Genomic DNA, 227,500 nt, shown 5'->3' on the forward strand with positions numbered 1-227,500 from the left:
AGAGACAGAGACAGTATATTAGATGTGGCTGCCCTATATGGGAAATGGGGTTATCTTATCCGTCAAATGTCCACCCCCATATTTCCCAGACACCACCTTTCCCCCACCCACCACACACCTACTGATACATACACACACAAACACACAAACCCCACACAAGCACACACTCAAACACCCCACACAAACTCCACACACACGTACACACACACACGTCACACAAACAACCTCACAGCCTCACGGCCAGGATATGAATATTGAACAGTAGCCTCTGTCTTCATGGCGAGCCTGCCAGTCATTGTCAAATAGGACTTAATCTTTTCAATTTCTGGGTGCAAATATTCACACTGGCTGCTGTTTGTCCCTCAGAATAATGAGCCTCTCTCCCATAATCCTCGGCTGCTAATTCAAGTGGCTGCCGGACCGGTTAGCCAGGGGAGCAGGGGACGCTGGAGCACATATGCAACCAAGATTATTCACTCTCCGGTTTGGGATTCGGCAACCCACCACCCACCCACATGCACACACACACCCATACACACACACACGCCCTGCCCCCCGACCGACTACTTTCCTCCCCAATTCTCTCTCTCTCTGGAAGTGTGAGGCTTGTCTGATACTCTGAGGTTGGTGTTGCTGAGGTGAATTAGAAAATGTTGTGATGAGATTTTGGCTTGTAGTGTGATTTTGTGAACACTGGTTAGAGGTGTTTCAGCTCTGCTGGCGAAGACTACCGCAGGACGATCCTGAACTAGATTCATGTTACAGACCTGATGAAAACATGTATATCGTGAGAAAGAGACAATCGACCTCTATCCCTACTTATTTCTCTATCTCCTCTCTGTTGCTTTCTTTCTCTCTCCCACACACCTGCCCGCCCGCCCGCCCGCCCGCCCACACCCACACACACACACACACACACACACACACACACACACACACACACACACACACACACACACACGTCCTCTCTCACATAAAGCAAATCTCTTTCAAACCACACACACACATACACACATTTTTCTCTCTCTCCCTCCTCTCTTTCTCTTAGCCCCCTCCTCGCTCTCTCTCTCTCCCTCTCTCTCTCCCTCTCTGTCCCTCCCTCTCTCTCTCTGGGAGATGGATGGTGGTGCCACTGTCCTTCATTCTGCCTGCCTATATAAATGCCTGTCATGGTCCCAACCTGCAGCTATAGATAGCCAGCTGAAGCCTGACCCCTCTCTACAGGGTCACTGTGAGGTCAAAGGTCACCCGGACACACTCAGAACACACACCGTCATAAAGGAGGGAGGCTTACTTTCCTCATCGTTTCCTATTTCTCTCATCTGTTTTTCAGCAACATGGTTGTCTCCTCCCATCTTCTTTCTTTTTCTCCGCTTCCCTCTCTCGACGCTCTACTGTCTTCTCCTCATTTACTCACCCCTCTCCTCTCCTCTCTTCTCCTCTCGTCTGCTCACCTCCCCGCACTAACCACGACAGAGCTCTTTAACTAAAAGCCCCTTCCATCCCTCGGTCATTCCATTAGCACCACCAGATGGGGGAGGTGGCTGCTGTCTGTGACCCCAGCCTGATTAATGGAGTAGGTGAGGGCAGAGGTGTGGCGCACACCCCCGCTCATTAGCTCATTAGTATGGGCCGGTGGCGGGAGGTGATATCCCTCATTAGGGGTCAATAACAGGGGCGGAAACGCCGAGCCTTGCAGGGTGACATCCACTCACACTCTTCCTCACACCTCCATCTCAGCCACTTTCTTTTTATTTCCTTCTTATTTCATCCCTCTGCGTCTCCCAGGTATTACTGGGGTGGAATGGCGAGGATTGTATTTCTTTTCAAATCTTCATTTGGCCCGCCAGGTACGTTATGGAGAACAAGTGATCTATCGCAATAACAACATGGCTGCTGATTGTTAGTGAACGATGACGTATGGAGCGTGTGATAGGCAAGATTGTTTAGCCCTGTTCTCTTCGCCTGTGACAGTAAAGCAAAGCTATCACGACTCGCGTGGCTCAAGTACAACGGACTCAACTGAACTCCTGGGCTGTGTGTGCTCCGTGATACATGTCAATGTGTGATTGTGTGTGCGTGCGTATCGACATGTATATACTGTATGTGTGTGTGTGTGTCCTAATGTTTGAGTATCTGCGTGTGTGTGATGAGATTCCCCCAGGCATGTGTGCGGGGCGGCAGGGTAGCCTAGTGGTTAGAGCGTTGGGCTAGTAACCGAAAGGTTGCGAGTTTGAATCCCCCCAGCTGACAAGGTACAAATCTGTCGTTCTGCCCCTGAACAAGGCAGTTAACTCACTGTTCCTAGGCCGTCATTGTAAATAAGAATTTGTTCTTAACTGACTTGCCTAGTTAAATAAATATAATAAAATGATGAGATTCCCCCAGGCGTGTGTGTGTGTGTGTGTGTGATGAGATTCCCCCAGGCGTGTGTGTGATGAGATTCCCCCAGGTGTGTGTGTGTTTACCCTGATGCTCCCTCCTGGCGAGACATCGTTCATTTGTCCCAGTGCTTTCATATTATGGATACATACATTTATTTTGACTTGTGCAAATATCTGCAGAGAGTGTGAGTGTGTGTTTATATGTGTGTAGTTATCAGTGGATAATAAATGTTTATATCCTTAGGGCTAAATGCTGCGTATTCAAAGTAATCAATCAAATAAACTGATTACTGATTGGGTGGTAGTCACCTGGTTCTCACTTTACTCTGAGGATGTCATGTCATTTCAATAAAGATTTGTTTAATGTTGCAGTCAATATTTTGTTACTTTACCAGTGTCTTGACCTTTTGCATGAACAATGTCCACACAAGTTTAGCATTCTAATTTCTGCCATTTTCCTGTACTCTTTTTTTTTTCTTTTTTTTACAGCTGAACAAAAATATAAATACAAAGTTTAAAGTGTTGGTGTCGTGTTTCATGAGCTGAAATAAACGATCCCAGACACTTTCCATTTCACAGATGAATCTCGGTTTCAACTGTACCGGGCAGATGGCGAGCGGTTTACTGATGTCAACGTTGTGAACAGAGTGCCCCATGGTGGCGTGGGGGTTATGGTATGGGTAGGCATAAGTTACTTTGCACAGTCATTGAAGAGAAAGGAGTAGGACAACATCAACAGTCTGATCAACAGGCCCCAATCAACAGCCTGATCAACTCTATCCAAAGGAGATGTCTCAAGCTACATGAGGCAAATGGTGGTCACACCAGATACTGACTGTTTTTTTTAAGGTACCTGTGATTAACAGATGCATATCTGTATTCCCCGTCATGTAAAATCCATAGATGTATTTATTTAAATTGACTGATTTCCTTATATGAACTGTAACTTTTTTTGTGTGTTGCGTTTATATATTTTTTCAGTGTATATTTCAGGGATTAAAAAAGGAACAGAAAGGAACGATATAAACTGGTACTTTGTTTTGGTTTGAACTGGTTCCCAACTTTCTTTTTCTGGCCAGAACAGTGGAACGGAACATAAAAACAAATTGTTCTGTTCAGATCGAAAGAAATGGAAAATAATTTCGCTTCTAATCCAAGCTGTCATTGCCATACCTCCAAAATCAAGTCGCTGTCACACCTTCCTTGGAGGCCTGGATAATTTTGTGTTGCTAGCTCCCTGCGTCAAGATTTTGATTGGATGTTACATTTCAAGAACCCTCCCCCCCACATGCCCGTTGGTGCTATGTGTTATGTTCGACACATTTTTCAGAGAGTTATTCTGTATGGTAGTTTTGCAACATTGCAAAAAATGGAAGAAGACCTGCAGGAAAAACTGAATTCTGTTTTGTCAGAAGTCTATACAAAACGAAAATCGACATACCGTGCCTTCAGAGAGTATTCACACCCTCTGACTTTTTTCACATTTTGTTGTGTTTCAAAGTGGGATTGAAATTTATTTAATTATCTTTTTTTTACTGTATACAAAAAATACTCTGTCAAAGTGCAAGAAAAATTCAAATAAAACGTTTGGCAGTGATTACAGCTGTGAGTCTTTCTGGGTAAGTCTATAAGAGCTTTGCACACTTGGATAATATTTGCCCATTATTCTTAAAACAATTATTCAACCTCTAGTTGGTTGTTGATGTAACGCCCTGGCCATAGAGAGGGGTTTTTGTTCTTTATTTTGGTAAGGCCAGGGTGTTACATTGGGTGGGCATTCTATGTTCCTTTTTCTATGTTTTTGTATTTCTTTGTTTTGTGCTGTGTGTGGCTCCCAATCAGGCACAGCTGAAGCTCGTTGTTGCTGATTGGGAGTCACACATAAGGAGCATGTTTTTCCTTTGGGTTTTGTGGGTAATTGTTTCTGTTAGTGTTTTGCACCTGACAGGACTGTTTGGCTGTCGGTTTTCTTGTTTTGTTTGTATAGTGTTTTTTCTTTATTAAATATTCAATGATGAACACTAACTCCGTTGCACCTTGGTCTTCTTCCGACGACAGCCCTTACAGTTGATCATAGCTAGACAGCCATTTTCAAGTCTTGTCATAGGTTTTCAAGCTGATTTAAGTCAAAACTGTAACTAGGCCACTCAGGAACATTCAATATCATCTTGGTAAGCAACTCCAGTGTATATTTGGCCTTGTGTATTAGGTTATTTTCCTGCTGAAAGCTGAATTTGTCTCCTAGTGTCTGTTGGAAAGCAGACTGAACCAAGGTTTCCTCTAGGATTTTGCTTGTGCTTAGCTCAATTCCATTTATTTTTATTCTAAAAAACTCCCTAGTCCTTGCCGATGACAAGCATACCCATAACATGATGCAGACACCACGCTTGAAAATATAAAGAGTGGTACTCAATGATGTGCTGTGTTGGATTTGCCCCAAACATAACGCTTCGTATTCTTTGCCACATTTTCTGCAGTATTACTTTATTGTCTTATTGCAAACAGGATGCATGTTTGGAATATTGTTTAACTGTACAGGCTTTCTTCTTTTCACTCTGTAATATAAGTTAGTACTATGGACTTACTACACGTTGATGATTCATCCTCAGTTATCTCCTATCACAGCCATTAAACTCTGTAACTGTTTTAAAATTACCATTGGCCTCATTGTGAAATCCCTGAGCGGTTTCCGTCCTCTCCAACAACTGAGTTAGGAAGGACGCCTGAATTTTGTTACTTTACAGCCTTATTCTAAAATTGATTAAAAAGTATTTTTCCTCATCAATCTACTTTACACACAATACCCCATAATTACTATATTTATTTCAAAAAATGGAAATATTACATTTACATAAGTATTCAGACCCTTTACTCAGTACTTTGTTGAGGCACCTTTGGCAGCGATTACAGCCTCTTCTTGGGTATGATGCTACAAGCTTGGCACACCTGTATTTGGGAGTTTCTTCCATTCTTCTCTGCAGAAAAAACTCTGGAGCTCTGTCAGAGTGACCATCGGGTTCTTGGTCACCTCCCTGACCAAGGCCCTTCTCCCCCGATTGCTCAGTTTGGCCGGACGGCCAGCTCTAGGAAGAGTCTTGGTGGTTCCAAACTTATTTTATTTAATAATTATGGTGGCCACTGTGTTCTTGGGGACCTTCAGTGCTGCAGACATTTTTTGGTACCCTTCCCCAGATCTGTGCCTCGACACAATCCTGTCTCGGACCTCTACGGACAACTCCTTCGACCTCATGGCTTGGTTTTTGCTCTGACATGCATTGCCAACTGTGGGATCTTATATAGACAGGTGTGCTTTTCCAAATCATGTCCAATCAATTGAATTTACCAAAGGTGGACTCCAATGAAGTTGTAGAAACAAGGATGATCAATGGAAACAGGATGCACCTGAGCTCAATTTTGATTTTTATAGCAAAGGGTCTAAATACTTACGTAAATAAGGTATTTTTGTTTTCAAACACTTAAAAAAAAATTTTTTGTGGTATTGTTAGTAGATTGATGAGAAAAAAATACTTTTAGAATAAGGGTGTAACTTAACAAAATGTGGAAAAAGTCACGGTGTCTGATTACTTTCCAAATGCACTGTATGCAAATAACCTCATACTTGGTGGATCTTTGATGTTATGAAGCTGTTTTGTTTCCGCTGGTCCTGGGGCCATTATTATGGCCAACAGCATCATGAACTCTAACAAGTACCAAGACATTTTAGTCAAAAACCTTGTTGCCTTTGCCAGGAGGCTGAAACTTGGCCATAAGTGGATCTTCCAGCAAGACAATGACCACAAGCAGACATCAAAATCCACAAAGAAATTGTTAATTGACCACAAAATCAACATTTTGCAAAAGCCATCTCAGTCTCTAGACTTGAACCCTGTTAAAAAAACTGCAGTTTGAATTGAAGAGGACAGTCCATAAGCGCAGACCGAGGGATATTAAGGATCTGGAAAGATTCTGTATGGATGAATGGTATTAGATCCCTCCCAATGTGTTCTCCAATCTCATGAAACATTAAAGAAAAAGGCTAAGCACCATTATCCTCGCAAGGGGAGGGTGCACAAAGTATTAAACAGGGGTGCCAAGATTTTGTACACTTATCTTTCTTAGATTTGTTTCATTATACTTGCTAAACAAAAACAGTTTTCTCTGAGCAATTGTACTACTATAAAATAGAATGTTCAATAGCTCAGTTCTTTTATATGGTCTTTTTTTGCTCATCTTTATCAAGGGTGCCTGTCATTTGGGAGGTGACTGTGCAGTGTGCAGGCCTTTCTGTTCTTTTCGAGAAGGCTGGAACTCCTCAGCAGAAAGGTGTCACCACTACAAGCCCAAAAGACGTATGGTGAAACGAAGTACCCGTTTTTCTGACTTTCATTCAATCTGTTTCAGCAGGTCTTAAACACTGAGTGGACAAAACATTAAGAACGCCTGCTCTTTCTACGACATAGACCGACCAGGTGAATCCAGGTGAAAGCTATGATCCCTTATTGATGTCACTGGATAAATCCACTTCAGTCAATGTAGATGAAGGGGAGGAGACGGGTTAAAGAAGGATTTGTAAGCTTTGAGATAGTTGAGACATGGATTGCGTATGTGTGCCATTCAGAGGGTGAATGGGCAAGACAAAAGATTTAAGTGCCTTTGAACGGGGTATCGTAGTAGGTGCCGACACTGCTGGGTTTTTCATGCTCGACAGTTTCCCATGTGTATCAAGAATGGTCACCCACCCAAAGGACATCCAGCCCAACTTCACAAAACTGCATTGGAGTCAACATAGGCCAGCATCCCTGTGAAACACATTCAACACCTTGTAGAGTCCATGCCCCGACGAATTGAGGCTGTTCTGATGGCAAAAGGGGGTGCAACTCAATATTAGGAAGGTGTTCCTAATGTTTTGTACACTCAGTGTATGTGTTCTCTTATTTATGTAGATGTGTTTTTCTCCATGTCATTTCAATTTCAATTCAATAAATCTGTGTCCCCGAAGGCCAATTGAATTTAAAATAATAAAATAAAACACTTAAATGCTGGACATTGTGAAGCAATAGACACACAATACACTGAAGGGAGCACACTAAATAGAGACTGGGGGAGTGTAACATAATATAGAATTTCTCTTTGTATCTTTCAAATTGGTAGGCTTTTTATGTGCCTCAATGGAAAGAGTGGGTGTATTTTCTGCTTGTGAATAAAATGTGAAGAAGTTGCCACGTTTTGTGTGTAGGCTTATGAAGATGGCAAGTCTGCAGGCTATGTCAAGGCAAGCATGTTTATGTTTTATACAATATGCGTATACGTGTTGACATTGCTGTCTATATCTACGGTGGTAGCAAGATTATTTTTATGTTGGTGTGTGTATAAGGTTTGAAAGTCTCTCTCCCTCCATCCATCCATCCCTCCATCCAGTAGTGGGTTCAGGAAGCCAAAAAAAGGCTCGGTAAAGGAAAGCAAGTGAGGGAACGGAGAGAGAGGCGAGGGAAAGAGAGCGAGAGGGAAGGGAATGGAAAGCAAGGGAAGGCAAGGGAAGGTGGAGAGGCAGCCCCTCAGGCGTGTCCACGTGGTGATGGCTCCCCTGACAGCCTCCCCAGTAATGGCCTCCCTCTCTCTGAGTGCTGTGAAATTGCAGGCCTGGTCTGTGCAGCTGAGGACTCGCAGGAGACAAACGGCCTTTTAATTCAGAGCGTGGAGGGGTGGAGGGAGAGGTGGAGAGGTGACGAAGAGAGAGGCCCTAGGGAAGGGCTACCAATCACACATCCATCACACTAACCTCTCCCCCGAGAGCCACCCTGATGGAGAGGGTACCTGGGGGGCTGGAGGGGTGTATGGGAAGGGGGGTTCGGGGACATGCATATACCTGCCAGAGAGGGAACCTGCCTGGGGTGGGGTGCTGGAGGGATGCTGAGAGGGTGTATGCTGGTGTGTGATGGTGGTGTGTGTGGGGTGTGTTGTGTGTATTCTGCTGGGTGTGATGTGTGTGGTTGGAGGGGAGGTGTTTTCCCCCTCAGGTGTCTCGGCTGTCGCGCCGTGAGCGAAGGGCGAGAGAGAGAGAGAGGGAGGGATAGAGGGAGGGAAATGAAAGAGTAAAGGTGCTCTGCTCAGTACTGCCCCCTGGGAGACAGAGAGACGTCTGAATCAGGCCTTCCGTCACCTCCCTGTGTTATTCTCTCGCTCACTCCATTTCCATCCCCCGCTTTCTCTCTCCCCCTCAATCTCCATCTTTCCCTTCTCTCTGCTTTCTCTCTCTACCTCCATCAATAGCCGCAGGAAATAGTTCGGGGGGGGGTTAGTATGGCAAAGTGGGGTGTGTAGAAATAAGCCCGACAGTTGAAGCTCATTTACTGTACTTCTACACCATTTTAAAACTCCAAAATGCTATTTGGAGAACAGCAAAAACAAACAATAACGTCCCCCGGACATTATCACCTCAATATTACGTTTATATTAGGTTTGGAGTGTACAATGTAGAATGGCTGTGCAATGAACTCCTCAACCTCATCATACATGGGCTACATTGACTCATTTAGCCTACCTGTGGAACAGTGCATACAGTGCTGCATATAATAGATGCATAATGCACGCTATCAAGGCCGACTTCAAATACCAACATCAATGTGAAAGTAACAGGAGCATAAAACAGCTAACTGCCAAATGCAAACTATGCCAGATAAATCCTACACATGCATTTAAATAAAATGCATACATCAAAGGAATGACTTAGGCCTACAATCGGCTAGGACCCATAAAGACAAACAAACTCCACCAGGGAATGAAGAAAAATGTACACTTTAGGGCCGCGCCTGTGATTCAGCACCACCGAATGGACAGCGCATCCTTACAGGTAGGCATAGTGGAGCTCAGTGGGGTGTGGCTGAATGGACAGCGCATCCTTACAGGTAGGCTTAGTGGAGCTCAGTGGGGTGTGGCTGAATGGACAGGGCATCCTTACAGGTAGGCATAGTGGAGCTCAGTGGGGTGTGGCTGAATGGACAGCGCATCCTTACAGGTAGGCATAGTGGAGCTCAGTGGGGTGTGGCTGAATGGACAGCGCATCCTTACAGGTAGGCATAGTGGAGCTCAGTGGGGTGTGGCTGAATGGACAGTGTATCTGTCTAGTAGCCACCTAGAATTAGGCTATTCAGTTTGTGGCCAGTTAGACATTGTCTGGGCACAGTTGAGATAGCCTATAATGCTTATATGAAAATCATAATTCGCATGCAGCTCTTCGCATGCAGATCAATTGTAAATTGTCACTCATATGAAAAAGGTTGCCGACTCCCTGCTATAGGCTATATGAAGTCACCCTTGTGGCTCAATATAGTGTCATTGTCTCGTGCTCTTCCTTCATTCAGAGATGTTCCCTATATTGTGTGAGCCCGGCTCTTTTTTGTATTTGACAGTGCATTATTCGCCAGGGATGGGAAACATTCTGCGAATATTCAAGCATTGCATCAACAACGAAAGAGGCGGCTCGTAAAATGTTGACAAATGTTGTATCAACAAGACCGCTTAGAGAATATTCATATTGCAGCATAGTAGCCAACACTATAGCTAAATAACTTAGGAATATTTAAAGAAGCAAGATTGCCAGCAAGATTGATCCATTAGGATATCTCATTTTAATTCAGGAAGATGGACACGCAAGTCTGATAGAGTGAGAGGTGGAAATGCAATATACCAGAGTCAGGTAGGCTACAGGTAGGGATGCAGGCTGAGGATGATGACAATGAAGGCCTACAGCAAGAAGTTAAAAAAGTTAGCCCAACTAGTTCTGGGACACTGTAAAGTCCATGGAGAATAAGAGCACCTCCTCCCAGCTGCCCACTGCTCTGAGGCTAGGAAACATTGTTACCACCGATAAATCCACTATAATTGAGAATTTCAATAAGCATTTCTCTACAGCTGGCCATGCTTTCCACCTGTAAATGTGGCTACCCCGGTCAACTGCCCGGCACCCTCCACAGCAACCCGCCAAAGCCCCCACCATTTCTCCTTCACCCAAATCCAGATAGCTGATGTTCTGAAAGAGCTGCAAAATCTGGACCCATACAAATCAGCAATCTGACCCTCAATCTGGACCCTCTCTTTCTAAAATTGTCTGCCGAAATTGTTGCAACCCCTATTACTAGCCTGTTCAACCTCTCTTTCGTATCGTCTGAGATTCCCAAAGATTGGAAAGCTGCCGCGGTCATCCCCCTCTTCAAAGGGGGAGACACTCTAGACCCAAACTGCTACAGACCTATATCTATCCTACCCTGTCTTTCTAAGGTCTTCGAAAGCCAAGTTAACAAACAGATTACCGACCATTTCGAATCCCACCATACCTTCTCCGCTATGCAATCTGGTTTCAGAGCTGGTCATGGGTGCACCTCAGCCACGCTCAAGGTCCTAAACGACATCATAACCGCCATCGATAAGAGACATTACCTTGCAGCCGTATTCATCGACCTAGCCAAGGCTTTCGACTCTGTCAATCACCACATTCTTATTGGCAGACTTGGCAATCTTGGTTTCTCAAATGATTGCCTCGCCTGGTTTACCAACTACTTCTCTGATAGAGTTCAGTGTGTCAAATCGGAGGGCCTGTTGTCCGGACCTCTGGCAGTCTCTATGGGTGTGCCACAGGGTTAAATTCTCGGGCCGACTCTCTTCTCTGTATACATCAATGATGTTGCTCTTACTGCTGGTGATTCTCTGATCCACCTCTACGCAGACGACACCATTCTGTATACTTCTGGCCCCTCTTTGGACACTGTGTTAACTAACCTCCGGACGAACTTCAATGCCATCCTTCCGTGGCCTCCAACTGCTCTTAAACGCAGGTAAAACGAAATGCATGCTATTCAATGGATCATTGCCCGCACCTGCTACCCTGTCCAGTATCACTACTCTGGACGGCTCTGACTTACGTGGACAACTACAAATACCTGGGTGTCTGGTTAGACTGTAAACTCTCCTTCACAGACTCACATTAAGCATCTCCAATCCAAATGTAAATCTAGAATCGGCTTCCTATATCGCAACAAAGCAGCATTCTACAATCATGCTGCCAAACACACCCTCGTAAAACTGACCATCCTACCGATCCTCGACTTCGGTGATGTCATCTATAAAATAGCCTCCAACACTCTACTCAACAAACTGGATGCAGTCTATCACAGTGCCATCCGTTTTGTCACCAAAGCCCCATACACTATCCACCATTGCGACCTGTACGCTCTCGTTGGTTGGCCCCCGCTTCATACTCGTCGCCAAACCCACTGGCTACAGGTTATCTACAAGTCTCTGCTAGGTAAAGCCCCGTCTTATCTCAGCTCATTGATCACCATAGCAGCACCCACTCGTAGCATGCGATCCAGCAGGGATATCTCACTGGTCACCCCCAAAGCCAATTCCTCCTTTGGCCGCCTTTCCTTCCAGTTCTGCCAATGACTGGAACGAACTGCAAAAATCCCTGAAGCTGGAGACTCATATCTCCGTCACTAGCTTTAAGCACCAGCTGTCAGAGCAGCTCACAGATCACTGCACCTGTACATAGCCCATCTGTAAACAGCCCATCTATCTACCTACTTCATCGCCATACTGTATTTATTTATTTATCTTGCTCCTGTGCACCACCGCGCAATCGTCTTCTGCACATCTACCATTCCAGTGTTTAATTGCTATATTGTAATTACTTCGACACCATGGCCTATTTACTGTATTAACTTACCTCATTTGCACTCACTGTATATAGACTTTTTGTTTTCTTTTGTTCTACTGTATTATTGACTGTATGTTTTGTTTATTCCATGTGTAACTCTGTGTTGTTGTATGTGTCGAATTGCTACGCTTTATCTTGGCCAGGTCGCAGTTGCAAATGAGAACTTGTCCTCAACTAGCCTACCTGGTTAAATAAAGGTGAAATAAAATAAATACAAAAATAAATAGGTAATCATTCATTATTTCCATGATCTCAATTATCCTTATGTCCCTGCATGACAATGCACATTTGTTAAAGCCTCCAAGTGTTATTGTCTTTGAAGCCAAAAAACAAGACGTATTTTGGGGAAATTTTTGATTGTTTACCAGCATCTGTAACCTGAGTCTGATAATTATCTGTACTAAACAGTTCTAATAATCTAATCTAATAATACTTGTGGATTATACAAATAGTAGCTTGACATGTTTTCCAGTTTCTTGAAATACTTTGGAAATGCAAATTATTTTTATGTAAAAACTGAAATGGTCTATTCATTCCTTGTCCATTTTAGTAGACACTCTTGCCCAGAGCAACTTACATATCAAATCAAACTTTATTTGCCACATGCGCCGAATACAACAAGTGTAGACTTTACCGTGAGATGCTTACTTACAAGCCCTTAACCAACAGTGCAGTTCAAGAAGAAGAAAGTATTTACCAAGTAGGCTAAAATAAAAAGTAAAAATAAAAAGTAACACAAATAACAATAACGAGCCTATATACAGGGGGCACCGGTACCGAGTCAGTGTGCGGGGGTACAGGCTAGTTGAGGTAATCTGTACATGTGAGTGGGGGTGAAGTGACTATCCATAGGTAACAAACAAACAGCGAGTAGCAGCAGTGTACAAGAGGGGGGAGGGGGGGTCAATGTAAATTGTCTGGTGGCGATTTTTATGAATTGTTCAGCAGTCCAATGGCTTGGGGGTAAAAGCTGTCATCGATGCACTTATTGATGAAGCCAATGACTGAGGTGGTGTATTACTCAATGCCACTGGATGAATCCCGGAACATATTCCAGTCTGTACTAGCAAAATAGTCCTGTAGTGTAGCATCCGCGTCATCTGACCATTTCCGTATTGAGCGAGTCACTGGTACTTCCTGCTTTAGTTTTTGCTTGTAAGCAGAAATCAGGAGGATAGGATAGTGGTCAGATTTGCCAAATGGAGGGCGGGGGAGAGCTTTGTATGTGTCTCTGTGTATGGAGTAAAGGGGTCTAGGATTTTTTTCCCCTGGTTGCACATGTGACATGCTCGTAAAAATTTGGTAAAACTGAATTAAGTTTGCCTGCATTAAAGTCCCCGGCCATTAGGAGCTCCTCTTCTGGGTGACCATTTTCTTCTTTGCTTATGGCCTTATAGAGTTGGTTGAGAGCGGTCTTAGTGCCAGCTTCGCATTGTGGATGAGAACTCTCTTGGTGGATAGTGTGGTAGACAACCTATCATAAGGTACTCTACCTCAGGCAAGCAATACCTCAAGACTTCTTTAATATTAGACATCACGCACCAGCTGTTATTGACAAAAAGACACACACCCCCACCCCTCTTCTTACCGGAGGTAGCGTCTCTGTTCTGCTGGTGCATGGAAAATCCCGCCAGCTCTATATTGTCCATTTCTTCGTTCAGCCACGTCTTGTTAAGATGTTACAGTTTTTAATGTCCTGTTGGTAGGATAATCTTAACAATAGGTCATCAATTTTATTTTCTAATGATTGCACATTAGCAAGGAGAATGGAAGGCATTGGGAGTTTACTCGCTCGCCTCCGGCTTCTCAGAAGAATCCCCGATCTGCGTCACCTTTTCCGGCATCCTTTCTTCACGCAAAAGGCGTGGATCTGGGCCTGTTCCAGTGAAAACAGGATATCCTTCTCGTCGGACTCGTAACTTCTTTGGGATTGGTGTCCCTTCCACGGGACGGTTGAGCCAACGTAGGCTAATGTGATTAGCATGAGGTTGTAAGTAACAAGAACATTTCCCAGGACATAGACATATCTGATATTGGCAGAAAGCTTCAATTCTTGTTAATCTAACTGCACTGTCCAATTTACAGTAGCTATTACAGTGAAATAATACCATGGTATTGTTTAAGGAGATTGCAGTTTTCAACATGAAAAGTTGTTAATAAACAACTTAGGCACATTTGGGCAGTTTTGATTCAACATTTTGAACCAAAATGCAATGGTTCATTGGATCAGTCTAAACCTTTGCACATACATTGCTGCCATCTAGTGGCCAAAATCGAAATTGCAGCTGGGCTGGAATAATGCATTATGGCCATTCTCTTGCCTTTCAAAGATGATGGTACGAAAAAAATACAAAAGAATGGTTGGTTTTTTCTTTGTATTATCTTTAACCAGATCTATTGTGTTATATTCTCCTACATTCCTTTCACATTTCCATAAACTTCAAAGTGTTTCCTTTCAAATGTTACCAAGAATATGCCTATCCTTGCTTCAGGGCCTGAGTTACAGGCAGTTAGATTTGGGTATCGCTTTTCTAATGTCCAGAAGTTATTTTCGGTCATAAGAGACGGTAGCAGCAACATTATATACACAATAAAAAAAATACAAAATTGCACAATTGGTTGGGAGAATGTAAAATGTCAGCCACGTTCTTCGACACCATCTTAAGTCAGTAGTGAGTGCATACATTTTAATACGTTTTTATAGTGCTCCCCAATGGGAATTGAACCCACAACACTAGCATTGCAAGCACCATGCTCTACTAACTGAGCCACATCATCACAAACCACTTGATATCTCTGTTTTCCTTCATAGTGATGGAAAGTCTACAGGTACAAACCTAGATGACCAGCCTATGTACAATAAAATAATGTACATTTACATTAAGTGGTTTGTTCTTTCTGGATTCCATTAGAATGACAATCACAGAGAAAGGGACAGGGCAACAACTCTTACAATTCCAACTATTGAATCCTGCAAGATACTGTTCTTAATTATACAATTACCTTTTTTGCCAAAGTGGAGATGCTGAAAACATACTTTGCCCGCTGTACAGACTTCTATATTGGTCCCCTAATACTAGTAAAAGGCCCAGTGCAGCACCCCCTGAAATATATCCTTTTTTTATTCCGATTTTTCAGGGGATGCTGCAGCACCCTCAGCACCCCTTGTTCCCATGGCTATGCCTGCATCTCCATCCCTCCCTCTTGTCACTTCCTCTCCTTGCTTCCTTCATTTTGAATCATAGTTTTCTTTATCTGCAACAGTTACAATACACAAGTCAGCAGCAAGGTGTAAATATTCATAAAAAGTGTACTGTATGTATCAAGTTACATTCACATCTGCATGGCCCTGTGAACAAAAAGTGTTTTCCATTTGATGTTTTGATTAGTGAATGACAATTAAACCACAGCAGTTGCAACAGTAATATTCACACAGACATTCAACTATTCTACCTCAGTTGTAGGTATCTCAAAAAGTCTTTGGCACAATATCCTCTCTTCTCTTGACTCAAATAAAATCAAACTTTATTTGAGTTCATATTAACGAAGGAAATAGAGGAACTCACAGTACAGATAGATAGCAATAAATACTGTACCATAGGGGCACAGAATAAGTTAAAGAAAAAGCAAACATAATTGGAGGGACTTATTCAAGAAAGATCAAGTGTAATATATATTTTTTAAATAAATAAAATGAACTGGATGGAATATGGGGAAAAATGCACCAAATTATTTTTTAATCTTCAACATAGAAATACTACCAAAAATTATTTACTGAAACTTGTTACAAATGACAGAGTCATCCATAATTCACAAAACTATATTTTGAAAGAGGAAGCAAAGTACTTTAAGCATGTGTTTTCGTTTCAGTCACCTCCATCTCCACTAACCGAAGTTAATTGTAAGGATTATTTTTATATTAATAATGTAAAATTAACAGCTGTACAGAAATACTTACAGAAGAGGAACGTATTGATGAAATTAAAGCCTTAAAGTCTGGGAAAACTCCAGGGCTGGATGACATATCAGTTGAGGTATACCAAACCTTTTTTGATGTACTCAGAGGACCGTTATTAGAATGTTTTAACCACACCTATAAAAAATTGGATTATCAGATACTCAACAAGAAGGTCTGATTTCATTATTACTGAAACAGGACCCAAGTGGTAAATATAAAGATTGAGTCCATTTAAAAAATTGGAAGCCCCTTACACTTCAATGTTGTGGTGCAAGAATTCTAGCAAAATGCATAGTGCATAGAATTTTTAAAATATATAGTTGGATACTATTCATCAGACAGTTTTTTTTACATGGACGATACATTGGAGATAATATAAGACAAGTTCTGGAAACAATAGAATACTATGAAAAATCTGGCAAACCAGGCCTGATATTCATAGCTGACTTTGAAAAGGTTTTTATATATAAATGCCTGGAATATTTCAATTTTGGAGAATCTCTTATACAATGGGTTAAAGTTATGTATAGTAACCCTAGGTGTAAAATAGTAAATAATGGCTACTTCTCAGATAGTATTAAACTGTCAAGAGGAGTAAAACAAGGTTGTCCACTATCGGCATATCTATTTATTATGGCCATCAAAATGTTAGCTATTAAAATCAGATCTAACAATAATATCAAGGGGTTAGAAATCCAGGGCTTAAAAATAAAGGTGTCATTGTACACTGACAATTCATGTTTTCTTTTAAATCCACAATTTCAATCCCTCCAAAGCCTCATAAAGGATCTAGATAATTTTTCTAACCTCTCTGATTTACAACCAAATTATGATAAGTGTACTATATTATGTATTGGATCACAAAACAAATTACTTTTACATTACCGTGTAGTAAACCAATAAAATTGTCTGATGGTGAAGTGAACATACTCGGTATTCATATCCTGAAAGAAAGTAAGTATCTCACTACAATACATTTTAATAGAAAGATAGCAAAAATAGATAAGATCTTACATTTAAATTTTAGTCATTTAGCAGAAGCTCTTATCCAGAGCGAGTGCATACATTTCAAGCATTTTTTTGTTGTACTGGCCCCTCGTGGGAATCGAACCCACAACCCTGGCGTTGCACACACCATGCTGGCGTTGCACACACCATGCTCTACCAACTGAGCCACAGGAAAGACCTTGCTATCATGGAAAGGAAAATACATGTCTATTTGTGGAAAAATCACCATGATTAACTCTTTAGTCATAGCCCAGTTTACTTATTTGCTTATGGCCTTGCCTACACCTAGCGATTTGTTTTATAAATTACATGAGCAAAAAATATTCCATTTTATTTGTAACGGCAAGCCAGACAAAATTCAACAGGCCTATTTATATAATAAATATGAATTCGGACGACAGAAATGATTAAATATTAAAGCATTAGACATCTCACTAAAGGCTTCTCTAGCAGATTAGTAAGAATATCTCACCCCATGTTCAGGAATGACCTTTTTCCCTTTATTCAGACTGCAAAACTCTCACTTTCGGTTATTTGAAAATTAAATAATCTCCTAAATATCGTTCTTTTTCAAACAAGCCATAGAAAGTTGGTTGCAATTTCAGTTTAATCCACCAGAAAAGACAACCAATATTACAACAAATATGGTTAAACTCAAATATACTAATTAAAGACATACAGTATCAGTCAAAATTTTGGACACACCTACTGTACTCATTCAAGGGTTTTTCTTTATTTTATCACATGGAATGTATTTCAATTAACAGGTGTGCCTTGTTAAAAGTTAATTTGTGGAATTTCTTTCCTTCTTAATGCGTTTGAGCCAATCAGTTGTGTTGTGACAGGGTAAGGGTGGTATACAGAACATAGCCCTATTTGGTAAAAGACCATGTCCATATTATGGCAAGAAAAAGCTCAAATAAGCAAAGAGAAACGACAGTCTATCATTACTTTAAGATATGAAGGTCAGTCAATCCGGAAAATTGTGCAGTCGCAAAAATCATCAAGGGCTATGAAGAAACTGGCTCTCATGAGGACCCCCACAGGAAAGGAGGACCCAGAGTTACCACTGCTGCAGCCTCAGAAATTGCAGCCCAAAAATGCTTCACAGAGTTCAAGTAACAGACACATTTCAACATCAACTGTTCAGAGGAGACTGTGTGAATCAGGACTTCATGGTCGAATTGCTGCAAAGAAGAAGAGACTTGCATGGGCCAAGAAATACAAGCAATGGACATAAGACCGGTGGAAATGTGTCCTTTGGTCTGGAGTACAAATTTGTGAGACACGGTGTGGGTGAACGGATGATCTCCGAATGTCTATTTTTCACCGTAAAGCATGGAGGAGGAGGTGTTATGGTGTGGGGGTGCTTTGCTGGTGACACTGTCCGTGATTTATTTAGAATTCAAGGCACATTTAACCAGCATGTCTACCACAGCATTCTGCAGCGATACACCATCCCATGGTTTGGGCTTAGTGGGACTATCATTTGTTTTTCAACAGGACAATGACCCAACACACCTCCAGGCTGTGTAAGGGCTATTTTACCAAGAAGGAGAGTGATGGAGTGCTGCATCAGATGACCTGGACTCCACAATCCTCCGATCTCAACTGAATTGAGATGGTTTGGGATGCGTTAGACCGCAGAGTGAAGGAAAAGCAGCCAACAAGTGCTCAGCATATGTGGGAACTCCTTCAAGACTGTTGAAAAAGCATTCCAGGTGAAGCTGGTTGAGAGGATGCCAAGAGTGTGCAGAGCTGTTGTCAAGGCAAAAGGGTGGCTACTTTGAAGAATCTCAAATATAAAATGCATTTTTTTGAATGATGATTCCATATGTGTTATTTCATAGTTTTAATGTCTTCAATATTATTCTACAATGTAGAAAATAGTCAAAATAACAAAAAATCCTTGAATGAGTAGGTGTTCTAAAACTTTTGACCGGTAGTGTATGTATAAGCTGGAAGTAGAAGACTAAGTTTGCTTCTACATCTGCATTGCTTGCTGTTTGGTGTTTTAGGATGGGTTTCTGTACAGCACTTTGTGACATCGGCTGATGTAATAAGGGATTTATAAATACATTTGATTGATTGGTTGTTTTCCATTAGTTTACTCCAATTAGGGGAGGTAGGGTTAGGGTTTTGTTATATATATATATTTACAAAACATTATATGGGGGATTGGAAATGATGCAGACAATTACCTTGATGGAAGCCACAATCTATCTGCATTATTAAAGCTGATCTACCCGATAAAAATGTAAAAAATTACTTGATTTGACACCTGCACAGGATACAGCAGGTACTGAGCTACAGAAATAGGGCTGAAGGATGAAGGCTAGAGAGGTCAGAGTGGGTCTGAAAGAGATGCAATTTTCCCTCCAACTCCTTACAACACAACAGAAAAGAGGAGAGTGGACACAGACACAGAGTAAAGCTTGGTTTGTGTGTTGTGTATGACTAAGTCCTACATTGGACAAAGGGGACGGCTGCTCAAACTGCCATGGATGGGAGGCTGCAGCTGGAGGAATAAAGTCCTAGAAAAGTGTGTGTGTGTGTGTGTGTGTGTGTGTGTGTGTGTGTGTGTGTGTGTGTGTGTGTGTGTGTGTGTGTGTGTGTGTGTGTGTGTGTGTGTGTGTGTGTGTGTGTGTGTGTGTGCGTGTGTGTGTGTGTATTCCTACATTATCAGGACCACAATCACAATGTCCTGACAAGTCTCCAGAATGTCCTGACAAGGTAGGAAAACAAGAGAAAAATGTAAAGTCAGGACCTTTTTCATGTCCGGAATTTGTTCAAATGCTATTTTAGACTTAAGGGTTAGGTTAGGGTTAGAGTAAGGGGTTAAGGTTCAGGTTAAGCGTTAGGGAAAATAGGATTTTGAATGGGACTACTTTTTTACTCCCCATAAAGTCTTGAAAATTCACAAAAACAAAGTTGTGTGTGTGTGTGTGTGTGTGTGTGTGTGTGTGTTTGTGTGTGTGTGTGTGTGTGTGTGTGTATTTGCACGCTTGTGTACAGTATGTGCAGTATTATGTACTGTGTAACACCACCTGTCATGTAAATACATTGGTATTAGGGACAAAATGTAAAATGTTTCTAGAGTTTTGTTCCCATTGTGTAGTCCAGTGAGTAGCTGACAGTTAAATCGTTCCTCTCTCACATAGAATACTTTTGTTTTTAAAGATAGTTTATTTTACACATAATTTATCTTGTAAAGACAACCTATCGCGTTTGATTTGGCCATAAGCGCCTCTTCAAAAAAATATTGCTGCATGACGCCTCGCCAGATTCAGAGTATGACGCCTCAACAGCTTTGTGAGAATGTGTTGGTGTTGCACAGATATACAGCCCATTAATCATCATACCACACCTGGAAAATCATAGCAGAAGAGCATAATGACAGAGCAACCCCCGTAAATTGTTTATTTCTGTCAAGTCATTACCACACCTAATCACTTGTTGATATTCCGAAAATTGTCATAAAAGAATCTTGTGCAAGCCAATACGTTTTTGATTGATGATGAAAACAAAGTGTGACTGTACAGGCCTATTCAGAATCAACGCGTAGCCTACTGTTTTTAGAACAGCACTATGCTGAACAAGAAATCGGAAGGCATGCATGTTCAGGGCCGCATTAATTTAGCTTGTAGGCTTTGAACCACAACCCCCATTTATAAGACCACAGGGTTTCAAATAGTGGCGTTATGGCTTAATAAACAGACTTGTTCCTGTATAATGCCTGCAATGTGTGTTGTTTCTCTGTTGCATGGGTGCTTTCTAATGTACATATAGATGTAGGATTTTAATTTGAGCCAGTTTGCTACAGCAGGAAAATAATCCAGGAAATGTGAATGATTATGGGTATTATAATCAATTGACATTTTTTGTAGGGGTTTACATTTTTCGTTTGGGCAAATCAAGTCTGACATTTTAAAGTGGAATTTACAAACTTTAGAAGGCTTTTTAAACCTTGAATACACTACAATTTTGCAAAATTCCCAGCGACAAAAGAGTGATCAAATGAAGATCCTATATCTGTATATTCAATTAGGCTGGCAAGAGCAAAGAAGAAATAAAAACCCGGCCCCTGCAGCGAGTTGTCTAGTTTCAGCACATTGATCACTTCCGCTCTCTTCAGGAGTTCCTAATAGCAGGTGAGTCCCGCACTCTGTGTGGCTCTGCTAGGCACGGCGCTGGACTGTTTGGCTTGCAGCGGAGAGAGCTGGGGACAGGCAGAACAGTAAAGGTGATGGGATAAACGTGAGAACACCGCTACCCAATGAAACGTTTCCCTGTACAATGAAATATGGGACTCAAACAAGAGGCGAGAAGCTGTGGCCAGAGCTCTCTTTACCCAACATGTTCTCTTCCCACGTACAGGGTGATAACGCTTTGTCCCCAAAATAGATTATATTCTCTAAAAGCAACGTTTGTATCATTATTTGGAAAGGCCTATAAGACTCTCTACGCACACCCTTATCATAGTCTACGTGAACGCTACCTGGTTGTATTAATAATAGGGTATTATCATAGGCCTAAAGGAAAATATGAGGCAGGCAAGTACTATAGGCTACAAACCCATGTTGACTACTTATCAACAGTTGGCAGGTTGAATTTGAGCAATTTAACAGTTTCAGATATGTAAATTAGCAGGCACACCAAGTGCGTGTGTCGTCTATTTCGCGCCTTATTTACTTGTTGTTGACGGGGAGTAGCCTATATGTCTATGTTCATTGGTGCGAACAACATACGAACTGAAATGTTTAGGAGTTCTTAAACGGAGAGTCAAGAAAATAAGATTTGGTGAGAAAAATAAATAGCAAGCCCCGATAGCTTTGGGATTAAGACCAAGAACGAGTCCAAGCTTTGCTGCCACTTTCGCCTGCCAAGAGCGGCGGGGGTCCCCTTGGTGGCCCGGGCTCTCCCCCTTTCTCTCCCAACAAGCTGAACGGCCTCCCCTGGCTACATAAATTGCTGCTTTATTATCATGTAGAGTCACCATTTAATACCAACCATTTCACATTCTACAATCTACGGTTGGATATGGATGGATAATTCTACTGCTCCAAAATTGATGCATGCATGCACGCGATACAACCTCACTCTGGTTATCACATGGTTTTTTGGGGGGGCTTTATGTAAGGTTAGCTAATTGCTATAGGCCTTGTTATAACCGTGCAGTAGCCCTATGCTTTTGGTTGAAAACATTGATTAGGATGATGGTGGTGGTGGTGGTAATGGTGAAAGATGGTAAGGAGGAGGATATAATAATAACAATAATAATAATAATACATAATAATACATCATTCGTAAGACAGAATAATAAATAATAATAATAATATTGATAGGCCTATAACACTCATACAAACTCATACAAATATGACAGTCATGTATTTTACGTAAAACTTTAAATATTGTCAGTTTCTTGCCATAAAGCAGGCCATTTTCACATTTATTATAAACAATACGTTTCTTAGTTCTTTATGTAGGCCTACAGCAACAATGTGCAATTGAAATGATATTATTATGAATGCATAAAGTTGCCAATCCATGTTGTTGATGAGGTTGTTGTTGTTCTGATTAAAACGTTATCTTAAATGAGAATGCGTAATGGGTCCAAATTAACACCTGCTTAACCAACTCATTATAGGCCAAACGCAGTTTTAAACCAGCCTCGCATTTCCACTAACAACCATTAGCATCTGCATGATGTTTGCAATGCCGCAAATAACTAAATGATGATCTGGGTAAATATTGAAATTCCCTTCGATTGGTGGCTACTCTGTTAAAGCGGCGGGCGACTCGGCTTTCCCTATTGATGAGGCCCCGCTATCTTAATCCAGTGCATTTCCCTGTAAATAGCTTTCTGCATGAGAAAGGGCCTGCCTAGGTCCCCCTACCCTCCCGTCCCCTCCACTCCACACACACACAGAGGGAGAGACAGATGATAATGCGCGGAGGGTTTTGTAGCATTAGCTCTTGTTCAGCTACTCCCATCGCATCCCATTCAGGGTCATTTAAGGCGGGTATCATGTCATGTAAAGACGGCCCCCTCACTTTGTAGGCCGCTTTAGAAAGGTGTTGGCTAATAGGCATCAACTCCATTAGGTCATCTTGTCAAAGACCGAAGACGAAGAAGAGGTGAAAAGAAGAAAGAAAATGGAAGATGATCCTCAGGTTTTTGTTTTGTGCCTTGGTGTCTATAGAAGCTTCATTTAGCTTTCAATTTGTGGGGATTCAATTAAACCAATCAAAACTTGAATTTCCCCTAAATAACATGCCTTAATTGGCCCAATTGTAACAGAGAAAGATCTTGTTAATTGGTGATATTAGACAAAAGGCATGTTTGGTTTTTTATATGGCCCAGGTAGTTTAGCCTATGTAATTCGTCGGCTGGTGCTCCATTTCTTGAAGCGTCGGGTGGGGATAGTCCCTAAAATCCATTCACCCCAAGAGCTTGATAGTTGAGCTACAGTTGACAAATAGAAAATGGCAGATTGTAGACCTATTTACACCGTTTAGGTCCATTCTATAACAGGGCAGGAACAAAACAAGTGACCAGTGAGTGATATGTTTGCCAAAATATCATGTCCCTCTCCGCAAAGTTAACGTTTATTAGCCTATTTCTGCAAGCATGGTTTATGTTTTGGGTCAACCTGAAGGTAGGCTACCGACCATTATTTAAAGGGGTAACCATGACAACTTGAGTCCTGATTGGCCACCCAGGCACGGGAATTAAGGAGAGCGTCACCCAATCTGAATACGGATGCGCCTGGCGCCCGCAGAGCCGGGCACAGTGATGCGAAAAGTGTCGACGTGAGGTGAGCGGAGGCGAAGAAGTGGAACCTAAAAACAAAAAATGACAACAACAACAAAATAATAATAATAGGCTACAGCCCATGTAACATATTCTCTACAGCGGGGACGAACAGGCTTTCCACGTGTCAATTTTTACGCAGCCCGTCAACGAAGAAGAGGACTATAGGTGCTTTTTAAATTCATATTTTTTTCTTTTGGATTCTGGATTGTGACAAGTGCTAGGACAGAACAGGACAGGGGCGTCCAGAACCAGGAGTACAGTAGAGGAACTTCGGGGAGTGTTCGCCTATAGCCTGCCTTTAAACGGTAGTGGAGAGGGGCTTCTCCCCACCCATCCACCCACCTGACAGAACATTCGCGCCTGCTTTGTCCACAACCCCGGAGCCAAGACGTTGCTGCGCGGAGAGCCGCGTGGCCCCAGACCCAGCACCGGAGTCCGCGTGGGAAGGTCGGCCCTCGTTATCCTCCAGACGGGTGGGATGATGGTCCACTGCGCGGGGTGCGACAGGCCCATCCTGGACCGGTTCCTGCTCAACGTGTTGGACCGAGCCTGGCACGCCAAGTGCGTCCAATGCTGCGAGTGCCACTGTAACCTGACCGAGAAGTGCTTCTCGCGTGATGGGAAGCTTTATTGTAAAATTGACTTTTTCAGGTAAGGATTCAGATTGGGGATTCATGCGAAAAAGCAGGTATGCCAAAAACTCAGTGAACTCACCAGGGAGAATTATAACCCTGCTGCTTCTGAAGATTTGTTTGTCTGTTTTTTGTTAGTAAGTGTCTTAAAATGCTGAAATTGATTGAATGTCACACAATGATCAAAATAGCGCTCGCTATAGCGTCACTCACATAATTAATTAACCGTAATGATATTATTCTGTAGGCCTACCCATTGTTTTGTGGAAATGGATATGGTTCACCAAGGCCTACTTCACATGATGGCCTATAATTCACCTATAGGCGAGATAGCCTATCAGTTATTTGAATTGTTCTAGAATGTCACTTCAAATTATTACATTTCAAGCCTTGCCGAAATAATATTGTAACCACATTGGTTTCGTAACAAAAATCCGATCATTCTTAGGGCTATATAAATGTATATAATTTCAGAGTTCTAAGTTAATTCTAGAGCTCTGAATATCACAAATATATTTAGCATTTTGACAGAACTATTTAATGGCCTGAGATGTCCACGTTATTACTCATTGTCCGCTTGAGTTTTATTTACATGAAGAGGGTGGTTTTTTAGAGACACAAAGTGTGTTTTCTGACAATATGAATCACAACCTTAATTCCTAATATTTATTATGACAAATAACATCACGTTTATTTATAAATCAATTTTATTGGTGGGGTTGAATATTATGTCGGCTTGAATATTCCCTTCTCTTAATTCTCTTCTCTCCATGCACATGGAGGCAGTTGAAATCTATTTATAATATACATTTTCCTCTCACCTGTACTCTCTGTTTCCATTGTTTGGCCCAATAGATTTTAAAACTTAACCATTAGGTCTACACCAGCCGCTCAGTTCTTCAAAGTGGTAATTCAGTGATAAGTGTAGGCCCTTGTTTGTGTACGCGCACTCTCATAGCATCATACCAATTAGTTATGTGTCAGCTTTTTTCCCCCTCCTGTACAAATTGTTTAATGACATGTGAGGCCCAGTATTTAAGCCTTTGTGAAGGCAATGTTGGCCTCAAACGGCCTTGACCATCATATTAGCCGGCTCCCATCCGTGGATTTAAATGGCCGAACAATTAGCCAGGCGAAACAGTAATCACCCTAATGTGGCCATTTGTTGTGTAAGTAGTGCTGTGTCCTCGCCGAGCCGTGCATGTGAAAGGGTACAGTGGAGCGATACTATTGCAAATGGCTGGAGAGAGAGAGAGAGAGACAGAGAAAGCGAGAGAGGGATTCTGATCAAAAAATAAAGGGGTCTTGCCTCGACCGCTCGCCCCCGTCCTCCCCCCCCCCACACACACCCTCAAACACACACTACCTCCAATAATCGTATTATAATTGAAATATTTTCAATTCCTGTATTTGTTTCGTCCTGAGGCGACGCCATGTTGATGAGAGAGATTACCAAATCACCATGAGAGGCGCGTGATGAGGTTTCTGGCTCGTGATGAGGTGGATTAGGCCTATTTATTTCACATCGGAGAGGGAAACACTAAAGTACAATGCATGGTGGGAGAAACACATAATAAGGGTTCCCATTCCCCATCACTATATGCAGCACACATTTATTCCTTCCAGTGAAACACTTCATTTTCAACTGATTTACCTTGTCGACTTATCCCCGGAAACGATGAGACGTTGAGTTAGGCTGTTATATACTCGCCTGTCTATCCAAATAATACAAGAATATCCACCATGCTTTTTTTTGCACGTGAAGAGGGTGAATGTGGATTAACAGGAGATTTCACGCTAAAATGTTCCTAGTCCGTTTAATCCTCGGATATCTCTGTAGTCACAATGTGATAACTGTCACTAATACGTTCTGCGTGGGTTTATTGTTAAAAATAAGAATGATGGTATTTCTCAGTCTAGCGCAGGTGCTCCATTTTAGGCTATATTATGTATCAAGAGTAGTCTGTTAGATTGGAACGAAAATGATTTCGAAATAGCCTACCCCTTCTTCAATCATGGCAAATATGTAATACAATGAAACAAATGTGTGAAATAAAAACAATAAATTATAACTACTATAGAATATCTTTAGTCATTGTTGTAAGTGTTTTGTCACTGCTATTTCGTAATTTTCTTGGAACAAACACTTTCAAATCAGGCTACGCGCCAAACCTTCTGCATTGCCCGCAGTTGCAAAATTCGCTATAGGTCTACATGTCTAATAGGCCTATACATTTTTAATAAAAAAAAAAAGTTAGAACAGTTAAATATCCATCTCAAATTCATCTTTTTTTCTATGTGCTTCTGTGTCTTGGGGATTTCACATCAACCCCCCTCTCCTCTCTCCTCTCTCTCCCTTTCTTTTCAGGAGGTTTGGGACGAAGTGCGCGGGCTGCCTCCAAGGCATCTCTCCCAGCGATCTTGTGCGCAAGGCGCGCAGCAAGGTGTTCCATCTCAACTGCTTCACGTGCATGGTGTGCAACAAGCAGCTGTCCACGGGCGAGGAGCTCTATGTCATCGACGAAAATAAGTTTGTGTGCAAAGAAGACTACCTAAGCTCAGGGGCTATCAAGGAAGTCAATTTGAATTCAGGTAGCCTAATTATAGCTAAGGGTTTCAAAAGTGCGTCCACAGTAGACATTCTACAGTAGACATTCTAGACGGTCTACTAATGTTAGGCTAGTGCATGGATACGAAAATATCAATGGTCTGTTCGTCTTGGAAAAAATTTATACACGGTTGTCTGAAAAAAAATGGACCTTTCTTTTCTTAGTAGCCTAAGCCTATTTTCCCCCCCTCAAAAAATATAAGTGGTATATTATAGTCTGCATTTGTATTTGAAATCAACGAGCGTCGTTTAATGCGGGTTGTTTTTTGGAAGACTGTTTTGGCCACCTACGTTAACTGATTAATTTGTCTGTTTTTATTTATTGATCGTTTCAACGTGGGATCCCATCCCATACACTGGGGAATGGTGGAGAATTAAGACTATTTGTGCATGATGAGAAACGTCTTAAAATACTGCTGGGTTGTATTTGTTGGATTCCTAAAATAGGATAGGCCAATACCACATATTCACATATGATTTTTGCGAACTAAAATTCATAAATTCGAAAACCTATTGTGTTACTATGCCTTTTAAATTGTTTTATCCAGAGCCATAACCTAGGCCTATATCAAGTCCTACAATAGACCCCCGTCAGGTAATTCAAAACGATGGACATGGTGCCTGTCTGCGTGTTAGCTCTGGCTCTGCATTCGTTAGGAGTATCGTCTGCGTCCGATTCGAAGTAGCCTAGTCTTATAGATGTATATGCATTTGGGCTTTCTATTCTATATTCTAGCTTACTTTCCCATTTTAGCCGCAGTGTCGTAGGCCTGCATGGTCCAACATGTGTAGCCTATGGAGAATTCGGCTGCAAGTCACTTCCTCGCCTAATAAATAAAATATCTCTAAAATGTCATTATTCAACATGGCCATGATATTGGGCCTACACTTTGGGGTGTTTCGAAGTAAAATGTTTTCTAGTCAACAACTTTCAGAAAAGCTTGTGTTTATGGGCTTCTCAGGCTCCCGTCACTGCCATTCGGTTTCGTCTTTAGATCAACAAGGTGAGGAATAACATTTGTATCCTGGAAAGACGTGACATTGAATTTGACCCCTCGTTGGGTGTCTGTAGCTGCAAATATGAACATACTGACATTCTCGCCGCCGCAATGGGCCGTGTACAGGGCGTGTGTAGCCTAGCGTTTGATGATGTTCCCCAACAAAGCATCTCCGCTTCGCTGAATGCATCTGACCATAGCTCAGTCTTATCAACGCTATAAATTCCTGTCAGATGAATGGCTCAAACAGCCCTCCCCTCGGACAATGACATGCTGTTATCGTGCGACGCAGCGGGTCCTTGGGGATCAGCCTAGCCCCCTTTTTTTTGTTTCACATTACATGCATAATTTCTCTTTCATTAGCTCGATCGCTTAGGTCACACGCGGGCAGTGTCGAGTTGGTTACACCTGTTTTATTTGTGAAGATTTAAACTGGTAAATCCATGTATTTAGTCTGTTTCATATTGGTTACATTGGCAAGGTGTAGGCTATTTTATATATATAAGGAACTGAAAAGGGCTTCCATATTTGTGTTTTGTGAGGCGTTCTTGTTCCACATGTTCTAGTTTATTTGTGATTAGACAGGCTACAGCAATAGTCTAGTAGTAGGCCCCACGACACCTCAGATTGAAACCTTTCCATTCTCTCTCGTCCCCCAGTGTCATCATGCACAGACAGAAGTTTATCGCCGGACCTCCAGGACCCGATACAGGACGACACAAAAGAGACGGACAATTCCATGTCCTCAGATAAGGACATGAACAATAACGAGAATGAGGAGCAGAATTCGGGCACGAAGCGGCGAGGTCCGCGGACCACCATCAAAGCCAAGCAGCTGGAGACGCTGAAGGCTGCCTTCGTGGCCACGCCGAAACCCACACGACACATTCGGGAACAGTTGGCCCAGGAGACGGGACTCAACATGCGGGTTATACAGGTAGGAGAGCAGGCTAACTTGAGCATATTCATTGCTGGTTGATGCCGAGCCTGGTTTTTATTTCGACAAGTTAGAATTCCTATTATAAATAGAACAGAACTGATCAAATAGAATAGAATATATTATAAACTCTGGGTTAATAACGTTGAGTTTTCAGGTCAAATTGAGAAATAACGTTCTGTGGTTTTTCTCTTTGCTTGTTTGATGTGCACTGCTGAGTTTTGGTAGGCTACATGGTGAAGACAGCATGGGCCTGCCTGCTGTCTTCACCATTCGTGATGAATTAGTTAGAATAGATCGAGATTTAATTAAAGACGTACTTGACAAATTGAGAGTGAAAAGAATGTCACAACACAATGTAGGTTATTAACAGTCCGGACCCCAAAAGTTATTTGAATGAAGTAGACCTATCTTTGGAAGGAAAACGTATTTGGTCAAAATAAATATGAGAAAAATAACAAGACACGTTTAAGTGAAATGCCGATTGATAAATCCATAAAATCAGCTCGAGAGTTAATGGACCTCCCTCCCCGGGAAATGGAAATGGGTCTAGAAACTACATGAATTATTTTTTGTTTGTGATATTTTTTGTAATATTTAGCTGCACTATCAACTGATCAATTCATATCATTAAGGTTACTATTTCTTAAGATTGAGTTGTGGTTTTCTTTATCTCTTCTCAATTTAAGATTTTGAATAATCAGACATTAAATTGGCAATTTGACCAGTCTATTTATCGTCTATTGTAGCCTATTTGGACTCCTGTTTGATAGGTTTGGTTTTTTAATTAAAGCAAAAGATAAATTATGATTTGAATGAATTTGAATGAAAGATGGAAGACATTCGTTTCTTAATATGACATATTGTATTTGCTGTTGATTTCTCATTTATTATTGAAGCAAATATAGTACCCAAATTGCCTGCACAGTATGCGTATGTTTAAATATGTAGCATATCTGTAGCCATAGGCCTTCACATTTTAGAAATATAATGCACTGTTAATGCTTTTAACAGCCAATAATTGAACAATAGTGTCATTACAAAAAAAGCCCACAGCACTGCACACAAATACTGTAAACAGTTGTATGTTAACAGGTGCACATGCCAACCAAGACAATTAAGAGGTCAGTCAATGAAGTATGAGGATTTTTCACTTCCTGAATTGACAAATTAAAACTGAATTGACCTCGAACCCTGTTAGGGAGATCTGATGGGCCTGTGACAACATGTGAGATCATATTCATTGCTAATGAGAGAGTAATAACACTACTGCTTACCTTCTTGAAGTGGAATATATCCTCACTGCTGCCAACCACAGTCGGATCTCTAGCCTTTATGTCATAACCACACACATGCACACACACAAACACACGCTCCCGGTGTCTGGGTTTAGACTGTGTTAGGGTGATTAGCACCGTCACTGCCAGCTGAGATGTGGCTTTTTGTGTGCTTACAGTAATTACCACTGATTTCACTGATTTACATGCTGTATACCGTACACCCCCCTCGCTCCTCTGTCCTCACTCATTTACTGCCAGACAATCTCTCCTCTCCTCTCAGACCAGGCCTTGTAGCATCTTCTCAGTTTCATGTCTCCACAACACTGAATCGATCCTATTTATCTCTGATTAGCAACAACATAATGCACTGTGGTATACAGTGCATTCGGAAAGTATTCGGACCCCTTGACTTTTCCACATTTTGATACGTTTACAACCTTATTCTAAATTGTATTAAATTGTTTTCTCCCCCCTTATCAATCTACACACAATACCCCATAATGACAAAGCAAAAACAGGTTTGGATTTTTTTGCAGATGTATAAAAAAATAAAAAAACTGAAATATCACATTTACATAAGTATTCAGACCCTTTACTAAGTACTTTGTTGAAGCACCTTTGGCAGCGATTACAGCCTCGAATCTTCTTGGGTACGACGCTACAAGCTTGGCACACCTATATTTGGGGAGTTTCTCTCATTCCTCTCTGCAGATCCTCTCAAGCTCTGTCAGGTTGGATAGCGAGCGTCGCTGCACAGCTATTTTCAGGGCTCTGGCTGGGTCACTCAAGCACATTCAGAGACTTGTCCCGAAACCACTCCTGCGTTGTCTTGGCTGTGTGCTTATGGTCACTGTCCTGTTGGAAGGTGAACCTTCGCCCCAGTCTGAGTTCCTGAGAGCTCTGGAGCAGGTTTTTATCAAGGATATCTCTGTACTTTGCTCCGTTCATCTTTGCCTCGATCCTGACTAGTCTCCCAGTCCCTGCCTCTGAAAAAAATCCCCACGGCATGATGCTGCCACCACTATGCTTCACCGTAGGGATGGTACCAGGTTTCCTCCTCCAGGCCAAAGAGTTCAATCTTGGTTTCCTCAGAACAGAGAATCTTGTTTCTCATGGTCTGAGAGTCTTTAGGTGCCTACTGGCAAACTCCAAGCGGGCTGTCACGTGCCTTTTACTGAGTCACTCTACCATAAAGGCCTGATTGGTGGAGTGCTGCAAAAATGGTTGTCCTGGAAGGTTCTCCCATCTCCACAGAGGAACTCTAGAGCTCTGTCAAGGGCCTTGGTCACCTCCCTGACCAAGGCCCTTCTCCCCCGATTGCTCAGTTTGGCCGGGTGGCCAGCTCTAGGAAGAGTCTTGGTGGTTCCAAACTTTTTCCATTTAAGAATGATGGAGGCCACTGTGTTCTTGGGGACCTTCAATGCTGCAGAAATTATTTGGTACCCTTCCCCAGATCTGTGCCTCGACACAATCCTGTCTCGGGGCTCTACGGACAATTCCTTCGAGCTTATGGCTTGGTATTTGCTCTGACATGCATTGCCAACTGTGGGACCTTATATATTTTTGCTTTGTCATTATGGGGTATTGTGTGTAGATATGAGGAAATGTTTGTATTTAATCCATTTTAGAAAAAGGCTGTAACGTAACAAAATGTGGAAAAAGTCAAGGGGTCTGAATACTTTCCGAAGGCACTGTATATAGAACCAAGATGGTGGACAGTTACATCACCCCCCCACACAATGTTTTTTTTTTTTTTTAATTTTCTAAATACTTTCAATATGATTAATTTCCATGTCGGCTCTATGCCTGGAAATGCCCTTGTTAGGAGCAAAGTATACCGTATTTCAAACTTTCCAAAAAAGTATTTGAAATTCTGGCAATTCTGGATATTGTTGTTCATTTAAATGTAGTGATAGCAGACACTTCTGTCTATAAAAATACACATTTCATATTTTGTTAATATTAATAAGATAAATATTCTTTAAGCCTCAAGGCAAAATATGTAAAAAAGCATGAGATTAGCTATAAAACTGCGGGGGGGGTCCCTGTGAAACTTCTCTACGCCACTGACAACCGCAAGTCAACATTTGCTGCAACCAGCTACTGTCAACAGCAAGGTGGAACTCTCAGAATCAAATTATTACATCAGTTCTCAATGCGGATGAAGACAAGCTTGACACACTGCCTGTCACCAAGCTATCCATGCACGAGTATGTCCTTTCTGATGTAATGGACATCCAGTTGAGCTTCAGTTAGTTTTCAGACTTGATTCACTCGTTTTTATTTAGTTTGAATTTTATCAAATCATTTCTATTTCCTTTCAGTTTTAGTTTTCGTGTTAGAGACAGAAAGTAGCCTATGTGTGGGAGGTTAGGAGCCATTTATGTCTTGAGGCCTATAGTTTGTGTTATTTTGGGATGTTACTTCTTGCCACTGGGGGGCAGTAATACATAAGGTGAGGGGTCAGGTCATAGGTTTGGTTATGTTGAAGTTATAAATCAATCTTAATGTGACTTGGATTAAAAAATATCATTATTGGTTGTCTCACTCAGATTCAGACATTTCTGCCGCACCGTTCAAAGCTATGGCCATCTCTGGTTGTTGTTGGTCAAGGGTATTCCCTTGCCTGTTCTGTAACAACTTGATAGTCTTATGTTCGCCACATTGACAGTTACGACGAGTAGGATCTTCTCCTCTGGTATGTCCCATGCTTCCAATGCCCAGTCAATTACCTCTCTGGTGTGTGGATGCTAAATCCGATGGAGGTTGAGCAACGCATGCTGTGCCTTCGTAGAGGAGGGGTGATAGATGCGGAATGATATGTACAGAAGCAAAGCAGTCAATCCTTTCTTTAAACACCCGTCTACACACAGGGTTATTTTCTATGCCTCTTTCAGAATCTCCTTCACTTTCTGGGTTGCTGTATCCATTTGCAAAGCAATCAACACATTTACTCTAGCAGCGCCAGGAGTTCTAAATTTGGGATCAAGTGTTTGGTTGAACTTTCTGAAGGCTGGCTCATCGTACAGTCTCATGGACATGCCAGACTGGATCAATAAACTAACCAGTGCCTCTTTTTTTCTTTTACTCGTTTGAATTAGGTTGCCATGTTACAGCTCTTTTCATTCCAACTGTTAAAGTTGATTGTCCTAACGTTGCACTTTGCGTGCAGCTACTAAGAGCTGGTGGCTGTCTCACGTTGTCTTTATCCTGAAATGGTTTGTGTGATTCTTTGTGGGCGCTGTTCAGTTTAACTTTGAGGTTGGGTTTTCCTTTTTACACTGTACAACAATATAAATGCAACATGCAACAATTTCAATGATTTTACTGAGCTACAGTTCATATAAGGAAATCAGTCAATTTAAATAAGTTCATTGGGGCCTAATCTATGGATTTCACATGACTAGGAATACAATTATGCATCTGTTGGTCACCGATAGCTTAAAAAAAGTAGGGGTGTGGATCAGAAAACCAGTCAGTATCTGGTGTGGCCAAATTGATTGTGTCCTGTGAAATGTTGTCCCACTCCTCTTCAATGGCTGTGCAAAGTTGCTGGACATTGGAGGGAACTGGAACACACTGTCGTACACGTCAATCCAGAGCATCCCAAACATGCTCCATGGGTGACATGTCTGGTGAGTATGCAGGCCATGGAAGAACTGGGACATTTTCAGCTTCCAGGAATTGTGTATAGATCCTTGCGACATGGGACCGGCAATTATCATGCTGAAACATGAGGTGATGGCGGTTGATGAATGGATCTCGTCATGGTATCGCTGTAACTGTACATTTTAGAGTGGCCTCTTATTGTCCCCAGCACAAGGTGCACCTGTGTAATGATCATACTGTTTAATCAGATTCTTGATATGCCACACCTGTCAGGTGGATGGATTTTCTTGGCAAAGGAGAAATGCTTGCTAACAGGATGTAAACAAATTTGTGCACATCATTTGAGAGAAATAAGCTTTTTGTGTATATGGAACATTTCTGTGATCTTTTATTTATTTCAGCTCAATAAACATGGGAACAGCTACATGTTGCATTTATATTTTTGTTCAGTGTATCTCTGTTCCACACACGCTGCTGACACTACAATGCACTTACTTTTGTCCTTTCCAGCAATGTACTCAAGACAATCCCATACAGGGCTTTACCTTTTGCTGTCGCCAATGTTCACCCTCACGCTCCACGTTCGCCCTCTCATTTCTTCCCTGTTAGCTATTGATAGCTAGTGATAGTGATGCACAACCTAGTCCTATTTGAAACCGGCATCTCCTGGCAGCATTAACCCACCAGTTTCAGAAGCATGAAAACCCCATTAGAAAAAAAGCCTGAAAAACCCATTACATTTTTGCCCGAGGTTTAGAATTAAAAAAAACTCTAACTAAATGTAATTTGATGGTTTTTATTTGAGTTAGTTTTGCAATCAAAGATAATAGTTTCAGTGTAGTTGAAGTTTTTTTAAATGTTTGTTTTAGTTTCAGTTTTAGTTTACTATAATAACCTTGAGGAGTACCTCATCACCTCATATCTTCCACCAACTACCGATCCTCTGACATTCTGCAAGAAACACAGTCCCACACATCCAACACCGCACATAGTTGCTGCTGAGTACCTAAATACATGTCCCAGCATCCTCCGCAGCTGTGGAGCAGCTTTTCAGCATTGCAGGGCATATCTTCAGACCAGATCACTGCTCAATGTCTGACGAGCATTTTGAAACCCGGATGTTTTATTATGAAATGTAACATGGCGTCTTGTCATCTTTCATGAGACACCGATGTAAAGCTCAGGCTGCGTATTTGGATTAAAAAGTGAAACTATATGTTTGGTAATTCAAATTAAACGAATAAGTACATTCAAAACTTTTTTCAAATACGCCCAAATAATAATACTTTTTGTTGTTGTTGAAAATACTGTCTTTCAAATACTTCCAAGGATATGTATTTGTAGTACTGGTAATTACATGCTAATGCTTTCCAAATGGTATTTTCAAATACATTCCAATATTCAACTACTTTTTTTTCTTCAAATAAAGGTTATCTAAATACTTGTTGTGAAATGTATTGAAATACCTGAAACAGTATTTGATCCCAGGTCTGGTATGCGTGTGTGTGTAGTAATCCCTAAGCAACGCTCTCTCAAGGGGAGCGAAAGCATTTCCATAAAAATGTACCCTACAGTTAGACTATTGTTCTCAATAGGCAGGTGTCGTCTTTGCTAGGAAAAGCATGGAGAGGAATGCCTAAGTGGTTTTAGGTGTTTTTCTCTGTGTTTTTTTTGTTAATCTCCGACACAGTGGGAATTGTGCCTCTGGTGTAGCCTAGCTGGTGTTAACATGTATTATTATGCAGCGCCGATGCAGAGACAACGAGCAATGTGTTATGTTTTTAGAATGCAAAGTAAGTCCTCCATATGTTGAAATATTTCCTCTTCTCCTTTGTTCCTGTACAAAGACAGTTTATTTGACTCCAAGGAGGAGTGACGACTGTGTTTAATGTCCCCGCTGTCTCAGCTCTGTTGTCGTATTGAGGCCTGTTGAGGCACATGGGAAATAGCGACCTATAGAAATGAATGTGTCGCTCTGTGTTTGTTCCTTTGTGTTGCCGACTGATTCATTGATTTTATTGGATCATTTCAAAACATACTGACATCCATATCACTGGTTACAAAACAGCTCCAGTGTGATTTCTGTTTCTTGGACATCATATGGTGTCTCTCTAACGCCTGAGTCCTGGTTGAAAGTGAACCTCCGCTCTGCCTCTCACATACAGCCATAGTCCTCAAAGCGGAGAGGCTGAATATGTTATTTTAATGTGCCTGGGTTGGACGTTGAGGTAGAGACAGTGTCCATCCATGTTTGTTAGTTTACCCCCACTGCCTCCACCCCACATGATCCATATTCCTTACATCTAAGCGGAGCCCTTTAATTATTTTGAGTTATTTCTACAGGCGAGGTGCCTGAGAAGAGCTCTTTTCTATACCAGTCTCAAGACAGCAAAATAATAATAAAAAAAAAAAATGTGGCAGAGCATCGGGGACCAATTTTGAGAAAGCAAATTCATCAGGGACTGACCCGTCATAATATCAGAACCCAACTCCTACTTTACAGTGCGATACAAAAAGCTGACACGCAGTTTTACTATGACTTCTGCGGTGCATGGCCGAACTAATCAAGTTCGGGGCACTGGAAAACATTTTAAAGGCCTCCCTCTTGTCATCAAAGTGAACATTTTGCAGTTTTAAAGCCACATTTTGCCTGTAGGCAGAGAGAACATTCTGTAGTTTTAAATCTTCAATTACAGTGCATTATGTTCAAAATAAACATTTTGAGGAGTACAAGAAGAATTGAGTTGAATTTCTTTTTATCATTGATGTTGTACGGTCCCTGTGAAATGCATTTGGCACATCCAAGGGCTAAGAACACACATTGTGAATGATTAACATTACATTGTATTGCACTCTCTAAACTTTTCCCACAGATCCCTTATCCAAAATTGATTTAATCTGTTGTAGCTAGCAATACTCATTACACTACAGAATTCAAACTCCTATATGAGCATAACAAGCCTAGTTAAATAGCACTCCAAGTCTGTGGAATGGACAAAGTAAAAATGGACAAAAACAATTAAGGTCTGAAATGAAGGTGGATTTAATTTGACGGTGATTTGATTTAGATGATGATTAGGAGTGGGCCTTGTCATTTTAACTACCTTGTAGTTTTCCATTTGCTTTTTGTGTTGTAACACTTAATGTGAAATGGATAATGAATACATCTGGTGATCGTTACTGTCCATTGTAGACAAGTAATGGACTAGAAATGAAGTTAGATTAGATATGACTTTGATTGCGACACTCTGTGTGCTTGACAAGCTTGTGTAAAAATGCAGTATAAATAACTGGGTTTTTTTCATCCATGAAAAGGATCTTAAACCTATTAAAATAGTTTCACTTACTTTGCTCTGATAACAATCTTAGATGTTTCTCTGGGTCCTAGGTCCTTATAGATGTGATGTGACCTGATAACTCACTATCTCTTTTCTCTATAGGTATGGTTCCAGAACCGTCGATCTAAGGAGAGGAGGATGAAGCAGCTGAGTGCTTTGGGGGCCCGGCGGCACGCCTTCTTCAGAGGGCCCCGGAGGATGAGGCCCCTGGGAGGACGACTGGAGGACCCAGACATACTGGGGCCTGGGGCCTATGGATACTACACAGGTAAGATACACTCACTGTTTGATTATATAGTGGTAAAATACAGTCGTTGTCAATTGCTTTACATCAGATAGCATGATGACTCGGTTGAGGACTGTGCAATGTGTAGTAACGTCGTCACCTGTCGCTAAAGTCAGGTATGCCATTGCTCGCCTCTGTGCTGCCCAGCTCTGTCTAAACTGCATGGAGACAAGGGTGTTGACTGCTAGTCAAGTGGCCTACTGGAACAACATGGAAGATTCTGAAATATAGAAAAGTCAAATGTTGAAATCAAGACATAGAGCAACCACAGAATTCTAAAAACAAGAGCATTTGTCAGTTGATTATCCCAGCAGTACAAAGCTGAAGAGAGATGTTGCTGAGGAATCAGTCATATACTGGACCATAGCAGCCTCCATCCACAGTAATAAAAGGGAGCCTTGAAGGATAGAATGGGGAGGGAGGGAAGGAGGGGAGGAGGAGGAGGACAAAACCTTAATCTCTTGCTTCTAGCTCCCTCCGTTCTCAGCATGCCTCTTTTCACACCCTTTTGTGCCTTGGTGGAGCAGGGGAGCCTGCTCTACTGTATTAGCAGCAGTACTCCTTCCATCCTTCTGTTCCTCTACTACTGCTGCTGCTTAGAGAGGCTGTGTGTTTGTGTGTGTGCGTGCACGTGTGTGTGTGTCTATGCGTGTGCATGCGTACACACGTGTGTGTCTCTCTCTGCCCCTCCCCGTTCCTTCCCCCGGCCGCCCCAGGAGCAGGTTGATTCTCAAGGTCTGTCGTAGCTAGCAGGGTTCTGTTTGCGCGACTCAATAATTAGCTTGTTTATTGTTTTTTTTGTGTTTTTTGAAAAAAATGTGGATTTCATTGCATTGAAAGTGGATTTATCCTTCCCCTCATTAGCACAATTTGTAACATAAGGTTGGCGTGCTGCTGATTTAGTTATGTAGAGGGGAAACGTTTCTTTGTCAAGTTAGGCACAAAGCATGATGAAATGTCGATTGTCTGTCTGACTACATTTAACTGATCTTGAAACAACGTGTGTGTTTTCCAGGTTTTTGATTTAGGGTGGATTAGTAAGAATGGTTGTTTAACATCAAACTGTACACTAAACAAGACATTATTCAATTTGTGTTTGTCTAGTTCTTTTTTGCTCTTTCCCTCTGTAGCACTGAAATCAGAACCCACTCACACTAAAAGCTAAAGAGTATGGCGTATAACTGAAATGTAGAGGAGAAAGTGTGATTTTCATTTCCTTTTTAAAAGTTTAGGCGCTTTGAATAAGAAAATAAGAAAAATCCTAAAATTAACTCACAAAGGGATGAGTGTCAGGACTCACAATTGTATAAATGTAGGACAAAAAAAAGGAGTTCCCAGGTGAATTTTAGAAGTTTAGTTGCGTTTTGCTCTTTCACTTTTCAGCTATAACAGGGAACTAAACCATTCTCCTCCCCTCCTTGAAATGTTACTTAAGCTACTCAATACTGCAATTCTTTTCAAATTCTTGAATCTTTATGCAGGTCCGTTTTTTAAAAGTGTGTGAAATTCCATTTCAGTGATTTTGATTGTAGCTATATAGATTGTTTTGTCTGTGTGCTGCACAATGAATTAGATGATTTGTTTTCTATTTGAATAATCGTATCCCCCCCCCCCACAGAGTACCAGGGCGACTACTACGGAGGAGGGGGAAACTATGACTTCTTCCCCCACGGCCCTCCCTCCTCTCAGGCTCAGTCTCCAGCAGAATCCCCCTATATCCATGGAGGTGCCATGGAGGGCTCTGTGTCAGCCCACCACCCCTCTGACGACCAGAGGTTCACGGACATGATCTCCCACGCAGACACCCCCAGCCCCGAGCCCGGCCTGCCCAGCTCCCTGCAGCCCGTCCCTGGGGAGGTGTATGGAGGGGGGCCCAGCCCACCCTTCTCCCTGGCTAGTAACTCTAGCTACAGCGCCCCCATGTCCCACCCCGGACAGGAGATGGGAGAGACCACCGTCTGGTAGACTAGAGAGGGGGCATCTGGATCTGGGATCAGGGTTTGGGGGGTGGGTGGGTGGGGGGGGGGTGAACTTCCCAGTCAATTCAGGAGATGAATTTGAAGACGTTATGAATGAGTTATTATGAATTGAAAAGTGCCGTTTATGTATTTGTTCATTGGAATTTTGAATTGGCTTGCCGAATTGATGGAATTGCCCCCCCCCCCCCGACTCTGATCCTTCACATACATGAAGGACTGAGGATCCAGGATGGGGCGGCTTTGCTGGAAAAATATGAACTTTGTGGTACTATTCGCCGCCCCATTCAGCCCTGGATTGTGGTAGAAATACACCCCCACCCACCATGAACTGGGATCGAAAAGAAGAAAAAAAACATGCTTAGGCGGTTCATCTCGCCCCCGTATCTTCCCCTCTCACTCCGAGAAGCAGTGGAGGTATCCATTGCTGAAGACTAAGGACACTTGATATTGAAGAGCGAGATCCAGAAAGAATACAAGCCAAAAGGGACGTTTGATGTATTTTATTTTTTGGGTTTCAGAACTGTCTTGGTTTTTCATTCTACTGTTTCTTAAAAAGGCACAATGTTGTAGGCCTAACTGGTCAGTTCCTCTTCTGCGTAATGTTTGACTCGTTCTCCTATTGTAATATTGCTTCCAATACAATGCTCAAATACAGACAAATACAGTTTTCAGTGTTTTAACTGTTGCTATGTACGACCTCCTTTGCTTTTAGCTTCACCGCCACTAAAATAGAGCAAAGCCGATATCTGCTTAACTGCAGAGATGAGAACATTCAGCTCAGTGGGAAGTCAGGAGATTCATTTGTGGCAGCCGTGAAACGTTCTGTTATTGGATAAAGAAATGCTCATTGACAACATTTATGGTGACCCTCCGATAGACTCTGAGCCACTGTACTGCAGATCTAAACGGCGCATAGCGATATACATTACTCCTTCTGGAATTCTACCCAGTACACACGGCACATTTTCACCCACACATTCTTCATCATTTTGACCGTCAGTTCTAGTGATGTTTCTCGATAGATGGTCTTGCTGTTCTCGTACATGGTTATTCAGAACACACACATACACAAGCCACTCATACACACACACAAACCTCTCTAAATCAAGGCCCCCTTTATATCCCTCACTCCCATCCAGGCACCCCTTGTCAGTCCCTCTCTCCTCATCTACTTTTCCTGGCCTTCCCTTTGTTACTGTCCCTTTAACAACAACAACAAAAAAAACATGTTTTAATGGAAATTATTTTCAAAAGAACATTGATGCCATAATGGAGAATGTCCTTCAGCAGCTGAGGTCTCCTTCTTCAATAGGCAGAAAACAAAAGGAGGGGCCAGACAACATCTGTGACTTGCTACCGTGTCTGTCTGCTTGGCAGCCTGGCAACCATCGCCACCTAGTGGCCCGATAGGAACACAGCGTCTCTACTAGCCGTCTGTGTGTGTGTGTGTGTGTGTGTGTGTGTGTGTGTGTGTGTGTGTGAGTGAGAGAGAGAGAGAGAGAGAGATCCTTAGCACTTGGTATCAGGCTCACATGCAGCCAAGATGAAAGACAACAACTTTGCCAAAAAATGGAGCAAATACCACACGCGCACACACACACACACACACACACACACACACACACACACAGTAGAGATATCAACAAATTCAGTTCTTTTCTAACTGTTTCTATACAGTAGGTGAGCCTAGTTGGCATGCAAGGCTAAGTATGAGGAGGATAGATCATAATACAATGCCGTTATATTTCTGGAATACCTTTCCCAACCTGTGTTTTAAAGATGAAATGCTAAAGGTTTGTATGCAGGGCCATGACGTTTACCACTTCAGCATCTACCTGAATACTGTGTTTCTGTCTAGGTCTCTCACTGAAGAACATGCCCTTGTAGGAGTAGGAGTTTTACCGCTGTAAAGGCTACACGGTCATACCACGCTATTCCAACATGGCCTTTGGTACAAACAGAGAAACACAGTCAAGGTCAGTTCATTCCATTCAGGCATGATAGTCAGATGTATTGGCCTGTTATTATTTCCTGAATTCAGCTCTGTACCCGCCCAGCTATCTCTTAGCTTTGCAGAGGTACAGGCTGCACCGTTACGGACTTCCAACAACGTAACACATACCATCTGTTCCCTACGAGTTATCACTCCTATCCTGTTATTGAAGTCATATTTTAGTCGCCCTCTCCCTTTGGACTTTGTATGGGACGAAAAACAAGGAGGGAGTGTCTTGTTTCTGTGAGAGAGAGTGAGAGTGACAGTGTTGGGTTGTGGGGGGGTTTGTTCCAATGTAAATACTACTGATAATAAAACACATCTTCTCTTGCACTATGTTCTCTCTTGCTTTATCAAACCTCTGTTTGATACAAGGAATGGAGTCACCCAAGTATTACTCACTGACCCGAGGGGATTTGATTCTGTTTGGCCCATGGATTCTACCATTCCCATTAAAAGAATAGTAGCCCCAGCTTTGCCTTATTACTAACACCTATCCAATCCTTTCGGATCCACACAATTGCATAGGGGGTAGGGGGTAGTCTGTGGACGGGGCCTGAGTCTTACCAGATTTATCCTCAACCGAATTCTCTTCCACCTGCTCAGGGTACAATTGGTTCCTAAAGGTACAGGTCTAGTAGGATCGGCGTACCCTCACCAAATCGTCACCTGATCTATTAGGGGGAAAAAAATCACAAACCTTGCCTAAGTCAGCATCTAGAGGGTACTCCATCCCACTCTTAATGGGCTCCATCCTTATCCTCCTCCCCCTCCTTCCTCTCTTCCACATCTTTATCCCCTCCTCCGGCTTCATCCCTCTCTCCATGGGCCCAGGTGGACAGGGTGGCCCAGGTCTGCAGTAATTTTCCCCCTGACTGGTTTTAATGTAAGGGGTAATGTGAGAGGAGACAGGCTCCGCACACACACATATACAACTCCCCCCTGTGGGAGTCTGGAGCAAGCCGCGATCCCCCCCCACACACACACACACACACACACACACACACACACACACACACACACACACACACACACACACACACACACACACACACACACACACAGCAGTGAACGTGGTCCTCACCCTCCGCTGGTACATTACCAGCATCCCTCCGTTCTCTTTATTTATTCCTCCTTCACTCCTCTGTTTTCTCCCCTGAGCCTCTCCTCTCCTCTGCCTAGAACACAGGCCTGTATCACTCCATCTCTCAGAAAGTGAGGGAGAGAGAGAGCTGAGGGGGGTGGGGTCGTGTGAGAGAACTAGAGAGGAGAGAGGGGGATGGAGAGAAAAGAGATGGATAGAGGGTGCATAGGAGCCAATAGGAAGCAGCTGATTATATAGGAGCACAAACACAAACAGTGCTGTATATAAACACACACACACACACACACACACACACACACACACACACACACACACACACACACACACACACTAGAGGCTGACCTGCTGCACAGAAACAGACACCTCAAATAACCTTCACCTTTTTTTCACCCAAACATCAATTGTTTACCATGAACACACACACACACCAAAGCCCATTAACACAGTACTTCATTTGTAATGGATTTCCTTGCTCTGCTGTTTTGGGAGAGAGCAGAGGAGGTGGCCTGGTGGAACTGCTATAAATCACCTGCTTGTTCCCTTCCTCCACCCAACTTTCCCTCCCACCTCCCCCTCTTCAGCCCCCATCAGCAAGGCTACACTGGGGTTCCCTGTCCCTAACCCCTCTCTCCCATCAGCATACACACACGCCGGTGTATGTACCCTTCTCTCATCTCTGCCGCCTGGAATGGGGAAATCTAATTACCCTATGAAGAGAGACACATCATTAATTACACACACAACTTATATACACACACACACACACACACAAAATAAAAATGTGTCTCACTGAAACACAAATATGTGTAAACAAACAAACCAACACTACTTCCTCATATACAGACAACAAAATGTAGATTCAAAGTAACGGTCAGTGTGAAGTCTGATGGTGCATCTAGCACCATTGTTCTGAGACCTGTCCAACACTTTCCGGAGACTGATCATGAAGTCACAATGACACAGAATGTTCAGATAGAAATATATTGTGTGGAATGATTGTCATGTAAAATAGGCAACCGCGTTGGCTACTGCATCTGCAATGCTCTGAACGTTTTATCTCATTGAATACTCCGTAGCTCTACATAATATGCTTAGGGGGGGGGGGTAGGGGCTAGCTAGCGGTCCATTTGGGATGGGGTGTAAGCAGGGACGGACATTAAGCTAGACCGCAGCTGGTACTTTTCAGAATGGGCTAGTAGAAAACGTGTTTAGCTAAAGTTTGGCTTTGACAATATCGCATGGCACAGAATACCAGCCGGGCTAGTAGATATTGCGGTCTACGAGCCCGGCTGGCCACTGCCCAAAATCTTTACATTCCATCTGGGTGTAAGTGGGCTGGATGATTGGGCAGTGGCACGCCCCATGATTGTAGTGTGCCTTCAGTTCCCCCTGGAGGCCACAGAAAAAAACAACAACTTAGAGACATCTCAGAAAATGCTTGAATCTCTCCCCGAGAGAGAGAGAAGATAACACACTGGCTTCCATTGTCACACCACGCCAGCCGTGAAGGACAATAAGGTCATAAGGTCACCACATTTCTTAGTCTTAACTCAATAACAGACTGCGGTCTGCGGCATTGAACAGACACATGAAATAGACAACGTCGAACTGGCAAAGTCCTTTTTACAGTCAAATAGTCGACGAACAGTTTGCATACTGCCCCATTGAAAGGCTGGTTATGGCACAGAACTCCATCACCACAGACACCCTAGACCCATTACAATTCCCATACCGCCCCAACAGATCCATCTTAATTGCACTCCATACTGCCCTGACCCACTTAGATAAGAGGAATACCAGCTCAGTCGTTCAACACCATTGTCCCCTCTAAGCTCATCACCGAGCTAGGGACCCTGGGACTGGATCCTGGACTTCCTGACGGGCCGATCCCAGGTGGTGAGGATAGGTAACATCAACTCCGCCACGCTGACCTTGAACACGGGGGCCTCACAGGGTTGTGTGCTTAGTCCCCTCCTGTACTCCCTGTTCACCCACGACTGCGTGGCCAACCACGACTCCAACACCATCATCAAGTTTGCTGACGACACGACGGTGGTTGGCCTGATCACCGGCGACGATGAGCCAACCTACAGGGAGGAGGTCAGTGACTTGGCAGTATGGTGCCAGGACAACAACCTCTCCCTCAATGTCAGTAAGACCATGGAGCTGATCGTGGACTACAGGAAATGGTGGGGAGGGGGGCGAGCACGCCCCCATTGACATCGACGAGGCAGAAGTGGAGCAGGTAGATAGCTTCAAGTTCCTCTGTGTCCAAATCACCAAGGACTTAAAATGGTCCACACGCGCGACAGCGCCTCTTGGCCCTCCGGAGGTTGAAATGATTTGGCATGAGCCCTCAAATCATCAAAAACTTTTACAGCTGCACCATTGAGAGCATCTTGACTGGCTGTATCACTGCTTGGTATGGCAACTGCACTGCCCTCGATCCCATGGCGCTACAGAGGTTGGTGAGGACAGTCCAGCACATCACTGGGGCCGAGCTCCTTGCAAAAGACTCCAGCCAACCCAAGCCATTGACTGCGACCTCTGCGACCTCTGCGACCTCTGCGACCTCTGCGACCTCTGCAACCTCTGCAACCTCTGCAACCTCTGCAACCTCTGCAACCTCTGCTTTCCGCACTGTAACCGGAGCTACAAGTCTGACACCAACAAGCTCCTGAACAGCATCTATCCCCAAGCCATAAGAGCGCTAAATAGCTACACAAACTATCTGCATTATCACACACACAACCACACACACACTCATACTGACTATACACACATACCATATACGCTGCTGCTACTCTGTTTATCATATATCCTGATGCCTAGTCACCTGACCCCTATACAGATCTACCTCCATCCCTCCAGTAAGCCTACACATTGTATATATGGTATTGGACCTGACCCTGTATATAGCTTACTTACTTACTCACTCGTGTTCTTCTCATTTCTACTTCTCATTTGTTTTTGTTAGACTTGACTTAAAAAAAATAGAATTATAATGATAGTACTAGTGATGTTGATTGCTGTATTGTTGGGAAAGGCATTTCACTGTAGGGTGCTCTTCTCTGTCTCTTCACAGCTGAAGCATCACCGTAGACAGGACAGGAATGAACTCACTCAAAGCCCACCACTCCAATGTGCTTTACTCACGATCTAGGAACACACATACTGTAATGAAACAGTATTTTGTTCACACCGTATTGTGTTGATTTCAATATGGTGGACAGAGAAAATAAACCGCAACAGCTTGTAGAGCTCTCAAGTGTTACTGTGACAATATTTTGGAACAAGAGACTGCAGCCTAGGCTCCTTCACTCACTTTTTCCTCATTGGCATCAGGCAGAATAAACAGCAGACTACATTGAGTGTACAAAACATTAGGAACACCTTCCTAATATTGAGTTGCACACCCCCCCATTTTGTCCTCAGAATAGCCTCATTTCGTCCGGGCATGGACTCTACAAGGTGTCTGAAAGCGTTCCACAGGGATGCTGGCCCATGTTGACTCCAATGCTTCCCACAACTGTGCTTCCCACAGTTGCTGTTGAATGTGAAAAACCCTGCAGCGTTGCAGTTCATCCCACACTCAAACCAGTGCGCCTGGCACCGACTACCCCTCCCCGTTCAAAGGCACTTCGCTCAACGGCACATTCACCCTCTGAATGGCACACACACACAATCCATGTCTTAATTGTTACTTAAAAATCACTCTTTAACTCTCCCCCCCCTTCATCTACACTGATTGAAGTGGATTTAAGTCACATCAATAAGGGATCATATCTTTCACCTGGATTCTCCTGGTCAGTCTATGTCACGGAAAGAGCAGGTGTTCCTAATGTTTTGTACTCATAGTGTATATTGTGTTGGATTTCAACATGATGGACAAGAGGGGCAACCGAATTGGCTGTACTCTAGTAACTCTCTCCAAGCCAAAAGAATAGGAAACATACAAAGGACACAGTATTGTGTTGGATTTCAGCATGGTGGACATAAACAACCAACACACACACACACACACACACACACAGCTTATATGGACGTCCCAAAAGAGAGTGCAAACATTTCTGGTTTCACAAGTGCTGTGATGGTGAGCACTTCAGACCACTCCTTGTTGCTGTGTTTATGGTATAAAATAACTATTTCAATACATATCAATATTATACATTAGTATTAGCAGATGACAGCCCTGGTTTATACCCTGTCTAAAGTACGAGCGCATGGTACTGTTTTAGGATCAGTTTCTGGTGACCCAAAACCTAAACTCAACCCTTATACTCTAACATATCCCAACTGACTCTGGACCAGTTCTAACAAGCAATTCTCCCGGCCTTTTGGCAGGTCGAAAATCAGCACTGGTGACCAAGAGGTAAGCATTAGTGGTCACACGGATTATGAATCAGGGTGCATCTCAATACTGTGATTTAAACAAGGTACCTCCTCTCCTCATTTGCACTGATGTGGAAGCATAGTAGAGGTGAAAGCCACATGGTGAACTAGGTACATAATTTCACTCTTATATTCATTCACCTTTATTCAACTGAGGAGGAGAGGAGATGAATTAGCCATCAATGCAGATGAAGGAAAGAAGAAGAGTTGAGGAAGCATCTTAAGACTTCAGGTGGCCCCTCAGTCCTTAGTCCTGTGGGGTCTAGTTAGTGGTAGTTGGGGTGATCTGTGAGGAGGAACTGCTGCTTTCTGCCCCCTGGTGGCGCTGGGCTGGAATGGCACCCTCTGGCTGAAACCCTCTCTGCTCTTCTCTCTGCCTGCTTTTCTACGCACTGCACATACAGAGAAGGGTGAGATGGATGGCAGGCAGTGTGTGTGTGTGTGTGTGTGTGTGTGTGTGTGTGTGTGTGTGTGTGTGTGTGTGTGTGTGTGTGTGTGTGTGTGTGTGTGTGTGTGTGTGTGTGTGTGTGTGGCTGTCATGCAAGCCAAAAAGGCAGTGTTTGGGGCAGGATAAGAACATGCAGATGAGCATGTTCCGATGAGGTGACCAATGAGACACTTATGAGAGCATGACTGACAGCAATGAAGATGGAGCACAGTATTCAGTTCCCCTACAGGGTAAATCCCTTCCCCTCAACTAGGGCTGGGTGATATGACCTAAAACTCACATCTCAATAGTTTCAAAGTTATGGGTGATTCACAATATACATCTCGATTTTTTTGCCGTTTTCTCTAACTAAGCTTTGTTGCGCAGTTAAACAGGTCAATACACTGCATTTCAAAAAGTCAGGAATAATCTAATGAATTCAGGGCTTATAAAATTATACCTAAGCTAAATACAAGCCTTCCACAACCATAAGACCCACTAATAATTGACAAAAATATAAAACGCAATATGTGACAATTTCAATTTCGATTTTACTGAGTTACAGTTCATATAAAGAAATCAGTCAATTGAAATAAATTAATTAGGTCCTAATCTATGGATTTCACTTGACTGGGCAGGGGCGGAGCCATGGGTGGGCCTGGGAGGGCATAGGCCCACCCACTGGGGAGCCAGGCCCAGGCCCAGCCAATCGGAATTAGTTTTTTCCCCACAAAAGGGCTTTATTACAGACATAAATACTCCTCAGCATCTTGTCTTGTTGAATGAACTAGTAGAAGTCTGGAGAACTTTAGGTTGGGATTTTGCGTTGCAATGAGGACGCTGGCATTTGACTGGCTTTGAGTTGAAATTACATTCCCCTCAGTTGTCTGTCTCTCTCTTTTCCTACCCTATCAGACAACGTTTTAGTAGCCTATACAGCATTAGTTTTGTATCTTATGCATGCAGGCTTGTTGCAAGTTGGAACATTCTTCTGAAACACAACCTCTGTTTGGAGCTCCACCCATGCTAAATATTTCATATGGTGTCAATATAATCCATACTCGGCCCTTTTTTATCATCTTCCTGAGAGGAACTTCCCCAGAGTGTTTTTTTTGAAGATCGTGAGAAGCCTGGGCTCCGAGGCTATAGAAACATTAAACCCTCTTCCCTGTCTGTCCCTACCCAAGAGACATGTACTGTTATGATAGAGGAAACAATGACCTATATACTCTGGCTGAACTACCAGTGAGAAAGCAGTATTGTTGAGAAAAGGGAAACCACAAACTCTCTCCTCTAGCTCCCTCAGCCCCTGATATTGGCCATTGACTGACCTCTGGGTTCTGTTGGAGGCTGAGGAGGCTGTGGTGGTGGTGGTGTTGGGGTAGGAGGCTGTGGAGGAGTCTCCCATGGAGGTGTCAGCTATCCTCTGGCTAGCACACATGGCCTTCAGGGTCTGGAACACAGCCAGTGGAGCCACGTTCATCTACAACAGGCCCACAATGATCCTACAGGAGAGGACAGGGATTAAACTAAGAGTACAGTGTAAACTCTCAGACAGAAAGACAGGGGATTGTGTTATCAGAGAAGAAGGAGAGGAGAGATGAGGAAAGGAAGCTCCAACCTCTCTGTGTATGTCTGTGTGTGTCTCGGAGGGGGTTGGATAAAGCAAAACAACAAATCACTGTCTTCATGGAGAACGACCTTCTAATTGCCAGTTCAGCTTCTACTAAAAATGGGACCAACTGCAATATGACGTCACAAACATATACTTCATAACAAAAAGAAGGCCAGCATGCACTTTAAGAAGATAGAATTATACCCTGAACAAAACATCAACACATGAGATGTAGTACAAACTCTGAGGCTTTCCGGAAGCGGTATTGCTTGCGATTCCCATCAACTGATATAGCATCCACTTCCTGTGAGCAGGCAGGACAATGGAGGAGATCGCTTCCACAAAACGTGTCTATTTCAAACTGCCCGTACATCCACTCGAAGGAATGCCTTCTGGAATAACATGCTAAACAGACAAAGGTATAAGTAGGGGGCAATTTTTATATTAGGGACAAATATTAACCACTAATTCATTAAAATTATCATTTGATTAGTATATACACACTTACCCTGCCAAAGTGCTTTGTTCTTCCATCAAGCATTCCCACAAAGGCTTGACGGGAGCATCCTGGGGCCAACACCTTCATGTCTTCAAAGGACTTGAAGAGGTCCACTGTGAAGATGGTCTGGTGAGTCACGGTGGCTGGCTAGTAGCCACTCTTTACAAGTTCCTCCAGCCCCACTGTCCAATGTCTCAGACACCCGGGAGCAGTTCAGAGCAGGTAGGGACAGGTTGTAGCACCCTGAGTCAGGAGAAATTATTAGAAAGTAATTAATTACATTCTTTAAAAACATGTGAATAGAAGTAAAGTCCTTAAAAACCACATATTTACCATTTATTCCAATCAGGATAGCACCACGCATCCTCCCTGTTGCAATACTGACACTGGCCCATCGCAGTACCTTCAGCAGAGAGCATGCTGTCCATCATCACCATTGCCACTTTTGTGCACACAAGGCCTGCCTCTCTGCCCAAGTCACTTTTGTAGGTCCTGCATCAGGTAGTCTTGTGTAGGTAAAAAAAAATTGAAATTAAATGACAGAATTCATGAAAAAAATGTCATACAGCCAAGCTATTTTTAAGTTTGTCATGGAAATTGTTTCGCATTCTGTACCTGTATCTTGTGGGGATAGGTGCAGGAGCATGGCTACTGCAGGATGTGGTGTGGATCTGTTTTTCTAAAGTATTTCTACTTACTTCGGATCTGGAATCCCTCAACTGAAGCTAGCCAGCTAACTACCTACCAGCTATCAGTTAGCAAACCACTGCTGGCGGTCATCAGCTAACCTTTAGCTCGGAAAGCTCTCGCCAGTTCATACAACGTGACTCAAACCAGAGCATAACGGACCTATTTTTTTTTCTCCATATCCCCGGATTCCTACTGCAAACTCTGAACCTTTTCATTTGGATCTTCGCAACTAGCTAACCGCAATTCTGGCTGACTACTCCTGGCTAGCGTTTCCATCCCGGAGCAAGCACCAATTAGCCTGAAGCTAGCCCTGGTAGGGCTCCTGTGCTACCACCCCTTCTACTGTCGGTACGGGGCACAGAACCCCGCCAATCCTCTACTGTCTGGAATACCGACCTAATCTGCCCGAGGATTCCAACAGGCCCCTCAGGTGTGACGTACGCTGAAGGCCCATTCTGCTAACCGTGGCCTGCTAGCTACCTAGAGCTACTTGGAACCCTACTAATCCACGACTGGTCTATCGACGTCACCGCACGAAGAGGCAAAAACATCCATCGCGACGTCCCCCAAAGGCCCTTCTGCTAACTTGCTTGCCCCGGTCTGCTAACTGCTAGCTTGCTTGCCCCGGTCTGCTAACTGCTAGCTTGCTTGCCCCGGTCTGCTAACTGCTAGCTTGCTTGCCCCGGTCTGCTAACTGCTAGCTTGCTTGCCCCGGTCTGCTAACTGCTAGCTTGCTTGCCCCAGTCTGCTAACTGCTTGCTTGCTAACCCGGTCTGCTAAATGCTAGCTTGTTTAGGCCCGTTCTTCTAACTGCTAGCTTGTTTAGCCCCGGTCTACTAACTGCTAGCTTGTTTAGCCCCGGTCTACTAACTGCTAGCTTGTTTAGTCCCGGCCTACTAACTGCTAGCTTGTTAGCACCGGCCTGCTAACTGTCTGAATCGCCGTGTCCCCAGCCAGCCCAACCACTCACTGGACCCATATGTTCACTTGGCTACGCCTACCTCTCTCTAATATCAAAATGCCTCGTCCATTACTGTCCTGGTTAGTGATTACTGTCTTATTTCACTGTAGAGCCTCTAGCCCTGCTCAATATGACTTAACCATCCATGTTGTTCCACCTCCTACATATGCGATGACATCACCTGGTTTAAATGTCTCGAGAGACTATATCTCTCTTATCATTACTCATTGCCTAGGTTTACCTCCAATGTACTCACATACTACCTTACCTTTGTCTGTACACTATGCCTTGAATCTATGCTATTGTGCCCAGAAACCTGCTCCTTTTACTCTCTGTTCCGAACGTGCTAGACGGCCAGTTTGTATAGCCTTTAGCCGTACCCTTATTCTACTTCTCCTCTGGTGATGTAGAGGTTAATCCAGGTCCTGCCATGCCTAGCTCCACTCCTACTCCCCAGGTGCTCTCATTTGTTGACTTCTGTAACCGTAAAAGCCTTGGTTTCATGCATGCCAACATTAGAAGCCTACTCCCTAAGTTTGTTTTATTCACTGCTTTAGCACACTCTGCCAACCCGGATGTCTTAGACGTGTCTGAATCCTGACTTAGGAAAACCATCAAAAACCCTGAAATCTCCATCCCTAACTATAACATTTTCCGCCAAGACAGAACTGCCAAAGGGGGCGGTGTTGCAATCTACTGCAAAGATAACCTGCAGAGTTCTGTATTACTATCCAAGTCTGTACCCAAACAATTCCAGCTTCTAATTCTAAAAATTCACCTTTCCAGAAACAAGTCTCTCACTGTTGCCGCTTGCTATAGACCACCCTCTGCCCCCAGCTGTGCCCTCGACACCATATGTGAATTGATTGCCCCCCATCTATCTTCTGAGCTAGTGCAACTAGGTGACCTAAACTGGGACATGCTTAACACCCCGGCCATCCTACAATCTAAACTTGATGCCCTCAATCTCACACAAATTATCAATGAACCTACCAGGTACAACCTCAAATCCGTAAACACGGGCACCCTCATAGATATCATCCTAACTAACTCGCCCTCCAAATACACCTCTGCTGTTTTCAATCAAGATCTCAGCGATCACTGCCTCATTGCCTGCATGCGTAATGGGTCTGTGACCAAACGACCACCACTCATCACTGTCAAGCGCTCCCTAAAACACTTCTGCGAGCAGGCCTTTCTAATCGACCTGGCCGGGGTATCCTGGAATGACATTGACCTCATCCCGTCAGTAGATGATGCCTGGTTATTCTTTAAAATTGCCTTCCTCACCATCTTAAATAAGTATGCCCCATTTAAAAAATGTAGAACTAGGAATAGATATAGTCCTTGGTTCACTCCAGACCTGTCTGCCCTTGACCAGCACAAAAACATCCTGTGGCATTCTGCATTAGCATTGAATAGCCCCCGTGATATGCAACTTTTTAGGGAAGTTAGGAACAAATATACACAGGCATTTAGGAAAGCTAAGGCTAGCTTTTTCAAACAGAAATTTGATCCTGTAGTACAAACTCAAAAAGGTTCTGGGACACTGTAAAGTCCATGGAGAATAAGAGCACCTACTCCCAGCTGCCCACTGCTCTGAGGCTAGGAAACACTGTTACCACCAATAAATCCACTATAATTGAGAATTTCAATAAGCATTTCTCAGCTTTCCACCTGGCTACCCCTAACCTGGTCAACTGCCCGGCACCCTCCACAGCAACCCGCCAAAGCCCCCACCATTTCTCCTTCACCCAAATCCAGATATCTGATGTTCTGAAAGAGCTGCAAAATCTGGACCCCTACAAATCAGCCGGGCTAGACAATCTGGACCCTCTCTTTCTAAAATTATCTGCCGAAATTGTTGCAACCTCTATCACTAGCCTGTTCAACCTCTCTTTTGTATCGTCTGAGATTCCCAAAGATTGGAAAGCTGCCACGGTCATCCCCCTCTTCAAAGGGGGTGACACTCTAGACCCAAACTGCTAAAGACCTATATCTATCCTACCCTGTCTTTCTAAGGTCTTCGAAAGCCAAGTTAACAAACAGATTACTGACCATTTCGAATCCCACCGTACCTTCTCTGCTATGCAATCCGGTTTCAGAGCTGGTCATGGATGCACCTCAGACACGCTCAAGGTCCTAAACGACATCATAACCGCCATCGATAAGAGACATTACTGTGCAGTCGTATTCATCGACCTGGCCAAGGCTTTCGACTCTGTCAATCACCACATTCTTATTGGCAGACTCGACAGCCTTGGTTTCTCAAATGATTGCCTCGCCTGGTTTACCAACTACTTCTCTGATAGAGTTCAGTGTGTCAAATCGGAGGGCCTGTTGTCCGGACCTCTGGCAGTCTCTATCGGGGGTGCCACAGGGTTCAATTCTCGGGCCGACTCTCTTCTCTGTGTACATCAATGATGTCGTGCTTGCTGCTGGTGATTCTCTGATCCACCTCTACGCAGACGACACCATTCTGTATACTTCTGGCCCTTCTTTGGACACTGTGTTAACTAACCTCCAGACGAGCTTCAATGCCATACAGCTCTCCTTCCGTGGCCTCCAACTGCTCTTAAATGCAAGTAAAACTAAATGCATGCTATTCAATCGATCACTGCCCGCACCTACCCGCCCGTCCAGCATCACTACTCTGGACGGCTCTGACTTAGAATATGTGGACAACTACAAATACCTAGGTGTCTGGTTAGACTGTAAACTCTCCTTCCAGACTCACATTAAGCATCTCCAATCCAAAATTAAATCTAGAATCGGCTTCCTATATCGCAACAAAGCATCCTTCACTCATGCTGCCAAACACACCCTCGTAAAACTGACCATCCTACCGATCCTCGACTTCGGCGATGTCATCTATAAAATAGCATCCAACACTCTACTCAACAAATTGGATGCAGTCTATCACAGTGCCATCCGTTTTGTCACCAAAGACCCATACACTACCCACCACTGCGACCTGTACGCTGTCGTTGGTTGGCCCTCGCTTCATACTCGTCGCCAAACCCACTGGCCACAGGTTATCTACAAGTCTCTGCTAGGTAAAGCCCTGCCTTATCTCAGCTCACTGGTCACCATAGCAGCACTCACTCGTAGCACGCGCTCCAGCAGGTATATCTCACTGGTCACCCCCAAAGCCAATTCCTCCTTTGGTCGCCTTTCCTTCCAGTTCTCTGCTGCCAATTACTGGAAAGAACTGCAAAAATCACTGAAGCTGGAGACTCATATCTCCCTCACTAGCTTTAAGCACCAGCTGTCAGAGCAGCTCATAGATCACTGCACCTGTACTGTACATAGCCCATCTGTAAACAGCCCATCTATCTACCTCATCCCCATACTGTATTTATTTATTTATCTTGCTCCTTTGCACCCCAGTATCTCTACTTGCACATTCATCTCCTGCACATCTACCATTCCAGTGTTTAATTGCTATATTGTAATTAGTTCGCCACCATGGCCTATTTATTGCCTTAACTCCCTTATCTTACCTCATTTGTACTCACTGTATATAGACTTTTTGTTTTCTTTTGTTCTACTGTATTATTGACTGTATGTTTTGTTTATTCCATGTGTAACTCTGTGTTGTTATATGTTTCGAATTGCTGTGCTTTATCTTGGCCAGGTCGCAGTTGCAAATGAGAACTTGTTCTCAACTGAGCTACCTGGTTAAATAAAGGTGAAATAAAAAAATAAATAAAAAAGGAGGATGGGTACAGGTAATGGAAACTATTAAATCAAAATGTGTTTTCTATATAAAATGTAACCTAAAGGCATTAGTATAACTGTGTTTTTTGGGAGTAGAAACGAGAATCCACTATGACAGATATACATTGCATTCGGAAACAATTCAGACCCATTCCCCTCAACAACCTACACACAATATCCCATAATGACAAAGCGAAAACAGGTTTTTCAACATTTTTGCAAATGTATTAATAATAAAAAACAGAAATATCTTATTTACATAAGTATTGCTATGAGACTTGAAATTGAGATCAGGTGCATCCTGTTCCCATTGATTATCCTTGAGATGTTTCTACAACTTGATTGGAGTCCACCTGTGGTAAATTAAATTCATTGGCTCTATAAGTCTCTATAAGGCCCCACGGTTGACAGTGCATGTCAGACCAAAAACCAAGCCATGAGGTCGAAGGAATTGTCCGTGGAGCTCCGACACAGGATTGTGTCGAGGCACAGATCTGGGTAAGGGTACAAAAACATTTCTGCAGCATTGAAGGTCCCCAAGAACACAGTGGCCTCGTTCTTAAACTGAAGAAGTTTGGAACCACCAAGACTCTTCCTAGAGCTGGCCGCCCGGCCAAACTGAGTAATCGGGGGAGAAGGTCCTTGGTCAGGGAGGTGACCAAGAACCCGATGGTCATTCTAACAGAGCTCCAGAGTGGAAATGGGAGAACCTTCCAGATGGACAACCATCTCTCCAGCACTCCCCCAATCAGGCCTTTATGGTAGAGTGGCCAGAAGGAAGCCACTCCTCAGCCCGCTTGGAGTTTGCCAAAAGACACCTAAATGACTCTCAGACCATGAGAAACAAGATTCTCTGGTCTGATGAAACCAAGATTGAACTATTTGGCCTGAATGCCAAACGTTACAGCTGGAAGAAACCTGGCACCATCTCTACAGTGAAGCATGGTGGAGGCAGCATCATGTTTTCAGTGGCAGGGACTGGGAGACTAGTCAGGATCGAGGGAAACATGAAAGATCCTTGATGAAAACCTGTTCCAGAGCTCTCAGGACTTCAGACTGGGGTGAAGGTTCACCTTTCAACAGGACAATGGCCATAAGCAAACAGCCAAGACAACGCAGGAGTGACTTTGGGACAATGTCCTTGAGTGCCAGAGCCCGGACTTGAACCTGATGTAATATTTCTGGAGAGACCTGACAATAGTTGTGCAGCGACGCTACCCATCCAACCTGACAGAGCTTGAGAGGATCTGCAGAGAAGAACAGGAGAAACTCCCCAAATACAGGTGTGCCAAGATTGTAGCATCATACCCAAGAGGACTCGAGGCTGTAATTGCTGCCAATAGTGCTTCAACAAAGTACTGAGTAAAGGGTCTGAACTTATGTAAATGTGATATGTTTTTAATTTTCATAAATTGGCTAAAGTTTCTACAAACCTGTTTTAACTTTGTCATTATGGGGTATTGTGTATAGATTGATGAGGGGGAAAAACTATTGAATAGATTTTAGAATAAGGCTGTAATGTAACGTGGAAAAAGTCAAGGGGTTTGAATACATTCCGAATGCACTGTATGTCATAAAATTATGATATACTGTAGGTCATTATATTAGATATGTCATTAAATGACATGTACATAACTATGTGGTTTTAATGTGCATTAGCAGTGGTTCTTCTTAATTTGGGAGTAATATAACACTTTGAATCTATTGTCAATACATGCAACCTAAGAGTTCATGCCTGCAAGACAGAGGCTTAGGTTACAGTCAATCGGTCTGAGGATTTGAACGTTTTATAGCACCAATTTGTATTTAATCCCACATTAAAATGAAAACCAGTGAGCCAGCTAAAACTGCATTTAGTACTAGTTAGAAGTCTACAAGGTAGTCATGCTGCCTGACAGTTGAACGATGCTAGCCTTGATGAGGCCCTTACTCTCTTGGGGTTGTTGTGTGTGGTGCGATTTCCTTAGGGTCAAACGACCTGGCTTGAAGCCTACCTCAGGTTAATACCCCCTCCTACCATTTGCTACTCTGATGCGCAGAAGTAGGATACTGTATGAGGGTCAAAAGCATGTCCTGTTAAGGTGTGAGGGATTTGTGATAGAGAAGCACAGGTTGTGTTTTCTGAACCGAGGGAGTAGTGTAACGATCCTAGCATTGATAAGTCTGTTAAGAAATACCCCAAGGGAGATCTCCCTCTGGACATCTCCCTTGGGGTACATTGTGGACGGCTGATTTTCATTACTGTGGGGACTGCGTTATATTGTGCAAAAGCAAAAAGCAAAGCCTCCACAGTTAACACTCAAACGTTTTTGATATTGATCTGCTTTAATTCACTAATCACAGGTGAGTAATGCTGGCATTACTATTTATGAAGTGTATTTGAATATTCACATGTACACAATTGGTATACAGACAGCAAAAAGAGAATTACAGTTTAACATGTGCAGACACCAGCGTAGCTAGTTTATTTATGGCCTGTATGTGTCCCGTAGAAATATGATTCATATTTCTATGGGTCACATACAGGCAAAAAATGAACTACCTACACCATCGAAGATCTAATTAAAATGCTAAATAGTTTCCTCTGTTATATGTTATTTTTATATGCAGAGTAATTGTTTATTTTAAGTTGGGTGAGGTATCAACAACCACTGAGGTATACAAAGAACAAACACAACATGGTCAATTACCGTACCCTGCAAATCATTATCTGAAGAAACTCAAAAAAATACAATAGCATTAACTGTAGTTTTTGTGTTGAGCAAACAGAAACAGTTTTACATTTATTTTGGCATTGTCTACATGGAAAGAAATTGTGGCAAGATATTTATAGTTTTATAATTGTTAATATTCTTGATGACTTCTGTTTATTATGTGAGAATGTGCTGCTCGGTTTCCTTAACTATAATAAGGACAAAGAAAACATTTTACCTCTTAAATCTAATTGTGTAATTGGAAAAATGTACAAAAATGTACATTCACTAATAAAAAAAACACTCTCCATGTTTTCCATAAGGAGTTTGAGCACTACATTTAGACTACATTCTTCCAATAAGAAACCTGTTAAAACAAGGCCTTTGTGTAGCATATGTTATGATTGTCTGTGTCAATTCCGGTACTACGGAATCATGGGAGATTAAGTTTCACCGTCCGTCAATCATGAAATGAATAGCTCAATAATTCACCCCCAAAATATTTTCATGTGCTTCCACGACTGATATTGTGTTTTTACATAATTAATAACAGCGAGCAGCTAGCTAAAAAGGCCCAATGTTCACTGGCTCATGGCGGGAACCATAAAGCATACATCCTCCACATACAACACCCGTTCTGCCAGTCACATTCTGTTAAAGGTCCCCAAGGGCGCACATCCCTGTGCCGCTCTTCTTTTCAGTTCGCTGCCGCTAACGACTGGAACTAGCTGCAAAAAACCCCACTCAAACTGGACAGCTTTATCTCCATCTCCTCATTCAGACTCAATCATGGACACCCTTACTGACAGTTGTGGCTGCTTAACATGATGTATTGTTGTCTCTACCTTCTTGCCTTTGTGCTGTTGTCTGTGCCCAATACTGTTTGTACCATGTTTTGTGATGCTGCCATGTTGTGCTGCTACCATGTTGTCATGTGGTGTTGCTACCATGCTGTGTTGTCATGTATTGCTGCCATGCTACGTTGTTGTCTTAGGTCTTTATGTAGTGTTGTGGTGTCTCCCTTGTCATGATGTGTGTTTTGTCATGGTGTGTGTTTTGTCCTATCTATCTATCTATCTATCTATCTATCTATCTATCTATCTATCTATATATATATATATATATATACACACACAGTGGCGACTTCAGCATGTAAATCTTGGTGGGGCAAAAGAAAAAAAGGTGGGGTGCATGCCAGCAAATCCACAACACAACACTAAACAATACATTAATTGCACTATACCACTGCTACACCTGGTTATCAGCAGAGCCTTGTCTGGCAGCAAAACAGTTCATTCAGCCTCATTTACTGCCTTTTTAAAAAACATAGCTGATATGGCTGACTTGCTTAAACAAATGTGGTTTCTACTGACAATTGAGATGTACAAACTATGGCATAAGGGGACGACAAGCGGATAAGAGGCAATCCGTAATTTCGATTAAGACATTAATGAGCGAGCTAGGATGGACGTAGTCAATATCATTATTTGTTCAGCACTTTTGAAATGTACAGCGATAATAATTCAAATCATGGGCCGTTCTTACAGTGTACACCAAGTCAGAACCGTAGGATAAATAAAGGGGGCATATAAGCAGACAATGAAAGCTCTTACAATATTCAATGATTACATTTCTCAAAAACAGGTTAGAGCCTACATGTGCACCACCAAGTCAGAACAGTATGCGGAATTAAGAGGTGAATATAGACCAAATTATTAGGGTGAGGCACATGGGCTACTAACAGCTTACTACACAACATACAGTTAGTATTACTTTCTTAGCTACAGTATACATATCTCCCTTGCATATCACATAATTTATATAGCAGCATACAAGACATGTTTGGACTCACCTTGTTGTGCTGTGCTCACTTGAACAGGAAGGTGGCACGGCGGTCCATCATGGGAAAATGTTGTCATCAAACGTTGTCATCAAAGTCTGGCATTCTCTGGATTTATGGTGCTTTCACGACAACTGGGAACTCGAAAAAAAATACGGTTGAATCATGATGACGTCAGTGATCTTCAGGTCGTAGCTCTAGAAAGAGGCCAGAGTTCCCGATTTACAATTCCAAGTTAGATAAAAGTTCAAAACATGTTTTCCCAGTCGTTGCTCGTTTTTCCCAGAGTTCTCAGATGTCTTGAACTCACTAAAGTCAGATTTTGCCGTTACGAGTTAATAGTTGTTTTGAGCATGGCACAAATCATGCTTCATTGACCGCATGGCCAATGTTGAATGTTTATCATTTTAAACTAGGAAAAGAGACCCTTAATCTTGGACTTGGGACCACACAGCCACTCCACTGAATAGCAGGCTAATGATTGACTTGCAATGCTTGCAGTTAGCCACTGATTCCTTCCAAACCACTCATTGTTGAATTTGCGATTTCCAACTTGTTGTGTAATGTTTATGTCTAATAGCCGATGTGCACCGATACGTTTTATCTATAATTTCTCTTTATTATTTCTCTTCATATGACAAGGATTAAAACATATTTGCCAGTATATTGTCGACTTGATTCATGATGATGACTGCTAGCTAAGATTTTGAAAGTATGATGTTGACATGATCAGTCCAATCAAAGCTACTGTAGACATAACGTGATTTGATGTCATTTTATCTGTGGCCAATGACCTTGAGCCTTCTTTGATGGGCACTTCTAATGTAACTCTATGGCAGCACCCAAGGGGCTAGAATTTTAGAGCTCTACCCTTAGACTTGGCAGTGACGTAGTGTCCCCATGAGTGACAGAACACTGAGCCAATCACTGCACAATGCTCCGTATTTTCTGCTGGCTTGCCCCACCACCACAGAAAGAGCTAGGTTGAAACACCTGCATTTTGGAGCTGCCTTACTCAAGAAAACAAAAAGGTTTGGCTTTATAAACTCAATGATATATGTATTATTATTTTTTTACATTGTTTGCAAACTGATATGTGACATCTATTAATGGCAAAATAACATGCAAAACAGGCAAGCCCCCCCTCACAATTTTTTTTTTTTTATCCCCATCCCGCAGGAGGCCTTTTGGTAGGCGGTCATTGTAAATAAGAATTTGTTCTTAATTGACTTGCCTAGTTAAATAAAACATTAAAAAAAAATACAAGATACTGATGTCCAGAGCAAATAAATATCATGTCCTGTCTACAAGATAAACCAATATACATAACTGACTGAAATAAAATAAGAGTTTAGAGTTATGCGGGCTGAAATGCAGAAAATTCTCGATTATATCTCATTTCCTAAAAATGACTTACCTCGCGTTCTCACCATAAAATAGCTAGCTACATCCACATCTAAGCAAGTTTGTACTAATAACGCAAACTCAGGGCGCATCAAGTTTAAAGATATTAAGAAGTGGCGTGGCATCAGAGGTCTTTCTGGTGTTATGGTTGTGAGAGCAATGCATCATGAGTTTGTGCTATTAGTACATAAAAACATTGTGCTAATTTGTACATATAGTACATAGTTAATGAGATACTTACCGTTGTGCTTATTTGTACATATAGTACATAGTTAATGAGAGACTGGGTTGCGACAGTACAGGCAAAGACAGTAACAGCATGAAATTGTTGTACAGGCTTAGAAACTGTGAATTTAGTGTTGCAGAAAGAACGCAAGAGGGCGCTAAGTTCACAAACCGTGGAACTGACGGAAACAGCTGACGGACAATTCCATATCCATATTAGGGGTGATTGATAATCGCCAGTTTCATTATTGATTTTTAAAATGTAAATAACCAAACCTATTCGTTTTTTCTTATCGATACAAAACACCAAAGTTACATTTCATAATTGCAACTTCTCAAATTCAGTTGGCGGTCTACAGATATTCCACACAGACATTTTCGGATTCACACTGACACCGTGGGAATGGTTTAGTCCTCGGATGGCGGTTGCTATGGGTGTGACCAAACCGGACAGCAGCAACGATGGACGTCTGTGTTCGGCACGGCAGAGGGGCCACAGGCAACACGGTGAAGGTTGGTTGAATATTTACACGTCTGAAGAAGCATGTGAACAATGTTTGTGGGCGATAATACCGGTCGAATCCGGCGGTTTATTCAAACGGCCACCAAGGGCGCTCAATTCTGCCTTCTTGGCTTCGTATGCTTCTGCGGCGGGGGCGTCACTGCAGTGTCAAACGATCGGCCTGCAGTTTTTGTGTCTGCGTGGACATGAAATCCACAAAATTAGATGGTGATTCTGTCTGCAATAAAGTGCCCCGACCACAGTTTTTTTGTAAACCATGCAATTGCATCCGTTAACTTCACCTGTCACTTGGATGCATATATTAGCATAGCTGTATGTTAACATTAACTGTAGCTGGCTTGATACTGCATAATGTATTCAGTCTTGAACCAAAATCAAATCAAACTTTATTTGCCACATGCGCCGAATACAACAAATGTAGACTTTACCGTGAATTGCTTACTTACAAGCCCTTAACCAACAGTGCAGTTCAAGAAGAAGAAAGTAAAATGTGTTTTATATTGGATATTCGGTTCACGCTCCTCAATAACTATTAAACCAAGCCTGCCATGACTATGAAGATGGTATTTTCTGAATCAGGGGTGGATGGAGAAAAATCCAAACCTTTTTGTGGCTTTCATAAGATTTCAATCTTCAATAGCTATTTCCATTGATGTACAATGAACACAAATAAATGCAACATGCAACAATTTCTATGATTTCACTGAGTTACTTCATATAAGGAAATCAGTCAATTGAAATAAAATCATAGCACCTAATCTATTGATTTCACATGACAGGGACTACAGATATGCATCTGTAAAAAAAAAAATGTTTGAAAGTAAGTGTGGATCAAAAAACCAGTCAGTATCTGGTGTGACCACCATTTGTCTCATCTTCTTCGCATAGATGGTTCCAATGGTGGAACAAGCGGAGTCAATCACCACCTTCCGGAGACACCTGAAACCCCACCTCTTTAAGGAATACATGGGATAGGATAAAGTAATCCTTCTACCCCCCCCCCCCCCAAAAAAGATTTAGATGCACTATTGTAAAGTGGTTTTTCCACTGGATATCTTAAGGTGAATGCACCAATTTGTAAGTCGCTCTGGATAAGAGCGTCTGCTAAATGACTTAAATGTAAATGTAAGATATTGTAAATAAGAATTAGTTATTAACTGACTTGCCTAGTTAAATAAATAAAAATGTGTTGATCAGGCTGATTGTGGCCTGTGGAACATTGCACAGCTATTGAGGAGTGGGACAAAGTTGCTGGATATTGGCGCGAACTGGAACGCGCTGTCATACGTCGACCCAGAGCATCCCTAACATGCTCAATGGGTGACATGTCTGAGTATGCAGGCCATGGAAAAACTGGGACATTTTCAGCTTCCAGGAATTGTTTACACATCCTTGCGATGTGAAACATGAGGATGTGGCGGTGGATGAATTGCACGACAATAGGCCTCAGGATCTCGTCACGCTATCTGTCCATTCAAATTGCCATTGATAAATGCATTAGTGTTCGTTGTCCGTAGCTTATGCCTTCTCATACCATAACCCCCCCCAACATTGACATCAGCAAACTGTTCGCCCACACGACGCCATACACGCTATCTGCCCAGTACAGGTGAAACCAGGATTCATCTGTGAAGAGCACACTTCTCCAGCGTGCCAGTGGCCATCGAAGGTGAGCATATGCCCACTGAAGTCAGTTACAACACCGTACTGCAGTCAGGTCAATAGCCTGGTGAGGATGACGAGCACGCAGATGAGCTTCCGAGACGGTTTCTGACAGTTTGTGCAGAAATTCTTCGGTTGTGCAAACCCACAGTTTCATCTGTCTGGGTGGCTGGTCTCAGACCATCCCGTAGGTGAAGAAGCTGAATGTGGAGGTCCTGGGCTGGCGTGGTTACACGTGATCTGCGGTTGTTAGGACGGTTGGGCATACTGCCAAATTCTCAAAAATGACATTGGAGGTGGCTTATGGAAGAGAAATGAACATTAAATTATCTGGCAACAGCTCTGGTGAACATTCCTGCAGTCATCATGCCAATTACACACTCCCTAAAAACCTGAGACATCTGTTGCATTGTTCAACACAACACCAAAGATGGCCTTTTATTGTCTTCAGCACAAGGTGTTACCTGTCTAATGATCAAGCTCTTTAATCAGCTTCTTGAAATGCTCACTAACATTTGTGCACAAAGTGTCAGAGAAATAAGCTTTTTGTGCATATGACATTTCTGGGATGTTTTATTTCAGCACATTAAACATGGGACCAACCCTGTACATGTTGCGTTTATATTTTTGTTCAGTGTATATAAACCCTGGATTGCTGATGCTATGTCTTGGCCATTGAAAGGCTTTGAAGTCAATGGTCTGCCATATTGGCACTCCCTAGTAGGAGCATGAATGTGTATAAATGCATTTCTAGAGCTTCCAAAATATTTTTTACAATGGTGGGGAAGTACCAAGATGGAGTCACGGGGGCAGTGCCCCTTATCAGTCATCCAGTGTATATACAGTACCAGTCAAAAGTTTGGACATATCTACTCATTCAAGGGTTTTTCTTTATTTTTACTATTTTCTACATTGTGGAATAATAGTGAAGACATCAAAACTATGAAGTAACACATGGATTAATGTACTAACCAAAGAAATGTTAAACAAATCAAAATATATTTAATATTTTAGATTCTTCAAAATAGCCACCCTTTGCCTTAATGACAGCTTTGCACACTCTTGGCATTCTCTCAACCAGCTTCATGTGGAAGGCTTTTCAAACTGTCTTAGAGTTCCCACATATGCTGAGCACTTATTGGCTGCTTTTCCTTAACCTGTTGGGGCTAGGGGGCAGTATTTGCACGGCCGGATAAAAAACGTACCCGATTTAATCTGGTTACTACTCCTGTCCAGTAACTAGAATATGCATATAATTATTGGCTTTGGATAGAAAACACCCTAAAGTTTCTAAAACTTGAATGGTGTCTGTGAGTATAACAGAACTCATTTGGCAGGCCAAAACCTGAGAAGATTCCTTACAGGAAGTGGCCTGTCTGACCATTTCTTGCCCTCCTTGATCATCTCTAACAAAAACAGGGGATCTCTGGCATGACGTGACACTTCCTACGGCTCCCATAGGCTCTCAGAACCCGGGAAAAAGCTGAATGACGTAATTCAAGGCCCAGGCTGAAACACACTAGCGCGTTTGGCAAGTGCTCTATCAGAGGGCCATCAGACTGAGGCTCGTGCATGAGGGGATAGCATGCTTTTACTTTCACTCTCTTTGTAATAAAAAACGATTTCCCGGTCGGAATATTATCGCTTTTTTACGAGAAAAACGGCATAAAAATTGATTTTAAACAGCGGTTGACATGCTTCGAAGTACGGTAATGGAATATTTAGAATTTTTTTTGTCACGAACTGCGTCGTGCTCGTAACCCTTATTTACCCTTTCGGATAGTGTCTTGAACGCACGAACAAAACGCCACTGTTTGGATATAACAATGGATTATTTGGGACCAAACCAACATTTGTTATTGAAGTAGAAGTCCTGGGAGTGCATTCTGACAAAGACAGCAAAGGTAATAACATTTTTCTTATAGTAAATCTGACTTTGGTGAGTGCTAAACTTGCAGGGTGTCTAAATAGCTAGCCCTGTGATGCCGGGCTATCTACTTAGAATATTGCAAAATGTGCTTTCACCGAAAAGCTATTTTAAAATCGGACATATCGAGTGCATAGATGAGTTCTGTATCTATAATTCTTAAAATAATTGTTATGTTTTTTGTGAACGTTTATCGTGAGTAATTTAGTAAATTCACCGGAAGTGTTCGGTGGGGATGCTAGTCACATGCTAGTCACCTGCTAATGTAAAAAGCTGGTTTTTGATATAAAGATGAACTTGATTGAACAGACATGCATGTATTGTATAACATAATGTCCTAAGATTGTCATCTGATGAAGATCATCAAAGGTTAGTGCTGCATTTAGCTGTGGTTTGGGTTTATGTGACATTATATGCTAGCTTGAAAAATGGGTGTCTGATTATTTATGGCTGGGTACTCTGCTGACATAATCTAATGTTTTGCTTTCGTTGTAAAGCCTTTTTGAAATCGGACAGTGTGGTTAGATTAACGAGAGTCTTGTCTTTAAAATGGTGTAAAATAGTCATATGTTTGAGAAATTGAAGTAATAGCATTTCTAAGGTATTTGAATAACGCGCCACGGGATTCAACTGGCTGTTGAGTAGTCCCACCTAGCCCAGAGAGGTTAACTCTGCGGTCCAACTCATCCAAAACTATCTCAATTTGGATTGAGGTTGGGTGATTGTGGAGGCCGACCTCCCTGCATCATCTAATGCAGCACTCCACCATCCTCCTTGGTCAAATAGCCCTTACACAACCTGGAGGTGTGTGTTGGGTCATTGTCCTGTTGAAAAATAAGTCTCACTAAGCGCAAACCAGATGGGATGGCGTGTTTCTACAGAATGCTGTGGTAGCCATGCTGGTTAAGTGTGCCTTGAATTCTAAATATATCACTGACAGTGTCACCAGCAAAGCACCATCACACCTCCATGCTTCATCCGTTCACCTGCTCTGCGTCTCACACAGATACAGTGGTTGAAACCAAAAATCTCAGATTTGGACTCATCAGACCAAAAGAAAGATTTACACCGGTCTAATGTCCATTGCTCGTGTTTCTTGGCCCAAGCAAGTCTCTTATTATTATTGGTGTTGTTTAGCAGTGGTTTCTTTAAAAATAAAAAAATACTTTTAACAAAGCACACCTGTTAATTGAAATGCATTCCAGGTGACTACCTCATGAAGCTGGTTGAGAGAATGCCAAGAGTGTGCAAAGCTGTCATCAAGGCAAAGGGTGGCTGCTTTTGAAGAATCTCAAACAGAAAATATATTTTGATTTGTTCAACGCTTTTTTGGTTACTACATGATTCCATATGTGTAATTTAATAATTTTGATGTCTTCACTATTATAAAGAAAACCCCTTGAATGAGTAGCTGTCCAAACTTTTGACTGGTACTGTATAAATCATTGGCTCTCACACACATTGTGCCATGACTATGAAAATGACATTCTGAATCGGTGGAGGATGGACAAAAATCCACTGGTTAAAAAACATAGGTTTTATTATTTTATTGCTTTCAATCTTCAATAGCTCTTACACAAAGCATGCCATGACAATTATAGAGGCAGGAGGTGGACATTAATGTTGTAACTTTTAATGGGTTACAGAGTTAATGTTTACAGTTAAGTCATTGAGCTGTATCTAAAGATATTTTCTTCACAGTTATTTACATATGTGATTGTATTAGAGATTGAGGGAACTACATACAGTTGAAGTCGGAAGTTTACATACACCTTAGCCAAATACATTTAAACTCAGTTTTTCACAATTCCTGACATTTAATCCTAGTGTAAATTTCCTGTTTTAGGTCAGTTAGGATCACCACTTTATTTTAAGAATGTGAAATGGCCATTTGTGATGGCCACTCCAATCCCTTGACTTTGTTGTCCTTAAGCCATTTTGCCACAACTTTGGTAGTATGCTTGGGGTCATTGTCCATTTGGAAGACCCATTTGCGACCAAGCTTTAACTTCCTGACTGATGTCTTGAGATGTTGCTTCAATATATCCACATAATTTTCCTGCCTCATGATGCCATCTATTTTGTGAGGTGCACCAGTCCCTCCTGCAGCAAAGCACCCCCACAACATGATACTGCCAAACCCATGCTTCACGGTTGGGATGGTGTTCTTCGGGCTTGCAAGCCTCCCCCTTTTTTCTCCAAACATAACGATGGTTATTATGGCCAAACAGTTCTATTTTTGTTTCATCAGACCAGAGGACATTTCTCCAAAAAGTACAATCTTTGTCCCCATGGGCAGTTGCAAACCGTAGTCTGGCTTTTTTTAATAGTGGTTTTGGAGCACTGGCGTCTTCCTTGCTGAACGGCCTTTCAGGTTATTGTCGATTATAGGATTTGTTTTACTGTGGTTATAGATACTTTTGTCCTGTTTCCGCCAGCATCGTCACAAGGCCCTTTGCTGTTGTTCTGGGATTGATTTGCACTTTTCGCACCAAAGTACGTTCATCTCTAGGAGACAGCGCTCAGGAAGGGAGACGCATTCTATGACGGCTGTGAGGTCCCATGGTGTTTATACTTGCGTACTATTGTTTGTACAGATGAACGTAGTACCTTCAGGCATTTGGAAATTTATCCCAAGGATGAACCAGACTTGTGGAGGTCTACAATTCTTTTTCTGAGGTCTTGGCTGTTTTCTTTTGATTTTCCCATGATATCAAGCAAAGAGCCACTGAGTTTGAAGGTAGGTCTTGAAATACATCCACAGGTACACCTCCAATTGACTCAAATGATGTCAATTAGCTTAACAGAAGCTTATAAATCCATGACATAATTTTCTGGAATTTTCCAAGCTGTTTAAGGGCACAATCAACTTGGTGTATGTAAACTTCTGACCCACTGGAATTGTGATACAGTGAATTATAAGTGAAATAATCTGTATGTAAACAATTGTTGGAAAAATGACGTGTCATGCACACAGTAGATGTCCTAAACGACTTGCCAAAACTATAGTTTTAACAAGAAATTTGTGGAGTGGTTGAAAAACGAGTTCTAATGACTCCAACCTAAGTGTATGTAAACTTCTGACTTCAACTGTACATAGTTCTGTTGTATTGGATTACGCTATTGACTGCGAGTTCTAGAATGCCTTTACAACAGGTAGTAGGAAGAGGGGAGAACACACCAGTTATGTACAAGTGATTCTCCTGACTTTCGTTAGCAACTTTCTATTATTGTTTTTGTAGAATCTAAAGTTGTTAAATGTAATGTGAACAAGTAGTATTACTAAAAGAAGCTTTCATTTCAAACCCCGACGTCCCGAGTCATTACTTTGAAGATAATTATAGAATAACTAAGGCATATTCCTAATCTCAGTCCATGGAGAAATAAATACATTTTGAGATGATATGCAATGAAGAGTGATCCATCCAAGTTTACTCAACCTGTGTGTGGGTGTCTGACTAAACCTGTCTTTGTGTTGTTGTGGTTCCCAGGTGTTGGAGTGTGGGGTGTGTGAGGATGTCTTCTCTCTCCAAGGGGACAAGGTCCCCCGGCTGCTGCTCTGCGGTCACACGGTCTGCCATGACTGTCTGACCCGGCTGCCCCTACATGGTAGAGCCGTCCGCTGCCCCTTTGACAGACAGGTCACTGAACTGGGTGAGCTCTGTAGGGTTTAGTTTCTATACAGGCCTATTATTTTCCTGTGTATGTGTTAGAGCAGTGGTTCCCAAACGTTTTATAGTCCCGTACCCCTTCAAACATTCAACCTCCAGCTGCGTACCCCCTCTAGCACCAGGGTCACTGCAGGGTCACCGCACTCTCAAATATAGTTTTTTGCCATTGTAAGCCTGCCACACACACACACACTATATGATACATTTATTAAACATAAGAATGAGTGAGAGTTTTTGTCACAACCCGACTCGTGGGAAGTGACAAAGAGCTCTTATAAGACCAGGGCACAAATAATAATATAATAATAATCAATCATTTTGCTCTTTATTTAGCCATCTTACATATAAAACCTTATTTGTTCATCGAAAATTGTGAATAACTCACCACAGGTTAATGAGAAGGGTGTGTTTGAAAGGATGCACATAACTCTGTAATGTTGGGTTGTATTGGAGAGTGTCTTTAAACATTTTCCACACACAGTCTGTGCCTGTATTTCGTTTTCATGCTAGTGAGGGCAGAGAATCCACTCTCACATAGGTACGTGGTTGCAAAGGGCATCAGTGTCTTAACAGTGCGATTTGCCAAGGCAGTCAGTAAAGAATTTTAAGCTTGTTTCTTAAAAAAAAAAAAAAAAAATCTGTCAATACTTTGCCCATTGATAACCAGCACACTTCTGTATGTTGTAAAAGCATTACATGGTCACTGCCCATATCATTGCATAGTGCATAAAATACACAAGAGTTCAGGGGCCTTGCTTTAACAAAGTTAACCATTTTCACTGTCATGTCCAAAATGTCTTTCAAGCTGTCTGGCATTCCCTTGGCAGCAAGAGCCTCTCGGTGGATGCTGCAGTGTACCCAAGTGGCGTCGGGAGAAACTGCTTGCACGCGCGTACGTGCGTTACCACTTCACTATGTCTCCCTGTCATGGCTTTTGCGCCATCAGTACAGATACCAACATGAGCAGCAGCTACATGCGGTCCGTTAGTGGAATTCCCGTGAGAGAGTAACGTTTAATGTGATTGGATGTTAATTATTTGACTAGGCTACATGTATTTGACATTGTTTTTATTTCACTGAACACTAGATGGTTTAATTTTATTTTTGGCAGTGAAACGAGGCTACTCAGGCGAGAAAAAAACCTCACCCGAATGTATAGCCCTGTTGGAAAATATAAATGTACTGTTTGAAAATGTGAAGGGGGAAAAAAAAAGATATATATATATATATATACACACACACACACACACACACACAGTTGAAGTCGGAAGTTTACGTACACTTAGGTTGGAGTCATTAAAACCCGTTTTTCAACCACTCCACAAATGTCTTGTTAAAACTATAGTTTTGTCAAGTCGGTTAGGACATCTACTTTGTGCATGACACAAGTAATTTTTCTAACAATTGTTTACAGACAGATTTATTTCACTTCTAATTCACTGTATCACAATCCCAGTGGGTCAGATGTTTACATACACTAACTAAATTCCAGAAAATGATGTCATGGCTTTAGAAGCTTCTGATAGGCTAATTGACATCATTTGAGTCAATTGGAGGTGTACCTGTGGATGTATTTCAAGGCCTACCTTCAAACTCAGTGCCTCTTTGCTTGACATCATGGGAAAATCAAAAGAAATCTGCCAAGACCTCAGAAAAACAATTGTAGACCTCCAGAAGACTGGTTCATCCTTGGGAGCAATTTCCAAACGCCTGAAGGTACCACGTTCATCTGTACAAAAAATAGTACGCAAGTATAAACACCATGGGACCACGCAGTCGTCATACTGCGTTCTGTCTCCTAGAGATGAACGTACTTTGGTGTGAAAAGTGCAAATCAATCCCAGAACAACAGCAAAGGACCTTGTGAAGATGCTGGAGGAAACGGGTACAAAAGTATCTATATCCACGCTAAAACGAGCCCTATATCGACAACCTGAAAGGCCACTCAGCAAGAAAGAAGCCACTGGTCCAAAACCGCCATAAAAAGCCAGACTATGGTTTGCAACTGCACATGGGGACAAAGATCGTACTTTTTGGAGAAATGTCCTCTGGTCTGATGAAACAAAAATAGAACTGTTTGGCCGTAATGACCATCGTTATGTTTGGAGGAAAAAGGGGGAGGCTTGCAAGCCGGAGAACACCATCCCAACCGTGAAGCATGGGGGTGGCAGCATCATGTTGTGGGGGTGCTTTGCTGCAGGAGGGACTGGTGCACTTCACAAAATAGATGGCATCATGAGGCAGGAAAATGATGTGGATATATTGAAGCAACATCTCAAGACATCAGTCAGGCAGTTAAAGCTTGTTCGCAAATGGGTCTTCCAAATGGACATTGACCTTCCAAAGTTGTGGCAAAATGGCTAAGGACAACAAAGTCAAGGTATTGGAGTGGCCATCACAAAGCCCTGACCTCAATCCTATAGAAAAATTTGTGGGCAGAACTGAAAAAGTGTGTGCGAGCAAGGAGGCCTACAAACCTGACTCAGTGACACCAGCTCTGTCAGGAGGAATGGGCCAACATTCACCAAACTTATTGTGTGAAACTTGTGGAAGGCTACCGGAAACGTTTGACCCAAGTTAAACAATTTAAAGGCGATGCTACCAAATACTAATTGAGTGTATGTAAACTTCTGACCCACTGGGAATGTGATGAAAGAAGTAAAAGCTGAAATAAATCATTCTCTCTACTATTATTCTGACATTTCACATTCTTAAAATAAAGTGGTGATCCTAACTGACCTAAGACAGGGAATCTTTACTAGGATTAAATGTCAGGAATTGTGAAAAACTGAGTTTAAATGTATTTGGCTAAGGTGTATGTAAACTTCCGACTTCAACTGTATATATTTTTTTAATGTGAATCACATTTTTAACCCCCGACGGTGTTGCGCGTACCCCATTTTGGGAATACCTGTGTTAGAGGATGTGAGCGAAGTGGAGGGTGTGTAATTTGGCTGTAATGGATCGATTCGGCCTTCTCTCCTGCTCCAATTTCACTCCGGTACTGCTCAGCCATGAGCTCTGGGCGTGCTCTGCCCAGCATTTTTCATTTCACCACTGTTCTTGTAATAAGGCCTATTCTGTTGTATTTATTTAGCCTCCCCACCACTAATGCGCAGAGATGCTATGAGTCAACAAAGAAATAGGTCACACAGCCTGTGTAATTGATAGCAAGACAACTAATGAGCCCATGCAGCACGTTTTGATTCCTATATAGGCTATTGTTAAACAAAAAGGGGAGTCTAAGTTTGAGCTACATTTTTTTTTTAAAATTTAAATTTTATGTGAGTGCTGATCAATATTTTTTTTTTGCGGAGCAGGGGAATGGACGTTGAACCACGGAGCAGTGCGCAAAGACCGCTCCATGAGCGACGAGTGGGATTTCCAATGGCTCACATACTCTGGTCTATGTAAAGATGATGTGACATCCATCTCTCTCTCTCTCTCTCTCTCAGGGGACTCTGGTGTGTGGGGTCTGAAGAAGAACTTTGCCCTGCTGGAACTTCTGGAGAGGCTGCAGAATGGAGCGTCCAACCAGTTGGGCATGGCAGAGGAGTCCCTGAAAGGCATGGGAGAGGTAGGCAGCAGTTACCCCCACCCTGGGTTCCCATCTTTCATCTGCAATTATCTGAAAACACAGAGGATAGGTGAAAGCAATAGGGGACTTTGCTTTGATCTGCCTCGTTTTTTTACATTTCATCATCCAGCCAAACTTACATTTCATGTTGTCATTAAGTAAGTAACACTATTCTATGTTCTTCCCTTTCCCTCCAGAGTATAATCCGCTGTGACGAGGACGAGAGCCACACGGCATCTATGTACTGCACAGTGTGTGCCACCCACTTGTGTGCCAACTGCTCCCAGCTCACCCACTCCACCCGCACCCTGGCCAAGCACCGGCGGGTACCCCTGGCAGACAAGCCCCACGAGAAGACGCTGTGCCCTCAGCATCAGGTCCACGCTATCGAGTTTGTCTGTCAGGAGGAGATCTGCCAACCTGGGCCGCTCATGTGCTGCGTGTGCAAAGAGTACGGCAAGCACCAGGGACACAAGGTACTGGAAGGAGGAAGAGTCAGCTTGGAGAATATCAGTATTGACTACTTACGTCCATCTCTCAAGCAACATTCCTAGCAACGAGACCCACTAGAGACGACAATATGTTTTTATTAGAACCAGACCGATATGGAATTTTTTGATCCGATACAATTCCGATTTTAGAGTGGCAATATTCACAGATAACCAATAAAACCTTTTCTGTATTGATTGTGCTAAAAACAGCCCTACAAAGAACATTCATGTAAGCACCACATACAGTTTAAGAGGACCAGAAAGACTATATTTTTATATAGAATAACTGTGTTACTCTAGCGAATGGGAGGATAAACTGCAATGATTCCAGCAAACAAAATGCCTAGACTCTGAAGACTGAGCTGCCTCATGCTAGCCAGATGGAACACCGCATTGGACACATTTTCAATGTATTGGTATTTTGTTGTCACTTGAAAGGAAAAACATCAATCACAAAATGTGGTGCTGGCACTCGCCCTACGTGTTGCCTCAGGAAACAGTCCTTGCTATCCTGGATCCTTGGGACGTCGCCATCCCGTTGATGTTGACATTTTAAAATGGTTCAGGGTTATGTGATGAGTTAAGGTTAGTGTTTAGCCTAGGGATGTCCCAAGGTTCCCAGATAGCACTAACCCTCAGTGAATGACATCAAGTACTCTCACACAGCTAGTTAGATGGGGGTGGCAAGTTGTTTCATCGGATTCAAGTCCGGGCTCTGGCTGGGCCACTCAAGGACATTCAGAGACTTGTTCCGAAGCCACTCCTGCGTTGCCTTTGCTGTGTGCTTATGGTCGTTGTCCTGTTGGAAGGTGAACCTTCCCTCCAGTTTGTGGTCCTGAGCGCTCTGGAGCAGGTTTTCATCAAGGATCTCTCTGTACTTTGCTCCGTTCATCTTTCCCTCAATCCTGACTAGTGTCCCTGCCGCTGAACAACATCCCAACAGCATGATGTTGCCACCACCATGCTTCACCGTAGGGATGGTGTCAGGTTTCCTCCAGACATGATGCTTGGCATTTAGGCCAAAGAGTTCAATTTTGGTTTCATCAGACCAGAGAATCATCTTGTTTCTCATGGTCTGAGAGTCCTTTAGGTGCCTTTTGGCAAACTCCAAACAGGCTGTCGTGTGCCTTTTACTGAGGAGTGGCTTCCGTCTGGCCACTCTACCATAAAGGCCTGATTTGGTGGACTGCTGCAGAGATGTTTGTCCTTCTGGAAGGTTCTTCCATCTCCACAGAGGAACTGAGGAGCTCTGTCAGAGTGACCATCGGGGTCTTGGTCACCTCCCTGACCAAGACCCTTCTCCCCCGATTGTTTGGCCGGATGGCCAGCTCTAGGAAGAGTCTTGGTGGTTCCAAACTTCTTCCATTTAAGAATGATGAAGGCCATTGTGTTCTTGGGGACCTTCAATGCTGCAGAAATGTTTTGGTACCCTTACTCCCAGATCTGTGCCTAGACACAATCATGTCTCGGAGCTCTATGGACAATTCCTTCAACCTCATTGCTTGGTTTTTGCTCTGACATGCACTGTCACCTGTGGAACCTTATGTAGATAGGTGTGCCTTTCCAAATCATGTCCAATCAATTGAATTTACCACAAGTTGTAGAAACAGCTCAAGGATGAGAGGAAGACTCAACTCTGTAGCAGAGTAGTGTTTCTTCTGGTGCGTAGTCATGGGTGAACAGGGAGTAAAGGAGGGGGCTGAGCACGTACCCCTGTGGGGCTCCCGTGTTGAGGATCAGTGTGGCGGAGGTGTTGTTGCTTACCTTCATCACACGGGGTCGGCCCGTCAGGAAGTCTAGGACCCAGTTGCACAGGAAGGGGTTCAGACCCAGGGCCCTGGGCTTAGTGAAGAGCTTGTCGGGTACTATGGTGTTGAAGGTTGAGGCTGTTCAACTGCTATGATTTGATTAATTTCTCCTTGCTGATTGCTTCCTTCCTGTAGAATGTGGTTCTGGAGGCAGAAGCCAATCAGATCCGTGCATCCATCCTGGACATGGCCCACTGTATCCGGACGTTCACAGAGGAGGTGTCGGAGTATTCCAGGAAGCTGGTTGGGATCGTACAGCAGATTGAGGGAGGAGAACAGACAGTGGAGGACGACATCAGCATGGCACACACTGAACATGTAAGAACAGCTGGCAGTGGATGACTTTTTGCATACTATACAACAGAAGAACTTTAGTTGTCAAAGAGGATAGCTAGGCAATTGAGCTATAATCAATGTATCCAAGATGGCGTAGCAGTTCAGACGTCCTGTCGTGTCTCGTGTATATATATATTTACATATTTTTTTCTTCACTTATCTTTTTACATTTTTTTTATTCAAATACTCAACCTCAAAGCACTCTGCTGCAACCCGCCTCACCAATTTTAAAAAAACAAACAAAAAAAAAAGTATTATTTACCTCATCTGAATTCCACAACAGAAGCTAGCCAGAGGTTAGCCATTTTCACTGGCTAACGTTGAAGTTCAGCTAGCCACGGTTAGCCGTCCTCAGCTGTCCATTAGCTCGAAAAGCTATCGCCAGTTTTTGTACAGCGCGACTCAGACCAGAGCATATCGGACCTATTCTCTCTCCTTTCCCCGATTTCTACCGCAGGCTCTGGACATTTACACCTGGATCTTGCAGCTAACTAGCTGCTACCTGAGTGACTATTGGCAACGTCGGTCACGGAATTAACACACATTATTGCGGAGCTGGCCAGCTAGCCAGCTGAGGAGTTCCGTCAGCCACTCGTGGGCTGTTCCTGAGCTAGCCAGCTGAAGTGTCTCCTGGGCTACAACTCACCTATCCTGACCCGTTTTACTGCCGATGCGGAGCCCCATCGGGTCTTCACGACTGGACCACCGACGTTATCTGCCCGAGGGAGTTATCCAACTGGCCCCTCCGTCGCGACGTAACCTGATCGCCCATCTGCGGCCGGCTAATCGTTAGCTGTCTTTTCGGCTGCGATCTGAATAGGTCTATCGGACACTTTTCTTGGGCCACTATAACTAACTATTTTGCCAACTTGGACAGGTCCCCCCTTCCACACGGAACCCCACTAACCCACAGACGGAAACGCACGAGGTGGCTAAAAACAGACCTCCCTCCCATCTTCCACCAGCTTGCTACCTATGGCCCGGCTAGCTGTCTGAATCTCACTGGACCCTCTGATCACTCGGCTAAGCATGCCTCTCCTTAATGTCAATATGCCTTGTCCATTGCTGTTCTGGTTAGTGTTTATTGGCTTATTTCACTGTGAGCCTCTAGCCCTGCTCATTATACCTTATCCAACCTCTCAGTTCCTCCACCCACACATGCTATGACATCTTCTGGTTTCAATGATGTTTCTAGAGACAATATCTCTTTCATAATCACTAAATGCCTAGGTTAACTCCTCTGTACTCACATCCCACCATACCTTTGTCTGTACATTATACCTTGAAGCTATTTTATCGCCCCCAGAAACCTGCTCCTTTTTCTCTCTATTCTGGACGTCACAGACGACCAATTCTTATAGCTTTTAGCCGTACCCTCATACTTATTCTTCTCTGCTCCTCTGGGGATGTAGAGGTGAATCCAGGCCCTGCAGTGCCTGGCTCCACTCCTACTCCCCAGGCGCTCTCTTTTGATGACTTCTGTAACCGTAATAGCCTTGGTTTCATGCATGTTAACATTAGAAGCCTCCTCCCTAAGTTTGTTTTATTCACTGCTTTAGCACACTCTGCCAACCCGGATGTCCTAGCTGTGTCTGAATCTTGGCTTAGGAAGTCCACCAAAAACTGTGAAATCATCATCCCTAACTACAACGTTTTCAGACAAGATAGAACGACCAAAGGGGGCGGTGTTGCAATCTACTGCAGAGAGAGCCTGCAGAGTTCTGTCCTGCTATCCAGGTCTGTACCCAAACAATTTGAACTTCTACTTCTAAAAATCCACCTCTCCAAAAACAAGTCTCTCACCGTTGCCGCCTGCTATAGACCCCCCTCGGCCCCTAGCTGTGCTCTGGACACCATATGTGAACTGATTGCCCCCCATCTATCTTCAGAGCTCGTGCTACTAGGCGACCTAAACTGGGACATGCTTAACACCCCAGCCATTCTACAATCCAAGCTTGATGCCCTCAATCTCACACAAATTATTAATGAACCCACCAGGTACAACCCCAAAGCCGCAAACTCTGGCACCCTCATAGATATAATCCTAACCAATGTGCCCTCTAATTACACCTCTGCTGTTTTCAACCAAGATCTCAGTGATCACTGCCTCATTGCCTGCACCCGTAATGGGTCAGCGGTCAAACGACCTCCACTCATCACTGTCAAACGCTCCCTGAAACATTTCAACGAGCAAGCCTTTCTAATCGACCTGGCCCTGGTATCCTGGAAGGATATTGACCTCATCCCGTCAGTAGAGGATGCCTGGTTATATTTTAAAAATGCCTTCCTCTCCATCTTAAATAAGCATGCCCCTTTCAAGAAATTTAGAACCAGGAACAGATATAGCCCTTGGTTCTCCCCAGACCTGACTGCCCTTAACCAACACAAAAATATCCTGTGGCGTTCTGCATTAGCATCGAACTGCCCCCGCGATATGCAACTTTTTAGGGAAGTTAGAAACCAATACACACAGGCAGTTAGAAACGCCAAGGCTAGCTTTTTCAAACAAAAATTTGCTTCGTGCAACTCCAACTCTAAAAAGTTCTGGGACATTGTAAAGTCCATGGAGAATAAGAACACCTCCTCCCAACTGCCCACTGCACTGAGGATAGGAAACTCTGTCACCACCGATAAGCCCACTATAATTGAGAATTTCAACAAGCATTTTTCTACGGCTGGCCATGCTTTCCACCTAACTACCCCTACTGCATTCAACAGCACTGCACCCCCCACAGCTACTCGCCCAAACCTCCCCCATTTCTCCTTCTCCCAAATCCATTCAGCTGATGTTCTGAAAGAGCTGCAAAATCTGGACCCCTACAAATCAGCTGGGCTTGACAATCTGGACCCTTTCTTTCTAAAATTATCTGCCGAAATTATTGCAACCCCTATTACTAGCCTGTTCAACCTCTTTTGTGTCGTCTGAGATTCCCATAGATTGGAAAGCAGCTGCTGTCATCCCCCTCTTCAAAGGAGGTGACACTCTTGACCCAAATTGCTACAGACCTATATCCATCCTACCCTGCCTTTCTAAGGTCTTCGAAAGCCAAGTCAACAAACAGATTACCGACTATTTCGAATCCCACCGCACCCTCTCCGCTATGCAATCTGGTTTCAGAGCTGGTCATGGGTGCACCTCAGCCACGCTCAAGGTCCTAAACGACATCGTAACCGCCATCGATAAGAAACAATACTGTGCTGCCGTATTCATTGACCTGGCCAAAGCTTTTGACTCTGTTAATCACCACATCCTCATCGGCAGACTTAGTAGCCTTGGTTTCTCAAACGATTGCGTCGCCTGGTTCACCAACTACTTCTCTGACAGAGTTCAGTGTGTCAAATCGGAGGGCCTACTGTCTGGACCTCTGGCAGTCTCTATGGGGCTACCACAGGGTTCAATTCTTGGGCCAACTCTTTTCTCTGTATACATAAATGATGTCGCTCTTGCTGCTGGTGAATCTCTGATCCACCTCTACGCAGACGACACCATTCTGTATACTTCTGGCCCTTCTTTGGACACTGTGTTAACAACCCTCCAGACGAGCTTCAATGCCATTCCACTCTCCTTCCGTGGTCTCCAACTGCTCCTTAACACAAGTAAAACTAAATGCATGCTCTTCAACCGATCGCTGCCTGCACCTGCCCGCCCATCCAGCATAACTTCTCTGGACGGTTCTAACTTAGAATTTGTGGACAACTACAAATACCTAGGTGTCTGGTTAGACTGTAAACTCTCCTTCCAGACTCACATCAATCATCTCCAATCCAAAGTGAAATCTAGAATTGGCTTCCTATTTCGCAACAAAGCATCCTTCACTCATGCTGCCAAACATACCCTCGTAAAACTGACCATCCTACCAATCCTCGACTTCGGCGATGTCATTTACAAAATAGCCTCCAATACCCTACTCAACAAGCTGGATGCAGTCTATCACAGTGCCATCCGTTTTGTCACCAAAGCCCCATATACAACCCACCACTGCGATCTGTATGCTCTCGTTGGCTGGCCTTCACTTCATAATCGTCGCCAAACACATTGGCTCCAGGTCATCTACAAGACCCTGCTAGGTAAAGTCCCCCCTTATCTCCGCTCACTGGTCACCATAGCAGCACCCACCTGTAGCACGCGCTCCAGCAGGTATATCTCTCTGGTCACCCCTAAAGCCAACTCCTCCTTTGGTCGTCTCTCCTTCCAGTTCTCTGCTGCCAACGACTGGAACGAACTACAAAAATCTCTGAAATTGGAAACACTTATCTCCCTCACTAGCTTTAAGCACCAGCTGTCAGAGCAGCTCACAGATCACTGCACCTGTACATAGCCCATCTATAATTTAGCCCAAACTACTACCTCTTCCCCTACTGTATTTATTTATTTTATTTATTTTGCTCCTTTGCACCATATTATTTATATTTGAACTTTGAACTTTCTTCAAACTACAAATCTACCATTCCAGTGTTTTTCTTGCTATACTTTATTTACTTTGCCACCATGGCATTTTTTTGCTTTTACCTCCCTTATCTCACATCATTTGCTCACATTGTATATAGTCTTATTTTTTTTTCTACTGTATTATTGACTGTATGTTGTTTACTCCATGTGTAACTCTGTTGTTGTATGTTGTCGAACTGCTTTGCTTTATCTTGGCCAGGTCGCAATTGTAAATGAGAACTTGTTCTCAACTTGCCTACCTGGTTAAATAAAGGTGAAATAAAAAATAAAAATAAAAAAATAAAGCTGTTACTGTGTTTACCAATTTACAATGGCTACATTTAAAAGTCCTCGGAAACGTTGTTTCCTTCCAAAAAGTCATGAAATGGCTTATGGTTTATCCTAGTGTATATTTCCTCTTGCTGTGTGTTCCTGATGGACTCAGTCGTCTGTGGGTGTTCCCCAGGTCCCAGGCACGGCAGAGAGCGCACGGTCATGCGTACGGGCCTACTTCGCCGACCTCCACGAGACGCTGTGCAGACAGGAGGAGATGGCGCTCAGCGTAGTAGACGCCCACGTCAGAGAGAGACTCATCTGGCTCCGGCAGCAGCAGGAGGACATGGCCATCCTGCTTTCCCAGGTCTCCACTGCCTGCCTGCACTGTGAGAAAACACTGCAGCAGGTAGGAGCCAAAATGGGGCCACCAATGGGAATAGCATCTAGAGCACACCGTAGGAACGCAATCTCTGCTTGCACCGGAAGGTGCCGTCGTTTTCAATAAGCAGCTTTGCACCGCTATGTTCTTCCTGGGGTCTGCTGTATGCGTGTTCAATTGGACAGTCCCTCCTGGATTCTACGATAGCAAATGTTTTATTTTCAAAATCAACAATGCCCTGCCCTGCATATTATCCGAGGGCTTCCAAATTTGACTAATCACTGCACTATTTCAGCATAAAACAGTCAATTCATCGCAATATTATTGGACAAAACTGACTCATCCCCGCAGCACAAAAAGAGGGCTCGCATACTCAACCATTTACCGCATAATATGGTTCAATCAAGCCACGTGTCAACCCACTTTCCCTCATCAGCGCATTTGTGAAAAATTTGACAAAATCATTGCATATTGCCATATAAAATGTCCGAATTATCGCAGAAAGATCGAGCATTTTTGCCCACAAGTATCACAAAACATCCCAGTAGTCATGACTGATCTCTTTCCCGTCTCTCTCGGTAGGATGACTGCAGGGTGGTTCTGGCCAAGCAGGAGATCAACAGACTGTTGGAGACTCTGCAGAAACAGCAGCAGCAGTTCACTGAGCTGGCCGACCACATCCAGCTAGACGCTGGTATCCCCGTCACATTCACTAAGGTACAGCACTCAGCTCTACTCTGTAGGAATTCAAGACTTGGCACACTCTCCATTGAAAGATAATTAGTTACCTCATTTAGACGACATGGCTTTCTCTGTTCCAGGACAACCGGGTCCACATCGGTCCAAAGATGGAGATCAGGGTGGTGACCCTGGGACTGGATAGTGCAGGGAAAACCACCATCCTCTTCAAGCTGAAACAGGATGAGTTTATGCAGCCCATCCCTACCATAGGTAAACCCACAACAGTCTTTGTCATGCAGGCACGTGTCAAATTATACATTTTGACATTACATTTACCTGAATTGTATTGACACTAGCCATTCCTTCTAGGTTTTAATGTGGAGACAGTGGAGTATAAGAATCTCAAGTTCACCATCTGGGACGTTGGTGGGAAACATAAGCTACGACCTCTCTGGAAGCACTATTACCTGAACACACAAGGTACACTACAATACCAAAAGTATGTGGACACCTGCTCGTTGAGCATTAATATGGAGTTGCCCCCCCCCCCCTTGCTGCTATAACAGCCTCCACTCTTCTGGGAAGGCTTTCAACTAGATGTTGGAACATTGCTGCAGGGACTTGCTTCCATTCAGCCACGAGCATTAGTGAGGTCGGCCACTGATGTTGGGTGATTAGGCCTGGCTCGCAGTCGGCGTTCCAATTCATCCCAAAGGTGTTCGATGGGGTTTAGGTGCAGGCCAGTCAAGTTCTTCCACACCGATCTCGACAATGCCCCCTTGCTTTGTGAATGGGGGCATTGTCATGCTGAAACAGGAAAGGGCCTTCCCCAAACTGTTGCACAAAAGTTGGAAGCGCAGAATCATCTAGAATGACATTGTATGCTGTAGCATTAAGATTTCCCTTCACTGGAACTAAGGGGCCTGAACCATGAAAAACAGCCCCAGACCATTTTTCCTCCTCCAAACTGTACAGTTGGCACTATGCATTGGGGTAGGTGGCGTTCTCCTGGCATCCGCTAAAACCAGATTCGTCCGTCGGACTGCCAGATGGTGAAGCGTGATTGATCACTCTAGAGAACGCATTTCCACTGCTCCGGAGTTCAATGGCGGCAAGCTTTACACCACTCCAGCCGACGCTTGGCATTGCGGATGGGGATCTTAGGCTTGTGTGCGGCTGCTCGGCCATGGAAACCCATTTCATGAAGCTACCAACGAACAGTTCTTGGCTGACGTTGACTGACTTGTTGGAAAGGTGGCATCCTATGACGGTGCCATGTTGAAAGTCACTGAGCTTATCAGTACGGGCCATTCTACTGCCATTGTTTGTCTATTGAGATTGCATGGCTGTGTGCTTGATTTTATACACCTGTCAGCAACTCGAGTGGCTGAAATAGCCGAATCCACTCATTTGAAAGGGTGTCCACATACTTTTGTATAAATAGTGTATCTGTCTATCCTCTTTCTTTCATATAACCTGCTTCCCTTACTGTATCAATAAATATGACAAATTTGAATTTGAAAATACAGTATGTTATACAAAAAAACTTCAGTAAATTCGTTTTTTACTCATCCAGGAAACCTGGAAACGGGTTATGAATGAATAGGGCCCTGACTTTCTCAGTTTCTCTCTCCAGCGGTGGTGTTTGTGATTGACAGCTGTCACAGAGACAGGCTGATGGAGGCCCACAGTGAGCTGGCGAAACTGCTGACCGAGAAAGAGCTGAGAGACGCCCTGCTGCTCATCTTTGCCAACAAACAGGTACACATGCAGCCCCCTGGTCCAAGAAACAAGTATACACACACACACACACACACACACACACACACACACACACACACACACACACACACACACAAAGATGATTTAAGTCATTGATTCCTCTATCCTCACCTGCAGGATGTCCCCGGGGCTGTGTCAGTGGAGGAGATGACGGAGCTTCTGAGCCTTCACAAGCTGTGCTGTGGGAGGAGCTGGCACATCCAAGGCTGTGACGCCCGCAGCGGCACAGGGCTCCACGAGGGCCTGGACTGGCTGTCCCGGCAGCTGGTGGCTGCAGGCGTACTGGACGTGGCCTAAACCTCCCCTGATGACTGACTTCTGTTACCCAGTCTCACCCCTTATCCTCTTACCCTAGAACTACCCCATAACCCATTGATACCCTAGAGACCAGTTTCACCAAATACCTACCTACATTTCTTACCTGATGCTTGACTTAAAGGAGAAACAATTTGTTTGAGATTAAGATATATATCTCAATCTCTATATCTCAAACTTCTTTAAAATGGACCCAGTCCTACCACATATCATAAAGACCAGCCTTACCACAGTATCATCCCATAACCTGCACCCAGTTCCACTACATCCTACCCCAACTCCCATTCCCTTCACCCTCATACTCAGGCCCTAGTCCTATTTTATACCCATCTATACCCTACATCCCGGACCCCATAGCCTACATCTCTGTTCTACCTACCACACCCACTGTTCCCACCCCTAACCTGTGGATAAGCTTATAATCTAACCCATAGCCAGTGAAGCCATCATTAGTCTGAATGCTTTGTGTGCTGCTCTGTCTTGGCTAAAAGGTATGCTAATAAACCAGGCCAGGTTATAGGGGTTCCGTCAAACTTACTTAACTAGACTACACATTCCCATATCGCCTCAATGAAGATCGTATGAGGTGGTTAATTTCATGGCGAAACTCCATGTTGCAGATGTTTTTCCTTGGCTAACCAGTGTGCAGTTTGGTATATTAGTCAAAGGTGAAATAATTGAGTAGATAAGTCACTTAAGCCCTGACAAAGAGAAAAGTATCTGTCTTATACTGTATTAGCAAATGTCTAACCAATAACCAGTGCATCCCTGTTTAGTCTTGCGCAAAATATGAATATAAGTTGGAACAGCACGTTGACCACTGTCCACCATTTAACGTCTCCCTAAGGAGCTGCTGTATTCTCACTACAGCTAAAGCAGGTATTCACACCCTATAAGACATTTACACACAGGTCAATTAGTTAGGTCACAGGACTAAGTGTGTACATCCCGCGACTTTTCTACTCTAGGGCTTTACACACAAACGTTTTATTGAAACGAATGGTCCAATATCCTGAATTTTGCTTTATGGCACTGCCTTCATGTCATGTCTTAATAGGAATTGATGGTAACCTATTATGGTCTAGAATTTATTTATTTGGGGGGGTGGTGTCATCTTCAGTACCAATGCACTTGACTGATGATTTGATGTAATGCAGCATCAGGTCTGAAAATGACACAAGCGGTTAAGGTTTGGGTTCAGCTATTATTTACTTTGGTTGAGAAGTGTCTGTTACATTAAATAATGCAGTTTACTGAAATCTGTTTTGATCAATTTTGAGTTGATTGAAACAGACTTTGCTGAGATATTGTATCTCTGGTGAAACATCCGAGCGATATTTTTGCCTCCTGTTTTGTGGAGTGTTTTGTTGTTGTGAAGAATGCATTGGTGCATGTGGGTTGTGTTCAGGACGGTGCAACGTTGCACTTGTTGCAGATAAATGTTTAGAGCTGACGTGATTCCTTCATTAATTGACAGGAAGATTTTCACACAATAGTTACCTGAATGTTCCATAATGTTGTGCCCTACTGAATGTGACCCTGACTTCATTTGAAACCAAATGAAAAATAATATCGGCTGTCGACTATAGGACTCCAGGTTGAGTTCTGTAATAATATTTGTTAGATTAGTTTTAGCACAGTCTGCATTTTTAGTAACATACTACATTACCCACCTGTAGTAACACCCTTTCAACGCCTCTTGTTGTATCGCGGAACCATCCTTTGGTTAGAATGAACTTTCCTTATTGCTATAGTGTTTACTACTTCTTGTATGTTAAAAAAAACACGTGAAGAAGCCTTTCCCTCTACTCTTAACGAATCTCTTGATTTGCAAAATCTTCCATTTCTGATGTGACTTAAAAAAAAAAAAAACGTTTTAGAAGCACAGTGCACAGCCGCACATTTGTTACTCGTACTTGATGTTTTTTGTAAATGATTCATAATGCGACGCTATTAAATAAAAACAAACTGATGAATGTCTGGATATGGTCTGACCCATCCAGAGAAGTTGTAGATAGAATACAGAATCATGTTAGATATTTATATCTGAACGTTCTGGAATGGTCCCAAATACGACCCTGGTTTATTCATTTCACACGTCCAAGAAAACATGACACATGGAATGAGAGGCAGCAAGATGCATTCTTGAATAATCCAAGACTTTACTTTGTAAAAAAAGAAATGTAATAATAGCAGACAGACTTGATGTTAATGTCTTCGTAAGGTTTGTCTGTTTTAGGGTTGACTGATGTTGGAGATCCTCTGAACTACCTCCATTCCCTTGGCACTCCTGCCAAACACTGTGCGCTTGTTGTCCAACCAGGGCGAGAAAGACAAGTAGGGAGAGCCATTAACTTAGGTCTAGATTTATTTGGACATCTTTGTACATAATGCAGAAATATACATTGGTAAAATGCGTGATTAAAACAGATAAAATACATTCCTTCAGGAAGTAAAATATCAGACTTCAGTAGCAAATTCATACCAACTCACAGACGCACACAGAGCGAGCCCTTAGTTACCATGGGAATGACAGTGACCCGTTGGTTCCGGGGCCTCCGTTGGCCTTACTGAGGGTGTATGGCCGGTCGTGTCTCAGTGTGGCATGGAACTCATCCTCAAACTCCCCTTCCCAGATACTCTCTCCTCCTCCCATGCCTTGTCCCTGTAGGATCCCGTGTCTGGATCATGAAGCCCTGGGTGGAGAGGAAAGAACAGTCCATCACATCCTGTGATTAAGTTCCTACTATAAGTCAAAACAATGAGCAATGATTAAATGTCCTACCTTGATGACACGGTGGAATATGTGGCCATTGAAATAACCGTTCCTGCTGTGAACACAAATGTTCTCCACCGTTTTGGGACACCTGAGATACATAAAATAGTCCATAAACAAGTGAAATTGTCCAATCAAATGCAAAACTGTAGGTTGAGAGGAAATGAACAGACAGAACCTTTTGCATTGCAAATGGCAAGGAAGCACTGGGGGAGGTACTTTAAAACAACAGAGGATGACATACACGACAGGGAAGAGTTTGATGTGGATGTCTCCCATGGTGGTGTGGATGATGGCGCTGTCTGACGCCCCTCAGCCTGGGTAGCAGCCATCCCCTCCCCAGACGGCTTCTCGTTGAACACATCTCTGTCTGACTCGGCACTCTTAGTGTCCTCTGGCTCGCTCTTGGAGAACTACCAAGAGAAATTAAGTTGTAGTAACAGAAATTCTGAGGAAATTATAGAATGCGGGTCAAAATATGTCAAAGAATAGGTGTGACTACAAGAGAGCCATTGTAATATACCATTTCTCTTTTACAGGGGCTACAATTGCCCTTCCAGGACAAAAAAAAGTTGACAGAATTTTCACCATGTAGAGGTGGTACTTCTTGAAGGCAGTGCAGAAGATTGTGGGGTCTGGCATTGTGCTCTGCAGGGCCGGGTTGTCTGATGCCTTCATCTCGATGGTGGGAGCTGTGTTGCACGCTTTGGCAACCCCCTGGAACAGGCTGAGCTTCACCACACGGCTGTTCTCTAGCTTCCCCAGGAGACGCACACACCTGAACACACACAGGTGACAAATACATTTTGTTTCAGTCCAGCCTTAAAAACAACTGATTCAACTAATCAATTTATCATCAAGAGCTTGATAAGTTGACTTAGTGTTTTTAGTGCAGGGCTGGTACAAAAACCTGCTCACTCTGTAGCTCTCCAAGGTTGACAACCACTGTGTCTAGATGCATTTTGACTATTCAAACGCTACCTGTTGGTCTCCACATTGATGACCTTGATGCCCAGCATGGTTCCGTAGAGGACGAAGTGACCCGTCTCGTCAAAGATGATGTTGGTGAGCCTAACACCGTCCACCTTCTCCAGTTCCCTCTACCGCCATTCTCCGACCATACTCCATGTCTGGTAGCATCTAAAAGGACCAGGTCAGAGAAATTACCACAGTTCAGATAAATGCACTGGGAAATGTGGTAAACAGTGAATTGGCTACCAATTTGTCAGTATCTTGTGACTTAAAAAGACAAATCTCTTGATTTCTAAGATATAGCACAGTTTATTAATAGCAATGTGAAATAAAGTAAAGACCCGATATGTGAGAGTTCGGAACTTACCGATAACGACTCACCAAACACCCTCATCAGTTTCCCTGTCAGGAAGCGGAAGATCCTGACTTTCCTGTTGGTGGCGATAGTAGCTATCTTCTTACCGTCGTGGGAGAAGGCCAGGCTGGTTGGGTAGGTTTTGTTTTTGGCAAACTCATACAAGTCTGTGTTAGTCTTATACACCCAGTCCACGTGCCAGGGGGATTTGAACTCGCTGGGGAGGCCGGTCCAATACTCCAGCATTCCAGCCTTGTCTGCAGAAACGATGACCCTGTATCTGGGGTTGAGGCGGATCTGGGACAGCGGAGATGAGTGTATCTTGTCGACGGTATCGAGCTTCTCGTTGCTTCCCCGTCCGTCGTAGACAAAGATCTTCCCGGTGGATTTCTCTGAGCAGGCCACGCAGCAGATAGCATCACCTGGGTTATAGATCCACTCACACTGACCCGGGTGGAAACTACACAAGACACGGAGAGCAGAGGCATGTCAGATCAACACCTTTGTAGAGAGAAGGGATGGCTTTTGGTTTTAAGGCAACAAGCTAAATTGCTAGACCTTTCACCTCTAAACTCACCCCAGCTTAAGCATGTTGGTCATGTCAAAGTTGACTACACCAAAGACTTTCATGGCCTGGTCGTCCCCAACAGAACAGAATAGAGCTCTATCAGCACTGACAGAAATACACTTCATCACTCCTGTAACACGAAGAAGAAAGAAGGAGTGAATTCAAGCCCTGAATGATATTTCAGTCAGTCTAAAGGCCAGTGTGCGTTTGCATTAAGATGCATCATACAGATGTATCATTCGTACACAGATGACTGCGGAAGTGTTTGACAAACTTTTTTCAGAACTTCACATGGCTGTGATGATGAAATCCATCCTGGAAATTAAAACACTTGAGACTGAGCACCATTGTTGTGTGTGCATGTGGGTTTCTAACATGTATCATGGTCCTTGCTATCCGTCCAACACTGACAGTCGCCCCATTGAAGTTTAAAACCGTTAAAGAGTGACTGCCCCTAAAAATCAACTAAACCCTTTGAAAATAGACTATTTGGCATCGAAATGAGTCAGAAACATTTATTCCAGAGTCAAAATTGACTACAAAGTGTAAATAGGATAATTTTGGTAAAAAAGTCAGTCTCATCTAAAATGGCGTTTGAAACCTCAGTGCGCGCCCAACAAGTAAATGAAGGTTGGGTTTAGATTACTCCAAGTGTCAATACAGGATTAAGATAGAATCCTACTACACAGGCTCTGACGCTCGTCGGATGTGGCAGGGCTTGAAAACTATTACGGACTACAAAGGGAAACCCAGCTGCGAGCTGCCCAGTGACGCAAGCCTACCAGATGAGCTAAATGCCTTTTATGCTCGCTTCGAGGCAAGCAACACTGAAACATGCATGAGAGCACTAGCTGTTCTGGACGACTGTGTGATAACACTCTCAGTAGCCGATGTGAGCAAGACCTTTAAACAACATTCACAAGGCCAGATGGATTACCAGGACGTGTACTCAAAGCATGCGCGGACCACCTGGCAAGTGTCTCCACTGACTTTTTCAACTTCTCCCTGACCGAGTCTGTAATATCTACATGTTTCAAGCAGACCACAATAGTCCCTGTGCCCAAGGAAGAGGAGGTAACCTGCCTAAATGATTACCGCCCCGTAGCACTCACGTCGGTAGCCATGAATTGCTTTGAAAGGCTCCCGGATACCATAGACCCACTCCAATTCGCATACCGTCCCAACAGATCCACAGATGACGCAATATCAATTGCACTCCACACTGCCCCTTCCCACCTGGACAAAAGGAACAGCTATGTGAGAATGCGGTTCATTGACTACAGCTCAGCGTTCAACACCATAGTGCCCACAAAGCTCCTCACTAAGCTAAGGACCATGGGACTAAACACCTACCTCTACAACTGGATCCTGGACTTCCTGACGGGCCGCTCCCTGGTGGTAAGGGTAGGCAACAACATGTATGCCATGCTGATCCTCAACACTGGGGGCCCTCAGGGGGTGTGTGCTTAGTCCCCTCCTGTACTCCCTGTTCACCCACGACTGCATGGCCAAACACGACTCCAACTCCATCATTAAGTTTGCTGACGACACAACAGTGGTAGGCCTGATCACAACAACGATGAGACAGCCTATAGGGAGGAGGTCAGAGACCTGGCAGTGTGGTGCCAGGACAACAACCTCTCCCTCAATGTCAGCAAGACAATGGAGCTGATCGTGGTCTACAGGAAAAGGTGAGCCGAACAGGCCCCCATTAACATCGACGGGGCTGTAGTGGAGCGGGTCGAGAGTTTCAAGTTCCTTGGTGTCCACATCACCAACAAACTATCATGATCCAAACACACCAAGAGTGTCGTGAAGAGGGCAGTGCAACACCTTTTCCCCCTCAGGAGACTGAAAAGATTTGGCATGTGTCCCCAGACCCTCAAATAGTTCTACAGCTGCACCATCGAGAGCATCCTGACCGGTTGCATCACCGCCTGGTATGGAACATGCTTGGCATCTGACCGTAAGGCACTACAGAGGGTAGTGCGTACGGCCCAGTACGTCACTGGGGCCAAGCTTCCTGCCATCCAGGACCTATATACTAGGCGGTGTCAGAGGAAAGACCAAAAAATTGTCAAAGACTCCAGTCACCCAAGTCATAGACTGTTTTCTCTGCTACCGCACGGCAAGCGGTACTGGAGCGCCAAGTCTAGAACCAAAAGGCTCCTTATTGACCATGCAATGCATGCTTCTAGAAGGATGCACAGCCAACAACTATGGTTTGCATGCCCTGCCTAAGGACCCCATCACGCGGAATAGGTCGTTGGAGTTCATTGGTACCCAGTGATGGTGAGTATACCGGTAGCGAGATCATTATCGTTCCTAGCATAGTTGACGTTAGCTAGTGAGCTACCAACCAACTAACTAGCGAGCTACCTACCAACTAGCGAGCTACCAACTAGCGAGCTACCAACTAGCGAGCTACCAACTAGCGAGCGAGCAACGGCGTCACAGGCCTGAATCTAATCCAATCTGGAGCCAGTCAGTTCACATCTGTAAAGCATATAATAAGCTTCCAAATGAGATTATACGTTATTTCTCAAACTATGTTTATAATTGAAAGATGACAATCGTTGACCCTGTTTTTCTGTTTAACAAAGTACACCGTTGGGTGCCAGACTGATCCCCTTGGTCATGAATGAATGGATGCCGGGACCTACCAGAAGGAGCAAAGGTGGGTATCATAACATGTCCAGCAATGTGATTGCAATGGTTTAGCCACCTCCAAAAATCATTTAATTCACTATTTACTTGCTATTTTCACAACTTGTCAGGCAAGACCTCAGAATAAAAGTGTCATGCGACACAAGTACCCTTGTGACACGTCCTCTGTTGTTGCCAGTCTCCCTCGACTCCTGTGAAATGGACATGCCATCATGAGGCCTCTGATAATGACCCGAGTTATTGCCTTGATGACGCAGACGGCTTCATCAACAACAGGTAATGCGCGTTATGTGAAAATCACCCTGTCAAAGGCCCTTCCGGTCAACACCATCTCATAAGATTGCCTGCTGCAGTTGTTCGAGAGATGTTCGGTCTGCAGCCTAACATTCAGCAAAGGGGTGAACTGTGAGCATTCCTATGAATGGAACAGTCATCCACATGTTGGCAAGTATCCAGCCAGCAACCTTCATCCGTCAGCAGCAACAGCTTTCACAGGCTCATCATTTTAACAAATACAGAAAGTAACCCACGTTATTACTTTGACACATTTGATAACCCAATTGTGAAACATCATTTATGTAAACTGACCTTATTTGTTCATTAATTTCCACTTAGATGCGAATAACGTCATGGGTATAACCTATCCTGGTGGAACCAGCCTGATCGCTGTGTTCACCATTCTATTTCACTTCACATTGGATGATATCTGAAGTGAAATAGAAAGGCGATCAGGTTGGTTCCACCAGGCTATTCATAACCACCATTGATAATGTAATCAGTGCTCTGTGTGTGACCGACTAGTATATTTGATGAGGGGCCAGGAGCTGATCTACACTGCTATACCCATCAATGGGGCTCTGGCAAAGACCTTACCTCCAGCCTCACCTCTTGCTTGCTCACCAACGGTTGTCGATGGGGACAACAGAATTATATAGGTTTAGTCTGACTTATTCAAACTTCAACAAAGTACCCGTTTGTGTCAGATATTACCTATTCTAACTGCCATTGGTATTAGAACTGTGACTGTGTTCACAGAAACATGTATGGAGCCAGCACATGGAGACTTGCAAGATGAAGTCCAGACTGACAGACGGCTTGATACTGATGTCTCTAAATGGAGAGACCTACCATTCGGCATTAAACGTTTATTGTATTGTATTTTTTTATTATTGAATTGAATGGTATCAGTCAATATGGGAGGGAGAAACCCTGTGTATTCTGCACCAGGATCAGGGAACTCCTGTTGTATACGGGACACCATACAGGAAGGTATGACCACTCTGACATGTTTGCCAAGGTAGCCCCATTACCACCAGACAAAATGCCGATAGGCACAGTGTCTGTATCGGCTGGGAATGAAAGATGCACATTGTTATATTAGCATGACACTGCTTCTATGGTATTATGTAAAGGGTTGTTTATTCTACATGGACCCATTACTACTGTACATTTGAAAGTTAACAAAACATGCATTGTTGTCATATTACTCTGTAGGCTACTGAGCTATTCAAATCTTCCTACGGCATCTCACTGTTCATCTGCCTGTAGTTATTGAACTCAACCTGCAGGAGGTTTGTTTGTTGTGATTGAGTGTGTGTGGGGGGGGGGAACGGCTGCGGGCAAGACTGACAGATGGGTGTGTCTTGGTGGTGGCAAGGAAACAACCACACAAACCACACCCCCAAGCCAACTCACGTTTGGCTTCTGTCATGGCCGCTAGCATTTCTTGAGGAGCAACCCAAAAAACTAGGCCAAATTATCGGGTGCAGTTCCTCTTTAAGGGTAGGATTTAACTCTGAGAAACCCTTCTCCGTCCGTATGTAGGGTTTTCAGTGCTTACATTCGCCCACTGATGGCTCCATGCGAACCACAATTCCCACGCTGTGTTTTAACGTTTAGAAACGGCAATAATCATCGCTTTGAAACTGGTTTTCGAAAAATACGCTGATATATACTGAACAAAAATATGAACGCAACGTGTAAAGTGTTGGTCCCATGTTTCATGAGCTGAAATAAAAGATCCCAGAAATTGTCCATACACACAAAAAGCTTATTTCTCTCAAATTTTGTGCACAAATTTGTTTACATCCCTGTTCGTCAGCATTTCTCCTGTGCCAAGATTATCCATCTACCTGACCGGTGTGGCATATCAAGAAGCTGATTAAGCCAGCATGATCATTACACAGGTGTACCTTGTGCTAGGATCAAAAGGCCACTAAAATGTGCAGTTTTGTCACGCAACCCAATGCCACAGATGTCTCAAGTTGAGGGAGTGTGCAATTGGCATGCTGACTGCAGGAATGTCCACCAAAGCTGTTTCCAGAGAATTTAATGTTAATTTTTCTACCTTATTAAGCCGACTCCAATGTCGTTTTAGAGAATTTGGCAGTACGTCCAACCGGCAGCACAACCGCAGACCACATCTGGCTTATTTACCTGCCAGGGTCATTTATGAATTTATGTCAATTGACTGAATTCCTTATATTAACTGTACCTCAGTAAAATTGTTGCATGTTGCGTTTACATTTTTGTTCAGTATAAATGCCCCTTATCTTTCATATCAGTGACAAGGAATCTTTCAAATAAAAAAAAACATGCAGTTTTGCACAGATCACAAGCTGTGTGTGCCTCCAGTTGGCTTACACACACAGGTGTTCAGAGCTCGCTAGATAGCTCATGAGCGCTGGTGGCAGTGTAGGCTCGGCCCTAATTTATGTGCTCTCTGTCACCTGGAGCTACATGGCAAATAGTCCAGGAACACAAGGAAAGCACAAAGGACAATGCCCAAGGACTAGTCAGCCATTCCCCCTCTGAGGGGCCAAACTGTATCTCTGTTACCGTATCCAGAGGACTGACTATTGAATGTGTGATAGAATAATATTATAGTATCCCATGTCTGGTATCTACCTGAAACTTGTTCACAGAGGATAACGCTAATGCTATCTATATGTGTGTGCAATCACTGTGGTAACTTGTATCTGTACAGGGGGAACTCTGAATGACTAGACAAAGGGGTTTCATGGTCCTCTCAGGAATTCTGCTGTGACAACCTGTGGAGATTGGGCCTGGTGGTCAGGTTACTGTCAACTTGTTATCGTTTGATTGGTCAACGGTTGTTGGTTTGGGGTTGAGAAGCTTACACCTTCAGTAATTAAATGCCTTTGTTCTCTCTTGTCCTGTATCCAGTCCATGGAGGAAGGTTGTATGATCAATTATCATTTCCTAGGCATCTCTTTGTTCATGCTTTGTCTTGTAAGCTAACTTTAGGATTTATATACCTTGTAATGCTTGTAACTTAGGCTGTATGCCATGTATGTACAATGTTAAATAAATATCTGCCTTTGATATAGACAATTCTCAGACCAATTCTTGCAAGTCAACATCAATTAATTGCCTAATGCTTGTTTGTATATTTTAATTATCTTTATGGAGTCATACACATTTAAATAAGCTAATTGCTTAGTCTTAGTTGCATGCGAGGTGTGTATATATATATATTATATATATATATATATAGATACACACACTACCGTTCAAAAGTTTGGGGTCACTTAGAAATGTCCTTGTTTTTGAAAGAAAAGCTAATTTGATGTCCATTAAAATAACATCAAATTGATCAGAAATAGTGTAGACATTGTTAATGTTGGAAATTACTATTGCAGCTGGAAAGGCGTATAGAGGCCCATTATCAGCAACCATCACTCCATTGTTCCAATGGCACGTTGTGTTAGCTAATCCAAGTTTATCATTTTAAAAGGCTAAAAAGTTTATCAGAAAACCCTTTTGCAATTGTTAGCACAGCTGAAAACTGTTATTCTGATTAAAGAAGCAATAAAACTGGCCTTCTTTAGACTAGTTGAGTACCTGAAGCAATTACAGGCACAAAATGGCCAGAAACAAAGACCTTTCTTCTGAAACTTGTCAGTCTATTCTTGTTCTGAGAAATGATGGATATTCCATGCGAAAAATTGCCAAGTAACTGAAGATCTCGTACAAAGCTGTGTACTACTCCCTTCACAGAACAGCACAAACTGGCTCTAACCAGAATAGAAAGAGGAGTGTGAGGCCCCGGTGCACAACTGAGCAAGAGGACAAGCACATTAGTGTCTAGTTTGAGAAACAGACACCTCACAAGTCCTTAACTGGCAGCTTCATTAAATAGTACCCGCAAAACACCAGGGGTATTGTGTGTAGGATGGAGAGAGATGCACGTGCTATTTGCCATTTCTTGAATATCATAAGATTGAAAACAAGTAAATTCCTCAATGTCTATGCATTTCTCAAACAGCAAAATATATTTTACCATCATATATTCAAAATAAATCACTTTCACTTCAAAGAGCTCAGACACAGAAATGTAATAGGATTGTTTTATTACAGTTTTCTACTAAATGAATGACATCAAATCTGGAAGCATTACCACCTTAATACCTTCCTAAAAATGGAAAATACAGAAATGACTTGCTTACTACATCTGCCTATCCCATTCTGGTAACTTGAAAGATCAACACTTGGAAAATAAAAAGTTCAGATGGTTCACTAATAAATTGTCAAATCTAGACACTTATCAATCTATATAATACCTTTAAAAACAAATTCCATCCAAACTTTTCAGTATTCACCAAAGTCAAACAAGTGACAGTAAATCTGGGTCCATTGTTGCATTTGTAGCAGAGGCTATATTGACCAGCCTTACAGATGGTCCTTGATTCTGTGACACACAAGGGCCAGATATACTCAGTGTCTGCACCTATTACTTTCCACAGGATATAGAAAAGAAAAGAAAAGTTTAAGAAAAAAGAATAATATCTTAAGGTAAAGTGTATCTAAATACAATCGTATGTCTTAGCTCGATTCCTCCGGAAAATGACGAGTGCAATCTGTCCCTAAACGTTCCGTCTTCTCAATCAGTGTCCGAGGATCCGCTGGAGCTGTCAGACGAGGAAGGTTCATCTTTCTTCTTCTGCTTCTTCTTGTGACGTTCCTTCTTTTCTTTCTTTTCCTTTTTGCCTTTTTTCTTGTGGCTTTTGTGTTTCTTTCTCTTCTTGTTCTCCTCTTCGTCACTCGATGAATAAGACCTACAGAAGGTTGCACCATCCACAGTTATTAAACATACAATAGCACTATGCATAATTATTTCTCATATATACTGGAATAAAAAGAATGTGACGTACCTCTTTCTATCAGACTTTCTGTCTTTACTTTTCCTCCTCTTGTGTTTAACTTTCCTGGTGTCCTCCTGGGGACCTACGACAAATACACAAAACCATTCAGACAAAACACTTGAATAAAAGTGAGAGCAACACAGTTGACGGAAGCCAAGGATTGACAGACAACTAAGCAGGTACTCGGTCATAACTTTGTTATAACATAGTAACACAGCAGAGCCTGTTATAACAGTGACCAGAGCAGTGCTAAGTAGTCTGTTATAAAATAACTATTGTCGGTTGTACTGTATTGACCTTTTTTTGTGACCAAACCTTTATTAAAAAAAATATTTTCTAGTTTGGGGGGGGCCTAATGCACAATATACAAACTCATCTACTTTAAATGGTTAGCTCGCATCACAGAGCCAAAAAGTAATAAATGTAGTAAGTAAAGAGAAAAAAGGGGGGGGAAACTATTGCCTCTTACCCCCTTCCCCCAATCAACATGTCTCCCTCCAACCAACCACCTCCCGCCCCCCCACCCAGAAACCATGTTTTCCAACCCTTCCCACCCCCCAGAAAAATCCTTCTCATACCACTCCTTCCCCATGTGCCTAAAAGCAAAGAAACATGAAAATAGGTACATATACACTGAGTAGACAAAACATTAAGAACACCTGCTCTTTCTATGACAGACTGACAAGGTGAATCCAGGTGAAAGCTATGATCCCTTATTGATGTCAATTGTTAAATCCATTTCAAATCACTTTAGATGAAAGGAAGGAGACAGGTTCAAGACTGATTTTTAAGCCCTGAGACAATTGAGACATGGATTGTGTATGTGTGCCATTCAGAGGGTGAATGGGCAAGACAAAAGATTTAAGTGCGGTAGTAGGCGCACCGGTTTGTGTCAAGAACTGACACACTGCTGGGTTTTTCATCCTCAACAGTTTCCCGTTAGTATCAAGAATGGTCTGCCACCCAAAGGACATCCAGCCAACTTGACACAACTGTGGTCAGCATTCGAGTCAACATTTCAAACTTTACAGTTTGCACTATGCATTCAGGCAGGTAGCGTTCTCCTGGCATCCACCAAACCCAGATTTGTCCGTCGGACTGCCAGATGGTGAAGCGTGATTCATCACTCCAGAGTCCAATGGCGGTGAGCTTTACACCACTCCAGCCGACGCTTGGCAGTGCGCTTGGAGATCTTAGGCTTGTGTGCGCAACTGCTCGGCCATGGAAACCCATTTCATGCAGCTCCCGACGAACACTGCTTGTGCTGACAATGCTTCCAGTGGCAGTTTGGAACTCGGTAGTGAGTGTTGCAACCAAGGACAGACGATTTTTATGCGTACGAGCTTCAGCACCCGGCAGTCCCATTCTGTGAGCTTGTGTGGCCTACTACTTCGCAGCTGAGCCGTTGTTGCTCCTAGACGGTTCCACTTCACAATAACAGCACTTACAGTTGACCAGGGCAGCTCTATGAACAGTGCCACATTGAAAGTCACTGAGCCATTCTACTGCCAATGTTTGTCTATGGAGGTTGCATGGCTGTGTGCTTGAAAGTATACACCTTTCAGCAACGGGTGTGGCTGAAATACAGAATCCACTCATTTGAAGGGGTGCCCAGATACTTTTGTATATATAGTCTATCAGTGAAGAGCACCTCTTCTAGGGCAATAGGATACACTGTATTTCTCTCCATACTCAGCCAGGGGCCGGAAGAATAACATCTAAACCAATTTAGGATGAGACGAAATGCTAGTGCCTGGAAATACAATTTAAAGTTTGGTATGGATATTCCTCCTACGTCTTTCCCTCTTTGTAAGTTGGATAATTTTATCCGGGATCACTTACCTTGCCATAAACATTTCGAAACCGCACTCTGGATTTTTCATAATAGCCAGAAGTGGGAGACAAGGGAAGCATAGAAACTTCAGAAATTCTGCCGTGGCAATATACTCATTTTGACAATAAGAGTAGGCAACAACACATCTACAATACTGATCCTCAACACGGGGGCTCCTCTGGGGTGCGTGCTTAGCCCCCTCCTGTACTCTCTGTTCACCCGCGACTGCGTGGCCAAGCACGACTCTAACACCATCATTAAGTTTGCTGACGACACAACAGTGGTAGGCTTGATCACCGACAACGATGAGACAGCCTATAGGGAGGAGGTCAGAGACCTGGCAGTGTGGTGCCAGGACAACAACCTTTCCCTCAACGTGAGCAAGACAAAAGGAGCTGATCGTGGACTACAGGAAAGGAGGGCCGAACACGCCCCCATTAACATCGACGGGGCTGTTGTGGAGCGGGTTGAGAGTTAAGTTCCTTGGTGTCCACGTCACCAACAAACTATCATGGTCCAAACACACCAAGACAGTCACGAAGAGGGCACGACAACACCTTTTCCCCCTCAGGAGACTGAAAAGATTTGGCATGGGTCCCCAGATCCTCAAAAAGTTATACAGCTGTACCATCGAGAGCATCCTGACTGGTTGCATTACTATCCGGTATGGCAACTGCTCGGCACCCGACCGTAAGGCGCTACACAGGGTAGTGCGTACGGCCCAGTACGTCACTGGGGCCAAGCTTCCTGCCATCCAGGACCTATATACTAGGCGGTGTCAGAGGAAGGCCCCAAAAATTGTCAGACTCCAGCCACCCAAGTCATAGACAGTTCTCTCTGCTACCACACGGCAAGCGGTACCGGCGCGCCAAGTCTAGGTCCAAAAGGCTCCTTAACAGCTTCTACCCCCAAGCCATAAAACTGATGAACAATTAATCAAATGGCCACCCGGACTATTTACATTGACACCACCCCCCCCCCCGTTGTTTTGTACACTGCTGCTACTCACTGTTTATTATCCATGCATAGTCACTTTACCCTTACCTACATGTACAAATGACCTCGACTAACCTGTACCCCCGCACATTGACCCCCTGTATATAGCATCGTTATTGTTATTTTGTGTTACTTTTCATAGAATTTTTTACTTTTACTAGTTTATTTAGTAAATATTTTTGAACTACATTGTTGGATAAGGGCTTGTAAGTAAGCATTTCACTGTAAGGTCTACTACACCTGTTGTATTCAGCGCATGTGACAAATTAAATTTGATTTGAGATATTCTGCCGGTTAAAGAAATCGGGATGTTAGTCCATCTACTAAGGTCAGAATGAATTGATTTGAGCTTTCTGTTAAAGTTTCCGGCAATGGTTTTATCTAAGGAAGGAAATATATCTAAAACTAAATATTTAAAATGGGAAAATATTGGGATTCCATAAATAGAGATGACGTCCTCCATCAGGGTCTTGAGAGGCAGTAGGGGAGATTTTGTTAGATGTATTTTACTTGAGATGGAGCTGAATTTGTCTATGTTCTTCAAAGTGTTTGGGAGGGATTTGAAATACACTGTCAAGATAAATTAAGTTGGCTTAAAATGAGATGACGTGATCCATAGAATTTAGAGATATTGGTGTAATTTCTTTAGATTGTCAAATTGCCTGGGCCAGGGGCTCCATAGACAAAGAATAGCAGAGGTGAGATCACGTTGCCTGCAACTTCTAGTTATACTTAATAGAACAAAGCACGTATTGCTTGTTATTACTATGGCTGAGGGATTGGCATTTAGTATTTTAGTCATATTAATGAAATTCGAGCCAAGTCACAAAGATATGACCATTCTAGTCTATCAAAATCTTTTTCTGCATCAAGAGATAAACCAAAGCTCCTTGGGCTGTTTTATGATGAAGCATGTAAGATATGTAATAGACGACAGATGTTACCTTAGGATAATATTTGGTCCGGATGTACCAATTTGGGTAAGTAGCAAGACAGGACAACAGAATTTTTGAAATAATGTCATATCTATGTTTAGCAAATGAGAAGACTGGATGGCATCCTTACCTTTTTTTAAAATATATATATAAAAGGGAAATTAGTGCTGTTCTTACATCCCTTACAAATGAATCTTTGTAAACGACTGTGTTAATCATTTCAAGTAACAGTGGACCTAATTGGTTCCAACATTTTTAATAGAGCTCAGGAGGAATTACCATCCCAACCAGGTGATGTGCCTTCATTGATGTTACCTAATGCCCTTTTAAGTTCATGGAAAGAGATTTGGGCTCCCAGCATGCCCGGCTTCCTCAACTGAGAGAAGAGGAGTTCTTAGATCCTTTAAACGGTAATCAATCTGGCTCGGTGTGGATTTACAAATCAGAGGTGTACAATTCTTTATAGAAACGGGAGATTCTTTAGTTGATTCATTTGGCTTCGGATAGTAATTAACCTGATTCAGATTCAATCGTTGCAATATCCAGTAATTGATCATTACTGCAAAACTTGTTAGCCAGTAGATGACTGGGTCAATTACCATGGATTTAATGGTTGAGTCTAACTCGATGGATGGCAAACTTAGATACAAATGCAGTTGTATTGTTTTTAATAACGCCTTTGATGGTGTCCCATAAAACGTGAGGATCCTCGACTGAATTTCTGTTAATAATTACGAATTCATTCAATTCAGTTTCAAATTGGTCACAGAAAATGTGGATTTTGTCGTTAGGGAATATTAAAGCGCCATCTTGTGGCTCTTGTAGGAGAATCTGGAATTTGTATCTGGCAGTAGCAAGCATGACAATCAGATATGCTCATATGTCGAATTTCTATTTTCTTTAATAAAGAAAATGAAAGCGTAGGCACATCATAGTACTAAATCGATTCAGGAGAATGTTTTGTGCCTGTTTGAATAGCAAGTGTACTCTTTTGCTTTAGGGTTATGAGCTCGCCAGGCATCAATGAGGTAGTAATCAGAGAGTACATGATGAAGAGCCTTGGTTGCTTATGGACTGTAGTTGGTCTCATTAGATTTGTTCCATATGTCCAGAATGGCATTCATGTCTGTACCAATAACCAGTTGGAATTCAGTTCATTCTAACAACATGCTGAGCAAAGATTCCAAAATGTAAAAGAAGTTTTGACCTTTTGAGTCTTTTCCACCCCGACCCAGCTTGTCATTCGGCAAATCCTCCTGCTCGTCCTCTGTACTCTCTTCGCTGCTTGTACTGCTTACATCTAGGACAATGTCTTTCCGGGGGTCCACACGCACAAAGTTACGGCACTCGAACGTCAGGTGGCCCGCTGATAAAATGACCAGAGTACAAAAGTGAGTGAAGAAGGGAAGTACTTAATAATGAAAGTGTATCTAGCACAGAATGATTATGGCACACTAAGGGGTCAGGGGACAACAAGAAACATTCTGGAACTGTATTCACAAGGCTTGAATATGTAGAGTTGGACTAGAGACATCATATAAGCAATAAAGATGACTTACGGTAACCACATTTCTTGCAACCAGCTCTGATGTTGTCCTTATTGGGACCTGCAAATGAAGTGAAAAATGTATTCATTGTGAAATGGGACAATTTATTGCTTTGTTGAAGTCTCGCAAAAACGTAGGCCTGTATATTCTGATTCCTTCTTATACTGAACATAAATATAAACGCATTATGCAAAAAATGTATAAGACTACTTACAGAGTTACAGTTCATATAAGGAAATCAGTCAATTGAAAAAAAATGTATTAGGCACTAATCTATGGATTTCACATGACTGTTGGTCATAGATACCTTTAAAAAAAAAGTTAGGGACGTGGATCGGACAACCAGTCAGTATCTGGTCTGACCACCATTTGCCTCATGCAGCGCAACACATCTCCTTCGCATAGTGTTGATTGTGGCCTGTGGAATGTTGTCCCACTCTTCAATGGCTGTGCGACGTTTCTGGATATTGGCGGGAACTGAAACGCGCTGTCGTACACGTCAATCCAGAGCATCTCAAACATGCTCAATGGGTGACATGTCTGAGTATGCAGGCCATGGTAGAACTGGGACATTTTCAGATTCCAGGAATTGTGTACAGATCCTTGCGACATGGGGCCATGCATTATCATGATGAAACATGAAGTGATGGCGGCGGATGAATGACACGACAATGGCCCACAGGATCTCGTCAAAGTATCTATGTGCATTCAAATTGCCATCGATAAAATGCAAATTGTGTTCTTTGTCCATAGCTTATGCCCATACCATAACCTCACCACCACGGAGCACTCTGTTCACATCGTTGACATTAGCAAACCGCTCGCCCACACAATGCCATTCACGCGTCTGCGGTTGTGAGGCTGGTTGGACAGACTACCAATATCTCTAAAACGGTGTCTTATGGTAGAGAAATGAACAATTCTCCGGCAACAGCGTTATTGGGCATTCCTGCAGTCAGCATGCCAACTGCGAGCTCGCTCTAAACTTGAAACATCTGTGGCGTTGTGTGACAAAACTGCACATTTTAGAGTGCCCTTTTATTGTCCCCAAAGGTGCCCCTGTGTAATGCTCATACTGTTCAGTCAGCTTATTTATTATACCACACCTGTCAGATTGATGGATGACCTTGGCAAAGAAGAAATGCTCAGTAACAGCGATGTAAACAAATTTGTGCACACAATTTGAGAGAAATAAGCTTTTTGTACGTACAGAACATTCCTGAGATATTTTATATCAGCTCATGGAACACGGGACCAACACTTTACATGTTGCGTTTATATTTTTGTTCAGTGTATATGATTCACATTGAGATAACACAGCTGTTATCAGACGAATGGAGAGACTTAAATGCCATACACCAAATAATATCAAAATAACACTAGCTAGCTATTTAAAACATTGAACACAATCATACTAGCCAATCGGATCATAGTGGCTAGGCTAGCTAACCTAGCTAGCTAGCAGTCCATAAGTTCTGCCAAAAAGGCAACTATAAGATAGCTACCTCCAATTTCAATTAAAATATTAATACCGATGAATTTTATGTTAGATCAAACATACCTGGTGCAGCCATTATCACACTTTATTGCAAAAAAAATATATTGTTGCGTTGATAAATTTCGAACCACTTCCCTGTGGGTCCTCTACAAAACAGGTCCGATAGGAAACATAAAATGGTTAGTACCATCTTTCGTAAAATCTTTTTTTTTAACACATTTGGAGCTGATTTGACCAACTGCTTGAGAAATAATTCGCACATACTAATATTTCTGATTCTCTTATTTTTTCAGAAAACGTTCATAATTAGAGTTTTCTCGAGATAAATTCGTCAGCCTCCCTTTAGCTAGCTAGCTAATGTTCTGTATAACGTTTTAGGGCGGCGGGGTTGATTGCAATGTAACACACGGACCAAACCACACATTTTAGGGGTGTATATGGAAATGATAATCCATCAATGTTTTAACATATGTTTAATTACGATATATTTTCATACACATATTTAACAAGTTCATTGATATTTGACATATCACCCATCAAACAAATATTAGGGAAACTGCTTCCATGCATCGACTTGGTAAATGCCGCTCACACCCCATTGCCTCGAGGTAAACAAAGCATTCATGGTTTAACAACATGGCGGTTCAGTAAACTGTGACTGTGACACATTTAGATATTAATCTCTAATTTGCAGTCTTTGCGAAGTACTTAGTGCTGCATTTTCGGAAAAAAAATATTTTTTTATACTGCTGAAAAGATAGATAACAGATTTTCGGTGTCGAGTTGTCCGTTAACGTCAACGACAAAATGAGCAACATTTACATTCAAGAGCCTCCAACAAACGGAAAGGTGAGCGCGAGCTTGCTTGCCAGGGGTCCTGTAATTAGTTCCTCTGAAGATCAGTCTGCACGAAATACAGTAAGCTGGCTAGCTAACGTTCTGCCAAGCAGACATGTGGCCTTGGTATAAAGTGATATGCTTCTACCTTCTCAGGTTCTGATCAAGACCTCAGCTGGTGACATCGACATTGAGCTGTGGTCCAAAGAGGCTCCCAAGGCCGCCAGAAACTTTGTCCAGTTATGCATGGAAGGTAAGGACTGAGTGCCTGATTTATATCCACTAGCAGGTTAAAATGCAAGGTCACTCAACAATACGGATGTACTTATAATGTATAGTCAAAATCTTGGTTAACCCAGAACTAAAATCTTGCGGAATTCTGTCCGATTTTGTTTAGTCTGTCCTCAAGAGATTAGTATACTCACCATTTCACAATGCACACCAGCTTATTGTAAATATGTACTGTTCTCTTCCACAGGCTACTATGATGGAACACCATTCCATAGAGTGGTGCCAGAGTTCATTGTCCAGGGAGGAGATCCTACAGGATCCGGGACGGGGGGAGAGTCCATCTATGGACGCCCGTTCAAGGTTAACTTTCACTGTCTCCATCACCTTATTATCTCGCATCATGGTCACCCAAAAAATGTATAGGCTAGACATAAACTCAACTTTTCTACATGGAACCTTTGTCAGCTCACCCATTACTACGGTTTCAGAATTCCACTAACAATGAGACAGTGGAGCTGATTCTTGTTTTGCTGTTGGTTCTGTCCCCCGTTCCCAGGATGAGTTCCACTCCAGACTGCGTTTCAACAGACGTGGTCTGGTTGCCATGGCCAACGCAGGGCCCCATGACAATGGCAGCCAGTTCTTCTTCACCCTGGGTCGGGCAGACGAGCTCAACAACAAACACACCATCTTTGGAAAGGTAAAACGCCAAAAGAAGATCAATGCATCTTTATATTTGGGAAGCTTTTAGTATGCAGCATTTATCCTGTAAGTTCATCTTCCTTTCCCCAATGCAGGTGACAGGTGATACAGTGTACAACATGCTCAGGTTATCCGAAGTGGAATGTGATCAGGAGGAAAGACCTTTAAATCCACACAAGATACGAACCACTGAGGTATGTATGTCTTGTTATGGGTTTACGTCACACAATAATATTTGATCACTTTAACCATTCATTTGTTTTGCATGTGTACCAATACTGTCAGACTCTTGTTACTTTACGTTTTTTTAAATGTCTCTCTGCAGGTGTTACATTCTCCCTTTGATGACATCATTCCACGTGAAAGAAAAAAATCCAAAAAGGATGAAGACAAAAAAGAGGGAAAGAAATCTCAGTCCAAAGCAACAAAGTAAGTGTTTAATTGACTATTATACACACTTTCTTTGCTCCTCACTCTCAATCGGTTGCTGACTCGGAAGCGTGGTACTGTAGTTATGAACAGTCGGACTCTGGACCTATTTATTTTGTCAGGAACTTCAGTCTGTTGTCATTTGGAGAGGAAGCTGAGGAGGAAGAGGAAATGGTAACTCAAGTCAGCCAGGTAATTAGAACATGAGCAGTCTTATTGTTATTCTGCACTTCAAATCAAACTCGCCATCAGTGTCAATTACACACATTGTTTCTTTTCATCCAGACACTGAAGGGGAAAAGCAAAAGCAGTCATGACCTGCTGAAGGATGATCCGCTGCTGAGCTCTGTCCCAGCGGTCAACAAGTAAACACTAAGATACCGTAGAGACACCATGCTCTGCTGCCTCAACTTATCTTGTTTGGAGAATGAATGAATGAATATATTATTCATGTTTTTCTGAATCTATTTGTCTTGTGTTTGAAGGAAAAAAGCCAAAGGTGGAGCTGGAGAAGCAGCAGAGGTATGCTCTTATTCCTTCATGTGGTCTGTTCAATCAACACACCATGCACCACATTTATAATGCACTCCGTTCCGCTTTTTGGGAAACACCTTTTCTCTTGAGTGTTCTTCATGCCTTCTCTCTTATCTCTCTCTCGTATTCAGGGTGAGGATGATGAGGCTGCGGAGGGGGATGCGAATGGTGACGAAGAGGAGTATGACTCTGACGAGAGGCAGGAAATGAGGGAGAGGATCTCTAAGAAGCTGAAGAAGATGAAGGAGGACGAGAAGAAGAGTACCGACCCCAGCGAGGAGGACAGAGGAAAGAGGGCCAACCGCAGGTAGATTACACTAAAATGACATACCATCCATTCCATACGGCCATTTATGCACCTTTTTAATTGGGGAATGTTGTTTAATCTAATAGCGTTGTTATCGTTTACGTTAATCGTTCGTCAGTGTTCTGAGTTTAGGCCCCTTTTTGTCTTTACCACATCTCTGATTAGAAACCTGCCTTGGTGTCCAACAGGTGGCAGTAGCGTACAAGAGAAAGTGACGTCAAATCAGTGGTACAGTAGTTGTAATTCTTTAGACTGGCCATGGGGAGGCGATGTAGCACTGCATAGACAAGGGAGCTCAGTCTGTCTATGCACTGGATATAGTACTGCTTTAAAAGCCCCAACTCAATGTCCAGCTAGTTGACAGGTTGGTTCAGTTCACAAGGAAATCCGTGATAAAAGAGACAGAGCTTTTCGTTCAATCTGACCGATAGGTTTTCAAAGGTATCTTGTGATAACCGTGACGATGCAGTATGACTGAACATACTAAAGGACCTCGTCGTAGAGATAGAGCAGTGTGATTCAGCGGCTTTGAAGTAATGGCCATCATTAATCCTATGGACTGGCTATATCGTAGGCTACATACCAACACTGATAACTCAACAATGACTCCTTACTCCTTGCTCACTACTGTAGCTAAGTACAGTCTTAACAAGTGACAAGATAATTACAATGGCAAACGCCATCTCTGATTAAACACTGATTGTTGTAAAATACATTTTAATTGCAATTACTTTTGGTGACCATGAATGAATGAATGAATGAATCAGAGGGTCGGAGGTACTTATTCTGGGTGATTCCTCATGAAAATATAACAAAAAATGATCATGATTCTTTAGATTTTCAAGAAATGTAATCCATAGAAGAGTCCTTTGAAGGAAGGATTGTTGACATATATTTGACATTTGTATCTATAGCATAATTGTGGAAAAATGTATTAAAGTTGGTATATTTGTGACATGTTGGCCTTACTCAGGCCTCCTTTTAAAGCTGTAATATGTAACATAGAAATGTGTGTTATAGATCTGCCATTCTCATTGAAAACAAGTCTAAGAAGCAGTGAATCTTTTCATGTGTGCTATTTCTATGCTTCCCGTTCTTAAGTTAAGTTTTGCGTCTTTTACCTACGGTTTTGAAACCCAGCTGAAAGTACAATATCTTAGGTTATGGAAATTATATTTCACAGCTTTTTAGATGGTACAATGATTATCTACATTATACTTGCTTGTTTTGTCACAAAACTAAAATTAAGCGAACTGTTATCATTTTTGAAACCAGGAAATGGCATAGTGATTTCTGCAAAGTGCATCTTTTAAGATTCCATAACGTTTCGTCTGCAGGTGCTACAAAGCAAACATTTGTGTCATATGAAGCTTTACCTCTTGCTCTGTAATATGCGTAGTATTTTTATTTCAATAACAATTTTCTTACATTAATTAATTAATATTGAGAAATATTCACATGAATATTTAACATATACCATGAGCAATTTAGACATATGCCATTAGAGATTTAGTAAAAAATAAAATAAAAGACTATTGGCATATCAAAGTTCCAGTGAGGGATCTCTGCTAGTTTTAAAGATATGGGCCATTTTTATACAGAAAAATTGGCATCGTAGACAATGTAACCAATCACAGCCCTCCTTTAACGTATCATAGCACATCCTGTATCACCAGCAGAGGATGATCATTTTGACATTCACACTTTTGTTAATGCTTACATATTGGATCATAACTCTAAAAGTAGAAGAGATCCCACTGTGGAATGTTGATATGCCCGTAGAGTATATTATGTTCAACAATGTATATTTAAAAAAAAAAATAGCCAAATCTAAGATTTGGTGTTTTCAATTCATGTTTGTTTTTCAATATTCATAAATGCATGTAAGAAAATTGTTATTGAAGTCTAAATACTACTCATATTACAGTTAAGCTTCATATGACACCAATGTTTGCGTTGTAGTACCTACAGATTTAGCATCATGGAATGTTTAAAGGAGGCCTGGGTAAGGCCAACATGTCACAAATGTTCCAAATGTTGTCACAAAACTTCAATTCATTCTTTCTCAATTAGGCTTTAAGATACAAATGCCAAAAATGTCAACATTCCTTCCTCTAAAGGACCGTTCTATGGATTACATTTTGTGAAAATCCCCCAAATCATGGTCTTTTTGTTGTTGTTCTAGTCTCATGAGGAATCACCATGCTAGGGTGTTGATGAGGACTAGTGACACCCTCTCAGCCAAGCAGAACCCCCCTCGCTGCTAACACACACTCACCTCGGGCCACTGGCCCCACATCAATGAACTCAGCCTGTCCACTGCAGCCAGGTCCCGCTAGGTGGAAGAGAAATGCTGTCACCCGCACCACATGCCTTACTCCGCTGTAGTAGAGGCAAACATCACTCTGCCAACACTGTGAGAGAGAGCAAGCAAACAGGACTGAAAGAGAGTCAGACAGACAGACAGACCGAGCCGGGCAGGGAAAACGGCTGTGACAGTTTTTGTAACCTCAAGTTGGTTGTCCAAAATCAGTTACTGGTGGAGGAAACGCAGTGTTTTTAAAAGCATGTGACATGTTTGTCTCAATGCCACTGCTGATTACCACACAGCACCAGCCTTATCATAAACTGTTATCTAGCAGTGTGTTGTGTTACCTCTCAATTACCCAATGGGATAAGGACTCGGCCCCAGCCCAGCCAGTCAGCTGTGTGTGTGTGTGTGTGTGTGTGTGTGTGTGTGCGCACTCGTGCGTGTGTGCATGTGACTGACAGGTAGGCCGATGCAGACAGACTGTAGTATATTAAACACAAGCGTAGATTGTTTGGCTGTAGGCCTGTACCCCAGCACCGTGGTTTGTGTTGGCACAGAGTCAAAGAGAAGGCTGGTAGGTAGAGTACAGTGTTGGGCCAGGACAAAGGGGGCATTGTTGAAGAATCTCTCCTCTCTGTCTCTCTCTCTCTTTCTTTCCCCCTTTCTCTCTGAGATATTGTTTCAGACCACAAGAGTGTATTTTTATTGTTTGGCCCGCTGAGTAATTCCTTTATGCTCAACTGCAGGGGATAAAACTGAAGGATGGTCGTGGGTGCTATCCAGCAGGTCTCAGGTAGAGACGTTAAAAGTCAAGTTTGAAACGACTGCGAAAATTAGGAATCTGGCGGAAAAAATATTTTTCACATCTACACAACTTCTTTACCATATTCCCAGGCAATTGTTTCCCGTAGTTGCCAAGCGACCAGACAACATTCCATTTTCCTCAGCATCAAGTGACGTAATCAGTCTGAGGTGTTTTCACGAGAGATCTCAAATCATAATGTATATTTACTATGACAGGATGGGAATTGAAGAGGGAACTGTAATTTGGTCCCGTCCATTAAAGGAGAGGGTAATAAACCTGGAAATCTTTCTAGAAATACTCGGACTGTTTGGTTGAGTGCGGACAGTTTTTACAACACCGGTATATACTTACCACATCATTATCCATTATTGTATATCGACCCCATGATACAGCTATATATAGCTATATATCAATCCCTCTCACCTCCACAGCATTCACCAGGGAGAGATCTGAGCTCAACACCTCGTCACCATTTTTATTGATTAAATCCGGTCTCTATATGAAGTGCCTGGGGCCTCTTTGCAGGAGTTCATAAAAAAAATTATATATATATATATATTGAAGTGAGTCCCAAAAGCAGTGCATGTGGTAGCCGACTAGCCGCCACTTTTGTTAAACCCGACGGGGCATGACTGGGGAAGCAAAACGCTTCCATATGGCTCTGGGACACAGCCTTAGTTGACTGGCTCTGCCAACAAGACCCTGGCTCTCTTGCGCTCTTTCTTTCTCTTCTCTTTCTCTCAGGCGTGCACTCTCTGCCTTTCTCTCTCTTTCTCTGTTTACACTGAGCCTACCAAAAATTAGGAACACCTTCCTAATATTGAGTTGCACACCCCCCCATTTTGTCCTCAGAATAGCCTCATTTCGTCCGGGCATGGACTCTACAAGGTGTCGAAAGCGTTCCACAGGGATGCTGGCCCATGTTGACTCCAATGCTTCCCACAGTTGTGTCAAGTTGGCTGGATGTCCTTTGGGTGGTGGACCATTCTGGATACACACGGGGAACTGTTGGGCGGGAAAAACCCAGCAGCGTTATTGCAGTTCTTGACACAAACCGGTGCGCCTGGCACCTACTCAAAAGCACTTAAATCTTTTGCCTTGCCCATTCACCCTCTGAATGGCACATATACACAATCCATGTCTCAAGGCTTAAAAATCCTTCTTTAACAAGCCTCCTCCTCTTCATCTGTACTGATTTGAATTGGATTTAACAAGTGACATCTATAAGGAATCATAGCTTACACCTGGATTCAACTTTTCAGTCTATGTCATGGAAAGAGCAGATGCTCTTGATCTTTTGTATACTCAGTGCTCAGTGTATATCTCTATCTAATTCTCCCTGTCTTTCCCCTCTTCTTACTACCTGGTCGTTCTGGAGAGATTAGACCTGAATTCAACCCTGAATCAGGAAGAAATGACTCATGTCAGGCCCAACGTTTGACTTGTTTCTATGTACTCTATGTTGCTAGCGAATAACCATGACCAGTCTTTTTCCAATCTTAATCATGTTTTAACTGAGAAATATCTTTGTTTGGGCCTTTAAGGTCTAGGCCTGTGAGCCAGTCCAGGGGGTGGTCTGTCTCTGTGTGTGTGAAGAAAAGTCTGTAATGACTGTTGATCTTCAACAGATTGAGATGTGGCCTTTTCCTGACTGACTAGGTGACTGACTGACTGTGTAAGGTGGTCACCAAGACGACCCAGTACCTCTCCTGGAGGAGGGTTGGCCAGACCGTTGTTCTTTCACTAGACGTTCCTTCAGCAGACAATGGAACTCGCAATTAACTGGGACAACAGACACCAATTATCTAAGCCCAAGTGGCCTTACCCAGGACACCAAACGCACACACACACACACACAAGTGACACGGTGTGGCTAATTGGCTGCACCTGTTTGTTGTGATTGGTCATAACCCAGGGGTCTCTCAGAGGAAGGTAATGGGAATCAGGAAGCACTGGACTCTCTAGTGGAGAACCGCTGTAGATAATCCAGTTCCTGGCAGCAGGGTCCTGTGTGTTTTGGAACTGCCAGGTCTACACATCTCTGTTGGCCCGACCTTGCATGTCTATCCAGCACGGAGCACTCTCTCTCTGCCTCTCTGTCTTTGTCTTTCTCTCGCTCTCTCTTTCTCTTGCTTTCTCTGTCTTTTTCTCTCTCTCTCGCTGTCTCTCTCTTCCTTCTTTCTCCATCTGTCTGTCTGTCTCTCTCTCGGGAAACAGATCTGTGTGTTTAGGACTCTTTATGTGTTTGATGGGCTGAATGGAATGAAGAACCTGTGGGGAATTTAGCCTACTTGGTAGGAGAGGGATACACACATTGCTTCTCTCCTTCTCTGCACAGTCATGCAGATTCTTGTCTGTGCTACTGCTGGTGATGTGGTCAGATTCCTCCTCACCGTCCTGCTTGGCTTTGAACCAAGCCCAAGCTCGAATCCACTATATGGTGCTTGCCTACGGAGCAGCAAGGGTAACTGCCCCTCCCTACCTTCAGGCTATGCTCAAACCCTACACCCCAACCCAAGCACTCCATTCTGCCACCTCTTGCCTCTTGGCCGTCCAACCCCTACAGGGGGGTCAGCTCCCACTCAGGCCAGTCAAAGCTTTTCTCTGTCCTGGCACCCCAATGGTGGAAAGAGCTTTCCCCTGACACTAGGACAGCAGAGTCCCTGCCCGTGTTAAGGTGTCTGAAGCCTTAACTCTTCAAAGAATATATTTTTTAAATAAGACGTCTTATGTACTTACTATGTCTATGATATTTGGTTGTCCCACCTAGCTATCTGAAGATCAATGCGCTAACTGTAAGTCGCTCTGGATAAGAGTGTCTGCTGGATAAGAGTGTCTGCTGGATAAGAGTGTCTGCTGGATAAGAGTGTCTGCTGGATAAGAGTGTCTGCTGGATAAGAGTGTCTGCTGGATAAGAGTGTCTGCTGGATAAGAGTGTCTGCTGAATAACTTAAATGTAAAGGTTTCGATATTGTTGTAATCCTACTGTCTGTCATCCCAATCTCTATGGTATACCAGAGGCCTGGTTTAGACTGCTACTCCGAGGGATTGGAATCCCTCCCTTTCTCTGTTTGTCTGAGCTGAGGGTTCCTCTTGGGTGCTGGCGGGGTTAAAGAGAGAGAGAGAGCGGCTGACTGGGCCGTAGCCAGTCACTTTGTGTGCTTTCTTTATGAAAAGTAAATCATCCACAGCACCCTGGGTTTCGCTTATTTGAATTGTCTGAATGAGCGACAATCGCTGGCAGCCCCTGAGAGGCCAAAAGCCGCCTGGCCCAGCAGAGAGGAATGACGAAGACCTGTTCCTACTTCAATCTGCTCAGAAAAGAGGAGAGGGAGGACGTTTAATGTAGATAGAAGAGAGAGGACTAGGACTAGCCTGTCTCCTCTCTCTCTCTCCCTCTTTCTCTTTCTCTTTCTTTCCCCTCCTTCTCCTTACAGTGTTGTGGGATGACAGTCCCAGTCCTTCCCTGCTGGCAGGTGGGGAGGTGCTGCTGAATGGCTGGCATTGTGCTCCGGTTGGGAAGGAGGTGGAGGGGATGGATGGATGTCTCTTGACTCCCCCATCCCCCCTCGGCTGATAGATCTGAAGGAGGGAGGGAGTCAGAGAGAGAGAGGGCACACTCTGGCATCTCGTCAAAGCCTGGTCTCATTAACACACTCTGAGTGTGTGAGAGAGTGTGTGAGAGAGAGTGTGAGAGAGAGTGTGAGAGAGAGTGTGTGAGAGAGAGTGAGAGAGTGAGAGAGAGAGAGAGAGAGAGAGAGAGAGAGAGAGAGAGAGAGAGAGAGAGAGAGAGAGAGAGAGAGAGAGAGAGAGAGAGAGAGAGAGAGAGAGAGAGAGAGAGAGAGAGAGAGAGAGAGAGAGAGAGAGAGAGAGAGAGAGAGAGAGAGATGGTCCTGCTAACAGAAGGCCACTGTATTCACTACTGTGTTATTCTTCATCTGGCTAAATGAATACCCACAGAGACCTCCCCTTGGGCTGGTTGAAACTAGTGCTCACCTTGTGGTGTTTCTGCTATTTGTAACTGTACGGCTCTGCTCTGGCTCATTCTCATTTGTTAGCAGGTCTGTTTTGGAGGCCGTTTGTGACAGCTTGCCACTTCTTGAAATCTGATTTTGCATATTTACTCCGGCTATATACGCTTTTATACATAGCCTATATGCAGGCAACAGGGCCATAGCCTGGGTCTGAGTATCAGTGAGGTCCGATGGGAGCCTCACATTGGTAGCGTTATCACGTTGGTTGCTGTATCTTCAGCCACCTCAGTCCATCTACAAACACATAGCCTGTTGGCTATACGATTAGCCGCTTCACATTAACTCAGCACTGTGATTTAAAAACTATCATTTAATACGTACAGAGGGATCTGTCGGCAGGAAAAGTATTTTATTAACCCCCTAAGGTCGATGTCCACGCCCCAGCGGAAATCCCATTAGCATAATAAAAGAAATCCCCGTAAAAATGTTGTTTTGCTTTGCATGCGTCTCAGTCCACCGCATCCGCCTATGTCTCATTTCTGCATCTACGGTGGAAGGTGACAGAGCTAGAGCGGTGTTTGTCAGACCATGAGACATCCTGAAAATCGGTCTTCTAACATAATCGTCTGTAGCGTCCTAACGGTTTGGCCTACACACTATTATGACTATGGAAAGATGAGATTCTCACGAAGACGATGGTGTTCTCCGTTCTGTTCTGCTCTTCGACCCCCCCCCCCCCCCCCCCCCCCCCCCCCCCCCAAGCGTCTTGGGACTTGTCTGAAGTCTGTACAGCCGATCTGCCAACTTCTGTCTGTTAGCGTCCCAACAGTTTGGGCTACGCACCAATATGACCCCTCTGTGGAAAGGTGAGACACTCACGTGCACGTACATCTCTAGGCCTCACAAGACTCCTCTGAAGGTCCCCCAGTACCAGTGGGAAAAAAGGAATGGAAGTATAATGTTTACAGTATGGAGACTGTTTAGTGCCAAAAATAAGGGGTTAAATACATGTAAAATCACTCAGATATAGGACAGACACTTTACAACAAACTTCTTTTTAGATTTTTTTTTTTTGGGGGGGGGGGCGCACGCACGATCTGTTCCATGTAGTGAATCTGTTATTCAATGCATTTGAATGGGCTAATAGCAGTAAAGCCAAACATAAATGTTAATCAAATCATTTTTTCATTAACAAAAGGTATACTTCAAGGGGTGTTAATTCAAAATCAAGGAGCACAATTATCCTTGGTATGACCTTCTTAAAACAATTACATATAGTTTAGAAGAACCCTCACCACGCTTAGACAGGGCTTAGACTCTTATTTAACAAAAGGTAAACAAATATGTTTGCTTTGCATAACTTTTTGTTGTTGTTGCAGTTTAACTAAGTTCCTGCATTTCTACACATTTTGTCATGGATTAGGGAGTAATTTTTGCTATGTTAAAAGCTGATTTACTGCAATTCTACACATTCTGCCATGACTTAGGTCATGTCAATATGATATCTGAGTGAGCGTGACAAACAAAATCAATGGGGGCCCCATGGAGGTTAGGGCCCCTGGGCACGTGCCTTGACTGCCCGGTCGGTAATTCGGCCATGATTACAAGTTTAGATAGCTGGCTAGACTAATTTAACAATCTAAAAAATCTTAACTGACATGGGGTAATTGAGTGACTGTCAGTGAATGACAAAGAGCAAACTGCTGATGCACAACCATGTTTCTAAATTGCACCTTGTGTATTCTACTATTCTAACTTTTTTGGGGGGGGGGTCCTCATATGTAGCTACGGCCCTGATAAAAGTTACCGCCAAAATAAAGCAAGCACCGACATAGTGTCTGGAACTCTATTGGAGGGATGTGACATCATTCTTCCACGAGAAATTCCATCTGGTGTTTTGTTGATGGTGGTGAAAAACACTGTCTCAGGCACCGCCCCATAAGTGTTAAACTAGGTTGAGATCTGGTGACTGAGACACACAGGCAGCTCATTTCTGATCTTTTTTCCCCACAATTTGGTCACATCAGATCTTTTTCACGTCAAATCTTTTTCAAAGCTGATCTGATTGGTCAAAAGACCATTACTGGTAAAAAGACCAGAATTGGACTGCCTGTGTAAACACACACACACACACACACACACACCAGTTAGCCTGGCGGGTAGGAGCATTGGGCCAGTAACCCAAAGGTTGCTGGATCGAATCCCAGAGCTGACAAGGTAAAAATATTTTCTTCTGCCCCTGAGCAAGGCAGTTAACCCCAAGTTAACTGCTCCCCGGGTGCCGATGAGGTGGATGCCGATGAAGTCAGAGGGGTTTGGTTAAATGTGGAAGACGACACATTCAGTTTAACGCATTCAGTTGTACAACTGACTTGGTGTCCCCCTTTACCTTACCCTTTAAACCCCCTATGCTCCTTTGAGACCTCAGATCTCTTCTTCTAGCTGTGTGGAAGCACCTGCTTTCAATATACTTTGTGTTTACTCAAGTGTTTCCTTTATTTTGGCAGTTGCGTTTATGAGGCTATAATATAGGCTAAGAAGTTTTACATTTATTTCTACTTCTCATAAAATAATATAGAATTAATTTCAAGTTTTATTACACTCACATAGCAGTCAATACAAACTGAAATCCATGAGCGTTAATCACAAATTTGAAGAAAAGAAGTCTCCAACGATCTTAACTCAAAGTGACTCATTAATCAAAGGACAGAAGTACGGGTGACCCCTTTTTACCGATCTGTTCTTGACTTAGGTACTGTCAGTTGGTTTTCGCTACGGGTGTTCCTTCCTTGTCACCTTGTTTCAGTCAGGGGAACGTTAAGGAGACAGTGAATTTGATGCATAGCTGTGTTCTTCTTCCATGAAGCCGTGGTAGGGACAGGGTCAGTAGGGCCTCTTTTTGTAACTGGAGTATCCTCCAGGCACTTTTATCTTATGACTCTCAATGCAGGTGGCTGTCAAGTCAACCAGTCTTGTCAAAAATAGTGACTTCATCAATACTGTAGGCCTGACCCCATTTAGTCGTCTGGACGTTTGTTTGGTCGACACGCAAGAGAAGTGACACAATTTCAGGCACCGCATTGATTGACTATATGCAACGCAGGATAAGCTAGTTAAACTAGTAATATCATCAACCATGTGTAGTTAACTAGTGATTGTTAAGATGGATTGTTTTTAGAAGATAAGTTTAATGCTAGCTAGCAACTTACCATAGCCTGCCACGCAGTCTCCTCGTAGATTGCAATATAATCGGCATCCAAAAATGCAGATTACCGATTGTTATGAAAACTTGAATGCGGCCCTAATTAATCGGCCATTCCGATTAATCGGTCGACCTCTAATGGTTATATTATGTAAGAGCAATGGTGCAACACTGATCAAAAATTATATTATTTTATAACGAATGCGCTTTCTCCCACGTTGGATAGCGGTCGCTGTCCGTGGTTCTGAAACGCATCAGTGCGCTGTTGAATTGGTGCCTTTTCCTAGACCATGTTGCTATGTGCATAATAGCGAAGTTAACCAGCATATTGGTGTTGAGAACAATGCGGTAGAGGCAGCAGCAGAATGAAGAGAGGAGAAAACAGCCCTTGCTTTAATTGTCTAAGAGGAGAGAGGAAACCCCAACTTAATTAGGTCTATAATCAACAGCCTTCCTGTTAAATGTGCCTGTCTTTATAACCCATCAATATATTTACAGAAATACGACAGATCCTGCTTCTGTTGCCTGTTTGAGTGTTTGTTTAACCTCTCTAGGGGGTGTGGGACGCTACCATCTCACCTGGCCAACATCCAGTGACATTGCAGAGCGCCAAATTCAAAACAGAAATACTCATTATAAAAATTAATTTAACATAGTAGTGTTATACGTTGATTTAAAGATTAACTTCTTGTTAATCCAACCACGGTGTCAGATTTCAAAAAGGCTTTACGGCGAAAGCATACCATGCGATTATCTGAGAACAGCGTCCAGTAGACAAATCATTACAAACCGTTACCAGCCAAGTAGAGAAGTTACACAAGTCAGAAATAGTGATAAAATTAATCACTTACCTTTGATGAACTTCATATGGTTGCACTCACAAGACTCCCATTTCCTCAATAAATGTTTGTTTTGTTCGATAAAGTTCCTCTTTATATCCAAAAACCTCTGTTTTGTTCGCGCGTTTTGTCCACAGGCTCAAAAGCAGTCACAACAGACGAAAAATCCGAAAAGTATCAGTAAAGTTCGTAGAAACATGTCAAACGATGTTTATAATCAATCCTCAAGTTGTTTTTAGTCATAATAATCAATAACATTTCAACCGGACAAAAGCTTATCGTCAATATAAAAGGAATACAAGAAAGGCGTGCTCTCGGTCGCGCCCATGAAAAACCTCTGGGACACTGCATGGTCCACTCATTCAGACTGGTCTTACTCCCTCATTTTTCAGAATACAGGCCTGAAACAATTTCTAAAGACAGTTGACATCTAGTGGAAGCCATAGGAAGTGCAATTTGACTCCTAAGTCAATGGATACTGTAATGGCATTCAATAGAAAACTACAAAATAAAAAAATCCCACTTCCTGGATGGATTTTTCTCAGGTTTTTGTCTGCCATATCAGTTCTGTAATACTCAGACATTATTTTAACAGTTTTGGAAACTTTAAAGTGTTTTCTATTCAAATCTATTAAATCTATTATATGCATATCCTAGCTTCTGGGCCTGAGTAGCAGGCAGTTTACTTTGGGCACGCTTTTCATCCGGAGGTGAAAATAGTGCCCCCTACCCTAATGAAGTTAATAGCCTACTGATTCTGTGAGCACTAAGCCTCACGCAACCACAGAACAACATGTCGGTTAAACAAATTCAGCTGTTTTTAATGTTTGCTATACTGTAATAAAGGCTTTACTCTTATTTATTTATTTATTTATTTATTAACAGCCTCTCTGGTATTATTTGTAATTTATTAGTGTTATTTACCATATATATAATATACCCCTCCTTTTTCTTGAGCTCCTTATTGTTATTATTATGATGATCATCCTTATAATAAGTAATGTCATTATCATTAGTAGGCCTTATATAACCACCATCGAGCTGTATCCCTAAGAGCGTGTCCTGTTTAGTCTTAATACTGTAACTTACTTAAGCCTACAGTATATTTCAATAGTTATATAGGCTACTGTATCAATCGATCATTAATTCGTTCATGTCATCACACAGCATACGAGTCATTCATGATTTGAAAAGCAATCAAGCATTTTAGTTTTAAAAATAAATTAACTAAGCAAACCTTGAATAATTAGCGTAAACAATAGGCTAAATAAACCGTTCCATTTCGGAAGTTGCATTCACAAATATTTAATGTACTAAAGGCTTTACAAAACAAAACAAAAAGTTACAACAGACTCTCTGGTAAGCTTATGATTTATTTTGTTTACATTGTTCCAAACGGTCAGAAAAATGATATTGAAAGCACCTGTTTGGCACACACAATATGCACGCAGGGATGGCTCCTTACCTTATTTTTGTTGATCTCCGTTATTTTCCCTTTACCTCCTGAGAAGCCAGTAAACATTCCCCCATTTCAAGTTCATTTGTCACGTCTGCTGCATCCATTTTGCTGTCATGTGTTCGGAGTTTTGTTTGTTTGTTTGTTTGTTTTGGGGCGGCAGGTAGCCTAGTGGTAAGGAGCAAGCATTGGGCCAGTAACCGAAAGGTTGCTGGATCGAATCCCCGAGCTGACAAGGTAAAAATCTGTCGTTCTGCTGGGACGTCATTGTAAATAAGAATTTGTTCTTAACTGACTTGCCTAGTTAAATAACAAAATATAAAAATTGTTAAAACCAATTTATGTGATTATGCTATAGGTCAGGCCTTTTTGGTCACGTGCATGTGATGCATACATGTGTCACGTAAAGAGAGCAATGGTTGAGGGAATAGGGAATGTTTTTCCTAAACAAATGGGGGATTTCGGTAACACAACTTTTCAGTACGAAATGGCTGTAATTATCTTCCAGCTTCAGCAACACGGACAGTGCTATAAACACTGATGTTCTGTGGTGGTTACTGCAGCAGGTAGGAGAGCGAGACAACGGGTGATAATCACACAGTCTGAGCCCGGTGCGGCACAATCAAATCAATTGCGGTCGGACTACCTCTAGTCATTTTGTGTCTTAATTATTTAATCGAACAGTGCGCTTAAAGCATCAGACGAGCTCAGTGCATATAGTGCATAACTGCCTTAACAAGGCAGTTAACCCACTGTTCCTAGGCCGTCATTGTAAATAAGAATTTGTTCTTAACTGACTTGCCCAGTTAAATAAAATAAAAATTTGATTTGATTAAAACACAGGATGTATCTATATATAAAAAAAGAAATACACTTTTTACAATTGTGACCAATCGATTGGCTGAAAGAACAGATGCCTCTTGGTCAAACAATTTTTTTTTTGTCGGGAACACGCCCTACAATACTGTCATCCCTACAGACATGCGGATGGGGGCAGAGTAGTTAGTTTACCTGTGTGCTACTGACAGAAACAATATAATCTCCAGTGTCAGTGTATCACTGTGTTGCAGTGTTGGAGGGCTTTGTGTGGAATGTGCTGAGCCCCCAGGAGTGAATGAACAGGTGTTGCTGGCTGGCTCTCTTCCCTCCTCATTCCCGTCCTCCCTGGCCCCTCTCCTTTATTGGCACGGGGGTCTGCCCGCGGCACCATTGTTTGGTAGTTGCCTTGGAGATGTCTCTCTTGTTTTGCAAATTGCAGCGTGTCAAGGCAAGCAGAAAATGATCACTCAGTCAGAAGTGTGTCCCCCCCTCCCTCCCAGTAGAATATAGCCTATGGTCTGTCTTCATTTCAAACTCCATAGATATCTGTGCTGATAAACCTGAGCTTGTGTAGTTACCGTATCAACAGTTAGCAGGCCCAGAGTTGTTTTGCCCAGTTAAGCTGACGGCTATCAACGTGTACAAAACAAAGCAAATTTGAAAGGTTAACATGGTCAGCAAACATTATACTGTTCGTTAGAGCTAGTGTGATCTGACCTCACCCACTGCCTTAGCTACACATGTTACATACAGTACTTTATCTTACCTAACTCCTCAGCTTTGACCTTACCTTAACCTGTTTGGGATAGGGGGCAGTATTTTCACGGCCGGATAAAAAAACGTACCCGATTTAATCTGGTTATTACTCCTGCCCAGAAACTAGAATATGCATATAATTAGTAGATTTGGACATCACTTCCAAAACATACGTACACGGACGTGCACTTCAATACGCTCAAGTCCTGGGAGTGCATTCTGACGAAGAACAGCAAAGGTAATCCAATTTTTCTTATAGTAAATCTGAGTTTGGTGAGTGCCAAACTTGGTGGGTGTCAAAATAGCTAGCCGTGATGGCCGGGCTATCTACTCAGAATATTGCAAAATGTGCTTTCACCGAAAAGCTATTTTAAAATCGGACACCGCGATTGCATAAAGGAGTTCTGTATCTATAATTCTTAAAATAATTGTTATGTTTTTTGTCAACGTTTATCGTGAGTAATTTAGTAAATTCACCGGAAGTTTTCGGTAGGTATGCTAGTTCTGAACAAAACATGCTAATGTAAAAAGCTAGTTTTTGATTTAAATATGAACTTGATTGAACAAAACATGCATGTATTGTATAACATAATGTCCTAGGAGTGTCATCTGATGAAGATCATCAAAGGTTAGTGCTGCATTTCGCTGTGGTTTTGGTTTTTGTGACATATATGCTAGCTTGAAAAATGGCTGTGTGATTATTTCTGGCTGGGTACTCTCCTGACATAATCTAATGTTTTGCTTTCGGCTGTAAAGCCTTTTTGAAATCGGACAATGTGGTTAGATAAAGGAGAGTCTTATCTTTCAAATGGTGTAAAATAGTCATATGTTTGAGAAATTGAAATTATAGCATTTTTAAGGTTTTTCGTATTTCACGCCAGGCGCTACCATTGGATATTGGCTAGCGGAACGCCTGTCCATATTAACTCCTCATGTCGTAGTCCACTCAGCCCGGCTCCGCAAAACGAGCTCTTAGACGAGCTCTGAGACACAGAGAGATGGATGTGAGACACACTGAGACGGGGCCCTGGGCAGGCGACAGTCTTCAAAGGCCTCCGGCAGAGTTCCAGGCTGTCTCCTGTCTACCACCTCAGCTCTGACAGTGTCTCTGCTGGATGGAGAGGGAAAACATACCAACAACCCTATGTCTAGCTGTGTCTGAGGCTCACAGACCTCAAATAACTCCTATACCTGTGCCCCAAGAGAGGGAAAACATACCAGCACCATGCCTGGCTGGCTGTGTGTCTGAGGCTCACATACCTAAGCCCCTAAAGAGGAGAAATAACATTGAATGAACCAACACCATGTCTAGCTGTGTCTGGGTCACGCATACTGTACCTTATAGGCCTCCTATACCTGAGCCCCTACTTAGAGACAGCAGGGAGCCCAACATGGAAGAGACACAACAGGATCTAGTCGATCACAATAATACATTTTACAAGGTCAACATATCAGACGTCGCTAAGTTAGATCCCCCCCCCCCCCCCCCCCCCCCCCCCCCCCCGAGAGCTAAGGAGCAATGGAGGGTTAAAGGAGAGCTGGGGAAGTACAGAATGAGGAATAGAAGGTAGGGAGAGAGTAAAAAAAGGTGTTCAGAGAAACAAAGGCAGCCATTGTTTGGAGAGATGCTTCCTGGATGTGTTTCTGAGCTGGGGCCCAGCCAGGCTGAAGCTTACCTGTGTTACCTACCCGTGTTACCTGTGCTCTGCAAAAGGACCCAAACAGAGCTGTCAGGCTTTGTATAAATATTATTATCTCCCAACATCAGATAACTGGTCTGTACTTAGCAGCCTCTGTCTCAGTCAGTCATGTTAAAGGGAACAGTATGAGGAGGATTGTTGGCACGGGAAGCAGACTTCCTCTCTAGCCTCCCCTCTCCTTTCCTCTCCCTCTCCTAGCTGGGCTTTGGGCAGCCAGCCAGCAGAGACCTCAGCTCACACCCAGGATGTCTGGACCTGGGTCTGGACCTGCCTTGGCCTCAATGGCCTGACTTTATCACTGTTCCAGGTCTCCTCGTTCAGGGTCAGAAAGGCCGGACAATCACACTTGAACATTTGCAGTGTATGAATGTGCATTCGGGCTCAGCACAGTAATTGAGGCATACTTTATTTATAGATCCACTACTTACCGCTGCTTATGTCTTGAAGTCTGTTCCTCTCTGTCTGAGGTCTGAGTATTTTGGGCTACTGTATCATTGGTAAGTGTCATTTCAGGTTTATAGCCTCCCATGAAATTGAAACATTTGAGTCCATCTGAAGATAACACCCCTTGGTGTTGTATTACTGTAATTGCAGTCTATATAAATAAATGTAGGAAGCAAGTTATGATAAAGGAAGCGACTCAAATAAATTATTATTTTGCGAAGGGTATGAATATAGCCAGCCAGCCACAGTTTTTAAAAACCAACCGAGGACATGCCTTTTTAACTGGGAACAAATTGGAGGCAATTTGGTGCCAGTTTCCCCAGTCTCAAGCACTTCATCGAGTTCATTTGGTCCACGGCCGCAGTAGGGATCAGTAACTTGTTACTCAGAGAGAGATGGACTTTTCTCTGCAGGGGTTTTATGGGGCTGTGTTGTACCCACTCAACCACAACATCCCTTCTAGTGGTGCCAGAACCCTGGCCTGCCTGGAAGGCCGCGCGAACACTCTTCATAATAAGGCGCCACTCGATTTATTGGAGCTCGTTTTTTAGTGTACATATTTCAACCCTCAAACTGTATAGAAGCGCTGCCTATGATCATTGTGTTTTTTTTTTTTCATGTTCATTTTACGACGGCTCAGTGCTCTCACACACAATCCACATGCTAATTGTATTGTGAGAAGCTTGAAGTAGGTAACTTGGAACAATAAGTGTTTGTTTGTCAAGACCCAGAACAGTGGACTGCTGTAGAAAGTTCTGGGTAAATAAATGAGAATTTAAGCTATGACTTTTGACCACGTCACTGAAAAGTCAAATGGTCCTGTGTTCCCCGATCGCAGTAGCGTTTGCTCTCTTCAGTCAGTCTGATTTGCTGTAGAGACATCTGTAGTAATTCAGATGACTTTTGTTTTTTCAGTACATTTTGATGCTGTCACCTGCGGTATACCTGATTTTGATCTGTGGTTTACCTGAATGTTAACTCCTTTGTTCCCTTTACAGCGACGAGCTTCGTCAAGAGGCTCGCCAGTTGAAGAAGGACCTACTGGCCATCAAAAAGAGGAGAGAAGACATCGCCAATCCTCCAAAGAAGGAGGAAGAAGGCGAGGGTATGTCACTACATCAATTACTGTTTTAAATACCTTGTAGGTACCACTTTATAAATGGTTTGTTAAATGGTTTATGAAAGGATTTTATACAAACTTTATAGACTGTTAAAAAAAAATGACTTACTCACTTTTATACTCTTTTATACTTTTATACTCTTTATATGTGAAGTGTTACCCAAAGTAATTTTCTCTCTGTGATCTAACACAGAGGATATCAACAATCTCCATGAGGTACAGTATTTCTTCTCTGGGCCACATTCTCCTCTAATGGCTACGTATGTAGCCAGACAGTCCTCTCGTCTCTGACAATTAAGGCGGACATCAACGTCTAGTTTATTCTACCCAAAGGCTCTGCATTTTTTGTGCGAAAAATTGCGTAAATTGCTTGAGCAACAAATTACTGAGTTGCCTACCCCGTTGGTTGAAAACCAAAGCCCTTGCCGTAGGTTGGTCTTCAGCTTTGCTTAAAGTGACAAGGCAACTAAGTGGTTGTTTTTTCCTTCGTTACCACACAGTCCTGCAGCCTCCCATAATACCGCCGGTCTCCTGAGTGTTTGTCGGTACACCCGCCGATAAAGAAACATATTTTTGGACAATCATGAAAACCACGTTGGCTCAGAGTTAAGTACGACTGAGAAGCTCAAAACATTGTTTTGCAACAAAACCAATGGTCCATGTGGTCTTGTGGTGGCATAAATGCCAAATGAACAGGGGGGTCACCGCAAGGCGCTTTTAAGTTCATGAGATGTTGAGATGCTCTCATCATCTCCTAGACACTGTTTGTCTTTTTTCCCCGACACTGCCTCTTACTCAGTGCTTCCCACATGATGGGTACTAGACTCAGAACCCACTATTAGGTCTCAACTGAGACTGGATCCCAGCTAGAAACGTTTCTGTTTAGGCCTACTTGGCAGGTCACAGGGAAACACAAAAGCTTCAGTTCAGGTAAGTCTCAACAGGTAGATGTGGTTATCCAGCTGGATGCTGTAACCGGGGTTAACCAGGAGGCCTTTATGTGTGTCTCTGGCTGGGCAGCAGCCTCTTTGAACGTTCCTCTCATTACATGAATGTGTTGGACGTGAGGCTTCATTCAGTAGGATGGAATGTGTAGAAGAGGTCACGGGCCAGTGGACTCTGCAGGGGGCCAGATGTCTGCTTAAACACTGAATCTTGAGACTCAGCTGAGGGAGAGGAATGCACTGTTGCTTGGTGTGGTGGGTTAGATACTGAAGGAGGTGGTTTTATCTCATTCTCATAATTCTGGATGGTTCGTGACTTTGGGTTTAAAGCGGTGAAACAGCTACTGCTTCACATTTTGGCTGCGCCCTACAGAGGTTGGAACCTAAATGAGTTTCCAATAGTTTATATCTGAACCGAACCATATATATATATATATATATATATATATATATATATATATATATATATATATATATATATATATATATATATATATATATTTTATATATATATATTTATATTTTTATATATATATGTGTGTGTGTGTGTGTGTGTGTGTGTGTGTGTGTGTGTGTATATATATATTCCCCCCAGAGGCTTGCTATGGAGCAGGCAAGCTAAAGCTCAGTGAGTTGTTTACATACGTGATGGAAAGACAAGTGTAGGACGTGATATACAACTTACATTTTGCAGGTGGGGAGAGTGAGAGAGAGGGTGGAGGAGGAGGCTTGGCTTGAAGTGCTGGGAATCTTGTTATGACATGCATTATCTGAATTAGGCCCACAGAGCTATACCTACGGAGGATTGGCTTCTATGGAGGAACTTTGAATGTCTTTGATCTTCAGAGTCGGCTAACGTTGGACCAGAGCTAGCTAGCAAGCTAGCTAACAAGCTTGTGTGTGCACAGCGGCACCAGAATCAATAACACGTGAAATGTGATAACTATAGTATCCCTAACTTGCGTTGAAAAAGTTAATCCTTTCTTCTCTAATTAAAAATCTCTCCCTATATTCTTAATCAAACTTGTAACATTAGTAGGCTACAGCTGTGCTTCAGAGGGGGAGGGGCAGGTAGCCTACACGCACACACACTGGCAAAGATGTTCAGCTGGCAGGCAGACACTGGATGAAGTTTCTGATTGACAGAGGCAGGACTTTGCATTGGCGCTTTGTTGCGGTTTTTTTTTTTGTGGAACTGGAAAAACATACCCGGAACATAAAATAATGTTATTAACTGGATCCCATGCTTTCAAAAATAACGGTTATTTTCCGGAACGGTATAGATCACTTTCGTTCCCTGTTCTGGTTCTGTTCCTTGAAAAAGTATTATTATTATTATTTTTTTACCGGTTCCGACCCCTGGCCCTATATGGTTTACTGACCTCTTTTAAACACCAGAGCCCTATTTGGTCTGATCAAAACTAGTGCACTATATAGGGCGTAGGTTGCCATTTCGGATACAGATTTTGTTTTCACTTTAACTTTGCTGTTACTAAAGAAACTAAATCACTGTGACCCAGTAAAGGTCAGTAAGTCTTGTTTTATTAATAAAATCTGCTCTCTCTAAAGCTGCCTGGTCAGGCAGGTTTCTGCCCTACTTTCTCTAAGGATTAGTGTGGGCTCAGGAAAACCTTTTGACCTTCTAACAGCTTTGAATAGGGAGGCTGTTGTACGTCACTGTCCTCACATTGAATGCCTCGATGGGGCCAAAAATCTGACCCCCCACAGCCTGACCTCTGAGCAGCGGTCAATTCCAAAGAAGCTCAGATGCAGCTGTGGTAGGTTTGACTGTAGTCTCTAGGGAAAGGGAATTTAGTGGGTAAACTTGCTGACTTTGTGTTTCTGTATCATCATTACCTCACCGGTCTGCTATTAAGACAGAGACATCACTTCCAAAACATACGTACACGGACGTGCACTTCAATACGCTCAACATTCCTCACATTCATGTGGCAAATAAAATGGCTATTGTTCTTTTACGCTTTCAATAGAGAGAGGACATTTGGACAGGACCATTAGACCCATAAACGTTTTGAATTTCTGTTAGCAGAAGACTGGTGTGTTTGCAAAGCCGTTTGCCCTCCAAAATGTTTTCTAAGCGCTTTTGATTAATTAAAGTGTGACTGAACGGTTTGCGAAAGAAAAAAAAAATCTAATCTAGATTGTTTTCTTAGCTTGCCAAACACACTATTGATAAATACACACAAGAAGACTGAAGTGCTCTAGATTCCTCTTTGTCCTATTTTTTTATGAGAATGAAATTGCAGAGGATGGAATTCTGATCCTGCTTGTGCACATGTTGTGCTTGGACGGAGTCCTCCCCAACTGCGTCTTAAATGGCACCCTATATAGTGCACTACTTTTGCCAGAGCCCATAGGGCTCTGGCCAAAAGTAGTGCACTATGTAGGGAATAGGGTGTCATTGGGACACACACCCTCTGCTACTTGGCCAAGACAGGTCATGGACCGTTTGGAGGAGGCATGTTCACCATGTACTCAGCAATCTCCAACGAAATACCAGGAAAAAACAAGAAAAGGGAGCTCCATCATATCTATCTGGGACAGTTAGGCTAATGTTAGTAGCAGACGAGAACCTGAAGTTTAATCACTGAGTTTGTAATTGTCAGAATATAATAAACATATACATTTTTCTGATTTGAAATGCCTTGCCTATTTCTAGCTGTAAGATTCCCATTTTAACCGTTTTAACTTATCGCTGTCATTTATAATGGAAAATATTGTGTATTAAATTAATGTTTACACAAAGTATTTGAAATTAGCTAAAAACCTATTGCCATGTATGGCATTGTCCTAAATTAGGTATTGTTCTAAGTATGAGTAGAAGCTATTTTGACAGGCTACTTATCTGATCCCAGCCACTAATCCTGCAAACAATGATGAGTCGTTAGGACATTACATTTTAGTCATTTAGCAGACGCTCTTATCCAGAGCGACTTACAGTAGTGAATGCATACATTTCATACATTTTTTTTCTCTGTACTGGTCCCCCGTGGGAATCGAACCCACAACTCTGGCATTGCAAACACCATGCTCTACCAACTTAGCCACACGGGACCGTGAAATTGTCAGGACGTTGTGTCATGGTTCTCTGGAGGTTTTGTCTAGTTCCTGGTTGGTCCCAGGGACGTCCCAGAGTATGTTCTTGGGACGTTGTGTCATGGTCCGCTGAAGATTTTGCATAGTTCCCAGTTGGTCCCGGGAACTAACACACCAAAGGTGCTTTTAACATAGTGTTTTCAACTTACATATTTGACTCTCTTTGACATTCATGATTACATTGTATATGTTTATTCATACAGTAATTATTATTTAACATTTCCTCACATGGGATTTGAACTCACGTCTTGGTTCACGGGATTCTGATCTTCCTGCTATGCCACCACGTCTGTATCAATGACTGATTTTACCTGTAGGGCTTTTCCTACACTTTGTATTTCAAAGTAAATCTCAGCTCTGTTAAAAATGCACTGAAGAAAAACGATTATATTTATCATAGTGATTCAGGAGAAACATTAAAACGGAATAATATTTCCCCCGCCAACATTAGACAACTATACAGAAAACCCTCAAATTGCTGAAATAAGTAAATTGAATCAATGAGAGAATAGTCGGAAATAACTGATAACAAAAGAGTGCCATCTGCACTGCTATTGTAATTAAGTCCTGTGATGGATTATAATTAATGAATGTGTAGGGGACTGCTGAATTATTGTAATTTTTTTGAATCTATATATTTTATTTATTTTTATTTTTTAACCAATTTTTCTCCCCAATTTTGTGGTATCCAATTGGTAGTTGCAGTCCTGTCCCATCGCTGCAACTCCCGTACAGACTCGGGAGAGGCGACGGTTGAGAGCCATGCGTCCTCCGAAACACAACCCAGCCAAGCCGCACTGCTTCTTGACACAATGCCCGCTTAACCCGGAAGCCAGCCGCACCAATGTGTCGGAGGAAACACCGTACACCTGGCAACCGTGTCAGCGTGTATTGCGCCCGGCCCGCCACAGGAGTCCATGTGCGCGATGGGACCGGAACATCCCTGCCAGCCTCCCCTAACCCAGATGACGCTGGGCCAATTGTGCACCGCCCCATGGATCTCCCGGTCGCGGCCGGCTGCGACAGCCTGGACCCGAACCCGCATCTCTAGTGGCACAGATAGCACTGCAATGCAGTGCCTTAGACCACTGCGCCACTCGGGAGGCTGGGAAATTATACAGACTTTGTGGCACAACAGAAAGATCAGCATACCCCAAATCAAGAAGTTGTGAGTTCAAATCCAAGTTTGGGTCATATTGAAAAGACCGTACATGTGTTCATGTCAAATGTAATCATATTGTCATTGATTAAATATCTTTACACTGTTTTAGCTGAACAGCATATCACTTACCTTAAAAACCCCATACCATTTCATTACTTTACTTATAATGGTTTGGGACACCTGGGATCATCATGTGACAAAAACCTCCAGGGACCATGACACAACGTACCAAGAATGTCCTAAAAGCATCCATGGGCACGTCCCCGGGACAAACAGGGAACTAGACAAAACCATCAGGGGACCATGACACAACTTCCCAATAACATTCAGGGGACCTTCACGGGACCATGATACAACGTCCCAAAAATGTCCTTAAAACATCCCCGGGACAAACCAGGAACTAAACAAAACCTCCAGGGGACCATGACACAATGTCCCAAGAACGTTCGCGGGACCTTCAGGGGACCATGACACAAATTCCCAAGAACGTTCGGGGGACCTTCAGGGGACCATGACACAACGTCCTAAAAACGTCCCAAGGACAAACCGGGAATTATGAAAAGGTTCCCCGGAGAATGTTCCCTTGGGACCATCACGTGACATCCTAAGGACTAGTAAAAGGAAATCTTGAGAACGTCCTAAAAAGTTCCTGACATGGTCCTCAGTGAGGTCCTGGTTACTTACAGGGAACTAGACAAAGGTCCATCAGAGAACGTTCCCTTTGGGACCATCATGCAATGTTCTTAGAACGTCAATGGGATAACGTCGCACCGAAACCCTTAAGGGACCTAATGGGAACGTCGCCGGATGTCCTCAGGACGTCCCCTGTTTGCTGGAAACTGATTTCATCATTTGGTTTCTTGCAGCAGCCCTTGAATCTGGTCCCCCTGGACTTCCTATGTCCACACAGGCTATACACATCTTTGTGCTCAGTCCCAGAAGCAAACATATTCCTCCACCATGCGCTAACAACAGCAGCAGCCACTACCCACTAACTTGGCATGCGGCAATTTAATCAGGGGAAAAAGCCAATTGTCACCTCAGAACTCACCCAGCAGAGAGCTAAAAGAGACTTTTGAGTTACCTTTTGAGTTATTATTTTCGACAGACATCGCTTCCATTTTCAAGACATAAATTATAGCATGTTCTTCTAGTCTGGTTTTCTCTTTCTTGGCATAAGTGTTGGTTCTGAGAGCCAAAAATAAGAAAGACAGGCTGAAAACACTGTCCATTTTATACCCACCCTCAATGATGTGGCAACATTCTTTCTACCACTCCAAGTTATTTATACAGGTTATGCCTGTGTGCACAGGGTGTTTTATTTCAATGGCGCCTTGTCAGTCAAATTGTTGATGTGGAAGAAACAAAGACTGATCTTTCAAATGTCAATTGACTTATGATTATATGTTGCAGTTAGGTTTATTTTTTTTCTCCAAAATATCAGTTCACGTTTCTGACAAAGGCAGTTCAGTTCGACATTTTATGAATCGTGTGGCTTCATTCGAGAATTTCTAATATTTAGGAATGGGATTCAATTTGGCTGTTGAGTCAAGGATTGTGTTGTAATTTCTTTTGGCCTTTCGAAGAATACATTCAAATGGAGATTTACACATTTATTTGTCAAAGTTATTAAGCCAAATTATGTCAGAGGACATGGCTAATCATTGAGCAAAAAGAAACTGGCAGAAACCTTAATTTCCTTCCAAACAGAAATTTTGAAATTAAGGTTCAGTGACGATATAGTGGTGTTGTTGGGTTTCCCTGTTGTGACCTCTTTGGGAGGCAATAAGAAGGAAACTCAGATCCACATCACTCGGTTCACAGCTGGAATCTGCATTATTTTATTGTTGTGACGGCAATGACTATGATGGATAGAAAGATGGAGGAGTAGGCGGCTTCACAACACACATTTTCGGAACTATTTCTGATGAGTGTGTTGATCGACGAGGAACAGGGTTTCTTTTGACACTGCTTTGACTGCTTCAGGCCTTTGAAAGCGATGCTCCTCTGATTCGTCTTGAACAATCGTTGATTGGATAAAGAGGAAAAGAGAAATAGAGGAGCTTCCTCCCCTAACAAAGAGGAGTCTGTCATTCACAACACCCCCCCCCCCCCCCCCCCCCCCTCACAGTTACCACATCAGGCCTGTGATTTGTAGCTCTCTCTGGCCCAGGTGATAGCTAGGGGGAAGAATGTAGTTAGAATGGCCATCAAACTCAAAGATAGTAGTTAGTGACAACAGCTGGAGAGGGCGACGTGTGTTCCTTGTGTTAGTGCCCAAGGGAATCATCATTCAGCATCCTGCAAGTCCCGGGCTGCTGCGAGGGGGCAGAGTGCAAGGGGTGAACGGGAAAGATGGAAAGGGATCACTTCTTGCTATCGTAAATCAAAGGGAAAGATTTGCACCTCGAGCAGCAGAGCAGACTTCCATGTTGACTCTGGGGAAGAGGTCTGGACTGTGGAGAGTGAGAGAGTGTGGCCCCAGTCTTTGCTAGGGGATTCCGATGATTGCTCCAATCATCATGGAGTATTTGTCGCCTAAATACCTCATTGGCAAGATATCATGTAGGTGACCTTGGGCGAATCGATGTAGTCGGAGATGAATTCCACAAAGCCTATTCTCTGCTCAACTCCTTTGGTGGAGTTCATCAAACTTCCTTCACCATGGAGTTGAGTTTAGTCAGCTAGACATAATGCACATGCACATACTGCATAATGTTGTATGAGTGCTAGGGAATAGCTTATACCAGGTAGGATACAGTGATAACATGCCTGTGCATTACTATAATGACCAGACAGTAATACCACAATTATAGGACTAGATACAATTCAGCATACAGGCGAATTAATGTACACAACAGAGAATGACTGCTGATAAGCAACAATGTAATGAGAAAGAAAGTAGCTGGACTAGCAAGTGAAATGTGACTGCAGTTTTAACTAGGGTCTGCGCATGCGCACAAGACCACGACCGAGATGAAATAGTAACTGGCCACAAGGAAAGCTACAGGCTAAATTAGGCCACATGTCCATAAACATGACTGTGAGCATATACAGACCAGAGGAGGCTGGTGGGAGGAGCTATAGGAGGAAGGGCTCATTGTAATCAATGGAACGGAGTCCAACGTGTTTGATGGGTTTGGTACCATTCCATTGATTCCATTCCAGCCATTACAATGAGCCCATCCTCCTATAGCTCCTCCCACCAGCCTCCACTAATACAGACAATATGAACAGACTAATATGTGTGAGCTACACCAGGCCTAACGAGCTAGCATTACTAACTAACATCTTGGCTGAACTGACTAGCAGTAGCATGACTCACATTGAAATGTATGACTCTATAAACGTTAAACATGGTAAATATCTGAACTGCCTTAGCAACACCCAACTAAATATGCAATGACAAATCAAATTTGATTAATCACATGCGCCGAATACAACAGGTGTGGACCTTACAGTGAAATGTTCACTCACGAGCCCCTAACCAACAATGCAGTTTTAAAAAATACGTATAAGAATAAGAAGTAAAGAGTTAAAAAAGCGAGACTATATACAGGGGGGGTACCAGTACAGGGTCAATGTGCAGGGGCACCGGTTAGTTGAAGTAATATGTACATGTAGGTAGAGTTATTAAAGTGACTATGCATAGATGATGACAACAGAGACTAGCAGCAGTGTAAAAGAGGGGGAGGGGGAGCAATGCAAATAGTCTGGGTAGCCATTTGATTAGGTGTTCAGGAGTCTTATGGCTTAGGGGTAGAAGCTCCTTAGAAGCCTCTTGCCCTTGACTTGGCACTCCGGTACCGCTTGCCGTGGGATAGAAGAGAGAACAGTCTATGACTAAGGAGGCTGGAGTCTTTCACAATTTTGAACACTGATGTTTCAGTGTTATTTGCCTCGAAGCGAGCATAGAGGTAGTTTAGCTCATCTGGTAGGCACGTGTCACTGGGCAGATCTTTGCTGTGCTTCCCTTTGTAGTCTGCAATGGTTTGCAAGCCCTGCCACATCCTGCGAACATCAGAGCCGGTGTAGTACGATTCGATCTTAGTCCTGTATTGACGCTTTGCCTGTTTGATGGTTCGTCGGAGGGCATAGCGGGATTTCTTATAACCTTCCGGGTTAGAGTCCCGCTCCTTGAAAGCGGCAGCTCTAGCCTTTTAGCTCAGTGAGGATTTTGCCTGTAATCCATGGCTTCTGGTTGGGATATGTGCGTACGGTCACTGTGGGAGGGACGTCATCAATGCACTTATTGATGAAGCCAATGACTGATGTGGTGTACTCCTCAATGCCATCGGAGGAATCCCGGAACATATTCCAGTCTGTGCTAGCAAAACAGTCCTGTATCTTAGCATCTGCTTCCTCTGACTACTTTTGTATTGATCTAGTCACTGGTGCTTCCTGCTTTAATTTTTAGCTTGTAAACAGGAATCAGGAGGATAGAATTATGGTCAGATTTACCAAATGGAGGGCGAGGGAGAGCTTTGTATGCGTCTGTGTGTGTGGAGAGTAAAGGTGGTCCAGAGTTTTTTTTGTTGTTGTTTGTTTGTTTGTTTTTTCTCCTCTAGTTGCACATTTAACATGCTGATAGAAATTTGGTAAAATGGATTTAAGTTTCCCTGCATTAAAGTCCCCGGCTACTAGGAGCACCGCCTCTGGGTAAGAGTTTTCTTGTTTGCTTATGGCGGAAGACAGCTCATTCAATGCTGTATCATGAGATGCTCTACCTCAGGCGAGCGATAGCTCGAGACTTCCTTTTGATATCGTGCACCAGCTGTTATTTACAAAAATACATAGTCAGCCGCCCCTTGTCTTACCAGATGCCGCTATTCTATCCTGCCGATACAGCGTTTAACCAGCCAGCTGTATGTTGATCGTGTCGTCGTTCAGCCACGACTCCGTGAAGCTTAAGATATTACAGTTTTGAATGTCCCGTTTGGTAATTTAATCTTGCGTGTAGGTCATCGATATTTATTTTCCAAAGATTGCGCGTTTACTAGCAGAATGGAAGGAAGTGGGGGTTTATTCGATCGCCTACGAATTCTCAGAAGGCAGCCTGCCCTCTGGCCCTTTTTTCTCCGCCTCCTCTTCACGGGGATCTGGGCATGTTCCCGAGAAAGCAGTATATCGTTCGCGTCGGGATCGTCAGACTCGTTAAAGGATAAAAAGGATTCTGCCAGTCTGTGGTGAGGAATTGCAGTCCTGATATCCAGAAGTTATTTTCGGTCGTAAGAGACGGTAGCGGCAACATTATGTAGCAAATAAATTAAAAAACAAGTTACAAACAATGCAAATAAACGGGGGGGGGCTTGCCTGTTTTGCATGTTATTTTGGCATTAATACGTTTCACATATCAGTTTGCAAACAATGTAAAAGAATATATATCATTGAGTTAATAAAGCCACATACAAACATGGTCTCTTTTTTGCTTTCTTGAGTAAGGCAGCTACAAAATGCAGGTGTTTCAGCCTAACTCAGTGCTTTATGTGGTGGTGGGGCAAGCCAGCAGGAAATACGGAGCATTGCGCCGTGATTGACTCAGTGTTCTGTCACTCATGGGGACACTACTTCACCGTCAAGTCTAAGGGTAGAGCTCTAAAATTCTAGACCCTTGGGTGCTGCCATAGAGTTACATTAGAAGTGCCCATCCAAGAAGGCTGAATGTCATTGGCGACAGATAAAATGATGTTATATGTACAGTAGCTTTGATTGGACTGATCATGTCAACATCATACTTTCAGAATCTTAGCTAGCAAGCTAGCAGTCATCATCATGAATCAAGTCGACAATCTACTGGCAAATCCTTTTTAATCCTTGTCATATGAAGAGAAATAATGAAGAGAAATGATAGATATAACTTATCGGTGCTCATCGGCCATTGGACATAAACATTACACAACAAGTTGGAAATCGCAAATTCAAAAATGAGTGGTTTGGAAGGAATCAGTGACAGTGGCTGTGTGGTCCCAAATCTGGGATTAAGGGGCTCTTTATCCTAGTTTAAAATGATAAACATTCAACATTGGCCTTGCGGTCAATGAAGCATGATTTGTGCAAACAAACAACTGTTAACTCGGATCTGCGAAGTCTTGAACTCAATGAAATCAAGTTAACTGGGAATTCCGGAAAAAACAAGCTCCGACTGGGAAATACGTTTCGAAGAGTCATCCAACTCGGAATTGTAAATCGGGAACTCTGGCCTCTTTCTAGAGCTACGACCTGAAAATCACTGACGTCATTATTCAACCTCGTTTCCCCCCCCCCCCCAGAGTTCCCAGTTGTCTTGAAAGCACCATAAATCCAGAGAATGCCAGACTTTCATTACACAATTTGTCCACGAAGGACCGCCATGCCACCTTCCTGTTCAAGTGAGCACAGCACAACAAGGTCCAAAAATGTCTTGTATGCTGCAGCATAAACGATGTAATATGCCAGGGAGATATGTATACTGTAGCTAAGAAAGTAATACTAAGTGTATGTTGTGTAGTAAGCTGTTAGTAGCCCATGTGCCTCACCCTAATAATTTGGTCTATTTACCCCTCTTAATTTCGCCTACTGTTCTGACTTGGTGGTGCACATGTAGCCTATAACCTGTTTTAGATAAATTCTGTTGCTGTACATTTCAAAAGTGCTAAACAAATAGTTATATTGACTATGTCCGTCCTAGCTCGCACATTAATGTCTTAATCGAAATTACGGATTGCCTCTTATGCGCTCGTCGTCCTTATGCCATAGTTTGTGGTTTCTACTGACAATTGAGATGTACATTTGTTTAAGCAAATCAGCCATATCAGCTATGTTTTTTTAAAGGGCAGTAAATGAGGCTGAATGAACTGTTTTGCTGCCAGACAAGGCTCCGCTAATAGCCAGGTGTAGCAGTGGTAAGGTGTTGGAATTGCTGCTGGGACAGCTTTATGTACGCCCTAACAGTTTGTGGGCATCATTTGTCACCGTTATATAGTGCAATTAATTTAATGTTTAGTGTTGTGTAGTGGCTTTGCTGGCGTGCATCCCACATATTTTTTTAGCCCCACCTAGATTTACATGCTAAAATCCCACTGGCCATACACACCAAGTAGTGAAAGGTAAAGTACAGTTACAGTATCATGATCTCAAGATGGGCCAGTTTTTTAAAATTGCTCTGAAGAATAGGCCTCATACTTGTGTAATACGTGCTGAATACCATTTCTCCCCTCTGGATGATCAAGTCGCAAACATACCAGCCTCTTTCAGACAATGGCCCAGTGTTCCAGCCAGCAGCGTTCATACAGTACTACGGCAGCTCTTAATAGATGACAGGCCCAGACGCAGGAGGTATGTCCGTGACGCGTTACGTTGTTTGTTTTGTCCCCTCTGTGTGTCCTGTCTTGTCGGGGCCTGGGGACCCGCTAGTCAGAGTTACCATAACTCCAGAAGCCAGGTGACTGAGGCTGCCTGCCTGCCATCTCAGTCTGTGACATCGGAGGGCTGTTGTGGAAATAAGTGTGCAGATGAACTAGTTGCTCACCCATCTACACACAATACCCCATCATGACAAAGTGAAAACATGTTTTTAGACATTTGTGCAAATTTCTTGAAAATGAAATGAAACGGAAATATCTCATTATTCACACCCCTGAGTCAATACTTTGTTGAAACACCTTTGGCAGAACCCTGCTTATGCTTGCCTTGCACTTCACCTCCCCAGTCAGTCACATAAGTCAGCAAAGCTTTCAAATTATTTCATGTCGGGAACGGTTAATTTCCACAAACATGTCAAAGCAAAGACATTAACCATTGGAAGAACAAATTAATGATATGTACCCATTTGATTATTGAAGAATATAACTTATAGTACCCAATTGTCATACTTAATTAATGACACCAATATAAAAAATGACTCAAAAAGGGGAAGTTACCCAGTAAAATACTACTTGAGTAAAAGTCTAAAAGTATTTGGTTTTAAATATAGTATCAAAAGGAAAATGTAATTGCTAAAATGTACTGAAGTATCAAAAGTAAAAGTATAGATAATTTCAAATTCCTTATATTCCGCAAACCAGCCGGCACAATTGTCTTTATTTAATTTGCAATTAAGCATTTGTGTTTAGTGAGTCTGCCAGATCAGATGCAGGAGGGATGACCAGGGATGTGCTATTGAGAAGTAGTGCTTGAATTGGACCATTTGGGTGTCAGGGAAAATGTATGGAGAAAAAGTAGATACTTTTATTTCACTACATTCCTAAAGAAAATTAAAAGTTGTCAAATATATAAATAGTAAAGTACAGATACCCCCAAAAACTACTTAAGTACTTTACACCACTGCTAAAGATAGTACTTTACATCACTGCTAATAAATTCCTCATGAGCTTCAACTGTCATACCTCATCAGAACCCCAAATAGAAGCTTGTTTTATTCCAATGTTTGTCAATAAAGTAAATGTAAGCATACTATATAGCCTTAAAACATTGTTAAACTATCATTTTGATATCATGGATGATCAGTCCTTGCATCCATAGCTTTGTATATGAATTTGAGAGTGGTTACATTTCTTCAGTCCCATCCCTCAGCTTATTGTTTCAACTGCGGATTGCCCACTTTAGCTTATAGAATTGCTTGGAGATTCTCCTTCACTCCCAGGGCCTGCATATGGAATTTGACCTAGGAAACCGTGTTGGAACGCTTTGATCCATGATTTACATTTTAGTCATTTAGCAGACGCTCTTATCCAGAGCGACTTACAGTAGTGAGTAAATACATTTCATACATTTTTTATTTTTTTGTACTGGCCCCCCGTGGGAATCGAACCCACAACCCTGGCGTTGCACACACCATGCTGGCATTGCAAACACCATGCTCTACCAACTGAGCCACAGGGAAGACCGTCAGTCTACAGTCAGGTCCAAAATTATTGGCACCCTTGATAGAAATGAGCAAAAAAGGTTTGTATAAAATAAATAATACAAATACTAAGCTATATTGTATGCTTAAAAAATTGGAAATATATAATATTTTATACTAATACAATTACTCAGTGAAATAGATGTATTTTTAATGGGGGGGGGGGGTATTATTGACACCTCTGTTTTCAATACCTCACCTTGTGAGGATAATGGCACTGAGCCTTTTTCTAAAATGTTTCATGAGATTGGAGAACACATTGGGAGGGATCTTAGACCATTCCTCCATACAGAATATTTCCATATCCTTGATATCCTTTGTCTGCGCTTATGGACTGCCCTCTTCAATTTAAACCACAGGTTTTCAGTAGTGTTCAAGTCCGCAGACTGAGATTATCGCGACTCAGGAGATGACTCATATGTAGACATGGGAGGCGCATAGTACAGTTCTCAGATGATTTATTAGAAACACAGGGCAGGCAGAGGTTCGTGATCAGGTCAGAGTCAGGCAGGTACAGGACGGAAGGTAGGCTCAGGGTCAGGGCAGGCAGAAAGGTCAGAACCGGGAAAAACTAGGAAACAGAACTAGAGAAACAGGAAGGCGGGAAAGAACACTGGTAAGACCTGACAAGGTAAGATGAACTGGCAACAGACAAACCGAGAACACAGGTATAAATACACAGGGGATAATGGGGAAGATGGGCGACACCTGGAGGGGGGTGGAGACGAGCACAAAGACAGATGAACCAGGGATCAATTAACCATTTCTTTAGGAATTGTGATATGTTCTTGGGGTTATTGCTGGAAGATCCACTTGCGGCCAAGTTTCAGCCTCCAGGCAGAGGCAACCATGTTTTGGGCAAAAATGTCCTGGTACTGGGTAAAGCTCATGATGACGTTGACCTTAACAAGGGCCCCAGGACATTAAAGATCAACCACCATATTTTACAGTATGTATGGGGTTCTTTTCTGCTTATGCATGCTTATTTCAACCCCAAACCCACCAGTGGTGTGTGTGGCCAAAGACGGTATTGGCACTTGGATTGGAACCGGTGCTATGGTCAGATGACATGAAAATAGAGCTCTTTGGTCACCACACTAGTGGTGGGTTTGGTGTCAAAATAAGGATGCATTAGCAGAAAAGAACCCCATACCTAATGTAAAATATGGTGGTGGATTAAGGGCACTACATTCTACAGTGTTTTGATGTTGTATTCCTTATCCTCACTTGGCAAATTACTAAGGTTAATTTCAGTGTACAGATAATGAATTAAAGTATTAAGTAGACTTACTACTGTGCTTTTGTAAGTATTGTTGTGCTTGAATAATACATGGTATATCCACTTATTTGAGACAAAAATGTAGAGCCACTTGGTTTTCTCATTTAAAAGCTCCTTGCCCAGAGGTATACTTTCCCTGAGCAGTCTCCATCCAGTCTCAAGGCTGAAGTTGAAGAATTCAGCTTTTTTTTTTTTGCATTGGGAACATTTACAATATGTTGGTTGTGGCTGGCTCTTACGCAGAGCAGAAAGAGAGGGGTCTCATGGCAGAAAGAAAGGGGTTTCCTTGTTAAACTTTGAGCCCATCAGTCATCCTGCTGGATCTGTTAGCCATGCAGTAGTGGATCTTTCCCTCAAATCAGCTCAATTCAGTTTGTGTTTGTCACTCTGACCCGATGACGGGTCCCTCTCTCTGAGCTGATCTTACTAATGACAAGGCAGCGCTTCAGATGGTTTTTACATGTTGGATGTTTTTTCCTCTGCATTGTGTCTGATAGTGTTTTTTGCTATTGTCACTGCTTAATGTGATACATTAACTAGGCTAACTGTAAATTAACTACTAAATAACTAACTGTATTAACTTCCTGTAGAAGACAAAAAGTCAGACAGACAGCGGGGCCAATGCTTTAGTATATCCAAGTTGGCTAACCGACTATTAACTAACAATTAACTGACTGTTAACTAACTAGTACCTTACTGCGTCCCTATAGAAGAGAAGAAGCCAGGCAGCGAGGCGGTGGCGGAGTACCTGGAGGGCAAGAAGAAATATGAAGACATGAGGAAACAGAAACTGAAGAAGGGATCCAGCAGAGAAGCACAGGTAACAGAGGAGTCATTACTCAGAACTGTGACAGTTGTCATTTACTCTCTACACATATTACATTTTAGTCATTTAGCAGACGCTCTTATCCAGAGCCACTTTCAGTAGTTAGTGCGTACATTTCCGTCCTGGTCCTCATTGAGGTCAGTTGGAGCTCTGGGATTATAGAGTGTTGATGACATTAATGATGACGTCTTTCAGTCAAACGCATATAAATTACCAGCAGTGCATTTTTCTTCTTGATACAACAGGGGGTTGAGGTGAAAGTCTGAGACTGAGATGAGCGTTAGATCTTAAGATTTTGTTTTGTTAGTGACCCAGATCTCCCAGTGACCGTTAAGCTGATTGTCTTGTAGACAATGGCGCTGCTGGACCGATTCAAGTCCAAGCTGTCTTCAGCCATCACTGAGACCTCCGAGGCCCCTGAGGAGGCCCCTGAGGAGCTGGCAGAGGACGACGACAAAGGATGGTACGTTATGGTTAGCGTTCTGGTGGTCATGATATTTTGTCAGCCAGTGATTGTCATGCAAATGACTGCCGGTCTCAAGGTAATTGGCCGTTAATTAACATAAAATATCCCAGACATTTAGCATCTCCGGGCTTCCACACATAGCCTACAAGCCAATGATGTGGACCTTTTGGAACATCTACATTTGAAAAAGTTTAATAAATCCATTTAATATAGCCTACAGGACGACTCAGATTTGAAGAAAATGTACCCTATTTCAGAAGAACAGAATAGCATATTCTGAGTCGTCCTTATGTTAGACCCTGATCTGGCTATGCCATATGGCTGTGGGCTACACTAGTTAATTTAGCAGGCAATATTTGCTTATAATCCTGTGGCATTATTTTATATTATTTTATGGTAAGAAGAATACAATAGAACATAGCTGAATAAAATAAAGGATATTGTTCCCCAAATGATTTACGAGGAAGTTCGCACATGCGACTATTCTCTGTTGAGTGTTTAACAAAGAAACAGTTCCTCCTATATGCTTCATTTAGAGTTATTTATGCAACTGTAGTTGCGATACAAACTCTCTTTAAGGGTTGATCTGAGCGTTCGGTCCTAACAACAGCAGTCAAGCACTCAAGCTAACTGGCTAACGTTTGTGTATTTCCAGACACAAATGAGAGAACAGCTCACTGACCATTTTACTCGCCCTAGCAGAACTGGTTAGGCTGTTTTCATGTTATCCAGAGCTTGCAAAAATTGAAGTTTTTTTTTTTGTCATGGTTTACTGACACCGGCCATATTTAACAGGTGTTGAGCGTTCGTAAATTTCATCAGTTATTCAGAGTGAATTTACCAGCTACGTCTATCAACAGTTGTCGCAGTGACATTCTATTGAAATGGTTACTTGCAAAGTGGAGTCTTCTGTTAAAACATGTCGCTAGCTCGCTAGGTAAGCAATGAACCATAATTTGAACTCATGACATTACTACCCTGCATTAATCTGCAGGTAGCTAACCAACGAGGTTCAATGTTAGCTAGTTAACATTAGGCTATAACGAGCAAAGCAAATGGCTCTGATATCCGAATAATAAGATCATACACGTAACGTTAGCTAGCGAGCCAGCCAGCTAATGTTAGCTAGCTAGCTAACAGTACACTTTACACTTTAACTTGAAATGAAAATGACTTTCTGCCAAATTAGAAACGTGTAATATCTGAAAATGTAGCTAGCAGTGACGTTCTATTGAAATTAATACTTGCATAGTGGAGTCTTTTGTTAAGACATGTAGCTAGCTGAACAATGAACCATAATCCCAAATCATGATTATGGAGAGCAACACTTATGCAGTTCTACTACACAATATATATTTAAAAAAACAGGATTACCTACATATACTGACCAGCTCAAAAAGACAGAAGAGTGCTATAAGGCAGACCAATCCGAACTCATGTCTCGGCATGTCCAGCCATTCATTATCTCAGCCAATCATAGCTAGCGGGAAGGTTGCTGGCTTTTTCTGTGGCTAAACCAACTAGGCTCATAATTGAACAATTGTATTCGTATTTACAGATGGCATACACATTTGTTATTAAGGCACATGAAAGTTCACATGTTCCAGAATGCATTTCTGCCCAAAAAACACATTATGATAAAAAAATAAGTTTTAGTTCAAATGGCTCTCCTGTGAAGTAGTGACCCGCGACATACGCCTAGTTTCCTGAAACGAGTCACAAATATCTACATAAATAAGACAGATCTTGCTTTTTATAACAGCAATATGTTGGATAAAGCAATTTCACAGATTCGGCTATTTTTAGATTTTGCTATGCTGTAATAAAGGCTTTACAAACGTTTTTCATTTGAACAGACTGGTATTACTTACAATTTATTTAGTGTTGTTTACACTGTTCCCAACAGGCAGAAAAATAATACTGTAATCTAACAGCACCTGTTTGTCACACATAATATGCACGCAGGTCTCGCTACTAGTTTTAACACAGTGTGACCATCGGGCTCTTTCTTGAGTCATTTTTGTGTCTCCATTATTTAATCAAACAAGCTCAGTGCATATGTAGTTGATTTTATTCAAACACACGGTCTGTCAGGACGACTCTCGGTCAACCAAGATTTTTCTTTAGTCGGGAACAGCCTTACTTGCAATAAGTCCTAAGCAAAGTGTCCCACTGGGCACAGAAGTCAGTTCAACATCTAGTTTTGATTTACATTTGGATGAGTTGTCAACTAACGTGAATTCAACCTGAAATCAACAAAAAATGTCATTGGATTTAGGTTAAAAGTTGGGGATAAAAACACGAAATGCCCTTACGTCGAGGACTTTTTGCAGATCCAACCAGTTTTCCACGTTGATTCAACGTCATGACATTGATGGAATAGGGTGCCATTCAGGACGAGCCCTACTGTTGTTACCAGTCTTAGTGGGCCAGCCAGAGCAGCCCATCCACCATCCATCCGCCCCCCCCATCCTGTAACAGATATGTTATGTCTGTTAATGGCCAGTCATAACACAGGCCCGAGGAGCTGCTCCTTAACGACTTGACACACTGCTGAACTTCATACAGTGGACCAACACACTCTGACTGCTCTAGATTACGTACAGTGCATTCGGAAAGTATTCAGACCCCTTGACTTTTTCCACATTTTGTTACGTTACAGCCTTTTTCTAAACCGGATTAAGGCTATTTTTTTCCCTCATCAATCTGCACACAATACCCCATAATGACAAAGCAAAAACTGGGTTTTAGAAATGTTTGCAAATTTATCAAATGAAAAAAACGATCACATTTACATAAATATTCAGACCCTTTACTCAGAACTTTGTTGAAGCACCTTTGGCAGTGATTACAGCCTTGAGTCTTCTTGGGTATGACGCTACAAGCTTGGCTCACCTGTATTTGGTGAGTTTCTCCCATTCTTCTTTGCAGATCCTCTCAAGCTCTGTCAGGTTGGATGGGGAGCGTTGCTGCACTGCTATTTTCAGATCTCTCCAAAGATATTCGATTGGGTTCAAGGTCAGGCTCTGTCTGGGCCACTCAAGGATTCAGAGACGTGTCCCGCTGCCACAACCATGCTTCACTGTAGATAGAGATGGTGCCACGTTTCCTCCAGACGTGACATTCAGGCCAAAGAGTTCAATCTTGGTTTCGTTAAACCAGAGAATCTTGTTTCTCGTGGTCTGAGAGTCTATAGGTGCCTTTTGGCAAACTCCAAGCGGGCTGTCATGTACCTTTACTCAGGAGTAGCTTCCGTCTGGCCACTCTACCATAAAGGCATGATTGGTGGAGTGCTGCAGAGATGGTTGTCCTTCTGGAAGGGTCTCCCATCTCGACAGAGGAACTCTACAGCTCTGTCAGACTGACCATCGGTTTCTTGGTCACCCCCCTGACCAAGGCCCTTCTCCCCTGATTGTTCAGTTTGGCCAGGCGATCAGCTCTAGGAACAGTCTTGGTGGTTACGAACTTCTTTCATTTAAGAATAATGGAGGCCACTGTGTTCTTGGGGACCTTCAGGCAGAGCTGCTTAAATGTTTTGGTACCCTTCCCCGTATCTGTGCCTTGACACAATCCTGTCTCGGAGCTCTACGGACAATTCCTTCGACATGGCTTCATTTCAGCTCTGACATGCACTGTCCAATCAATGGAATCATGTCGAAGGAAATCATGTCCAATCAATGGAATTTACCACAGGTGAACTACAATTGAGTTGTAGAAACATCTCAAGGATGATCAATGGAAACAGGATGCACCTGAGCTCAATTTTGAGTCTCATAGCAAAGAGTCTGAATACTTATGTAAATAAGGCATTTCTGTTTTTGAATATTTTTTTTTTATACATTTGCAAAACTTTCTGAACCTGTTTTCGCTTTGTCATTATGGGGTATTGTGTGTTGATTGATGAGGGGAGAAAAAAATGTATTTAATCAATTGAAAACAGTCAAGGGGTCTGAATACTTTCCGAATGCACTGTAGATGTAGCTATGGCCTGGGTGCCAGCCTTAGGTTTTAGTTTCCGTACTCAGAGAAACACAGACTGCCAGCCAGGTGAAAAGATTGCTCTAACATGGGCATGTTTATATCTCTCTTACTTTGACATTTTTTGTTTTGTCTTAGCAGGCTTGGCTCATTTTGTGTGTGTGTGTGTGTGTGTGTGTGTGTGTGTGTGTGTCTTCATGATTACGGATGTGTGTGTTGTAAAGGCCGTTCCCGACCCTCGGCACAGCTCTACAGTGATAGTGGATGCCACTTTGTCTACCATCTAGGCCTATACCAGGACTGAAGGGTTTGTCATCCCTAATGTGTGTTTTACACAAGACAACATTGGGTTGCCACTGTGTAAGAAACTCACATACTAGGAAGTATAGGGATGTTTCTGTAAGGTTTTAGTGCGTGCAGACTGAAGCTATAGACTGTGATGTACACTACAGTTAGGAGGACACTGTTCAGTACTGTAGTCTGTTGGCTCGCACCGCTCCTTCTGTCAGACAAATCAGATGCATATGGAATTCCATTTTTTTTCTCCCCCGGCCGGTCACATTTATGGTCTATTTCGGTTCTATTTTTCAATTTGATTACCTCCTCAAGATGGATTGTGTTTTGACGTTTCTCCTCTCTGCTGCTGATGTGTTTTCAACGTCCTGCTGTGTCCTGACCAGAACAGAGAGCCTCACTGCAGTACTGACGACTCACTGAGAGCGAGACGCAGAGACACGGATGGAGAGGGAGGGAGGGAGGGCAAGCTCCAGCCTACAGGAAACAAGCTAGCTAACACATTGCCCTGTGGAGCGGCTCCTGCTGGGAGTTAAAAACACAGCCGTGTGTCTGTGTATTGGCACCTGACGCCGTGCCAATACTTCAGATATACCAGTTTATTGAAGGCAATGAAGACAGCAGTGTGTATGTGTGCGTGTTTGCAGAGCCTGGTCTCTCTGCCGTTTCCCTCAGTGGGCAGACAGAGCCACAGTCAGGAAATCAGCTTTTACATCGTGTTTTCCTCTCCCATTCTGATTTTCACCAACAGACTTCTGAGTCTCCCTCTCAGACCTCAATATGTAGAGAGCGAGAGAGAGTTAGAGGGCTGAAATGAATCCCATGTGTTTGAACTTCGAGGAAAGTGTCTGTGTGAGAGATTTAGAATAACAAAACCTGTAGTTGCTATTAGTCTCAGCCAGCCAGGCCCCCAGCTCAGTCTCACTGTTTGGCCCCCGCCAGCCAGCTAGGTATGAGACAGGAGGAGGGAGGGAGGAGGAGGAGGGAAGACAGGGGCACAGTAGCCTAGCAGTCCCAGTCTGTGTCCCAAAAGGCACCCCGGGTCCCAAATGGTGCCCAGGGCTCTGGTGAGAAGTAGTGCACTATATAGGGAATAGGGTGTCATTTGGGCTGCAGACCTAATCTAGAACAACACCCCGCCAGCCACGCACTAGCGTAGGATGTCTGTGCCACTCTGCGAGCTCTGGTACAGGAACTATTGGGTTACTACAGGTCAGACTCCCCAAGTCAAGTCTGGGCCAGGGGACTGTAAACTATTCCGTCTGGGTCTACAAACTTTATACTTTCTAGATCGCTCTGCTAACACACACACACACACACACACACACACACACACACACACACACACACACACACACACACACACACACACACACACACACACTCCAAGAAGCCAGCCATAGAGCCCCTGTCGCCCCACCCCCACCCCTCCCTCTTTCCTCCCTCTTTTCAGAAAGCGAAAGAAAAACAAATGGAGGAAAGGCCTCTGAGCTCTGAGGCTTCTGGGTAGAGAGTGGGTTTGATAAGCAGACTGGAGCGCTGAATGGTGGGAGCCCAGAGCCTGGCACACATACACATATACAGTGCCTTCAGAAAGTATTCACACCACTTGACTTTTTCCACATTTTGTTGTTACAAAGTGGAATAAAAATGTATTTAATTGTCACTTCTATTCACTCTGTCATTTAGGTTAGTATTTTGGAGTAACTACAGAGTTGTTGATCCATCCTCAGTTTTTTCCTATAACAGCCATTAAACTGTAACTGTTTTAAAGTCACCGTTGGCTTCATGGTGAAATCCCTGAGCAGTTTCCTTTCTCTCCGGCAACTGAGTTAGGGAGGACACCTGTATCTTTGTAGTGACTGGGTGTATTGATTCACCATCCAAAGTGTAATTAATAACTTCACCATGCTCAAAGGGATATTTAATGTCTGCTTTTTTTTACCCATCTACCAGTAGGTGCCAGAGTGAATCCATGCAATTTATTATGTGACTTCTTAAGCACATTTTTACTCCTGAGTTTATTTAGGCTTGCCATAACAAAGGTGTTGAATACTTATTGACTCAAGACATTTGAGCTTTTCATTTTTTATTAATTTGCAAACATTTAGAAAAACATCATTCCACTTTGACATTATGGGGTATTGTGTGTAGATTATTGACACAAAATCCCAATTTAATCAGTTTTAAATTCAGGCTGTAACACAACAAAATGTGGAAAAAGTCAAGGGGTGTGAATACTTCCTGAAGGCACTGTGTGTATACATATATACACACACATACACACACTGTTCTGTAGTCTGGGCAATGAGGCTATGTTCCTGTCATCACTGAGGCTGCTAGACAAATTATGGTAGCGGTCCGCCTCGCACTGCAGGACTCCTCAGTCTGCCAGAGTAGAGCCACCATGACATCCTGGATGAGCTGTCACTACTACTGCCCAGTTCACATGAACACAGGAGGGGGGGACTGCAGAGCACACACACACACACATGCTTTACCTATGTACCCAGGCAGACTAAAAGACAAACACATAAGGCTGCACGATTCTCTCTCCCTCTATCTTCTTTAGGCCGCTTCCCAATCCTACGCACTTCAAGCCCCGCCCCCATGTCACTCTCCTTGTGCTCGGGAATTCACTCTGCCTCCATTGACCAAACCACAGTGTGCAGTCTACAGATTTTTCCAAACAAGAACTACAGTAGGCAGCGTTCCACTTTTGCTTCTTAACATAAATCAACATTTCTATATTTGACTATTCGCTTGTGTAACTTGCTCTCTGCAACACGCTACTTAGTTGGTCTTAGCAAGCTGCAAATGTGTCCGTATCTCACTGGATTTAGCTAGCTATCTAACAATTAGCATTAGGAGCTAAACCACATTTTTGCTAGCTAAGTCCAGTGAGATACGGCAAATCTTGCTAGCAAACTTTTACTCTAATACAGGCCGGAATCCATGGTGGGGTGCAACAGCTTGTTTCTTAATCAGAGAGGACAAGGCGCAGAATGTTCTAAAATCTTTGTCTGAACATGCATATCTAATTAGGGTCGCCTAGGAAACACTGACCAACACTTTGGTTCCTACTCTGTCACAACCATCTCCTCCCATATTTTTTTTCTTTCGTTTTCATGCCAACCTAAACTGCATTCCAAGTGTCCACCCTATTCCAACCATGAAATTAGAATTATCATTCTATTTCTATGATTCCAACAGTTTTTCCAAGTGTTTTGATCTATATATACGCAAGTAAAATTGCAGTATTTGGTACAAAAATTGCAAATGGATATGTTACCCATATTGTGCAGCCCTACACATACACTGAGTGTATAAAACTTTATGAACACCTGCTTTTTCCATGACATAGACTGACCAGGTGAAAGCTATGATGTCACTTGTTAAATCCACTTCAATCTGTGTAGATGAAAGAGAGGAGACAGGCTAAAGAAGGATTTTTAAGCCTTGAGACAATTGAGACATTGATTGTGTATTTGTGCGAGGGTGAATGAGCAAGACAAAAGATTCAAGTGCCTTTGAACGGGGTATGGTAGTAGGTGCCAGGCACACCGGTTTGTGTCAAGCACTGCAACGTTGCTGGGTTTTTCACGCTCAAGAATGGTCCACCACCCATAGGACATTCAGCCAACTTGATACAACTGTGGGAAGCATTGTCGTCAACATGGGCCAGCATCCCTGTGAAACACTTTCAACACCTTGTAGAGTCCATGCCCGACGAATTGAGGCTGTTCTGAGGGCAAAGGGGGTGTAAACTCAATATAAGGAAGGTGTTCTTAATGTTTTGTACGCTCAGTGTATATATATATATATATATATATATATATATATATAATATGCCATTTAGCAGATGTTTTTATGCTCTACCAACTGAGCTACCAAGGACCACTATATACACACGCTTCACCGAAGCACATGGGCAGACACACACACATAGACACACACAGACAAGCCATCTGACAAAAATACACTCATACTGTACACTTAGCTTCGCACACAGACTCAAGTGCACACTCAGACACACGCCATCCAACACACACATACAAGGAGGACACCCATTTCAATGTGATCTTAGTGGCTGATTAAAGGGGATCTGTCCCTAGGACCAAACAGCAGAACTCGTATGGCAATAAGTTGGCTTATATTCTATTACTATAGAACGTTGGTTATGTAAGTATTACCCCAGCTTGTCTGTTTTTCCATTGTCCGATTCGGACGGGATTCGTTTTTATGAAATTGCTGCCTGTAAATCTTTTAAATGTTTTTATGTACTGTTATGATGGAAGACTGGAGGCTATTCTAGACATGAAGGGTGCAAATTGAAATAGTTCAAATAGTTCACCTAATGTCAGCTTATATGACAAAACAAGCGATGTGTAGAGATTCATTGTACCATCTAAACCACTGTGAAATACACTATATATACAAAAGTATGTCGACACCCCTTCAAATTAGTGGATTTGGCTATTTCAGCCACACCTGTTGCTGACAGGTGTATAAAGTCGAGCACACCACCATACAATCTCCGTAGACAAATGTTGGCAGTAGAATGGCCTTGCTGAAGAGCTCAGTGACTTTTAACCTTTTAACCTGTCATAGGATGCCACCTTTCCAACAAGTCAGTTCGTAAAATGTTTGCCCTGCTAGAGCTGCCCCAGTCAACTGCAAGTGCTGTTATTTTGAGGTGGAAACATCTAGGAGCAACAACAGCTCAGCCACGAAGTGTTAGGCCACACAAGCTCACAGAACGGGACCGCTGAAGTGCATAGCGCGTAAAAATCATCTTTCCTCGGTTGAAACACTCACTACCGAGTGAGAAGTGTTCGTCGGGAGCTTCATGAAATGGGTTTCCATGGCCGAGCAGCCGCACGCAAGCCTAAGATCACCATGTGCAATGCAAGCGTCGGCTGGAGTGGTGTAAAGCTTGCCACCATTGGACTCTGGAGCAGTGGAAACGTGTTCTCTGGAGTAATGAATCACGCTTCACCATCTGGCAGTCCGACAAACAAATCTGGGTTTGGTGGATGCCAGGAGAACGCTACCTGCCCCAATGCATAGTTCCAACTGTAAAGTTTGGAGGAGGAGGAGTAATGGTCTGGGGCTGTTTTTCATGGTTTGGGCTAGACCCCTTAGTTCCAGTGAAGGGAAATCTTAACACTACAGCATACAATGACATTCTAGACGATTCTGTGCTTCCAACTTTGTGGCAACTGTTTAGGGAAGGCCCTTTCCTGTTGCATGACAATACCCCTGTGCACAAAGCGCGGTCCATACAGAAATATTTTGTTGAGATCGGTGTGGAAGAACTTGACTGGCCTGCACAGAGTCCTGACCTCAACCCCATTGAACAGGGGGCCTAATCGCCCAACAGCAGTGCCCTACCTCACTAATGCTCTTGTGGCTGAATGGAAGCAAGTCCCTGCAGCAATGTTCCAACATCTAGTGAAAAGCCTTCCCGCTGTTCTAGCAGCAAAGGGGGACCAACTCCATATTAATGCCCATGATTTTGGAATGAGATGTTCGACAAGCAGGTGTCCACATACTTTTGACCATGTAGTGTATTTCAACTTGTCTAGGAATAGCCTAATATTGTCTTTCAGTTAGGAGAAAGTATAAATAGTATCAATAAGAACCATGAACTGTATGCAGACATTTAATTAACTGATGTATTCGGCAATTTATCAATTCAATGTCATTTACTTAATATTTTAAAAAAGACAAATAGTCACTGGGAACGTTGATATATGACAAAACGGATAACTCATCTGTAGGCTACGTGCATAGGACTTTGTTTGCATAACACTTTGTACATAGCTCTTTGCATCAATTTGTTCTCATGTTCTTGCCCAAACTGGGTGCAGCATTGTAAAACTCTATAATATCCGTCATAACACAGTGATGACAATTCACACTAGATAAATATTCTCAAAGGACCTGGGAGTTTGTCAAAAAAAACGGTAGGTTTTTGGTGCTGGAATACTACCTTCCCGCCAAGTAAAAATGATAGATATGGGAGATTCGGACAAGATAGGGCTTTAACTAACTATCTGTAATAGTAGTACATCACTGTAATAGCGCAAACAGTCAAAGAGATTTGGGCCTGAAGCTCTTCGTCTGGTTTGGCTTTGTCTCCGTCTCTCGGCTTCTGTGAATTGGTGATAGCATCTTCCCTTTTATCTTGTTTTTAATTCTCCGGGGGTTGCAGCTCCGTGACCCCTGGGTAACGCATGGCCTTCATCAGAACCCTCCAAACAGGTGTTGGAGTGTCAAGACACTGTCAGAGCGTTATGCATGTAGCGCAAATCCTTCTGCGCCGGGCAGATGTGTCTGCGTGATGGACACCGGTGACCTGCCTCACCCCTCTTGAAGTCCTCTGTCTCTCTCTCTCTCTCTCCACTCTGCTGTCTCCCCGGGAATTCCTGCTCTCACTGTATCTATATACTGGGAGTTTGATCGATAACTGTTACACTGACACGCTTGGCCTATTAGGTAACATGTTAGGGTTTTTTCGTCAAAGTGTTGATAGAGGTTGAATCATGAAGACAGTTGCCTTTTTAAACCGAACACTCTTCAGATTCTGCCATTCTCCCTTTTTGTCTGTTTTGCGGAGGTGCTGCTTGCTGCTAGTCCACAAAGGACAAAAGAACAGCCAAGGATGCTTCCAAATGCATATCAGTCATCTTCCTTCTCTTATTCCTATTCCTCCTCATCACGGACCTCCTCCTCATCTTCCTCCTCCTCCATCCTCTTCCTGCTCCTCCCTAAGAGAACAGAACATTTCAACCCTGTATTTTGCACCATGTTTTTATTCTTACACTAAGGTGATAAGGGCACGTGTTTCTGTGTTGCAGCCGTAGCCTATTCCTTTATCAGCAATACAATGCCATCACTCACCACCATGGCATCTTGATACCATAAATGCCTGTTGTGACAGAACGCCGGCTTCAAAGGGAATGTGATTTTATTTGAATTGATGGAGAGGAACAGATGGAGAGATGGCGAGTTCCATATCACTGATTTACTGAGTTCACATCAGAGTGCTGTATTGCTGTTCTTTGAACCTCCTCTTTCTCTGATTTTAGGATGGCCCATGTTCTCCAGTTTGACGAGCAAACCAGGAAAGTCAAGGATGCCAACATGCAGGACGAAGACACGTTTGAGATCTCCGATCCACGAAACCCCGTCAACAAACGGCGGAGAGAGGAGAGCAAGAAGATCATGAAGGAGAAGAAGGCCAAGAGGTGAGGGGTCAGGGATTAGGCATGGAGATTAACCCCAGCCATGTGACTGACCAGGCATCTCCTCTCTTCCTCTCTAACCTACCACTTCAAAACAACTGTCTCTCCTGAGTGAACTTTGAACCTTGGAATGCCATGAACAACCAAAACAAAGCTATTTCTGAGAAGCTGTTGGAATCCATTCACATCTGAACTAAGGGATCAGCTAACACAGGGCTAATGTGACTTCAGCCCATCAGGGTTATCCCTCATAAAAGGGAAACAAACGCACATGACCTGACAGCTATAGCTAATCTAAAACTATCCGTCATCAAGACATAGTATCATTTTGAACTGGAATGTGAACCCACATTTCCAAGAATAGGTTCATTTTCTGTCATCATACAGTACTGTATGTTGTGATTGAGAGAGTATTGGAAAGAAAAGGTTGTGAAATGTTGAAATGCCCAGGTATCCAGGTAAAGTAGTAAGGGTGATGGATGATGGTCCAAGTCATTGATGTCAACATGTCTGATGACCAATGTTGTGAACATGTACTGATAATAAATTACATTTGTCATAAGACATAAATGCCTTTGATGTTTGCAGCTGTGTTTGTATTCCTCTCTGTGTTTGCTGTATTAAGAGCTCCTCAACCATTGGCTTGGGCAGGTGAGCTCAACATGGAGGATACACAGTGGGATTTTCACGTGTCCAATTGTTTACTGTCCGTGGAGACGAGGAGAGGAACCCAACTTCGACTATTTACATTTGACATTTTACTCATTTAGCAGATGTTCTTATCCAGAGCGACTTACAGTTAGCGCATTCATCTTAAGGTAGCTAGGTGAGACAACCACATATCAAAGTTATAGTAAGCAACAGAAATGTCCTTTTAATAAAGCAGCAATCAGCAAAGTCAGTGCTGGTAAGCAAAGACAAGTGTGACTGTTCATGTAAGAAGGTCAACTACTGAGATGGAGAGGAAACCAGCACGCCACCGTATGCTTTTGAGATTAAGGAAAGAAGATTATGAGAGGAAGTTACTTTAAACTACTGAGCGAGATCCACCCAGAATGTGTTATGAAAACCTTGACTATGGTGAGGAATGAGCAGTAAGCAGAAAGGGAGGAGAGACAATGGAACACAGTAGCTGCTGCAGTAGTTTCCCCATTACATTGATCTAAGGTCAGTTTAGCGTTGTTCCCCTATAGTTAATATCAGTATCTCGAGAGGGTAAGCTGATCCTGTATCTGTGCCCAAAGCCAACTTTTCCTCATATCTGATATAACAGCAGCTGAGTAGACAGAGCCAGCCAGTGTGACTTCACATGACTGGAATCATCAAAACAGCTCTCCAGCAGAAGTTGTGAAAACTGGTATTAAAGCTCGATTAAGTCCCTGACTCTGTCTTTATTTAAGCACCATAGTTGTATTCCAAATGGCATCCTTTTCCCCATATAGTGCACTACTTGTGACCAGGGCCCGTATGGTTCTGGTCAAAAGTAGTCCACTATATAGGGTGAAATTTGGGATGCACATTGAGTCAGTCTGTAGGGCTTCCTCTCCTCTCTGTTCCAACCCTGTCAGTTAAAACAGTCAGGCAGGATATGATCTGCCTTCACCCAGCCATTTCACAGTCATTTCACCAGATTGACGCAAGGAGCACATAGCTGTGGTGAAATCGAACTAGTGACAATCGAACCTCCTTGCCTCTCTTTTTATGTATTGTTCCTTTCATACTCCAACTGAGAGCCATAGGCTCTGGTAAAATAGGGTGCTTCTGGTCATATGTCATAGTGTACTATATGGGGACTGCAATAGGGTGCTTCTGGTCATAGTGTACTATATGGGGACTGCAATAGGGTGGTTCTGGTCAGTGTACTATGTGGGGACTGCAATAGGGTGGTTCTGGTCATAGTGTACTATATGGGGACTGCAATAGGGGGGTTCTGGTCATAGTGTACTATATGGGGACTGCAATAGGGGGGTTCTGGTCATAGTGTACTATATGGGGACTGCAATAGGGGGGTTCTGGTCATAGTGTACTATATGGGGACTGCAATAGGGTGGTTCTGGTCATAGTGTACTATATGGGGACTGCAATAGGGTGGTTCTGGTCATAGTGTACTATATGGGGACTGCAATAGGGTGGTTCTGGTCATAGTGTACTATATGGGGACTGCAATAGGGGGGTTCTGGTCATAGTGTACTATATGGGGACTGCAATAGGGTGGTTCTGGTCATAGTGTACTATATGGGGACTGCAATAGGGTGGTTCTGGTCATAGTGTACTATATGGGGACTGCAATAGGGTGGTTCTGGTCATAGTGTACTATATGGGGACTGCAATAGGGTGGTTCTGGTCATAGTGTACTATATGGGGACTGCAATAGGGTGGTTCTGGTCATAGTGTACTATATGGGGACTGCAATAGGGTGGTTCTGGTCATAGTGTACTATATGGGGACTGCAATAGGGTGGTTCTGGTCATAGTGTACTATATGGGGACTGCAATAGGGGGGTTCTGGTCATATGTCATAGTGTACTATATGGGGACTGCAATAGGGTGGTTCTGGTCATAGTGTACTATATGGGGACTGCAATAGGGGGGTTCTGGTCATATGTCATAGTGTACTATATGGGGACTGCAATAGGGTGGTTCTGGTCATATGTCATAGGGTACTATATGGGGACTGCAATAGGGGGGTTCTGGTCATAGTGTACTATATGGGGACTGCAATAGGGGGGTTCTGGTCATAGTGTACTATATGGGGACTGCAATAGGGTGGTTCTGGTCATAGTGTACTATATGGGGACTGCAATAGGGTGGTTCTGGTCATAGTGTACTATATGGGGACTGCAATAGGGGGGTTCTGGTCATAGTGTACTATATGGGGACTGCAATAGGGTGGTTCTGGTCATGTGTACTATATGGGGACTGCAATAGGGTGGTTCTGGTCATAGTGTACTATGTGGGGACTGCAATAGGGTGGTTCTGGTCATAGTGTACTATATGGGGACTGCAATAGGGGGTTCTGGTCATAGTGTACTATATGGGGACTGCAATAGGGTGGTTCTGGTCATAGTGTACTATATGGGGACTGCAATAGGGTGGTTCTGGTCATAGTGTACTATATGGGGACTGCAATAGGGTGGTTCTGGTCATAGTGTACTATATGGGGACTGCAATAGGGTGGTTCTGGTCATAGTGTACTATATGGGGACTGCAATAAGGTGGTTCTGGTCATAGTGTACTATATGGGGACTGCAATAGGGGGGTTCTGGTCATAGTGTACTATATGGGGACTGCAATAGGGTGGTTCTGGTCATATGTCATAGTGTACTATATGGGGACTGCAATAGGGTGGTTCTGGTCAGTGTACTATGTGGGGACTGCAATAGGGTGGTTCTGGTCATAGTGTACTATATGGGGACTGCAATAGGGGGGTTCTGGTCATAGTGTACTATATGGGGACTGCAATAGGGGGGTTCTGGTCATATGTCATAGTGTACTATATGGGGACTGCAATAGGGGGGTTCTGGTCATAGTGTACTATATGGGGACTGCAATAGGGTGGTTCTGGTCATAGTGTACTATATGGGGACTGCAATAGGGTGGTTCTGGTCATAGTGTACTATATGGGGACTGCAATAGGGTGGTTCTGGTCATAGTGTACTATATGGGGACTGCAATAGGGTGGTTCTGGTCATAGTGTACTATATGGGGACTGCAATAGGGTGGTTCTGGTCATAGTGTACTATATGGGGACTGCAATAGGGTGGTTCTGGTCATAGTGTACTATATGGGGACTGCAATAGGGTGGTTCTGGTCATAGTGTACTATATGGGGCCTGCAATAGGGTGGTTCTGGTCATAGTGTACTATATGGGGACTGCAATAGGGGGGTTCTGGTCATAGTGTACTATATGGGGACTGCAATAGGGTGGTTCTGGTCATATGTCATAGTGTACTATATGGGGACTGCAATAGGGTGGTTCTGGTCATATGTCATAGTGTACTATATGGGGACTGCAATAGGGGGGTTCTGGTCATAGTGTACTATATGGGGACTGCAATAGGGGGGTTCTGGTCATAGTGTACTATATGGGGACTGCAATAGGGGGGTTCTGGTCATAGTGTACTATATGGGGACTGCAATAGGGGGGTTCTGGTCATAGTGTACTATATGGGGACTGCAATAGGGTGGTTCTGGTCATAGTGTACTATATGGGGACTGCAATAGGGGGGTTCTGGTCATAGTGTACTATATGGGGACTGCAATAGGGGGGTTCTGGTCATATGTCATAGTGTACTATATGGGGACTGCAATAGGGTGGTTCCGGTCAAAAGTAGTGCATTACACAAAGATTAGGGTGGCATTTGAGACTAGACTAGCCTCTCTGCTTTAATGTAGTGGTTTTGTTAGGGTAAATGATGTAGATTTGCCATGTGTGTGACCAGGAGCAGAGTTTGGCCGGCAAGCCGCCTTTTACTGCTCTTCTGGGTTCATGCTTAACTTCTCATATGGAACAGGAAGGAGAGTTAATGTTCCACTATGAGCCTGGTCGCCCAGCCACGGCCTGGCCCGAGTCTGAGCTGCTGCTGCTGCTAATGTAAAACAGGTGAGAGGCACCATGCTTCAGTTAGACTACCTACTGTAGCCATGCCAGTGGCTGGCCAATGGTGGGTCACAACCAGTGGTGTAAAGTACTTAAGTAAAATACTTTAAAACTACGTAAGTCGTTTTTTGGTGTTTCTGTACTTTAATATTTATATTTTTGACTACTTTTACTTCACTACATTCCTAAAGAAAATTATGTACTTTTTACTCCATACATTTTCCTTGACACCTAAAAGTACTCGTTACGTTTTCAATGCTTAGCAGGGCAGGAAAATTGTCCAATTCACACACTAATCAAGAGAACATCCTTGGTCATGGTCATCCCTACTGCTTCTTATCTAGTGGACTCACGAAAACGCAAATGCTTCGTTTGTAAATTATGTCTGAGTGTTGTAGCATGCCCCTGGCTATCCGTAAATGTAAAAAAAAAAAATATATATATATATATATATTATGACATCTGGTTTGCCTAATATAAAGAATTTGAAATTATTTATACTTTTACTTTTGATACTTAAGTATATTTTAGCAATTGCATTTACTTTTGATTCTTAATTATATTAAAAACCAAATACTTTTAGACTTTTACTGAAGTAGTATTTTACTGAGTGACTCACTTTTACATGAGTCAATTTCTATGAAGGTATCTTTACTTTTACTTAAGTATGACAATTGGGTACTTTTTCACCACTGGTCACAACCGATTCCTTTTTGGCTTGTGCATGGCTGATATCAATATTGACTCTTGGCTAGAAATAATTTCTGTTTACAAAAGCTCTCACACTATTGTGCAGAACAAAAAACAAATAGACATGAAACAGTCAAGAAATTAAACATAAGGAGCAAGCTACTGTATTAGCTTGATCGAATTATCAGCTGAGAATACAAAAACAGCTTAAGCGTAAATCATAGTCCCCAGACGATGAGACGCGATTGTCTGCCGTCCCATTGTGACATACAATAGCTTCTGGCTCTGAGACCGCCATCCGCAGGGGACGCAAAGCCCGAGCGCACACCTCACCACAATTCCCATCCAACGCGGCTCCGGTACGCGTCCGCTATTCATTTGAATGTGTCGAACAGTTGAAGAAACTGCTTGAGTTGCACTGAGAATTCGAAAAGTATGAAATCCAACCGTCCAATATTCTAGAACATTGCTGTGCATACGTGTACAGGTTTTGGACTATGATTAAACCCTTTAGCCTTAACATAGAGACATCCTAGTGGGGGTTGGAGAGGGTACAAAGGACAAGACAGTGCCACTCCTCTCTCCAGTCCAGCAACACCATCAGAATACTTAACATTCCCTGGCATGACCTTGCTGTGGCTAGCTCTGGGCTAGGAAATACCGCTCGTGGTTGCTGCTGTCTGTCTGAACGTCCATCCCTCTGTCACGTGACTGCTGGGGATGAGATTTGAGGTAATAACGTTATCGTGCTCCGCCACCACTATCTTCTCTGCCCTTGCGGACGGACTGACGGAGGTTAAAAATAGCAGACTAATCCTTCTGCTCTCCTAAAAACACAGTATGTGTGTGTTTGTGTGTCTGAGCTACATCAGGTTGGCTGGGAAGGATGGCTACATCAGGTTGGCTGGGAAGGGGGGGGGGTCGGATAACATTACAGTTTACCTTGGGCTCTACAGGGCTTTGATGCTGCTTCCCTCAACCCTTCAGATGAGTTTTCCTGCCCATTTCCTGCTGCATATAATGTAAATAACTTGTAACACACACACACACTCCTGCTACATGGTTTTGCTGCACATTTAGCATTCCAATGACCTGTGACCCCCCCCTCCTCCTCCCAATACACACACACCCTTTCCAGTGACTTTGTAAAGGTATTTTAGTTTGACCTTGCTTCTGATCTACCCTCACCCCCACCCATTTGGCATGATATGAAATACAGCCTCCCTCCTTGTGTGCTCTTACCCCTGTATGGCCGGGGAGGTGTGGAGCAGCATAGGAGGACCAGGATGTGGAGTGTCTGACCTCTAACCCCAAGCCATGAGTACTCACAGCCTGGCCAAGTCCCCTGTGTGAGAGTGAGCAACCTGGCTGTATGGGGCAGGAGCTGTGTGTGTGCCTGTGTCCATGCGGAATTAGAAGGGATGGATAGCGCACCTAACCTAATCGCCCCTTTGTGTCTTTCTCTTTTGCCCTATAGCAGGGTTTGTCAAACTCGGTCCTGGGGCTCCCCCTGGGTGCACGTTTAGTTTTTTGCCCTAGCGCTACACTGCTGATTCAAATCATCAAACCTTGATGATGAGTTGGCTCTTTGAATCAGCTGTGTAGTGCTAGGGCAAAAACCAAGAGGTGCACCCGGGGGGGGAGAGGACCGAGTTTGACAAACCCTGCTATAGGCCATCGGAATAGCGTCACCAGAACATGTCCATAAGAAGGGAGCCCATTTCTGTTGATATTAGGGTTATTCATGAGTTGGAGAGAGAGAGCTCAAAGAGGAGACTACGAGATCTGAGGTGAAATGCCTCTGTAGGTCTCTGTAGCCTATTATAAAGCAGTATGACCTTGGTGCACCATCCATCACTATTATTTCAATAGCCTGAATTAAACAGTGAGTGCGTTAGCTGAATCTGAGCCATGTGCACTGTGCTTTTACTACCTCTGTCTGTCTTTCTAGGTCTCTGTGACCCTCTCTGTCACAGTGCCCTGTTCCTTACTACCTGAGCTGTGTTGCTGACAGTCTATCTACTCATCTGAGTCTTTCGTATTCTAATGGCCTCGGGGTGAAAAAAAAGAGGGGGTCGTTAAAGTCAAACAGAGGTAGACAGGGCCCCTGGTCTTTAATAGGGTTAACCTGTGTAAATGTCCTCGTGTCACAGATGATATTTCACTGCCACTTTCTGAGATTTATTTTTCAGCAGCAGGTTTTTCCTCTCTTCCCCTCCTGCGTCTTCCCCTCTCTGTAATGTAAATGTGATTCTTCAAATCACATTTGATTTGTCACTTGCGCCGAATACAACTGGTGTAGACTTTACCGTGAAATGCTTGCTTACCAGCCCTTCCCGACGATGCAGAGTTTATAAATAAAATAGTAACACAAGGAATACAATAAAATGCACATGAATGGAGCTACAGTGTATACAGGGAGTACCAGTACCAGATCAATGTGCAGAGGTACGAGGTATTTGAGGTAGATACATTACATGGCCAAAAGTATGTGGACACCTGCTCGTCGAACATCTCATTCCAAAATATGGAGTTGGTCCCGCCTTTGCTGCTATAACAGCCTACACTTTTCTGGAAAGGCTGTCCACTAGAGTTTGGAACGTTGCTGCGGGGACTTGCTTCCATTCAGCCACAAGAGCATTAGTGAGGTCGGGCAATGATGTTGGGCGATTAGGCCTGGTTTGCAGTCGCCGTTCCAATTCATCCCAAAGGTGTTCGATCATGTTGAGGTCAGGGCTCTGTGCAGGCCAGTCAAGTTCTTCCACACCTATTGCGACAAACCATTTCTGTATGGACCTCGCTTTGTACACTGGGGCATTGCCACAAAGTTGGAAGCACAGAATTGTCTGGAATGCCATTGTATGCTGTAGCATTAAGATTTCCTAGCCCAAACCATTATTCCTTTTCCACCAAACTTTACAGTTGGCACTATGCATTCGGGCAGGTAACGTTCTCCTGACATCTGCCAAACACAGATTTGTCCATCAGACTGCCAGATAGTAAAGCGTGATTCATCACTCCAGAGAACACATTTCCACTGCTCCAGAGTCCAATGGCTGCGAGCTTTACTCCCCTCCAGCTAACGTTTGGCATTGCACATGGTGATCTTAGGTTTGTGTGCAGTTGCTCGGCCATGGAAACCCATTTCATGAAGCTCCCAACGAACACTTCTTGTGAGGCAGTTTGAAACTTGGTAGTAGTGTTGCAACCGAGGACAGACTATTTTTAAGTGCTACGTACGTGCTTCAGCACTCGGTGGTCCCGTTCTGTGAGCTTGTGTGGCCTACCACTTTTCAGCTGAGCCGTTGTTGCTCCTAGATGTTTCTACTTCACAATAACAGCACTTACAGTTGACCGGGGCAGCTCTCGCATTGCATATTTTTGACGAACTGACTTTTTGGAAATGTGGCATCCTATGATGGTGCCACATTGAAAGTCACTGAGCTCTTCAGTAAGGCCATTCTACTGCCAATGTTTGTCTATGGAGATTGCATGGCTGTGTGCTCTATTTTATACACCTGTCAGCAACGGGTGTAACTGAAATAGCTGAATCCACTCATTTGAAGGGGTGTCCACGTACTTTTGTTTATATAGTGTGTGCACACAACGGCAATGTAAAGTTCGGCAGGGCATTTTGGCGGTGCATTTACCACACTAAGCGGTGATGCAGCCAGTCAAGATGCTCTCGATGGTGCAGCTGTAGAACTTTTTGAGGATCCGAGGGCCCATGCCAAATCTTTTCAGCCTCCTGAGGGGGAAGAAGCTGAGATGTGCCATCTTCACAACTGTGCGGGTGTGTGTGGACTATGTTAAGACCTTAGAGATGTGGGCGCCAAGGAACTTGAAGCTCTCGACCCGCTCCACAACAGCCCCGTTGATGTGGATGGGGGCGTTCTCTCCCCTCTTTCTCCTGTAGTCCACGATCAGCTCCTTGGTCTTACTGACGTTGAGGGAGAGGTTGCTGTCCTGGCACAACACTGCTAAGTCTCTGACCTCTTCCCTGTAGACTAATTCATCGTCATCGGTGATCTGGCTTACCACCATTGTGTAGTCAGCAAACTTGATAATGGTGTTGGAGTCGTGCGTGGCCACACAGTTGTGGGTGAACAGGGAGTACAGGAGAGGACAAAGCACACACCCTTGAGGGTCCCCCATGTTGAATGTTAGCGTGAAGGAAGTGTAGTTGCCTACCCTCACCACTTGGGGCCGTCCTGTCAGGAAGTCCAGGATCCAGCTGCAGAGGGGAGGGGAGGGGTTCAGTCCCAGGGTCCCTAGCTTGGTGATGAGCTTGAAGGGGACTATGGTGTTGAACACTGAGCTGTAGTCTATGAACAACATTCTCACATTGTTATTTCCCCTCTTGTCCAGGTGGGAGTGGGCAGTGTGAAATGCAATTGAGACTCATGGCTGGGTTTCCCATTGTAATCGGTTACCGTCTGCAAACCCTGCCACATACGATGAGCATCGGAGCCGGTGTAATAGGATTCCACCTTTTATCCTATATTGTCCTTTTTCATGTTTGATTTCTTGTCAGAGGTCGTAGTGGGCTTTCTTGTATGCGTCCATGTCCCGTTCCTTGTAAGTGGTTGCTCTAGCCTTTAGCCCAGTGCGATATTGCCTGTAATCCATGGTTTTTGGTTTGGATACCTTCTTATAGTCACTGTGGGGACTACGTCGTGTATGCACGTTTTTGATGAAACCCGTGACTGTAAACTCCTCAATGCTATCGGAGGAATCCCAGAGAAAAAAAGATCCCAGTCTGTACTAGCAAAACAGTCTTGTAGCCTCGTGTCTGCGTCATCCTACCACTTCTGTATTGAGTGCATCATTTGTACTTCCTTTTTGAGCTTTTGTTTGTAAACAGGAAGCAAGGCAATGGAGTCATGGTCAGATTTGCCGAAGGGAGGGCCATGTATGCATTTCTGTGGGTAGAATTAAAGTGGTGTAGAGCTTTAGCGCCCCTAGTGGCGCAGAGACGTGTTGGTGGAAGTGAGATGGAACGGTTTTAAGTCTCCCCGCGTTAAAGTCTCCCCCACCAGAAACGCTGCCTCTGGGTGAGCCGTTTCTTGTTTGTTTATGGCTCCATAAACTTTGTTGAGTGCCAGAGTGGTGACGGCTTGTGGAGGGATGTAGACAGTCGGGATATTTACGGATGAGAACTCTCTTGGTAGATGAAAGGGTCTGCAGCTTACCATGAGGTACTCTATATCAGGTGAGCAAAAGGTCGAGATTTTCTTCACTTGAAGCAGCACACCAGTTGTTATTTATTAAAAAACACAGTCCACCTCCTTTCGACTTCCCCGAAGCCACCGTCCGATCCTGCCGCTGCATGGAGAATCCACCAGAGTACTACGGCCACAGCGCCATCATCCAACCACGTTCCAGTAAGAGATATAATATGGCAGCTTTTCAAGTCTCTCTGATAGGAGAATGTTGAACGAATCTCATCCATCTTGTTCTCAAGTGGCTGGACATTTGCCAATAGAACGGAGGGGAGCGCCGTTCGTTTTTCTCCTCGCCTCAATTTCACCAGGACTCCACCTCGTCTCCCATGTCTACGCTTGCAGCGTTTTGGTAGCCCACAGAACAAGGAATAGGGTCCGGTATGAACAGTGGAACAGCTAAGTCGGAGTTGAAGTCGTATTTGAAGTCGAAATCAAGATTGGTAACTGTGGATCTGATGTCCAGAAGTGCTTGGCGGTCATATGTGGAAAACACCTTGAACTTTCTTTACTAAAGACAAACACGATCAAAGTCTCCATATAGCAGAGTTGAGTTCTTGCATTACAGTGGAGCCAAGTGAGCGTGTGCCGCTGGTAAAACTCTCTGGATGATGAAGTATTAGAAAGCAGTCACTGGCTTCTTCCACACGCCTGACTAGGGTTTGTTGCTCCTGTGCTGCTTGTCTTTCCTCATCTTCTAGGGAGAAAAAAAACATCTCCTATTCTCTTTATAGGGCACTACTTTTGACCAGAGCCCACTATTTCTTGTAGTGCACATCATTTGGACCACATCCCCTATTGTAATGCACTACTTTTGAGCGGAGCCCTTAAAGGGGTAATCCGTAGTTGAAACAATAACAAAGCAGTCCCACTGCCTCTTTTCTGGTAAAAACCTGAGGGATGAGCCTGGAGAAATGTAACCACTGACCATCCAAGGACTGACCATCCAAGGACTGACCATCCAAGATATCAAAATCATTTTTAAGCAGGTTTTGAGGCTATAGTGTTTGTTTACATGTACAATGTTTACAGACATTGGAGTAAAACAAGCTTCTATTTGGGGTTCTGATGGGGTACGACAGTTGAACTAAGCTCATGAGGCATTTATATACTATATTCGTCAAGAATCAATGGGTACATACTGAATAATTCATTTGTTAAGTCCAAGAATGTATTGTGTCAACTTCAGATTCTCCCTATAAGGCTTAGTTGACTACATGCACTGTGAGGGGGATCGGGCTCAGAGGGTGTCATTTGACCCAGAGACTCAGACACCTTGTTAAAGAAGTGCCACTGGAGGGGCATATGTCAGGCGAGATGCCAACCTGGGGAATGTGATATAACATACGTTTCTCCTTCTAAAGGGGGTACTGGAACATTAACAAAAAACACAGAGCTTCATTCCCCCTGCAAGGCCTTTCCTGACGCTGGATCCAAGAGAGGCCAGCCTGCCTGCACACGAAAACCCCCACAACCAGAAGTATTGGACGAGACTGATCAGGAATGAAGACTATTTCCCCGAAATCTTAAAGCATAGAAAGGAACCAGTCAAAACAATAAATTAAGCCCAAGACTACAACCAAGACCAAGGTTAAACTCTAAAAAGGAAACCTCAGAAATATTCTACCTCGGACTGAATGAGCATTTTGCATTAAATTACATGCTGGACGGTTGTTATCTAACCCACTCATTGGAGACTGTAAAAATATTTCCATTTAAGGTACTGCATGAATTTATTCCATAAATCCGGGAGACGATTCTTGGAAAGGGGAATTTATATTTGAAATGACTATATTGGTGCTGTATTGTGAGGATGGTGTTGAACTCTGAAGGAAGTCTGTAGAAATGAGTCCTGGCTGTTGGAATCTGAGTATGACTCTCGTCCCCAATGGAAAAGGCCAAGTCGGGAACCCACACAGGAATCCTGCTCATTGAAAAGGATGACTCCTTCTTGTTCTGAGCTCCCAGCAACGGCTGAACAGTTGATAAATTCATTGTATCATTGCATCGGTTCACACTATTGTGAACTTTAACAACAACAATCACCGTTAAGGACAATGTGTAACATAGGCCTAAATACTGCATTGAACATTTGATTGAATGAGATTGTGGACTTGGTGTGTTTGTACTGTGTGGGTGGTGGCGCCAGTAGACCTTTGTTGCCTTACTGACTGACGGTCTGAATGAAGATCTCCACCCATGACTACTGCCTCACCGTTCACCTGTAAAACCGTCTGTCCCCGTCACGATTTTCTTCTTTTTAAATGACATTGGCCTTCTCTTTAACCTTTCAGACCACCAACCACGCTAATAACCAAGCATCTCTAAATACAGTGTTGTGTTTCTCAACTTTCTCCTGTACTGTATCAGCGACTGTCCTGTTTATTGATGCTGGAACAGACCCTTTCATTGGAACAAATATAGATGACACACTCCCATCTTCACCTTTCCCTTGGTTAGCAGAACAACAGCACCTTGTGACCCAACAAGATGGCTCTTCTCTCTAAAATGCTAATAGTTTGGGATTTCCATGAATGCAGGAAATGTCTGAAATGGAAATGTCCATACATTAGTGTTGTGTCATGGGCCCCATCGCTTTCAGGGCCTGTCACTCTCCACTTAGCCAGCCAGGTGTCTTTGACCTTTCAAAGGTCCAATTATTGCTACAGCAGTCAGTGTGCTGTTATTTATTATTCTCTCTAAAATGCTAATAGTTTTGTTTTTAGTAGGAAAAGCAGGGTTCTGGAATGAAGATGTCCATTCCACATTAGTGTTGTGTCATGGGCCTATCACTCTGAAGTCCTTTCACTCTCACAAGAGCCAGCTGAAACGGTCCAGTCGAAACATTGCTAAAGTATACAGCGGTGTTTATGTTCTTTCTATGCACACTGGCCAGGGCCTCTCTATCTCTCTCGCGGTCTCCCAGTGACTGGTCCCCGTCCAGATTAGAATCTAAGGTATGTAACCCTCACAGACCTGGGCAGTCCTGTGCAGTGGACCAAGTCAGGATATAAACGATATTGGCTGTGACTGAACGCACACCTTCATAAGTGTGCGGTAGTGGTATTTTTGGTCATGTTCATTCAGGTAGGTACTTCAAAGGAAAGACTCTGTCTTCTCCCTCTTTCTTTTTCCGTCTCTCTCCATCTCTCTCTCTCTTTTTTATCTTATGCGTATTTATTGGTATTTTGCATAGTACCAAATGGGGTCAATGTCTGTAGTCCTGCTGTGATATGAATACATTTGTGAACCTCAAGACCTAATGTCCTTTCAAGACACCACCAAACATCCTGCCACAGTCTTTGTCTCCACATCTAACGGAAGCAACAATCAGAAGGAGTCCAACAAGAGCAGACAATATCAACAAAGATTAGTTTGCCAGGTAGAGAAAGCATCTGCCAATGCACAATGCATTCCAGCTCCTGTGTATTTCATTTCCTTATTTACACCCACATGATAGCAGCAGGTCCATTCCCATATCCACCCCTGGAATAGTTAGGAGATAGTGTCATACAACCTCAGAGAGATGGTGAGAGACATTGATACTTCACCTCAGAAGACATATCTTTGAGGAATTCTTTTAGGAATTGACCTTTTTGTACAGCATGACTGAAGTGTAGGTAAGACTATTAGGGCTTAGTGAAGAGAAAACATGAAATAAACAGCAACAGGTACTTGGTTCTAATATTTTGCATGATAGTGCTTAAAAAAACGGGAAATATTACGAGAATAAAGTGGCAATATTCCGGGAATAAATTCTCAATTTAATTTCGAGAATAAGTGTCAAAATGTTGAAAATAAAGTCTTAGTTATATCTCAAAATTAATGTAGAGGATTTGGGTTAAGTGCATGTCTTCCTGGCTCCCTGTTGCTGGCGCACGCCACCGTTGAAATGCCTGAGTTAAATGACCTGATGAAACTAAACTTTAGAATTGGCTTTAGTAAGAAGGAAATCCTTGCTCTTTTAACACATAATAACCATGTTATTATAAGTATTGGGACCTGGAATAGGTTGAGCCGCATATTTTTTTCAGAAAGAGGAAACGTGGTTGCATGCATAGGTCGAGACGGGCTGGTTAGGTGTGTTTGCAGGTGTGTGTGTGGGTGGTAAAAAGTAGGGGTAAAACAAACAAATGGACATCAATCTAATGATCTAATACGTTCGTTCAAACAGGCGTCACTGCGCACTCACTTTTATCAATCTAATGATCTAATACATTCGTTAAAACAGGCGTCACTGCGCACTCACTTTTTTCAATCTAATGATCTAATAACTCGCACGCGCACACACACACCAAGTTTCCCCTTGGCATATACTACAGTCATATACTATTCTAATTGCCATGGTGTGTTATGAGCACAAACAGAAAACCTTCTTGGCACTGTCACTGAATGTGAAGAAAACTAGGGTCTCCTTTCGCTGCAACCTGGTCTCAGAGCATTTCGTAGGCTGGTCAGTCTGCCCTCCAAATTCGCTACAACGGTATGCTGCAAACACCTTGCAAAAAAATGTGTGTATAATGGCAACTATTAACAATCTTATCCATGGTGCTTTACTAACAGTAGTGTTTCCCCTTATGACAACTATCCTTCTAACGACTATAGCCTAGTAGGCTACATGAACAAATTATCTTGGGATCCGGGGTCTATGTGTGTGTGTGTCCCATGTCAAGCTGCTCTCCAAATTTTATAATGGGCTTCAACAGGTTTACTAAAACTATAGCTATAAAACTATAGCGGTTTACTAGATTGAGCACTCTAACATGTAGGCTACCTAAGTGCAGCTCTTGTCCCACCTGCCCCTCCAGCCACCCAGCCTTAGCCTGTACGGATATGGGTGCTCAGTGATTGATGACGTTGGCTTTATACACTCACCAGTGCAGTATGGCAACAAGGCCCACACTCAGTTCCCCTTCCACATCACACAGCAGGGCACTAATATCTTACGTCCAGGCCTGTTCACCAGCCTGGGGTTCTCTCTGTTGGCCAACAGTGGCTCAACAATCCTGCACGTCGCCTCCCCATGTCAAGAGCAATGGCCCACCCTCTTCAACGTTGTAGGTGCCTTGACAGCGTTAACACATAATCCCCACCTCGACCCTACGGTGACTCCAGTCGTTCAACCTCTACGCCGTATTCCACTGGCTTTACGTAAGGAGGTCACTAAGGATCTACAGAAGCAGCTGGAGGATGGATTCATTGAGCCGGTGGATGCCTTTCCATGGGTGTCCAACTTGGTCATCGCTTAAAAGAAGTCTGGAGAGCTGCGGGTCTGCTTGGATCTGAGAGCGGCCAACAAGGCCGTCATACCTGATCGGTACCCACTGCCGACCATGGAGGAACTGACCACTCGCTTCTACGGGTCAACGGTCTTCACAAAGCTGGACTTTCGCAAGTTCCCCTACACCCAGAGAGGGAGTTCCCCCTACACCCAGAGAGGGAGTTCCCCCTACACCCAGAGAGGGAGTTCCCCCTACACCCAGAGAGGGAGTTCACCCTACACCCAGAGAGGGAGTTCACCCTACACCTCAGTTTGGCCCACAGCTGTTTCCAGAAGATAATGTCCACCATCCTTGCCGGGGTCTCTGGAGTAGCTGTCTACTTGGACAACATTGTCATCCATGGCCCCGACACTACAGTCCATGATGAACATCTGCAAGCAGCCTTCGCAGCGCTCAGCCAATACAACCTCGCACTCAACACTGAGAAGTGCCTGTTCTCAGTGCCTGCTCTCAGTGCCAGAGATTGACTTTGTCAGGTTCCGCGTGTCAGCCCTAGGGCTCTCACCGCTGCAGTCAAGCGTGGAAGCCATCCATCATGTCCCAGAACCGACATCTGCTACACAACTTGCCTCATTTCTGCGAATAACGGGTTATTATATGCGCTTCCTGCCCCAGTACTTGGCCATCACTTCCCCTCTGCTTCAGCTGTTGAAGGAGGTGTACTGGGTCTGGACACCCGACTGTGCACAGGCTGTCCAGTCTCTCAAATAACTTCTGACTACTTCACCTGTCCTGGCCAACTTTAAACTCACCTGGTCACCTGTGACACGTGAGCCACAGCTGTGGAAACGGTCCTCTCTCAGCTTCAGGACGGTGTCGCATCTTGCGCTTTGAGCCCCACTGAACAGAAGTACTCAGTTGGAGAGAGGGAGGCACTAACATGTGTCTGGGCCTGTGACCGGTTGCACATTTACCTCTACGCACCGACCACCAGGCCCTCACAGCCTTGATGTCTACCTCCGAGTCGGGTCACAAGCCCCTCCGCATGTACGATGGTCAGACTGCCTCCAACAGTATAACTTTAAGCTGCAGTTTACGCTGGGCAGGGACAATGTGGTAGCCAACCTCCTTTCGCGCTCAGTTCCCCCAGACTCCACCTGTGCTCAGGTTGACTCCGAGGACGACCTCATCCAGCTCCCACACTCACCTCTCCCAGACACAGTGTCGCTCAAGATCTGACCCAAGAATCAGCCAACAACCCCATCTTCACGACCTTGCGGGAATACATAGCCAATCATTGGCCGGCACAGCTCCCGTCGGAACTCCAACCATATGCCAGGTTTCGAAAATGAGCTGTCATGCTGGGATGAAACATGTCAGGCTCGCGGAAACTGCACCGTCATACCAAGCAGCCTCAGCGGACGAGTGTTGGCCATGGCTCATGAGGGCAACCTTGGCTTTGGGAAGCAGAAGCAGAGAGGCTAGTACGTGACTGTGCTCCATGCCTTGTCAGTGGAAAGACCTCCGCCACCACCACTGCAGCCACTGGCCTGGCCCTCCCGTCCATGGGAACATATCCAACTGGACATCTGCGGTGAGCTCTACAATGTGCCACATCACAAACGCTTCTTGGTGGTGGCGTATGACCTACATTCAAAATGGCCAGAGGTCACACCCATGGGTTCTGTCACATCAGGGGCCATCATAAACTCCCTGGATATGCTCTTTTCTCGCTGGGGACTACCTGCAACTCTGACCACGAACAATGGCTCTCAGCTGGTCTCGGCCGACTTCAGCTCTTACATCCAATGCAAGGGGATCAAGCAAGACGGGGGGGGGGGGTAGAGAGGTTCAATCAAACCCTGAAATATGGACCTAGAGCTCACCTCAAGGTGGCTCCTACACTGAGTCATTGTCACAAACTCTGCTGCACTACAGAGCTGCTCACCACTCCACCACTGGAGTCTCTCCTGTCAAGCTGATGTTAGGACGTGAACTAGAGCTGCCCCTACACAGACTCCGTCCCGCTATTGGCAACCCGACAGCCTCGACAGCCAAAGCAGCAGTGCAAAGCCAACAGCATAAAAGTGAGGAGCGCTACATGAAAAGAAAGAGAACACAGCTTCCTGGAATCCAAGTGAGGTAAGGGTTCAACAACCACAACGTGCAGACAAGCTCTGCACGTTCTTGTCAACACCGTGTCAAGTTCAATGTCAGCTGGGCCCAGCAACATTTCATCTGACTGACGGCTCCCTCTGGCATGCCAGCCGACTGAGGAAGGTGCCACCTCCTGCATCTCCCCACTCTGCCATTGATGCCACCTTGAGTGGTTCACTACCGGTGGCACACGCTCCCTTGGACCCAACTGAAGTACAAGTGCCAGCCCCACAGTCAACTGTTGCTGTCGCTGCAGCACCCGTTCTGCGGCCTGTAAGAGTGCGCTCTCGACCTGCTCACCTTCAAGACTTTATCACCTCCTTTCATGCCTAGTTTAAAAAAGGAGGGGAAATGTTGTGTTTATATGTTCTTTATCGGAAATTACTAGGTGATTTGGTAGTTCTATTTCCGTCGTATTTTGAGATCCTGCTCGTTGAAATAAACGTCCGCATCAACTGAGAACAAGTGTTTGTTTTTTTAAACATAAATTATAGGCCTATCCAACAGCGGTGGGAGGGATGAACAATGAAGCAGGGGTTTTATGCAAGTGTCTGTGGGAGGCTGCTGGTGGGAGGAGAGGCAACTCAAGGACCACTACTGCATGCGCAAACCAGCTAATCTGAGGCCCTGTTTGAATATACAGTGGGGGAAAAAAGTATTTGATCCCCTGCTGATTTTGTACGTTTGCCCACTGACAAAGAAAGGATCAGTCTATAATTTTAATTGTAGTTTATTTGAACACTGAGAGACAGAATAACAACAAAAATATCCAGAAAAACGCATGTCAAAAATGTTATAAATCGATTTGCATTTTAATGAGGGAAATGAGTATTTGACCCCCTCTCAATCAGAAAGCTTTCTGGCTCCCAGGTGACTTTTATACAGGTAACGAGCTGAGATTAGGAGCACACTCTTAAAGGGAGTGCTCCTAACCACAGCTTGTTACCTGTAAAAAAGACACCTGTCCACAGAAGCAATCAATCAATCAGATTCCAACCTCTCCACCATGGCCAAGACCAAAGAGCTCTCCAAGGATGTCAGGGACAAGATCGTAGACCTACACAAGGCTGGAATGGGCTACAAGACCATCGCCAAGCAGCTTGGTGAGAAGGTGACAACATTTGGTGCGATTATTCGCAAATGGAAGAAACACAAAAGAACTGTCAATATCCCTCAGCCTGGGGATCCATGCAAGATCTCACCTAGTGGAGTTGCAATGATCATGAGAATGGTGAGGAATCAGCCCAGAACTACACGGGAGGATCTTGTCAATGATCTCAAGGCAGCTGGGACCATAGTCACCAAGAAAACAATTGGTAACACACTACGCTGTGAAGGACTGAAATCCTGCAGCGCCCGCAAGGTCCCCCTGCTCAAGAATACATTTCCATGCACATCTGAAGTTTGCCAATGAACATCTGAATGACTCAGAGGACAACTGGTGAAAGTGTTGTGGTCAGATGAGACCAAAATGGAGCTCTTTGACATCAACTCAACTCGCCGTGTTTGGAGGAGGAGGAATGCTGCCTATGACTCCAAGAACACCATCTCCACCGTCAAACATGGAGGTGGAAACATTATGCTTTGGGGGTGTTTTTCTGCTAAGGGGACAGGACAACTTCACCGCATCAAAGGGACGATGGACGGGGCCATGTACCGTCAAGACTTAATTAAACTGCAGCTTTAGAAACCAAATGACAAAATGTCCCAATCCCTAGCAAACAAATCTGCTTTTAAATCTGCTTTTTCCCTCAGCCAGGGCATTGAAAATGGGTCGTGGATGGGTATTCCAGCATGACAATGACCCAAAACACACGGCCAAGGTAACAAAGGAGTGGCTCAAGAAGAAGCACATTAAGGTCCTGGAGTGGCCTAGCCAGTCTCCAGACCTTAATCCCATAGAAAATCTGTGGAGGGAGCTGAAGGTTCGAGTTGCCAAACGTCAGCCTCGAAACCTTAATGACTTGGAGAAGATCTGCAAAGAGGAGTGGGACAAAATCCCTCCTGAGATGTGTGTAAACCTGGTGGCCAACTACAAGAAACGTCTGACCTCTGATTGCCAACAAGGGTTTTGCCACCAAGTACTAAGTCATGTTTTGCAGAGGGGTCAAATACTTATTTCCCTCATTAAATTGCAAATCATTTTATAACATTTTTGAAATGAGTTTTTCTGGATTTTTTGTTGTTGTTATTCTGTCTCTCACTGTTCAAATAAACCTACCACTTAAATTATAGACTGATCATTTCTTTGTAAGTGGGCAAACGTACAAAATCAACAGGGGATCAAATACTTTTTCCCCCCACTGTATTAATGAATGTATTCTCCCTTTCTTTAAATAATCATTGATCTTAATATTGTCATATTAGAGAATTGATGATAGGCTATAAAGAAATAATCACTGATCTGACATGACTTGGTTGGCAACCTAGCATAATATCTCCTTTCACTATTCATCTATTGGTCTTCAAGGATGGGAGGAATGAAGGATGCATAGATTTACCCAAAACAGGGTCATCGTCTCCTTTATAGACAATTATTTTCCACGCAATCTGTAAGGCCTATGAGGCTACTCCATCGGAAGCGTAGTCTACATAAAACACCATGCCATGATGCATAAATGTCTAAGTTAACCGTTCGTTTCGACATATAGGCTGCTGGTCTAGCTGTAACTATCTAAAATATACTATGCATGGTGTTGGCATACGCAGGAGATTGAGGATGGCGTTGTAGCAACTCCATGTCTCTTCACAGTCTGGCAACGCACCATGGCCGTTAGAATGGTTATCGCTTTGGGGATACCCAAAGTGTGTGTGTGTTTGTGTGACGCAAGTGTATTAGACCCCCCCCACACACACACACACACACACACACACATACAACCCAGCTGTCTCTACCTACAGTGTGTATGTAACCACAAGAACTTGGATGAAATACCTCATCCAAGACTAGTATGGTTCCACCTGAAAATAATATGTGTCACAACCTCTTCCAGGTCCTAATAGGCCTACTTATAATAATGTGGTTATTATGTGCTAAAATAGAAAGGATTTCCTTGTTAGATAATTCTAAAGTATAGTTTCACCAGGTCATCTGACTGCAGGCATTTTCCATCGGTGGTGGCACAGCAACAGGGAGCCAGGGAGACATGCAGTTAACCAAATCTCCTACTTTAATCATGAAATATAACTGCCACTTGACTTTATTCTCAAAATGACATTTTGAGTTTGTTCTCAAAATATTCCCACTTTTTTGAAAGTACAATCACGCAAAAAATAAAACAATCCAAGTACCATCACCCTTTGCCATTTTTTTTTCTTCACTTGGCCCTAATATTCTTCCATAGAACTGGTTTACAAGCAACACTTCATTACTTCATGGATTTGACCACTCTAAAATACATGAAAATGCATTTATTGACATGACAGGTTGATGAAACTTTGCATGAGAGGCTAATTGTCATGTCGGCATAAATGATTCGGGAGACAGGCGCAGGAATGCGTAATATGGGTTTTTATTAAGGCCAAATTACGGCGTGCACGAAGACCAAACAAACACGTAACAAAACACAGGGTTGAAACCCAAACAAAAGAGCGAGGAGTACCTCGAATAAATAACACAAGTGCACAATGATTATCACACGGGACGAGACCTGTAATCATCTGCACAATCCACAATGGCACGAAAGCCAAAACACACATAGGGGAAATAGGAGACAGGTGTGCGTGATGAAAGTTCCGGAGGGATCCGTGACACTAATAAATACACACTCCCAAACAGAATGTATATATCATAATTACAATGAAACCGAATTAACCAGAGAGACCTGGAGGACAGGTGTTATCACTAACACACAGTACCGAGGGTAACAGTCCACATATACCCCATAAAATGTAGTGTTACTCCTCCAGTGCTATGTTTGAATCACTTAATCAGTTGATTACAATTATATGGCCTGCTATATGGCCTCATTCACTTTGTCTAAGTGACAGTATTAGCCAGAGTCATATATGGAGGCTATATTTGGCTCTGTTATTAGCCAATAGCATCAGCCTCATTCAAAGGACACCGATAAAGGAGATGGAAGTACTAAAAGGAGCCTCCAAAGTAGGAAAACTTGCCTAGGACTCACTGCCTATGTATGGTGTCACTGCAGTGCTTATTCTATGATGCCATTTTGTTTTATCTATGCAGTCTCATCAAAACCATTTGAGACTCCCAGGATGGAAGAAAAGACTACATTCTTCACTAAGCTGCAGCTTGGACTAGACACAGATCAAGTGCAGCATAACAGTGAAGCAGAACTGCGATCAAGAGCACTAACCCAGGGAGAGCCGTACACCCTACCGTACAGTACACGAAGCCCCGTCATCATTATTCATCTCCATTAGGCTGCTGTCTGTCATTAGCTGTGTAGAGGAGGAGGACGGCCTGTATAACTCATCTCTGATGGGGATAAAGATGTGATGGCCACTTGGCCAGGAAAAAAACGTGCCTTTACTACTGTGGGAACTCAGAGTCCTTACTGCTGGCTTTAGCACGCACGCACGCACACGCACTTTAGCACGCACGCACGCACGCACACACGCACACGCACACGCACACACACACCTCATCTTCCTCTTGGCACAACTCCATGGGGCTAAGTGATTGGCTATCGAATCGCTGTGGGCCTAATCTACTTACCTGGCTGCCTCTGCAGGCGACAGGACAGGGGACATGATGGAACTGGAAGCCTCTGAAGGTGAACTGCTGTACGGACAGCTAGGGCAGAGGAACCAGGGCAATCACTGAGAGACGAAAACTCAGTTTGTGGTCAAAACGTTGTCCTATTAAACACTTTGGGAACATTATACCAGTGTGCGGATTCACTTTCTGTTCTACAGCGAAGACACACAAAGACGTTTCGGTTCAGCAGTATTCTGCATCACTTTAATACTATACTGTGGTATCATTATATAATAGAGTGAGAAAGCACTTATCAGATGTTTTCTATCCTTTGTTATTGCTGTGCTTTTAGATTTACCCACAGGTGTTGACCCTAACAGGTATACACTGAGTGTACAAAACAATAAGAACATAAGACAATTGAGACAATCCATGTCTCAATTGTCTCAAGGCTTAAAAATCCTTCTTCTCCCCTTCATCTACACTGATTGAAGTGGATGTAACAAGTGACATCAATAATGGATCATAGCTTTCACCTGGATTCACCTGGTCAGTCTATGTGATGGAAAGAACAGATGTTCCTAATGTTTTGTCCACTCAGTCTAGTATGCTTACTTACTTTCTCTTGTTCTTCTTATTTAAAAATGTTTTGTTCTACCTTCTGTTCTTTTTAGTATTACATTGTTATTGACTACTGCGTTGTTGGGGTTAGAGTACTTGTGCATCTGACATTAAAACTTGAAACTTGACATTGCCTGCAGTACACTTCATGGCTGAGAATATAGAATATAACTTACAGGACTGTCCTTGCATGTGGGGTGAGAGGGAAGAGGTGAACAGATGTTCCCCCCAACAGCCCCACATCCCATCCTTTGCTGTTCTGTACAATAACTCAGTCTGGCTGGCTGTCTGCTGTGGGAGAGAGCAGCGAACGGGGCCTAACCCCAGGAGAGACCAGGCCAGGCTTGGGCAACAGCAGATGACCTACCCGAACCAGATACATTCCTACTGGACTTAATACACACACACACAGACATACACACACTCAGACACTCAGACACTTAGACACTTAGACACTGAGACAGACAGACAGACAGACAGACAGACAGACAGACAGGTCTCCAACACTATTTGGAGCTGTTTAGCTTAAAAAGAATCATGTCCAAAGCACCTTAGACTCTCATCGGCGACACCAGGAGTATCACAGATACAGTTGAAGTCAGAAGTTTACATACACTTAGGTTGGAGTCATTAAAACTCATTTTTCAACCACTCCACAAATGTATTGTTAACAAACTATAGTTTTGGCAAGTCGGTTAGGACATCTACTTTGTGCATGACACAAGTAATTTTTCCAACAATTGTTTACAGACAGATTATTTCACTTATAATTCACTGTATCACAATTCCAGTGGGTCAGAGGTTTACATACACTAAGTTGACTGTGTCTTTAAACAGCTTGGAAAATTCCAGAAAATTATGTCATGGCTCTAGAATCTTCTGATAGGCTAACTGACATCATTTGAGTCAATTGGAGGTGTACCTGTGGATGAATTTCAAGGCCTACCTTCAAACTCAGTGCCTCTTTGCTTGACATCATGGGAAAATCAAAAGAAGTCAGCCAAGACTTCAGAAAATATATTGTAGACCTCCACAAGTCTGGTTCATCCTTGGGAGCAATTTCCAAAAGCCTGAAAGTACCACGTTCATCTGTACAAACAATAGTACGCAAGTATAAACACCATGGGACCACGCAGCCATCATACCGCTCAGGAAGGAGATGTGTTCTGTCTCCTAGAGATGAACGTACTTTGGTGCGAAAAGTACAAATCAATCCCAGAACAACAGTAAAGGTTCTTGTGAAGATGCTGGAGGAAACAGGTACAAAAGTATCTATATCCACAATAAAACGAGTCCTATATCGACTTAACCTGAAAGGCCACTCAGCAAGGAAGAAGCCACTGCTCCAAAACCGCCATAAAAAAGCCAGACTACGGTTTGCAACTGCACATGGGGACAAAGATTAAACATTTTATAGAAATGTCCTCTGGTCTGATGAAACCAAAATAGAACTGTTTGGCCATAATGACCATCGTTATGTTTGGAGGAAAAAGGGGGAGGCCTGCAAGCCAAAGAATACCATCCCAACCGTGAAGCACGGGGGTGGCAGCATCATGTTGTGGGGGTGCTTTGCTGCAGGAGGGACTGGTGCATTTCACAAAATAGATGGCATCATGAGGGAGGAAAATTATGTGGACATGTTGAAACAACATCTCAAGACATCAGTCAGGAAGTTAAAGCTTGGTCGCAAATGGGTCTTCCAAATGGACCAATGACCCCAAGCATACTTCCAAAGTTGTGGCAAAATGGCTTAAGGACAACAAAGTCAAGGTATTGGAGTGGCCATTCAAAGCCCTGACCTCAATCCCATAGACAATTTGTTGGCAGAACTGAAAAAGCGTGTGCGAGCAAGGAGGCCTACAAACCTGACTCAGTGACACCAGCTCTGTCAGGAGGAATGGGCCAAAATTCACCCAACTTATTGTGGGAAGCTTGTGGAAGGCCACCAGATACGTTTGACCCAAGTTAAACAATTTAAAGGCAATGCTACCAAATACTAATTGAGTGTATGTAAACTTCTGACCCACTGGGAATGTGATGAAAGAAATTAAAGCTGAAATAAATCATTCTCTCTACTATTATTCTGACATTTCACATTCTTAAAATAAAGTGGTGATCCTAATGACCTAAAACGGGGAATTTTTACAAGGATTAAATGTCAGGAATTGTGTATGAAAACTTCTGACTTCAACTGTAGCTTTGATTGCAGGCAGCCAGACGGAGGGAAGGCGGTGGGGTTCTTGCTATCCTCGCTTCTCTGAGAAGAGATGCCGTTTGTCGTCATGGTAATCCCCACACCATCTAGTAGAAAAGCCAAGCGCTAACATACAGCAGGGACAACGACGGCTGTCTAGATCCGGCTTCGGAATCCAGGCCCCTGTTCTTTGCCGTTATCACCTTGTCCTCAGCCAGACAGCCGCCCTGGCCCTTTGGCTGACCTGTTATCTGTCCCCGGGAATCGCCACGGCATCTCCACGACATGTCACAGGGGCTTTGGCTCCTTGCCAGGTTAGGATCTGTGTTTCTGTCAGGGAAGGATCTGGCTCTAGGATTTGTGTTTCCCAGGTCCAGAGGTGAGGAGGATTAGAACCAGCCACTGGTTTTGATCCAAACACTGGCAGGAGAGGCAGCTTAAAGTCACAAATACCTTCTTGGAGGCTTTGATGGGAGATGCACTTGTAGGCGTGCTAGCAATGTGTGTGAGGAGGGGTGTGTGAGTGCGCGCGTGTGTGTCTAAATGCCCCGGGAGTGTTTTTACTAATGAGGGGGAAATGGCTTTTCTCACTGTCTGTAACTGTGTGTCCATGTACAGAGTAGAGCGTGGACGAGGATGGAGTCTATGGAGCACCTCTTCATCAGCAGCCGCTACAGATCTCCCACAGACCCCTGTCGCCTCAGACAGCTAACGTACTGGGAACCCACTTCAGCACGTTCATTCTCACACACATGGAATATGTCACAGGGACTAATATTATAGCCTTGACAACAGGCGTGGACAGAGAGAGAGAGAGAGAGAGAACGTTCTGAAGCATTTACGCAGGCATTATACAGGGTTTGTGAAGGAGTCTTTGAGTGTCATAAAATATGCTTTTGTTTCAAGTGTTTCTGTTGTATCAGGTAAGACTACCGCTGTACACAGGCTACTGAGTCCAGGAGAGGAACTTGGCAGGAGTGAGATAGGCATCTGGTGAGGTGTGTGTGAGAGACGAACCAGGTGCTATCTTGTCCTGCAGACGAGTGCCGCTGGATAATCAGTTAAACGATACTATGCTGGAGCAGCACCCCCACCGGGCACAGACGTCAATTCGACTTCTATTCCACATTGGTCCAACGTGATTGAATTGAAACGACGTGGAAGCGATGTTGACTCGACCAGTGAGTGCCCAATGGGACATAACGTCACCAACAAGTCACTCTTGTCATGCATCTATGTAGAGAATGTCTGTCCCCCTGATGACGCGTTCTATGCAGTTTACTGCTTCTGAAAAATCCCATTTATTTTCGACATGCAATTTTAACGGTGGATCCCTTTCATACAAGCACAGTCCTTTAGTAAACAAACCCAATATGGAGCTGGGCTTGCCCCTACCCCTCTAACATATTTCACCACCAGAACTGTACTGTACACACAATCGTATTTCAGCTTCTTAGAAGCCGTATATGGCGTTTGTAGTGATATGGTGATATGAGGAATGTCATTGTTTCTGTCTGTGGACCTCGGCTCTCCTCTCTGTTGTGGCTGCTGACAACCCAGGCATGTAAACAGCCGAACCAGGGTCGCCGGCGTGCCTAACGTGTCAGTCGGAGAGCAGCTGTTGAATCCCTCAGCCTGAACCGTCGCACCTTTTTCCTCTTTCTTGAGAATCGTCTCCTCCTCTCGTCCTCCTCGTCCCTCTCTCTCTCTCCTCCGTTCCTCTTTTCCCTTTCTTTTCTCTTTCTCCCCTCCTCAAGGGTAATGTAATCACAGACCCCTGCAGTTGGCCAGCAGGACAGAAGCCTAGCCAGACACACACATAGGTATTTTAAACTGGGAACACGCACGCTAGACATAACAGCCCGTCTTTCTTTCTGTCTGTGTAACAGAAGGCTGTGGATTATCATGAGGAACAGGTGATAATGAGCCAAGTGGGGTAGATGGGAGTTTATTTAGACTTCATTACCAAGGAGTCCTAGAGAAAACCTCACCAGGTCCCAGTGGGGACGAAGGTACTAGTAGCCAGATCATACAGACTGGAGTTCCAACCCGACAGTTCCATAGTAACCAAAGGTGACCTCTATGGAAATCACACATGTATCACTATGAAGTAAGGGTGTCTAGGATTGGGTAGCTTAGCTCTGCATGCTGTAGCCTATACTGCAGTGAATAGATGCTCTTGTTAGTCGCTATTAACCGGGGCTTCGGTATTCTGGTGTCCTGCCATCAGGTGTTACAGCCTCAGGTTCCCAGTACTTTGTGAATGGACTGACCAGTATCAAATTGCATATGGTGGCCAAAGCTTTTAACAGCCGGAGATGAAATAGCATACTGCTTGAATCAGGGGTGTTACTACTGGGCCAGAACAAAAAAAAAAGTCAAACTCAGTCCACTAAGCACCTTCAGAATGAAAATCTGTCCACACGATCTTTTAGAACCTCGGAAGAGTCGTGGAACGTCCTTAGAAGATCTCAGATCTTGAAACCCACACACACAAGCGGTTTGTTCACACACTTCAGGGAAAAACAGAAGCCGTCTAACGCAGAGGCTCTTCAGAAGCTGCTCTTTTTTTATTGTCGTAATGTATCTACGTTAAATCAGTTCGGTGAAGGGGCCTTATTTCACTGCATTTATTTTCCACAAGACTAACGTTATGTTCGCATGCAGTGAAGTAAATGTATGACAAGTGACACATGGCAATAAATTAGCATTTCATTTACAATGTAAAAAAAAATATTAGTAACAGTGTACCAACATTAATACTGAATATAAAATATACGCAACTAATCAAATAATGCTTCTTCTTTTTCATGTCTCTCTTGCCCTTGAAGGTACGTGGTAAAGCAATGTGACATTCATAACGTCCAAGTTCACAGCTATGAGTACCAGTTGGATTGAGCATCTTCTAGAGTGCCTCTGTCAGTCAGTCTGTCTCTCTGTCTGTCTGTAGGCTCCGTGTCCCAATGCCAATAAACTGTTACTTCAAGCCTCAGGATTTGACATAGAAACAGCTCTGGAAGAAGCCCCAGCATCTTGAGTTCAAAACGGGTCAAACGCTTTAGTTTTCATCGTCCGCTAATGTCCAAACGTCCTGGTTCAACGTTTCATCACCAAAGATCACGGTCCTAACGTCCTCAGTGACACCGGAGGTGGCTACCAAAAAGTAGCAGCAGCAAAACAAAAGTAGCGTAGTCGTTGTATGATTGTAGCAGTCCCCACGTGGTCCATTTATGACTCCTAAATGGTCTTTCCCATTGGTATGGGGGTTCCGTTAAGTCCTACTGGTTTATCCTCCGCAGCATGGCTCCATATGGGTCTGAGGCTGTCTGGAACCGTGGGTCAGTTCCACACACAGGTCGTGGTCCCTTTTCACAAACCCCCGAACCAACGCCAGCAGCAATGTCACTTGGGTAAGGTTTATATTGGAAGAATGTTTGACACCACTAGGAATAATACAGGATACAACTGGCTGGAATTCCATGTATAGGGGTCAGGGGTGAGGGGTGAGGGTGTTGTGTTTGGGTGTGCGAGGTTACTACACAATACTACACCGTCAATGAAAGTTCCCAGTGTGAGGTAAGAAGAGATCATTTGAAACAAACAACAACAGTGCCAGCATTAACAAACATAGACACTATCTTAGTGTTCATATTGCTCAGAACAGATCCAGCCTATAGTCACTGTATAGTAGTGGGGAGTGAATGCACCCGTTTCTATAGCACCACGGGCCAGGTAGAGGCCAGGTAGAGGCCAGGGAGAGGCCAGGTAGAGGCCAGGTAGAGGCCAGGTAGAGGCCAGGTAGAGGCCAGGTAGAGGCCAGGGAGAAGAGCCTGGGAGAAGAGTCTGGGAGGAGGGCAGGGTGAAGCCAGGAAAGGCCTCCCACTTGAAGAGGAAGAGGAAACGAGGAGGCGGCAACGGAAACAAAAAGTATTCCACCGGAATAAAAAAGAAAAAAAAAAGCACCATTGAGTTGCATAATATTCTGTTATTTGCTTTTTGTACTCTCTTCGAAGAATGGAGGTGGGGAACAGAGAGGGGGGGGGTGGGGGGTGACAGTATCTGGAGGTAGTCTGTCTGTGGCAGACCGGATCTGCGTGGTCTGGCAACACGTCGTGGTCTGCTGGGAGAGACGTGTGTGTGCGAGTGTGTGTGTGTGCGCGCGAGTACTGGCCCTTCACTTAACTCCAGTCACAGTGCTGAAGAGGCTGTCCGTTCTTCCCACGCTGATGAGACCCCGGCACTACACACACACTGTTATAGAGCTGATACAGAGGTCCTCCGGGCTTACGAATAGTAACTCTCTCCAATGCATTTTGATGAGGCTATTTGGAGATGGAGTATAACCCCTAAATGATAATAACGACACGATAATAACGACATGATAATAACGATAATGGGAACAACAATAAAGGTCCTTCAAAGCCAGTTCAGTACTTCATTGACAAACGGTGCAGTTTGCAACATTAGGGACTTTTCACAACTCCGTTATTTTGCATCAGCAATGGGCCTCCTTCTTAAAGGTTCTGGCACAACCTGAGCGTTGTTTAAGACGAAGGCATCCCTCCTTCTGAAAGCAGAAAAAGAAAAGCCACAAAATAGAACAAAAGAAGGATCTGAACGTAGCACCCCCTGTCGTAGTGTTCAGCTCCTCTGATAACACGGAAGTAGCAACAACTCCAGACATCTATAGCACCTCGTTTTCTGGTTCCGGCACAGAACATTATAGAAACATGCACTCTGTCATCTCATCGCCCTCCAGGACTCCATTGACAACACGTGGCGTAGTCACAGACAGGTTTAATACAACGACGCTTGAAGGACGCTACGGGCGATGACGTGTTGAACAGGAGTTCGTGACAGTACTGGTGGGTTTGGTGATGTGGGAGCGCTCCGGTGTAAATTGTGGGATATTCGCGCACGCTAGTGCACTGGAGCAAAAGTCTGTCCGTCTGTCCGCACAGCACCATTACGACCCCCCCACCTCCATTTTTGTAAGCTACCCTCCTTCCTCCTCTCCTCCTCCTCCTCCTCTTCCAGTGGCTACTCCCTACGTCCCTGCGCCGCTTCCGCTCTATGTGTGATGTGTCCAGCACTTTGGATTCAAACAACAACAACGAACAACGAACAACAATCAGACGACAATAAAATAATCAAAATAATATTAATTATTATTATTATAATAAAAATAAGATCAGTAACAATAATCCTCTAAGGTTCCCACTTCACAGAAGTGACAGCAATAAAGGTCTGTGTCAGCTTGTCCGCTGAGCAGTGGTTAGGTTTCCACGGTGATGATGGGGTTGGGGGGGGGGGTTTGAGGGGGTAGCAGGTGTAACAAACGGGTAAATCCCTCTTTTCTTCTCTCGTCCCAGTGTCTCCTAATCCGCCTTCCTCCTCCTCTTCTACTGGTCTTGCGTTTCTTTCACTCTTCCCGTTGTCTGTCTCTCTCTTTCCCCTCCAGCTCCTTCTCTTCCTCTCTCTCTCTCTCTCTCTCAGTGGGTCAGCGTCCATGGCACGTCTTGCAGCACATCTGTCTGAAGTACGCACGGCCACAGAACTTGAACTTCAGCACCAGTGGGCAGTAGGCCACTTTGTTTACGTCTTTGCATTCTGGAGAGAAAAATACAAAAGTTAGAAGGTAAAGGAAAGAAGAAGACCAAGAGGAGAGGAATGACAATGTCTATGAGCCACGTGTGTGTGTGTGTGTGTGTGTGTGTGTGTGTGTGTGTGTGTGTGTGTGTGTATGTGTGTGTGTGTGTGTGTATGTGTGTGTATGTGTGTGTCTGTGTGTATATGTCTGTGTGTGTGTGTATATGTCTGTGTCTGTGTCTGTGTGTGTGTCTGTGTGTGTGTCTGTGTGTGTGTATGTCTGTGTGTATATGTCTGTGTCTGTGTGTGTGTATGTCTGTGTGTATATGTCTGTGTCTGTGTGTGTGTATGTCTGTGTGTATATGTCTGTGTCTGTGTGTGTGTGTGTATGTCTGTGTGTATATGTCTGTGTCTGTGTGTGTGTATGTCTGTGTCTGTGTGTGTGTATGTCTGTGTATGTCTGTGTCTGTGTGTGTGTATGTCTGTGTGTGTGTGTATGTATGTCTGTGTGTGTGTATATGTCTGTCTGTCTGTCTGTCTGTCTGTCTGTCTGTCTGTCTGTCTGTCTGTCTGTCTGTCTGTCTGTCTGTCTGTCTGTCTGTCTGTCTGTCTGTCTGTCTGTCTGTCTGTCTGAGTCTGTGTGTCTGTGTGTACGTGCGTGTATGTGTGCATCCATGTTGTAATATTGCTGTTCGATTCAAATGAATTAAATGCATTCCAGACCAGTGTTTCTAACCTCCTGCAGGTGTACCGGCACCGGTCCCAGAGATAATTGTCTGACACCTATTTAGTCAGGTCTTAGCTTACATTTACATTACATTTTAGTCATTTAGCAGACGCTCTTATCCAGAGCGACTTACAGTAGTGAATGCATACATTTCATACAATTTCATACATTTTTTTTCTGTGCTGTTAGATTTAATATGAGCGGTCCTCCGAGCCTGTCCCTGGAACAAATAAGGTTGAGTAACACTGTGGAATATTCCAAGTTTCTCTTGTCTCTTACAACAACCAGCCCTAATAAATCTCCCCTCCGTGTTGCTGGGTAGTGGTATGTCCCAGCTGATGGATGGCCTGCTGTAAGGCTCCCGCCTTTCTCTCCCTCCCTCTCTATGTGTGCTATATGATTAAGTAAGGAGGACAAACCATACCAAAGGAACATCTAGAACTATCTCACTTCACATGAGCACCTTTCTGTTAATCACGTTGGCCCCGTCTTCTGAAAAGGACTATTATTCGGCCTTTCTAAGCTCTTACTCTTACCGGTATGTGCAGGATCAGCTCCTTTCTCTTCCTTCTTACATCGTATGTATCAATCCAGGTCGGTCTCATTGAGGTAAAACGGATTTTGTAAAAGAAACCTGGTTCTTATGCTCCTTCACAGATGAATAATCATAAGCAACCATTACCGTCTGTCTTGAGTGTGGGCTTGTAGTAGTAGTCCGAGTCTCTCTGTCTGTCTGTACGGGACAATGAGCCTGAAGCTAACCCCATTAGCCGTTAGCGTCTCCACACCCCTTGCCCTGCTCAGCGTTTCCACCCATCAGCGTGCTGCCTGGGCCTGTCCCTAGGCATCCTAACACACATCCATCATGGCAGGCAGAGGATCGAGGGTCCAGGCTGCTCTGATCCGCAGCCAGGTCAACCTCAATGGGGAGATAAATGTGGTGTGTTCCGTGAGAGTTGTGTCACCCCACCGTGTTCAGGTCATACGGCTTGGTTGGTGGGTGAGGGCTCTGTGTGTGTGTGTGTTCTGTACTCACCGTCACCGTTGGCGATGGGCATGGCGTCACACTTGCTCTCACACTGCTGCATGGCAGTGGGTCTGAGGCCCTCGGTACACTCACTGGAGGGCTGGCCCGTGTAGGAGAGACACTGCACAGTCCGCATCTGCTGGCCCAGCCCACACTGCGCTGAGCACTGTGGTGAAACACACACACACACACATTATTAATCACATACTGCAGTCAAAAGACACAGAGTTATTAACCCTCAACACAGCCACACTGTTAAAACTCACACCCATATGTTATAACCTATAGTAATTGAGTCATATACACAGTCATGCAGCTTTACTGCTGTTTGGCGGTGTAATGTTGATGGCGTTTAATGAAAATGGGGAGCCAGGTAGCCTAGCGGTTAGAGCATTGGGCCAGTAACCAAAAGGTTACCTCTATGGGCCAAGCTTAGCTTAGCCTAGTCTGAGTGTGCAGATTCTCACTGCCCCCTGTGGGGCCTTCTCGGCAGACACTCAGGGAGTCTGACTAATCGCTACGGACACAGTAGCTCATCCTATTAAGTCACCATTAAGAGCAAGGTGAGAGAGAGAGAGAGAGAGAGAGAGAGAGAGAGAGAGAGAGAGTTGAAAAGCCAAGGTAAGTAGAATGGGCTTCCTGAACTGTTTAAGTGACTGAGTCTGAACACAGAAACATACAGTACATGCACATGAATAGAAATAGAATGAATGTGCAGAGAAATAGAATGAACGTGCAGAGAAATAGAATGAACGTGCAGAGAAATAGAATGAACGTGCAGAGAAATAGAATGAACGTGCAGAGAAATAGAATGAACGTGCAGAGAAATAGAATGAACGTGAAAATAAATAGAATGAACATTCTACATGCACAGACGATTATGGGAGGAATGTGATACAGTAGTAATTATTTAATGGGCATCAGTCAGACTGCAGTCAGCTGGTTTACATTAGAACAGAGTGATGGTAACGACCAGCTATAGACACAAGAGACATGCAGTTAGTTGCATCAGCTGGAAACATCTAGTTAACTACTGTACATCAGCCAGGGTTATCAGTCCATCATAACAGTTCTCCTGTCAATGTTATTATCTGTACTGTAGTAGTGCTCTGGGGCGGCAGGTAGCCTAGTGTTTAGAGCGTTGGGCCAGTAACCGAAAGGCTGCTGGATCGAATCCCCGAGCTGACAAGGTAAAAATCTGCTGTTCTACCCCTGAACAAGGCAGTTAACCCACTGTTCCCTTGGCGCCGAAGACGTGCATGTTGATTAAGGCAGCCCCCCACACCTCTCTGATTCAGAGGGGTTGGGTTCAATGCGGAAGACACGTTTCAGTTGAATGCATTCAGTTGTACAACTGACTAGCTATCCCCCTTTCCCTTCTCTTAGTTGTCTATAACGAGAGAATTTCTCTGGTCAGGTTCTGTAGTAGAAGGCTTCTAGATATACCTGGATGTTATTTAGGGGCCTAACCAGGTTGTGGTGGGATTGCAGTGGTGGACTTTGTTGTGGTATTAAAGGAACTGCGGGGGGGTTAGAGGTTAGAGGTCATGGGTTCTGGTCCCAGGTTCTCATAACAACAACACCCGGTGCTCCCACTTCAATCAGCCCATCGAACAACAGGGTTGTTGGGTCTAATATATACCAGTAACACCACAGCTTTAAGTTTGTTTGGACCAAGGACTTTCTCACGCACTGGCCAAGGAGAGATATATATACCTATCTCTCTCTCTCTCTTACTTTCTCTCTCCCATTGGCCCATTCCTCTCTCCCTCCTCTCATTCCCTCTCCCTCCCCCTCTATAATTACGCCTTTCACCCTCTCCACTCCTGTTGTCTCTCCCCCCTGTCTCTCCTCTCCCTGAGCCATAGAAAGGGCAGCTTGTTGTGAAGGTCGTGCTTCACTCCCCGGTTTCGCTGCCGGAGGCCAAAAGGTCACTGGTTCAAATCCCACTTAAGACCCTCCATTGACGTGGGCCATCTGTCAGGGCCGGCCTGGGCCCTAATAAAGGCAGTCTAATTGGGAGGAGATGACATGCCGGCTGGGATGTGAGGATCAGAGCCTGATCTGAAGGGAGGGTAAGCCTGGTGGCCCGGTGGGCACAGGGGCCAGACACGTGTTGATGGGATGGTTGAGATCTGACTGGGGCCACAGCACACAATCACACACACACACACACACACACACACACACACACACACACACACACACACACACACACACACACACACACACACACACACACACACACACACACACACACAGGCAGACAGACAGGTTGGACAGGCAGATGTGATCAGCTCTCTAGGGACCCCAGTTTATGATTAAACCATCAATTCTGTTGGCTGTTCACCAAAACAGGGGATTTGGTGTCTGTTCATATTAGAATAGCTTAGTTTACCTGCCTTTGGTACAAACATGTTGACATCCTCATCTCAAGACATATTGAAGCAATGAAAAGTGAATGGAAAAGTGAAAGGAAGCAATGATTTCTGAAGGGGGAACCAATCTTACCTGTCCCCATTCCCCTGGGATCCATCTAGGTGGCGGACAGCGTCCCAGACTACAGCGGATCCTGACGGGGGGCTTATTGTGGGAGGGACAGTGGGCGGGCGGGAAGGTCTTGGTCAGGTCGTTGCTCTTACACAGCACAATGCGGTGCTTGAACCCAGAGCCACATTTGGGTGTGCACTGGGAGCAGAAGGAAGAACAGAAAAGCTCAATAAAACGATTCACCTTTGACTTTTTTCGAGATGAAACATTTCTAGTTCCCTATTACAACTACTGCGGTCACGCAAAGCAATCCCAGTGGACAAAACAGGTTAAAATGACCCGTTTTTCCCGCTGGGATGTAAAAAGAGGCAGTCCTTCTCCTACCTCTGACCAATCCAGAGTGACCCACCGAGGGGGGCAGGACTGGTTGTTGCAGGCCTCTCGTTCTATTGGTCGGTGCGTCAGACAGTGGCTGTCCTCCAGGGTCTCCTCCTCAGCAGGACCCATCTTCCTGATGCACAGAACCGTCCGAGTCTGCATCCCGCCGTCACATGTCTTCCCACAGTCCGACCAGTCCCCGATAAACCACCTATAACAGCACGATCACCAACATTACAACAACGGCTTAACAGTAACTGGATTAGAACAACAATGGAACTGTCACTTTAAGAGGACAGTCCCATTGGAGCCATATGGATTAGATCAGTTTTCATATGGCCCCCAGTATTATGCAGTATCAGAAATTGGATAATATGCTTCAATTGTATACTCTGGAGGAAATATTTTCCTGTGCGCTGCCAAGACTAATTCCCTTTAAGGGCAACACATTTTTCTAACTACACAACATGTTGTCAGTACACAGCCAACACAGCCATCCAGCGACTGGGAGACGTTACATTCCTGATCCATCTTACGTCATTCCACAGGAATGTACAGAGAATTAACATTGTCTCCCAACATCTGGGTCGCCTTCCATCCCCCCCCCCCCCCGCCCATGCCACGCTGGGTATTCTAAAACAATCATGTTCACACGCTCATGTCGATCCAGTACTCTCTCTGACTGTGGACACTATGTTTGCGTTCCTGATTGAAAAACTGTAGCAGTTCACTTAGATACTGCAACGGGCAACAAGGGCTGTCTGAGAAGAGAGAGAGAAAAAAAAGGAATCCACTAACAAGCTGAATACTCATAGATAGTGTTTGTTCCTATGTCAACCTGGCCCTTTAATGGAGTGAGCTGATGAGTTCAAAGATAGCTTTCTTGGACATTGAGTGAAGCCAGGAACGGGCTCCATATCAGTTCATTACAGATGCCCATCTAACCGTAACGACTTATTCGTCTACACCCAAATATACACACACACATCACTGTTGGCAGATGGCTTCAGCCCATAGGCCAAAAGTATTTAATCCTTTTTTTCCCAATTGAACATCTGAGACATGATTGAACTCTGTCTGACCGTTCCCTCAGGCCTTGCGGAGAGGCTAAGCGTTTTTGGCCACAACACACACACACACACACACACACACGGACACACACTCTCAAGGATGCTTGCGTGCACTCACCACTCACTCACTCACACAGAGACGGACACACACACTCGTGCGTATATTATCCGTCAACGGTTCATAGCGTAAACTAGCCAATGCAATTAAACGCAGGTGGTCATTTTCAGCATTTTCATTCTTGGGCATAAAACAAGCTTCGAAAAGAGTTAACATATGAAGTTATAAATCACTGCCGTTTTATTTGAGCATTTTCTTCAAAACACATTTTACAGCTAAGGGGCTCCTTGTAGGCAAATGAATGTAGCAAGTCATTATCGTTTGTTTACGAAATAGTCTTAACCAGAGCTTATGATAGACCTACATGCTTGTGTCGTCTTCTGGACCCACTCCCCCCACTATCGACTATTAGTTGGTCTCTGGTTGTGTCATTGAAAGGTTGTATGTAATAAGTGATCCAACACCAGGGTTGGTACTTCCTGTGAGCAAAGTTAGCATACAGTACACCCATCCAGCATAGTTTAGCAGGATACCTTTCTTTTCCAAGATGGACATTAGGTTAATAGAGTCTGAGGGTCTTACCTGGGGAGCAGGTACTGTACGTGACCACTGTATTGTATTGTATTGCAATGCATTGTATTTTATTGCATTGTATTGTATTGCATTGTGTTGTATGGTATTGTATTACATTGTATGGTATTGTATTGCATTGTATTGTATTGTATTGTATGGTATTGTATTGCATTGTATTGTATGGCATTGTATTGAATTGTATTGTATTGTATTGTATTACATGGTATTGTATGTGATGTTGGTTGAGAGTGACTGGTAGTCTTACATACTCTGGGGGGGCAGATACCTTACATGACCACTGTATAGTAATGAATTGGACCGTATTGTCCTGTATAGTACTGAATTGAAGCGTATTGTCCTGTATAGTACTGAATTGAAGCGTATTGTCCTGTATAGTACTGAATTGAAGCGTATTGTCCTGTATAGTACTGAATTGAAGCGTATTGTCCTGTATAGTACTGAATTGAAGCGTATTGTCCTGTATAGTACTGAATTGGACCGTATTGTCCTGTATAGTACTGAATTGAAGCGTATTGTCCTGTATAGTACTGAATTGAAGCGTATTGTCCTGTATAGTACTGAATTGAAGCGTATTGTCCTGTATAGTACTGAATTGAAGCGTATTGTCCTGTATAGTACTGAATTGAAGCGTATTGTCCTGTATAGTACTGAATTGGACCGTATTGTCCTGTATAGTACTGAATTGAAGCGTATTGTCCTGTATAGTACTGAATTGAAGCGTATTGTCCTGTATAGTACTGAATTGAAGCGTATTGTCCTGTATAGTACTGAATTGAAGCGTATTGTCCTGTATAGTACTGAATTGAAGCGTATTGTCCTGTATAGTACTGAATTGGACCGTATTGTCCTGTATAGTACTGAATTGAAGCGTATTGTCCTGTATAGTACTGAATTGAAGCGTATTGTCCTGTATAGTACTGAATTGAAGCGTATTGTCCTGTATAGCACTGTATTGTAGATGAAAGTCTTACTGTACGTACTCTGGGGGACACGGTTCAGTGTTGCAGGACCTCTGGTTCTCCGGAGGTTTGTTGTCTGGGTCACAGTAGCTGTTCTGCACCACCGAGTTATCATCCAGACGCTTACACAGCACTTCCTGCTTCTGAGAACCTAACAGAGAAGGGGGAACACACACACATACACACACAACACACAGTTATTGTCCAGCCTCTTCCTGTATGATGCATCACTTCCTGGGAACCCTGACTTGAGAAGGGGAGCAAAAACACACACGACACCCTGATTAACTTTTGATTCCTGAAAATGTAAGAAAATACAGTACCGAAATCACCTTCTTATTCTCCTGCACATGAACCAGAGTGCAGCAGGCAGCTCCATACGGTGCAGTGTGTCTGTGTTTGGGTGGAGACGTAAGGGATGGTTTCAGTCTGTGGTAAACCCAGATGTGTAAATGCCTGGTGCCTTACAGGATATGTTGGTAAAAATCACTTTTACAGAGCAGCTCTTTACTTTGGCTGCTGGCGCAGAGTCTGAGGGCTACCGTATCGCTGTCACCCAACTCTCTGTGTGTGTGTGTGTGTGTGTGTGTGTGTGTGTGTGTGTGTGTGTGTGTGTGTGTGTGTGTGTGTGTGTGTGTGTGTGTGTGGGGGGGGTCTCATGGGACATATCCTAGGACCTACACCATACTAATCTTGCCCACCAACTGGCTCTTGCTCTGTCAACTCATCTGGTTTCCAAGCGCCTCAGAACGGGACATGACTGGAAGTCTGTGGCAGGAGCGGACGAAACAACCGCTGATTTTAATTGGCTGATCTCTCCGTCCATCATCACTACCTAGCAGAACCCTTAGAACCTCCCCTTTTGGATTTCGAAGTGCGAGCAGCACACTGACCAAGGAGGTGAGTTGGGGAAATCGGTGGTCCCGGTGATAGACCATTTTATTTTCATTGTCCCATCTAATACAGCTGTAGCAGGCTCTCTTCCGCCTCGATTTGAACCGACGCGCCCTTTCAAGTCCTCACTTTGTTGCACAGTGTTTCCAGGCTGTATATGCAATATCAATTGAGCCTGGGGACGAGGTGAACGCCATGCTGGTCTGACTGGTGCAAGGAGATATGCACGTGTGCGTAAGGTGACAGAGAGAGAGTGTGTGAGTGGGTGCCTGCCTGCTTTCCTTTGTATAGTGGCATACACACCCATAGTACAGCTGATATATGGATTGGTGTTAAAGTATCACGCTTGCAGAGGGTAGCGAAGTTGCCTTGGATGCCAGAAGATGTTTTTAAAAGGTCGTATTAGCACTGAGATGCATTAAATGAAATGTTAGGATTAGCAGCATCAGCTAAATCCAACGGCCATATGATTTAAGGCCCACATTCAAAACGTAAGGATCTGTTGTATTGATTTTGATATGTTGTAAACTGTTGCTTGGTAGAAGTCCCAAAAGCCAAAAGGTCATATACATATTACAATGCTAAGGTATAAACATCTATGTGATACTATATCTCCTTTCTCAACAACTCTATTTTGGGGTCTTTTTCAGTTCTGCGTATGTGTTTTTTGTTTCGAATGTTGCAGGCATTTAGTGGCCGTGCTCGACAGCTGGAGAGGAACCGTATTTAGTTCTTCATAAAAGCCCATTGCTTTTGGGGGTAAAATTAGTCGGTTTAGTCATTCTTGAGGCAGTGGTGGACATTTCGCTGTGGTTTCAGAGTTAGGAGGTTTCAGTATGCAGTAGGACAAGGGTTTTGGAGCGGCAGACCGTAGTATCTCTGGCAAGCCAGATTGTATGCTAGCTAGCCCTGGTTAACCCGAAGATATGCAAAGCAGCTCATTAATAGAAATTACACCATATTCATGTGCCTGGTTTAAATATGGAAAACACATATTAAGTTTGTCTTAAAAGCTGAAATTACATTTAGAAAGCAATAAAGTTATGATCCTACAAAACCCATGTGAAATTATCATACTGGGTTACCCCACAGTATTCTCCAGTATTTCCTTAAGTATTGGTTGGTCCGGACTGGAAAGACACACACAAGACACAATGTATCTCATGTTGGAGAAAGCTACTGTTATTGAAAAGAAAACAATAAAAATGTCGACAGTGTGTAACCATATTCCATTACCAGATAGCTAGAACAGCACTTTTAAAAAGCCATAGATCTCTGACACCTAAACTCATGCTCCCCACAGTCTCCATATTTACAGTTTTGTGTTCCGTAGGGCACAATGTTGAACATAGCCATAACGTTTTGCAACGGAAGGCAAAAATGTGCTTCTTTATTGGACAGGGAGGATTGGATAACTTCAAGTACCCAGTTTCAAAATGTTTTCTCTTGTTTGGTGCCTAATGACCAGGTCAGAGCCATATATGGGCATGTGGTTGGTGCAGCGCATACCTCCAGCGCAGGTGGTGGAGCAGTCGGACCAGACCAGATGGTGCCAGGAGAAGCCCACCTCATTGTCCCCACTTCCTGTCCTCTGGATGGGAACGTTGAACTTATAACGGATCCCCATGTTCTGTTCCTGGAGAAGAACCTGGAAGTGAGAGGAAGACATTGTTTGATTATACGCATTTGCAGCGTTGGCTTCAGTTCCATATTAATTCATTTTAAGTGCAGGTCCTGAATTGAAATAAACCGAAATTAAACAGCTAAAATGGAATTGACCCAAAACTTTATCGTATTTTGCTTTATGCTTTTTTTGTGTTTTTGCTAAATGTCTGCTCAGCCCACTTGCCCACACCGCTCTATATATGTAATGTATACAATAACTATGTATTAATACTATGATCCTCCCATTCTATGGAACGCCCACTGCCCTCATATGTCATGTCAGCTAATATGTTTTACTAGACGGAACGGATAAGGTTAACTTTGATTCTATACAAGTATAGAAAATTCCAACTTATCACATGGAATGTGCAAGGTCTACATGACGGGGAGGGAAAAGCATATGGTTCTCAAACACTTAAAGAGAATGTCAGCAGACGTGGTTACATTTAAAAATAGGAGAAATGGAACATTTAAAGAGGAGCTGGGTTGGAGAGGCATATGCTGCCACCAACTGTAGTAACAGCAGAGGTGTAGGCATCCTGATAAATAAGAATACACCCTTCCCCTTATATCCCAGCACATGGACCAAGAAGGCTGTTTTCTAATGTTTAATTGTACCTTACATGGTGAAAAATACACATTGATTTCAATGTACAGTGCATTCGGAAAGTATTCAGACACCTTGACTTCTTCCACATTTTGTTACGTTACAGCCTTATTCTGAAATGGATTAAAAGTTTTTTTTCCCCCTCATCAATCTACACACAATACCCCATAATGACAAAGTGAAAACTCGTTTTTAGAAATTTTAGCAAATGTATAAAAAAAATAAACAACTGAAATATCACATTTATATAAGTATTCAGACCCTTTACTTAGTACTTTGTTGAAGAACCTTTGGCAGCGATTACAGCCTCAAGTCTTCTTGGGTATGATGCTACAAACTTGGCACACCTGTATTTGGGGAGTTTCTCCTATTCTTCTCTGCAGATCCTCTCAAGCTCTGTCAGGTTGGATGGGGAGTGTTGCTTCACAGTTATTTTCAGGTCCCTCCAGAGATGTTCGATCGGGTTCAAGTCCGGGCTTTGGCTGGGCCACTCAAAGGCATTCAGAGACTTGTCCCGAAGTCACTCCTGCGTTGTCTTGGCTGTGTGCTTAGGGTTGTTGTCCTGTTGGAAGGTGAACCTTCACCCCAGTCTGAGGTCCTGAGCGCTCTGGAGCAGGTTTTTATCAAGGATCTTTCTTTACTTTGCTCCGTTCATCTTTGCCTCGATCCTGACTAGTCTCCCAGTACCTGCTGCTGAAAAACATCCCCACAGCATGATGCTGCCACCAACATGCTTCACCGTAGGGATGGTGCCAGGTTTCCTCCAGATGTGACGCTTGGCATTCAGGCCAAATAGTTCAATATTGGTTTCATCAGACCAGAAAATCTTGTTTCTCATGGTCTGAGAGTTTTTAGGTGCCTTTTGGCAAACTCCAAGCAGGAGTGGCTTCCGTCTGGCCACTCTACCATAAAGGCCTGATTTGTGGAGTGCTGCAGAGATGGTTGTCCTTCAGGAAGGTTCTCCCATCTCCACAGAGGAACTCAAGAGTTCTGTCAGAGTGACCATCAGGTTCTTGGTCATTTCCCTAACCAAGGCCCTTCTCCCCTGATTGCTCAGTTTGGCTGGGAGGCCAGCTCTAGAAAGAGTCTTGGTGGTTCCAAAGTTCTTCCATTTAAGAATGATGGAGGCCACTGTGTTCTTTGGGGACCTTCAATGCTGCAGAAATGTTTTGGTACCCTTCCCCATATCTGTGCCTCGACACAATCCTGTCTCGGAGCTCTACGGACAATTCCTTCGACCTCATGGGTTGGTTTTTGCTCTCACATGCACTATCAACTGTGGGACATTTTTATAGAGGATGATCAATGGAAACTGGATGCACCTGTGATCAATTTAGAATCTCATAGCAAAGGGTCTGAATACTTATGTAAATAAGGTATTTCAGTTTTTATTCTTCATAAATTAGCAAAAATGTCTAAAAACCTGTTTTCGCTTTGTCATTATGGGGTATTGTGCTTAGATTGATGAGAAAAAAAACGTTTAATCTAATCATTTTTAGAATAAGGCTGTAACGTTACAAAATGTGGAAAAAGGGAAGGGGTCTGAATAGTTTCCAAATACACTGTATATCCCACCAGGGGAAAGTCTGGTGTTTTTAGCTATATTAGCAGGTGACCTAAATTATACATTCGATAAGATTGACAGATGTGGTAATAAAAAAGGCACATTTAGGCTGGAAAATAATTTACAGGACACCTAGAGAGTATTATTCCTAACTACAAAATACTATTTCTTTCTTTCTCAAAGTAAGAAATGCTATTCAAGAATTGATTGCATTTTTTTCTATTGACTGGATTTAAAAATGAAGGATATAGTGATATCAGATCATTCTCCAGTATCATGAAATACACTTAGCGACAGAATTTGGAGAATGAACAGAGCGCGTCTTCTGCACCTGAAATTTATTGAAAACCTTTACCATTACAAATGTTGGCCTACAGTGCCTTCAGAAAGTATTCACACTGTCACGACAGTGACGGATGGTGGCGCCCCTCCTCGGCCGGGCGGAGCTCGGAGGTCGTCGTCGCCGGCCTACTAGTTACCATCGATCCCTTTTTGTTTCACTTTAGTTTGGTTAGGTCTAGGTAGGCACGCACCTGTTTTGGGTTAGTCATTAGTAAGGGGGGGTTATTTAGGTTAGCGTAGGATGTATGTGGTTGTACGTGATTGTGTTGCTTGTCCGGGTTTTTTGTGCGAAAAGAACGTGTACTGAGTTTTCCTTCTGCCAGTGGTTTATTTTCTTTGTGTACACCATCACAGAATATTTAAGGGCTGCGCCCCTATACTTTGACGACCACATCCAGTTGCTTCAAATAAAGAAGTGTGGTCACGAACTCTCTGTCCCTGCGCCTGACTCTACCTCTCCTGTTGTTCTTCGAGCCAGCCCGTGACAGAAATCACGTACCTCAACTTAATGGAGTCAGCAGGAGCTTCAGCGCCAGCCATGTCCATGGAGGAAACCGTAGACCAACACTCCACCCTGCTCCACCGGCTGGGGAAGGCCATGGATCAGCTGTTGGCGCGCCTGGAGAGCTGGGACCGACGCGCTCTCGGCCCCCCGAACGCGGCAGGCCAACAGCCTGCGCCCCCCCCAGCACCCACAGCCCCCAGTACCAGTGGAGTGAAACTCGCTCCCCCCAGGGAGTACGATGGAGCGGCCGCTGGGTGTAAGGGCTTCTTACTCCAGTTGGAGTTATACCTGGCGACCGTTCGTCCCTCTCCCTCGGGGGAGGAGAGCGTCAGCGTCCTCGTCTCCTGTCTCACGGGTAAGGCCCTGGAATGGGCAAACGCCGTGTGGGACAGTCCGGACTCAGCCAGGGACAACTACCCAGAGTTCACCCGCCGCTTTCGGGCAGTATTCAATCATCCCCCGGAGGGGAGAGCGGCGGGTGAGCGGCTGTTTCACCTGAGGCAGGAGACGAGGAGCGCGCAGGGTTTCGCTCTCGAGTTCCGGACCCTGGCCGCAGGAGCAGGGTGGAATGAGAGGGCCCTTATAGATCACTACCGTTGTAGTTTGAGGGAGGACGTCCGACGGGAATTAGCCTGTCGGGACACGACCCACACACTGGACCAACTGGTGGATCTGTCCATCCGACTGGACAATCTGCTGGCCGCCCGCGGACGTCCGACCCGGGCCCTGCTCATTCCACCCTCCAGCCCTCCTGCTCCCACGCCTATGGAGATAGGGGGGCAGCAGCCAGGAAGACTGGAGGGGGAGGTCGCTCCTGCACCTCATGTGGTCGCAGAGGGCACACTGTGGACCGGTGCTGGGGAGACTCCCCTAGGAGTCCAGACGGCAGGCAGAGCGCTCCTTTGACACCTCAGGTGAGTCAGCACCAGCCTCACCCAGAGCCCCCTGTCCGTCACATGTATGTATCAGTGTCTTTTCCTTGTTTCTCCCCTCACTCCCGGTTTAAGGCGCTAGTCGATTCAGGCGCAGCAGGGAGTTTTATGGACCGTGGGGTCGCGGCTAAGTTAGGGATTCCCCTGGTCCAGTTGGATCAACCCTTCCCCGTGCACGCCCTAGACAGTCGACCACTAGGGTCAGGGCTGGTCAGGGAGGTCACTGTGCCTCTGGTCATGGTAATGCGGGGGGGTCATGAGGAGCGGATTAGTCTTTTCCTCATCGATTCCCCAGCGTTTCCAGTGGTTCTAGGGATTCCCTGGCTAGCCACTCACAACCCTAATATTTCGTGGGGACAGAGGGCTCTTAAGGGGTGGTCAAATGAGTGCTCGGGCAGGTGCATAGGAGTTTCCATCGGTGCGACTACGGTGGAGAGTCCAGACCAAGTCTCCACCGTGCGCATTCCCTCAGAGTATGCCGACTTGGCTATCGCCTTCAGTAAAACGAAGGCGACCCAATTACCACCTCATCGACGAGGAGACTGTGCGATAAACCTCCAGGTGGGCGCTGCCCTTCCTCATAGTCACGTTTATCCCCTGTCTCAGGAGGAAACAGCGGCTATGGAGACATACGTCACTGAGTCCTTGAGGCAGGGATACATTCGGCCATCTCACTTACCCGTCTCCTCGAGCTTCTTTTTCGTGAAGAAGAAGGAGGGAGGTCTGCGCCCGTGCATTGACTATAGAGGTCTAAATGCCATCACAGTGGGTTTCAGTTACCCACTACCTCTCATCGCCTCGGCGATGGAGTCATTTCACGGGGCGCGCTTCTTCACGAAATTGGATCTCAGGAGCGCATATAATCTGGTGCGTATCCGAGGAGGGGACGAGTGGAAAACTGCATTTAGTACCACATCTGGCCATTATGAGTACCTCGTCATGCCGTATGGGTTAAAGAATGCTCCCGCAGTCTTTCAATCCTTTGTGGACGAGATTCTCCGGGACCTGCTCGGTCAGGGTGTAGTGGTGTACATCGATGACATTCTGGTCTACTCCGCTACACGCGCCGAGCATGTGTCTCTGGTGCGTAAAGTGCTTGGGCGACTGGTGGAGCATGACCTATACGTCAAGGCTGAGAAATGTGAGTTTTCCAAACCAGCCGTCTCTTTCTTGGGGTATCGCATTTCCTCATCAGGGGTAGTGATGGAATGTGACCGCGTCTCAGCCGTGCGTAATTGGCCGACTCCCACCACGGTGAAGGAGGTGCAGCGGTTTTTGGGATTTGCCAATTACTACCGGAGGTTTATTCGGGGCTTTGGGCAGGTGGCGGCTCCCATTACCTCACTGTTGAAGGGAGGCCCGGTGCGGTTGCAGTGGTCCGCGGAGGCGGACAGGGCCTTTAGTCGTCTGAAGGTTTTGTTCACCGACGCTCCGGTGCTGGCGCACCCGGACCCCTCTTTGCCCTTCATAGTGGAGGTGGACGCGTCCGAGGCTGGGGTAGGAGCCGTGCTGTCCCAGCGCTCGGGCGCCCCCCCCAAGCTCCGCCCCTGCGCCTTCTTCTCTAGGAAGTTGAGTCCGGCGGAGCGTAACTATGATGTGGGGGACAGGGAGCTGTTGGCTGTGGTCAGAGCCCTGAAGGTGTGGAGACATTGGCTTGAGGGGGCGCGTCACCCTTTTCTCATCTGGACTGACCACCGCAATCTGGAGTACATCCGGGCGGCGAGGAGACTGAACCCGCGTCAAGCCAGGTGGGCGATGTTCTTTACGAGATTTCGGTTTAACATCTCGTATATCCCAGGTTCCCGGAACACTAAGGCCGACGCACTGTCTCGTCTCCATGACGCCGAGGAACGGTCCACCGATCTCACGCCCATACTTCCAGCCTCCTGCCTGGTGGCACCGGTGGTCTGGGAGGTGGACGCGGACATCGAGCGGGCGTTACGGACGGAGCCTACTCCTCCGCAGTGTCCAGTGGGTCGTAAGTACGTTCCGCTCGGTGTTCGCGATCGGCTGATTCGGTGGGCTCACACGCTTCCCTCCTCGGGTCACCCAGGGGTTGAGCGGACAGTGCGTGGTCTTAGTGGGAGATACTTGTGGCCCACCTTGGTGAGGGACGTGAGGCACTATGTCTCCTCCTGTTCGGTGTGCGCTCAGAGTAAGGCTCCCAGGCACCTGCCTAGAGGGAAATTACAACCCCTCCCGGTTCCACAACGACCATGGTCCCACCTGGCGGTGGATTTCTTGACCGATCTCCCGCCGTCTCAGGGCAACACTACGATCCTGGTCGTTGTGGACCGGTTTTCTAAGTCCTGCCGTCTGCTTCCGTTACCCGGTCTTCCTACGGTCCTGCAGACCGCGGAAGCCTTATTCACCCACGTCTTCCGGCACTACGGGGTGCCCGAGGATATCGTCTCAGATCGAGGCCCCCAGTTCACGTCCCGAGTGTGGCGGGCGTTTATGGAGCGACTGGGGGTTTCGGTCAGTCTGACCTCGGGGTTTCACCCCGAAAGTAATGGGCAGGTGGAAAGGGTAAACCAGGAGGTGGGCAGGTTCCTGCGGTCCTACTGCCAGGACCGGCCGGGGGAGTGGGCAAGGTTCGTGCCATGGGCCGAAATGGCTCAGAACTCTTTGCGCCACTCCTCCACCAACATGTCACCATTCCAATGTGTGTTGGGTTATCAGCCGGTCCTGGGGCCATGGCATCAGAGCCAGACGGAGGCCCCTGCGGTGGAGGAATGGGTGCAGCGCTCAAGGGAGACCTGGAACGCTGTGCAGGAATCCCTGGAACGAGCCAGGGAGCGACAAAAAGCGAGCGCTGACCGGCACCGCAGCGAGGCCCCCGTGTTCACCCCAGGGGAGAGAGTCTGGCTCTCGACCCGGAACCTGCCCCTCTGCCTGCCCTGCCGGAAGCTGGGTCCGCGGTTTGTGGGGCCATTTAAAGTCCTGAGGAGAATAAACGAGGTGTGTTACAGATTACAACTTCCTTCTTATTATCATATTAACCCCTCGTTTCATGTGTCTGTAGCTTTTCAGAATTCACCAATAAATTGGTCCACATGGAAAACTAAAGGCACAGAATCTGTAAATGACTTGGTAACAGGAAATATATTTATTTCCATGATAGAATTAAAAAGTAATTTTGGACTGACCAATATAGATAGTTTCAAATACATGCAATTTAAAAATTACATATCACAAAATGTATATTTCAATCTTTTGGACCTTAGAGCAACCTTGAGAAAATCTGATTTGAGTCGGAAAAGAATGTTCATATGATCGGGAAACTATACAAAACCTTGAAGAGAGCATACCCAACTGACAATCTCTTAGAAAAAAATATAAACTTTAAAAAAGCTGATGTTGGCACAAGATGGAGGGAAGGTTGGAGATAACTAAATAATGTACGTTTAGAATGTATCACACAAGAGACAAAATGCACATTCTACAGCACAACGGCAGAGTCATGTTTTAAGTGTAAAACTACAATGAGCAAAAATATAAACGCAACATGTAAAGTGTACCCATGTTTCATGAGCTGAAATTACACAGGTGCACCTTGTGCTGGGGACAATAAAAGTCCACTCTAAAATGTGCAGTTTTTTCACACAACACAATGGCACAGATGTCTCAAGTTTTGAGGGAGCTTGCAATTGGCATGCTGACTGCAGGAATGTCCAACAGAGCTGTTGCCAGAGAATTTAATGTTCATTTCTCTACCATAAGCTGCCTGGAACATCATTTTATAGAATTTGGCAGTATGTACAACCGCAGTCCACGTGCATGGCGTCATGTGGGCGAGCGCTTCGCTGATGTCACTGTAGTAAACAGAGTGCCCCATGGTGGCGGTGGGGTTATGGTATGGACAGGCATAAGCTACAGACAACGAACACAACTGCATTTTATCGATGGCAAATTGAATGCACAGAGATAACGTGACGAGATCCTGAGGCCCATTGTTGTGCCATTCCTCCGCCGCCGTCACCTCATGTTTCAGCATGATAATGCACTGCCCCATGTCGCAAGGATCTGTACACAATTCCTGGAAGCTAAACATTTCCCAGTTCTTCCATGGCCTGCATACTCACCAGACACGTACGACAGTGTGTTCCAGATCCCGCCAATATCCAGCAACTTCACACAGCCATTGAAGAGGAGTGGGACAACATTCCACAGTCCACAATCAACAGCCTGATCAACTCTATACGAAGGAAATGTGTTGCTCTGCATGAGGCAAATGGTGGTCACACCAGATACTGACTGGTTTTCTGATCCACGCCCCTACCTTTTTTTTTTAAGGTATCTGTGACCAACAGATGCATATCTGTATTCCCAGTCATGTGGAATCCATAGATTACGGCCTAATGTTGCGTCTATATTTTTGCTCAGCATAATAATGACTCAATAACCCATGCTTTCTGGGAATGCTATAAACTGGCTGTCAGAAGTATTACAATGTAAACACACTTTTAATGCGTCTGTCTGCATATTTCACGACAGGACATATGGGGGCGTAGCGAGATACCCGATGGGTTGAACGATTCTCTTCTCATCACTCATCTTGAAAAAAAAAACGGGTTTCTAAAAACGTGGAAATGTCAATCTGCCATCATTAACACAATGTAAAAATCAAAATGATTTATTATTGAAATATAGAATAAGTCCCCAGTAAAGAGTTGTTACGTGTTCCTCTTACTGTGCAGTACTGCAGCGGAGACTCTAATCATCCAACCAGCACTGTGTGTATGTTAGCGTATTTGATGCAGTATTTGATGCAAGGGAACATAGGAATGATGCAGTTTTCAGTTGCCACAACGGAATGGCCTGTGGTGGGATGGACAGCTCTGTTTATTCCTAACCCTAACCGGGTTAACCCCAGCCCTAATCCAGTGGGGCTATGGGGTCTGGTATTTCCAGTATTCAAGTCCAGGCGAAAGCCACTGCGGTCCTGAGGGCCATTGAGTGGGACGGCTTAAAGAAACACAAACACACACACACACACACACAGACATCCAGGCATTACACCCACTTACACCCGTGCACATACACACACAGGTTTTCACAAGCCAGAGCACGCTCGCAAACATAAACACACACGCTCACCAAAACACATGTCCATTTGCATTTGAATTGAGCCAGAAATGGCTTTTTCAATATCTACATTGCTGTATATACTGTAGTAAACCCCAAGCCAGCACAGTCTTACTGGCCTGAAGGTCAGCTAAGGTTTGCTGGGAGCAGCTGTTGTGCTTCATGTCGATTCAAACTGGTAACATCTGAAGGTTGTCTTTGTGATATTCCCTTTTTCGTGGAATCCCCCCTCTCTCTCTCCACCCCCCAAACTGACTAAGGACACCCGGTGGGCTGAAAGAAGCATGAAAAAGCCCTTTTTGTGTTTGATCCTCTTTCTGTGTCAAAGACAAACCTCCCCCCCACATTGTTTACTCAACACACAACAAAACAGTCAAATGTGGTTACCATGACGACTAGGTTTTCCGTGGTGGCCCCCAGGGCCTCTAGTGACTCAGGTTCGTCAAGTGGTCTCTTGTAGTGGAACGCCGTCCCTGCGATGTCAAACTTCCTGGGCCAGTCGATGGTCCACGCTCCGTTGATGAAGTAGTCATCTCCCTCTGACTTCAATGCTACAGAAAGGCACCGATAGAAGAAGATTTCTAGTTGGATTGGTACCCACAACACCGTGTTAGCCCACTGAGATAAAGCCTAGGTAGGAGGAATGCTCTGGCGTCGCTAAGACACATTTTCAGCTCTCGGGCAGGGTTGAGTGTAGTTCACTGAACACCCTATAGTTAAAATAGCAGCCTGTTAAAATGCTGACAAGAGTGGTGAGCCAAAGACTACCCAGGAACGGTAGCCAAGACAACAGGTGTTTTGGTGTGATGTCATCACCATCATTCATCATCAACACCGTCGTCCTCTCCTGATGTCATTGGCAACTTTCTTTCCGCAACAGACACTGTGCAGCACTCAGGGCGAGCTCACACGCACGCACGCACGCACGCACGCACGCACACACACACACACACACACACACACACACTCTCTCACTTTTCAGAGGGAAAGAGAAAACGCACACACACACACACAACCACACACACTCTTCAGGTGAAAGCCTGGAAGAATCCCATGAATACCATTCCTGCCGGTCGTCAAAACAAAGGAGTCGTCTCCAAGCACAACACATCTCAAAATATCCATTTTCTCCGAGTTGAAACGGGGCCAAATTGAGGAGAAACGATCCAAACACTGTGTTCCCTCTCTCTATCTGTCTCTAGCTGATTCCTCATGCGTATGCACTTTGCAGCACTTACGCACTTTATTACAACAATACTTATTTGACTCCTCCTGTTTTGGGGGATAGCTTACAGAATGCAGTCTTTACTGTCACCTCATCTGCACATTCAAATAGTAAGCTCTCAGTCCATCTCCACTGCTAAAGGCAGCCTCACACAACTTTGCCAAGACCAAATAATCCCACATCCTTTCGGGTCTGTCACACATTACTTGGAAGGGACATAGAGAGCGCCGTCTACACAATAGGACACAAAGTGACAATCGTTAAAACTTGTATCAAATCAAATAAATGTTGATATATAGATATTCTTCTATCCACTTGAATCCACGAGTGCCTCAGGGCTGTCACCGCAGGGTTGTAAATCTAACAACGCCTGACGTTTCAAAGCCTGATTTCAGTCCTCCATCGACAACCTGAGCTGTAAATTCACCACTCTGTCACACGGCTAACTCCCTAGTTAATGTCAAGCCCACGACAACAGCACTAAACGAAATGGGCTTGTTTGATTGTTTTGATTCTGACCGTCAGAGCTGTGAATGTTGTTCTGTTTTCGTCTGGAACGAAGAGGGAGAGACCGACTCTAAAGTCTCCCACTGGACGCGCGCTGAATATTTTCTCTAATGTGGAAGCTGTTCATTTAGTGCCAGTTAAAAATACATTGTCTGCTCTCCTCTAGACTGAGAAAGCACCAGGTGATGCGGAAAACTGGATCTTTAAACCAAGAGCTGAAGCCAACCGCTAATGTGAAACAGGTTAATTTCAAACTGCTTCACATTACTGTTCACTAATTGTGTGGAGTTATGAACATAATGAACATTTTCAGATATATAGACTGTAAAGAAATACAGGATGAAAGAGGTCACTTACCGATGTAGTTCTTGGACATGGCAATTTCTTGGATTTCTATGTGGACTGATCCTCTTGGAATCAGGACAACCTCCATGTAACCTGGTAGAGAAAAGGACAACACCATTACAAACACACAGCATTTAGATGCATTACTGGACATACCATAGTAGGAGAAAGTGCTTTTGTCTCTCTACAGACTAGTGTTGGACCCAGAGCCAGGATGAAGCCATATCACCACTCCGAGTCCTTCGCCGGATGATGTAATTAATGCAAATATATTATATTTCCATTTATGTTTTGACAACATGTTTCTCAACTCCCAAAACCATACGCTTAATCATTGGGTGACAAAGACACACACGCACGCACGCACGCACACACACACACACACACACACACACACACACACACAGACAAACAGACACACACACACACACACACACACAGATTTCAGTGCTCTGTTGGCCCTAGGACGGGGCTGCTCTGCCATAAAGACAATACGTTCCTGGGTTTTACCTTGCTTTTCTGCACGAGGATGTGTCTCCCGGAAAGTGCTTACAAACTTGTGGTGTTTGGCAGCTTTCAGAATGCACAGAGGAATGGGCTCTCTCTGAAATACATACTCTTCTCTACACACCGCTGTCTCCTCTGCATTACACACTCCTCTTCTCTGATCCTCCCTTCTTTACACTGCTGTCTCCTCTACATTACACACTCCTCTTCTCTGATCCTCCCTTCTTTACACTGCTGTCTCCTCTACATTACACACTCCTCTTCTCTGATCCTCCCTTCTTTACACTGCTGTCTCCTCTACATTACACACCCCTCTTCTCTGATCCTCCCTTCTTTACCCTGCTGTCTCCTCTACATTACACACTCCTCTTCTCTGATCCTCCCTTCCTTACACTGCTGTCTCCTCTACATTACACACCCCTCTTCTCTGATCCTCCCTTCTTTACACTGCTGTCTCCTCTACATTACACACCCCTCTTCTCTGATCCTCCCTTCTTTACACTGCTGTCTGATCTACATTACACACTTCTCTTCTCTGATCCTCCCTTCTTTACACTGCTGTCTCCTCTACATTACACACCCCTCTTCTCTGATCCTCCCTTCTTTACACTGCTGTCTCCTCTACATTACACACTCCTCTTCTCTGATCCTCCCTTCTTTACACTGCTGTCTCCTCTACATTACACACCCCACTTCTCTGATCCTCCCTTCTTTACACTGCTGTCTCCTCTACATTACACACTCCTCTTCTCTGATCCTCCCTTCTTTACACTGCTGTCTCCTCTACATTACACACTCCTCTTCTCTGATACTCCCTTCTTTACACTGCTGTCTCCTCTGCATTACACACCCCTCTTCTCTGATCCTCCCTTCTTTACACTGCTGTCTCCTCTACATTACACACCCCTCTTCTCTGATCCTCCCTTCTTTACACTGCTGTCTCCTCTACATTACACAGTCCTCTTCTCTGATCCTCCCTTCTTTACACTGCTGTCTCCTCGACATTACACACCCCTCTTCTCTGATCCTCCCTTCTTTACACTGCTGTCTCCTCTACATTACACACTCCTCTTCTCTGATCCTCCCTTCTTTACACTGCTGTCTCCTCTACATTACACACTCCTCTTCTCTGATCCTCCCTTCTTTACACTGCTGTCTCCTCTACATTACACACTCCTCTTCTCTGATCCTCCCTTCTTTACACTGCTGTCTCCTCTACATTACACACTCCTCTTCTCTGATCCTCCCTTCTTTACACTGCTGTCTCCTCTACATTACACACCCCACTTCTCTGATCCTCCCTTCTTTATACTGCTGTCTCCTCTACATTACACACCCCTCTTCTCTGATCCTCCCTTCTTTACACTGCTGTCTCCTCTACATTACACACTCCTCTTCTCTGATCCTCCCTTCTTTACACTGCTGTCTCCTCTACATTACACACTCCTCTTCTCTGATCCTCCCTTCTTTACACTGCTGTCTCCTCTACATTACACACTCCTTTTCTCTGAATCCTCCCTTCTTTACACTGCTGTCTCCTCTTCATTACACACTCCTCTTCTCTGATCCTCCCTTCTTTACACTGCTGTCTCTACATTACACACTCCTCTTCTCTGATCCTCCCTTCTTTACACTGCTGTCTCCTCTACATTACACACCCCTCTTCTCTGATCCTCCCTTCTTTACACTGCTGTCTCCTCTACATTACACACCCCTCTTCTCTGATCCTCCCTTCTTTACACTGCTGTCTCCTCTACATTACACACTCCTCTTCTCTGATCCTCCCTTCTTTACACTGCTGTCTCCTCTACATTACACACTCCTCTTCTCTGATCCTCCCTTCTTTACACTGCTGTCTCCTCTACATTACACACTCCTCTTCTCTGATCCTCCCTTCTTTACACTGCTGTCTCCTCTACATTACACACTCCTCTTCTCTGATCCTCCCTTCTTTACACTGCTGTCTCTACATTACACACTCCTCTTCTCTGATCCTCCCTTCTTTACACTGCTGTCTCCTCTTCATTACACACTCCTCTTCTCTGATCCTCCCTTCTTTACACTGCTGTCTCTACATTACACCCTCCTCTTCTCTGATCCTCCCTTCTTTACACTGCTGTCTCCTCTACATTACACACCCCTCTTCTCTGATCCTCCCTTCTTTACACTGCTGTCTCCTCTACATTACACACCCCTCTTCTCTGATCCTCCCTTCTTTACACTGCTGTCTCCTCTACATTACACACTCCTCTTCTCTGATCCTCCCTTCTTTACACTGCTGTCTCCTCTACATTACACACTCCTCTTCTCTGATCCTCCCTTCTTTACACTGCTGTCTCCTCTACATTACACACTCCTCTTCTCTGATCCTCCCTTCTTTACACTGCTGTCTCCTCTACATTACACACTCCTCTTCTCTGATCCTCCCTTCTTTACACTGCTGTCTCCTCTACATTACACACCCCTCTTCTCTGATCCTCCCTTCTTTACACGTTACACATCCTTTTGTATCTCTACACCGAGTGTACAAAACATTAGGAACACCTGCTCTTTCCACGACCTAGAATGACCAGGTGAATCCAGGTGAAAGCTATGATCCCTTATTGATGTCACTTGTTAAATCCACTTAAAGGAGGATTTGTAAGCCTTGAGACAACTGAGACACGGAGTGGGCAAGACAAAAGATTTAAGTGCCTTTGAACAGTGTATGGTAGTAGGTGCCAGGCGCACCGGTTTGAGTGTGTCAAGAACTGCAACGCTGCAGGGTTTTTCACCCTCAACCATTTCCCGTGTGTATCAACAATGGTCCACCACCCAAAGGACATCCTGCCAACTTGACACAACTGTGGGAATCATTGGTGTTAACATGGGCCAGCATCCCTGTGGAACGCTTTCGACACCTTGTAGAGTCCCGATGAACTGAGGCTGATCTGAGAGTAAAAGGGGGTGCAACTCAATATTAGGAAGGTGTTCCTAATATTTGGTCCTCTCAGTGTATATACTACTCTCCCACTACGTGTACTTGCTCAGAGGAGAGACCTCATGACCCTTCACCTTTTTCTTCAGTTTGTATGGAACTAAAACATTTGCACACCTGAAGTAAAGAGCCCTGTCAAGTTCTGTCCCCAGACTGGGTCTTACCTCCTCTGGGTAGGGAGTCATTGAACAGCCCCTCTGTGGCCTCACAGGTGCTGCCGTCCCCTCCACACACCCGACAGCGGTCCTCCTTGGCGTCCGAACCCAGGATGTTGTCACAGCCTACGTGCTGAGAGAGGAGACAGGGTACCATGTTATATTACTTTAAGTATAACTTATACCATGGTAACGACACTGTTTAATAATACTATAGTAATACCATAGTAACACCATAGTAATACCATAGTAACACCGTAGCAATACCACAGTAATACCATAGTAATAAAGAAAAGTGCTGAAGAAGTAACTTCAAGTCTGTGGAAGCTGCATGGAGCAGCAGTCTGACGTCAGTTAAAACGCTAACTCATGATCGGATAGTACCTGATTAACAACCGTAGAACGACAGGTGGACGAGAGGGTCAGACTGAACAGTCGCTGAACTGCCAGTCTCTTTTAGAGAGTTACGCTAAAGTGAGTATTTCAGAGTTGTATAGACTCCTCTAAAATGTGATAGGGAGAATGAACGGATGTCACCTTAACGACAGGAGAGAAAAATACATTTATTCTCACACATCCCTCGCATTCACTCTCTCGCCCCCTCTCTCTCTCATTCTCTCTCTCTCTCTCTCTCTCTCCGTCCACAGTTCTCTGCTCTATCCCTATCTGTTTCTTCTCTCTTTCATTTTCTCACTCTCCCTTCGTCTTTCTCCAACACGTGCACAGGCCTACATGAAGCATTTTGAGTATTTCTGAGCAGCCTCCAAGCAGACGGGGTTCCAGAGATGAATCACATCATGTCAGAGACTCTAGAAGACTCTAGAAGGCCAACTGCTGCTGAAATAAAAAGGCACATTGGACTGTGACTAGGAATGAACATGTCCCAGTGCTTTCTGGGAAGAAACCTCCAACACACACACACACACACACACACACACACACACACACACACACACACACACACACACACACACACACACACACACACACACACACACACACACACACACTAACCCGATTGTACACATACTGTACAGTGTACACACACACAGAACAAAGACAGCAGTAGATGCCAGATCTCATTAATAAACACATTCTTTTCAGCTTTTTTCAACTCAAAAAAACTATTTTGAATGTAAATTCAAACCTTATTTTAAACAAACGCCCAGTGGTGAAATAAATGACAGTCTTTCCATTCAACTTCCACATTAATCTGGATAGCCAGTTTCCTGAGGAGAACTGAGGAGAACTTCAAAACAATCCCAGACATGATCTGTTGAGCTGTGATAAGAGTCTAGATTAAAACCTCCGCCAGCCAACTCAATGAAACTCCACGTTTTGTTCTAACGCTACATTGTTCCACATTGGATAACGGTATTTCTTTGCTGTCTCTCAGTCACTTTTTTTTCTTCTTCTTCTTTCCAGTCAGTCAGTATCACATAAACAAGGTCCCTTGAGATAAGAACCAACACAAACACTGTGACTACAAACTGTACAAACTGGGTCACAGGCTGAGTTTTGTTTGTTTCCTGGTCACATGGTCAGGATCATTACATTAGGTTACAGTCATCCAGTTTATTAGTTTATCTATCACAATGTAATCAGGTCATAGCCATGGTACAGTGTTTCTCCGATGGGGGAGTCAGCACCATACTGGCTGGGTCCTGACTGGAAGCAGCGTGGGTCTGTTTGACTGGGGTGAGTCACAGCGTGGGAACAAGAAGCACTACTTTTATCTGGGGAAACTTACAGTAATTGAAACGACAACCTAAATATTACCCCCACTACGTCACAGGAACACTTACCACACTCAAGACAGACAAACAGACACACACACACAGACACACACACACACACACACACACACACACACACACACACACACACACACACACGCACACTCTCTCTCTCTCTCACCTTGCACTCTCCATTGATGCAGATGTCCAGTGAGTCGGCCTGGCAGCGTGTTCCATCGATGACGGCCGGGGAGCGCTCGGTGTAGAAGTTATAGCCCTCCGCCAGACAGTTCAGAGCACACGGCTTCACGCCACCTGGAACACACAGGAAAGAGGTCAGAAGGTTCAACGTGCTGGACGAACTTCCACAGGGCAGGGGTCGACTCATGTACACATAGTTATACATACAGTAGGGAGATATCAGACACAACTTAATATATCCTAATAATATCTGCCATTAAGCAGACGCTTTTACCCAAAGCGACTAATAGTATGCGTGCGTACATTTTACACATGGGTGGCATGACCCTGGGCATTGTAAGTGCCATGCTTTACCAACTGAGCCACATCGACCTCAAACTTAGAGACATTTCTCGGCTACACCCACCAGCCACAGACAGAAAACTAAGGTTCAGTCATAACGATTACAGGTTCAAACACATTATAACACATGTTCTATTTAAGCAATGAGGTACGAGGGGCTGTGGTATATGGCCTATATACCACGGCTAAGAACTCTTCTTGGATACAGACCTTAGCCGTGGTATATTGGCCATATACCACAAACCCCAGAGGTGCCTTATTGCTATTATAAAATGGTTACCAACGTAATTAGAGCAGTAAAAATACATGTTTTGTCATACCCGTGGTATACGGTCTGATATACCATGGCTGTCAGCCAATCAGCATTCAGGACTCGAACCTCCCAGTTTATAAATAACAGTTGATTCACATCATACCCATCATGAGTGCCATGATGAATGACATGACTATGAATACATCTATCTATAAGAAATTAATGCAGTTTACAATATTGATTTGATTTGAAATCCCAGAAAACCTTTTGTGGTGCTAGTTGTGAGCCAGGAGTCCCAGGACATGAACCAAGGCCCTGTTCTCTGCTCTCCTCTAGAGTTTGTTGATAGTAATAAAGACTTCTATTAGTCATGCTTAGATCTGATCCTGGACCTGGGGCCTGACGTCACTTCAGTACTGACACTGGGAGAGGTAGCTGGGGCTGCCATGACACTCACACACACACACACACACAGTGACATCCACACTGAGGTTTTCTCCAATCTCTAAATGTAGGCTGACAGTCCAATAGATTTGTACCAGCTACAGAGGAGCTCATAGCGTTGACGAATGGGAGTTGTGTGATAACAGAGTTCAACTTTTAGCGCAACGGCCTGGGAGAGAGTAGGACTAGACTGTGCTTTATGAGTTGTATGTGTGCGCGTGTGTGGTTGTGTGTGTGTGTGTATGTGTGCATGCATGTGTGTGTGTGTTTCTTTGTGAGTAACTTTCCACTGCGATCTCTAGTGAAAATTAGAGAATACATACAGGTGTTGGATGTTAATTTGACCAGTATTGTCACAGCAAAATAATCCTGCAGCAACAGGATTTGAACGTTTCGTACATAATGTTGCTTGATTGGTGGTTAGGCTATTAGCTGGCCAAAATGAGGCTGCATGAAAAGTGCAATACTGTTAATATAATTAAGTGCGGTTTTTCAGTGAATTTATGTAAATCGTGAAGCTCATCTACATTTTCTGCGGTGCAGGAAAATTCTCACCAGCTTAAAAGTGATCAAATTAAGAGCCTACATCTGTAAGGTAATAGTAAGTCCTGGTACCAATCCACCAATTATAGCCCAGATAGTGATGACCCAGAATTCAAGCCTCAATGGACCCAAATCCCACCCCTCCCACACTCCCACTCCCATGTCTTCATTGAGGGCTAAAGAGTTGGAATTGCTGTCCAGAGGGCCATCAAACACAATGTGGGAATCCCAGGAATTCTGGGCCTATCAAACAGTCCTGCCTACTGTTGGTATTAGGTGTGTACACAACACAGTCACAGAGAGAAGCCTTTAGACTGTCACTGAGGGCCAGAGAGGACCACAGGCTCTGGGAAGCTACTGTATGATGAAAGGTATCAAAGCGCCAAATAAACTACTACAAACGGGTGGAGAAAAACAGCGGAATGGACGGGAGCGATTGATGGATTAATGCATTATTCCGATCTCACCTCCAGTGTAGGGCTTCCAGTTGTAGTATTTCCCACGGAACGGCATGCTGTCGAAGTCGGCACACTGCTTCACCCGGAAATCCCGGGATCCCGAAGGACATGCCTGGAAAACAGCGAATCAAAAACAACACATTAGAATGTTAGGGTAGTTAACAAAGCCTAGTTTAACTAACCTTAGTACAGTCTATTGCCTGTAAAGACCTTTTTCCTAAAACCGCTCTATTCTGGCCTGAGACAGTCTGTTATGTTATTATTTCTCTCATGCAGCAAACAATATGTTTTGTGTTTGGAACAACTGCTTTGTTTCCACTGTTGATTTGTGATGGATAATAGAACACTTATTTGAGTGGGTAATTAGAAACATCCACGCTGGGTCGGCCCTGTCTGGTACAGACTAGACTGGGGCTGTGCTGGGGCTGGGGTTAGGGCTGGGGATGGGGTTAGGGCTGGGGTTGGGGTTAGGGCTGGGGATGGGGTTAGGGCTGGGGTTAGGGTTGGAGATGGGTTAGGGCTGGGGATGGGGTTAGGGCTGGGGATGGGATTAGGGCTGGGGATGAGGTTAGGGCTGGGGATGGGATTAGGGCTGGGGTTAGGGCTGGGGTTAGGGTTGGAGATGGGTTAGGGCTGGGGATGGGATTAGGGCTGGGGATGGGATTAGGGCTGGGGATGAGGTTAGGGCTGGGGATGGGATTAGGGCTGGGGATGGGGTTAGGGCTGGGGATGAGGTTAGGGCTGGGGATGAGATTAGGGCTGGGGATGGGGTTAAGGCTGGGGTTAGGGTTGGAGATGGGTTAGGGCTGGGGATGGGATTAGGGATGGGGTTAGGGCTGGGGATGGGGTTAGGGATGGGGTTAGCGCTGGGGATGGGGTTAGGGTTAGGGCTGGGGATGGGGTTAGGGCTGGGGTTAGGGCTGGGGATGGGGTTAGGGCTGGGGATGGGGTTAGGGCTGGGGTTAGGGCTGGGGATGGGGTTAGTGCTGGGGATGGGTTAGGGCTGGAGATGGGATTAGGGCTGGGGATGGGTTAGGGCTGGGGTTAGGGCTGGGTTTGGGGTTAGGGCTGGGGATGGGATTAGGGCTGGGGATGGGATTAGGGCTGGGGATGGGGTTAGGGCTGGGGATGGGGTTAGGGCTGGAGCTGGTGTTAGGGCTGGGTTTGGGGTTAGGGCTGGGGATGGGGTTAGGGCTGGGGATGGGGTTAGGGATGGAGTTAGGGCTGGGGATGGGATTAGGGCTGGGGATGGGGTTAGGGCTGGGGTTAGGGTTATGGCTGGGGTTAGGGCTGGGTTTGGGGTTAGGGCTGGGGATGGGATTAGGGCTGGGGTTAGGGCTGGGGATGGGGTTAGGGCCGGGGATGGGATTAGGGCTGGGGATGGGGTTAGGGCTGGGGATGTCGTTAGGGCTGGGGATGGGATTAGGGCTGGGGATGGGATTAGGGCTGGGGATGGGGTTAGGGCTGGGGATGTGGTTAGGGCTCGGGATGGGATTAGGGCTGGGGATGGGGTTAGGGCTGGGGATGGGGTTAGGGCTGGGGCTAGGGCTGGGGTTAGGGCTGGTGATGGGGTTAGGGCTGGGGATGGGGTTAGGGCTGGGGTTGGGGTTAGGGCTGGGGATGGGATTAGAGCTGGGGATGGGGTTAGGGCTGTGGTTAGGGCTGGGGATGGGATTAGAGCTGGGGATGGGGTTAGTGCTGGGGATGGGATTAGAGCTGGGGATGGGGTTAGGGCTGGGGTTGGGATTAGGGCTGCGGTTAGGGCTGGGATTAGGGCTGGGGTTAGGACTGGGGTTAGGGCTGGGGATGGGGTTAGGGCTGGGGATGGGGTTAGGGCTGGGTTTGGGGTTAGGGCTGGGATTAGGGCTGGAGATGGGGTTAGGGCTGGGGTTTGGATTAGGCCTGGGGTTAGGGCCTGGGGTTAGGGCTGGGGATGTCGTTAGGGCTGGGGATGGGGTTAGGGCTGGGGATGGGGTTAGGGCTGGGGCTGGGGATGTCGTTAGGGCTGGGGATGGGGTTAGGGCTGGGGTTAGGGCTGGGGATGGGATTAGGGTCGGGGATGAGGTTAGGACAGGGCAGGCCTTGACTGGGGGCTGGATCAACACTGTTTGGTTCAGACTAGACTGGGCGGGGGTAAGGTGCTGGGGTTGTGGCTGGGGTTAGCATTAGAGATGAGGCTGGAGCTAGGACTGGGACAGGTACTGGGGCCAGGGCCGGGGCCAGTGCTGGGGCTTGGGTTGGTGTTCTCTGCCTTGGAAGGCTTTCCAATTGGATCAGAGAAGAGGCAAAGACATTATTGTTGAAAACATTCTCTGTCTGAGAACTTTCTCTCTTGTCTCTCCAGATGAAATTGTGTGGCTAGCGATGTCCAGCCACCCGACAACCTTCCCACTAAACCCCATCCCCTCCTCCCTTCTGCAGAACATCTCTGGAGACCTTCTCCCATTCCTCACTTCCCTCATCAACTTATCCCTGACGACCACTGGCTGCCTCCCCTCTGACTTCAAGATGGCCAGAGTGGTTCCCCTCCTCAAGAAACCAACACTCGACCCTTCTGACAGCAAAAACTACAGACGGTATCCCTTGTTTCTTTTCTTTCCAAAACAGTTGAGCGTGCGATCTCTGACCAAGTCTCTCGTTATCTCTCTCAGAACCATCTTCTTGACCCTAACCACTCAAGCTTTGTCACGGAGGCTCTCCGCTCTTCCGAAGCTGACGCTCTCTTCTCTGTTCTCCACCTCCTAGATCTTCAACACCGCAAACCATCAGATCCTCCTCTCCACCCTCCTCGGGCCTTGAGGTCTCAGGCTCTGGATTGCATCCTACCTGGCAGGTCCAGCTCAGCCCAGTCAAAACTCTTCTCTGTCCTGTCATCCCAATGGTGGAACCAGCTTCCCCCTAACGCCAGGACAGCGGCGTCCCTACCCATCTTCCAAAAACGTCTGAAACCCTACCTCTTTAAAGAGTATTGTAAATAAATCCCACGGCAACCTCCCCCCCAACCCCAAAATGTAATTCAAATGTTTTAAAATGCGCTTGTTTTTGCCTACTACCACTGACTTTGCTGAGGGAACATAACGACTTCACCGAGGGAAAATGTACTTGTTCCGATTGTGATGCGTCGTGGTCTCGCCTAGCAATCTTAAACAACTAGCTCTCACAGTCTTGAGTCAGATTTAGACGTTAAGCCATGTTTCTCAAAGGTCGCATTTCAAAGTTGTTACAAAGGTCAAATTTGTGTTTAAGGTTAAGTTTAGGTATTAACTCTGAACGGTTAAGGTAAGGGTTAAGGTTTGGGATAGGCAAAAAAACGAAATCTCAAAAACAACTTTCTATCGCTGGATTCAAACATGCAACCTTTGGAATCAGAGGCAGATGCTTACGCCCATCCGTAATCCCCGTCCACAACGCCCTAGAAAAACAGAGACTTACTTGAAGGTAACAACGCTAACTAATTGTAAGTCGCTCTGGAATAGAACGTCTGCTAAATAGCTCAAATGTCCATGTAAATGTATGTGTGCGCGTGTGTGCGTGTGCGAGGACCAACAGCACTTTCCCTCAGGACAAATAAAGACTCTCAGTGAGCTCAGGTCAAAGCAATATACTGTATTTCACAGGCTGAAAGTACAGCAGGATAAACAGGCCTGAACACACAAACACGCAGGCACACACGCACTACAGGCCTGAACCCAGCTGAAGGAAAGGGTGACTGACTTTCATTACTATTGAAGTAAGGTCCAATCCCCAGTCAGCTCCATCACGCCACTCGGGTGAGAAAAGACAGACTGAAATACAGTACTAGGGTAAGATTAGTGATTTAATCATTTGTGTGATGTTGATCGAGACAGCGCTTAGACAACTAGAGACTAGATCAAACGCGGCCAATATGCTTGATTTTTTTTTTCTCTCTTCTCCAATACTGAGTTTTCCCCGCTATGCACCGGGAACTATAAGAAGTATAGAACTGGAACTGGAAGGTATGGATCCAACCCTCTCAATCCCTCCTATCGTAAACCAGCGTCTTCCCCAGCCACTCTAGTGAACACAATGTCTGTGTCAGCCACTACAGAGGAACTCCCAGCAGGCCTCCCTCCCTCCATTGTTGTCCTGCTTCCCATTAAGAGGTGACATTCAATAGTACACATGCACAGATGACATTTAGAAGTGACATGTTGATATCCCTAACACAGTCCTGGTGGATTATGTGAACTGGCTACAGGGGACAGTGCCAGGGAGGGAGGGAGTCAGCATTATCTCATTGTTGTGAAAGAGAGAACAATTGAGTGCTGACCTCTGCTCAGCAGGGAACAATGACCAGGGCAGGAACCGCAGGCCATAGGGGGGGCTGGGAGTGTGTGTGTGTAAATGAATTAAGTCATAACACACACACACACTCACATACACACCACGCCGGTCAGCGCTGTGGGAGAGATTAGCCTTTAGCTCAGACCCCATGGCTAGCGGCTAGCAATCTCCTCTGATAGCCATGGGGTTAGTCTAGCGTGTCTGTATGTTATGACTTAATTCATTTACACACACACTCCCAGTGTTTGACCTTCATTACTACAAGGCTTCATTTCCAGGCCAGAGCTGTCAACGCCAGACTCGCTCTACACTCTCTGCTCTCTCTGAAATTACTATACGTGTTTTTGTGTGTGTGTGTGTGCGTGCGTGTGCGTGTGTGTAGGAGTTCTGTGGACGCACTACGGTCGGGGCAATGAAACGGTGGTCTGGGACGATGTTTGTTTTCCAAAGTAAACGTTCGATGCTTGCTCTCAACTGTTATTTTTAAGATTTGTGGTCGAGTATCCACAAGCCTCCTAACTGGCTCAATTTTCAGCTTCAGAAAAAAAGGCCCACCTTGAAATAGTTAGGAGGAGTGGGGTGCTGGGGGGGTTGAGTTTGCAGCCATACACAATATTTGTTCAAAGTATTTTTTAGGACTAAAGTACGGTATTTGAATTAACTTTCATAGAATTTAAAGGAACATTTTGCATTGCGTTGTGTGTAACAATAAGATCTCACTGGGACGTTCAAACGTTGTTTCAACACAAACAAAACCTAAATTCACCAGGACAAAAGCATTTATTTGACCATTGTTTTCATCAAGCTAGCATCCTCAGTGCTCTCTGTTATCCCAAAACCACTCATGGGTTAAATCTTCCATCAATCAAAGTCAGTGATACTCCATTCAGTACCTTGACAGAGTCAGAGAGGCAGGTAATTGCCTTTAGTGAATGGCTGAGGTTTACTTTGCTCTTCCAAAAGGGAACAACAACTTAACCCTTTACAGGAGGACAAGCCTTCTTAGAACCAGCTTCCTCCTAGCAACCTTAAAAATAGAGGGATCCCAACAAACCAGGAACATTCCCAGAACATTAGCTAAGATTCCCATTAAGTTCTAAATAGGGTTTTATCTAACATTAGGATGATAACATCCCAAAACCAAACATAAAAAATGTTCTCCTAACATTCACTAAAATGGTGTGCACAACATCTGTAACAACCACAACCGAACATTCCCCAAAAGTTCTAACTAGGTTTTCAAGTAATGTAATAACACAATGTACCAGTAATTTTTCCCAGCAAACCACAATTGGTTCTGTGCAAGTTCCAAGAACATTCGTTAGGTTGGGGTAAATGTTCTAAGAACACAAAACCTGTCCAGTTGTGCTGATGATTATACAGTGTTTGTATAAAACCTTTGCCTGCTGTTGCAAGAACGTTCCCAGAAGACATTTAGTTTGTTCTTTAAAGGTTTCCAGAATGTTTCATTAGGTTGTGGTAACAGTCTGGTGGGAACACTGTGGGGTCATCACAAAAGATATGTTACCAAAACCCCCCCAAAATTGTGCAGTTGTGTGGATGATTCTACAATGTTTATTTTAGGGTGCAAAAAACATTTACCAGATATTACAAGATCATTCCTAGAACAATTTTTGTCTGTTCTTTAAAGGTTCTCAAAATGTTTCATTAGGTTGTGGGAACAGTATGGTGGGAACATTGTGGGGACATCACAAAAGATATGTTCCCAAAAAAACTAAAACTGTCCAGTTCTGATGACATTCAGATAATGTTTGCACAAAATCAGTGTGCACAAAACATTCCTTGGATGTTGCAAGAATATTGACAAAACAGTCTTTCTGAGTTCTTGAAAGGTTCCCAGAACATTTCATTAGGCTGTGGGAACAGTGGGGGTACATTACAATAGATACAGCGCCTTCACAAAGTATTCACACCCCTTAACCTTTTCCACATTTTGTTGTGTTACAGATAGAAATTAAAATAGATTCATTTGAGATTTTGTGTCACTGGCCTACACACAATACCCATAATGTCAAAGTGGAATTATTAATGACAAATGAAAAGCTGAAAGGTCTTGAGTCAATAATTATCCAAGTAAAGAACAAGATGGACCACACACTGTTAAAGCTCCCAATTCACCCAACGGATCTGCGTCAGGTTTAGGATTGAAACGTAAATAAAGCGGTGAATTGGGAGCTTTTACAGTGTGTGGTCCTTCTTGTTCCATCCTAGTGTTCTTCATTAGCCCAGCACCTATGTTTTTAAGGATGTGCATATGACCACAAACTTTTCAAGAAGTATTCAACCCATTTGTTATGGCAAGCCTAAGTAAGTTCAGGAGTAAAAATGTGCTTAACAAGTCACATATTAAGTTGCATGGACTCACTAGGTGTGCAATAATAGTGCTTACCAGGATTTTTGAAGGACTATCTCATCTCTGTACCCAACATAGGGCTGTTACAGTGACTGTATTATCGCCACACAGGTGTTCCCGAATCATGAAGGCAGTCCACATGACCACATGACTGTTTAGTCACAGTAATTAGGCTTCTCCAAGCTCTGATGCTGCTGATGGTCATTAGTAGCCTACCAAACTTGCTAACTGCCTGGTACTCAGCACTCTATTGTCCCTCTAATCACTCTGACATCAATGCAAATATATTCGCAAATCTAACCAAACACTTCAGGAGAGCCCATGAGCTCATGTTGCACAACGTTTCTATAGGCTATGCAATTGCGTGCGAAAAAAGAGTGATGGCTTCTATTAAAAAGAGGAGGACCCAATCAGCTTTCTATAGGCTAGGTCTACTATATTTATTTCTCAACTTTCCTAATATTAAGCACATTGCTTTTCTTTACAACAAGAGTATAGCCTACCTGGCATGAAAATGGAGATGCTAAATGTGGTTATGGTAATTAACGGTCAATTACCGTGAGACCGACAGTTATTTGTTTGACAATCACCGGCTGACAAAATGTTGTGACCGTCACAGCCCTAACCCCACACATACAATTATCTGTAAGGTCCATCAAGCGGTGAATTTCAAACACAGATTCAACCTTAAAGACCAGGGAGGTTTACAATGCTTCACAAAGAAGGGCATCTATTGGTAGTCGGCTTGGGCGGTATACCGTATACCGGCGTATTTGGAAATAGCCAGGGAAGGATTTTTCAATTCCGTCAATACCGTTGAAACTATTTATTTGAATTTCTTCCTATACATTTTAATATTTGTAGCTATATTCCAAGTAAATACCCGCAGTCAACTTGTGCAATGAGTTAGGAGATAAAGCAGATTGCGTTCTTATTTCACCTGTCACATTATATAAAGCTTACTTAGTTCCCCAGCACAGTCACGTATTTGTTTGTAAATAGCACAACAGGAGAAAGCGTGAGCAGGTGAGTCCAGCTGTGTATTGACAGGGGTCACGTTTTATAGTGAAAGTCAACAGTGTTCTTTTTTCCTTTAATAGAGTGATCAAGGGCAAGCAAATATAGTTTTCCTTTACAGAAAATACATCGGAGAAAATACATCGGCAGCGCACAATTGGCCCAGCGTCGTCCGGGTTAGGGTTTGGCCGGGGTAGGCCGTTCATTGTAAATAAGAATTTGTTCTTAACTGACTTGCCTAGTTAAATAAAGGTTAAATAAAATAAAATGCAATGCTATTTGGCTGGCAGCTGCACAAGTAAATGAGCTCACAATGAAAAAGCAAGATATTTTTTGTAAAAAAACGATGCATGGCCATGATATTTCTAATGTTTAGGCCTGTCATAGAAAGAATGTAGCCAGCTACATGTCCTAATGTTTTGCTTAAAGTTCGCCTTGCATTTTACCTGAGAAAAATAGTCTGGCTACACCAAGTAAGGTATCGGAGAAAATAAGTTACACATCAGTCGGAGCGCTGTCTGCAGATATAAATGTCCCTTCGTGAATTCTCATCCGAGTTTAGAAGTGGAAACTGAAGCACAAAATGAGTCTGATGCCGAGCAGAACTTACAAAAATAAGTATTTTAGATTTGTGTTTACAAAACACAACAAGATATTTTTTAGGAGTTTTATCTTTTTTGACCTGCTGTGAAAAACACAGAATTATGCGTTATTAACAAGACCCTTAGTTTAACTTGCTATCTAAGTAAGTGGCTGAATTAATAAGGTGATGGGGCAGCATATTATGTTTGAATTCTGCCCATGTTTGAGAAGGCAAAGCCCTTTGGATGAGTTATTTGTACAGCTGCCACTGCTATCTTGATTTCCTTGCGTTTTTTCTCCTCTCCATTCTCAGTCCATTTGCTCCTCCTCCCTATTCTCCCCCCTATTCTCCCAGCAGAGCAGGCAGGCAGGCCAGTTTCCCTAGCAACTCCCGACTCGACAGTTCACAGAGCCGCATGCGTCAAAAAATTGTTAATTTGCACAATGTCTCTCTTCACATTCGCTTGTAAATGTCCAAACTCACCAAAAAGACATTCGGTAGCTCCTACCTATGTATAACTTTATGAGCTGGATTGCAATTAATTTATTTTCATTTGCACTCGTTAGCATATTTAGCTAGCAACCTCCATGCAAATTCGCTATTACTTGTTTTGTTAGCATTCTGGTAATAGACTCCCAATGGTAATTTTTTTTGAATTTTTTTTGGCGCCTACTTGTGTATTAAACTGGTAATATTGTAAATCCTGAGGTGAGAGAAGGACGCTATGACAATATGAAAATCTGGATACGGCCCACCCTAATTGGTAGATGGGTAAAAATGAAAAAAGCAGACATTGAATATCTCTTTGAGCATGGTGATGTTATTAATTACACTTTGGAATGGTGTATCAATACACCCAGTCACTACAAAGACACAGGCGTCCTTCCTAACTCAGTCGCCGGAGAGGTGGTGACTTTAATACAGTTACAGAGTTTAATGGCTATGATAGAAGATAACTGAGGATGGATCAACATTGTAGTGACTCCACTATACTAACCTAAATGACAGAGTGAAAAGAAAGAAGCCTGTACAGAATATACATATTCCAAAACATGCATCCTGTTTGTAAAATTGCAAAAAATGTGGCAAAGAAATTAACTTTAGGTCCTGAATACAAAGTGTTATGTTTGGGGGCAAATTGCTTACCAAGACGACATTGAATGTTCCTGAGTGGCCTAGTTACAGTTTTGACTTAAATCAGCTTGAAAATCTATGGCAAGACATGAAAATGGTTGTCTAGCAATGACCAACAACCAACTTGACAGAGCTTGAAGAATTTGAAAAGAATAATGGGCAAATATTGTACATTCCAGGTGTGCAAAGCTCTTAGAGACTTATCCAGAAAGACTGACAGCTGTAATCGCTGCCAAAGGTGATTCTAACAGGTATTGACTCAGGGGTGTGAATACTTACATAAATTAGATATTTCTATATTTCATTTTCAATACATTTGCAAAACTTTGTAAAAACATGTTTTCACTTTGTCATTATGGGGTATTTTGTGAAGATGTGTGAGATACATTTTTTTTGTAATCAATTTTGAATTCAGGCTGTAACACAACAAAATGTGTAATAAGTCAAGGGGTATGAATACTTTCTGAAAGTACTGTAGGTTCCCAAAAACACAAAATATGCTCAATTGTGATGACATTCATACAATGTTTACAAGTTAGGTTGCACAGGACATTCCCTTAATGTTGTAAGAATGCTGACAGAACATCTGGTCTAAGTTCTTTAAAGGTTCCCCAGAACATTCCATTAAGTTATGGGAGTTGTCTGGGATGTTGCAAGAATATTCTTGTGATATTCACAAAGGTTCTCAAGAACATTTAGAAAATGTTAAATTGAAGTTTTACCTAATATTACCACAACCTCAGCATCCAAAAGTGTAGTTCCTTAAAGTAGATTGGAATACGTCCCCATTATTTCCTCTCCATATTTAAATGCATTTCACATCTGAGGACTACATTGTAGGCACACTAAAGGGTGATATGAACACACAGCATTTTCATTTAATTCATAGGACTTCTGAACAGCATTTAATCATACAAACACAACAATATGTTTTAAAATTCACATGTTGACAATCTGCACATGTAGGGTTTGAACCTGCAACTTTTGGTTCCCAAGCCAGGCCCTTTATCCTTCATGCCACCAGGAAAGCTCTCGTACATCTTCTCTTTTTAGTATATAGCCATGACTGTATGGTCAATCAGGAATTCCATGCTTCCTTTTAAGCCTTCTTAGACATAACCTACCCAGGGGAATACTGGTAACTGAGTTATTCGCCGTCACTTCACCCATCCTCTTTATATGCTGGGTACTTCTGGGCCCATTTTTACAAGGTATCCCAAGACTATGAGTGCTGATCTAGGATCCCTTTTTCCATTCAGATCATGAAAAATTAGACGGGGGACGGGGACCATATCAAGCGTCTCAAAGTAGGAATTACATCAGGTGCGTTTATTTTAACAGTACATTTTTAGACAGTATAGCATTTTTTACAGTTAGTAAAAAACTGGATTTCTACATCTGGACGAAATAAAGACATCCTCTCTTGTAGTACAATATATCTGAGGCTCAATTTCAAAAGAAACATGCTACCGAAGAGGTTCGTAACGTTTCAGCCGACTCTGTGCCCTGAACGAGTACCTGAAGGGGTTCGTAACGTTTCAGCCGACTCTGTGCCCTGAACGAGTACCTGAAGGGGTTCGTAACGTTTCAGCCGACTCTGTGCCCTGAACGAGTACCTGAAGGGGTTCGTAACGTTTCAGCCGACTCTGTGCCCTGAACGAGTACCTGAAGGGGTTCGTAACGTTTCAGCCGACTCTGTGCCCTGAACGAGTACCTGAAGGGGTTCGTAACGTTTCAGCCGACTCTGTGCCCTGAACGAGTACCTGAAGGGGTTCGTAACGTTTCAGCCGACTCTGTGCCCTGAACGAGTACCTGAAGGGGTTCGTAACGTTTCAGCCGACTCTGTGCCCTGAACGAGTACCTGAAGAAACTTTGCAACGACAGGGATGTCTCTTTTTGTGACAACTTTGATTTGCTGTGGGACCAGGGGTTCCAGGATTATTTCCAGAAACATCGCAAACGGTTTTAGAGACTGACGGACAGGGTTTGGTAGTGGTCCAGTTCTCCCTGTCAGAATAAGCAAAAGAGGACTTGGAAACCATATCAACTCCTGTACAAATGGCACTATGGTTATTGTGAGTAACCTCATTTATGTTCCTTTAACTCCGCCTTCTAGTGAGTTTACACAAACTGATATGGCGCTTTTAAATGTTAGAGCAATCACAAGTAAAACCTTTCTCGTGAATGACCTCATTAGTGAGCGCAAAGTTGATTGCATGTTTCTCACTGAAACATAGCTGTCATCAGACAGTAGTGCCGATCTTATTGAAGCCTCCCCCTCAGACTACAGCTTTTCATACTCTATCAGAAAAGGGAAAAATGTGGGGGGACAGCCTCTATTTTTACTAATGCTCTCAGCTGTAAGGACAATTGGTTTGGCGACTTTACAGGGTCTTTGAGCATCATGCTATACTGTTTAAATGTCAGCCACCAGTGCTGGCCATAACCCTGTATAGGCTATTGGCTATTGTCCTTGAGAACTGTGATAAAATCATTGTGTTGGGCGATTTTAATATTCATGTTGACATAGAGACTGACTCCAAGGCCAATGGATTTATGAATCTTTTGAGCTCTATGGACTTTATCCAACATGTCACTGGGCACACCCATAACCACGGCCATACTCGGGACCTAGTTATTACCAAGGGACTTGCTATTGACACATCTTCTATTATTGATGTTGCTTAATCTGATCACCACTGTGTATTTTTTACTACCTTGTTGCCCTTAGCACCGGGTAATACTGAACACATTATTAAGAAACGCTATCTTACCTCTGAAGTTGCTCCAGATTTTATTGAGTGTATGAACAATACTCCACCACGTATTCTGCCTTCCTCTTGTGATGATTTAGCTGATAATTTTAATAGCAAATGAAGGGCAACCATTGATGCCATAGCTCCAGTGAGGTTTAGAAAGGTCACATCCAAACAGAGAGGCCCTTGGATGAGTGAGGACACGTATAAATTAAAGAGAAACTGCTGAAAGGCAGAGCGGAAGCGGAGAAAGTCAAAGTTGAACGTCCATTTTGATATTCTGAGAGAGCAACTTGGCATATATAACAAGGCAATTATGAATGCCAGACGGACTCATTTTTCTAACTTGATCATTAATAATCAGAATAATTAGACAGTGCTCTTCTCGACCATTGATGGCCTGATAAATCCTACCCCCGCAAACCTATGTGAACTTTCCTCCACATCTAAATGGGATGAGTTTGCTGCATATTTCAGAGATAAGATAACGAACATTAGGCTGGATATCAGTCAAGAAGACCTGATGAGAAGGAGGTTTGATGATATGTGCCCTAGGCTACCACACAAAGGCACTATGGAGTTATTTTCCCTGGTTGACACAGACATGCTGAGAAAAGTGATATCACAACTTAAGCCTTCTACCTGCCCTCTCGATCCTATCCACATGACCTTCTTCAAAACAGTTTTTAATTGCATATCTGAAGAAGTGCAAGTTATTGTTAATCACTCCCTGTTCACAGGCACTTTCCCCACGGCACTAAAGACTGGTACGGTGAAACCCCTTCTGAAGAAAAGTGATCTAGATTGTTCAGCTCTTAGCAATTTTCGGCCAATCTCCAACCTTTCGTTCTTAAGCAAAATTCTGGAGAGATTGGTGTTCAAACAGCTAAACTATTATAAGTGCCAACTGTACTTTTGAAAAATTCCAATCTGGTTTTCGTGCCCACTACAGCACAGAGACAGCCTTAGTTAAAGTGGTAAATGATCTTAGAGCCAACACAGATGCCAAACAGCTCTCTGTCGTTGTACTCTTAGATTTAAGTGCTGCATTCGACACTGTTGACATCGATGTCCTTCTGGACAGACTGAAGAGATTGGTTGGCCTCTCCGGTCCAGTTCTAAAGTGTTTTAGGACCTATTTCACCGATCGAGAGTTTTTTGTCACCCTTGGTGAACATAACTCAGAGGAAATACATATCACATGTGGCGTTGCACAACGTTCGATTTTGGGTCTGGTACTGTTCAGTTTATATACAGTACCAGTCAAACGTTTGGACACACCTACTCATTCAAGGGTTTTTTCTTTATTTTTACCATTTTCTACATTGTAGAATAACAGTGAAGACATCAAAACTATGAAAGAACGCATATGGAATCATGTAGTAACCAAAAAAGTGTTAAACAAATCAAAATATATTTTATATTTGAGATTCTTCAAAGTAGCCACCCTTTACCTTGATGACAGCTTTGCACACTCTTGGCATTCTCTCAACCAGCTTCCTGAGGTAGTCACCTGGAATGCATTTCAATTAACAGGTGTGCCTTGTTAAAAGTACATTTGTGGAATTTCTTTCCTTCTTAATGCGTTTGAGCAAATCAGTTGTGTTGTGACAAGGCAGGGGTGGTATACAGAAGATAACCCTATTTGGTAAAAGACCAAGTCCATATTATGGCAAGAACAGCTCAAATAATTAAAGAGAAACAACAGTCCATCATTACTTTAAGTCATGAAGGTCAGTCAATCTGGAAAATTTCAAGAACTTTGAACGTTTCTTCAAGTGCAGTCGCAAAATTCATCAAGCGCTATGAGGACCACCACAGGAAAGGAAGACCCAGAGTTCAGACAAGACTGTGTGAATCAGGCCTTCATGGTCGAATTGCTGCAAAGAAACCACTACTAAAGGACACCAATAAGAAGAAGAGACTTTCTTGGGCCAAGAAACATGAGCAATGGTCATTAGACCAGTGGAAATCTGTCTTTAGTGTGATGAGTCCAAATTTGAGATTTTTGTTCCAACCACCGTGTCTTTGTGAGACGCATAATAGACAAACGGATGATCTCCTCATGTGTGGTTCCCACCGTGAAGCATGGAGGAGGTGTGATTGTGTGGGGGTGCTTTGTTGGTGACATTGTCTGTGATTTATTCAAGGCACACTTAACCAGCATGTCTACCACAGCATTCTGCAGTGATACGCCATCCAATCTGGTTTGCGCTTAGTGGCACTATCATTTGTTTTTCAACAGGACAATGACCCAACACACCTCCAGGCTGTGTAAGGGCTATTTGACCAAGAAGGAGAGTGATGGAGCGCTACATCAGATGACCTGGCCTCCACAATCACCCGACCTCAACCCAATTGAGATGGTTTGGGAAGAGTACAACTGCAGAGTGAAGGACAAGCAGTCAACAAGTGCTCAGCATATGTGGGAACTCCTTCAAGACTGTTGGAAAAGCATTCCAGGTGAAGCTGTTTGAGAGAATGCTAAGAGTGTGCAAAGCTGTCATCAAGGCAAAGGGTGGCTACTTTGAAGAATCTCAAATATATTTGGATTTATTTAACACTTTTTTGGTTACTAAATGATTCCAGATGTGTTATTTCATAGTTTTGATGTCTTCACAGTTATTCTACAATGTAAAAATTTTAAAAAATAAAGAAAAACCCTTGAATGAGTAGGTGTGTCCAAACTTTTGACTGGTACTGTATGTTACCCCTTGGCAGCGTTATCAGAAATCACAGCATTGATTTTCACTGCTATGCAGACGACACACAACTTTACATGTCACCAGAGGATTTTAGCTCCATGGATCAATTATTAGACTGTATTCGTGATTTAAATACTTGGATGGCTCACAACTTCCTCCAGCTAAATCAAGACAAGACCGAGGTACTCATTGTTGGAGCCAAAGCACAGAGAGAGAATGAGCCGCACATTTTAATTCACAGGCAATAAAGATAACACACCAGGTTAAAAACCTAGGTGTTATTTTAGATTCTGAACACATTCGGAATGTGACCAAAATAGCTTTTTATCACCTGAGGAACATTGCCAAGGTGCGGCCGTTTCTCTCTTAGGCTGATACAGAGAGAATCATCCATGCTTTTATTACAAGCAGGCTTGACTACTGCAGTGCTCTCCTGTCTGGTCTACCCAAGAAAGCCATTGGTCAAGTGAAAAACATACAGAATGCTGCAGCACGGGTACTGACCAGGACCAGACGGAGAGCACACGTTGCACCCCAACACATACCAGTCATGCTTTTAAGTTATATATTCTGTAGGTCCCTCAGGTCTTCTGGCACTGGCCTTTTAACTGTCCCAAAGCCTAGGACCAAGAGTCATGGAGAGGCAGCCTTTATTTGCTATGGAGGCATGGAGAGGCAGCCTTTGGAATAGCCTGCCAGAGAATCTGAGGGGGACTGAAACTGTGGACAGATTGAAAAGAGATCTTAAAACACACCTTTTTAGCTTTGCTTTTCCTTAGGTTGCTTTTTAGTTGGTCATTTTATGACATTATTTCGGGGGTTTTTTGTCTTGTGTTTGTTGTGTAGTAAACATTTCAGCTTTTATTTTAATTGTTTTTTCATCGTTTTTTTTCTCCTGCGAAGCACATTGTGTTTCATTCCATGTCTGAAATGTGCTGCAGAAATAAAGCTTGATTTGATTTGATTAAGGAATATGTGGGATTGAACAATCTTTGGACATGAAGCCAGATCATTAACCCTCTGGGCCACCAGGGCATAGCCGTGGCCTTGTGTCTCATATGATCAATCAGGGTACAGAACACAATTTATGATTTTGCTCTTTGCTATTGCGTTTTTTTGGGGACCATTTTAATTGAAAACAACAAGGTAAGTACAAACAGTAAGGTACTATATTGTCACCCAGAAATGATTTGATATTGAGATAAAAACGGCTGCATGGGACCTTTAAATCAATAAAAGATTATTGCATTGAACCTGAATTTGTTTTTTTATATTTATTATGTATAATAATTTTTCAGAATGGGTATTGCATGCATTTGTATGTGTTTTGATTGAAATTGAGAAAAGTTTAGTTTTTTTCCTATATACACTGCTCAAAAAAATAAAGGGAACACTTAAACAACACAATGTAACTCCAAGTCAATCACACTTCTGTGAAATCAAACTGTCCACTTAGGAAGCAACACTGATTGACAATAAATTTCACATGCTGTTGTGCAAATGGAATAGACAACAGGTGGAAATTAATAGGCAATTAGCAAGACACCCCTAATAAAGGAGTGGTTCTGCAGGTGGGGACCACAGACCACTTCTCAGTTCCTATGCTTCCTGGCTGATGTTTTGGTCACTTTTGAATGCTGGCGGTGCTTTCACTCTAGTGGTAGCATGAGACGGAGTCTACAACACACACAAGTGGCTCAGGTAGTGCAGCTCATCCAGGATAGCATATCAATGCGAGCTGAGGCAAGAAGGTTTGCTGTGTCTGTCAGCGTAGTGTCCAGAGCATGGAGGCGCTACCAGGAGACAGGCCAGTACATCAGGGGACGTGGAGGAGGCCGTAGGAGGGCAACAACCCAGCAGCAGGACTGCTACCTCCGCCTTTGTGCAAGGAGGAGCAGGAGAAGCACTGCCAGAGCCCTGCAAAATGACCTCCAGCAGGCCACAAATGTGCATGCGTCTGCTCAAACGGTCAGAAACAGACTCCATGAGGGTGGTATGAGGGCCCGACGTCCACAGGTGGGGGTTGTGCTTACAGCCCAACACCGTGCAGGATGTTTGGCATTTGCCAGAGAACATCAAGATTGGCAAATTCGCCACTGGCGCCCTGTGCTCTTCACAGATGAAAGCAGG

The 227,500-nt window shown here is 43.9% G+C and overlaps 5 protein-coding genes, 1 long non-coding RNA gene and 1 pseudogene across 6 annotated transcripts in view; 3 read left to right on the top strand and 4 right to left on the bottom strand.

Annotated features, from left to right (window-relative positions):
* The first annotated feature begins 24,324 nt into the window (after positions 1-24,324).
* LOC115159223 (LIM/homeobox protein Lhx5) lies at positions 24,325-39,553 on the top strand. The gene is made up of 5 exons (XM_029708721.1): positions 24,325-24,530; positions 26,880-27,103; positions 28,777-29,054; positions 37,384-37,549; positions 39,186-39,553. The coding sequence occupies exons 1-5, from the start codon at positions 24,358-24,360 to the stop codon at positions 39,530-39,532; spliced, it is 1,188 nt and encodes a 395-aa protein (XP_029564581.1). The 5' UTR covers positions 24,325-24,357; the 3' UTR covers positions 39,533-39,553.
* A 9,860-nt stretch (positions 39,554-49,413) lies between these two features.
* LOC115160210 (uncharacterized) lies at positions 49,414-49,965 on the bottom strand. The gene is made up of 3 exons (XR_003869035.1): positions 49,911-49,965; positions 49,587-49,820; positions 49,414-49,483 (listed from the first exon to the last, which is right to left on the bottom strand). It is a non-coding gene; the product is annotated as an uncharacterized LOC115160210 (long non-coding RNA).
* Positions 49,966-61,529: 11,564 nt separating this feature from the next.
* On the top strand, positions 61,530-84,943 carry LOC115159224 (E3 ubiquitin-protein ligase TRIM23-like). Its single transcript, XM_029708723.1, is given in 12 exon segments — positions 61,530-61,558; positions 61,560-61,623; positions 68,714-68,876; positions 72,349-72,470; positions 72,668-72,946; positions 74,905-75,087; positions 80,001-80,216; positions 80,772-80,906; positions 81,011-81,140; positions 81,240-81,350; positions 82,507-82,631; positions 82,770-84,943. Coding segments are annotated over 12 exon segments (1,737 nt in total). The 3' UTR covers positions 82,950-84,943.
* Positions 84,944-85,112: 169 nt separating this feature from the next.
* Positions 85,113-87,782, bottom strand: LOC115159226 (peptidylprolyl isomerase domain and WD repeat-containing protein 1-like; annotated as a pseudogene).
* A 6,879-nt stretch (positions 87,783-94,661) lies between these two features.
* Positions 94,662-102,463, bottom strand: srek1ip1 (SREK1-interacting protein 1). Its single transcript, XM_029708725.1, has 5 exons — positions 102,344-102,463; positions 100,795-100,842; positions 100,443-100,601; positions 95,480-95,552; positions 94,662-95,383 (listed from the first exon to the last, which is right to left on the bottom strand). Exons 1-5 carry the CDS (start codon positions 102,354-102,356, stop codon positions 95,209-95,211), a joined length of 468 nt encoding a protein of 155 aa, XP_029564585.1. The 5' UTR covers positions 102,357-102,463; the 3' UTR covers positions 94,662-95,208.
* A 413-nt stretch (positions 102,464-102,876) lies between these two features.
* Positions 102,877-151,517, top strand: cwc27 (CWC27 spliceosome associated cyclophilin). Its single transcript, XM_029708724.1, has 14 exons — positions 102,877-103,129; positions 103,274-103,370; positions 103,596-103,708; positions 103,905-104,048; positions 104,146-104,244; positions 104,376-104,479; positions 104,602-104,671; positions 104,765-104,844; positions 104,965-105,001; positions 105,145-105,320; positions 122,625-122,731; positions 138,840-138,949; positions 139,306-139,418; positions 150,788-151,517. The coding sequence occupies exons 1-14, from the start codon at positions 103,088-103,090 to the stop codon at positions 150,948-150,950; spliced, it is 1,455 nt and encodes a 484-aa protein (XP_029564584.1). The 5' UTR covers positions 102,877-103,087; the 3' UTR covers positions 150,951-151,517.
* Positions 151,518-181,672: 30,155 nt separating this feature from the next.
* LOC115159229 (A disintegrin and metalloproteinase with thrombospondin motifs 6) overlaps positions 181,673-227,500 on the bottom strand; it is a gene marked incomplete in the record, with an annotated part of 225,356 nt that continues 179,528 nt past the window's right edge. The window contains 11 exon segments of the mRNA XM_029708726.1: positions 181,673-181,924; positions 183,667-183,823; positions 186,169-186,345; positions 186,532-186,736; positions 189,228-189,357; positions 191,610-191,748; positions 201,191-201,354; positions 202,893-202,973; positions 206,529-206,652; positions 208,437-208,570; positions 210,506-210,608. Of these exon segments, the coding sequence (XP_029564586.1) occupies positions 181,815-181,924; positions 183,667-183,823; positions 186,169-186,345; positions 186,532-186,736; positions 189,228-189,357; positions 191,610-191,748; positions 201,191-201,354; positions 202,893-202,973; positions 206,529-206,652; positions 208,437-208,570; positions 210,506-210,608 (1,524 nt within the window).

This window comes from Salmo trutta, chromosome 23 (assembly GCF_901001165.1).
Source record: "Salmo trutta chromosome 23, fSalTru1.1, whole genome shotgun sequence".
Classification (NCBI taxonomy): Eukaryota; Metazoa; Chordata; class Actinopteri; order Salmoniformes; family Salmonidae; genus Salmo; species Salmo trutta.

What these genes read in the sequence shown, in the direction of transcription:
- srek1ip1 (XM_029708725.1), bottom strand. An exon ending in TTGCAAGAAATGTGGTTACC is followed by an intron (nt 100,602 to 100,794) that starts GTAAGTCATCTT and finishes TCATTTTATCAG; the next exon opens with CGGGCCACCTGACGTTCGAG. An exon ending in AGAAAGTCTGATAGAAAGAG is followed by an intron (nt 95,384 to 95,479) that starts GTACGTCACATT and finishes AACCTTCTGTAG; the next exon opens with GTCTTATTCATCGAGTGACG.
- cwc27 (XM_029708724.1), top strand. Translation starts at nt 103,088, where the DNA reads ATGAGCAACATTTACATTCAAGAGCCTCCAACAAACGGAAAG. An exon ending in TGGTAACTCAAGTCAGCCAG is followed by an intron (nt 104,672 to 104,764) that starts GTAATTAGAACA and finishes CTTTTCATCCAG; the next exon opens with ACACTGAAGGGGAAAAGCAA. An exon ending in GAAGGAGGAAGAAGGCGAGG is followed by an intron (nt 122,732 to 138,839) that starts GTATGTCACTAC and finishes GCGTCCCTATAG; the next exon opens with AAGAGAAGAAGCCAGGCAGC.
- LOC115159223 (XM_029708721.1), top strand. Translation starts at nt 24,358, where the DNA reads ATGATGGTCCACTGCGCGGGGTGCGACAGGCCCATCCTGGACCGGTTC. An exon ending in TCAACATGCGGGTTATACAG is followed by an intron (nt 29,055 to 37,383) that starts GTAGGAGAGCAG and finishes TTTTCTCTATAG; the next exon opens with GTATGGTTCCAGAACCGTCG. An exon ending in GGCCTATGGATACTACACAG is followed by an intron (nt 37,550 to 39,185) that starts GTAAGATACACT and finishes CCCCCCCCACAG; the next exon opens with AGTACCAGGGCGACTACTAC.